This window comes from Cetorhinus maximus, chromosome 1 (assembly GCF_964194155.1).
Source record: "Cetorhinus maximus chromosome 1, sCetMax3.hap1.1, whole genome shotgun sequence".
In the NCBI taxonomy this organism is placed as follows: domain Eukaryota; kingdom Metazoa; phylum Chordata; class Chondrichthyes; order Lamniformes; family Cetorhinidae; genus Cetorhinus; species Cetorhinus maximus.
This window is the reverse complement of record NC_135879.1, coordinates 25,868,587-26,156,944: the sequence shown is the minus strand read 5'-3', so window position 1 is coordinate 26,156,944 and position 288,358 is coordinate 25,868,587. Positions and strand designations below refer to the sequence as shown.

General features: G+C 44.5%; 1 protein-coding gene across 2 annotated transcripts; it reads right to left on the bottom strand.

The window, feature by feature from the left end:
* Positions 1-53,407: 53,407 nt before the first annotated feature.
* On the bottom strand, positions 53,408-262,601 carry slc7a11 (solute carrier family 7 member 11). Of its 2 annotated transcripts, XM_078538643.1 has the most exons (12): positions 261,941-262,596; positions 241,278-241,404; positions 210,437-210,552; positions 176,502-176,627; positions 172,572-172,671; positions 172,296-172,340; positions 106,740-106,863; positions 97,466-97,569; positions 93,569-93,665; positions 90,769-90,918; positions 85,125-85,302; positions 53,408-53,596 (listed from the first exon to the last, which is right to left on the bottom strand). In XM_078538643.1, exons 1-12 carry the CDS (start codon positions 262,221-262,223, stop codon positions 53,532-53,534), a joined length of 1,515 nt encoding a protein of 504 aa, XP_078394769.1. In that variant the 5' UTR covers positions 262,224-262,596; the 3' UTR covers positions 53,408-53,531. The 2 variants fall into 2 exon arrangements, with proteins under 2 accessions (XP_078394769.1, XP_078394779.1); XM_078538653.1 differs by lacking the exon at positions 53,408-53,596 and having other exon boundaries at positions 85,117-85,302; positions 261,941-262,601.
* Between the last annotated feature and the right edge of the window lie 25,757 nt (positions 262,602-288,358).

Here is a 288,358-nt window from a genome sequence, read left to right as displayed (position 1 = left end):
GACTCATCACCTGAATAATGCTGTAACAATTAAAAAATATCCCTTGGCTAGACAAGGATAAGGGTGAATGAATGCAGGATCGATTAGAGGCCATTTGGCCCAACCAGCTTTTCCTGTCATCCACAACAACAACGCACATTTACATAGCACTGTTAATATAGAAAAATCTCTCAAGATACTTCACAGAAGCGTTATTAAAAAAAATCTAAGTTCCTCATTAAGACTCATGAAGAGCAGCATGGTATTCCTCTTGATTTTGTGCTGACCACGTATACAATTACTCCTTGTTGAATTCAGAATCTATGCATTTTTTGAACATTTTAATTGCATTGTTATATCACTGCAGCTGTGGTGAAGTGATTACTCACAGCATTATGTTTAGTGTGCATTTTCCTCAGCTTATGATCATATCCCAAGTTTCCTCCATTGTTTAATTCCAAGTGGCATCCATATCTCTGACTTCCCCGCAAAATATTAAATGTGGAAGTTTGTGCCCTCCACCGTGGCGGGTTTGGTGGTGGTGGGGCATTTAATCAGGAGGTGGATAGGATGTGGGGCCCTTCCCGCCTCCACCCTGATTAAGCCTGTGGCGGTAAGGCCCAGGACCAGCATATCCCCCCCTCTGCCATTTGAGGCCCTTAATGTCAACTGATGTCCACTTAAGTAGGTCATCCCACCACAGCTGCTATTAACCCAACAGCAGGCGGAAGGGTTGCCATTCAGGAAGCACAAAAAGCAAACCCTGATGGGCTCCCAGCGGGTGTCCCTCGTTCAAAGGCACCAAGTGCCATCGGGAAGGAAGGAGACTGCTGAAAGCCACTCCCCTGCCCTTGCTGTTGACCCCCTCCCCGCTGACCCCCACTCTGTGGCCCTCTTCCCACCATCACTCACCTGTGCCTGTGTCCATCGTTGATCTGAGGCCTTGGGTGCGTGTCGTACCTGCAGCAGCCATCGCGTCCTGTCTGGAACTGCTGAGCACAGAAGAGCTGCTGATCTGTGATTGGCTGGCAGCTCTTGACGAGTGGGACTTCCTCCCTGGGGTCCTTGAGCCCCGAGGAAGGACTGCTGGTGGCCTGTCAAGTGCTTGAGTGGCACAAGATATGGCAGACCTCCCCAAAAAGAGGCGACTTGGACGTCTCGCCTGCTCTCTAGCCAGTGGCCAAGACTCCCTTTGCCTCCACAAGATTCTGTCTTGTGTCTCTGGAATATATGGCTTTCCCACGTGTCTCATTGTAATCTGCAGCATAAATCTGGTGACCAGGCATTCCAGTTTTGCTGGGATAGTCCAGGTTTTTAATTAAATATCCCAGATTACTGACAATTCACTCAAAATGGCTCAAATGTCCCAGTTTGAATCCTTTTTCTCTTTACATGAAAAATATCACGGATTTTGCACCGCATCAGTGTCTCTTTTCTTTACTTCCTCTCCCCTCCCCTTTACCTCATACTCCATTTACTGATGGCAAACCAAAAAAAATCCTCGACTGCACCCTACGAATGGTAATGCTACCCACCTGCTGATTGTTAAGCAGCTACGCCGGGATGATCCTGCATGTGCAGAAATCCTTCTCAGCAGCATCCAGAGCCGGTACTGGGGGTGAGTATTTTTCCCCAAAATGGATTGGTTCTCAATGGGACAGCTTTTCGCTGGCCTGCTCGGTTGACTTTTCAGTGCCCTGATTGGACATTCTGTTCAGTGCTTCAGTTGGCCAACGAGGGATTCCATGCAGGAGGCCAGTGTGGGAGAGCAGGGTAGAGCCAAGGCCAGTGGGGGATAGTGTCTGATCATGTGACCAAGCTGTCTGGTAGAAAAAAATAGTTTAAACAAAGGTAAGCAAGTTAGTTAATGTGGGGAGTAAATCCCTGTGTGTGGTTTTGTTTTTCAAGTAGTTTAGTTTAGAACAAACTGGCTACAGGGAACATCTCTTTCAAGTAGGTTTCACTTTAAATTCCTTGTGCTGGCTAAAAGGGTTTAACTCCCTTGATAACTGATGGAGTCTTTTAACAGTAAGCTGGACTTCTAGGATAGCCAAGCTGAGTAGAGAGAGACAGAGAGAGCTCTTAGAGGCAGACTCAAGAGATAAAGAAGATTAGAACCAGGAGAGTCCTGACCCAAGGTGGCTATGTATAAGATGCCAGTGATACCTGTGTTGAACTGGGAATCTACAACCATGGGACAATTGGAGAAGATTTGAAGGGACAAACTTACTGGAAGTATATGAAAGGCACAAGAAATCTCAACTCCTTTATGAATCTTTGAAACAGTACTCAGGCCAAATGGTTACTCTTCCAATTTCTGATAATTATTTGACTTAAGTTTTTTGGGGTGTAAGTCAAATGGACGCAGAGAGCAATTTGGGCTGAGAAGTTTGGTTTAAAGTATAAGTAACTATGTTTGTTTTACTTTTAATATCTTAAAGTAACTGACATTTTAATATTTATTTATTATAGTCAATGGTATTCATATTCTTTGATTTTTGTGTAGTAAAATTATCTTGTTTTAAACAGTGAGCATTGTGACTTAATTACTTTAGTAAATACTTGGGTTCTTGGATTTCCAAAGAAAAATGTTCCTGGCCTCTACTGAGACCATAACAAAGTGAAGAGGTTTAGGGAGAGAATTCTAGAGCTTAGGGCCTTTGGCCCTAAACTGAAGACATGTCCAACAGTAGTGAAGCAAAATGAAAGCAGCCATAGAGCAAAGCAACTAGAGGTGGGATTAATCTGAGGGTCACCGCACCTCAGGCACAGAGAGAGGTTGAGAAGGCAAAGCCTTCATGGATGACCTCAGCCACTATGGGAAGTGAACCCATGCTTTTAGCATCACTCTACATTACAAACCAGCTGCTTGTTATGTGGCAGGTTTGAAGCTGTTAACAGAACATTGTGAGTTTGGCACATGCTCAGAAATCGTTTAGTGTGCGGTGTGAATGAGGACACGATTCAGAAGAGGTTATTGTCCGAAACAAATTTGGATTTTAAGAAGGTGCTAGAGGTATCACTGGCCATGGAAAGCGCAGTAAGGGAATTAAAAGCCATTCAGGGAGCGCAAAATGGCACCGTCCTCCACTTTGGGCGGGAAACCCCAGCCAAAAAAGGTGCAAAAATGCAAGACTCTGTCAAGAAGCAGGAAACAACCCCCGCTAACTGGAAAATGAGAAAAATCAACTTAGAAAACAAGGAATAATTTCAATAGAGGTGGAAACAAGCAGTCTTGTAACAATTGGCAGTTTAAAAAAATCAAATATTTTTATTGTCATAGAAATGGACACTTAATGAGACAGTGCAAAGGAGGAATCAGGCAGACTTTCAAACTAAAGAAAAAACCCAGTGAGATCTACAATGTAGAACAGCCTGAAGCAACAAATTCAGATATTTATTTGTTGTTTAATTTGAACATCGTAAAGACAGAACCAATACATGTAACAGTGAAAGTAAATGGCAGACCTGTTAGAATGGAAGTGGACACAAGGGCTTCCACCACAGTAATTGCGGTACATACCTTCAGGTATCTGAATAATGGTGAACATCAATTAAATTTAGAAGAAACTACTGCCCAATTAAAAGCAGTCCATTACGGAAGCCAATCAGCAAAGCTACAGATAAAAGCAAAATACTGTGGATGCTGGAAATCTGAAACAAAAACAAAAATAGCTGGAAAAACTCAGCAGCTCTGACAGCATCTGCGGAGAAGAACACAGTTAACGTTTCGAGTCCGTATGACTCTTCATCAGAATCAGCAAAGCTACAGTGTTGGTATTGAGAGGCTGAGCACCAAGCCTTCTAGGGTGAAACTGGCTAAGGGAAATCAACCTTGACTGGCCACTGAGATTCTGAACGGAAGCTGGAAACGTTCCTGTTTTTCAAAAGAAGTATGTAAGGGCTCAACAACCTGTAGAAAAGCAGGCTACCTTAAGCCAAAACATGGTAGAACAGCAGAAGGAACTCGAAGAGACCATGCTTGATGACAGAGTTCGAGTCGAGGTGAACAACCTCCAAAAGGGAAAAGAAAACCTGCTGAAAGACCTTCACACACTACAAGATTCCCTCAGGTCTAAGTTTATACCTCTGAAAAAGTATGAAAAGAAACTGAAAGAATTCAGCACTTCTCTGAATAAATTGAAGATTGAGTTGGCAGAGAAGACACAACAATGCTCAATTTTCCAGGAGTAAGCAAACAAATACAAAAAAAGAGATGGAAGAGCTGAAGAATCAGCTGCATGAAACCAGAGAGGTTTTGGATGCAAAAGTCACAGAATCTTCGAAGAAACAGACGATGAAATTTTGGGAGACTCAACCACTGAGTTCACTCAAGTCGAGCTTACACCTGAGAATAATCTGACCGATATTGAAGTCGAAAAGAAGGCCGAGATTAAAGTCAATGCTAGAAAGAAAAAGCCACATGGAAAGAGGACACAGAAACACAAGCAAGGCTTTAATCCTGGCAGCATACTAGTACACTTTTGTACATAGGCCTGGAAATCAAATTGCAAACGCCAATGCACTTAGTCATTTGCCTTTACAAGAAAATGATGAGGATGTCTCAGTTCCACAAGAACTTGTTTTACGTTTTATTGTTAAATTTCTTAGATTTCTTGCTGACATGTGCTCGACAGATCAGAGACTGGACAAGTTGAGACCCAGTCCTATCTCAAGTACGAGAACAAGTGCTGCATGGTTGGTCACAGGAGCCTGTATCTGATGAAATGAAACCGTACTTCAACAGAAGACATGAAATAAGCAGCCAGGATGACATCTTATTGTGGGGAGCACGAGTGATAGCACCTCCAAAGGGAAGAGAGCCACTGTTAATGAAACTACACAGTGCACATCCAGGGATATCCCGAATGAAGACCATAGCATGCAACTATCTATGGTGGCCTGGGATGGTTAGAGAAATAGAGAGTTTAGTGAAGAATTGTGTGCAATATCAGCAACTGCAAAAGTTGCCTTCAACAGCTCCATTACACCCGTGGGAGTGGCCAGGAAGACCCTGGGTGCGGTTACACATTGACTATGCAGGGCCTTTCATGGGGACAATGTTTTGACTCACGTTGATGCCAACTCAAAATGGATGGACATATATGAGGTGACGTCACCAACGTCTCCTGCTACAATTGAGAAGTTACGTCAAAGTTTTGCCATTAGCGGACTACCAGAAATAGTCGTTTCTGATAATGGCATGGCATTTACGAATGCTGAGTTTCAATGATTTATCAGCTTCAATGGCATCATTCATGTAAAAACCGCACTGTACAACGGACTGGCTGAAAGGACGGTTCAAATGTTCAAGGCAGGCATGAAAGAGTTAACAGGAGATTCCTAAGCAACCAAGCTATCACGCTTTCTTTTTCATTATAGGACCACCCCTCACACAACGACAGGTGTCACACCTGCGGAGTTATTGTTGAAATGCCGTCTCAGGACGAGATTGAGCTTAATAATACCGAATTTAGGGGGGAAAGTGGAAAGGAGTCAGGGAAGTCAGAAAACTAGACACGATTGGCATAGTCGTGAGAGGAAATTTACCGTGGGAGAGATGGTATACGTGAAGAACTTTGGATAAGGAGCAAAGTGGTTACTGAGTGAAATAAGTGCAGTGACTGGACCTCTATCTTACCATGTGGGGGTGGAAGACCGGGTCATATGGAGACATATGGATCATCTAAGGAAGAAAGAAACAAATCCCCAAGAAATGGTTCCACCACTGTTCGCAACCAAGTCAACGTTTCCTGTTGAGAGAACTCAACCTAGGACAGATGTGTCAGATGTGTCTGATGTTCCTGCAAGAGTTGAGGAAACAGATTTGCAGGTGCCCACCGAAGAACCTGATGCTCATGCAACTCAAGAAAAGGAGGTTCCTGACAAAGCATCTGAAGTTGTAGAGCTGAGATGATCTACGTGCCTAAGGAAACCCCTAGAAAGATGAACTTGTAAGTTACTTACCTGTGTAAATATTTTGTTGTCTTGATAAAATTGTACTTGTAAATGTAAAATGTATTTCTGAGTAAAGGGGGAGGGGTGTGGTAATTATGGTTTTATTTTATGTGTAATAAACCTTTAAGAAGAATGCTGGTAAGAAAGATCACATGATCTTGAGTAACCAATAGAAGAGTAGCGTGGGGACCTCTGTAGTTAGTAGTCAGTAGTATGGAGATAAGGTTTGAAGTGAAAGCGCACATGTAGTTGCTGCGGAATGCCTTTGTAAATAAACATAAAGCTTTCCACCTAAAAAGTGTCTGCTGATCAACTCTATCTATAGCACCAGCTCGGCCACCACTTATAACAAGTGTGCAATGAGGATCCACAGGATCCAACACTAGGCTAATATCAAGAATGTGCGGGTTGTCTTATGAGGAAAGGTTGGACAGATTAGGTTTGTATCCACTGGAGTTTAGAAGAGTAAGAGATGATTTGATTGAAACATTTAAGATCCTGAGGGACCTTTGAAAAGTGGATGTGGAAAGGATGTTTCCTGTTGCAGGAGAAGCTAGAACTAGGGGTCACTGTTTAAAAATAAGGGGTCGCTCATTTAAAGCAGAGATGAGGAGACATTTTTTCTCTCAGTCGGTGGTGAGTCTTTGGAATTCTCTGCCTCAAAAGGCAGTGGAAGCAGAATCTTTGAATATTTTTAAAGCAGAGCTAGATAGATTCTTGATTAACAAGGGGATGAAAGGTTATTGGGAGTAGGCAGGAGGTTACAATCAGATCAACCATGATCTTATTGAATGGCAGAGCAGGCTTGAAGGGCCGAGTGGCCTACTGCTCCTAATTTGAATGTGCGTATGTGTGCGTGAACAGGACTTGTGCGAGTTAGAACACAAGCAGCAGATTTTTGATGGCCTCAAGATTACAGTTGGTAAAACATGGGAGGCAGGCCAGAAATGCATTGAAGTAGTCAGGTCTAGAGGTAACAAAGGAATGGATGAGGGATTTAGCAGCAGATGATCTGAGTCGGGCAATGTTACATAGGTGAAAAAAGGCAGTCTTAGTGTTGGTACGGATATGTGATCGGAAGTTCATTTCAGGGTCAAACACGACACCAAGTTTGCAGACAGTCTGGTTCAATCTCAGACTGTTGCCAAGGAAAGGAATAGACTCAATGATTAGGGAACGGAGTTTGTGGTGAAGACTGAAGACAATGGCTTCTGTCTTCCCAATACTTGCTTCGAGGGAATTTCTGATAATCCTGTACTTAATGTCAGACCAGCAGTGCAACAAGTTAAGTACAGTGGAGGGGCTAAGACAAAAGGTGGTGAGGTAGAACTCGGTATTGTCAATGCACATGTGGAAACTGATGATGTCATTCCAATGACGTCAATGAGAGGCAGAGTGTTGATGAGAAATGGGTGGGAGGGGGGTCTATGGATAGATACTTGGGGGATACCAGAAGCAACATTGCAGAAGCAGGATGAGAAGCTGCTACAAATGATTCCCTGGCTACGACTGGACAGATAAGAAATGAACAGGTGAACACAGTCCCACCCAGCTGGATGATGGTGGAGAGGTGTTGGAGGAGGATGGTGTGGACAACTGTTTCAAAGGCTGTGGACAGGTTGAAAAAGATGGAGAGGGATAGTATACCTTTGTCACAGTCACATTGGTTGTCATTTGTGATTTTTCCAGGATGGGTGGGTACCGATTTGGAAGGCGATAGTCAATGACTTCGAGGAAGGAAAAGGAGGTTGGAGCTGGGGTGGAGTTTGCAAAGATGGAGGAGTCAAGGCTTTTTTTTGAGGAGAGGGATGATGACAGGAAATTTGATGGAGACAGGGACAGTACCTCAAGGGAGAGAACTGTTATCAATATCAGCTAACATGGGATGTTTAATGGTCATCAGTTTTTCAGAATAGGGTTGAGGAAGCAGGAAGTGCATCTCATGGCCAGATAAGCTCCAAGAAGGCAAAAGGGAGAGATAGCAGAGAAATGAGGGAAAAAATACAAACTAATGGCTAGAACAAGGAGGAAATCTTAGAGGATATTTGGTTCGATGGGCTAGGGGAAAAGAGAGAAGTGGCAGAGGCAGCTGATTGGATGGTCTTAATCTTGGTGACAAAGAAATCTATGAGTTCCTGCACTTAATCTTGGAGGTGATGGTGGAGGAATAAGGGTAGAAAAATGTAATAAGATGATTTCCAGTAGAGGAAAGAAGCTGGGGGTTATTTTTATATTCCAGGATCATGCTGGAGTAATGTACAGCTTCAGCAGATGAGAGCAAGACCAAGTAGTATGCTATGTGGTCCAGCCAGATCTGGTAGAGAGTGGTTAAATCAGTTGTCCACCATATCCATTTAAGATTACCTCCATTGGACTTAAGGGAACATAAATTAGGGCTGTACCAGGGGGATATGATCAGGATGAAAGAGAGTAGTTGCTTTAATGAGACAAGGTTTTCAAAGATGGGGTTGAGGGTGTGGCTGAACAGATTGGTAGCTGAAGGAAAGCTTGTTGGAATTTTGAAAGTTTAATTATAATTGAATTGGAAGAGAGTTGTTTTCAGTTGTGGTCATAGAATAAAGTAGGTTTGGGAGCAGAAAAGGATATGTGGGCAGAGAGCGATACAAGTAAGTGAACAGAAATAGCCTTATCTGTGATTGGCGCAATGGGCATAGTGAGGCCAAGTGAGATGGCAATGTCAAAAGAGTGGCACTGTATATAAGTAGGGGAGTTTACTTGAAGGGAATAGTTAAGGGAGGAAAGGAGGGCTGTGACTTCAGAGGAGAGAGAACATAATGAATTGAGATGGAGATTGAAATCACTGTGATGAGAAGTCCTTCAGTGTAGAGGAATAAAAGCTATGAAGACATCTTGGTGATAAAGTGTCTTGGATACCTAGGTGGGCAGCAGGGAATAAGGTTTTTTAAATGAAAGGAAAGAGGGGTGGAACAAGGTGAGGTGCTCAAAGGATTTCATAGGGGATATATGTCATCAGGGTTGATTTCAACTTGCTGAAATTAGCCTTAGTAGGGGCCGTGATATCTTCAAAGAGGTTGTTAGACTTTCCATCCCATCATTGCCAATGATTGGCTCATTGCCATTTTCAAAGTTACCTACTCTGTTGGGTCGCGGGAGCATTAACCTGTCGAAGTGATGGGCCCTGTCAGTATGTAAACTGGCATCCTATGACCTAAAAAATGTCCTGGTTCCATTTTAGGATAGAACTGACTAGTGATAGAGCTGAGGGGATGCTGGAAAGGTAAGGATTAAGTTATTTTTCATTGGATCTGATGAAAATAACGTGGGCTATTGCCACCCTGAATTTGACCCCCACCCAATCCCTGCGATTGTATCACCATCCCTCACTCTCAACCCCCACCCACCCCAGACTCATTTTGTCGCCAGCCCAGAAGCTATCGGGCCACTCAATATTGGGTCATCCTGAATTTGTCAAGCTGAATCAGTACCCTAATTTGGCACCCAAAGCCCATCAGTTCTATTTAAATGAGGCCACAACGTCAAAAAAGCTCTGATGTCTTTAGCCTTAGAACTCGCTAGCGTGAGTTAGCCCAGACAGCAGAGGAGGGGGGAAATTAAAAGTGAAACAAGAGGACAATTATCCCTGTTAACTGCTTTTCCTCCCCTAGTTTCCTAGTTAAAAACAGTTTTCATCTTCATCTTGTGCCCTTGATCCCTCACTTCAGCCATAAGTCCCATGGGGTGGATCTAGTCAACCGTCTTCTGAAAGTTAGATACCGATTACCCTATGGCATTAAGGCTTCTCTGTCATAAAATACCCCATTGGAATCTTGCTGTTTGCACATATTATTTTTCTAAGTATCATTTTATTTTAAGATTAATTTAGAAAAAGATATTACATTAAAGGCCTCTAGTCTATAATAAAACAGAAAATGTTGAATTATGTGGAATACATAATCGCCAAGAAACTTAACACAGCTCATTCTTTTCCCATATAAATTATGTCTAGGCTTTAAAGCACTCAGTTAATTTATTTTCCTATTCATTAATCTGAAAACTATGCCAGTAAACATGACTTCATGTCATGAATTTGATGCAGATACAGGAACAAGTTAAGGTTAAATGGGAAAAGCATCTAAATGCACTGTTGGGAACATTTTGTCATCAAATCTGCTCAAATTTATGATTTCTGCTCAAGTAGGACACACTCAGTCTGTCTTTTCCTTTTTTATCTATTGGCAGTCAGACTATTAATACAGTAAAGCTAGCTTTCTTGCTTAACCTTAAAAATGGGAAGCCTTCAGATACTCATGAGATCTGAATAGGCTATATTCAGTGTAGATATTTATGGACTTTACACACAAGTTATTTTATGTATTTATTCAAACTTTATTACATAAGGAAATGGTCTCTGGAGTATAATCTGGAGAATAATCACAGGAGTGGAAGCTCATATCCTGAGATCATAAAAGACTCAGCATTTCAGTCTGTGTGTGACAGATGACGACCAGGTTGACAATTTAGGCCCTCAGTGGAGGATACACTTCACAATTGTACTTGAACCCTTGGTAATGTTACTTTTTCCTGATGGAGTGACCCAGTGAAAGCCAGCTGGATGTATTTATGTCCCTGTCTGCATTTGAATCAAGTTATCTCTTCAGCAAACTACACCAGACCAATGAAACAGTGGAGATTTGTATCACTGGTGCTGTCACTTGCAGTCCTCTTGGGTGCTCAAACCTGTATGCAGTGGTAACAAAAACAAACTGTGTGTGTGTTTTTGATTTACAATACGGACATAACTGATTGCAGAGTGTGTCAATCATCCGAGTTGAAATAAGCAATGTCTTTGAATGAATCGGCTGACTGATTTTGTGCATTTGCAGCCAAAGGGTCTTTTAGTTTATTTTTGAAAATCAATGCATGCAGATTTTTCTTTTACTACTTGCTCTCACACCAATTCTGACTCTTTCGGGGGCCTACACAAATATTAGGCTTCGACTCATTTTCAAATTCAGTTGCAAATGTTCGCTTGATAATTCTTTAGCCTCACAATTCTTAAAAAGTAAACTTCGTTTTCTATCTGATCTGATACTTAAGTTCTCATCTAGTTTCTGTTGGACACAAAAATGACAATATTATTAATGATACCAAAACATCTGGGGATTTAAATCTTATTGGGATGTCGATGATACTGGAAATGTCAGTGTGGAAAATGTTTCTCATAGCTGTATGATTTATATGGTTTCTCTGTAACAAGAAGCAATAGCAGAGGCGTATCTTTCTGTCACTGCTAATTCAACAGCAGGCAAGTACAAATGATTTAACATGCAACTGTGTGGCATCAAAGTTTCGTTGAAATTCCCCTGTGTTTTCTTTATGTCATTCTTAGCTTTAAACAGATCCTGATTCTGGGACTATGTAATGTACCAAGAACTCCCGCCTGGATAATTCTATCACCTACACTATAAAGGATGTGAATTATACACAGTGAATGTGAAGTGGAGGTAAATATTCCTACCAGCAAATCATGCAAGTTTTTTAAATGTATTTTACAAAATTTTACAGTGTAGGATATTACCAAAGTTGAGAGAATAAGATACATCAAGAAGTAATGGTTTCATAATACCAGTTAGGGTTTTTTAAAAAATCATATGGAGTGGAGGGTAGTGTAATTGGCACTTAGAAAGAACAACAGAGAAGTGTTAATATTTGTGTTTATATAATCATTTCCTAAAATTTAGATGAACTGGAGATGTGGCATTAGGGGGAAAATTGGTACTGAAGTATTTCCTTCTATCTTGTCACATAGTGCATTGATATAAGAATTCAAACTGCCACAGGTGGTGCTATTTATGGGCGGTTTTGCATTTGAAAACTTGTTTGTAAATGTGTGATGAGTTAAAACATATTTTTAACATGAGTTAAGTCTTATTTTGAAATTTCAACAACCGCACTTCCATAAAACACTGGCAGTGCTGCACTCATTTGAAAACAAAGGAGCCGTACAAAAGAGAGGACCCCTCCATGTGCCAGTGAGGTAAAGTGCCTGTGTAATGTGTTTGGAGTACAGTGTGAAGTCCTAGATCCAAACTAGGTAACATTTTGTGCTGTGGGCCTCTGCCCACACAGGTCTTCATTAAGCCTGACCAAACTCATTTCACATAAGACTAGTGTGAGAACAAAGGAGAAGCCTTGGCACAGTGTAAATGACAAAAGGATATGTGGTTTTAAATACATTAATTGTATGTTGCTAGCTCTGTATGCTCCTTTGCTATAATGTTAATTTGGATAAACAAAACTTCCTACAAGTTTACACAGTCTCTGAAACAGGACAAGGCAGGGCACACTTAAGCCCTCTCCCACCAGGGGTGTTTTTGATTCTATAAAACTCCGCATTCATGTTTAGATTATTAAGAATTGATTCGGCTTCATGAGTAGAATGTCAGTTTTGTGGGTTCCAAATCCATTTAAAAGCGTTGTGCCTTTGTCATTACAGCTACCTTCACAAGCCACTTAAATGGGATTAATGCCCCTCATTTTAAGCGTGGATTTGACTATAACTGCTTTGCTGGAGCTCTGGGACCCAGATAATATTGGAACACAGCAGTCTATTGAAGGCCAATTAAAAAACGCCTAATTGCATTGACTGATTCCTTTCACACGAACTCCAAAATACCACTTGATTTGTTGTTTTTGTGCTCGTACATTGGGGTACAGATATGGCTACCATACCAAAAATATCTTCTAATCTGACCAGAAAATATGGGCAAATCTTGTAACTTGGTTAAACATGTCTGTTTTTAAATGTAACATTCTTCAGTGTGTCTGAGGTGAGCTAATTGTAAAGTAAACAAATAATACAGTTCTGCTCGTAAGTTGGCCTGGCTTCAATATTTTCACAGCTGTATCAATAGACTGAGTAGCGTGTGTCCAGCTCTAAAGTTAGGGTCGGTTCGCTCACTTCATTACCTTGTGGGATCCAGCGATCAGCGTCATGTTTCACCTAATACATTCTTTAAAAGCTTGAATATCCGTGGTTAGGATAGACATTACACTAAGTATGAGTTAGTACAACAAAGATGAATGGCAGAAAGAAGGAGAAGAGAGGAAATACTATGCATCTGGACACATGTAGCATCTGGATATTCTGTTTTTGACTTCATTGTCTAATCTGTGGTCCAGTTTCACCATCTCGCAGTCAATTAATTTGACCCCTTTTTCTCATGCTTTCACCCTGCATCAGTTCACTTCAGGACAGTCCAGTAACTGACTGTGTAGGAGTGTTCCATTAAAAGATTTATATGGGAAGAGTTTATGATTAACCAGAGAATTCAGTGATCATGCATAGAATTTACTGTTTAAAGGAGGAAACCTGAAACATCGTTGATGTACCCTGCAGCAATTCATCATGATAATATTGGAAAATGCTATTGTCTCTCTCTAAGGTACATCTAACATATACAGTACTTAATTTTCTGAGTTGTAGAATTTGAAATCTGAGTTAGTATCATGAACAGAATATTACACTGGAGTTGTGTGTTGCCATTGCACATTTAATTTTGATAGCGACTTTCTGCAATTATTGCCATGTTACATTATGGCACTTTCATTCTGCAGAATGAACAAAGCAAGGACACTCTCACTGGTAAGACACTTCTACTTATGTGGACATCATGGTAGGACATTGAATAATTATAAGTTGCAGTTTATGCTATACTAAAACAATATTAAACTGTATATATCAAATAATAATCAATGGTTGGGCTTTATTCTAACTGATTTTCAGGATGTGGGTGTTGTACCCATCTTTAGTTAATCTTGAAAAAGTGGCAACGAACCTTTCTTCTCGTGACTGGGGAGGCGATGGTGTAGTGATACTGTTGCTGGACTAGTAATCCAAAGACCCCAGGGTAATGTTCTGGGGACCTGGGTTTGAATCCTGCCATTGCAGATGGTGGAATTTGAATTTGATTTTTTAAAAACTCTTGAATTAAAAGTCTAATGATGACCATGAAACCGTTGTGGTATCTGGTTCACTAATGTCCTTTAGGGAAGGAAATCTGCTGTCCTTACCTGGTCTGGCCTACATGTAGCTCCAGACCCACAGCAATGTGGTTGACTCTTAAATGCCCTCTGAACAAGGTCAATTAGGGATGGGCAATAAATGTTGGCCTAGCCAGTGACACCCACATCTTGTGAATGAATAAAAATAAAAATGCTGCAATTCATGTGGGGAAGGTGCTTTTTAGGTTTTTGACCTAGTGCTGATGATGGGACAATATCTGCGCCAGGATGGTGTTTGACTTGGAGAAACAGAATTATTTCAAGCATATCGTGAATATTTACTCTGTACACCATGATCATTGTCTCAGATATAGAAATTTTCAAGGGATTACTTACAGCTGTGACCAGGGGTGGGGGCAGGGCCATAAACTGAGGCAAGCCGCTCAAAACTTCATTGACTTTGGTGGGAACAGAAGATCCTGTCGGTGGGACGGACTGTAAAATTCTGCCCTAGGAATCACTTAGCTGCTCTCACTTTTGAAAATGAAAACATTATCTGGCAACTGTTAAAAGTAATGTAAATCAAACAAGAAAAAAAATCTTGACTCGAAATCCCTGGAGGCCCACTCTGCCAGTGGAAGTGCAGCAGAGTCCTATATTGTGGACTCCACCATTGAACCCACACCAAATGACAGAATGGGGCCATTGACATACCTTGGCAGAGTGCCAGCGTCGGTGAAGGGATGTCCGCCCCACCCGCCCTGGCACAAGTTTGAAACCTTGCAGCAGCATCTAGCACAGGGCAGTCCAGACCTGCAGCTCTGAAAGGATCTGTCAGGGCATCTCTCTTTGGATTGGCATACCAGCTCCTCCCTGCAGTTTGGGACCATTATAAGGCTTACAATAGAGTTTTGACTTGCTCTGGGTACTGAGAGGCCCTAACAGGTCTCGCAGGAGGTGGACAGGGTGGAATTTTCTGGGTAAATCCAGGAACCTCCCCAGCCCCCATTGACGTGTGGGACCGAGTGGGCAGAATATCCCCCCCATTGTGCCCCAACTAGATCCCACTGGCATTGATTTCTAACCCATTGCCTGGCTGTTCCCTGATGCTTATGTCAGGAACATTGGCGTTTTGTTATTTGGTTCGATCCAGTGTTTGGTTGGGACCTGCATTGTAGCCTATATCAAAGCTACTGATTCAATCTGACCATACGCATAAATTTGTAACAAAACCCTTTATGTTCCTGAAACAAACATAATTGTTTAAAACTGCACACAAAACTCTTGCGCAGCTGGGTTAAGAATCAATCTGGAAACGGACCTGCCAACCAGTGGTTATAATAACCATTGCAGCATGACTTGTGTTGTAGAGCAAAGGGTTAGAATGTTAAATGAAAGTTGAGGTTTAATCAGGTGTCTTAATCAGTTCCCTGTCCAAAACATGCTGGAATATTCATCACACACAATCTCCGAGAAGGTCTTAATTCATAATGTTGTGAGTAACCTCTGAGGGCGATGTTTTGTTTTCAGTTTTGCTGCTGAAATGTTACTGTGTTCTGGCAAATAGCATATACATACTCAAGGGTAATAAAATATAAAAATGAAAAAAAAATGAAGATCGCAATGGTCTTGTTTACATTTTTTTGTAATATGAAATAAAGTCCAATGGGATCCCAGAGTATAATTCAATAAACCTTGGTAGGGGGGAGGAAGGAGGGTGACATTCACCTGAAATTGGGCAGTCACAGCAGAGAGTAATGGAAAACAAAGTCTCTGTCTCTCCTCATGATGTATAAAAATAGCACTGGGGTGAGGTGTGGGGATGTGGTGTGGCAGTATCCTGTGTCTCCTAGGATTCCACCCATTCACGCTTTTCATTTTCCCTTCAATGTGGGGCTTATCGTTCATAGGAAGCAAAAGGATGCAAGGTCAGCCAATGGGGAGAGGGACCCTGTAGCAGCCACCTCTTCTTCCCATTCATTGCTGCCATCTTTGGGATACTTCATCCCTTTTATTCCCTCACCAGGAATTTTCCACCCTCCCACTGACTGGCTCCCACAAGGGGTTGGTCGGTTCCTTGGACAACGAAGGCATTGAGTAGGTTGAGCAACCCCTCAATGTCTGACAAGACTGAAGAAATGATCTCTAGAATGGACTAAACGCTGAACTTAGTCCATAGGGCATTCTGCAGTACTGAAACACAGGTTTGTGAGTAACAAAGGCTGTAAGATATCAGCTTTACTCTGTTGGTGGTATTTGAAGGGAGCTTCATCATGTGGCAAGCTTTGTGAAGACTGTGGAGAAATGAAATGAAGCCAATATTTCTTGGATCATTGGAAATAGATACGTGAATGGAATGATAGCTTTGTTGGCTGCCTTAAAGTTGACGCATAGCATAAGGTAGCCAATTTTCATCGTGCGATGACTGTGTTCAACATCCACAGCGATGAGTCGATTCACTCAATGATACCATCTACTTCTAATTGTTTCAGCTCCTATGACACTTCGACACAAATTGAAAGCAGCAACCACCTCAAGTTTTGAGAAACTGGGGGAATTGACGTGTCAGCGTGAGGACAGTACTCCTTAAACGCCCCAAATCCAGTAAACAAGGAAAGGTATCATTGTGTGTGATCTGTGTCATCATTCATATTAATGTGTGCTCTAGTGGGGTCTGCAAGTTTGAAGCCAAATTTATTGAAAAGGTTTACCCCCATCTTATGATCAGATGAGGAGGAGTCGAATGGCTCCCCTCTTTTCCCTCTCCTCGTTTGACTGCAACAGGCTTTTTGTTTGAAAAGGATACACTTGCCAATTCAGGGATCTTGGTGGAATGTATACCATTTGACCAACATACTTTTCTTTGGTCTGAAGTATTCTTCAAGAGCACTTACCACCAAATTAAACAGAGTTGTGTCTTCTGTGAGCTGGTCGAATATTCATTGACCCTCTGCTCTGAGACAGTGTACAAGAATCACCTTCATGTGGCCACTGCTACATCCAGACTGTCCATCCCCGTGGCAAGCAAGTAGGTCTTGAACCCCTAAATCTATCAATCCCATGGCAAGGGCGGATTTCCCAATGAAGAAAGAAAATGTGCTGGAGCTGGTAAGTTTAAACTATTCGCCATCCCTGTAGCCTCAGAGACACGTGGAGATGACACACCACATTCTATGTGTGCAGGAGCTTTATTCACAATGCTTCTAAAATGTCTGCCCTCATGCTTACCGCTTCTTGCTTTCAGTTTAGTTTGTGTTTCTTGCTTGACTAACAGCACAGAAAACAGTCAACGGACACACACAGTCAAACACTTAGCAATTGAACAATTGAATGCTACAGTGTTACTGCCTGGAAAGCTGACCTTTGCATACAGAAGTTAAAATGCAGAATTATATACCAATTACAGTGCAAAATTAGTTCTACCTGAATCAGTAAGCTCCCGCTGTACTTCATTCAACTTGTCTGGAGCACCAGGGGCAACTGAGAAACAACAGTGTAAAATCTCAATCACAAGAAACAAAATTGTGCACATGTAGTTCTTTCAATCACATTTGTAGCTTTAATTTGCTGGCTACGGATTTGACTTGTGTGAAAATAACATTATTGGCTTGGTTGTGAGGTGACAATGCCTCGAGCTTAATAATTAGTGCCACCTTGAAAGGTGCTGATTTATGCCTCAAGAATTGTGTGCAGCTTATTTCATATTATGGAAAGTCTTCTCATCAGAGGCACAACCATAATTCTTTCATAATGTCAACTTGCTCCAGCCACTTACATATGACTATATTGATAGTTGCTAATTCTTTGTCACTGTAGATAGACAGCTGCTTCAAAGTCTACTTTTTAAAATATTATTCGTTCATGGGATGTGGGCGTCACAGGCTAGGCCTGCATTTATTGCCCAGCTCTAATTGCACTTGAACTGAGTGGCTTGCTAGGCCACTTCAGGGGACATTTAAGAGTCAACCACATTGCTGTGGGTCTGGAGTCACATGTAGGCCAGGCCAGGTAAGGATGGCAGATTTCCTTCCCTAAAGGGACATTGGTGAACCAGGTGGGTTTTTTCCTAACAATCAACAATGGTTTTTTTTAATGATCATCATTAGACTTTTAATTCCAGGTTTTTATTGAATTCAAATTCCACCATCGGGATTCAAACCCGGGTTCCCAGAGCATTCCCCGGGATCTCTGGATTACCAGTCCAGTGACAATACCACCATGCCACCACCTCCCCACTACTGGCCATCATATCCACACCAATCATTATTCTTTAATCCACATTTGGCCAAGTTGTTTGCACTTATTACTGATGCTGCCTCTGCATAGTTAAAGCAACCTTGACTTAATTAGTCCCCATCTGGGTGACAATGCTTCACCCAGTTGGATTTTCAACCCTGGCAGGCGACTAGCATCTGTGTTACTCTTTCCTGGTAATGTAGTTCTATGTTGTATTTACGAAGTTATGCCTTGATGGTATCTTATTGTGGCTAAATGACTGAAAAGAGATTGGGAAGAGTCTTGTAGTTGGTTTAAGACAGGCCTAGTCTCTATGAATTGCTGTGTGCAAAGCTTAATTGAGAGTGATGGAGTATATGCTGGGCAAAAGAATTTGTGTGCTTTCGTCCAATGCCAAACCAGTACGAATTCTTTGAGTCTTCCTGCACTTTTCCCAGATGCCAAATTTCGGAGACATTTGCTTCTGTTATAGTTGTCACCAATTGTATCTTGCTGTATTGCTACAAAAGAAACTATGTTGAAAATAGACTTTTAAAAAATATTTATCATATGAGATACCTTGTTTGAAATTCAAAACAGGTTTCATGGATTGTAGCGCACTAAAGTTAAATGCATAGAACAAGACGACAAGAACAAATTAATACAACAGGTACAGTTCAGAGACCCATCAATTCAATATTCAGCATATCAATAATTCCATTAAAATTTTATTTGTTGCATAATTTTTTTTAATTAACGTTTATTCACAAACAGCTGTGCTACAAAATCAGGCATGCGACAAGCCATGAAATTGTAAATTATGGTGACATGTATTGTAATTATGCATTTTAAATGTGAGAAAGCACCTGGAAGCTGGTCTGGAAAGTGCTGTCCTTTGGCAGGAGCAGGGACCCAAAGGGATGATGATGCTCTGGACTCACAGTGTGAATTCCATTGCCCCTGGTAGAGAAGGAGCCAATCCTGATCGCCTGGAATTTTAACCAGGGGTGGGCTGTCGGCAGGCAGGCGGGGTAAGATGGCAGAAAGGAGCATCACGCCTGTCTGATATCATCAATTTGAGGCCCATGTCAGGTTACATTTACATCCCGCAGGCCAATGGACAAAGCTGGCCAACTTTGGGCAGGTTAAGATTACAGAGCCTGGAAGCCTCCCACTGAAACTGAAATAATCCATGGAGTAGATCGGAACTATTTGGGATAGGTTGCGGGCTGCATTTCAAACGCATCAGAGTCCCAAAGTTTCCTTGTGGGGTCCTGCTGCTCCTCCTGGCCTCATCATAGAATGTTTTTGACCTATAGGGCCTCCTCCTTTTTTCTATTTGGTTTTACTTTGCCGTTCACCCATAATGGACGCTTCACGCAATATATTTTGAAATGCAATCGCAATCCCATTGATATTGAAGGACCCTGATTTACTATTGAGTCGGCTGCCTAAACAAAAAGGCTTAGTTAAGATGATGGTGGGTGGGAACCTGGTGGGAAAGGAGCAGTAAACCATAGCACAGCTATTTTAAATGTGCAGCAGATAAGGTGAATTAAACTTTGCAATGTCTCTGGCTGATTGGTAAAACTCTCTGTTAAATAACAACTTTTAAGAAAATAAATATTAATGCTAAAAGTAATTTAAATGTACAATGTGATGAAACAATTACAAAAGCTAAAAGAAAATGCAGGGATATAACACCAGAACACTACAGTACAAATCTTCAGGGGTTAAGCTAAGGTTTACATTGTAGCAGATTACCGCATTTGGTTCTGGCCTCAGCACCAAGTAAGTGATACATGTAATAGAGAAGGTGCAAGGAACTGGTAAAAGACGTGTCCCAAATGGAAAGGATTTAGATATGTGGAAAGATTAGAAAACATTTACTAGCTAAGACAGAAGGTGGGATATGAAATATTGAATAGTATTGGCGAAGTAAACTTGAAAGTAAACTGGAACTGTTGGAATAAAGGTTACTTTTTAAAGATAAGTAGCGTTACAGATAGGAGAGACAGATCAAACTGCGCTGATTTCCTCTTACCACTTGTCTGGAAGTAGGTGTTTGAATTAGTTTATCAAGAATAACGGGTGGCGTGTTTTCCCAACCCCTTGGGTTTTGCGATCCAATTTTGCTACCAATCCACAGCCAACTCGAGTTAGGATTAACTCAGAAGGTTAGTTTCTTTTGCACATTCAAAGCCCACGTAAAGGAGTATCCGCAACGTCTCACTCTGCACGTTCACACAGTAAAGGGAGGGATGGAGAAAAGGAGTTTTACAGTGCAAGGACCACAGAAAAATGAATATTGGTTCACGTGAGTTCCAGAGTCCAAAGTCAGAGTCCAGTGAGGAATTCCTTCACATAAGCGTTCAAGTTCGGCTGACTGAAAACCGGCATTGTAGGGTCCATGTTTCCAATGGGGCTAATGTCGCAAGATGAGGTAGGCACAATGTTAGGGGGAAATTAAAAATACTAAAAGAGAATACAGTAAGAATTTACTGAAAAATACCTAAAATCTCCAGGCATACATGGCTGCAAAACATATTATGAGTTGAAGATTACCAGATGAACATTGCACAGCCTTGAGAGTCAGACTGGAGACAAAGTATGACATAAATTAGATTAAGCGTACTCCTCTCTCAGATAGGGAAGGGACAGTTGGTTTTAGCTTAGATATGGGAAGATGAACAATGGACAAAGAGGAGGCTTTGATGAAACACAAACAGCCTTGAGTTGCAAAACCAAGGTCCTTGTGTACGTGTGTTAGTTCTGATTGGATAGTATAATTATGTATGCATGCTTTAGGATAATTGGATAACAAAATCACATGTTTATGTATTCAATAGGATAGAGATAGTATGGAACCGGTGTGTCGGTTCCCAATTGGATGTATTCAAATGTATTATGATAAGAAAAAGTACAAAAGTAATGAAATGTAATCAATCTGGGAGCTGGCCTGCCATTTTACATAATGGTAGCGGCTCCCTTGCATATGCTTGAATAAACTGATTAAATAGAAGCCTGAGTCTCGAGTGGTTGTTGCGGAATCGGAGAGTGTAACGGCTCCCCTACACACACACAGGTTGAATTGGTTCTGCAGGTGATGGTACGGAATCTCCCAACAGAGTCAGGTCAGATGAGTAGGTTGTTCTGCCTGGAGGAGACTGCTTCTTTGTCTCTTATCAGTGGGATCTTAAATAGCAGACTGGCTGTGAAAACCAAAGATGTGATATTAAACTGTCCAGAAGACCAGAGGCTTTGGCCATGTGGCCTTCCTTCTCCACAATTACTTCAAGAGGGACATTTATCCAGTGTCTGGATTTGACTTTGGTTTTAGGACTGATAGCGTCTCAGTCATTAGTTGTTGGAAGAGGTGCCATTTACGTTGAAGGTTTAGCACTTGGGAAGCCACTGCCTCAGCTGATCTACTGACTCTGCTAGCAAGGTTGGCCTATCAAATGCAAATTACATCTCTGTAGTTCTCTTTGCAATTGATCTGAACAGTCCCATGTGTGATGTGAATCTGTTAGTATCTCTGAAGATGCAATGAGGTGTGACATTCCAGAAACAGAGTGGGAAATCTTCCCAGATTTGTAGTAAGCGCAGTAGCGGGCGTGAAAAAAGCTGTTTTACCTGCCGACATCAATGATGGGTTTTCGTACCGTATCAACCCTTCCTGGCATGTCCCACCTCATTAATAATGCTTTCATGGGAAGCACGCTGGATCGCTGGGGGGCAGCCTCTGATTTGCCCACCCCGCCATCACCTCAGGCCTTCAATAATCCAGGCGCCATATTTAAAGGACACACCTGCATGGAGCTAGCAGTCTCTAGGGGATTGAAAGCTGCTAGAAAGTCATGGCTGCCAAAGGGAGGAAACATGCTGCCCCCAAATTTAGTGACGCCTCACTCGGGTGCCTACTGGATGCAGTGGAAGGCGGCTGTGATGTCCTCTACCCCCACTCTGGGTGAAGGGCAGCAAGCAAGGTGCCAAATCTTGCATGGGAGGCACTGGCAGCGGTGGTCAGTGCCAACTCCCTGCAAAAGAGGAAAGCTACCCAGTGCTGAAAGAGGATGAATGATCTCCTATGTTCTACTAGGGTAAGTCACTCTTCTCATCATGCTCAACATACACACTGACAAACCCATCACACATTCACAGAGATCTCACTCACTAACAGTTCATGGCACATCACCATTCAGTCTCTCACACCACCTTCATCTGCCAGTGAATTATGTCCTCATCCTATCCATGGCACCACTCACCACTCACGCATGCCAGGCATTCTTCTCAACTGGCCTGGGGTGGGGGCGTACTGCTTACACTCTCTCCATCTGTATACGTGCAGGGCAAGCTGGCGCACAACAAAAGGGAGAGGTTGCAGACTGGTGGAGGAAGGCCCAGCATCAAGGTCCTCACAGACTTTGAAAATAGAGTCATCCACCTGGCCGACGAGGATCTGGACCAGGTGAGGTCGGCAGAGCTCAACCACGTGAGTGTCCAACAGTGCAACATCCATCAGATAAGCATGCTGCGAGTGAGTTCCCCTGTTCCACAGTCCCCTGCCATGCACTAATTATCTCTCCTTGCTTTCTCTGGCAGATCTGGGAAGCAACTGAGGGGGTCTATGAGTCAGGCTCTTTACTCAAGCCCTGAAGAAACCTTGGAAGAAGAATCTGATGACACCCTAATTGAAGATCCATTGCAGCACTCATGCACACACCCTCCACCAGTGCAGAGACACACACCTTGGTTGGACCTAGTTCTAGAGTAGCCTTGGGGTCACAATCAGGTAAGCACATTACCTGCTCACATCTGCTCACACCACACCCTCAATGTGTCTCTTCCCCCCCACCCACCTTAAACCAATTTATATTTCTCCCTTGTTGAAACTATGCTTCAGTTCTGCTGAAGGGCCATGAGGGCTCGAAACGTTGACTGATTTCTTCTCCACCGATGCTGCCAGACTTGCTGAGTTTTTCCAGGTAATTCTGTTTTTATTTTGTTTTGGATTTCCAGCATCCGCAGTAGCTTTTAGCTTTTTGTTTTTAAGCACATTACACTGTCTGATCTGCAGCAGGCAGAGGCAGGGACTTCCCAGGTTTCTGACGCTTGAAGGGTTTCTGGAGGCCAGAAATCTTCTGAGTCCAAGTCAGATGAGGAGCCTCTGGATCCGGTCATATCTCAGTTTCTGGAGCTGCAAAGGCAAGCTCGGGAACATCAGGAAGGGATGTCCGCTGCACACCTCAAATTGCAAGGCACGATGGAGGAGTCCATCTGCCTTTAGTCTGAGCTGATAGCGCTGGCATGCCAACACACTTGTAGGATGGCGGCCGCCATGGAGTCCTTGGTCAGGACATCGGTCCTGCACTGCTGCATGGGCTGAACTCTATCGCTGACGCCATAGTTGGCCTCAAACAGCATCAACGTGAGAGGGGTGTGGGACAGCTTGATCATGCTCCAGCTTTCCCTTCTCTTCAAGGGGGCCCTTGGGCACCCATAGGGAGGAGGATCAGCAGGTGCACACCCCAGGCCATCCACCCAGGTGACTTCAGGAGTGTCCAGCCCTCCGAACCCCCTCTTCCTGTGACCCCAACAGCTCCAGCTCCACAGGCCAAGGAGGGTGTCACTGGCGCACAGCAGGACCCTGAAAGCAGGCCGGGAGCCTCCAGGTCTCGGCCCTCCAGAGGATGCCCACCAAGGTCATTACAGACAGGACATTGCAGTCAGCAGGCTGCCTCCACTTCCGCTGTGGATGTCAGGGGAGCATCAAGACATAGCGACAGGGTTAGGAAGGTTAAGAAGATGTAGCTGCACAGCCTGAGCACAAGTGTTAATCATTTGTATATAATGTTCACTATTGTAAATAAACTCCCAAGAATGTCTCCCTGCCTATGACTCCTTGTTCTGATGAGCAGTGTTCATGTCACTCAGATGTGAAACCTTGGTTCCTGCAAAAGATAAAGGCAAGTGTCTCAGTCCAGGGCCTCTTCCCTGTGCAGTGTGGATCCTTCAGAGCAAAGTGTTGGTCCGGCCCCACACTCCCTGGACACATTACTGATGCCTGCACCTCGATGGTGCTTGTCATTGCTGCCAGAATGTTGTGGGCAGGCGTCACAGAGTTCTCTCATTCTCTCTGTGTACTCTCAGCACCTTTCAGGTGGGGATGGCCCTCATCTCTTCAGCATCTGTGACCAGTGATGCTGTGATCCTGAAGGGGACAGGTGCTGAAGGCTGACACAAGATCAGGTGCATTTAAAGTTTCATGGCTGTGTCTCTATGATATGACCCTGTTCACAGAGCGCAAGCGAGCTGCCCTCAGCCAGACAGGAGTCAGACATTCACAGAGGGAATGTGAAAATCTATGGTGTGTCCTCACTGCATGTCATCATCATTCTCCTGGAATCGAGCGACTATTAGGGCCTCCACTGCATCTCCATGGCATCATCCTAAGCACTGAAATTATGTGCGCTGCCATCAGCCACACCGGGGTCAAACATTCACAGATGCAAGGTGAGGATGTCAGGAGTGTCCTCACTGCATCTCGTCATCATCCTCCACGAATCCTGTGGCTATGACGGCCTCCCGAGCGTGCCTGCCTCATCTGGTCAGTGCGATGGCCCTCATCGGCGGCAGCCTCACCTTCGGGGACCTCATCACCGTCACTCCTTTTAATGTCCTCCTCATTGGAGGAGATATGCAGCTCTTCCACCTCCTCCTCAGCCAGGTCCTGCACCTATCGCAGTACCAGGTTGTGTAGCGCGCAGCAAGCGACAATGACCCTTGGTTGATGGTATTGCAGTGCTTCACTGGACCCGTCGTGGCACCGGAGCCTCATTTTCAAAATGCTGTTTGTTCCACCAAAGACTGGGTTGCGGCATGAGCCTCATTATACCGTCGCTCTGCTGCATCCTGAGGCCGCTGCATGGGCATCATCAGCCACGTCCTCTGTGGGTAGCCCTTGTCCCCGAGGAACCAACCCTGCAGCCTCTGTGGACCCTGGGAGATGTCAGGGATCTGAGACCTGCTAAGGATGTAGGAGTTGTGGACGCTACCTGGGAATTGTGCGCAGACCTGTAGGATGTATTTGCGGTGGTCACACACCTGCTGAACATTCAGTGAGTGGAAGCCCTTGTGGTTGACATAGTTGACTGCTTGTTGACACAGAGGTTTAAGCGCCACATGAGTGCAGTCGATGGCACCCTGCACTTGTGGAAAACCAGAGATCTGCACAAATCCCGGCTCTCTTGCTTCCTGGCTTTCCTGATCTCGGTCGAAATGCACAAAGTTCTGTGCCTTAGTGAAGATGGTGTCCGTGACCTCCTGGATACTCTTGTGCCTGGAGGCTTGCGAGATCCCACACAGGTCACCTGTGGAGCCCTGGAAGGAGCCACTAGCAGAAAAATTGAGCACCACGGCCACTGGCAGTGGATACCCTCCATTTCCCTGTGGCGCCAAATCCTGCAGCAGGTGACATATGTGACTGACAAGTTCCCTAGACATGCGCAGTCTTTGGTTCTCAGTCAGCTGCAGGAATGACAAGCGCCATCTATAGACCTGGGTCTGGTGAAGTGCCTCCGAGCGACAGCTCTCTGTGGATCTTCAGCTGCGTGCGCAGCTGGCCCTGCTGCCCCTTCATCAGAAGGGAGGTGCTCCTCCCTTTGCCAAGCCAGGCGCCTCTGCCGCTCTCTTCTTCTTCTCTGCTCCCTGTAAGCCATGAAGCATTCGCTAAATCACCAGGCTCCGTAATCCTGATGCTCTCCTCCTGCAGGCTCAAAGAGAGAGATGCGTGAATTAGCATGGATGTACTAAGAACCTATCTTGGTTAAGTCTGAAGGCCTCTTCATGCATTCAGGAGAGTGCTGGCCACCACTTGGATGACCAGCTTGTAGTGTGCTTCACGGTTGTCTGAAACTCCACCCACCTTCGTCCCACTCCACTTGACCAATTGGCGACAGCTTCGCCCACTGGACTGCATGCTGTGCTCTCAGCTCAGGCGCAGGCATTCTCCTAACCCACACTGCAAGACTGCACTGTTAGCTTCAACCTTGAGAGATACTGGTCTAAACTTTAATAACGACAGTGCAAGGGGCTGTGAGCGCCTCCACCAGTGACTGCACCATGCCCACCTTTCACAAGGGGATTCTCCAACTTACCCATTTGGCCAATTGCTCTGCTGCCCTCTAAAACACACATTAATTTTCAGTCTGTGTCAAGGGGTGAAAAGTCCTGGAGTGTTTGGTGGCACTTTCATGCTTCTGTGTTGCTTGAGTGGGCAGAAAAGCTTCAGAGGCCCGACTCCAAGCCTGTCAATGGAGCTGCAGCTGAACAATCTCAGCTGCAGAAGAATGCTCACTTCTGACAAGCTTTTCCAAGTGCCTGATCGCTTCCCTCACCCCCTTTACCCCCACACCCCCAGCATGGGCTTGTATACTTCCTTCAGTCTGTGCTGCCTTGCCCCCCACACCCCACCTCGGCCTCACCCATGCTGGAGCCCTTGCCCCAGCACTGCACTGAAAGCCAGCTGTGAAAAAGCGACTTTCCTGTGCGCTCCACCCACCCCCCCAACCCCTCCCTGGCGAAGCACGGTGCGTCTTCCTTGATGTCTTACAGCGATGCTCGCGAACGCTGTGCAAAGTTGTGTGCACTCACCTCCAAGTTTCCCTCGAAGTTCAGGTTGCCAGGTGCATACCTTTTAAAGGCAGTCATGAAGCACGCCATTCTGAAGTCACGCCGACGTGGGTGATAAATTTAATGTGGGGGAATGATTTGGGCGAACAGGACTTATCATGAGATGCTAAAGTATTGAAATTAGGTTCCTGATGTGTGGCAGCGGGAAACATGGCCCGCCGATGATGGGTGGAGTGGCCGATCACAAACTGGTTTCACGATGGCGTGAAACTGACTTTTGGCCTTCTTGCCATATTGTCTGCTCACGCCCGCCATGACACCTGCCGCCAACGGGACCAGATGAATCCGCCTTGAGAAAAGAATTCTTTGTCCTTAAAACTGCTGGGGATAGCTCACAGACAGAGGATCAACTCCATGAATCAGGTGATTTGTGGCAGCCATCTTAATTTTCTTTGCTCAGCAGTAAAAGTCCAGTGTATACATAAAAGTAGCAATAAAGATAAAGTTTTAAAATATATAGCAGTGGGTTTCTTACTGTGCCAATGGAGCCCAACAGGAGGTATTAAAAACACCTTTATTTAAAGGGTGATAAATGGTTGAGATAATTTAATAGGCAAAGTAATGCGGGCAAAAATATAAGCAATGTTTACTATGGATGCTATAATGGAAGAGCTGGGGTAGCTTTTTATTTTTCTTATGTTTTATGAGCTGTAAAAATATTTTCCTCATATTGTGCTTCTGAGACCTTGTTGTGTCCTAAAGTTCATCAAACTTATTCAAAAATCCATTGTTGCTACAAATTATTTTGTTCTTCTTGTGACTTTGTAGTACCTAGCCTGCAGAACTGACAATGTAGTCTAATGTGGATTACTTTAATTTGCCACGGCATCCTGGTCACTTTTATATTTTTTATTCATTTACGGGATGTGGGCTTCACTGGCTGGGCCAGCATTTATTGCCCATCCCTAGTGGCCCATGAGAAGGTGGTGATGAGCTGCCTTCTTGAACCGCTGCAGTCCATGTGGTGTAAGTACATCCACAGTGCTGTTAGGGGCGGCGGGGAAGCAGTCTTAAGGAAGCATTAAATGTGGAGTTAATTGTGTTGTTGTAAATTATACTAATAACTCTGAGTAATAATACATTGTTGAGTTTCAAAATGGATCTGCCTGACAAAATATATTTATTGAATAATATTTTAAGACATCCATCAAAACATACTTGTAGAGAAATATACAGAAACTAAAGAACATGCAAATCTAATCTATAAACCATGATGTCATAGGATCATTGAATCATAGAATCTTATAGCACAGAAGGAGGCCTTTTGGCCCATTGTGCATGTGCTGGAATTTTGAAAGGGCCATCCAATTAGTCCCACGCCCTTGCATATACCCCACAGCCCTGTAATTTTCTTCCCTTCAAGTGTTTCTTCAATTCCCTTTTGAAAGTTGTTATTAAATCTGCTCCCGTGACCCTTTCAGGGATTGTATTCCACAACTCGCTATGCAAAAAACTTTATCCTCATCCCACTTCTAACTCTTTTGCCAATTACCTTAAATCTGTGTCCTCTGGTTACCAATCCTTCTGGCAGGAAATTCAGTTTCTAAGTTACTCTATCAAAATCTCTGCTTAACCTTCTCTGCTCTGTTCTCTAATCTCTCCACATGACTGAAATCTCTCTACCACCGACACACAGTGGCAGCAGTGTGTACCTTCTACAAGGTGCACTGCAGCAACTCACTGAGGCTCCTTTGACAGCACCTTTCAAACCCATGACCACTACCACCTAAAAGGACAAGGGCAGCAGATCCTGAGAACACCACCACCTGCAAGTTCCCCTCCAAGCTACACACCATCCTGATTTGGAACTATATCGCCGTTCCTTCACTGTCGCTGGGTTAAAATAATGGAACTCCCTCCATAACAGCACTGTGGGTCTACCTACACCACGTGGACTACAGCGGTTCAAGAAGGCAGCTCACCACCACCTTCTCAAAGGAAATTAGGGCTGGGCAAAAAATGCTGGCCGAGTGAGTGACACACGCATCCTGTGAAAGAATAAAATAAAAATCAGAAAACATGAATAAGCATTCAGCTGAATAACACATTCAGAATTTTTAACAAAGATGTTTTGTGTTCTTGTTCAAACTTCATTATCTGAGTACAATAACACTGGGAGCTAGCAACATGCAAAGTGTTCAAAGTCTTAATTTTAAGTGTTGCATTTTCTTTTTAATCTTTCAAGGTGACGGTTGTCTAGATTAAGTATTAGTACACTTCAGGCACTCAACATCAGTGTCAAGCATCTCCATGTCAGGTACAACATAGCCAGCTTGCATGGTAATTCTGTTCTATTCTTGTAATTTGCCCTGGGCCCAGCCTATTAACACAAGCTAGGTCTGCATGTTCCACAGTGGGTAGGCAGCACCCTTTGCCCCATGTGTGCCATCTATAGATGGTTTGGGAAACTGGCTTCTTCTGGTAGTGTCACATGGTTTTCTGACACGTGAGCAATGTCAGTTTGAGTTTCTAAAATCATTTGCAGCGGCTGGTTGTTTAGTCTCAGAAGATGTCTGTTTTTTATTGATTGAGTAACCGACGTATTTATGAGGTGGATTATGGTTTCAATCTTGTGTGAATCAGGTCCATGGCAATAAGTAATTCCAATTCAGTGATGCAATTTAGCTAAAGGCATCTAGACTCAGGGGTATTGATTAGTGCACTCTGTCACCACTCGCTTTGAATGGGCAAGTCTTAAATTTCTCTGTATAGGACATAGGGTCGTGATGCCTCATGTAAAGAGACAGCTTTAATGGATGGTGTCTCTCTCCATAATGCTGTGTGTCTATATCACAGAGAGATGGCATACATTTGGGACTTGTTCCCACACAAAGGGATATTGTCTGTCAATGTATGCTACACACATTATCCATTTCAAAAGGGGAAATCCAAATGAGTACCATCTCTCTGCAAAGAACATGACAGCGCTGTAAAGCAAGATACTATATACATTTACTAATGTCTAGTGAGGATAGGAAGGCAATTTTTCCATCAGTAGAAGGGTCAATAACCAGGGAGCATAGATTTAAGATAATAGGTACAAGGCTAAGAGGGGAGATGGGGAGAAATTTTTTCACCTAGAGGGTGGTGGGAGTCTGGAACTCACTGCCTGAAAGCATGGTTGAGTCAGAAACTCTCATAACATTTAAGAAACATTTAGATATTCATTTGCATTGCCATAGCCTCCAGGGCTATGGGCCAAGCCCTGGAAAATGGGATTAGTGTAGTCAGATCTCTGCTGATCACTGCGGACACGATGGGCTGAATGGCCTCCTTCTGTGCTGTAGACGTCTATGAGTTTTAGGAGAGGAAATCTGCCACCTTTGCCTTGTTTTGTCTACATGTGACTCTAGACCCACAACACTGGTTCACTCTTAACTGCCTAGCAAGCCTCTCCATTGTATCTCAAGAGCAATTTGAGTTGAACCTGACCTTGTCCACATTCCATGAATGAAAACAAAAAAGTATCCACTTTATTTCTATAGACCCTGAGTGGATACATTTTTTTCCGTACAGAACATATAATGGCCTGGGGAAGGAGACAGTTTCCATTTCAATGAATTTAGTTAGCTCAGTTGGCTAGATGGTTAGCATGTGGTTCCAAATAATGCCAACAGTGCAGGTTCAATTCTTGCTCTGGCTGAGGTGAACATGGGACCTGCCTCTTTGCCCTGTCCCTGAGACTGGAAGGCAATGGCAAACTGCCAAGAAAATAGCTCAGGATGAACCATCAGCAGACAGTGAGCCAAGGGCCTGCCTTCACCAAAGCAGGCATGCTATATCATACTTGTTCAAGACAATAACAAGCAACTTGAGAAATGGTAGAGGGAGTTGCATGAAGGACATTGACTGTCCCAGGCATGATTTGCAAGCTCTCATATGTTTAAATAAGTGAAAAATGCTGTTTTGTGGAAAACTGACATGGTTATTTTCCTCACAGTGCTGGACAGGAATGGCAGGTTACAGATCCGGGGTTACTGAGGCAATTCTCTCTTTCAATTATTTTTATTATTGCAAAATAGGAAGTTAGTTTGAAAACTTATGTTCATGAGGACTGCAGCGGTTTAAGAAGGCTGCTCACTATCAGCTTCTCAAGGGCAACTAGGGATGGACAATAAATGCTGGCCCAGCCAGCAAAGCTCACATCCCGTGAATGAATAAAAAAAATGTATTGGAATACAAAATAACTCCTCAAATGCAAATCAGTATGAAACTAGAAACAGAAAATGCTGGAAATAGTCAGCCAGTCTGCCAGCATCCGTGGAGAGAGAAGCAGAGGTATATTTAACACAAAACATTAACTCTATTTCTCTCTCCACAGATTCTGCCAGACTTGCTGAGTATTTCCAGCACTTTCTGTTTTTGTTTCAGGTTTCCAGCGTCTGCAGTATTTTGATTTTATTAATTTGAGACGAGTTAACTTGGATAGAATAATACTGAGGCTAACAGTGCTCATCTGTATTTGTGTGAAAATCAGACAGCAACTTCCAGTGACCGCATGTGCACAATTAAACACCAAAATCCAGACATTGCTATCGGAGAAGCTCTGCTTCTCATAAATCTTCCCAAAAATGACATTTCACTGTCTGACGCACCATTCAAATACATTGAATGATGTGATGTTGCTGTATTCACCCCATAGATGCAGACTAAATTTGTCAGGGAAAGTTAGGGCATGTCTATCCTGGTGTAAAAACCCTTTAGGCAGCATGTTAAGTCTGAATTGATACCAGACAACCTCCCTGGCACTGAAAATTAACTTTTAGAAGCGTGAGATTCCATTCCTTCAGATTTTAATTATTGTTGGAGCTCTTGAAAAATTAAATGTTTTTAAATGTTTTCTTTCTTTCTCTTTTAGTTCTCTCATTCTCTCAATCCCATCTTTCTTTCGCTCTCTTTATTTTGCTTTCTGTACCTAATTTGATTTTGAATTCTGCACTCTAACTTATGCTTCCTGATTCAGACCACCCCACCAGCCCCCCCCACCAAGAAAAAATATATAATTACGGGGATCTAATACAGTTCAAAGGCAACATTGCTGCCTCCAATCTGACTGACACTGACTGGAAAAAGTTACTCTTGTAGCTTGAAGGTTAAGAGCTGACATGTTGCTTCCTAGTTGTCGGTAGACCTGTGGACACTAGGATAGGGTTGCTGACCATACCGAAATCTTGAGAATGCAATTCGGTTCAGAACGGGAATAGTCTCTTTCAGAACTAGTAGACTGAATTGAATTATCTTAGGAAATATCCGCTTTTTGTCCCATGTAGTATATTCAACTTGCATTGTGCTGCCACACACTCGATTATAATTTGACTGTTGTATTTTTCATGATCCATCCAAAAAGGACAGCCCACTCCAAATCCCAGCAGAAATATGCTCTTCTGGACCTGCAATAATTGTAAATTAAACCATTTCTTACTGTTATGGGGATCATGTATAGATGAATCAGCGCCAAGTGTGGGGAATCTTAGGGGTGGAGTTTTTTAGCCTTGGTCTTGGCTCAAGCATGGATCCTCATCAGGAGTCTGCGAACAAAGTTTACTGTTTCTTACAAGAAACCAGTCCTGCACTCCAAGCTTATTACAATTGGCGACAAGGATAAATAGTGCCGACTCAGCACCTCACCTTGTGACTGTGAGTATTCCAATACCTTAAGGGAAGAAAGAAAAGAAGTATACTCACCAGCAATGCCTCTCTTTGGCAGAATTGACCCGTATGACTCATCCATTGAGGACTGGGGTCAATATATTGAGCAATTAGGTTCCTACTTTGTGGTTAACGAAATAACGCGGAAGAGAAACAGAAGGCAATTCTCCTAAGTGTCTGCGGGAGCAAAACGTACAACCTAATCTGTAGCTTGATGGCTCCGAACACACCAAATTCCAGATCCTTCACTGAGCCAGTAGATCTCGTGAAAGGACATTTTCAGCCTAAACCCTCAGTGATCGTGCAAAGATTCAAGTTTAACTCTCGAGTAAGGGCCCCCCGGTGAGTCGATCGCAACGTACATCATGAAGTTAAAACAGCCACCGCAGCACTGTGACTTTGGGGATACTCTAAACGATATGTTGCGAGATCGTTTGGTTTGTGGTGTACACAATGGCGCCATTCAGCACCGTTTACTTGCAGCAGTTAATATTGACCTGAAGTGCGCCATGGAGATAGCGCTAGCAATGGAAAGTGCTGAGAGGGACTCACAGGCTTTGCAGAGTGAGCAACATGGCACTGTTCTACAGCTAAGGCGGGAACCTGTTGCCGGGCGTGGCATGAAGACCAAGGAGGCTATTGTGAAGCATGACACGGTCCCCACCCTAGAAAAACAAGAAGAAATACTGGAAGCAGCTCACCAGTAATCCAGAAGTTAAAGTGTTACCGTTGTGGGGGATATCATGCACCTGAAGTCTGTAGATTTACAGCAGCAGAATGCCACTACAGCCACAAAAAAGGACATGTTGTTAAACAGGTCAGGACTAGATTAAGACAGCCATTCAGACATCAGGTGAACTTAAATGAAGTGCACAATATAGATGAATGAGAAGTTACTGAGGCTGGCGTTTATTCCCTGCACAATCTGAAGCCCAGGAAAACTGAACCAATCACTGTTACACTTCAAGTAAATAGAAAACCTCTGCTCATGGAGGTTGACACAGGAGCATTGACCACAGTGGTGAGAGAACACATCTTTAAATACCTCAGAGAAGGTACCTAGACATTGAGTTTAGACAAAACTGCAGCTCAGTTAAAAACATATACAGGAGAAGCAATACAGGTGAAAGGCATCACCTCTGTCCTTCATGCAGGCAACTGCCAATAATTGTAACGGGAGAAGGACCGAGCCTTCTGGGCCATGATTGGTTGAAGGAAATCAAACTAAACTGGTCAGAAATTTTTCAGGTCAGGACAGGAGGAATTCCAGAGTTGCTGAAAAAGTATGACCGAGTATTCTGAGATGAGTTGGGGAAAATCAAAGATCTACAAGATAAAATATACCTGGACCCTGAAGCAACACCCCAGTTTTTTAAGGCAAGACCTGTGCCTTAATGCTTTAAAAGAAAAGGTGGATGTGGAATTGTGTCGCTGTTGGAGAAATTAGGAATAATACAGCCAGTCCAATTTTCAGAATGAGCAGCACCCATAGGCCCTTTGATGAAACTGAACCAAACCATTCGCATCTGCAGAGATTATAAATTAATTGTAAACAAAGCTGCGAAATTAGATAAATAACCAATACCAAAGATTGAAGATCTGTATGCTAAACTCACAGGAGGAAGATCCTACACTAAACTGGACATGAGTCATGCATATCAACAGCTCGAGCTGGACAACATATCAAGTAGTTATGTCACCATAAACACACACAAGGGCCTGTACCAATATACACGCCTACCCTTCAGTGTGTTATCTGCCTGTGCGATTTCCCAAAGAATCATGGAAAGCCTACTGCAAGGACTTCCCCATGTTATAGTGTACCTGGATGATGTCCTAATCACAGGATCCACAGAAGCAAAACATGTGGCAAACCTGGAAAAGGTTCTGAAGAGATTTTTAGAGGCTGGCATTCTTTGAAAAAAAGAAAAGGGCACTTTCCAAATAAAGGAAGTTACATATCTGGCTTATCGAGTGAATGCCCAAGGGTTGCATCCATTAGAGGAGAAAGTCAGGGCAATCAAGGAAGCGCCTTCTCCTACCAACATCACGGAGCTTAAGTCTTTTTTGGGAATGGTAAACTATTACGATCGATTCTTGCCTAACCTATCTACTTATTACAGTGCAATAAGTAATTACACACTTATTATTGAAGATGAACCACAGATGGTCCTGGAAGGCACAGCAAGATGAAGGCTTCACAAGAGTCAAGGAACTTTTACACTCGTTGTGTCTGCTAGTGCACTATGACCCTATACTCACTTGTGATGCATCCTCCTATGGAGTGGGGGCAGTATTGTCACACAAGATGACGGATAGATCTAAAGACTGGTGGGGTTTGTTCCAGAACCCTTTCTGCAGCTGAGAAAGAATACTTGCCTATTGAAAAAGGGGGCTTATCTATCGTATTTGGAGTAAAAACGTTCCATCAATATTTGCACGGTTGACACTTCACCACAGTGTTAGATCACTGTTAAGATTGTTTAGTGAAGATAGGGAAATCCCACTGATAGCTTCTACTAGAACTCAAAGATGGGCTTTAATTTTGTCAGCGTATGAGTACACTTTTATGCGTCCGGGTGTGCATATAGCAAATGCAGACGTCCTCAGTCAATTCCCTTTGCCAGACAGTATTACACATTCCAGTACCTCAAGAGGTAGTATATGTGTTGAATTTCCTGGAATCCTCACCCATCAGCAAGAGACAGATAAAGAATTGGACAAATCGGGATCCAATTTTAGCAAGAGTCCGCGAACAGGTATTACAAGGATGGTCAAATGCATAAGTTCCTGAAGAGTTAAAACCATTCTATGTATGTAGATCCAAACTGAGTTGTCAAGATGGTATCTTGTTGTGGAGTGCAAGAGTCATTACCTCCGTGCAAGGAAGAGAACAATTATTGGAAGAACTCCATAGTGCACATCAAAAATGAAGAAGCTCGCATGAAGTTATACCTGCTGGCCAGGTTTAGACAGTAATATAGAAAAAATGGTGAAACACTGTCTCCAGTGTCAGCAACAGCAGAAGTTGCCCATTTCAGTTCCATTGCATCCTTGGGAGTGACCTGGTCGACCCTGGGTTAGACTACATATAGACTATGTAGGTCCATCTCTAGGTACCGTGTTTCTGGCGATTATTGACACACGTAACAAACGGATGGACGTGGTTGAAGTGAGATCACCTACATCGTCTGCATCCATTGAGAAACTGCAGCAGAGTTTCAGTGTTCATGGTTTACCTGAAGTTATTGTGTCAGATAATCGAACTGCTTTCACTAGCACTGAATTCTAAAGATCCGTGAACCTAAATGGGATTAAACACGTCAGAACAGTACCATATCATCCCTAGTCCAATGGGTTAGCAGAAAGAGCAGTACAAACCTTTAAAACAGGTATAAAGAAACTATCAAAGGGAACGTTAGAAACACAAATTTCATGATTTCTGTTGAGTTATTGCATAACTCCTCATGTGACCACTGGTCCAACACCTTCAGAATAGTTAATGAAGCACCAACTTCGTACAAGATTGAGTCTAGTACTCCCTAATTTAGAGGGGAAGGTGGAGAAAAATCAGAGTAATCAGAAAGTGAATCTTGATGTTCACAGTAGCGGTCAAGAGATTACTGTGGGAGAGACAGTTTTTATATGAAACTTTGCAACTGGACCGAGGCGGGTCCCTGGTATAATTGCCCCTAAAACAAGACCTTTATCTTATTAAGTCGAAGTGGAAAACAGGATTGTTAGGAAATACGTGGATCACCTCAGAAGTCGAGAAACCTTCCAGCAACCTGAAATCGAAGTCGGAACTTCGACCCCTGAGGTGCCAGATCGACAAAGAATAAACATACCGGATGTCCCTGAACTGAACTGCCATTGTCTAGGGATGTCCCTGATGCTGCAGTTCCTGTTCCTGTTCCTAAAAGAACCTCCAGTTGTAGAGTTGCGTTACTCTACCCAAAGCCGAAAATCTCCTCAATGACTACATTTATAATGGCATGAGCTGCATATAATTGCATATAATATGGGTTAAGATATTTTTGTGAATAAGTGGGTAAAACAAAACTAAAGGAGGGGGAATTTAATAATTGTAGGTTAAACTATTTCTTACTGTTATGGGGATCATGTGACTGTATAGACGAATCAACCCTAAGCCTGGGGAACCTTATGGGCGGAGTTTTTTAGCCTTTGCCTTGGAACAAGCACACAGCCTCATCAGGAGTCTGTAAATAAAATTTACTGTTTCTTACAGAAAACTAGTCCTGCATTGCAAGGTTATTACAGGACCTATGAATTTTATGACTCATCAACATTTTCTTGTTACCCTACCGGGCATAGTGGTTAAAAGGAGTTGGGATTGAGGGTTACGTTAGAAATAATTGGCAAGCTATCATCCAAGGGAACCCTTACAAGGGGCATCTCCAGAAATGTCACAAAATCAAGTAAATTATTAAATAACAGCAAAAAAGAAATACTGCTAAAACAGCAAGAACGTAAATGAACAATATCCTTACACAGTTAACTAATTAACTCTGAACATAAAGTGCCAGAAATCAACATTCTAACAAAAAACACTCCAAGCCACTTGTCTGATCAGCGAATTTAATCCCTTGTAAGTGAAATTGAACTTAATGTAAATTACACCAAGCTCCTCCTGTGGGGGAATAGTCACAAATCCTGAGACAGAGTGATCACATGAAAAGAACTGCTGTTAGAGGCTGTTACAAGCTCCTGCCAATTGAGTATGGTGGAATGGTGCCAAGTAGCAGGTGTTTCATGAGCATGGATAATTTTTCTGGCTTGAAATGCATCTAGAACCTTATGCTGCCCTCTCAAATGACTGCAGGTGAGGAATTTTCCTCTTTAGTGCTAAGTTCCCAGTTGTTGCCATGAGAAAATAGGAGGTGCACCTGTTTAGCTATGCCTCTACCCTCACACTGCTACTGCAAGGCACCTTGGACTGTCCCAAAAATACCACACCTGGGTCTATGGCTGGGATTTTCCAGCCCCGTCGTTGTGGGACTTGCTGCAGGGGATGCAGCCGGCCAGCCAAAAGTCCATTGGTTTTCAGCGGGGCCGGAAGATCCCCACAGCAGGCAGGGCCGGAAAATCCTGGCCAATGTCTGAAATAGGTGCAAGGTGACAGAGGGCCTCCCACATCCTGTTCCTTTTGTATCTGGCAGTTGATCGCCCAAGCAGAGTGGTGCTGAAGTAACCTGGCAATGGGACTTATACCTAGAAGGTAAAGGTGCCAAGGGTCTTAATATTCCCCCTGCTCCTTGTTCTTTGGCCCTCAGGTTCTCCTGGTTCCTGCTGGACAGCAGCAATCAGAAGGTCCAGATGTTGGCAGCTACAAGCTTTCAAAATCAGCTTTTAACTTATCTATGTCTGGCCAGGGCCAGGAAATTTGCAGTACCTTGCCTGCTACAAGAATTGTGCACCTCAGGCCTGTTGCATCTGCTGGATGCACTGTGTGAACTTCCAGAGAAAGATTAGCCCCCCACATGTGTGGTAAAGGTCCCTTCCTAACAACATTGTGGGTTTACCTTTTGCCACATTAACTGCAGTGGTTTTAAAAGGCAGCTCACCACCACCTTCTCAAGGGCAATTAGGGATGGGCAATAAATGCTGGCCTAGCCACCAACAGCTATATCCCATGAATAAAAAAAAAACAAGGAGTGACACACTTGGGCATTAAGATTACAGTCACAGATTGTCACTGAGGGAAAGCACCAAGCTGGTGAACAGCAGCACACAGTGATTACACTGAGGTCAACATTGGTAGCACCTGAGCTACGATGCAGTCAGAAACCCTCAGTCCTCCCAATGCTTTTCTGCTATAAATCTAGTGGGATTGTGACAGATGGCCTGCAAACTAAATCAGACGCCAAATATGCCGAGTCATGACCTTACATGTGAGTGTTCTGTAACCTTATTGAGGGCTTCTGCTATCCTAAGCAATGCCACTGAAGCAGAAGGCATGGGTTGGGAGTTGGAGGCTCCTCTCCCTAATGAAGCATTAGCAGAGATTTTATTGGATCTGTTCCCAGGGCCACAGGATTACGGAACACAGTAAGCAGTGAAATACTGTGCAAGTTCCCTAACAGTTGTGCACTACAACCCAACTGATTTTCCTTTACTTGTTGTACTCAAGTAATCAATCTGGCGCTGATCCAGGGAAATGTGTACATTTGCGTAGATAATAGCAGGTTGAATTGGACCTCCTGCATTAATCCTCTGCTATTCCCCTTATACTTTTCATTCCTACTATCTTCTGCTAATAGCATAACTAAAGAGGAACCATAGGAATATTCAAGGGTTAGAGAAAATAGGGGCACCAAAATCCATGCTGCATAGAACAAAAACAGTCAAAAAGCAGCTTGAAAACATTGCTAAAACCTGTATTGAGTACCTGAATTTTTAAATCATAGGATTTCACAACACAGTAGAAGGCTATTTGTACCACCTTGCCAGCACTGGCTCTTCCAGAGAGCTATCCAGTTAATCCCATTCCCCTGCTTGTTCCTTAATTTCCTACATTTTTTTTCCTGTTCAAGTATTTATCAAATTCCCTTTTGAAAGTTACTATTTTATCTTTCAGATAGTGCATTCCAGATCATAGGAACAATATATAGCTTTAAGTTTAATTTATAGTTTGCATTTTGGGTGTTAGGAAAGATGAAACCTGGTTTCAGTTTCATTTAGAGGTTTTTGTGAGCTGGGTGCTGGGAAGCCTGGGGCCCTGTTTGTATACATGCAATTTTAATGAGGTTTTACAACTCTTGAAGCGAAGTTACCAAGGTGTTAGTAGCTTGGTGAAGTTAAAAAAAAACATAGAGACAACTATGCTCCAGTATTCTGGATTCTGAAAAAATGTTTTAACAGGCTTGCTTAGTGAAGGTCATTTTATAGTGAAACAAGCATCTCCACAACGGTCTAATTTATCACTTGCAATATTCCTATGTATATACAGAATGCCTTTTTGCACAGGATGCTTTACTTTCAATTATCAATAAATTTGCAAGTACTGTGTAACACATTGTTTCACCATAATGTTCAATTGTGGTTACAGATTAATGTACCAAACAGGAACGGTACATTCGTAGGCACAGTGCGCGAGTTTTCAAACTAAGTAAAGGCACTGACTGGCACTTTACTACAAATTATGTAGTCCAATGTTCCTGTGTTGTCCAGCACTTGTATACTGACTGACTGCTTAACTTTATAGTATTAGTGTATTATCATACTACATTACTCCTATGCAATTAAAGATTCACTGGAGATTTAACTGTAAGGCACCAATGTACTATTGATTTGCAGTTACAGTAAAATAGCCTATAAATATACTATGTTAGTGTAAATCTACCTGTATCTACAATTATTTCACAGTAAAGAACTCCCTGGATACTACCTCATCCTAGTTAAGTATCTTCATAATATGACATTTTACATTAACCTAGCTTGTGGAATCACTGGTACTCCACAATTTATCAGGCAGTAAAGACCTTGCTGTTGTGCAGACAAATGCATCAATAGCTATCATCGGCATATAAAAGTTACAAGTGCCAATTATGATCTCTTACAGTGACATATTTGTAAATTTACTCAAAGCATCACTTTTAAGAGTTAAATTAACGCCCCAACCTCCCTGTATATACTATGTCCTGATTAATTAGTGCAAGCCAGAATGAAGATGAAAGCCTCATCAGAAAGTGAAGATTTGTTGAAGCCAGATCGAAAGACCTGGATTTTATAATCTCGCTGGATCAGAAGGAAAGAACTTGAATTTACATCCCCAAGACATCTCTCAGTGCTTCACAGCCACTTAGAACACTTCAAAGTGTAGCCACTGTTTGAATTTGGGGAAATGTGCACAGCAAGAACATACAAACAGCATTGAGGTAAAAGACGAGGTAATCAGTTTTTCAGTGGTGTTGGTTGATAGTTAAGCGTTGATTTTGCCGCCTGTGCTCACAAGTTAATTGCTTCAAAAGTTCCCTCATGTTAATGCAAGCAGGTTATATTAGACAAACTGCTCTCGCAGCCCAGCTGATAGCAGGACAGCATGGAGCTGGACCAAACAAACTATAATCAGAATGCAAGGAAGATTGTTCTTCTTGTCTTATCTACTTGAAAGTCAAAACTGATTAAGCAACATGATTGTCAGCCTATTGGAAAGAAATTTCTTTGCATGTTTGCATTGAAATCAGCTTTAAAAGTCCTGGAATAATGGATTCCCCTCCATCTTTGGCTCGGTTTGCCAGTTTGTTTCGACTTTGTGGCAGTGAGATGGGCCCCATAGATTTCTTAAAAGGGATTTGATTACAAGATTTTGGATGAAAATGATATGATTTTGTATGCTGGATTTTTAATTTGTAGTATTTGAGTTCTTGCAGGTCAAGTAAGTCAAGTTTTCTTGCTTATTTGCTGTTTTCATTTGCTTCTCTACAATTATATTCTGTAATTTGACCATCAGCTCCATCTTGCATGTTGTAATCGAATAGTAGGCTATTAACTGTCTTTGAAGTGGACAAGTGAGCATGGTTGTCAGTTCATATAATAGTCACTGCAAAGCAATGGGACCAAAGGGTTAATTGTTAATCCTGTTATTTGCTATTCATATTTGCATCATAAACAAGAGTAATTTTCTCTTTCTGAATATATGGGTCTGTTAAGGAAGTTGCATCTTTGTTCTGGCCCCAGTTTTGGGAGATCCTGAATTATAATACAGATATTATGACCACTTAGCATATTTCCAAAGACATGTGAGGCATAGCATCCTGGCAAATTTCTAGTAGTGGGAACAGTCATGGGGGAAAAAAAAATTAATGAAATTGTGTAGCATGGCAATCAAACTCGCCAGAAATTCAGGTGGACGTGGTGCCTAATGCTTATTAGGAATCCGTTGTATTTCCACCACATTCATGCCCGCTACAATTTTAACTGCTGAGTCTTAACTTTGCTTGGCACTGGCAGAAACATAAAAGCTTACTATTGGAGATGGGCATATTTCTGGCCAAGGCAGGTTGAGGAGCTGAGCTCTTCTGCCCAATATGGTACATTCCTGAGAAAGAGGTGTCTTCCCCAGCACAGAGTTGCATGTGCACGTGCCAGCGGAGAACCAGATCAGACAAAGCTGTGATGCTTGCCACAGTTGAACAACAACACATTATATTTATATAGCACCTTAAATATAATGAAACATCAACAGCATGTCAACATTCATTGTTAAGCTTACAGACACATAATGGGTTATGATAATGACTGCCACCAATAAAACTGAGCCCAAAACGGAGCTGACACATTCTGTGGCGAGGGGAAGCATACATTCCATCTGTTAGCATTTCACGCACTTCCTGGGTAACGTCTGTTAGACAAGAATCAGCACAGGATTTAGCTTCTCACACAGTAACATGCATGGTTGCACTCATTAGGTGGCTTCTGCACTTGTGAGCAAATATAAAGCACTCAACTTAGCAGGTAATTACAGCTGCACTTAGCAGCACTAGGACTGTGAAAGATTTATGGCTCCCAGTCTCTCTATTTAGCCAGTTTGGTGTCAGGTTAATTTCTGAGCTGTCATATTAGTCATTTTGGTGAACATGCAAATCCAGTGTTTCATGTCCACTTGGGCGAGGTAACCAATAGCATTGTTAATCTTGTGAATAGTTGCTTGATGCATTAGAGTGTCAAAAAAATAATGTTAAGCTTATTTGTCTCATTGGGGGTGGAGTTTGATTTTTTGCTAAAGGGGTGTCAGCAAGTCACCATTGACTTCAATGGAAATAAACATTGGAAGAGATGTAAACGGGCTGTCAGCTTGCTATCACCTGTTTTGCACTATTGCATTAAGTCCAAATCTACCTTAGCTTACAGCTCAATTCTACAGCCTCTCATTGTGTTTGATTGCTTTCCTGTTTCAGTTTGGTTCATTTGCCAGTGCAAGAATCCTTTGTTTTCCTATTAGGTAAATTTGTAATAAGCTCAAGGACTGCGTGCCCAGTGTAACTACTTGTTTTCAGTTGTTTTGGATAGAACTAATCAACTTAGAAAGTGGGATCTCCCAAACCCTCGTAAAAGTCCTGGAATTCTAAAGTGCAAAAAAAGTGGGGCTTAAGCTAAATCAGTGCTCTCAGCTAAAGACATAGATTCAGGGCTGAGATATCAGTTGTATTTGAGTTTGTCTGATGTGTGTTGTTCAATGTTTGCTCGATTTCTGGGTCAGCGTGTACGAAGAGAAGAGAAAACTGGCAAGAGAAATGTGCATCAGGTGCTGTCGCAACTGCCCAGACATATAAAGTAGTAGACAACAGCTACAGCACCAGGAGCTGCAGCTGCTGTCGACACAACCGCATTGTAAAGATGTCTGCAATATAAATGCAGCACTTAGTGAAAATCTGTTGTTGATTTTGCCAGCAAAATTAGTACCATTGCGAGCTTATGCCCAGGGCGATTTAGATTCTGTTGACTTCCAACGCTTTTGTCCTTGTTTTCACACCACCTGCTAATTAGACACAATTAGCAGTCTGTCTGGGAAAGTGAGCAGCTCCCTGCTGACCAAAGAATTAACAATGAACACGAAACCGGCCTTAATCTTTTCAAAGAGTTACTTTTTATTATATTGCATACATATATTTAGAGTCAAGTTCCCATGGCATTGCACACGGGGACTCAAGTAAATGTAGGGGCCAACAATCCTTTTGGCTCAATCCTTTCACAATTCTGCCAGGAGTGTGAGGGATGGGCCAGTAAAAGGTCAAAATAGGCTCGGACTGACATCTGCCATTCCGATTTGGAGTGGCTGATCTACTCTCCCCAAAAAGGCCACTGCTGTGGAAGGGGTTGGTGGGGGGGTGGGGGGGTGGGGAGGGGTGGTTGCTAGGGCGGAGGATAGGACTTTTAAAGTCGGAGATTATGGAAAGAAGCAAAGACTCAGGGAGATGAGGAGCTATACAGTTTTCAGGTGCTGGGAAAGAATGAGTTACCAAAGGAGATGCTCATTGAATCTTAATCTCAAAGAGTAGTGACAGGCAACATCATGTAAGGAGGCGTATTTGTTGTTTAGGAGAAACAGAATTCATACGAGCACTGACTAAAGCAGAAATAATAAAATAGATGAAGACTAAGAAATGTTGCGATGGGAGATGGGGTTAGAGAGAGGGAAAAGTTGGAAGTGAGAGCACTATTGCTTCTCAGGCTGCAAGCTTTTTCCTTTGTTCTGCACAAAAAATAAAGTATGTTCCCTTGTGGGAGCAATATTTTTTTCCAAGATCCAATATCTAAGACTTAAACAAACTTAGACTTTATAGAGAGTAAGGTTGGATGATGCGTGTTCTGAGATCAAGTCCTTCTATCTTGGACTCTAGGTGTGGGACTTAGTACTTAAACAGACTGTAGACTAAATCTGGTACTTGCTTAACCCTTGTTTATTAGTCCTACTTCTAAACAGGTTATGGAGAAGGCATGTAGCTCCTAGGCATGATTTCAAACTCTCTCTCGAGACTCTAACACATGACTGACTGGTGTCAGTGGTGCATCATCATCTATGTCATACATTAGCATATCCCATGTGCTAATTCTTTATACTACATTGAGGACATTGATATGAAATAGACTGTACATTTTTGACTTTCTGCATTATATGATGTAGTTGGAATCCAATCTGCAGGTTTAATTGGAGGCCTGAGAATGGAGCAATATCAGTGCTGGCCTGACTTTCCAGGAAGTGGTTCATGGGCCAGAAGAGGTTATAGTAACTAGGGAGGAAGGAATATAGCAACAAGACTAGGTAATTCGGCTGCTTGAGCCTGCTCCACTGATCAATTAGATCATGAATGATCTTTATCTTAACTCCTTTTACCTGCCTTGGTTCTATTATGCATAATACCCTGGTTATTAGAAAAATCTACCAAGCTCAGCTTTAAAATTTTCAATTGAACTAATGTCAACAACTTTTTGGTGCTGAGATTTCCAGATTTCCACTATCCTTTGTGTGAAGAATTGTTTCCTGGCATGACCCTTGAACTGCTTAGCTCTAACTTTAATATTTTGCACCCTTGTCATAGCCCACCCACCCCATCATCTATCTACTATATTAAATTATTGAATAGCTTCAAACAACTTGGTTCGATCATCCCTCAATCTTCTATACTTAAGGGAATACAAGTCTATTCTATGCAAACTGTCCTCAAAATTTAACCCATTTAAACTCAGGGTTTTCCTGGCGAATCTATGCTGCAATCTCTCCAAGGCCACTCGATCCCTCCTGAGGCACAGTGCTCAGAAGTAAACACTGCACTGCAGATGGAGTCCAACCAGAGCTTTAGAAAACTTTAACATACTCCTTTGTATTCCAGCCACTTTGAGATAAATGCCAACATTCAATGAGATTTTAAAATAATTTTTGTACCCCACTGGTTGCATTTAGCAATTTCTACATATGAAGCCATTAAAGATTAAACTCTCTGCTCCTACACAGCCCCTAGCTTCTCACTATTTAGAAAAGCCCAAGATCCCTTCTTCCAATTCCTTCTTCCAATCGTGCCCAGAGCTCACTCACCACTTGCCTTCTGCCACTGAACTCCTGCTCCCCTCCCCTGTCAGGTAGTGGTATCGGCCCAGTCTGTAAAATGATTTATGTTCATGAGGCCTGGCAATCTTAACAGCCAGGCCTCCACATATCTAGGTTCATTGCCTAGTTTGTGTGCACTCTGCCCCTCAAAATCGGGACTTATGTACCTGAAATGTTATAACATCCTCATATTTGTTTTTTAAATACGATGTTGGGATATAGCATGGCAACATTTACTTCCTTTTCACTGGTTGCCCTGAAGGGCTCTAAGTGTCAACCACCCACTGTATGTCAGACCCGGTCACAACAACAGATTCCCTTCCTGAAGGACATCGGTGAACAAGTAGGGTTTTACAGAAATTAATTAGTATTCCTAGTCTTTTCTCTTGATGTCAGCCAAAAAAATCACCAATTTTATCAATTTCATTTGCTCAACATGTCACGGTAAGATTTAAACTCATAACCTCTGGGTTACTGTGGGTGATGCTGAGGGTGTTACCTTTTGCTGGATCTATCAACTGGTTACAAGTTAGCAAGACCTGCAAAAAGCTCGAGAGGAGCATGGATCCTGCCTGTTCTGCCTCAATCTGTACAAGAACACGGCAAGAAAGCCCCTCTGTTAGAATTGCTCAAAGTGACCAGAGAAGCATGAAAAGCCAAAGGAATCAGACTGCCCCAAATTCCTCATTGCACATCTACATGGCAATCAAGGCGTATTCCTTAATGGGTTGGAATTTCTAGGACCTGTACTTTTAATTTGGGCAGATTGTCAGGGTAATGGCCCTAATGGACTGCAGCAGTTCAAGAAGGCAGCTCACCACCACCTTCTCAAGGGCAACTAGGGATGGGCAATAAATGCTGGCTCAGCCAGCGAAGCCCACATCCGGCGAATGATTAAAAAAAAATACTTGAAATTATTTTTGATGACATTTGGCTTGCTAAAATAATCCTCAATAAAGTAATTCATTTTGTGTAGTTCCACTCTGTACAAAGGGATTTTCTGTGTTTGCTACTGTTGCACACTCTTCAATTTCTCACCTTTATCTTCCATTGTGATACTTCCTGGCGCGAGGATTTGCGATCTGGTTTGGTTGCGGTTCTCCAGTGTAATGTTCTGTGCTCAGGGATTCTTCCTGGACTGGACCCTGAGGTTGAAAGTTGCTGCACAGCACAGGGGTGTCAAATCATTACCTAAGCCACTTCAGTAATGTCCAGGCCATGCGTTCCATTTTAGGACCAGCGGACATTTTGCTATTTTATTAGATTAATACAGCATTGCTTCATTAACCTCAAGCTCACATTGGGTAAAAAGTTGTCCTTAGCTTGGGCAAGCAGCAAGCTATTTATTCATGTGGTGAAGATCCTCAGCAGAGGCTTTTGTAGAATCATACAACACAGAAGGAGGTCATTAGACCCAGTGTACCTGCTCTTTGAAAGGACTATCTGATTAGTCCCAATTCCATGTTTTTTCCCTCAGTTTTGCATTTTTCCATTTTCAGGGATTTATCCAATTCTCTTTTGAAAGTTACATCACCCTTTCAGGGAGTGTGCTTCAGATCAAAACAACGTGCTGTGGGAAAAAATAGATCTTTTGCCAATTATCTTAAATTTGTGTCTTCTGCCTCCTGCAGTGAAAACAGCTTTTTTTTTTTATCATTTACTCTATTAAAACCCTTCATTATTTTGAACACATCTGTTAAATTGCCCCTTAATCTTCTCTGCTTTAAGAACAAACTTAACTTCTCTCATCTCTCTACATAACTGAAGTCCTTTATCCCTGGCAACTCATGCTAGTAAATCTCCTCTGCATCCCTGCAAGGCCTTGACAGCCTTCCTAATTCGGTCCCCAGTATTGGACAAATAATCCAGCTGAGGCCTAACCAGCTTCTGAAGAATAGTCATATTGGAGTCAAAACTTTAGCTCTGTTCCTCTCTCCACAGATGTTGCCAGAGCTGCTGAGTTTTTCCAGCGCTTTTTGTTTTTGTTTAAGATCTCCAACCTCTGCAGTATTTTGCTTTTATATTAACCTAACCAGCTTCCTGCTTTTGTACTCTATTGCCCAGACTTTCATTCCTGGGTTGGGTGCGCAAAGGTGGGAAAATTCCCAGCTCTGTGGATCAGACCTTCAAAAATGAAGACCCTCTGTTCTGACTTTTGTCCTGGGGGGGTGGGGCACTTCTCCCAGGACGAGTGTGGAGGCTGTCGAGTGTGGAGACAGGTTGGGCAGAAGGCCTGCCTCTGTGCTCCGGCACTTTGCCAACTTAATGCCAATTTATGCCAACTTATGCCCCCATTTTTTGCCCTTACCCCTCCATGCCAGCTCACTTAGTGCCCACTAGTTCTAATGAGTTTTGACGGTCCTTTGACAGCTTTGACAGTTCCAGCAAGTTAATGCACTTTTCATGCACAATCATATTTACTTTTAACAATCTCAAAGGGTGCCTTATCTCTCCCAAAGGTGTCCTGAGACCATATCCGAAGGGGTACCTTGCCTCTCCAAAGGGGCACCCTGGCTATACAAATGAATTCACCAAGTTTAGGACAGCTCTTACCTGGTCTAACCTGCACACACCAGCTTTCACATTGTTGGCTGGCCAAAATCCCACTTCAGTGGAGGCACCTGATGATTTAAATGCCCAACTGCCTCCATAAACTGCGTGAACCTGAAGGGCTCTCAAAATTCCCACATTTTTCATATCATCAACAAGGATATGACTTTTGGACTTTTATGGCAGAGGACCCAACTGCTGAGTTAAGTGTAGAACCCTGCAGACAGGAGGCTAGGGACCCATGAAGGCCTGGGACTGGACATGCTCGGGCTTGTTGAGTGCAGTGTGGATTGTTGCCTGAAAACCAGACAAGAGGAGACAATACGCATTCTTCCCTTTAAAACAATTAACCCAGAGAAAGACTTCATCTTGCACGAAACTACAGCCCATCAAAATATTGCATAAATAATTGCTACTAACTACTACGGCAGGAAGGCAGCAATCAATGCAATTATGCGAACCCATCAATACTCCACATATACAATGGCTTTCAGTTCAAGACTAGTTACGGGGACAGGAAGACAATGATAAACATCATGAGAGCCCATTAAAACCAACGAGACAACAATCACCTGAAGAAGCCCACCAAAATCAGACAAAGAACTAACCTTGATTTGGTTTCAGATACGAAATTCGAAAAAACAATATAACTGGGCCACCAGTTACGAAGAGTTTAAGCAGGAGGGTGAGCAGTTTTTGGAGTGGTTGAAGCAGAGTTTAAGCAGGGAGCTGAGCCAAGCGGAGGAAGGAGATCTGGAGGCCCGTAGGTAACATCACAGCGAGGGGCACGGGTGGCAGGCTCAGCCGAAGACAACAAGGCTGCAACCGCAGCCCTCCACGAAGATCGACCACCCACAACCGCGCCCTCCACCCAACTGAAGACCCTTCGCAGATTCCACAGACCAGGACCATGTGGGGACGGCAGGTCCCAGAGGACACAAAGAGCGTAACCCAAAACTGCAACCGGCTTACCTGGCTGGATTTTGAACTGTCAAGGAACCCTGGTTGGTGAGCAAGATCCCTGACCTCTCCTAGTTCGATTTAGTTAGGTTTTGGGGGTGGGACAAGGGTAAGGGGATTAGTAGCGTGATTCTCCCTCATTATGCCGTGTGTTCCCCATTCTTAACTAAGTGTACTTTGTAGGTCTGTATAATCTGAGTGTAATCCTAATGTTATAAATTCATTTGTGACTTCAATAAACCTAGTTTTTTTTTTCTTGCACCAAAACCAGTTGTCTGCTGCACTTTGTCACAACCCTCAAATAAGTCCAAGGTCTAGAACCCAGGGAGTGGGAGCGATTCGGACCGCTCAGAAGTCAGAGGTGAAGCTGACACACACCACAACCCCTTACAACCCGGCCTGACTCCAGTCTTGCCATTGCAAAAATTGGAAATATCGCATTTTGGGGCGGGTCTTGGAATTTATGGGTTCATCTGCCATTTCTCCACGATGCAGGGCCTCTCCATCCTGGCCAAAAGCTGGGCCTATGGGCAAAAATTTTTACCTCGGCGGGCAGGTACACGTCCAACCCACTCGAGCGTGAAATGACACGCATTGACGTCGGGCGAGCGTCCTGATGTCAACGTGCAGTTGTGTGATTTTTCGGTCGGTGGGTGTGTGCAGGAGTCGTCAATGCACCCACTGACAATTAAAAGGCTTATTAAGGCCATTAAAGGATGAATTACCTTAAATTTTTCACAGCCCATCCAAACTTACAGTTGGTGGGCAGGTGAAAATGCCAAGCGACCTTTGCTCTCTTTTGGAAACCTCATCTACAGGCGGGATGAGGTTTCCAACATCAAATAAAAATAAAAATGTTTCAAATTTCACTTACATGTTCCTACTCATGCGACAGAGTCACATGAGGGGACATGTTTTATAACATTTTTCTATTCTTTATTATTTTTTTAAAAAACTCTTCATCTCCTTGAGGCAGTTCTGTGCCTGAGGGAGATTCTCAAACACGCACTCGCATGCATTAGGAACAGATGATCCTTTCTGACACCACTGGGAACCTGAGGTGGAGAAAATTGTACAGCAAGGTGGCATGCAATAATTATTCAAGCCACTTTATTAAAGCCTTGTCCATATGCCCATTTTGCAGCTGAGGTGAAAGGATTCTGTTCCCCTGCAATGAAAGAGGTTGCAACTGGTATCATTTTTTAACAATTACAATCAAATAGAACTGGTGTGAGGGAGCTCATGTTTAGCATGAACACTGGTATAGACATTTTGGACTGAATGGACTGTTTCTATGCTGTTCCTTTTATGTAATATCCAGTTACTATTGAGCAAGCTCTGGGACCTCATAGTGGGACTGCCCCTGGGCTTGATGAACTCAACAAAATATGAGTTCAAGATATGTAGGGTCAGCCTAACGTCTGTCATAGGGAAACTGTTAGAATCCATTAATAAGGAGGTCATAGCAGGACACTTAGAAAATCATTATGTAATCAAGCAGAGACAACATGGTTTACGGAAGGATAATTGTGTTTAACTAATTTATTGTTGAGGAAGTAACAAGCAAGTTGGTTAAAGGGTAACCTATAATGTGGTGTACTTGGATTTCCAAAAGGCATTTGATATGGTGCCACACCAAAGGTTACTACACAAGATAAGGGCACATGGTGTAGGAGGTAACATGTTAGCATGGATAAAAGATTGGTTAGCTAACAGGAAGCAGAGAGTTGGGATAAATGGATCTCTTTTAGGTTGGCAAGCTGTAACAATTGGAGTGCCACAGGGATCAGTGCTGGGGCCTCAACTATTTACAAATTATATCGATGACTTGAATGTAGGGACCAAATATATAGTAGCTAATTTTGCCGATAACACCAAGGTAGTTAGGAAAATAAGTTGTCAAGTGGAGGTAGTGAGTCTGCAAAGAGATATAGAAAGGTTAAATGAGTGGGTAAAAGTTTGAGGAAGGAGTATAATGTAGGAAAATGTGAACATGTCCACTTTGGCAGGAATAATAAAAAAGCAGTATGTTATTTAAATGGAGAGACATTGCAGAACTCGGTGGTACAGAGGGATCTGGGGGTTCTGGTACATGAATCACAAATAGTTGTATCAGGTACAGGAAGTGATTAGGAAGGCAAATGGAATGTTAGCATTTATTGCAAGGGGAATGAAATATAAATGCAGCAAAAATTTTGCTACAGTTGGTGAGAGCACTTCTGGAGTACTGTGTATAGTTTTGGTCTCCTTATTTGAAAAAGGATATAATTGCTTTAGAGTTCAGAGAAGGTTCACTCAACTTATTCCTGGGATAATGGACTTATTTTATGAAGAAACAGGTTGGGCCTACACTCATTGGAGTTTAGAAGAATGAGAGGTGATCTTATTGAAACATAAGATCGCCTCTCATTCTTCTAAACTCTAATGGGTATAGGCCCAGGATGATAAGATGGATATCAGAAGGATGTTTCCTCTTGTTGAGAGGAGACTAGAACTCGGGGACGCCGTTTAAGAATAAGAGGTCTCCCTTTTAAGATGGAGATAAGGAGAATTTTTTTCTTTCCGAGGGTAGTTAGTATGTGGAATTCTCTTCCCCAGCATGCAGTGGAGGCTGGGTCATTGAATTTTTTTCAAGTTTAGATAGATTTTTGACAGACAATGGAGTCAAGGGTTAGGGGGGTGGCAGACAGGGGATGAGACCACAATCAGGTCAGCCACAATCTTATCAAATGATGGAACAGGCTCGAAGGGCCGAATGGCCTATTCCTGCTCCTAAGTCCTATGTGCATATGGGCAATGTCTCCCCCAGCACCTATGTTGTCATATTTAGAGTTTTTGTACATATCCCAATTATCATGGAACATGATTAATGTCATACTCTCCAGTTTGCTAGAAATTTTCTAAATCTGGTAAACACCATAAAAGATCTATGTTTATTTGACAGAAAGACAACAACTGTTATTTGAACTAATAGTTAGTTTTATTTCGTTTCACAATGTTCACCTCTCCCTGCTTTGGGGAGTGCTTGTTGTATTTCTGTACAAAGCAGGACTCTGGTGAGGGAATATCTACACAATGCTCGTACTACATCATTGCCTCTTCAAAACAAATTAACATTTGCACTTATATATGGACAAATGGCTCACTCACTATTCAATTTTCGATCAGAATTTCCCTCCTACTATTAAAAATAATTGGCAATTCACTTTTGTTTTCTGTTTCTATGGTAAAGGTAACATTTGGTTGGAATGTAATCATCCCATCATGAACAGAAGTATAAGACCGCCTACCCTTTCAATATGATTCAGATGGCCTGAACGTAATATTTGTACCCATATATATAAGCACATATGTAAATTCACAAATTATCATCCTCCCTGACTGTTTTCACAATTGTTATGTACTTTTGCAATGTTTTTCTCAATTGCCCGTGCATGTGCTGAAGGTAAAACATAATATATCTTCCAATACACATATACACCTCTGACAGACATTCAACATTATTTATTTTCCAGCAGAGGCCATTCTATCCATGTGATCCAAATAATTTCCAACAAGGTTAATCCCTGTATCAGTACCCAAGTGCATCATCACCACTCAAAAGGCCCATGTATATGCAAACAGTATACACTGTGGGCTGAGTAGTGGGGCCCACTGAGGGAAGAAGCAGAGGTAGACAGGGCCTGAAGATACCAGCACGAGCCCGCGTGCTGGTTTCTTGATCCAGTTTCTGTTGTTCGTAATTTCTGCTGAGGCGGGTTTGGGGTCCAGCGGGGCTGCCCGCCCCCACAAAGTGGGGTAGTCAATTAGGCTCAATAAGAGTCTTGTTGAATACACTTAAAAGAGGCCAACTGGAATAACTGCCTGGAAGTAGGCACCCAGCGGCAGGCCAGGAGGCCATGAAGAGCTCCAGGCAAACCTGGAGGCCCTCCTTGCCTGCTTGGGTGCAGGGGCAGCCATAGGCTGCCCTATAGAGGAATCCCGCTTCCCACAGAGTGTCGGCCTGGCTGTTGAATCTATTTTTTTTTTATTTACAGGTTTAAAGTCTCCCTGTTGAAGTGTCCTCTCAGTTACTTAATTCATTGCAGGCTGCTCCTCTCAAGTTGGAAGACTTCTGATTGGCCCTCCTGCTTCAAGATCCAACCCACCACTCTTAATTGGACAGGAAACCTGTCTCCATGCCAATTAAGGGGGACCCTCCATGAAAACCCAAAGAGTGGCCTGGGGTAGGTTTGGTGCCCAGAAATAGCCCTGACTCCTGTTTCCCACCCCTGCCACGAAAGTCCAGTTCTGCATTTCAAAACTATGTGTTAACCTTTCCTCACTTTGCTTCTCTTTATTATAATTCCTATTTCATCTTTCATTTAATTTGCGTTTACTATTTATCTCATAGTCCAATGGGAGACATTTCTCTCCTCACTTAATTTAGCAAAAATTACATGAATATAAAGTGGTCAACTACAACCTTTTACTCAGGTCTATTTTCCTGCTACACTTCCCGAAGCACTGATTTCACCCACTCTGTTTTGTTTCTTAGCTATCATTTCTCTTCTGTGTTTAGTTTCTTTATTTTCTCTTGACAAGCACAAAGGAAAACTACAAGCTATAAGGCTGAAAATGGAAGAGGGCTGAGGTAGAGGGCAACATGTATTCAGCCTGAGGGATGAGGGAAGGGCAAAAAAAAAACCCCAGGACAGACCAGTGAGAAGCTAGAGAATAGAACAGAAATGTGGCTGGGCAGTTAGGAAGATGTAAATGAATGGGGAGAGAGAAAGAAATCCGATGTATCCACTCTTGCGAGCCTTAATAAAAATCGAGAGGAAGGAATTATAAGCCACAGTCTTGAAATTATATTGAGAGTTAATGCCATATGAATATTTAATACATTTGTCTGAATTTCTTTCAGTCAATTTTGAGTTTGAGGCTCACAGTATTCATAACAATCAGCAGCTAGTCCCAGCAGTGGAGCTAATCAGTCATCATGTTCTTCTGGTGGCACTACTTCCAGAATGATCTGGGCTGTCCTGGCCATTGAATCTGCCACAAAAAAAAACTAAAGGTTACAAATGCCTGTACCACAGACAATTAATCCTAGGAGGTATAAAAAGAAAGGAAAACATGAGTGCTGTAAATCTGAAATAAAAGCATAACATTTTGAATAGTACCTGCAAGAGAAAGATAAATTAACATTTCAGCTTTGAACCTTCATAAGAACTATACCTCAACCATTACATTTATTTGAAATGTTGACTAAACCTCTGTATATTTCCAGTATTTTCTGTCTTACTTCTGGCAATCTGTTGAATAGGGGATACATTGACAAGGGTGGTGGTCTAATAATACTTCTTCTTCTTCCTCTCAGACAGTTCTTCGGGGCCGAGGATGACTTTCTTCCACTCCATGTATGTTTCTGGTAGAGTCTCTGGTAGTGTCACAAGGTCAAAGTATGATTTTTCAACTTCCAACTGACTGGAAATTTTGCACTTTGAACTGAGACGGAACAAACTGCTTAAAAATGCAAGACCACAGTCCACCATGAAGGTGAGAAACAAATCAGCATTAGGGGAGTGTGTCGCTATCACTGGGTCAAAATCCTGGAACTCCCTCCTCAACAGCACAATGGGTGTACCTATACCACATGGACTGCAGCCGTTCAAGAAGGCAGCTCACCATCGCCTTCTCAACAGCAATTAGGGATGGGCAATAAATGCTGGCCTAGCCAGCGACGCCCATATCTCATAAATGAATTGGAAAAAAGAGAGAGACAGTTCCAATTATCCAGTCACACATCATAACTTGTAACTGTTTAAGGAAGAGAGGTTAAAAATGCAAAGTACTGGATATTGAAACAATGGCTGCCATAGGCAGACACACCCAAAACCTCTTGGAAATACACAATGGGTGAAGTATTTTAAGGCAAGGCTTCCCAGCCACTTGAACAAGATTACAAGTGACACAGTGGTGGTAAGAAAGTCTTTGGTAGAGGAAACAGGCTGAGGGCTGCTCTCCCTCCCTCTCTCTCTTGGAATAAGAGTGCCACCCGGTTTGAGAAGCCAACTCTACCAAAAACCTACTAACGAACTAAGATCTTGTTATATTTGCAACAACTTCCACATCTGACTGCATCTCTGAAACCAGCTAACCCAAATCAGCCACAGTTTTTAAAATCTACACCTCAAGGACAATCAAAGGACACTTAACCGTATATTCTTTTACCATTTTTTTTTGCTGAAATCTGTATATGAGTTTGTGTTTATGGGCCCAAAAGATTGCATGAAGGCCGAATGTTTCATGTCACATTATTATTATTTTTCTCAGTCTTTGTTGTTAATAAATTTGCTCTTTGACTCAAGAAAACCTGTTTGATTGGCTCACAGCTTCAATAGTTAAATACATTCTGATTTGGAAAAGGCATATCCTCTTGAAAAAAAATCTTAAATATTTATTGTGACCAACTGAGGAGGTTGAATAGAGGGGAGGTGGTTTGCCCCTTTGCACCTGGTCGTAACAACAGTAATTATCAAATTTTCACCAGTCGCCATTCAATGATAAGTTAAACAGAGATCAGTTGTGCCATTTGTGTTATGCACACTGGATTTCATTAACGTGGGGATGTAACCGCACTGGGAAATGCAATATTTTTCCATTCTCATCTAGAAGTGGAACTGGCTCCCAGATCAGGAATGACGAGGATAAAAACTATAAGATTCATCCCTTCACACAGACCTACTGCACCAGAATGACTCTTCCATCTCTCACAGTCTTGCCACTTATTGCAAATTAATGCCTGTTATCAAGGATGAGCTCCCAAAGGCTTTGACAATTGAAAGTAATCTGAGCTGAAACTATGTGGAGTAATTTACAAATGTCTGAATTTTAGTCCAGTTCAGATGTTTGCGCATTCTTATTTCTGTGTTTTTCGCTTGTAATAATGATAAGGAATTGAGTGTCAGGAAAGTGTTGTTTTTCTATTTTAATAGATTCTTACTGTCTGACTCAATTTCCTGGAATATACATCAAGCCAACTAGCCATCTTGTTTCTATCAATCCATCCAATTTCTCTGCCTTTGTGTTAATCTGTGTAAATTCCTGTTAATTTACGGAGTCCAATATATTTTAAGTTTCCTGGGGGTGATGGACTCAGGGGAAAGATTTTTTCTCTTTTCTCTTTGGATCAACACCATAAATCCATTCAGAGCCTCTTTAGTAGAAATCTTTGCGTTTAGTATTCCTAGATTGAAAGTATGCTAGCGGTTTTACCTATTCTCTGACCTTGGAGGTGGGATGACATTTTTGCAACTTTTACTTGATTTTTAGTTTTCAGTTTGAATCTTACAAAAAACATCTCAATAGCTGCACTTGCAGGCACAAGGAGATTAATGGGTCTTGTTTTTACCCCCAGTCCAGCTAACAAATTCACTTACTGAAATGAAAGTTGCTGTAGTCCCAGAGCTTGTTCTCTCAATAGAGAGAGATGACTGGTGGGTGAGTTTAACCTGAGGGTCACCACACCTCAGCTGAGGTTGAGAAGGCCTTCATGGATGACCTTAGCTGGCACAAGAATTGAACCGATACTGTTGGCATCACTCTGTATGATAAACCAGCCTTCCAGCCGGCTGAGCTAACCGACCCCCAAAACACAATGCTGCAGACGCTGGAAATCTGAAAGAAAAACAAAGTGCTGAAAATACACAGCAGGTCTGGCAGCATCTGTGGAGAGAACAACAACAGAGTTAATTTTTCAGGTCAAATATGACTCTTCATCAGAACGATTCTGATGAAGCATCATATTCGACTTGAAACCTTAACTCTGTTTCTCTCTCCACAGATGCTGTCAGGCCTCCTGACTATTTCCAGTGTTTTCTGTTTTTATTTCACTTACTATTTTGTTGCCATTGCAATACATGGACAGCTTGCTAATTTTTTATCGATGAGTCATGGAATATTGCAATGAAATAAAATAACTTTAGCAATTATGTGACAAACAATTCAGCTTAGAATTCTTACCACTGATGTTGTGATTCATTTGCTGTCCACTAATAGTTTGGTATAGTAACGAATAAGAAGGTCCTGTGGTGCAGTGATAGCTTTATTATCTCTGAGCTGGAGGTTCTTGGTTCAATTCCCACTTCGGGGGCTGAATTTTCTGTTTGGCTTGCGGATGCAGGCTCTGCACCCTGATGCGCAGTGACGTCGGGCGTGCGTCCTGATGTCACCGCGCGTCATTCCGATCTTCCGTTCGGCGACTCCACGCCGGAATCAGCTACGTGCCCACTGAACTGTCAAAGGCTATTAATTAACTAATTTACCCAATTGACAGGGCTGCCCGTCCAATCTTAAGGTTGGCAAGCAGGAGAGGGGGCCAGGCCTTCATATTTTTCATGAAACCTCATCCACAGGTGGGGTGAAGTTTCATGACAGGCTTATTAAATTAATAAATATTTTTCAAACATTTGATAAACATGTCCCAGCTCATGTAACACTGTCACATGAGGGGACATGTGTAAATGATTTTTCACTTTCTTTATTTTGAATTTTGAAATTGAACTTAATCTCCCTGAGGCAGCTCTGTGCCTCAGGGAGATTTCTGCGCTCTTTCACGTGCATGCGCTAAAGAGCGCAGGCCCCGGCTCTCCCTTCTCCCCCCGCCCGCACAGGTGGTGCTGAGTGCTGTCGGGCGCTTGTCATGCTGGGCGGGCCTTAATTGGCCTGCCCATGTAAAATGGCGGCGCACAGCCGATCGCGGGTGGCAATCAGCTCTGCACTCACCAGCGCCCGCTCCTGACCGGCCCGCCCAACGGGGAGAAAATTCTCTCCCAATTTGATGCCTATGGAAGGTGTGTTCATAATGTGGCCAAAGAGTTTTTGATTATCAACCTATAAATTGCTTCTGATACGCCTATGGCAGCTGATAGGAGTGGGAGAGTTTCCTAATCAACCAGAACTGTGGTAGCTGGAGCGCAACAACATCTCTGGCTAATAAGATTCCATGCGCAAGCTCTTGCCACTAGAGGTTCTGCTAGAGAAAGGTATAACAACATGACTATAGTTTCAAAATTTGTGCTCCCTGATGGCATCATCGTGTTCACAATATATGGATTTCCTCGGTGGTCTAATAGCAATATGCCTGCCTAATGTGTCAAGACACAATTAAGAAATAAGATGCAATCTGTCTCCGTTATACGCTTCATTATACACTTCAGTGTGAAAAACAGAAAGGCAGAGTATTAGTTAAATGGTGATATTTTGGGAAATGTGGATGTACAAAGGGACCTGGGTGTCCTTGTACACCAGTCACTGAAAGTAAATAGGCAGGTGCAGCAAGCAATTAGGAAGGCAACTGGTATGTTGACCTTCATTGCAAGAGGATTTGAATTCAGGAGTAGGGATGTCTTACTGCAGTTATACAGGGCTTTGGTGAGACCACATCTGGAATATTGTGCGCAGTTTTGATCTCCCTACCTAGGAAAGGATATACTTGCAATAGAGGGAGGGCAGCAAAGGTTCTCTAGGCTGATACCGGGGATGGCAGGACTGTCGTATGAAGAGAGATTGGTTCAACTGGGCCTGTATTCACTAGAGTTTAGAAGGAGAGGGGATCTGATTGAAACCTATCCAATTCTAACAGGGCTCGACAGACTGGATGCAGGGAGGCTGTTTCCTCTGATTGGGGAGTCTAGAACCAGGGGCCACAGTCTCAGGATATGGGGCAGGCCATTTAGGGCTGAGATGAGGAAAAGTTTCTTCACTCAGAGGGTGGTCAACTTGTGGAATTCTCTACCACAGAAGGCTGTGGAGGCTGGGTCACTGAGTACATTCAAGAATGAAATTGACACATTTTTGGATATTAAGGGCATCGAGGGGTATAGAGAGAAAGCGGGAATATGGCGTTGAGATAGATGATCATCCATGATCATATTGAATGGTGTAGTGGGCTCAAAGGGCCGAATGGCCTACTCCTGCTCCTAGTTTCTATGTTTCTATATTGGAATGCATTTTAGACCATTGAACAGTAGAAAGGAAATTGAGGATTAAATGGTTAATTGTAATAATGGAACACTTTAACTAAAACTATCCTACTGTAAAAGACAAATGTTCATGGAGGGATGTTTAAATTGCATCAAGAACTGTCATCTGAGAAGTATGTTGCATGTACAAGAAGGACAGATGCAGTGTTAGATCTAGCTCTGAGTCTTCTCCCTCTTTCTTTTGTGTGGCTTTAGGAGCAGAAGTTGTCATCACAGTTTTAATGTCAAGTTCCCTAACCAGTCCAAAGCCTTGCTGGAGAGCAAATGTAGCTCCAGGATGTCATCTTCAAACTTGAGTCAGCAGCAAGATGTTACTTTTTAAAATTCATTCATGGGATGTGGGCGTCATTGGCTAGGTCGGCGTTTATTGCCCATCCCTAATTGCCTTGAGAAGGTGATGGTGATCTACCTTCTTGAACTGCTGCAGTCCATGTGGTGTAGGTACACCCACGGTGCTCTTAGGGAGGGAGTTCCAGGATTTTGACCCAGCGACAGTGAAGGAATGGCAATATATTTCCAAGTCAAGATGGTGTGTGGCTTGGAGGGGCACTTCAAGATGATGGTATTCCCATGCATCTGCTGCCTTTATCCTTCTAAATGGTAGCAGTCGTGGGTCTGAAAGGTGCTTTCTAAGGAGCCTTAGTGAGTTTCTGCAGTCCATCTTGCAGATGGTACACACAGCTGCCACTGTGCGTCGGCGGTGAAAGGAATGAATGTTTGTTGATGGGGTGCCAATCAAGCGGGCGGCTTTCTCCGAGATGGCACAGAGCTTCTCGAGTGTGGCTGGACCAGCACTCATCCAGGAAAGTATTCCATCACACAAATGAACACCGGTGTGGCACAAATGTTATTTGCCACTTGTCAGCTCAAGCCTGGATATTGTCCAGATCTGGCTGCGTTTGGACATGGGCTGCTTCAGTATCTGAGGGGTTGCGAATGGTGCTGAACATTGTGCAATCATCAATGAACTTCCCCACTTCTGACCTTATGATGGAAGGAAAATCATTGATGAAACAGTTGAAGATGGTTGGGCCTAGGACACGACGCTGAGGAACTGTGCTCCATTGTTTGATCAGAGTTTCTGCAGTCACATCCAGGTGAGATTTTGAAGTGCCACTTGTGCACCAGGTGGCCACATTGACCATGTCCAATTCCTATTCTATTGAAGGTTGTCCACGTGCCCTGGGAGAGATGGAAGCCTGGTTGCTGAGAAGTCGAGTCGGAGACAATGTGTTTATTTGGGAGGATGTTTTCTGCCCAAGCTTTCCTCCAGTGTTATGGAATTTGAGATGTTCGATTTACATCTAGTGGGAGTTTCATAGAGCCATGTGATGAGTTGGGGGTCTTGGGGGTCTTGAAGGTCTCTGTGGATGGGGAGGTCCACGATGCTGCTGATATGAGTTATTTCTCTGCGTGTTGTTGCATCCCGTCAAATGGAGGGAGAGGAAATATTTGAGAGGACTGTTAACCACTGAACTGGAGTTGATTTCAGAGTTCCAGGGGTTACCCTCATTACTCAGTCAAGTTGTGTGTCAATGGCTAGAATTTTTCATTCGTCAGGCGTGCGCTCCCAGAAGTGGATGGGAAATGGGTCCCTGGCTGCGATTTCACACTGGCTGGCCAATTAACAGCCAGCTAGTGCGAAACGTGCACTGAGACATGCTCAGCGCTGTTGGGGTAGGGGCGGGAAGAGGGTGGGCACCCGCATAACTGAGGGTGCGGCTGAGCGCTTATAGTAAGCCCCCTGAAGGCAGGCAGCTGCCCCAGGGAGCTGCAGACCTCCACAGAATGAAGGAAATGACAAAAATGCTGCAAAAGATGTCCATGCAGCACAACCAAGCCCTGAAAGCAGACCTCATAAAAAGCCAATCCCCAGATATCTCTTTTTATTTTATTTCTCCATGGAGATTGCATCCCGCCCTGGATTGAGGTTTGGGCAAAGATGTGAATGCCGCCTGGGAGAATGGCCCATCTGCCAACCGTAAATGCGGACGGGCCACGTGAAATCCCTAGTTAATAGCATCATTAATCGGCTTACTGGCCTGTTTAATTGTCGGCAGACGCGCTTCCGACTGACGCGTGCGAACCGCCGAGCAAAATATCGCGAGCACGCCATGACATCAGGACACTCGCCCGACATCACCTGGCGCTATTTCATGTCTGTTCAGGTCGGGCGCGCGTGGGATGTAAAATTCTGGCCAATGTGTTTGGTTAAAAATAAAATATTCTGAGTAACGAAGAAGGACAAACATGCAATCTGCAAGTAGGACAGCACATGGAAAATGGTGACACAACCTAATTATACTCACTTTGTAAAATAAGCAAAGGCCAATTGAAGCTTAAAATAAAGCTGCTGGGACTGGAAATTAGCTAATTTCAATGATATGGAAGGAGATGAATTGGTGAAAAGAAGGAAGATCAAACAGCTGGAAGAGCAGTTAGAAATATTGAAATGGCAGAGGAGAAAGGTACAGGCAAAATGCATTCTTACTCAGAGGACCAAAGGGAATATGTCAAAATGAGAGAAATAAAATGGGAGTAAGTTTGCCTTTGGGTGACAGCATAATGTAGGTGATATTGGATCTGTTACATGTCATATGCCTCTCCTGATTTTCGTTTCGACAATGTGGCTCATTTGTTCAAAATCAAAAGTACCCTGTTTGAAAAGGAAGCTCAAGATAAGTATAGAAGGGTTCAGAAGAAAAGTATAAACAGTGTAAAAGGAAAGAAACAAAAGGACAAAGATTAGGAAGGCTAGAATTAGGAGTATGAAACAGCATTATAATTCAACATGTAAGGAAAGAAACTAAAAGAATGGCGAGACCATTTAAAGATGGGGTGGCCATTTTGTATTAAGAATGAGGGAATAGTGAAAACAGACAGAGGGAGGTAGTATGACTGAGGAGGATGTTGAAAGATGAATATTAAAAAAGACAGGAATTTGCACTGGTCGGTGGGGGTGGGACGGGGGTCTTGTGGTCCCGGAATCCCACCCCCCTCCAGCCCCCCCACCCTCACTGGTTTATGTGCCAGTATAATCCAATCTCTGACCATCTTGAAACAGGCTGGACTGGGGGTGAAATGGCTACCCGCCCTCAAGTGTTGGGTTGATAAGAAAAGCAGTTAGGAGGTTTATTAAGGCCCCTCTCCCATGCTAGCAAATGAGCCACCTGCTTTGGCCAGTGAAACGAGGGAGGTGGGGTGAGGGGGTAGTGCTCTAGGGCTTTAAACTCCCTCTCATCCCCAATGCTGATGATAAAAAATGATGGTCTGGCTGATGTAAACTTTTATGTTTAAAAGATTTGGTGGTACTGAGAGAGTGCCTTCATCTTGAGGTGCCTTCTCTCTCCCTTACCTGCGCCATCAGGCAGTCACTCTCTCAGTGCTGGAGTACCAAGTGTTGGCCATCCAGTGTCAGGAGCCCACCTGCCAACCTTAATTGGATGGCGTTTCAGCCATTAATTGGTTATTCCATTGAAAATCATTCCTGGTGACTATTTCAGACACGGTGTGGGAACAGGATCCAGATTTGATCCCAGTTTTGGGAACTTGACTCCAAATCAAAAATCTTGCCCACAGTATTTTTTAGTTCATGGAGCTAGGAATAGGAAAGCCAATAGATCCCGGCGGTACGCATCCCAGCATATTGAAGGAACGGGAGAAGACTAAATTTAATCATAATTTTACAAACAATCTTTGGAAACAATTGTACCAAAGATCTAGAAGTTGAGAACACTTGTGTTCAAAGATAAAAGAAAATTATTTGTTATGCTTAGCCTTCTTAGCCAACTTTAGCATGAACTAATGGGAAAGTACCCCAAGTTCACGCCATTACAATGATAATGCCAAGTCTTTCAGTGAGGACTGTAACAACACACCCTGTGAAGGAGCAGTGTATTCCTGACAGCAACTTCGGGAATTCCATGGGGTGAATTTCACAGTGGGACAGCGCTTAGTCCCATGAACTTTTTAATACAGTGGGCAAATTTTTATGTTTTGGAATTAAGCTCCCAAAACTTGGATCAAATCCAGGTACTGTTCCCACACTGTGTGCAAAGTAGTCACCAGACATGATTTTCAAAGGAATGGCCAATTAATGTGCTGGGGGCCGGTGGGGAGAGCAGTGCCTGAGAAACATTTAAACCCCGCCTCATCTCCTCGTCCCCATTGCTGATGATAAAAATGGGTGGTCTGGCTGGTGTAAACTTTTATTTTTAAAACCTTTGGTCATACTGAGAGAGTTCCTTCATCTTGAGGTGTCCCCTCTCTCCCTCACCTGCATCACCTGGCCGTCACTCTCTCCAGTACTGCAGTACCAAGCATTGGCCATCCAGTGTCAGGAGCCCACCTGCCAACCTTAATTGGATGGTGAGCCCATGTTGAAAAGTCAGTTGCCAGCTCGCCGACTTTAAATCTGGCTGCTCCATAGTTATAATATGCTAGGGGCAGCTTTAACTACATTGCTGGGACCTCTGCGCGTCAGGGACAGGAAGTCCCGCCCTTGAGAGGTGCCAGAAATCTGAATGGCCAGCAGCTCTGTAGTCTCAGCAGCTCCAGAAGCAAGTAGTGGCCACTGCTGGGATTATAAGTAGTCACCAAGAAGAAAGAAGATGTCTCCCTGACTTAAAGTTAAGTTAAAGGATTTTGGTCACGGAGGGAGTGGGGATCCTAGCGAGGGGGGGAAGGGGAATGGGGCATTGGGTTTTAGAGGCCTGTGGAGGAGGTACAAAGGGGGTGAACCATCCTGGGAAGGGAGCCTGCGATGGGCAGTGGGGACCCTCCAAAAGAGGTATCCCCTTCCGTCCCACTTTAACTGTGCTTTGAAATTTGCCGGACTGCCTGCCTTCCTTCTGCCTTCCAAAGCCCCATGTTGTGGCAGCGGTGTAATGAGGTCCCTATGTGGCCCTTAATCGGCCACTTTAGGGCTTCAATAGGCCTAAGGGCGAGTTGGCTACCTGAAGCCTTACCTGCCCACTGTAACATGCGGGACAGATTGGAGTTGGGCGGGAAGGCAATGGGCTGGCCACTCGCTTTATTTTACTTGCCCCCCCCGCCATCTTCAAATATGCCGGTTGATTGGGGGGGGGGAGGGCGGGGTGCTAAAACCCATGTTTAATTGCACATGTAGATGCCACAAGTTGCTGTCAAATTTACCCTATAATAAGGATAAGTGCTGCTAGCCTCATCATTATTATGACAGCAAAATCCAGGCTACTAAACTAAGCTACAACTGGAGTAGTGAGTGAAATCTTCTGTTCCACATTACAGGAAGGAAGGTAGACCCATGGAAGGGGTACAGAAAAGGATCACTAAAATTTTACTTGGAATAAAAGGTTATACTTATGAAAAAATGTTTGAAAAATTGGATGATTTTGTACTGTAATAGGAAAGGCTCTGGATGGATGTAACAGAGATTTTCAAACTATTGAGAGGCTAACCAGTTAGAAAGTAGTTAACCATTGGAAACTGTCATGGAGAAAGAGAGTCAGGACTGTCCTGAGAAGAATGAAGAAGGAAGTTAGAAGGCACTTTGCACATAAATGATTAGTAGAACATGGAGTGCTTTACTACAGATGGCTGTTGAAGTAGGTGCTATCAGAAGTGGGCAAGCATTTGAAAAGGATGAATTTAAAAGGATACAGAGAAAGGATGATTAGTATTAAAGCAGACAGCCCCATTCGAACAGTTACACAAGTAGATGGCAGTTAAGCTGAATACATATCCACTGTACTGTAAATTTTATGATTCTGTAGATTCTTCAACAGTTCGGTATCTGTGTATGTATCCTTAATTTTGAGTCAGTTATAGTGGCTATGTGCATGCTCTACGTGAATGCGCCATGTCCATCACAATTACCTAGCAGTCTACTGCCTTTGTGTCTGTTGTAATTCCTCCCCAATCTATGCTGGTTCCTTGGGAATACAATGGAATCCAATAAGTCATGATTTTTTGGTGGTCTGCTGTGATGTTCAATTGTTTTTTCAGGATTATTGGCATGCTCAATTCAATTTGTTCAACGAGGAATCATTTTTGTGACAATTAAAGTCAATAAACCGCAGGACACACCGAAAGTAGAATTTTTAATGGGATATGATAACTTGATTAATCATTAAGCAGCGATAGATTCTTAGCGTTAGCACACTGAGTTAAACATGACCAGTGTCATTAGTGTGGGATGCATGCCAGAAGTTCCCTGTTGTTGTGCTTGTGTGTAGATGATCAACTGTGTGGAGCACATAATGGGAAATTAGGCATGCGAGTTTTACACCCATATCAGAGTCTGTCTAATTGTCTCCCCATTTAAATTAATAGCCACAAAATTGGCCAGGGTCTATTCTGGGATGGTTGTATGGTGATTAATAGGGGCCTGTTGGTCCCTAGCTACTCATAGCTGATGAAATTGCTTCCCCACTGGAAAACAGCACAAAGTGGGCACAGCAATGGGCCTACAACAAAGATAAAGGCCAGAGGCTCACTAGAAGTTTGGCTTCGCCTATATAACATCAGTCACTTGATACAGGTTTCTGATTGGGCACCTTCTCAAAATTTGGACAGCCCACAGGTGGGTTTTTTTTTCATTCATGGGATGTGGGCATCACTGACTTGGCCAGCATTTATTGCCCATCCCTAATTGCCTTCTTCAGGGGGCATTTAAGAGGTAACCACATTGTGGGTCTGGAGTCACATGTAGGCCAGACCAGGTAAGAGCAGCAGATTTCCTTCCCTAAAGGACATTAGTGAACCAGATGGGTTTTTAACAACAATCTGCAATGGTTTCATAATCATCATTAGACTTCTAATTCCAGAGTTTTTCTTTTTTATTGAATTCAAATTCCACCATCTGACATGGTGGAGATTCAAACCCAGGTCCCCAGAGAATTACCCTGGGTCCCTGAATTTACAAGTCCAGTAACAATACCACTATGCCACCACCTCTCCAAGCTGGGAGTGGAGAGGCGGTGAAGTAATGGGAGGGGAATGAGCACAATAGCAGGCAGTGGCATTGCTGTGCATCCAAGAATGGCATTCCTGCTTTCTATCCTCCACATGAAAAGATGAAAATTTCTTCTGAAGAGCAGTCATAAGGATTCAAAACATTAATTCTTCTTCTCTCTCCACAGATGCTGCCAGACCTGCTGAGTTTTTCCAGCATTTCCTGTTTTTATTTCAGATATCCAGCATCCGCAGTGTTTTGCTTTCATAAAGATTTACCTGTTGCTCTGTAGCCTCCAGCCGTTCTTTTATGGCCTGTTGTTTAGGCTACTATAAAACTAGTTAACCTAAAAGAGACACATACATGCTGTGCCCAATTTTTAATGACTTGGGCACTGGCATCTGAAATGCCAGTGCCCAAAACCCAATTGGGCGTAAAATAGCGGGCGATGATGTCGGGTGAGCGTCCCGATGTCATTGTGCACTTGCGCGACATTTCGGGTTCGGTGGGCGCAAGCGGGTGCTGGAGTTGCGCCAGCCATTAATTAAAAGTCCACTTAAGGCCATTACCAATCCAACTGACAGCGATTTTTTGTTGCCCGTGCGATTTTGCGCTCATCGCACGAGCAAAAGGGGCAGGCAACCAGCCGACATTTTCAAAAACTTCATCCACGGGCGGGATAAAAGGAGTGAGCTGCATTGCCAGTGTCAGTAGTGGGGAGTTTGGTACATAGTTTGTTGCTGGTGACTTATTGGTACTTGGCAGCTTCATCTCTGTTCAGGTTTTCATTTGTAGCATTTGCAGGCTTCATTTCAGGACTCCTTGGTGTCTCCAAGGCCCCCGGAGGATTTGGACCGTGTGGACCCTTCCAGGTATTAGATAGCCTTCTGTTACCCTGGTAATGGGGATTGTGGTCTCTGCTGGTGGCACCTCCTCTGAGGAGGAAGAGAGGGGCAGAAGGGAGAGGAGGCCAGGTGTCCCAATGCAGCTTCCAAGAGAGTGACCTGTGGGAGGAGAAGAACAGGCACAAGGGGCACTGGGCCAGCAGGTAGTCCAAGGCAGAAGGGACCACAGAAGACGCCACTATCCTGCTGCCAGGGTTTACAGGCGGTGATGCAGCTACCTCAATATGTCTGAGGTGCAATACCGAAGGAGGCTCCGCCTCTCAAGGAAGACAGTGACCTCTATTTGTCAGATGATTGGGCCTGAGATCAGCTCCGGCTGTATGGGTGGACACCCCATGCCAGTAGCTCTGAAGGTCACAGTGACCCTCAACTTCTATGCCTCCGGCTCTTTCCAGGGGTCAGTGGGGGATCTGTGTGGAGTCTCCCAGTGAGCTGTCCACAGTTGTGTCAAGCTGGTGACAGAAGCTGTGCTCAGGCTGGTACTGATCTTTATTCTTTATCATACAGATGAGGCAGGCCAGGCTGAGTGAGCCAGAGACTTTGCAGCAATTGCTGGATTCCCCCGCGTGCAGGGTGCCATCGACTGCACACATGTGGCCATCAAGACACCAGTGGGTCAGCCGGGTGCCTTTGTCAACAGGAAGGGATTCCACTGCATGAACGTGCAGATAGTGTGTGACCACAGGATGCAGATTGTGCAATTCTGTGCAAGGTACCCTGGCAGCTCCCATGATGCTTACATCCTGAGGCACTCCCAGGTGCCGAGGCTCCTCAGTGCTCCAGCCCGACTGGATGGATGGCTGCTGGGTGACAATGGCTATCCATTGAAGAGGTGGCTCATGACACCTCTCTTCCACTCAAGAACAGGGGCAGAGAAGCGTTATAATAGGAGTCATGCCTCCACAAGGGCGGTGGTAAAGAGGACCACAGGTCTTCTCAAGATGCGCTTCCGATGCCTGGACCGTTCAGGGGGTGCACTACAGTACCCCCCAGAGCAGGTATCACTGATAGTAGTTACATGCTGCACTCTCCACAATCTGGCACTGGCAAAGGGGGACCCACTGGAGGAAGAGGATCTTGACGCAGCTGCACAGGCCACAGATGATGAATCTAGTGGTGAGTCAGAAGAGGACCACGGTGAGGAAAACGCTGAGGACATGGTGGCAGACCTCGGTAACCTCCTGGGAGGCAGTGACACCTTGTCCCAATGCTCCTTCAGCTAGGCTGCCAAAGATCAGCTTCAACCACATACCAGGGCTGCCACCTCCATCCCTGATGTCTGAATGACCCTTTCATTTGAACCCAAAGAACACTCAGTACCTGTGTAATAAAGTTCAGAGCCGCTTACATCCAGCATTACATACTGGCGTACCCTGCACCAATAAAATAAATAGGTGAAGCAAACTCAGGCTCTGACGACAAAAACAAAATGACATAACCTTCTCTGGTCTTCATTGCCAGATCAGTATAGATAAAGCAAACATAAATGAACATAAAATCACCTGTGAACTGTCTCTCTTGTGCTCATGATGCCTTTAATTTAGGTTTCCAACTATTACGTTTTGGTGCCCACCCCTTTCTGGCACTGGCATTGGAGACAGCCTACTGACTCTACTGTCTTGTTGGCCATGATGACCTTGGCGGCCATCCCCTGGCCAATGGAGCCTGTGTTAACCCCACCTGGGAGGGAGTTGCCAATGCCACAGCTGGCATCTCCCCAGTCATCGCAGCCTCATCAGTTGCCATGGTCATTGGCGGAGGGGTGGAGGAGCTGCTGCTGTCATCCAGAGTGCCCTGAGAGGAGCTGGCAGAGACGGCAAACAGCTCATGCACCAATGTGAGGTCACTCTGAACCTCCCTGCTCAGCATTGATGGATGGGCACCTAACTCCTCATTCTGTCCTTGGTGCTGTCTCTCTATGAGAGTCGCCACTCTCTCAATGAAGGAGGCAGTGCACTCGGCCTGTTGGCGTGCGAGTTTGGGTTGGGGGAATGAAGGTGTCTGGAGGGTGAGGCTGGGAGGGGGAAAGGGAGTACAGGGGGAAGGGGGTGTAATGGGGGAGAAGATAGCAAATGGGGAGGTAGGTGTACAGGGGTTGAAGGTGTAAGGGAAGAAGTTCAGAGGGCGGGAAGGAGTGCAGAGAGGGGAAGGAGACCAGGGGAGGAAGGAGTGCAGAGAGGCGAGGGAGCCCAGAGGGAGGAAGGAGTGTGGAGATGGGAGGGAGTCCTGGGGAGGAAGTAGTGCGGAGAGGGGATGGAGTAAGAGTGGAGGAAGAAGTAAGGGTGGAGAAGGGAGTTGGGAAGGGGGGCAGAGTAAAGCTGGAAGAAGAAGTGAGGTTGTCTGAGGGAGTCAGAAAGGGGGAAGGAGTAAGGCTGGAGAAAAAAGTGAGGTTGGAGCAAGAGGTAAGGCTGGAGGAAGGAGTCGTTGGGGGAGGACTAAGTGTGGCAGAAGAAGTAAGGGTATCTGAGGGAGTCAGGAGGGACTAAGCGGAGGTTGGGGGTGGGGAGGTGTCCGGGGGTTTGGGAGGACTAAGGGGAGGTAAAGGGCTTCTGTGGGTGAAGGGGTTCGGGGGGGAGAAGAGGTTCCGGTGGGGGTAAGGGTCCAGAGAGGGGGAGGGGTTCTGGGGGGGGAAGGGGTCCGGAGGGTTTGAGTTGAATGTGCAGGGAAGGGGTCTATTGGGTACATGACTGTTTACTGGCAGGCGAACTGAGGGTGGGTGTGTGTGAGGGAATGGTGAGAATGACCAAGGGGAGAATGACCGAGGGCAGTGTGAGGCGGTAGGGTGGGAGGATGAAGATTCAATGGTAGTGGTAGAAGGGGTGGTGTGGGTGGTTGGTGGGGACTCAAAGGCAGACACGGACCTTGGGGGTGGGAAGGAGGATGTCGAGGAGGTTAATGTGGATGGGGGTGGGATTTTTGGGAAGGAAGGGAACGTGCAAGTTCACCTGGACATCCTCAAAGGAAAAGGGCTGTGGTTGGTAGGTCACGGAGGGGAGGTGGGAGGTGATGCCGGGGATGTTAACTGTGATGTGGGAAAGGAAATGGTGACTGGGGGAGGGGAAAAGATGGGGAAACACACGAAAAACTGAATCCAGACCTTGCTGTCCAAATCGAAAGTGAAACGAGAGTCATGGTGGGCGAGATCAGGTGCTGCGTGTGAGTGTGATCATTGGGTGGATGGAGATGTAGGTCAGTTCAGATGGACAACTGAAAGCAAACCCCAGCAGGCAGCATTGAAAATGCTCAGGGCATTGAGGGGAATATGATATGTGAAGGATCCGCGTGCGTGGGAGAGTGCTTGCACAAGGCTCCGAAAGACCCTGCCACATATACACACACACACTTCTCCCTCCAGAATCACTCAATGGCCAGATGCTCCCTCTGCAGTGACAGGGGACAAGGTTGAGGGGCTCACAGGCAAAGGGGACTCGGAGGGAGAGGACAGACTCTGAGATTCCTGAATGGATGACCCAGGGATGTTCAGCTGCTGCTCCTCCTCCCTTCAGGTGCCTGGGGTCCCCGGCCTGACTCCTTGAGGGGAAGGGGCACCTGGAGAGACGTCGAGGTGCCCTGTTTCTCTCTCGTGTTGACACTGCAGGAACTCACCCATGGTTCCTGCGATGGAGTGCAGGTCTGCACACATCTTGGCGTTCTGGTGGGCCAGGGTCTCCATGGCGTCCGCTGTCTCCCCATGGAGACCTGCATATGGGTACATGTGGGCACCACTTCATCAGAAGCAGACGGACACGCTCCTCTGACTCATCTTCCACTCCGCTGAGGGTTTCCAACATTTCTGTGTAGCATTCCCATGCCTTCAGCTGATCCTCCACAATGAGTTGGAAGGCCAAATCTAGAGGCTCATCATCTGACTCGGACCTCACAGATACTTGCTCCCTAGCAGTCCTCTGAGCGCTGGGAAGCTCGGCTGAACTTGCCTCCTGCTGCTGTGGACACGTGTCCGTGCAGTGACCACCAGATTGTGAACCCGACCCAACTCTCGATCTAGGTCCCACGAGGTGTGTGTCTCTGCGCTGGTGGAGGGTGTGGGTAAGCGCTGTGACAGGTCTTCCAGGCTGCTTATTTCTAGCTCTTCAATAACAGAGGTGTCCTCTTGGCTGGAGGTGAGGACATGGATGGAGCTGAGGGACTGGCTGGCTGAGGGTGTCAGTCACTTGGCAGAGCTCCCTCTGAATCAAAGCAGAGATAATTAATGCACGGCAGCAGAGTCAAAAGCAGGAGAGAGAGCACTCACATTTGCATTGAGAAAGGGATAATGCGGTGCAGGATCCTCACGAGGGTGTCTGCCGCTGACCTCACCATCACCTCAGGCAGGTTCCACGTCCTCACCAGTCAGTGTGGCGGCACACTCCTCAAAGTGAGTTATGGGCCTAATGTGGGCCAGTTCACCCCGGTCTGGGATCTCTCCCTGCTGATGTGAGCAGGCTTCTCTTGCATGATAACAGGTGGCGTGTGAGCAGGACAATGGCACTACGTGGAATGTTTGTGTGGTGAGTGGAGCCATGGATGGGATGAGGACGTGAGCTCCAGAGGGTATGAGCCTGATGGAGACGTGAGGGTGTATGTGAGAGTTAGTGTTGTTGTCCCTTGAGGTGTAAGATCCCTGTGGATGTGTGATGGGTTTGTGAGTTGAGAGTGATGAGTAGAGTGAATTACCTTGGTGGAACGGATGAGACCATTTATGCTGTAATGGCACTGGGTGGCTGTCCTCTTTTTCAGGGCATTGGCGCTGACCACCACTGCCACCGACTCCCATGCTGGATTAGTGAGGTTGCTGCCCATCCTGTGGCCAGAGCGTATCCTGGCGAGCCTCAACTGCATCCAAAAGGCGCTCGAGGGACGCATCATTGAACCTGGGGGCTGCAGTTGTTCTGCCATACGGGGCCATGTCTTCTTTGCAGCAGTTGTGGGCTGGAAGCACTGAGACGTGTGCGCGCGGTAATGGCGTGATGGGTGAATGAGAGCCCGCTTGCCATGGAAACGGCGTATTCTCAGGAATTGCATAATTTATGCGGTGGGTTTGGGACGATACGGCATGAAAAGCCTCCATTGCGGCCAATGGGTAAACCGTTGTTTTACCCGCCCGCTACTGCACTTAGTACAAATCTGTTATGATTCTGCCCATAATCTGTTCCGCAACTAAGCTTAGGCCCTGTTGTTCTTTGCTCATTTGGACTAACTTGACATATTTTAGATCAGGAGTGATCAGATTCTTAATCAATGTATATATTGGAGATCTGCAGATTATAAACAAAATTGTTCTCTTTTTAGCATCTATTACATGTTTGTTTGCCTCAAAATAAAAATTAATTCTTTCTGCCTAATTATTCCAGTTCAACCCCATTTGATGCTCCACATTTTTCCTTATTAACACCAACATAAGAAACAAATAGCGACACGGTATATCACAACCTAAGTAACAAAGATGTCCATAATTCATTTAAAAAAAATTTTGTGCTGACCTTTTCCCCACTGTTACATCTAAATAAAGACTCTGTGGTTATAACTAACTGATTTTATTGTCAGAACTTCTTAATAATCCCAACAAAGAATACCGAAGGAATGCTACAATGTGTTTACACTCATCTGGGGGTCATGTAGTGTTCTGTAACAACATGTAAACACCGTCTATCATTTGTCACCAAGGTGCTGTGGCTTTCAGAGGCTTTCAGAAATACATCACTACACAATGAAGGCCCAACTTTGGCAACAGCCTGGCAAGGGAAGTGAGGCTGGTCTGCTCCCTCAGAGATAATAAAATCTAGTGGAAGAGGTGCTTTCAGCAGAACCCATGAAGCTAAAGCTCTGTGCTGAGAAATCTAAACATTGCCTTCAGTCTTATTTTATGTTTTCTTTTCCTTCCTGGCGCTCTCCATCTGCTCAGTGTTGATGTCACTGTCTCCAGCCCTGAATTCACCCTCGGCACATGGAGAAGGAATGTTTTGTATGCAACAGTTACAAACTGCAGTTACACAGCCCACTACCCCCTCTTCAGCTGACATGCTGCTCAAGTCCCCACTGAAAGAAAGGCAGCCAATCCGCTCATTAGAAATTTCCTCCGCTATTGAATACATGTTCTAGCAGTCAGTAAGGTAACATTTAATAGGAAAGTACTGTTCCAGTATGAGTGATGCTGTGTTAACTGCAGTGAACTTACACGAGAGAAACAATTGTACAGCAGAGGAACAATGAGTCCCTGAAGTGATTTGTATCAATGGATTAAATGTCAGATTGGAAAATGTGTCTTTATAGTAACTGCAGACCATAGGAGCACAAGCTGAGCGAAAAGAATGAAATTTCTTCAACAAACATAATCAGTCATAAAATATTCGACACTCCAGTAATAGTCCCCTTTTAACCATGTGGTACGACGTAATGCTCCATGACGAAATGGGATATGTTAAGAACGGCGCAGCTTGGGCTCCTCTCTTCAGCAGCAGTCCCGGCAGCTGGCACTAACACCTTCCTGGTGCTGCTGGGACTGATGGAGGTGCCGGCCGAATGGATTGGCCGGCAGCACTAGGGGGCGGGACCTCTGTCCCAATGAGGCGTGGAAGTCTCACTCATTAGTCCTCATTAGTGCTTTATGGCTGCGGAGCGGGTTGGCATGGAACGTGCCACACTGATATGGTTTCTGATGGAGGGGGGGGAGACGTGTCATCCCCGCCCTCCCCCCATAGCATTCCACGCAGGAAGTGGTGTAGGCCATTTGGCCCTTTGAGCCTGTTCCATTATACAACAAGATTATGACTGATCATGTACCTCCTGCACTAACCATATGTCCCTTAATCCCCTCAGTTTCCAAAAATCCATCAAGCTCTGTCCTGAATCTACTCAGCAACTCTCAGGGGTAGAGAATTCCAAAGATTTACAACCCTCTGGCGAAGAAGTTTCTTCTTCTCTCAATCCTAAATGATCAACCCTTTACTCTGAAAGTGTGACCCGGTGTTCTAAATTCCCAGCCAGGGGAAACATTTTCTCAGCATCTGTCCTGACAAGCCCTTCAAGAATTTTCCATGTTTCAATTAGATCACCTCTCTTTCTTCTAAACCCTAGGGAATATGGGCCTAGTCTTCTCAATGTCGGCTTGTAGGTTAATCCACTTATCCCAGGAACTAGTCTAGCGAACCTTTGCACCACCTTCAGGGCAAGAATGTTCTTTCTTGTGTAAGGAGACTAAAACTACACACAGTACTCTTGGAAAAAAACAAAAATACCTGGAAAAACTCAGCAGGTCTGGCAGCATCTGTGGAGAGGAGCATAGTTAACGTTTCGAGTCCGAATTGCCCTTCAACAGAACTAAGTAAAAATAGAAGAGGTGAAATATAAGCTGGTTTAAGGGGGGGTGGGACAAGTAGAGCTGGATAAAGGGCCAGTGATAGGTGGAGATAACCAAAAGATGTCACAGACAAAAGGACAAAGAGGTGTTGAAGGTGGTGATATTATCTAAGGAATGTGCTAATTAAGGGTAGAAAGCAGAACAAGCAAGGTACAGATAGCCCTAGTGGGGGTGGGGTGAGGTGAAGGAATCGAAAAAGGCTAAAAGGTAGAGATAAAACAATAGATGGAAATAGATTTAAAAATAATGGAAATAGGTGGGAAAAGAAAAATCTATATAAATTATTGGTAAAAAAAGGGGGGTTATCAGATAGGGGGTGGGGATGGAGGAGAGAGTTCATGATCTAAAATTGTTGAACTCAATATTCAGACCGGAAGGCTGTAAAGTGCCTAGTCGGAAGATGAGGTGCTGTTCCTCTAGTTTGCGTTGAGCTTCACTGGAACAATGCAGCAGGCCAAAGACAGACATGTGGGCATGAGAGCAGGGTGAAGTGTTGAAATGGCAAGCGACAGGGAGGTCTGGGTAATGCTTGCGGACAGACCGAAGGTGTTCTGCAAAGCAGTCACCCAGTCTGCATTTGGTCTCTCCAATGTAGAGGAAACCGCATTGGGAGCAAAGAATGCAGTGGACTAAATTGAGGGAAGTGCAAGTGAAATGCTGCTTCACTTGAAAGGAGTGTTTGGGCCCTTGGACGGTGAGGAGAGGGGAAGTAAAGGGGCAGGTGTTGCACCTTCTGCGGTTGCATGGGAAGGTGCTGTGGGAGGGGGTTGAGGTGTAGGGGGTGATGGAGGAGTGGACCAGGATGTCCTGGAGGGAATGATCTCTGCGGAATGCCGCCGGGGGGGTGAAGGGAAAATGTGTTTGGTGGTGGCATCATGCTGGAGTTGGCGGAAATGGCAGAGGATGATCCTTTGAATGCGGAGGCTGGTGGGGTGATAAGTGAGGACAAGGGGGACCCTATCATGTTTCTGGAAGGGAGAGGAAGGTGTGAGGGCGAATGCGTGGGAGATGGGCCGGACACAGTTGAGGGCCCTGTCAACCACCGTGGGAGGAAAACCTCGGTTAAGGAAGAAGGAAGACATGTCAGAGGAACTGGTTTTGAAAGTGGCATCATCAGAACAGATGCAACTGAGGCGAAGGAACTGAGAGAATGGGATGGAGTCCTTACAGGAAGCGGGGTGTGAGGAGCTGTAGTCGAGGTAGCTGTGGGAGTCGGTAAGCTTGCAATGGATATTGGTGGACAGTCTATCACCAGAAATTGAGACAGAGAGGTCAAGAAAGGGAAGGGATGTGTCAGAGATGGACCATGTGAAAATGATGGAGGGGTGGAAATTGGAAGCAAAATTAATAAATTTTTCCAGGTCCAGACAAGAGCATGAAGCAGCACCGAAGTAATCATCGATGTACCGGAGAAAGAGTTGTGGGAGGGGGCCGGAGTAGGACTGGAACAAGGAATGTTCCATGTACCCCATAAAGAAACAGGCATAGCTGGGGCCCATGCAAGTACCCATAGCCACACCTTTTATTTGGAGGAAGTGAGAGGAGTTTAAGGAGAAATTATTCAGTGTGAGAACAAGTTCAGCCAGACGGAGGAGAGTAGTGGGGATTGTTCAGGCCCCTGTTCGAGGAAGAAGCAGAGAGCCATCAGACCATCCCGGTGGGGGATGGAGGTGTAGAGGGATTGGGTGTCCATGGTGAAGAGGAGGCGGTTGGGTCCAGGGAACTGGAAATTGTTGATAAGATGTAGGGTGTCAGAAGAATCATGGATGTAGGTGGGAAGGGACTGGACAAGGGGAGAGAGAATGGAGTCAAGATAGCAAGAAATGAGTTCCGTGGGGCAGGAACAGGCTGACGCGATCGGTCTGCCGGGACAGTCCTGTTAGTGGATTTTGGGTTGGAGGTTGAAGCGGGCTGTCCGAGGTTGGGAGACTATCAGGTTGGAAGCTGTGGAAGGAAGATCTCCAGAGGAGATGAGGTCAGTAACAGTGCTGGAAACAATGGCTTGATGTTCAGTGGTGGGGTCATGGTCCAGGGGGAGGTAGGAGGAAGTGTCTGCGAGTTGACGCTCAGCCTCTGTGAGGTTGAGGTCAGTACTCTTGGTGTGGCTTTATCAACACCCTGTAAATTAGTAGCAAGGTTTCTTTACTCTTACACTGCAATCCCTTTGTAACAAAAGCTAACCTATCATTTGCCTTCCTAATTGCTTGCTGCACCTACATGTTAACATTCCACGATTCCTGTATAAGTCCCTCTGAATACTCCTTCAATTTCCCAATTCTCATTCACCTTCATACTATGGTTTCACTCCTATTAGTAATTTATTTTTCCACCTTTGAACTACCTTCTGAATTGTTGTTTCCTCCCTTGCTCTTGTTCCCCTATCCCTTCTCCTCACACTCACTTTGTCCCTTCCAAGAGGCTAGATTTGCCCCACTCTCAACAAGTTAACTCCTACACATCCTTCCTATCTGTGTCCCTGAAAGAGGCCTAGGCTTCCTTTTCAAAATTCACGTTTTTACACAAAAGAAATTAAATTAAAAATAGAAAAAATCCTGTAGGGGGACAAAAATAGCAACAAAAATTTGCCTACTCATTGCTAGTGGCTTGTACTTCAATTTTCATGTAGTCCTCAAATTAAATTTACAATCTTTAATTATAAACTGATGGCGGCCTAATTACTGTATGATTTTCCTGTGAACTTGTTAAGACTCAAAAGCCATTTTTGTGTCACTTAGTGCCGTAAACTTTGCTCCCTCAATCCACCCATCAGAAACAGGATAGGGCAGAGGCAGCCATTTGCAGTATTACGCAAAGGGACCATGGCCTACCACAGAGACTGACAGATTTTTGGATGCTAAAGGAATCAAGGAAGATGGAGATAGCATGGCTGAGGTGGAAGGTCAGCTATGATCTTGTTGAATAGCAGAGAAAGCTCAAAGGGCTGAAAGGCTTACTCCTGCGCCTTTTTCTTGCTTCTTACGCTCTCATGAATTGGCGTGTGCCATTCAACCCCTCAATCCTGCTCCAATCAGATTCAGCCAGATCATGGTCGATCTGCACCATTGGATATTCATCTCTCTATTGCTTCATCCAAACCGTTAATAAATATGGTAAAATGTTGATCCCCCAAAAATGATCTCTGTTACATGTCAGCAATCAGAGTTCTGACCCTTTATTCCCACTCTCTGTCCCTACTCTCCCAACCAATTTCCAAGAAAAATCAAAAGGCTGCAGATAATTCTGTGCATCTTCATTCTTACTAAAAATGTCTGCTTATCAAATACCCTGACCTAGATTATGAGTGATCTCTTCAAAAAATTCAATCAGAGTAGTGGAACGTGAGTTATCCTTAACATAGGCAAGCTGGCTCTCTGATCAGTCCAGTTATGTTCAAGTCAAAAACAAAAATACCTGGAAAAACTCAGCAGGTCTGAAAGCAACTGCGGAGAGGAGCACATTTAGCGTTTCGAGTCCGAATGACCCTTCAACAGAACTAAGTAAAAATAGAAGAGAGGTGAAATATAAGCTGGTTTAAGGGGGGGTGGGACAAGTAGAGCTGGATAAAGGGCAAGTGATAGGTGGAGATAACCAAAAGATGTCACAGACAAAAGGGTAAAGAGGTGTTGAAGGTGGTGATATTATCTAAGGAATGTGCTAATTAAGGGTAGAAAGCAGGACAAGCAAGGTACAGATAGCCCTAGTGGAACACCCGAAGGTATTCTGCAAAGCGGTCACCCAGTCTTAGTACAAACTTGTCTTGGTACAAACGCAGACCTGGTGACCGCTTTGCAGAACACCTTCAGTCTGTCCGCAAGCATGACCCAGACCTCCCTGTCGCTTGCCATTTCAACACTCCACCCTGCTCTCATGCCCACATGTCCGTCCTTGGCCTGCTGCAATGTTCCAGCGAAGCTCAACGCAAACTGGAGGAACAGCACCTCATCTTCTCAACTAGGCACTTTACAGCCTTCCGGACTGAATATTGAGTTCAACAATTTTAGATCATGAACTCTCTCCTCCATCCCCACCCCCTTTCCGATTCCCCCCCCCCAACCCACTTTTTTTCCCAATAATTTATATAGATTTTTCTTTTCCCACCTATTTCCATTATTTTTAAATGTATTTCCATCCATTGTTTTATCTCTACCTTTTAGCCTTTTTCGATTCCTTCACCCCACCCCCCCTAGGGCTATCTGTACCTTTCTCGTCTTGCTTTCTACCCTTAATTAGCACATTCCTTAGATAATATCACCACCTTCAACACCTCTTTGTCCTTTTGTCTGTGACATCTTTTGGTTATCTCCACCTATCACTAGCCCTTTATCCAGCTCTACTTGTCCCACCTCCCCCCCCCCCTTAAACCAGTTTATATTTCACCTCTCTTCTATTTTTACTTAGTTCTGTTGAAGGGCCATTCGGACTCGAAACGTTAACTGTGTTCCTCTTCGCAGATGCTGCCAGACCTGCTGAGATTTTCCAGGTATTTTTGTTTTTGTTTTGGATTTCCAGCATCCGCAGTTTTTTGCTTTTATCACAGTTATGTTCAAGTGCTCAGTCACTCTATCCCTAATGAGAGAGCTTAGTCATTTCCCATAACTGACATTAAATCAGTAAAACAATGGAAGGCCTGTATTTACCTGCTCTCAGTCTCCCACTCTTCATAGGTAATGGAGTGACAGTAACAATTTTGCTGTCTAACGGCCCAGTTTCTCACTCAAGAGAGATTTGAAAGATTATAATTAAGGTACAATTTCCTCACCTACTTCTTCTAATATCCTAGGGTAGAAGCCATCAGGTCCTGGGGATTTATCTATCCCAAGTCTCATGTTTACCCCATTACCACTTTGTTTCTTATATTGAATGCATTAATTTATGTTTTAGTTTTCCTACTATTGCTGCTGTTTTATCTTGATCCTCGACTGTGAAAATTGGTACAAAATACTTGTTCAATAAATATGCCATTATATTCTTATCTATTACTGTATCAACCCCATTTGTCCTTTTTGGGCCCACACCCACCTTTGGAGATCCCCTACTCTTAATATATTTATAAAATCTTTTAATATTAGTCTTTATATTACTTGCAAGTTTTTTTTCAGCATTCACTTTTGTGTCTATTAATATTTTCCTTGTGTCCCGCTGTCAGCCTCTATAATTCTCCCAGCCCACTGGATTACCATTTGTCTTGGCATTTATGTAAGATATATCCTTTAGCTTTATAATCCGTCATAAGACTTATGTAGACCATGGTTGCTTGACTGTACAAGTGGAACCTTTATTCCTTCGGGGTATGTATTGGTTTTGTACTAAATATTTCTTAGAATGCCTTCCATTGTTTTTCTGTGGGGTTTATTTGTCAACGGCTCAGCCCAGTTTAACCTGTTCAGTTTATTCTCCTTTGAAGTCAGCCTTGCTTAGGTTTGAATTAGTAAGCACTCACCAGTGTCCATTTTTGACAGACCTCAGGAGCCACGTGGATGATGCAAAACTATTTAAACTTCTAACAATCTAAGAGACCTCTATCTCATACATGCTTGACATAGAAAAAAATCTCTCATTCTTGATACCCATTCAAAGATTTTAAATACTTACAAATGGTATTGGTATTGATATTTCCTTCATTGTTTTGGGGACTTTTAATCCATAAAGATTCACTTTAGTATAACTCCTTGCTGCTTGGTGTTCCATCTGCACTACAATCTGCAGCTCTGTTAACCCACTTCCTTCCCTTTTCGACAAACCTTTTTAAAGTACTGCTTCTGACGTTGCCCAGAAGATTTGCTGCCCTCTCAAAAAGCAAGCTGCCTATAAGCTGTGCAATTAACACTTCCAGCTCATACAATAACTAAATGAGGCCCATTCATGAAATTTAATTGGACCACCCATTGATATCATCAAGCACATGGAGTGGATGCCAGAAACAAAAATAGATCATTATCTTACCTTTCTCTTTCTCCCTCCCCCTTTGTAAGTTCAGTGGTACTCAACGGAACTGCGCTTAAAGATTATTGCTTGAAACCCCACTCTGCATCTAAGATGGAGGTAGGGCTGCACTGTCAGAAATGCTGTCTTTTTGATGAGACATTAATCTGAGACCGCAGGCTGGATTTTTCAGAGTGGAGGAGGGAAGCTCAAGTCAGGAAATCTACCTACTCGGCAGACACATCTCCATGCAAATGACCCCTGCATGTATGATTTTGGCCGCAGGGGTATGGGGGCATGATTGAATCGGGTCTGCTGCCCCTGGAGGCAGTTCAAAGGTGGCCTTGGAGGCAGTGGTGTGCCAAGGTGGGTTGGTTAGTAGGTCTGCAGTGTTTCTATGAGACTTCAGCCCAGTTTTGTAAAAAGCTGTTAGGCCTCTATCCCTCAACCCACACCATCACCTCCCAACACACAACCATGCCCCCATACTGCCTCCATGCACCTTCAAACACCCATGCCACCTTCATGCCACCTCATAAATACCCTCAACCACCTCCACAGCCACTCACCAGTATCCATTTTGGACAGACCTCAGGAGCCATGTGGAGATGCAAAGCTATTTAAACTTCTAACAATCTAAGAGACCTCTATATCATACACACTTGATATAGAAAAAAAATCGCTCATTCTTGATACCCATTCAAAGATTTTAAATCCTTACAAGTGGTCAATCTGTTATTAAAAACAAACTTTTATTCAGTAGCCACATCAAGGACAGTTAATCCTTTAATAGCCTCTTAAAGCTGTCAATCAAAATGTGAAATCAGTCCCCCTGTTGAGGTAAATGGTTTTTAGAGCTTTTGAAACTCAGCCAAGCATTCATAATGGGCTCAGCTGTAATAAAAGTCTGTGGGAACTGTCAACAATGAAATCTATTGAAACTGTAGGAACAGGTGGTCATGTTTTTCCTAAGCTACACCAGATGGCCTGTACATTAATGCACTCCAGTAGCACTTTTTTTTTATTCTGACAGCTGCCACTTGGTTTTTTCATGTTTAAAGGGCTGGGGATTTAAATAACTTAAAATCATGTCACTTAAGCAGACCTTGTCCACCCTCCAAGAGTGTATATGTCTCCTCAATAAATTCGTGACTCCCACACTGTGGGTTAAGGCTTTTGGAACAGCCAAAATTGGGGTATTTTTGAACTCAGCACAATTTTCAAATGGCCCTGCTGAGTTCAGGTTTCCTGCCTTTGTGATTCACACCCTTCCCTCTTCCCCTTGCCAGCAAAAATGGGAGCTGCAGGAAAAGGAAAAGGAAAAGGGAACCTGGGTTACATGCACCATTTTCAAAGGCCTGCAAAAATCTGGCCCCATGCCTGTCCTTTCCTGTCAATGTAAAGGATCTGTAGCACTTTTTACAGAAGAGCAAGGGAGTTCTCAGAATGCCCTGGCTAACATTTATCTCTCAACCAACATTGTTAAAACTGGTAACTGGCTATTTCTCTCAACACTATTTGTAGGAGTTTGGTGAATGTAAATTGGCTGCTCTGTTTTCTTACATTACAGTGGTAACTACACTTCAAAAGTATCTCATTGGCTGTAAGACATTATGATGCATCCTGAAGTTTTGAAAGGTGTTCCACAATGTTTTTCCTTGTTTCTCTCTCTCTCTCTCTGGCTCCAGGCTATTTTTCTCTCTGTCAGTTTAATTTTTTTTTTAAGTTTAATGTACACAAAGCAAAATCAATCTCAGATGTGTCTTAGAATACTATAGTTTCTTACACACACACACACACACCCCTCTCTGTATTATTTATCTAAAAAAACAGATACAAATTTTACTTCAGTAAAGATTTCTGAAATGTTTCCTACAGTTTTTCAAAATTGTTTGTAGAAAAACTACTACGGAGCTAAAGAAAACTGCAGCTAACTGAGCAATACTGATTCATTTGAGAAATTAGGTGAACAGCACATGTAACCTAAATTCTGCTCAGAGAGGCACAATTCTGGCTAAAAATATCTCAGGGAGTGGCAAAGTAAAAGTGAAAGGCATTACTAGATGCAAAGTTAACAATTAGTATAATTAGCTTTGTTATTGTAAAACATTTAATTTGAATGTTATTTTGTTTAAACCCTGATATCGGACATTAGAAATTTCAGTTACAGTTGCCACAAAAAAGGGCATGTGATAAAGCAATGCAGAGTGAAATCGAGACAGGAAATCAGACAGCGGACCAAGATGACTGAAGTGAATAATGAAACAGAACCAGAGGCTGCCGATACCGATATCTATTCCCTATACAATGACAAAGCAGTAAAAAAATGAACCAATTACTGTCACCCTTCAAGTGAATGGGAAGCGTCTACTCATGGAGGTAGACACTGGAGCCTCAATCACAGTGGTGAGAGAACACACATTTAATGAAGGTGCTCAACCACTGAATCTGGAGCAAACCACAGCTCGACCACAGACATACACTGGAGAATTGATACAGGTAAAGGGCATCGCCACAGTACCTGTGTCCTACAGGAACAGATGGCCCAGCTTCCAGTGATCATAGTAACAGGTGAAGGGCCTAATCTTCTGGGCTGCGATTGGTTCCAAAAAATTAAGCTCAACTGGTCAGAAATATTTCAAGTGAGAACAGGGGGGATTCCTGAGTTGATAAGGGAATATGACAGTGTATTTCGGAATGGGTAGGAGAATCGAAGGACCTTCACTAGGATGCAAGGATCCCTCAGGTCAGAGTTGGTTCCGATGGAAAATCACGAAAAGAAACAAAAAGAATATAGTGCCACTCTGAACAAACTGAAGAAACAGTTGGCAGAAAAGACACAACAATGCTCAATGTTCCAGGGGGAAGCCAAAAGATACAAGAAGGAGACAGAAGAGAAGAATCAGCTGATTGAAACAAAAGAGGCATTAGAAGGAAATGTTGTGGAACTTTCTAAGATGTGAGTGGCTAACATAACAATGGGTAGCTCAACTATTGAATTGAACCAAGTTAAGATTTCACCAGAGAGGAATTTGGCCGACTGTGAAATCAAAATGAAGGGTGAGACAAAATCCTGCAGCAAACAAAAGAAGAAAAGTCAGAAATCAAAACCAAAAGGCCAATAGGCTATGTCTACAGAACCCTCTCTGCAGCTGAGAAGGGTTACTCATAACTTGAAAAGGAAGGTTTATCAGTAATATTTGGAGTGAAGAAATTCCGTCAGTATCTGCATGGACGACATTTCACCATAGTGTCGGACCATAAACTACTAATGGGTTTATTAAGGACACCACCATTCTGCCAATAGCCTCAGCAAGAGTTCAACATTGGGCTTTGATTTTATCGGTGTATGAGTACACCTTTATGCACTGTCCTGGTATGCATATTGCAAATGTACTCAGTCATCTTCTGTTACCAGATAGCATTGTACATGCAACAGTGCCTCAAGAAGTTGTGCTGGTGTTGAATTTCCTGGACTTGTCACTGGTCTGTGCAAAACAAATAAGGAATTGGACAAACTGGGCTCCAATTTTGTCAAAAGTCCGAGACCAGGTATTGCAAGGATGGTCGAATCACCAATGTCTGAAGAGATAAGACCATTCCATGCTTGTAAAACAGAGTAAAGTTATCAAGATGGAATCTTGTTGTGGGGATCAAGAGTTGTCGTCCCTTCACAAGGAAGAGAACCACTCTTGACAGAGACTCACAGTGCGCATTCAGGCATATTGAAGATGATGATGCTTGCACGAAGCTATGTCTGGTGGCCAGGTATAGACAGTGACATTGAAAGCATGGTCAAGCACTGTCTCTAGTGTCAGTAACAACAAAGGTTGCCCGTTTCAGCTCCACTGCATCCATGGAAGTGGCCTGCTCGATCCTGGGCTAGACTACATATAGACTATGTAGGTCCATTTTTAGTTACCATGTTTTTATTGATCATCGATGTGGATTCTAAGTGGATGGATGTGTATGAAATTAGATCATCAACATCGTGTGCAACTAAAGAAAAGCTGCACCAATGTTTTAGTATACATGGCCTACCGAAAGGCATTGTTTCGGATAATAGTACTGTACTAGTACAGGATTTCAGAGATTCATGAGTTTAAGCATGTTAAAACAGCACCATATCATCTCCCATTAAATGGGTTAGCTGAAAGAGCAGTGCAAACTTTCAAATCAGGAATGAAGAAGTTATCCAAATGAATTTTAGAAACTCGAATTTCACGTTTTCTTTTCAATTACCATACGACTCCTTATGCAACTATGGGTTCAACACCGTCTGAATTACTGATGAAATCATAACCACCTTCATACAAGGTTAAGTCTGGTGTTTCCAAACTTAGAGAGGAAGGTAGAGAAAAATCAGAGTATTCAGAAATTGAATCACGATATTCATAACAAAGCTCAACGATTTACTGTGGGAGATACAATTTCTGTGCGGAATTTTGGAAATGGTCCTAGTTGGGTTCCTGGTATAATTGCCTCTTAAACTTGACCTTTGTCATTCCAAGTGGAAGTGGAAGTCCGGATTGTTCGAAAACATGTGGATCATCTAAGGAGTGGAGAGACAGTCCAACAACCAGCTATTCCACCTGTAATTGATGTCAAACATTTAATCCCTGAGGTGACAGATTGACCTAGAATAGACATACCTGATGTCTCTGTTGAATTACCTAATCCTGAACTGCCACTTTCTAAGGATGTCTCTGATGCTGCAGTTCCTGATCAAGTCGATCCAGTGGAAGAATCTCAAGTGGTAGAGCTACACCGCTCGAACTGAATTAGAAAACCACCCAGAGACTTAATCTTTAATTACATGATCTGTGTATGTATGTACATGTTGTGGATTAAAGTATTCTTTGTAAATAGGAAACGTAAAAAATACTAAAGGGGAAGGAAATCTAGTGATTGAAGGTGTAACCTTTCCTCCTGCCTTTAGAGGGTCACGTGATTGATCTGACGATTGTTCTAAGCGTGGGTAATCTTGGGGTGGAGATTTTTAGTCGTGGACCTGGTTCAAGCATGTAGCTTCTAAAAGAGCGCTGTTATAAAGTTATCTATTTCAGGTAAGACACCTGGCTGGTACTTCAAGTTCATTACAGAGGCTGACTAGAAAATTGCAGTCAGCCTCCGACAACAGACCTTAATTGGCCTTTAACTATTGCTAAGTGGCTACCTGTTGCTTGTGGGTGGGTAGACCTGCCACCTCCCATCCCAGCTCAGGGAAAATGGCGCAGAGAAGCATGGAGCTGAAAACTGGCACGCTGGCCTACAGCGTGAATTTTCACACCCATCCACCTCCATGCTTGCCCCCATCGGAGGCTAAATATCCTGCCTCGACGTAACACTGCACAGTGGGAGGAAAAAGTTCATGCAGAGGTTTATCTTGTACATTGAAGCAGAGAGATATATTACTTACTCATCAGCCTTTGGATGCACTTTGGCTTTTTGTCCCAAACCACAAACAAATAGTAGGCAGGAATACCAGTCAGGGTGATGACAAATCCAATGCCGGTGTTGATGGGATCAGAATAGAGTGACAGTGCCACTATGAAGAGACAGGTGAAAGCGAAGAAAGCTGGGACAAACAGAGGCACCTGCAACAACAAAGAGAAATTATTGAAATGCAACTAGGCAAAGTTTCACCTTCACTGTCTGGGCAATGAGCTGGGAGCAGAATGTTCACCCGTTACAAATTTCAATGGGATAAAAATCGGGTGGGTTTTCAGAAAGGGAGATCTGCTCTGCCAGAGTGCCACACAGGTGGGTGAAGATGCATTGACTTTTAATTCATCCTGGCATACAGTCAGGAATGAGGCTGGTAAAATCAGTAGCTTTTAATTGAGATATTCTGTTGAAGAGCTAACATTTACCAGTGCAAGCTCCAATTAAGATCAAACTTGTTCACACAATTATAGAATGCTACAGCATAGAAAAGGACAATTTTTCCCATTAAATCTGCCATGGTATTTACAAGGTTATTTCTCTATATATGGCAGTAAAGGTATCACTGCAAGAATTCATACAGCTGGCTAAGACCTTTGACCACTGGGAACAAATATCAGCAATTCAGGAGTGCGTTCCCTCAATGTTTTTTTTGGTCTAATTTAATCCCATATATGCTTTGTTATTAAAATGGTAAATTTTCATAATACGTTTTCAATTCACTTTTGAGAGAGAGTGAGATGCAGGATGAATGCGTGAAAAGGGAGAGAATGTATGCAAGTATAAGAGTAAAACACTGAGAGAGTGAGTGGGACTGAGAGGGAGTGTTCGAGATGTAATAGTGAATAGACAAATAGAAAGAAAGAAATAGGAATAGAGAGTGGGGAGTTGATTGAAAGAGTGAAATAATAATCACAGCGCCAAAAAAGTTCCCAGCCCAGAGAAAGGCCAATCTGCACATCAAATTTGCACACGGTTCTCCGACTGTAGCCTAACTATAGGCTTAATTGCCTAGATTTGAGAAACAGAAACAGGGAGCATCAATAAAACAGAGAGCAAGTGAGCGAGGTGGAGCAAGAGGTTGTCTGAGACAGAAAGTGCAAGGTAGATTCTGATCTTGTGTAAAGTGGATGACAGTGAGTCGGCAGCCCATTTTACAGCTACTGGTTTTTATTTTAGGACTTCAGTGGAAATTAAAATCGGGAGTTTTACACTATTGACCATTTTACATTATCACACAGTGCCAAAATCTATCTCCAGTAAGTCAGAGAGCAAGTGCAAAAGTCAGAGAAAAGCACACAGACATTTTGGGCAGGGTTTTGCCAGCCTGCAAGAGGCGGGTTCATGGTGGGGGAGGGGGTGAGGAGGAGTGGTAAAATCGGAATGAGCCATTGTAGATCAGCTCCTCAGCAAATCGGGAAATGTTACTGATGGTGGGATCGGTTTCGGACAGGCTTCCAGCCAGAAGGAAGTGGAAAGCAAACTTAAATATTCAAATTTCCCATTGATGGCTATTTTACCAGGTTGTTGGCATTTTGCCGACAGCGGATTAGACCACTGCCAGGTGGAGAGGCCATCAGCTGAATGTCAATGGCTTCCCAGCAGCAGCCCAGGGGGTGAAGTATTTTTTATTTCAAAGAGGGGGGGGTCGCGTGCAGGGAAGGCAGTCCCAGCCATTAGTTCAGAGGGGTTCCCCTTCTATCAATATAACTTTAAGTTTTTTTTTTAACATACAATCAGCCTACCTGGTGTAGGCTCCAGGGCCCCTGCCTGCCTCAGCAATGGCTCCTGTTCCTGGTGGCGCTGACGAGGCTGCTGATCTTCCGGCCCTCTGACTGGGCCAGCAGCTCTAGAGAGCAGAGGGCCATCCTACACAGGGCAGCAACTCCAGATGTAGTTTACTCATGAGCTGCCACCAGTAAAATCGAGGGTAAACCTAGCCGGACAGCCATGCATGCTGCCGACTTGCATTTCTGGCCATTGTCGGGGCTCTGACCTTTTTGGAAAAATTCTGCCCTTTGCCTGAGCGAGAGGCAGAAGCAGATGTGTGCGGGGTGGACAAAGAGTGAGCTCTGGCAAGCACGAATGATATGGAAAGAGCGTTGAGACAGAGGCTGGGATTTTCTGGCCCCGTTGTGGGTGAGACCCGCCGCGGGTGAGGTGGTGCCCCAGCCAGAAGTCCGTTTGACTTGCGGCGGGACCGGAAGATCCCGGCGGCAGGCCGGTGCGGACAATCCCGCCCAGGGTGTGAGAGAACTGGAGGCAGAAGGGATGTAAATGAGATAGAGGGGGCCTAGAATTCCTGGGCTGGTCTTGAGCCTGACATTCCTGACCCCATTGGGAATCACGGGGTCAGGATAATTAAAATCTTACGTGCAGTTGCCTACCTCATTTCCACCACAACTGGGACTTCTGCCTCAACTGTTGGGGAAGGAGGTATTTGCTGCAGCATTTTGCCACAACGTTCATGATGTTGGAGTGCCCAGTGCAGGAGGTGGTAAACACATTGGAAAGCTTTTTCCTGCTCCCTCATTTTTGGCATTTCAAATGACTGATTTGCGCTCCATTGCATTGCTACATCCAGTCCAGGGATTGATTTAACTCAACCTCCCATGGCCTTAGCAATGTTGGGAGCCAGGGAGTCATACATTCAGAAAGTGAATACCCTGCGCTTTCTGTCTCACAATATTATCGGCATCCTTCCATCTATGTGAGATGGTAGATAGACATGCGGCAAATCCATTGGCAATGGGATGGTTTCCAATAGCCCTCAGTTGTACAACATGTAATGGGGCTGGAAAGGGGTGGAATTCTGGTATATTTAGATTCTACCCCAGATTTCGGCCAACTCCTGTTAGCAGTCTGCTTCCATATCACTCTCCTTGACCCCAGCAATTTTGAGCCTAAGGCATACAACTGAAGTGTGATGGAATGACTTATAGATCTTGATACCCTTTTTATTTTGCTTATGTGCCCCCCTGCCCCCTGCAATTAAATACACTGTTGGACTGAGAGTGTACTGCATAATGTTGAAGACTGATTAGTCCAATATTACTTCCACAGAGTGTTACTTAGGGACCTAGTAGGAATGGGGCTGACTGGGATTGTGATACCACCCTCGATGTGGTAGGGATTACAGTGGAATATAGTGTGCAGTATGTATACAGCATAAAAAAATGAGTTTAACTTAAGACAATAATAAATTTTATGGATTAGGCGAGACCAATGCACTGCATGAATTTTGCTCTCATAGTTAATGATGTCATCTGAAACGATTGCCACATTCCCGCCTTGCAATATATTCCTAGCTACCTGATATTCCAGATTCATAAACAGTCTGAGGTAGCACCAGTAAATCAAATCGGACATTGATCATTTCAACGTAACCTGAATGAAGCCTTTGTCGGGTTGCTGCTGTGCTTACAATTACCGGGCAAAGGTCAAGAACGAAAAATGTAACTGAGTGACATTTGGATTTTTAAAAAAATACATAGATTATAACTGCAATCAGGCAAATTGGTCCTGTGGTATTTTATAAGATCATATGTGGGGGGAGAAATGTGTTTTCCTAGGAACACTGCCAGACCTGGGTATGTGCAAAACCTGTGGCCCCAGATGAATGCAGTTTTTGTTCAGTGGATGACTGATTAGTCCAATAATACTTCCACAGAGTCATACTTAGGGATCTGGTAGGAATGAGGCTGACATGGTTCACGGACACTAGGTCAACCACCTTCAGGGATCAGCATTTGTGTGTTTTTTTTAAAAACTTGTTCCAAATGTAGCTGTTCTCCATTTATTTCCTAGCAGTTGGTTGACCATTTTCACCACTTGGCCTTATACTTCCTTGTTTTAAAGAAAGGAAATGCGTAACTAGCAATAATTAGTGTTGGCTTTTCCACAAAAAAAAAATTATCCTTCTGTCCATCTTTTTCATCAACCTAAATAAATGAAATCAATATTAACTAATTAATTGAATCAACTCTTCACTGTCAGCAGTCTCATTCCTGAAAAATCTCAGTGAGCTACACTTATGGCAGGAAAAGCAATCTGTGTAATTTATTAGGCTGTGAGCAAAATGCTAACGTGCATATAAAATGAATAAATAAGCATAAATGCATAATGCAATGCAATATGTGGCGTTATTATTTTTAATGCCCCATAGTTGAATATGATTTTTAAGATTCTGGCTTTACTGGTGAGAAGTTATAGGATGATAGTGACAGTAATTATCATGCTTTAAACCATGGCCTAACGCTGTTTGCCTGCTCTTTCAACTGTTGGTGCTATTAACCCTTTCAGTGCCCCGCTGAGTGCTCACGCTGTTGGACTCCTCTTCAGCATTCAATGCATAAAAACACGACAAAATTTGATCTATGGTACAAACTGGTCAATTCTTGGCTATTGATAAGTGAAAGAAAAAAATGGCCTTTCAAACTGGGCCTCACCCCCAACGAAAGGCAGGAGGATGAAGAGAAATGTCAATCTTGAACATTTATTTTTACAATTAGAAAAGGGCTAGAAAAAATAAAATTAGATTTGGTTGATAATAAAGAAATTCAAGTGAAAGGCATAAAGATAGGACAGAAAGAGAGAATAAAGGAAGAATAACAGTAAGAGCAGAGTCATCAAAAATTGTTTTATTTGTTATGGGGTAATACTGGAATAATAAAGCTACTCCTGAGTTTTGATTAATTTAGTTATTGTGAAATTAGTTTCCAATATAGGAACATGACGTAAAAATGCATAGAACAGTTTGATTGGAAAATATGATTTGTTGCTATAGCTACGGTAGTAATCTTCTCCTCTTCCTTTTGCTAGAGGTGAACAAGGGTTTAGTCATCAATGGGATTAGTTACTTTAAGACCCCAAAGTGAGCACTATATGTCAGATGCAGTTTGCTAAGTTTAAAAAGGGCTGTAATTAACCCATGTTGAACAAGGCCAACTTTTTTACGTACAAAATAGTGAGCCCATAAAAACGATGGAAATAACTGGGACACTGGCCTGAAGTGCAGTATGATATTGAACCCACAAAGACTCTGATGTAATGAGCTACATGACTGTAACTGTGGTAGGAATTAGAATGCAACACATCATATCTGCACATGTCAGTGTGGAGAGTGGAAAAAGGTGATCATCACTCCAGCTGGTGAGTGTTTGTGGGCATTGGGGTCACCCATTAGATCCCTATTGATACAGTATTCTCAGACTTGCACATGAGGAATTCCACTGGGGGCAAGGTACTGGAAGGTGACAAGGGCTGATCGAACCATACTCTAACATAAGGAAACACTTTCATATGGGGAAGGAAGAAGGGGTAAAGCTGGGGAAAAAAAATAATGAAACCATGCTAAGACAGGGTATAAAATTAAATCCTCAGTGTTATTTTGTCGCAATTGATTGAAATTGTGAAAATATTACAGCCGCAAATGAGTGTATGTTCAGCTACAGTGTTCCACTTTTGATGCTTTAATTGAATTAAACAGGAATGCTACACAGTGATACGCATCATTAATGTACTCAGCAAACAAAGGACAAGAAAGGCACAGCATGCCAATATTCATCTTTCCAAATTGAATTGGCCAGTCTATAGTACTGATCCGCAGTAAACATTACCTTAAATGGCCGTGGCATGTCCGGACGCTTGTACCGCAAGTAGATCAGACCAGTTACTGCCAGTCCAATGAAGAGCCATCGGGCAAAGCTCAGGAAGTTCAATAGGCTGTAAATATCGCTCATAAACAGCATGAGGATAGTTAAAGGGTACTGCAAAAGATGAAGGTTTAAACAAATTTAAGGCTGGAAGAGATTCAGCAGGATTTAGGATGAGATAAGACAAAATATTGTATTGGCATGTTAAATTAAGATATTTTTCCAGTCTTAATCTCATTATCTTTTCACATATTAAAGATCTGAAATGCCCAAGGGTAATACAAGCAATATAGAACAGAAGATAAGTGAAGCACATTCTCAGGTAGCAGAACTTCAAGTGTCAAGATTTATTCAGCATCATAAGTGCAAAGTACTGAAGGGTAGGGTGAATTATTGCTTGTGTTGTGAACTTCTTACCTTCCATATCCTAACATTCATCCTCTACTTGTGAGCCCAGTATTTTTAAGGATGATATTCCAACTGTCAATAAGCATCTTCTCCCTTATCTATCTTGAGTCTTCCTTTATTAAAGAGCCCGTTTAAGGAATGCTTGCTCCCAGGCGGCCAGGTTGCCCGATGTGAATTGTATTCATATTAAGCAACCAATGGCCTTTAGGAACATAAGAATATTTGGATGAGGTATTGGCCATTCGACCCCTTGAGCTTGCCCTACCATTCAATTAGATCACGGCTCAACTCCAATCAGAGGCCGGCAGCTCTTCCATTCTTCTGTACTCAGCAGCGCCACCAGGAAGATGGTGGCTGCTGCTGGTACAACACCCATCCGACGTCTCGGATCAGATGATTGATCTCAGGAGGTGGTGGGGTGGGGGGGTCACAGTGTGGAGATCATGGGGGATGAGAGGGGGGAGGGTAGTTGGCAGCAAGAGCAGGAGGATGACTCACAACTGGCGCTCCCCCCTCCCCCCAACCACGCCCCAAGCCCCAAGCCCTCCACTGCCCTCAGCCCTTACCAATGCCGGGTCCCTTGATCAGGCACTGAGTGCATTTGAACAAGGCACCACTGCTCTGGGAGCCCACATCGTATTTGCTTGTCAGGCTCCCCACATGGTGAACCCCTGATTCAACTCTGGGTTAATACCAATGGCGGCGGGATAAGGCCCTTAACTGGGCATTAATAATGGCCTCAATTGGTTGCAGGGCAGCCCCAGACCTAAGCTGGGTGGAGGCAGGAAGGTAGTGGGGTCCAACCTAATTAAATGCCCCTCCGACACCAAACTCCCATCGGGAGAGGGTACACGATTCCACTCCAGGTTTCAAAAACCTTTGTGTGTAAAACTGCTTCCTGATTTTGCTCCTGAAATCTATATGAGATTTTCAATTTAGTGCCAAATTAAATTTGTGCTGTATTCATTCTATTAGGTTGAGATACTTCAATTAATTTCCTACAGCACTCTAGCCAGCTAAGACATCCACCATACTTTCATTCTAGTTTAGTTGGCCAGCTTTCAAACCTGTCAGAGTTGAAAGGCCAGCATCTAATTCAGTACAGCACGTATTTCTTTATATTCTTAGAAAATAAATTGGATATAATTCATTCGTATTACTGGGCTGCAGTTTTCTATGATTCTAGAATCAAGTGCGAGGTGCGGGATATATTCTCCAACACAAAGTATTGGTAGCAGCAACACTAAACCACCTGTAATGGTGGCACTAACCATCAGAACAGTCACTTTGGGTCTGGTTACAGGTAAACGTCTTCCATGCCTAACCAGAAAGATCATCCCCTGTGGTTGTTGGTCACAAGCTTGTGCCATTGTCCTATTGTTGCTGAATCTGGCATCCAGTATAAATGAGCCATCTCAGTGCCAGTGAAAACAGATTGAATTATGAAAGGTACCTCTTGCTTTCTTTTCTTTCTAAAAAAAAATGCTCTTGGTACTTATATACTTTTCACATTTTCTCTATTCCAGCTTTGCCAACTACATGCAAAGTCAACGAAAAACACTAACCCCCCAGTTCGTAATAGAGAGCTTAAGGGCTGGATTTTCAAAACAGGGCTTGGAATCCGACATCCAGATTAAGTTCCGGGTCCCGACCCCAAGCCTTGACTGTGTTGCTCCTGCCACACCGTTTTGAAACGTTAATGGCCTAATTCGGCAGGAGGCGAGCTCAGTGTTCAATTAGTGGGGCTCAGTCTCCTGAGGAGGTGGGAGCTGCCTGCACAGCACGAGTGGCAAAGGTAGGTGGCAGTCATGATGTGGCTGCCTTGCCAAGAGAGCCAATAGCATAAACGCTTAAGAAAGCGTCCAAGCAACCAGATCAGAGGTAATGTGCGCAATACAACGCAAGATCCCCCAGGGCCTGATAATTTTCAATTCATAAATAAAGCTTTCTCTCCAACCCAATTTGAATCTGACAACTGTGTACTAACGTAGACCAGACTTATGGGTTCACCGAATTCACCATTGAAAATTTCAGTCACAATATCCCCCCCGGCCCAGTAACAAGCTCCAAAAGGAGCTTAATGTGTCCTTAATTGGAGGTGAGTGGGTTCCCCATTCTATCCCCCCCCTGCCCTCACTTTGAAAATTGGAGTGTGTCCCGAAGGCTTTGGGATTCAGAGATGCCCTCCCGGACCGTGATTTTTTAAATCACACTCTCACCCATTCCCAACCTCTCCAGCAAGTGAAAATCCGGCCAATATTTCTGCATGAAAAGTCATGTTGTGATGTGAAATTGACAACTAAGAGGTTGGAAGTCAGATGAATACACACTTAAATGACTGGAGATGCTTTCTTACCAACACGATAACAGCTGGAAGAGGCGTATGCTTACGAACATGGATCATGGACAGGATTTCAGGAAGATGACCCTCTCGCGAAGCAACATAAAACATTCTATTTGATTAAAGAGATACAACAGATTATGTTCTCTGTTAACTAGCAGATGCCAATGCAATATCTAAGAGTCTGCGCAGATTATTAGTGACATTCTGAGCTCTCTTTTTAAAAGCAACCATTGGTCGCCAGGCTTTAACAAGTTTAGCTTAAATATGTCACATGCAATCTCCTTCACCTCAGCCACCTCATTTATTTCTGAGTAACATACAACAAATAACTCAGTCTGCAATAAATTAACATTCGATCATTTTTTTCAGCTGCTTATAATATGGAGGAATTTTATTTAGTACTTCAGGAGAAATTCTAATGTGATTTGATTGACTCCACGAGGGAAAAAAAGCAACTGATTTCCCCCTTGGTCCTGCTGCTACTTTTATAACATTATTGGATATTGTTAAAGGAGGAGGTTGTCTCACTAAAGGATGCCAATAGAAGATAATCAAAGTGCGAGGGATGTTACAGCTAACTTATTTAGTCAGATTATTATGCATGAGAAGCTACACTGGATGCCATGAGTAAAAGGGCCACTGTCAGAAGAGTGACAGTGAAACTCTTCAGCATCTGGTTTAGAAGCTTAATGGAATGTATGGTTGCCTTTTTAAGCCGGATTTTAAAGCTGGCAGTGAGGCCAATTAACTTGCCCTTGTCACATCCCTGGCTGCGATTGGCCAAATCAGCACAGGTTGCAACTGAAACTAGAGATCATCCTATTCTGCACATCCGCTCACCATAAAAACGCACCAAATGATCAGGGCAATGTAATATACATTCTTAACTGACAGGGAAAATACCAAATACTTTATAAAAAAAATGTTTTCTTAGTTTCCTTTAATATGTGACTGTTGCTCCTTGATATGAAGATATGTCAAGATATCATATAAAGACTGGTCCCTTTATTTGAATTCATTTTTCTTGGCAAGCAATGCTTCTTTATCTTAACAAAATCTGCAATAAATTTAAGGTCTGCTCCTGCATACCTTAAAGGGAACATTGGTTGTGCATGGTCTGTTCATTGCACCACATGGTATGTCCTGGGTTGGTGCATTGACATGCATCCACAAAATTTAGGGGGAAAATCGGAGGCAACCAAATTCTTTGGAAAGCTTATGCCTACCTAGAAGGGACCATAATATTTGATTAATGTAGATTTTGAACTTACAGCAATAAAACATTTACAGTACCTCTAGAGTTTGGTCAGTAATTAAAGTAATTGGTAAATTTTGCATATTTTTTATAGATGGAAGATTCTGCACAAAGCTATCATGAAGAAACACTTACAAATGTTAATCCATTATTAAAATATTTTAAGTTAATCTTTAAAGAAATTAATGTTTGCCAAACTGGACTACTGTGAAAACTGAATGACAATGGATCCCTTGTCATTGTGATTCAAAATTGTTTCTCAGCAGAATGTGAAGTGTATCGCTGTACCACCCTCACATTGGCCGCATATCTCATTTGAATACTTTACTGTCTAATGTTCATCAGATAATTGTGAAATCAGCAGAAAAGCTATTTTGTAAAACTGCTTGAATACTCACTCAGAATCTTGATTTTACAATTACTAAATCACATTTGCATACCTTTGCATAACAGTTTGACCCTGGAACAATCTAAGCTTCAGAAATTTGAACATTGTTTGAAATCTTTTAGCTGTGCAAATAGGGACATTAGTTAGACCTTATCACATTTTTACTTTGAAACAATAATTGATATTTTGTAACAAAACAGCCAGTAAACTGTGAACCAAACTGACAATAATAAATTTGGATTGCCGTCGTTGGAAGTTGACAGCTTGACAGATAGTTTCGTACCACAACACATGTGGAAATGAAGCATGATTCATATTGGGCTATTGCCATGGAACTTCCAAACTGACAACCAAGAGTGGCAGAATCTTAGCATGGGAATAAGATAGCTTCCCATTCTCTTGTCCCAGACACAAGTGGTGGAGGGGATGGAATAATTGGAGAGGCTAAAGTTTCAGGCAGAGAATAGTAACAAATGGGCAATTAAACAAAACTTATTACCATGATGATAAATAGCGATTGTAAACCATTAAACTGTTAAGTACATAAATCCTGATATTCTGCATGACTAATCACTAGGCTGAAAATGGCCATTAACTTAGTTTTTTTTAGGGCTTCTGCTTGGTCTTTTGAATGGCTGAAATGGTCGTAACCATAGAATTCCAGGGTCATATAATTTTAAAGAAATGTTATTTTTAAGTATAATATCGTACAATAGACATAGATTCCAATTACTTTAAAGTATAGTAAGTCCTCACTTAAAGTTGTGGTTGCGTTCCTGAGAATCACGACTTTAAGTGAAGCAACTTTAAATGAGTCATAGGTTCCCATAGGAATCAGCGTTAAAGCCAGAGTTAAGTTCCTTCGGACATTACTTGCCAAGAAAAAAGAATGTACGTGTTGAAATACTGTACCATACACGTGCGGCACTGTGCAATCCTAGCTGGAATAATTTGCAAAATAAATACATCGCTAAGTATAAAAGAAATGCAATATACAATACAATTAAATTCTTTTAAAAAATTACAGTACTTACCTCAGCACATGGTACTTTTAGATTGATAAGGCTCCATCTAGTGACAGAAGTTGGTCAGTGCAGGTAGCAGCTGAAGTCCTGACATTTTATATTCTTTCACGGGGTATGGGTGTTGCTGGCTAGGCCAGCACTTATTGCCCATCCCTAACTGCCCTTGAGAAGGTGGTGCTAAGCTGCCTTTTTGACTCAATGTAGTCCATGTGGTGTGGGTACACCCATAGTGCTGTTAGGAAGGGAGTTCCAGGATTTTGACCCAGCGACAATGAAGAAACAGTGATATATTTCCAAGTCAGGATGATGTGTGGTTTGGAGGATAACTTGCATGTGGTAGTGTTCCCATGCATCTGCTGCCCTTGTCTTTCTTGTTGATAGGGGTCGTGGGTTTGGAAGGCACTGTCAAAGGATCCTTGGTGAATTGCTGCAGCGCATCTTGTAGATTGTACACACTGCTGCCACTGTGTGTCAGTGGTGGACAGAGCAAATGTTGAAGGTGGTGGATGGGGTGCTAATCACGCAGGCTACTTTGTCCTGGATGGTGTCGAGCTTCTTGAGTGTTGTGGGAGCTGCACTCTTCCGCGCAAGTGGAGAGAATTCCATCACACTCCTGACTTGTGTTTTGTATATGGTGGACAGGCTTTGGGGAGTCAGTACGTGAGTTACTTGCAACAGTATTTATATGGCTGTTCAAGTTAAGTTTCTGGTCAATGGTAACCTCCGGAATGTTGATTGTGACTACTGTCACCTCTGCCACTAAATGGAGCCCAGGATGTCAGTGCGAATTCAGAAGGAAAGCCAGAGGTCAGGAGCCAGACATTGGAAGCGGCTGAAGAACAGACCCTGAGGGCTAAGGTAAGAACAGAGCAAGAGTGAGAGTCAGGAAGGCCGGGAGTGGAAGGGAGTGGCACTCTAGGCAAAGGCGAAGCGGGAAATGTCATGTGAGCAGACAGGCCACAGAAGAGGAAGTCTGTGGCAGACGATGTTAAAGTGAAACTGGCAACTTTAAATGGATATACTGACACTACTTCATTAATGACGTTAAAATGAAACAATGTTAAGTGAGTCGATGTTAAGCAAGAACTTACTGTGTGCATGATGCAAAATTTTGTGAAGTGGCCCACTTGTTTTTGTGAGCATAAAAAATGTCTTCTTCACTCTTAATTTATGGGTTCACATTGGTTCTTTCCTGCTCTTCTGACACATTTACAAAACCTGTAAATGAACTGATTTCTTACCTGGCAACTGCAAAGATGCCTCCATTCATAGAACCAAAGCAGGAGAGAGCGACAAAAATTGGCACGGCTATTGAGAACTTGCCCATCAATCGCTCTGCAAAGGTCTAAACAATCAGATTGCAGTTAAAATCAATCCTATACTGTTAATGGCTTAACTAGTTATATTAATGCTCGTGTTTTGGATTTAAATTTTCATTTCCATGTGAACAAGAATAAGAAAAACAGCAAGTGGAAGCAAAGAGCAAAGAAACCTTAGTGCTGCTGAAATTTTGCGAAGGTATTCCTAATCTCCCATTGCAACTCTGCAGGAGGCCAGTGTAACCCACCATCAAATGGCCAAGACATGAGAGATTGACTACCTTCATCAAAATGGCCATCCATTCCCTGAAGACGAATCAGTAAACTTACGCTGTCACTTTTCTGTGGCTAACTTTAGGCCTGGGAAGCCCCTTTCAGAAGGACAAGGCACCTTTCTGACACCTCAGTGGGTGTGCATCTCTGCTGCGCCACTACTGGCACTGGCAAAGCCTTTGCACATTTAAATGACCCCATCCTGGTGGCCAGAGGCAGGACAGCAGGTGAGCTCCTGTCCCTCTGCACTTCCACCTCCTGATCTGCAGAATTGTCACTGCTTTATCTATAGAAATGAGTGAAGGCAGATCTGTGGACTAAATAAAACTCTACGGGCGGAATCTTCCATTTATGAGACTAAGTGCGGGTGGCGGGCAGTTTGGGCGGTGCCCACCCCGCTGGCCGGAATGGCGGGAACGCGCTTGGAGGGTCATTAATTATATACAGATGAGCATCGGGCCGCATCGCCTGGTGGGTCGGGAGCTGATTCGTCCGCCTGGCATCAGCTGGTGGGTTCGAATGTCCGGGCGCCAGACTTAAAGGCCAGACCAACGCATAATCTCACTCTCTCCAGCCCACCTGTCTTGCGGGCATGTGCAGAGATGTCTCGCAGCCAGAAGAGGAAGGCCAAAAGCCTCAAGAAAGAGGCAGCACTCCACTTCACCCACCAGGCCTTGATCAGAGGGATGCAGGTATACAGGCAAGCCCTGCATCCCAGGGATGGCTGCAGGAAGTGCAGCAGCCTCACCTCTTTGCCCTTGGAGGCTGTCGCAGCAAGTCAGCGCAACTGCGCACGAGATGCCACCCAGTGCATGAAGAGGATGAATGATCTTATCCGCTCCGCCAGGGTAAGTCATCCTTCAACTCCCTCCAATATCAAACTCTCATCATGGCATCATGCACTCAAACGGCTACTCTCTTCAGGAATCTCACACAACCATTAGCGGGGGACACATACCAACACTCATTCTCTCACCAAGACTTTCACATCACCACCATCCCATCTATCATGTTGTTCACCCTCCATCCTCTGGCCCTTCTGGGGAGGGCTCACCACATACATGGGGAACATGCATCTCACCCAACCTCTGCTCCACCCCTTCTCATCACGTGCCTTTCTTTTGTCTTCATACAGGCCAAGCTGGCACACAGCAGGCGCGAGAGAAAGAGTGCAGACTGGGGGAGGGACAGCTGACAGCATTGCCCTCAGTGAGTTTGAGGGGGCTGCAGCTGAGCTGGCTGGGGAGGACAGGGATAGTTCCCAGCAACCCAGACCACAGCTCCATCACTTCATCAAGTCCTGACATTCACAGTGACTCACATGCAATCTTATATAGCTCATGCTCATCAACTGAAAACCTATTTTCTATTCTCTAGGCAACAGCAGATCGAGGCCCCCAAGCCAGTCCAGCACCAGAGTGAGCCCACAGACCATATCTGAAGAGGAAGCTCTGGAAGAACCGTCATGGCACTCACACACACCCTCTACCAGTTCAGAGACACACATGTCGGTGGGGCACAGCTGTAGGCTAGGCTTGGGCTCACTTTCTGGGGAACACCTCACTGACACATCCCCACTGTAGTCGGAAGCAGGGACAGCCCCGGTCTCAGGCACTCAGAGGGTTGATGGAGACTAGCCACCTGCTCGGTCCAAGTCAGAAGATGAGCCTCTGGGAGTGGCTGGCAACTCAATGCTGGAGACGCAGCGATAGGCGGTGGAACATCAGGCAGAGGTTCAATAGTCACTCAGCAGGCTAGAGCGAATGATAGAGGAGTCCGTCCACGTTCTGTCTGATGTCGTGACTCCAACATGCAAGCGCCTCATGGTCACCGAGGGAAGGCTGGCAGCCATCATTGAGACCTTGGTCCAGCAGGGGTGCCAGATTTGCACTCCATGGCCACACACCCTGGTGGGCACCATCAGGATGTAGGTGATGTGGGGTCTATCACTGAGTGGGAGGATGGCTGAACCTCGAAATAAGAGGATTCCAATGTACAAAAGCACAACGCCTTCAGTTGACAAAACATTCACATAACCATCAAATGTATTCACAAAAGTGACATCCCTGTGGGTGGACCATCTCCTGAGGGATCAAGGCGGGGCCCTCAGGAGGGATGAGCATCAGTCAGACACCCTGGGGGCCTCCTCTCAGGACACTCCAAGGGTGTGCAACCGCTCACAGCCCCCTCTGCCTGTGACCCCATCCACTCCAGCTTCTCAGGCTGCCCAAGGCGCTTCGGTCCCTGAGCAGGAGGCCCTTTTCTAGGCCTCAGGCCACCAGAGGATGTCCAGCAAGGTCATCTCAGACATCAGGACGTAGCAGTCAGCAGGCTGTCTCTACCTCTGCTGTGGGTATCAGGGCTGCACCCAGGCGTAGTGGTAGAGTTAGGAAACTTAAGAAAAATTGATGTCACTTTTGGGTCATGGGTGTTCTAGACATGTAAAGAAATTGCTCTTTTGTGAATACATTTGATGGTTATGTGAATGTTTTGTCAACTGAAGGCGTTGTACTTTTGTACAGTGGAATCCTCTTATTTCGAGGTTCAGCCATCCTCCCACTCAGTGACAGTGTCCCACTGTGAGATTCACATTGCTATGATGTCAACCTCGGTTGAACTAGTCTCCGCACCCTTGTGTGATGTCAGGGAGATGTGTTTAAATCTTTATTTGAAGTGTGTGATATAGGCATTTCTAACCCTCCTTCCTCAAGGAACACCATTGAGCAAGGGCAGCTCATCAGCATTTATAATCGATCGGCATTTGTGTCTCCTCAGTGTTAGTGGCAGAAGAAAAGATATGCACAGGAGGAGGAGATCCCTAGGCATATCCACATCTCAGTCACAGTTTGCATCATTAGATGGTGGAGAAGGCTTCAAGTCTTCTCCTGCATTGCTCTTGTTCCTCAGTGGACTCTCAGTTCCCAGAGTGTGCTCGCTCACAGGGTCTCATAGACCAAAGCATAGATCATGGCCTGGCAATTCATGAGGCCAGAACGTGCAAGTGTGAATGCAGGACTCGTTCTCGCTGCAAGTGGTTGGACATCCCCTGAGATGAAAGGGAATGGCATTGAGGGCTAGGAGAGATGTGGCCATATTCCCTCACTTAACTTTACTCTTCCTGGAACCTGTCAGCAATTAACGTATCACAGGCACATCTCTCACGCACTCATACTGACTCTCAGGGGCCTCCTGAGGTGACTGGGCGTCCAGATCTTTGTTTTCCGATGAGCTCTCGCCCTCCCCCAGTTCATCCTCTGGCAGGGGGTCACCTCTCCTCATAGCCAGATTGTGAAGGGCGCAGCACACTATGATGATGCGGGAAACTCCGTCGGGAGTGTATTGGAGTAACCACCTGAGCGGTCCAAGTATCTGAAGTGCATCTTCAGAAGCCCTATGTTCTGCTCTCTGAGGGGGCATGTGGAGCTGTGAGCAGCGTTGTACCTCTCCTAAGAATGATTCTGAGGGCAATGCACCAGTGTCGTCAGCCAGCGTTTCAGTGGGTATCCCTTATCCCCAAGCAGCCATCCCTGCAGATGTAATGGCCCCTCAAAAATCTCAGGTACCTGGGAGTGACTCAGGATGTAGGAGTCATGGCAACTCCCAGGGTACGGTGCACAAAGGTGCAGTCTGTGCTTCCAGTGATCACACACCAGTTGTACATTGATGGAATGGTAGCCCTTGTGGTTTATAAACATTAGGGGCTGCTGCTATGGAGCCTGTATAGCCACATGGTGCAGGCTATTGCATCTTGCAATCTTGAGAAGCCTGAGATGGTGGTGGAGCCGGTTAATTTCGCAGCCTGGCTATCTTGGTCCAGAGCAAACCTGACAAAATGATGGGCCTTCCTGTAAAGGGTATCTCTGACCTCCTTTATGCATTGATGAGTTGCGGACTGAGGGATGCCTCACAGGTCCCCTGCTGATCCCTGGAAATGCCCAGAGGCAAAGAAATTGAGCACTGTGGCCACCTTCAATGCCACTGGCACGGGGATACCCTCCAACTCCATGTGGCCTCAGGTCTTCACAAAGAATGTGGCATATGTGATGTACCAGAGCTCGAGACAAGCACAGACGTGCACGGCAGTGCCTCTCGCTCATTTGTAAATAGGAGACTCTTGGATGATAAACCCTAGGTCTGGCGAGTCACCTCCATTGTCTGGGTCTCTCTTCCTGACCCTCCTGTTTGTGCTGTGGTTCTGCTTGACCATGTCCCTCCTGCTGGTGCTACACACGGAGTCGCCTCTCCCTCCCTCATCTCCTCCATTGCATTAGGACCCTGATAAAGGCAGCATTGAGCCCTGGATCCACATGCGCTTTTGCCTTCTCTCTGAACTGAAAAATTGAAGACATTAATGATTCAAGGGGCAAGAAAGCCCCTTGATCAGAAGATGAAATGTATGGAAACTGTAAGGGTCCATAGTTTTTCCTGCCCTACTTGCATGGTGGCTGATGCCGCCTTGTCCCTGAGACACTAGCACACACATTGAGGTGACCAAGATGGCATCGCAGATGTGTAACATCTTAAGCCCTGCATGGGATGCTACAGTTTAATTGAGATGAGTGACCCAATCTATCTCTGTGCTCCAATCTCTGATGTGGCATATTAATGACCAATCAGTTTTTTAATTCATTTATGGGATGTGGGCTTCGCTGGCTAGGCCTGCATTTATTGCCCATCCCTAATTGCCCTCGAGAAGGTGGTGGTGAGCTGCCTTCTTGAACCGCTGCAGTCCATGTGGTGTAGGCACACCCACAGTGCAGTTAGGGAGGGAGTTCCAGGATTTTGACCCAGCAACAGTGAAGGAACGTGATATATTTCCAAGCACGTGACAGGCCTTCATTGCTGGAATGCCATATAAGATACAGCTGTGCCTCCTTCGCTATTGCCTGCTTTCCCAAATTCTAAATTCCTATGTGTTACTCTTGAGATTCAGCAACTGTGATGTGAAGCCACTGAGTTCTGAGTAGCCCTTTAACAGTACTAATGAAGTCATTGGCTTTCAGTGGCTTTCATCGCAAGGAGGTCTTCCTACTTTCTTTCTAAGCAGACTCCTGTGGCAACAAAAAGTTAGAGGGCGACCGCAGAAATGTCCCCTCTTATTTGCCCTTCCCCCTCACTGCCATTCCATAATCTTCCCTCCCCATTGCCCACTTGGTGTTCATCAACCCGACCCTCATCTCCCAGCCCACCCCCGGTTGAAGTGCTAGTTTCTGAAAGTGGAGGCCTGCATGAATACCACAGCACAATGGTGTTCTTCAGGGCAATGTAGGCAAAGAGAAGGAGCAGACCAACCCTACAGCCCCAGCAGTGCCGTGTTCATCTCAACAAGACCGGCGCAGAGCTATGGCAGGTAGGCTGTGTATGTTGCACTCGCCTCGAAGTTACCAGTGAACTGAGGTCCGACTTGTGCACGCCACCCCTTTTCAAACGGGTTTGAGGCTGACGTGATTTCCCACGGGTGTGATGCAAGATTGAAAGGCGTGACAAGATTTCAGCGAGCAGCTGTTTCAATGTGCTTTCGTGAGATGTTAATGAATGAAAATGGCGTTCGCGCCACTAGTCGGGGGCTATCTGACCTGCCATAAACCCACCATCGGGAGAATTGCAAGCCCTTCTTACGACGGTGAATTTCTGACTTTTTTGCCTGCCATTGGATTCTCCGCTCCCACCCACTACGAAACCTGCCATGGGCGGGATGGAAAAGCTCCACTCTATAATAAACTGGTATGCAGGTAGATATATATAATCTCAAAAAGTATCAATTAACAGCTGTGCACTTAATAAGTATGCTCTTCGCTAAAACATACTTCAAAAATATAAACTAAGGAACAATATATTTTGCAAATATTGCTGGCAACCATGCACTGAGTGCATATTTTTTAAACACATAAACACTTAGTAAGTTTATACTTAATAAGTACAGTCTCAACAGTACCAGTGTACACATTCAGCATGCTCAATAGGAACATCTTTAAATACAGATTATTTTAGAAAGGTTCTCTGGGAGTTTTCCTGGCCTCCTGTTATAACGTCCACAGGAGACAGGCCAAAACCTCGAAAATAAATGGTGAAACCTCAGCATGTGCTGCTTAAGTGCGTAGATTTAGCTGGAAGCATAATGACCACGCTGACCGTGGACCAATTAACCCATCTTTATCTTTACAAATGCAAAGTGGTTGCTTTTCTTTTAGCACTTCCCCCTCCCTTCTCCTGATAATGCTGAATTGCTGCTCAGGCACTGAGACCAATCCTTAATGCTATCAAGAATGCAGTCATATGACACAGCATGAACTGGGGATCAAACCTGGAACTTTCCTGATCTGTAGAGTTCAGCTAGTCAATGGAAAAATTGGCCGTGCCATTGTGGAGATTTGTCTATTGGCTGTTTACATAGACAAATACCACACTGGTCTCTAGCGAAATGTCAACCTTTAAAAGGAGTTAATCTATTATTATAAATGTGTAAACATCAGTACATATATATTTCTATAAATAAATAGTCCGTAAAAGACTCTGTAGAATTGATTCCTTCAGTGAAGAAGGCTCGATTATCTTATGTGGTGAAATTCCAAGTGATTTATTAAGGTATTTCTCGTGAGTGCAATAAATTCTGCATTTGAGAGCTGTTTGTTGAGTATTCGCTTCATGCGATTTATGTAGAATATTTCCTTTGCCATCCTGAAGACCTCCTGAGTAGGGACAAAATATTAAATTCACAGGACCGCATTGGCCCAAAATAGAACACAGTGCAACACAGAATAATAAGCTGGGAAGCTTTTTTTCCCCCCTAAATTGGACCTTGTCAGCCATGCCGCGGAATATCAAAGTACTTCTGTGAGCTAGGCGGCCAAATGTCCCGTCACCTTTTGTGACCAGGCTTCAATCCACTCCAGGATCTGCAGCAGACGTCTCCCCTCTGTACTAGTTATAAAGATAGAACATTAGGGCAGTTTCAAACTAGTCCCAAGTGGGCTTGAGAGCACAGTCAAAGCTGTCTGCATTTCAGCAGTGCATAACAAGCAATTTTATTTAGTGAGGGCATAAGGGGTATGTGAAATGGAAAAGTTCACAATGGTGCACAAGGTGCTTCTTCGAATTGCAGTTAAATTCACGCTTAGAGTGGAGGGAGTTTTTACTCTGCATCAAATCCCTGATATACCTGACCTGGATGAGCTTAATGCTGATAGAGAGGACAAAAGATCGAAAGAGTACACACATCTTTCATTTTGATGAGCATGTCATTCGCAGCAGCCAATAAAATCTTCTTACGGAAGTTGAATATTAATGAGATGGATGAACTTTATCTTTGGGGAGTAAGTTAAATTGTACCTTCTCTCCTTCCTCTCTTTAGGTCACCCCGTGCTGCACACCCAGGAGGCAAAATAACAGCTCGGACCAGTATTCTTATTTCCCAGTTTTACTGGTGTTCCATTTTAAGTTATACAAGAGCAGTTCGGACCAGTTTTCTTATTTCCCAGTTTTTACTGTATTTTCCTTCTGGGTATGCAGCACGGGGTGACCTAAAGAGAGGAAGGGAAGGAGGTATAATTTAACTTACTCCCCAGAGATAAAGTTCATCCATTTCATTAATGTTTTAAACAAAAACAAAAATACCTGGAAAAACTCAGCAGGTCTGGCAGCATCTGCGCAGAGGAACACGGGATTTCGAGTCCGAATGACTCTTCAACAGAACTAAGTAAAAATAGAAGAGGGGTGAAATATAAGCGGACTCGAAACGTCAACTGTGTTTCTCTCCGCAGATGCTGCCATACCAGTTTTTCCAGGTATTTTTGTTTTTGTTTTGGATTTCCAGAATCTGCAGTTTTTTGCTTTTCTCATTAATATTCTACTTCTATAAGAAGATTTTTTTGGCCGTTGGGAATGACACGCTCATCAAAATGAAAGACGTATGTACTCTTTCTATCTTGTGTCTGTTGGAGTGAGCAGGGGCCCGAGTAGCAGTGGATCATTCAGTAATCTGTTGCCTGGAAAGAATTGAGTGATGATCCTTTCTCCAGCTTAGTGCTTTCCCCTAATAATGACGGAGTTGATTTTGGGAACTCAATAGCATTGACATTATACCCTCTGTGTATCACACCGGCATTTTGTCGCTGCAGTGTGCTCTGCATATAAATGAATTGATCTCCTTGGACAATATATGGAGAGCTTATGTGTGCACTTTTTACTGCAGGGCTGCCTATTGTACACTGGGAAATATTTAGGCTGGGTGGGAGACACCAGGGATATGGAAGGCAAGTGTGCTAAGGCTGTTGGAGGCTGGAATTTGTTTTAAAACCATGTGGCCTGCCCTTCAACATAAATCACAAAAATGCCTGCTCAGTGCTCCAGCTGGATTAAAATCATTGAGCATAGCGTCCAACTTGGTGCAGGCGATGATAGCCTTTGTACTTGCTAGCTGCAATGGGTCACACTGCAAGTTACAGGCCTCATGTTTCTTCATTTGTGGTACAGGGAACAGGTGCCTGTTGTGCTTCAGCTCACTGGGCACCCACTGTTGTAGAATCCACCTGTAAATGTGACATATCACTCCCTGTGGCCATGTCAACCAAACTCTATTCTCATGATCACAATGGGGGTGGGTTTTTAATTTACTTGATATCATCTTTCCAGAGTACCAACTCTATTTTCAGAGTATTTCCTCCCGCCTCATTCACACGGTACCTTGAACTGCAGGCTGTGTTAGCAACCCATAATACTGCAGAAAACATGGAAGATTGATCACTAATATTTTGCATATGGTCTTATTTAACTAAGTCAGCTTCTGTCTGTATTTGAAGAGAATTTCAGAAGATTGTTGGTAATCCAGTTTGTTTGTAACCATTTGTAAACTGAAGTATACTCTACATTTCAAAATACCATCAGGCTCTTTCACATAAATTTCATTAAAGTCTATATTACTCACCACAGCTACTGCTTCAGAGGCCAAAAGCTCCTCAGGACTCATTACGGCAAAATAGGCCACATTTGTTAATACATATCCGACTGTGACAACTGCCATTGATATGCAGATAGCAAGAGGTATATTTCTGAAACAAAATATAATGTTGAACATTTTTTAATAGCAGAATATTCTAAAGCCCTGCAATACAAAAACATGCTTTTTCTAGCAAGTATTGTTGCATTGTGTTTAATTATCAGAAAACATTATATTTTAATAATGTATAGGGTATAATTAAATATCCTGTGCATAACAGATGTTTGTGCTATTAATCTGTGTCCATTGTATTGTACTTGTAATTTTGTGAATTCTGCCATATTGTAATGAATAATATGTAATAATAAGTAATATCATATAATTATTTTATGTTCAATTATTTTATAATTAGTTACATGTTCAAATACACTATTATTATTAATCTTGTTCAGTTGTTCTATAACCATATTCGATTTATTTAGTTATAGTATGATCATTATGTGAATTTATCTGTACTGTTATAATTTTAATTGTGCTCAGTTGTATTGCAACCATTGTTATGTGTTATGTATTATGCATTTAGTGTATTCATATGTAATATAAACAATTGCCTTTAATTGCTCTGTAATCATAATGGTTGTTCAGTTGTGATGAAATTATGGTTTGCGGGACAGGTGGGGGATCATATGCGAACTGCTGTTCGAACAAATGACTTGTCGAATGTTCTGTTGGGTGCACTGAGCCTGGTTTTAAAGCTTGTATTTTTTTGGACCAGACCCAAACCGAAAGGAAAACTGAACCTTCAAGCTTTCTAGGGAGATAAAACTAAAACTGAATCTGAAGCTGGGTGAAACCAGATAAAAGACACAGGGCCCTCTGAGCTCGGATCACCCGGTGGTACAGTGCATGTAGGCTGAAGAACACGAAGGCTAGACCCAGGACCTGGCAATAGACAAACACCAGGATTGCTGCAATTGTTTCTGTCCCTTGAAGTAATTTACTACCTGGCCATACAGTGCACAGGGGTTGTCACTGAGGGTTTGGACATAGCTGGTGGATCCACATCAACAAGATTGTCATGAACAGAGCCAAGGAGGTTCTGGAAAAGTACGTCACTGTGGTAAAGAGACTGCTCGTGGAACTTGGGCTGGTTGTGAGCTGCTGTTGATGAGAATTAGTGGCTAAATCCTCAGAGAGAAGCTGGAATTCGAACTCCTGCAGATGAGAGCTTTGAAGGACTTTGTAGCTGAAACTGGTGCCATATATGCTGAGTAAAGTGCCCAGTTAACCAGTGAGATCTATCTTTGTTGTATCCGCTCTTTAATGTGCTATTTGTAATATATATTGACTGTGATTTGCCTGTTCATTCATGTTTGGTTTATGTTGATTTCGGTTTGGTTTATGTTGATTTCGGTTTGATTGTTAAAGTAAAAGTTATAAAAATGAAATCTTGTCCACTGGGTTTTTGTTGGGGTCATTTGGTAAATTTGGTTCTTTGTTTGCCCCATGGGAATCACAAGACAGTTGTATTCTGATCAGTAACATTTGTTGCATTGCATTTTAATCATTGAAGTGTTTGGTTTAATCAAATGCCTTTTTGCTAGTGCTCAAATCCACTATACAAATTTCTTTCTTTCTGTTTGCTTGTAAATTGTTGGGAGACAATGAGTAAATTGACTTTCTTGTACAGCTAGCTCACTATCTCAGAGGTGTATATGCCACTGAACTGACCTGATCAAAATGTTCCCAAACCTGTGTATCCTAGTAGATGATGACTGTCACACTACATTTTGTCTCACACATTCATTCATGTGTGCTCTGCCCAAAGGCTGATTGACCCTTCATCCTGAGCCATTTCCTTGGCAGTTTTTGTCAGTGGTGGCTTGCCATTGCCTTCCACTCTTAGGGACATGGTGAGGAAGCAGGTCTTAAGTCTTAGCTGGAATGGGAATCAAACCTATGCTGTTCTGAACCACATGCATTTAATTGATTGAAACTTAAAGTGTACTTTGACCAAGCACCCTGAGTAAATGGTGAACTTTCTGACTGCAAATTTCACTTTTTACTATAGACAGAACTTATTCAATGGCGTTACTCGTAATATTTTAACAGTGGGCAATTAAGAATACTAGGGAGCAGAATTGACACTCAACACCTAAAGATCCCCCAATGGTTCAGCTTGAAGCCTTGGCCAAAATAACAGGTGAACAGAAATTCTAATGTCTGAATTACTGTAAGTTTGCTCATCAAATTATTTTCTCCCACCCATGAGAACCAACAGCTAAATAGATCTCCGCATAAATACAGCATGAATGCACTATCAAATTAGGGGATATGATACAGGGCATCAAATCTCAGCAACCATCTCAGGATTATAAGGGGCAATTTTAACCCCGCCTACCTCACGGAAATCAGCAGATGAGCAGTTAAAATCAGCAGGGGATTTACCTGCCATTGTCCTGCCACCTTCCCTTCAGTCCTTAATTTTAAGGGAAGGGCATCTGCTGGAACAGGGCCCTTCTATAAATATGAAGATTGGCTCTGATGCCATAATCAGACCCCGAATGCTATTTTAACAAGTGACCTGAGAGGGGAAAGCATTGTGACTTTCCAGCCAGGTGAAACAAAGAGGCCGAAGGAGGCATTTTACATTTCCCCCTGGCACCAGGAGGAGTAAGAGTGCTCCGCTGGGCTACACGTGAAACTTTGGACCTCGAGTGTCTCAGGTACCCCGACTCCCAATCTTGAAACATTACTAAAGCACTCCCACCCTCCCGCACCTCACCCCAACACTCCCCCACCCGACTTAACTTCAGTCCTACCCAGTGGCCTCCTGCCATTCAACATTCAGCAGCTTACAGAAGAGTTTTGAGAATTAAAATCACAACAGGTCTTGCACTGCTGAAGTCGGGAGTTTTTGCCTCTCGCTTCAGACACCACTTGCCTGAATCCCGTCCCAAGTTAAAATCAGGCTACAGAGGTTAAATGGGACAAATCAAACCTAAACCTAGAGATTTATTTGTCCTGATTTTTGGATGTGGGTCTGATCATGATTCACAATGTGCCTTTGCCTGTCCAGATCGAGGTGGGAGACATGCAAAATTTGTGCACCCACCTCATCCAAATAATCACAGCTGGTGTTCTACCAATGCTGATCTCTGTTCCGGGGAGTTGTCCTTGAGATCTGTACAGAGCGGGAGGATCAACACTAACTGATTCAATGCTGGAGGCATTAGTGGTACAGGTGGACAGGTGGACAGACCATGGTCCCAGAGGTGGCCAGGGGACCCTAAAGGACCACTCTCAGAAAGCAGTGGGGGCAGATGGCCAGGAAGGTCAACTCCCAGAGTCTGGATGCAAGAACCTGGCAGCCATGCTACATGAGGTCTAATGACCTCATGCGGGTAGTCAATGTCAGTGAATGCACCTTCCTGTCATACCCACCACACCACCAGGTTCTCCAGCTTCACAATACCCTGTCATTCATTCAGCAGCATTCACAAGCACATGTGATTCATGCCTTATGCAGATACTCCCCACCTCATCCTCACACGCTTACCAATCAAGCCAGCCTCACCTGCACCCCTCACTACTTCCACATACCTCCAGCTGCAATTTGAGGGGAACTCAGAGGCGAGTACACAGTAAAGTTGCGGAGCGCTTAACCAGGTCACCTCCTGGACTTCATGGTTGGGGTACGTATAGCGGGGGCGGGGGCAAGGGCTGCCCTGCGGTTGAAGGTAGCGCACAAGTACGTGCGAGGTTGGGGGGGTTGGGTTTGGGAGGCGCCCACACATTAGTGAAACCTTGTATAAGGTGGCCATTCCTCTGCAGCTGAGACAGTTCAGGTGCAGCCACATTGATATTATTGGAGTCGGGCCTCTAGCTTATCTGCCCACTCAAGCAATGCAGAGGAATCAAAGTGCTACCAAAAGCTCCAGAGCTTTTCAACCTTCGGACACAGACTGCAAAGTAATGAGCATTTTCGTGGACTGCAGAACAGTTGGACAACTGCGCACGTTGTACAACCTCCTCGCTGAAGCTGGCCATGGAGCAGTCACTGGTGGAGGTGCTCACAACCCCTTTGCATTGTCATCATCCCGGTTTGGACCAGTCTCCCCCATGGTTCAAGCTAACAGTGCAGCCTTGCAATGCGGGTTAGGAGAATGCCTGCGCCTGAGCTGAGAGCACAGCGTGCAGTCCAGTGGGCGAAGCTGCCACCAATGTGGGGTCGGGTGGAGGTCGGTGGGGTTTCAGGCAGCCATGCAGAGCACTAAACTCTTGCCATCCAAGTGGTGGCCAGCACTCTCTCCGGGATGTGTTGAGGGGGCCTTCAGACTTAACCAAGACAGGTTCTTAGTACACCCATGCTAACCCGCCTGTCTCTCTCTTTCATCCTGCAGGAGGAGTACATCAGGATCATGGAGCCTGGTGAGCTAGCTGTATGCTCGTGACATACAAAGAAGAGAGTGAGTTAGGCGCCTGGCTGTTCAGAGGGAGGGGCAGCACCCTCTGGAAGACGGGATGGCTGGGGCTCCCGCACACACCGCCGAAGAGCCACAGCGAGTCGATGCTGGTTGGTGCTTAGTTCCTGCAGGTGAATGAGAACCAGTTGCTAAAGACTGCGCATGTCTAGGGAAATGTTCACTCGCATCTGCCAGCTACTGCAGGATTTGGCGCCACGAGGGGGCGTCCACTGCCAGTGGCTGTGGAAGTGGCTGTGGCACTCAGTGGCTCCTTTCAGGGCTCCACAGGTGACCTCTGTAGGATATCACAAGCCTCCACCCACAAATGCATCCATGAGGTCCATGCTGCTCCCCGGCCATCCACAGTGGTGGTGGAGGCAGCCTGCTGACTGCTACTCCCTGTCCGTGATGACCTTGGCGAGCATCCTCTGGAGGGCCAAGACCCGGAGGGGCTTGGCCTGCATTCAGGGTCCTGTGTGGCAGTGGCACCCTCCTCAGCCTGTGGAGCTGGAGCTGCTGAGGTCACAGAAAGAGGGGATTTGGATGGGCCAGACACTCCTGTTGACCCTCCTCCCTATGCATGCCCAAGGGCCCCTGGCTGACACCTTGAGGAGAAGGGGTAAGTGGAGTGATATCAAGCTGCCTCACACCCCTCGTGTGTACACACTGTTGGAGGTCAACTATGGTGTGAGCGATGGAGTTCAGCTCACGCGGCAGTGCAGGATCGATGTCCTGGACCATGGTCTCCATGGCGGCCGCCATCCTACCAGTATTGACCTTGGTGCATTAGCATGCTGGCGCTATCACCTCAGCCTGAAGGCGGATGGACTCCTCCATCGTGCCTTGCAATCTGAGGAGTGCAGCGGACATCCCTTCCTGATGTTCCCAAGCATGAACATCGTTTTACCCGCCCGCGACCGCACTTAGTGCAAATCTAGGACGATTCCCCCCGATGAAGCAGAGAGTTGCAACAATGAACAGTGCAAGCTGGGATGTTGAGATAGAGGAAGCTGCAAAGGTAGGATGGAGCAAAGCCATGCGAGGATTTTTAAATAAGAACAAGGATTTGGAAATGCATGTGGTTATAAATGGGGAGTCATCAGTAAACATATGGTTAAACTGGAGTTAAACTAAATACAATGCAAAGCGCAAACTGTGTGAAATTTCCTCACATTACAATGACGTGAATTTTTCTGTCGGCGAGTTGGGGGCGGGTCCTGCTCGCCGACGTGAAAATAACGCGAGATAACATTGGGCGAGACCCCCGACGTCATCCCACCCCATTTAAATATTGACAGCAAAATCAGATGTTCGCCCGCCGACCTGTCAAGGCCAATTGAGGCCATTGACAGGGTAATTAAAACAATTAAAATAATTAAAGGCCCCGCCCGTCCAACCTTAAGGCTGATGGACAGGCCAGGAGCCCCAACGGGCTTCTGAAAAATCATGAAACCTCATCCACTGGCGGGATGAGGTTTCATGTCTGTTTTTAATAAGTTCAGTAAAGTTTTAGTCATATTTATTAACATGTCCCATCTCGTGTGACATTGTCACATGAGGGGGACATGTTAATAATTTATTGATTTTTCTATTTTTGATATTTAAAACGCTGTCAGTGATCTCCCTGAGACAGCATTTAGTCTCAGGGAGGTGTGCGTTCTTTCACGTGCATGCACGAAAGAGCACACTTTGACAGTTGGGGAATCCCTCCCCCCCCACACAGGAAACACATAGCGCTTCCTGTCGGGCAGGCTGCTGGGTGGGCCTTAATTGGCCCGCCCACTTAAAATGGCGGCGGGGCCCGTTTCGGTGGCAGTGATCGGCTGCCCGCCTGCCGCCGAGCCAGTGGGGCCCGCCCACCCATTAAGGGCAAAATTTTGCCCAATATATCCCCATCCTCAATGATGGAGAGCCCAGAAAATCAGTGCAAAAGATCAGGCTAAAATATTTGCTGCAACCTTCAGCCAGAAGTGCCGAGTGGGTGATCCATCTTGGCCTCCTCCGGAGGTCCCCAGCATCACAGATGCCAGTCTTCAGCCAATTTGATTCACTCCATGTGATATCAGGAAACGGCTGAAGGCACTGGATACTGCAAAGGCTATGGGCCCTGATAACATTCCAGCAATAGTACTGAAGGTTTGGGCTCCAGAACGTGCCGCGTCCCTAGCCAACCTGTTCCAGCACAGCTACAACACTGGCATCTACCCAGCTATGTGGAAAATTGCCCATGTATGTCCTGTACACAAAAATAAGGACAAATCCAACCCAGCCAATTACTGCCCCATCAGTCTACCCTCAATCATCAGTAAAGTAATGGAAGGGGTCATCAACAGTGCTTTCAAGCGATACTTGCTTAGCAATAACCTGCTCACTGACACTCAGTTTGGGTTCCGCCACGGCCACTCAGCTCCCGACCTCATTACAGCCTTGGTTCAAACATGGACAAAAGAGCTGAACTTCTGAGGTGAGGTGAGAGTGACTGCCCTTGACATCAAGGCAGCATTTGACTGAGTGTGGCATCAAGGAGCCCTAGCAAAACTGAAGTCAATGGGAATCAGGGGGAAAACTCTTTGCTGGTTGGAGTCATACCTAGCACAAAGGAAGATGGTTGTGGTTGCTGGAAGTCAGTCATCTCAGCTCCAGGACATCACTGCAGGAATTCCTCAGGGTAGTGTCCTCAGCTCAGCCATCTTCAGCTGCTTCATCAATGACCTTCCTTCCAACATAAGGTCAGAAGTGGGGATGTTCGCTGATGGTTGCACAATGTTCAGCACCATTCTTGACTCCTCAGATACTGAAGCAATCCATGTCCAAACGCAGCAAGACCTGGACAAATCCAGGCTTGCGTTGACAAATGGCAAGTAATATTCGTGCCACACAAGTGCCAGGAAATTACCATCTCGAACAAGAGAGAATCCAACCATTGCCTCTTGATGTTCAGTGGCATTACCATCACTGAATCCCCCACTATCAATATCCTGGGGGTTGCCATTGACCAGAAACTGAGCTAGATTAGCCATATAAATACTATGACTACAGGAGCAGGTCAGAGGCTAGGAACCGTGCGATGACTAACTCACCTCCTGACCCTCCAAAACTTGTCCACCATCGTCCACAAGGCACAGGTCAGGAGTGTGATAGAGTACTCTCTACTTGCCTGGATGAGTGCAGCTGCCACAACATTCAAGAAGCTTGACACTGTCTAGGACAAAGCAGCCCGCTTGATTGGCATCACATTCACTCCCTCCACCACCGACGCACAGCGGCAGCAGTGCGTACCATCTACAGGATGCAATGCAGGAATTCACCAAGGCTCCTTCGACAGCACCTTCCACACCCACGGCCACTAGCATCTAGAAGGACAAGGGCAATAGATAGATGGGAACACCACCATCTGGAAGTTTCCCTCCAAGTCACTCACCATCTGACTTGGAAATATATCGCCGTTCCTTCACTGTTGCTGGGTCAAAATCCTGGAACTCCCTTCCTAACAGCACTGTGGGACCACAGGAACTGCAGTGGTTCAAGAAGGCAGCTCACCACCACCTTCTCAAGGGCAACTAGGGATGGGCAATAAATGCTGGCCCAGCCAGCTATGCCCACATCCTATGAATGATTAAAAAAAAACTTGGCTTCAATACATTTAGGAACCGTATTGGGGCCTGAGTCTGAAGTGACACTGCCACTTTCACTCCAGTTAACAGCTGAAAATGTTTCATATTGACAAGAAGGTATTGGTATAATAACAATGGAAGCCATTTCTAAACTTATGATTATTAGTATTACTAATTCAGTAATTCTGTAGCTATTTGTGTTTGCCATTTCAACAACAAGCTGATATCAAACAGGATTATAGGTTTGTCCTGTAGATGGAAGGGCAGCCTAGCAGTCCCAAAGTCCATTGAGTTGTGAGGCCCACACTTTGCCCGAAATTATAGAGGTGGGGTAACTTATATATGCAGGGCTTGTGCATTGTGCCAGTGAGCACACATCAGCAACACCCACCTTGTTACACTGCCAGCAAATGAGAACAAGAGTATTGCACCAAAGGTAGGATAAACAAACTATTGGGACACCTCTTATGTCTATGCAAGTTCCTGGGCTTTTGCAAAGCTCTCAGCTGATGAGAATTCTTGTTTTGGCCTTGTTCCAGCCTGCTGGGCTGGATTCTATAGTGGCGCAAGAAAGCCACCCAGCAATATGCCAACTTGATGTAAGGGTAGCAGCAAATTTACTCTCCTTCCCTCATATCTCTGCTATCAAAAAATGACAATCGCCAACCTATCATTAATTCTTGTATGGTCATAGTTCAATTAGACTTCCCCCAAAATCTGACCCCACAATCGATCACATAGGTAATGGCAGATTTCTGTGCTTTGCTGCCTACTGGGAAGACATATGAAAAGAAACAGATGTAGCTTTTCAATCTCCCAGATCTAAAGGGCATGCATAGGCCTGCTAGCAAAAGATGACAAGGTGTAGAATATTCCCTGTTGGGCTTTAACTAATTGACAATTAATCACATCCAGCTCCAATTCAATAGCCGTATTTCCCAAGCTCCAAATGAATTCTTCATTATCTAAATGTCAACAATTAAGTTGCAACAAACAGTCCCACTGCATGAATTATTCTGTGGCGTGCATAGATAATTATATTCAGGGTTGTCATGGCAGCTGGCCCTTTTAAATTTCGTTGTAAATGGATCAGGCATAATCACAACACACCTTGAGTACAGAATCTGGTCAAAACTATGCTCTGGGGTTTTTGTTGTAAAGTGAAAATATTTCTCTTCTTTCATTAATGCTCATCAAAATGAATATTTTGTAATGAGCTCTCTGTTTAAGTGGCTGATGGAGCCACAGTTGTCAGCGGGTAGCTATAGAACAAGGGGGAGAAATAGAGCTAAGAGAAAATATCACATTTGAAATGGTTTGTTCTCCCCATAGATACCGACTAAACTGTCGAGTGTTTCTAGCGTTTTCTCATTTTGTTTCAGGGTTGTATTATCGACAGCATTTTGCTTTTTGATCCTGGCATTTGCTGCCTGCCCAGCAAAGGTTCAACTTATGCTTGTTGTTGTTCTGTGTAGAATTGGTTCTAAGAAAGGCTCCGATAATAGCTGTAAGGTGGGAAGGAGATAGCAACAGTAGATTTAGCAGCTGCGAAACCCGGAGGTTTGGGTTTTCCAAAGCTCCTGCAGAGTTTAACCAGCAGGACCTGATTTAAATTGGTTTGGAATCAAATCAACTCATTTTATTCCGAGCTCAGTAATTTGACACGTGGACCAGGCGGATGCACAGTTCCCCAGGGCATTGTTGATGGTGTACAGCCATCACGCCTGGGAAATAGCATGGTAGACCTATTACTGGGATCTGAGATCCTTTCTACTCACCTTGAGGTTACTCTGCAACCAATGATCCAACACATAGTTTGATTCTGGCTGGACAAACAGCAGGAAGGTTACACGCTTTCTGTGCACTCAAATTCTAACACTAACCTATGCATAAATAGGGCACGTCCCAACATTTTTCTCTTACCAGTCTATGTTTAAGCTCACCGGATGCAATTAGGCACGGATGATAGGGTTCAAAATCTAGTTCAGCAAAAAATTTAAACCATAAAATAAAATTCAGCACGTTCTCTTTTTTTTGACTTGACTGCAGCAGTGGGGGAAGGTTGTGATGTGGGAAGGGTGCGGAGGTTGGAGGGGGGGAGGCTGTAAATGATATCCCATTGGGAACAATCAGTTACTGTTCAACAATCTAACCTTGAAGTCACGTGTGCAGCTTTCAACATGCTGCAACATATACTACCATTTTCCACAAGCAGACAGGTTATGGGTACCTGTGTGGGTCCTAGCTATGCCTGTCTTTTTGTGGGGTATGTGGACCATTCCTCGTTTCAGTTCTACTCAGGCCCCCTCCCACAACTCTTTCTCCAGTATATCAATGACTGCATCCTGAGCTTCCTGCTTTCGGCCGGAACAGCAAAAATTTATCAATTTTGCTTCCAATTTCCACCCCTCTCTCACTTTCACATGGTCCATCTCCAGCACTTCCGTTCCCTTCCTTGACTTCTCTGTCTCTACTTCTGAGGATGGTCTGTCTACTAATATTCAATACAAGCCTACTGAATCCCGCAGCTATCTCGACCACATTTCCTCACACCCTGCTTCCTGTCAGGGCTCTATTCCATTCTCCCAGTTTCTCCATCTCCGTCGCATCAGTTCTGATAATGCCACCTTCCACAACAGCGTTTCGAACATGTCTTCCTTTTTCCTCAACTGAGGACTTCCCCCCCACCCCCACCATCCCACTGTGGTTGACAGGACCTTCAACTGTGTCCAATCCATTTTCTGCACTCCTGCCCTCACCCCTTCCCACCCCTTCCAGAACCGTGATAGGGTTCCCCTTCTCCTCACTTTCCACCCCTCCAGCCTCCATATTCAAAGGATCATCCTCCACCATTTCTGCCACCTCTAGCATGATGCCACCATCAAATGCAACTTTCCCTCCCCTCCCCCTCCCTCTGCATCACCCTGGTCCATTCCAAATCCCCTTCCCGTGGCACCTTCCCATGCAATCCCAGGAGGTGTAACACCTGCCCCTTTACCTTCTTCGTCTTCACAATCCAAGGCCCAAAACATTCCTTCCAGGTGAAACAGCGATTTACTTAGTTCAGTTTAGTATACTGTATTTGCTGCTCACAATGTATTCTCCTCTACACTGGCGATACCAAATGCAGACTGGGTGACTGCTTTGCAGAATACCTCCATTCAGTCTGCAAGCATGACACCAACCTTCCCGTTGCTCGCCATTTCAATTCACCATCTTGCACTTATTGCGCTCATATTTCTGTCCTCGACCTGCTACAACGTTCCAGTGAAGCCCAGCGCAAGCTGCAGGAACAGCATCTCATCTTCCAGTTAGGCACTTTACATCCTTCTGGACTCAACATTGAGTTCAACACCTTTGGACCATGAATTCTGTCTTCCATTTTATTTATTTTTGCTAAATGTCATTCTAAATCTTGTTTTTGCTTTCAGATGAGCTGACCTTTCTTCTGCTATTAACACCTACTCTGAACCTATACTTTGTTTCTTTACTACATCCATTACCACTCCCCTTGCCTTTTGTTCCATGACATCTTTGGCATTTAATCTTCACACACTGTAACCCATGCCTGACCTTCCCTTTTGCTCCACCTGACCACCCATCCCCTTTTCAACTGTATAAAGCCCTTCATATTTCTACCTCTCTTCAGTTCCGAAGAAGAGTCATGTTAGACTCGAAATGTTAACTCTGTTTCTCTTTCCACAGATGCTGGCAGACCTGCTGAGTTTTGCTAGCACTTTCTGTTTTCATTGCAGATCTCCAGCATCCGCAGTGTTAAGCTTTCATCATCAGTGATTCCTTTCCTCATGCACCATCCCTCTCCTTTTCAAAAGTGCTGCCCTTACCTCCTCCTCAAAAAAACAACCCTCAATGAATCTATTTTCTCCATCTATTGTGTCATGCCCAATTCCTTTCCTCCCTGAGGAAAAGAATATTTCGTCACCCAACAGCTCTCCAGTGAAACAATACTAGCCAAAGCTAAGACCACAATCGTAGGCCAGAACATTCCTGTCGGCGTGTGGGGGCGGCCTTGACACGGTGACACGTAAAATGACGCGAGATGACGTCAGGTGTGCGTCCTGACGTCATCGCGCGTCACTTCGATATTACGTTTGGCGGGTGCGCGCAGGAGGCGGCTGCGCACCCGCCAAACTGCCAAAGGCCTATTATGGCCATTAGGAAAGTAATTTAGCTCATTAACAATGCTGCCCGTCCAACCTTAAGTTTGGCGGGCAGGCGAAGAGTCCAAGCGGCCTTCGCGTTTTTCAGGAAACCTCATCCACGGGCGAGATGAGGTTTCCTGAAGGTTTAATAAAGTAATTAAATAAATTTTGCGAAACGCACAAACACGTCCCAGCTCATGTGACACTGTCACATTTTTGAAGTGCTTCATATGATGGATCATGTCATCCACCTTCAATACCTCTTGTCCAGCTTTGTAGGATAACCTTCGTGTGGTTCCATTTCTACCTATAAAATTCAAAAGTGTGTATCCAATAAGAACACATTTTCCTAATCTCACATCATCACCTTCAGAGCCTCCAAGTGTCTTCCTTTTGCTTCACTCTCTTTTATCTACATGCAGTACCTTGGCGATAGTGTCAGCAGACGTGAAGCCGAGAGATGGGTTGGCAGCCAGCACAATGAGGCCTGTGGGTATTTTAAATATGATAATGAGGTTGCAAGCCCCATTGTCATGCGGATTTTCAACTGTAATTCTGGTTGGCTGGCTTTGCCGAACGGCAGGGAATGTGGCAGTTACAACCAGGCATGAGCTTGGTGGATCCAGGAGGTAAGTGCCTACACATCTACCTCCTGAATTCAGCATACCTGCCTGAGAGGATCCCACAATCAGGTAAGCACCCTTTTCCCCTGCCTTCTCTGCGAGGCCTGCAATCCCACCCCCAATCCCTCAGGCCTCTGATACCACCTGTCTCCCCAAGGCATTCGATCTGCCCTCACCAACTTATACTGGCACCTGGGTTCTCCAATGTATCACATTTAAAATCCTTATATCTCTATTTATAAATCTCTCCATGCTTTTGTTCTACTTCTGCAATTTTCTTGAGCTCTACATCCTTCCTAAATGATCTGACCCACCTACCTTTCTGTGCATCTCTGCTCCCTTTGCCCCCATCACTGATGTCAGAATGCCAAGCTGCCTTGCTGCTACCCCTTGGGATTCATTTAAACCACTCTAAGCTCCACCTCCTTCTTTCCATCCTTAAAACTCCTTCTCAAGACCCATCCCATGCTCTGGCCAACCTTTCAGTCTCTCCTCCTCTCCTTTGTCTTTCTGGTTTGGCTACTGGTCTTTTAATCCATTCTTAAAATGCCTTTTGGCCATTTTCTTACATTAAAAAGGTATTGCCCAAATGAAACTTGTTGCCGCTGATATTTCTAATAAGGTCAGAGCTTTGTTAGTTTCTGTGATTTATCTGAATCAATACCTTATTGAACTGTCATTAATCAAGAGCTTGTTACCATGTACCCTGGATTGACTCTATTTATCTTTCAATTTCTGTTTATATTATATAAATTAACAAAGATGATTTCCATGGTCCTTTGAATTAACTAACTGATTATGAATATTTTACTTGATTGGTTTGGACTTCGATTTGAGGTGGTAAATTTTAAGAAATTAAATGCTAAGGTAGGCTTTTCTGCTCCTGTTTCCTAGGTGCAGCACATGGGGGAAGGTCTCAGACCCAAAGGGACCCACCTGATTTTGCTGTCCATTCATTTAAACTGACAAAAAAAACCAGGCAAGTGTCTTATAGGCAAAGGGCTGCCCTAATTTATTTTCCTCTGTTTATTATGCCCAGGTGATCCAATGTGTCCCAGGCACTGGAATAAAAAAAATCTGTCCCACTACCTCTTTAAGAGCATTAAGTTATAATTAATTTCAAATCTTCACATTCTAATTTTTTTCAAATTATTATTTTTAATAAAAGGGGGAAGCACTTATGTTAATCAAGGTAAAGGGTCACTGCAGAGGAATGGATTATTTCTCAATTTAGTTGCCATCAGTATGCATTCCCTAGCCAAGTTTATCAATGGTTACCCATGGTTCAGAGCTCCTTCTTCTTGCTCAAAAAATCTCTTAACACCTGTAAAGAATCTTTTTAAAAAATTTTTCTTGGACTGTGGCTTTAAAATTGGACTGTGGCTTTAAAAACTACCATGGCTGCAGTTGAGAGACATGTTCACTGGAACAGGATGAGGAATATCTACAATGTTGCTATCCTGGAACATATGGTGTCATAAGAGAACAAGATGGTGCTGGAAAGGAGTTCTGGACTAAGGGGAACTGCCCGACAACAACATTTTAATTGGCTCCTGACCGGGTGTCCAAGACTTTGTGTGGTAACAGTGCAGGCAGAACAGCTCCTAGCCTGCAAAAATGGAAGACCCAAAAACCTCCCTCTCCTGTGTTTGTAAGATTCCAACAATTCTGCCATAATAGCTAGTAGGTTATCCCTCACATCTCTTTAACCTGCTTTCTCTCAAGAAGAAAAGTTGAAAAATCACCAGTAAAGACATTGAAAATCAAATTTTTCAATCAGTGAACCATGGACTGAAAGTGCTGGGTGACCACCTCGTGTCATCGACAACAAACTACAAGGAATTTGGAAGACAACAATCAAAATCAAACCATCTAATCCTGTAATCTGGATTAATGCTATTGAACTGTTTTATCTCACCCTTAAAATCCATGTTTGTGTGTTGTGTGTGTGTGTGTGTTTAGGAGCTTAAACAGGGGTAGATTTTGAGTTATTGAGCTAGAAGTTAGCATTTCATATTTCTTTCTTTTGCCACTAGTTGAATCCAATTTGTCAATAAATAGTTATTTACATAAGGACAGAATTTTTCAGTTGGCGTATGGGGGTGGGCCTGACATGCTGACGTGTAAAATGACGCGTGATGACATTGGACGTGCGTCCCAACATCATTGCGCTGAGTTGTGATGTTTTGTTCGGGCGCGCGCGCCGGAGTCAGCTGCGCGCCAGCCGATGTGTAAACGGCCTGTTACGGCCATTAAGGATCTAATTAAGGTTATTGCGAGCGCTGCCCGTCCAACCTTAAGGTTGGTGGGCAGGCGAAATGGCCAAGTGCCCTTTGCGTTTTTTAGGAAACATCGTCCACGAGCAGGGTGAGGTTTCCTAAAGCTTTTACAAATTGAATAAAAACTTTTTTTGGAAAAATAAAAACATGTCCCATCTCATGTGACACAGTCACATGAGGGGACATGTTAAAATAAATTTATAAGCCTTTCATTTCATAATTTCAGAAGTTCTTCAATCTGCCTCAGGGAGATTGAAACATTCTTTCGCACTGGCCCTGACTCTCCCTCCTCCCCGTGCGCGCACAGGTAGCGCTGAGCGCTACCGGCTGCGTCTTACGTGGGGTGGGCTTTAATTGGCCCACCTGTGTAAAATGGTGGTGCAGAGCCGATCGTGGGCGGTGATCAGCTCCACGACCGCCCCTGCCCCCTCCTGCCGAGCCCGCCTGTTGCCTGAAAAATTCAGGCCATTAAGGTTACAAACCTGGTGTTTGTATTCTGTTAACTAAATTAAACAGTTAGAATTGGGGCAATCTGGTGGTTTGGTCAAACTTTTCATATTTGGCACTGTTTGGGGGGCAATGGGGCTTGGTATCACAGTGCACTATCCCCAGTGGGTCATGGCACGCCTAGCTCAGCAAAGCAATCTTGGCTGCTGTGTCAACATACCTTTAAGGGATATCAGCATGACAGGACTAGAAGGGAAATGTGTCATATGAATCCAGTCTTAGACCAGGATTTTGTGCCCCCCACCACGCCAACCTCCGCCCCCCCCACCCCCCGCCCCCCCACAACTGGCGCTGGGTGTGTTTGGCGGCGAGTGGACAATATGGTGAGAAGGCCAAATATCGATTTCATGACACTGCGATCAGTTTGCGATCGTCCGCTCAGCACACTAATGGTGGGCCGCACTTCCCCCCCCATCGGACATCGAGAACCTCATTGTAATAAATCAGCATAGCATTTAAAGGCCAGCCCGTTGGACTCATTCCCCTCCCCTCAGCTCGCCCGCCGGATCATCCACCCACGTCGACAGGAAGACACGCCGACGTGTTTCACAACAGCACTTAAGCGGCGTGCACCTGCTGGGGACTTCAAGCTTTGTTTGCTTCAGTCAGCACTCGCAGTCATCAGCAGTAAGCATCACAGGCAGCACCACATCACTTTTCGGGGGGTTCACAGGCAGGTCTCTACCTACCAGATCAGCCATCTATGGGTGGCTTTTCAATGGCTGCAGGGCAAGGTCTGGCTTGGCGAAGGGGCAGGAGTGGCCTTAGGCAAGGGAAGAGGTTGCAGGACGAGGGCTGTACTGGGGAAGGGGGGTATCCCAGGGTGTACGTGAGGGCACATGTTGATCTGTGCAAGTGGCCTCAAGATGGTGAGGGCTGAGGAGGCAGTCTCCAGAGGAGATGAGGCCAGATGGATATGTGAGGGTATGTGTGTGAGAGTGAGTGGTGATCTTTCTTGAGCTGGCAGTGATTGAGATGCTAGTGAATGTGTGATGGGCTTGAGTGTGTGAGTTTAGAGTGATGAGATGGTTGCCATACCCTGGCTGTATGGATGAGATCATTCATCCTCTATCTGCATTGGATGATCAACCTCTTCTGTGCAGCATTGGCACTGATCACCGCTGCCACCGCCTGCCATGCTGGATTGGTGATGCTGCCACCTATCCTGCAGCCAGAGCGGGGGTAGAGGACATCACGGTGGGTCTCCACGGTGTCCAAATGGCATTCCAGTGATGCGTCATTAAACCTGCAGTTGCGGTCTTTTTGCCTCTCGTGGACATCTTCCCAGCAGTAGTCGTGGGCTTGGAGCACTGAGATGTGTGCATGCGGTTCGACTTTAAATATGGCGCCTGACGTGATGAAGCAGCGAGGTGATAGCGTTGTGGGCAAATGAGAGCCCACCCGCCATGGAAATGGCACGTTGCCTGGGAATGCATAAATAATGCGGCGAGTTTGGGATGATACGGTGTGAAAACTCGCCATCGTGGCTGGCAGGTAAAACATTGTTTTAGTTGCCTGCTACCACACTTAGCGCAAACCTGGGACGATTCCATTTTGCTTTGAGCAGAGCACAAGCACAGCTCTGATGTCTTGAGGCTCTATACCTATGTATAACTGTTCTCATGTGCTTAGCCTTAATAAATGAACCCTCAATGTGTTCACTAAATCCCTTATGAGCGATTGGTGCCTTGCATCTTGTATCTTAAATAAGACCTAAGTATTATATAATTATAATGTAATGCAACAGCTTACAATTTCCACGTTTTGCTCTTTGTGTGATGACACGTGGTTGGCTGTAATTGTGAGTCAATTTTGTGATGCAAACAAATGTTTATTTAAAATAAGGATTGAAAACACATCTACTTGTTTCGCTAGGCCTCCAATTTTGAAAATTAATCGTATGATTTTCTTTATCTTATCTGCCTTTCCTTTGGATTTTACCTTTGCACATACATTTTCATCTATCCTTTACATTTTTCAATTTTTGTTTTTAACTTCCTCACTTCATCTCCTCTTTTTAGACATCTATTCACGCAATTTCATTCTCGTCTCTTAATCTAATCTCAGACCAAAGTCTAATGATCAAATTTCCCTCCTTAATGTCCTCTACTGAGCTAGCTACACACTGTGTAAGATGCCACAATTACATCAGCTCATTCACTTTCTTATCCTATCGTCATTTTTTTGTTCATTAAATTTCTCTCCTTCCACAAGATGGTCCTTCACAAGCAAACTATGCCCAGGGTGCAAGAACGAATGTACAACAGGAAATCATTCATGACCGAAAGGGTGCCCAGGACTCAGGCTATTTTGCGAGGGGTTGTTTTAATCATGTGAGATGATCATTTTGATGATTTCCCTTCCTCTCTCCATTCAGTCTAGGTAGCTTATGGTAGAGTTGGCAGAAAAATGGGCGCGGAGACGGGGTAAAGAGGACGTGAATGTGCACCCAATTGCTGTTGGTAAAGAGCAGGAGCCATGTGTACAGACTTTCTTAGTCTGTAATAAAACGAACCAATAATGGTTGTATTGCATGTAGACAGCACATCATCATGTGCAAGTTAAAGTCTATCAAAATCTTTTTATGCAGACCCCTCCCTGGCCTTATTTTCCCCTCTGTTTGTAACTTCCTACAACCCTACAGGCAGACCCCCTTTGCACTTTTTCCTCCTTCTACTCTCAGAGTGATAGGGTGGAGCTTGATGCCTCTCCGCAGCGCAGGCAGCGAGGCAGAGGACCACATTTAATCAGGTGGGAAGGTGTAGGCCTTCCCGACTCCCCCCCCCCCACCCCCCGGCCAATTAAATCAGGGGCAAAGAAGGTCAAAGTTTACCTTCCTGCCCCTAGACCAATTGAGGCCCTTAAATGGCCATCTAAGGGCCACTTAATGGCCTCATCCCACTGTTGCTGGTGTTCTACCCGGCTCGGGGGAGGGGGGATGCCACATGAGTAGGCTGCTAGGTATACCCTGGTAGGCCTACCTGTGGGCTGCAGGGGGTGGGGGGGAGTCGGGAAGGCCTACACCTATTTTGATACCCTGTGCCCAATGGAGGGCCAAGCCGGTAACAAAGGCCATCCCACTGTGGGGAGGAAGATACCCCCCACTGCCCTCCACACTGACCCGCCCCTACCTTCCTGGTGAAATATGGACTGAAAAGCCTGAAATGATGATGTAACTGATTAATTTTCAGTGGCCTGTTATGCTATGGGAATAAGGCATGATATAGTAAGTCAAAATGGCCACTATGTGAGCTTGATCTTTGTGGGAATGTAAGTGTTATGTGAGTGGAAAAATAGTAATGGTCAATTCATCTGTGCAAAGAAGCACTTAAACAGAATTCAGTGTGAAATGTCTTGTGTCCTGGTTATGCTGCAGCCTTAAGGCAGGGTATAGGCAATGAAAAGATCAAAGACCTTTGGATTATAAGAGGCCAGGAGACATTCCACTGGTATGAAAACCTATGGTTATCAAAACACTGACAGGGAGAATCTCATTCCGGCATCTTGAAACTTCTTCTGATCTTATTGGTTACCATTGTGGTCAGGGGAGCAAGAAACCTTGAAACAGTGCGAAGATGCACTTGGGTGATGCTTAGCATGTGGAATGTTTGCGAGTCTTGTAACAGTCAATAAGAGCATTTTTAAAAGGTTTATAGGGACTCTCTCCATGAGGGGTGACGTCACCCTTAATCCACTACAGAGCTGACCATGCAAGGAGTAACCAATTTCAATCATCACAGGTTTTGAACACATGTGCAGGGGGTATAAGAAGGGAGTACCTTCCTTTGTTCCTCAATATGCAGTTGGACATTGGCCAACATGTCAGAAGTTACATCTTTCTCTCTGGGTGCCTGATCAGCACTCCAGGTGTGTACAGAGACTAGCAATGACCAGCTGAGCTGGATAAAAGGAAAGCTTGTGAATATCATTCAGGGAACGTGTAACCCTTTAGTCTCCTGGTCGAATTAAAGCAGAGAGCTGGAGGGGAAGTGCCAGTTTTTCTGTGGGTTAAGGACAGAATGCTTGGGTAAAAGAGACTAGTTGTTTTCTATGGGTTCATGTAAAGGAATTGAAGGGCAAGGCTGGGGACTGTGTGGAACATTCAGCTTTGTGGATATAATCCAGACAACTGGATGTGTCTCCCTTTGATCTTACAGTTTAAAGTAAGACAGGGAGCTGGATGAAAAATGCCAGTTGTCCTGTAGTTTGAAAAATAAAACACGAACTGGGGTGGGAGGATTCAGCTGCTGTGGAGTATTTATAACATTAGAACACAACTGAATTGAAAGAAATCAGTTTGTAAGTTTTGTTTTTCATTGATAGCTCCTGCATCCAGTCAGTCCCATTCCTCCACTCTATCCTTGTAACTCTGTAAGTTTATTTCCCTCAAGTACCCATCCAATATCCTTTTGAAATCATTATCTCTGCTTTCACTGCCCTCATAAGCAGTAAGTTCCAAGTCATTACCACTTACTGTGTATTAAAGTTCTTCCTCACATCTCCCCTGCATCTCTTGCCCAAAACCTTAAATCTGTCTCCCTAACCCTTGTACCTTCAGCTAATAACAACAGCTTTTCTTTGTCTACCTTATCAAAACTTGTCATAATCTTGTACACCTCTATCAAATGACTCCTCAATCTCCTTTGCTCCAAGGAGAACAATCCCAGCTTCTCCAATCTACCCTTGCAACTAAAATTCCTTATGGTCGGAACCATTGCGATAAATCTCCTCTCCACACTCTCATGGACCCTCACATCCTTCCCAAACTGTGGTAATCAAAACTGGATGGAATACTCGATGGAATTTAAAATTGGATAGTTTCTATAATGAGCAGCCAAACTGCAATACTCGTTTTGTGCCCAAGAATTGAAAATCTTGCCTATAGTTTGTGCCCTCTGCAGCAACATTACAACTCATGACTGTTACTTAATCACAACGTCATCATCAATACCAGAAAGCATCTTAAACCTCCATTGTTAAAATTATTGTGCACGCCATACTGGCTTCACACTTTGATACCAGCAGGTCAACCTTTGGTGACAGTGGGAATTCTTTCAATTGCTTTTCCTAGTTCAATATATAAGATCATGTAAAATTAATGCTATTCTGTGACTCTCAGCAAGCATTAGTCCAGTTGACAGCGGGACTATTGTGTAACCAACTGAATGAGTAATCTGCAGCCACTCATTCACTGGTGGTAACTAACATCAGAAATACATTGACTTAGATAGTTTGAAGCAAAATTCCTAACCACATGAAAAGGAAAGTAACCAGTTACTTATTAGGCTTGCACAAGTTTAACTGAGTAGCCCCTGTGACTTCCACAGTTAGGCAACTTTGGCTTTAAACTACTAAATGTAATTTGATCAAGTTGTTTTCAAAGGAACGGGTACACAATTTCTCGATTGGTGAAAGGCTTATTCTTAAAAAAAACAAGCTTGTGTGACACAATAGTTTACTTGTTTCTGATGTTATTTGTTTTTTGTCTATTAATCTTCATTGGATTTCCCTCACCACATATTTATTTCAGCATTGCTGAAAAGACACATGTTGTTGAAGCTTTTCATCTTGCACTCAACTGGACAATTTGCAAGAATAGCAAATGCAAAGTGAACAACAATTTATACTTCATGAGAAGAGAGTGCTGATTGGTTGGCAGATAGACTCTGATTGGTAGAGGCGTTGCCATGGAGAATTCACCAGTTAACTGATGACTGACAGTTAATTGCCAAGTTTTGTTTAAATTCAAATCAGGCAGGTTGACTCTGATTGGTCAAAGCATTGCCCTGGGGAATGAACAAGAAAATGGCTGTTGCCTATTTTCTTTACTTGCCAACCTGATGTTCCCTTAACATGTGGTATTCTATCAAATTGTCCTGATGAGCAGAAGATGAAAAGCTTCAACAACATGTATCTTTTTCAGTTACCAAATTAATACATATCTATTTGTTCAATATCCTTGAAGATTTATTGGGCCTGAGGTATTCGAACTCCGCTGGTGGTTTTGTGGACCCAAAGCATCCATGTACAATGTATTTACTTTTCTGGCCTAATGTGAGTTGATGGTCTTTAAGTTGCACCGCACAGCATCAATTTGTTGTTCATTGCCAGTAGGTCAGCAGCCAATGCCCATGGCCAGACCAGTATTTGTCCCTTTACACATAGAAATAGGCCTCCACCTAGAAGTAGCCCCTGCCCAAATTATCACCCGCAATATGTCTTTTAAGCCATTCATCTAAGTTCCATGGCAACTGAGCGAATTGGTCTGGTTTGAATTTTGTCTCATGCTGAGACTGAAATGGTTGAGCTCCTTGGTGATGTTGAGCCTATAAAGCAGCTCTACTTTTTAAAGGTTCAAGCAAATTCCCTTAATTGCACCTGAACACAAAGTCAGACAAACAAAATGTATCTTACTATTTATGTTGTTCTAACCTTAGTAAAGTGTGCACTGGATGTTATGCTGGCTCAGACTTGTTTAATATGCCATGTGAAATCCTTTCACTTTGTCTGTGCTTTCGGGCACACACGAGGGATGGTCTCACACATTTATAACACAATCAACAAATTCCCTCACTAGAATGGATTTCAAAGTACAAAGTAAATGAATGTTTCCCCCCCCAAGTTGTGATATTTCTAACTGTTATTATGACACAGTCAATGGTGAAACTTGAAACAACTGTCATAACCCATATTTGCAATTTGTATGTTTCAGGATGCAGGCTTTGAATTCAGTAGTAATAAGACCACTAAGTCTCAAGGTTATTTATAAAACTAAATTAAACATTTATTAATACAAGAAAGATTGTAAACATATACATATGTATACAAAATTACTACTATAATAACTACAAAAATCCCCCAATTAATCTGACTCTCCGTTACATCCCTGTTAAGGCAATAGTAAAATTCATAGACTTAACAGACTTCTGGCAAAACACACCCTGGACAGTCACATTCAAAGTGAGTTTCTTTCAGCTCTGGGTCCTTGCAGACAGACTTGGGGCTTACAGGCTGGAGGCTTCTCACACTTGGTGGATCTTAAAATGCCTCTACCTTACACACAATCTCCTTTCTCCTTTATATACATCTTTCTCTTTGAATATAAGTTTTCCATTGTATCACTAGGCTTTTACCTTTACCTCTTCTAACAATAACATCCTTTCATCCCACCAATTTTATTAGTAAGCTGAAAAAATAAATACATTGCTTGGCGTCTCCTAGGTAGGCGTAAGATTTCACCCGCAGTCATGAATGGTTTCTTTTAAAAAAAATGCAGATTTACACTTTATCTTCTATCCTCCTCACGTTTACCTAATTACCATCACAAAAATACTATACATCAGAGCACCCAGGCTAGTTGGCTTTAATCCAATTAAGACACAAACAGATACACACATAGACACAGACCCCACTAGAACCCTATTTTAAAAAATAATTTCCAATAAAATTATAGACATTAATATCTCTTCATGACACTGTCTCGTATGTGGTGAGACCAGATGACTGCAGCATACATGTAATTTGGCAATTGGGGAATATAGTTTGCCTTGTTATATGGCATATATTATAATTAGTGATTCATGATTTCCATACTTGACTACTTTACATAAACCACTTCACGTTGTCATGGCAATCCTGACATAGAAACCTTAATGGCACTGTAATTCTTCGAGAGTTCTTCTAGTCTTCCATATTAAACAGACCTCCAGAACTTCCAGGTAAACTGGGAGATCTGATTACATTGGGTCTATTGGTCAGCTTCCCCAGCATACGATAGAATGCAGCCAAAGTGGTGCTTGCTCCTGCCTGCCTCCCTTAAATGACCCCATTGATTGTGCACACTCTAGTAATATTGCAGGGTATCAGAGAATGCAAGTCCAGCAAAGCTGCAATGGAATTTTGAAGCCTTTATTTGCAGCTATATAAAATCATCTGCCTGAAATTCTACACATGAGCCTAATACATCTGGCTGGTTGATTTCTCTGTAAGTCTGAGCCTGAGATATCATATTTCACTGGTGGCCCAGTGGCTAGGCATTCACTTGCAGTCTAGTGAGTTTGAATTGCGAATGATTCTTGGTGTTCTAATGTGTCAGTGACAGTCATAAAATTGCAACCTACTTCTCCTTTAGCTGTAGCCCTTTGTATCCTGCTTTTGCATGGGCCTCTAGATATCTCTTCACAGCCTGCTTGACTGTCAGGAGTGGAATCAAGCATCAATCCTTCTCTACAGGCTTTCCCTTGAGATAAAGCAAGTTAATGCTATAAAGTGGTGGAATAATCACAGCAAGAGCTAAATCTGGAGCAATGGTCCTGTGCCTTTAATCCCTGCTATTGAGAAATGCTTAGGAGGTCACATTGGCATGCTGACTGGCAGATTGTGGGTAGAGTGGCCAGTTTCACTGGGGAGTCAGCGGGGGAGCTGACTGATTTAATATTGGGATCAAAAATAAACATCGCTGTGATATCAGCAGGAAACATGTGCAGCAGCAACCACATACATTACAGGCACGTTCATGTCCATAAGTTACTGCTAGAAATATGTCTTCAAAACCTCTACCCAGCTTTATCTGACAACAAATCCCTTTCATTATCACTGGAACTTGTCACCACCCATGACATGCAGCTCCTACACTTGGTGAGAAGGAGCATCAATTGGTGCTAATCAGACAGGTAGAGGCAAAGATTGTGCCATGAGTTTATTGAGACAGATGTCAAAGCAGCAGCATTTGATACAATAATAATCCACCACTTGATCTTGGCTGCACTCTTGCACCAGCAACTTGAAAATCCACCCCCCCCACCCCCCTCTGCTCCCCACATCTCCCCAAGCCTGCTACTGTATTGGATATTGCCCAGGTTGGCAAATTTGAAATCAAGAACTTGTGAGGACTTGATTGCCCAGCATGTTACAGGCTTCCTGAAATTGCTTATGCAAGACTGAACAGTTTGGAATAAAGAAATTTTTAAAATTGCAACTGCTGGAAATATAAAATGAAAACAGCAAGTGCTGGAACTCAATAGCAGATGCGTCAGCATCTCACAAAGGGAAAAACAAGTTATGCAAACCACTTTGCAGGTGCTGATGAACCTGCTGTATATTTGCAGCATTTTCTGTATTAATGCATTTAAGCAATTTTTTTTTATGAACGTCTTGAATTCAGCATTCCTCTCTGAAAAAGGAAGATTTAGTATTTATATGATACCTTCTATACACTTGTGAAGTCCCAAAGCACTTTACTTGTTAATTACTCTTTGGGAGCGTAGTCAATGTTGCTACACATGCAAATGTGGCTGCCAATTTTCACTTGATGGACAATATATGTTCACATTGTGACAGGATGACATTAAGCAATATTAAAATCCCTGCTAAAATTGTAATAATCCACCTTGCTTTATGTGGATTATAGAAGAAAGGAATTGAGGCTTACAATGTTGCTGAAAAGTGTGGTAGAGGCTTGCTATTTGGGCAGATATCATAATTTAACAAAAGAGGGCCAAGAAGTTGGTAAGGAGAGAGAAAAGAGAATGTATGAGTAGACTAGCAAGAGATATAAAAGCAGATTGAAAACATTCCTACAGTATGTAAATTGGAAGAGATTAGTGAGAATGATGGGCTCATTTGAGCCAGAGAAATGAGAAATTATAATGGGGAATAAGGAAATGGCAGACATTAAACAAATATTTTGAATCTCTCTTCAGTATAGAGGGCACAAAAAAAACCATTCCAGAAATAATTGGGAAGCAAGGGTGTAGTAAGAATGAGGACCTTAAAGAAGTGGGGACTTTTGGGATGTCCCCGAGCGCATCTTTTGGGTACATCACCCTGGAGCCTGGAAGTTCCGGGACAATAGTTGCAAGTCAGGATGGCATTCAGGATGGGGAACTTGCAGGTGGTGGTATTCCCATGCATCTGCTGTCCTTGTCCTTCTAAGTGGTAGAGGTTGCAAGTTTGAAAGGTGCTGTCAAAGGAGCCTTGATTTGTCGCTGTGTGTGAGTGCATCTTGTAGATGGTACATACTGTTGCCACTGTGCGTCAGTGGTGGAGAGAGTGAATGTATGGTGGATGGGGTGCGTTTTCCTGGATGGCACCGAGTTTCTTGAGCGTTGTTAGAGCTGCACTATTCCAGGCAAGTGGGGAGTATTCCATCATACTCCTGACTTGTGCCTTGTAGATGGTGAACAGGCTTTGGAAGGTCAGGAGGTGAGTTACTCTCCACAGAATTCCCAGCCTCTGACCTGTCCTTGTAGCCACAGCATTTATATGGCTAGTCCAGTTCAATTTCTGGTCAATGGTAACCCCCCAGGATGTTGATAATGGGGGATTCAGCGATGGTAATGCCATTGAATGTCAAGGGGAGATGGTTAGATTCTCTCTTGTTGGAGATGGCTGTCACTTTTCTAGTGCAAACATTACTTTTCACTGATCAGTCCAAGTCTGAATGTTGTCCAGGTTTTGTTGCATTTGGACATGGACTGCTTCAGTATCTGAGGAGTCACAAATGGTGCTGAAAATTGTGCAATCATCAGGGATTATCCCCACTTCTGACCCTATGATGGGGGGGGAAGAACATAGATGAAGCAGCTGAAGATGGTTGGGCCTAGGACATGCTTCTGTGGACCTAGAATTCTAATCTGGAATAGCAGGTGATGGAGACTAGCACTAAAGTCAGGGCTCACAACTATCGTAGAAAAGAAAAAATAACATCCTGAAAACATCCGTTAATGTTTACCTAATGCCAACATAATTTAGGTTGATGCAAGGAGCCTACTTTCTGCCAGCTGGTCAAAGTTAACATAGGGCAAAATTTTTACCTCGGCGGGTGGGCATGCACCCGACCCGCTCAAGCGTAAAATGACGCGCATCGATATTGGGCGAGCGTCCTTACATCAACGCGCAGTCACATGATATTTCGGTTGGCGGGCGTGCGTTGGAATCAACAGCGCGCCCACCAACAATTAAAGGCGTGTTAAAGCCACTGAAGCCTTAATTAACTTATGTCTTTCACTGCCCGTCCAACCTTATGGTTGGTGGGCATGGCAAAAGGCCAAGCAGCCTTTGCACTTTTTAGGCAACCTCATCCACAGGCGGGATGAGGCTTCCAAAAGCAAATAAAAATAAAATAAAGATTTTAAAACTTAATTAATAACCAGCCCCTGCTCATGTGACAGAGTCACATGAAGGGACCTGTTTTATAACATTTTACGAGCCCTTATTTATTTTTCTGAAAACATCATCTCCCTGAGGCAGCTCTGTGCCTCAGGCAGCTTTTCAAGCTTACACCTGCGCACATGCGCAAACTTGCGCGCTCACCCTCCTCCACCCCCCCCCACCCCCCTCCACCCACCCCCGCACCCCACCCCCTCCCCCCCCTACACACAGGCAGCCCTGAGCGCTGCAGCATGCGTTTCATGCTGGGTGGGCCTTAATTGGCCCACCAGTGCGATATTGCGGTCCGGCCCCGATCACAGGTGGCAGTCAGCTTCCCGACTGCCCCCACCCGACAAGGGCTAAATTATGCCCATGTAGTACAGGAATCAGGTATAAGATATAAGAGGGCAGGAATAGTAAATCTCCATGGGCATGTCTAAATATTGATCAATAGCTTTACAGGCTACTTTGCCTTGTCAAGAACAGTAGAACCAGATGACACATCTTGAAGAGGGGTTGTATTCTAAATAAGTGTGCTGAAACAAGATTTCATTGAGCGAGTGGTCAATTTATGGAGCAAGTCCCCTAGGGGGATGGTGGAACCAGTTAGTACTGATTGATTCATTCAAATGTAAGTTAGTTAGATTTCTTTCAGAAAATAACACTTTGGGTTACAGTAAATGAGGAAATTAAGACACGATATGTGATAAATGTATAATATGCTTGAAAGAAACAGGTGAATCTTCCAAAGCTCTCTACAACTGGGTTTTGCTTGTGTCGTGTTTGGGTCTGTTGTAGACTCACTGACAGAGATTTATCGTTATGAGTTGTCAGCTACTCCATTATTGTTCTCTCATGCAACTCCTAGAATGGTAGAGGGTGAACTAGATGGACCTTGGTCTTTCTTTGTTAGCAATGTTTATGTTCCAACAGTGTAGGATGTGACACAACAAAATAAGGGAACAAAGCAGAAGAATTGGCAAATTTCAAAAAAGTATAGTACAAAATAAGCCAACACTGATTTCACCCTCACCTGATAAGTTTATTAAGAGTTTCAACTTGCCACATGGGCACGAAACTGATGTGGTGGATTGGCAATGCTTTATAGAAATCAACTGATTTTCATTTCCCTTAAGAGTAAAGGAAATTAATATTAGTCAGAATCTATACTGAGCATTTAATCTAGCATCACTTTTACCCCTTGCTAAACGTAGAAATTAGGTGATGAAAACACTTTCTGTTCAAGGGTTGACTTTAATAATTAAGTGAATGAACTTGTTCATTAAAGAATACACCTGAATAAAAGACCCTAACAGCCTTAACCTCAATTGTTCACCTGAAAATTAAGGAGGTGATTTCTGCAATAAGTGCCATATTTAATAAACCCCTCCCCCAGCCCCCCTACCCCACTTAGCTTAGAGACCACCAATCTCAAGAAAAATATGCATGGTAATTCATGTTCATTGCCTGTCTATGAGCATAGGACTTTGTGACATGAAATAGCATCACTTGTGTGTGATGTCAAGATAAAAAGAGTATATTTCACTCCCCAACAGAACAAAGAGAAAAACTTGCCCAACACTTCTTCTAGATATGAAAACAAAACTCCTTAAAAATAGTCTTCACACGCAAGACTTAAAGACAAACGCATTAGCAGATAGGTCAATTCTTACTTGGTATGTCACTTCTTAATGATCCAGAAGTTAAGTACTGGCACTGACCCCTCCAGCTTTCATCATTGCCTCATCTTCCCCACGCCAAACTGCTTATTGAAGTAAAAACAGAATTACCTGGAAAAACTCAGCAAGTCTGGCAGCATCGGCGGAGAAGAAATCAGTCAACGTTTCGAGCCCTCATGGCCCTTCAGCAGAACTGAAGCATAGTTTCAACAAGGGAGAAATATAAATTGGTTTAAGGTGGGTGGGGGGGGAAGAGACACATTGAGGGTGTGGTGTGAGCAGATAATCAAAAGATGTCAGAGACAAAAGGGTCAAAGAGGTGTTGAAGGTGGTGGTCTTTGTCTGAGAAAAGTGCTAATTAAGAATGCAAGACAGGATATTCAAAGTACAGCTCTAGTGGGGGTGGGGTGGAAAGACTAAAGGTTTTAGTTTTAGATTTAAAAATAATGGAAATAGGTGGGGAAAGAAGAATCTATATAGATTATTGAAAAAAAAGGCGGGTGGGGGGGGGAAAGAAACGGGGTGGGGATGGGGGGAGGGGGAGTTTAAGATCTAAAGTTGTTGAATTCAATATTCAGCCCAGAAGGCTGTAAAGTGCCTAGTCGGAAGATGAGGTGCTGTTCCTCCAGTTTGCGTTGGGCTTCACTGGAACAATGCAGCAAGCCAAGGACAGACATGTGGGCAAGAGAACAGGGTGGAGTGTTAAAATGGCAAGCGACAGGGAGGTTTGGGTCTTTCTTGCGGACAGACCGCAGGTGTTCCGCAAAACGGTCGCCCAGTTTGCGTTTGGTCTCTCCAATGTAGAGGAGACCGCATTGGAACCTCGGACGGCCCGCTTCTACCTCCTACCCAAAATCCACAAACAGAACTGTCCTGGCAGACCGATCGTGTCAGCCTGTTCCTGCCCCACGGAACTCATTTCTCATTATCTTGACTCCCTTCTCTCTCCCCTTGTCCAGTCCCTTCCCACCTACATCCGTGATTCCTCTGACACCTTACGTCACATCAACAATTTCCAGTTCCCTGGCCCCAACCGCTTCCTCTTCACCATGGATGTCCAATCCCTCTACACCTCCATCCCCCACCAGGATGGTCTGAGGGCCCTTAGCTTCTTCCTTGAACAGAGGCCCCAACAATCCCCATCCACCACTACTCTCCTCCGTCTGGCTGAACTTGTTCTCACACTGAACAATTTCTCCTTTAACTCCTCTCACTTCCTCCAAATAAAAGGTGTGGCTATGGGTACCCGCATGGGCCCCAGCTATGCCTGTCTCTTTATGGGGTATGTGGAACATTCCTTGTTCCAGTCCTACTCCGGCCCCCTCCCACAACTCTTTCTCCGGTACATCGATGATTACTTCGGTGCTGCTTCATGCTCTCGTCGGGACCTGGAAAAATTTATTAATTTTGCTTCCAATCTCCACCCCTCCATCATCTTCACATGGTCCATCTCTGACACTTCTCTTCCCTTCCTTGACCTCTCTGTCTCAATTTCTGATGATAGACTGTCCACCAATATCCATTACAAGCCTACCGACTCCCACAGCTACCTCGACTACAGCTCCTCACACCCCGCTTCCTGTAAAGACTCCATCCCATTCTCTCAGTTCCTTCGCCTCCGTCGCATCTGTTCTGATGACGCTACCTTCAAAAACAGCTCCTCGGACATGTCCTCCTTCTTCCTTAACCGAGGTTTTCCATCCACGGTCGTTGACAGGGCCCTCAACCGTGTCCGGCCCATATCCCGCGCATCCTCCCTCACGCCTTCTCCTCCTTCCCAGAAACATGATAGGGTCCCCCTTGTCCTCACTTATCACCCCACCAGCCTCCGCATTCAAAGGATCATCCTCCGCCATTTCCGCCAACTCCAGCATGATGCCACCACCAAACACATCTTCCCTTCACCCCCCTTGACAGCATTCCGTAGGGATCGTTCCCTCCGGGACACCCTGGTCCACTCCTCCATCACCCCCTACTCCTCAACCCCCACTTATGGCACCTCCCCATGCCCACGCAGAAGATGCAACACCTGCCCCTTCACTTCCTCTCTCCTCACCGTCCAAGGGCCCAAACACTCCTTTCAAGTGAAGCAGCATTTCACTTGCATTTCCCCTAACTTAGTCTACTGCATTCGTTGCTCCCAATGCGGTCTCCTCTACATTGGAGAGACCAAACGCAAACTGGGCGACCGTTTTGCGGAACACCTGCGGTCTGTCCGCAAGAAAGACCCAAACCTCCCTGTCGCTTGCCATTTTAACACTCCACCCTGTTCTCTTGCCCACATGTCTGTCCTTGGCTTGCTGCATTGTTCCAGTGAAGCCCAACGCAAACTGGAGGAACAGCACCTCATCTTCCGACTAGGCACTTTACAGCCTTCTGGGCTGAATATTGAATTCAACAACTTTAGATCTTAAACTCCCCCTCCCCCCATCCCCACCCCGTTTCTTTCCCCCCCCCACCCGCCTTTTTTTTCAATAATCTATATAGATTCTTCTTTCCCCACCTATTTCCATTATTTTTAAATCTAAAACTAAAACCTTTAGTCTTTCCACCCCACCCCCACTAGAGCTGTACTTTGAATATCCTGTCTTGCATTCTTAATTAGCACTTTTCTCAGACAAAGACCACCACCTTCAACACCTCTTTGACCCTTTTGTCTCTGACATCTTTTGATTATCTGCTCACACCACACCCTCAATGTGTCTCTTCCCCCCCACCCACCTTAAACCAATTTATATTTCTCCCTTGTTGAAACTATGCTTCAGTTCTGCTGAAGGGCCATGAGGGCTCGAAACGTTGACTGATTTCTTCTCCGCCGATGCTGCCAGACTTGCTGAGTTTTTCCAGGTAATTCTGTTTTTATTTTGTTTTGGATTTCCAGCATCCGCAGTAGCTTTTAGCTTTTTGTTTTTATGCTTATTGAAGTGTATTGGGAACAGGATGCCTCATGCAAAGTGACAAGATGGCACACTCCAACATGCTGGGCCATAACTTCTGTGGTGTGGCAATCACAGTTGGATTACCACACCACTGCTAGTTACTTACCCTCAAATGCAGCCACACCTTTTGACCTTGGGTCAGGTGAGAAAGGTGCAGTGTAGGGAGTTCCTGAGCCCTGTGTCGAGGTAAGGAAGCTGAGTCAAAGGTAAGGAAGCCACCATCCCTTTTTTACAGCACTAGCTGCTGTAAAACAGGTAATTTTAAAGGTCCAACCACTTTGAGAAGCCAGGGAGAAGCTAAGTGTCTAAGGTAAGTGGGTAGGGTTGGGGCGGGGTGGGGGGGGCACCAGTTGGTGAGGGGGTCAGTGCAGGTGATGGTCAGTGGAGGGAGTTGGAAGGTCACTCGGGGGAGTCAGTGGGGAGATCAGGTGGTCATTGGGGAGCCGGGTGGTCAGGTTGGGGGGCTGGGGTTGGCCAGTGGGATGGATGGTCAGAAGGGGGAGGTTAGGTGGTCAGTGGGTGGAATCAGGTAGTCAGGTGGGTGGTCAGTGGGAGTGGGTCAGGTGGTGAGTGTGGGGTTGCATGGTGAGGTGGGTGGTCAGTGGGGCAGTGCTCAGTCTGGGTGGGGCAGGTCATCTGGTGGGGGTAAAGTGGTCTGGGGGTGGTCAGTGCAGGGGGGTCGGGTGGTCAGAGAGGGTGGGTCAAGTGGTCAGTGGGGGTAGGTTGGGTGATCAGTGTAGGGGTGGTCAGTGGAAGGGGGGGCAGTTAATGGGGAGGGTGGTTGGGGGGTAGTCAGGGGTTGGGGTGGTTGTCGGGTTGGGGGGTAGTCAGTGGGTGGGGAAGGTATTTGGGGTTGGGAGTGTAGTTGGCAAGGTGGGGGTGGTTGAGAGTTGGGGAAGGTAGTCAAGGTATGGGGGTGGGGTAGCCGGGGGGTGGGGAGGGTAGTTGAGACAGTGGGGGGTAGTTGGGGGTCCCGTGGGGTGTTGGGGTGGGTCAGCACTATAGTTGCCCAGAAGTTACAGAAGAACCATATGAAGTTTGTGATTTAAATTGGAGCTTTGGATGGTTCTCAATGCAGCGCAATTGCCTAATGGAAGTTTGAACTTGTGTAATCCTTACGGGGGGACTTCTGGGGGGGAGGGTCCCCCAGTACATCTTTGGGATCCCCCCATCTCCCCACCGCTGGGTATGATGCCCCAGAGCTCGGAAGTTATGGTCCATTATCTCTAAAACATTATGGGGAAGGAGAGCCCAACTGGGAAGCAAACTCAAATAGAAAATGCCGGAAAAGCTCAGCAGGTCTAACTGCATCTGTGGAGAGAAAAAAACCAGAGTTAACGTTTCGAGTCTGTACGTTTTTTTTCTCTCCACGGATGCTGTTGGACATGCTGAGCTTTTCCAGCATTTTCTATTTTTGTTTCAGATTTCCAGCATCCGCAGTATTTTGCTTTTATCTATGGGAGGCAAGCTACTTTGCTGTGACTTTTAAGAACAAAATAAAGATAATTTTACCAGAGTGATTTACTATGGTGGTGTATATATGCAGACAAGTATGGTCTGAGGCTATTGTAGCATCTTATTCTGGCACACATTCCCTAAGATTTATTATAGAAAAATTCCACCATAGAATGCAAAGTATTCAACACGAACATAAATCACTGATCAATGGTGAAAGAAGTTCAAGATGACAAGTCTTGCCCTACCCTAACAGGGAACTAAATTTCAGACTCCTGCGTATGTATGTTTGGGAATTATGAAGAAAAGAACATCTGAAAAATTCAGAAAGAAAAATTAGTTTACTGTCAACAGATGTTCTACTGGCCAACATCCAACAACCTAAGGTTAATAAGGAGGGGAAAATTAGAGTATGAGAGAAAGCTAGCTAGTAATATAAAGACGGATAGTAAGAGTTTCTATAGATACTTAAATAAGAAAAGAGTTAATCTAGTGAGCCTTGGTCCAATAGACAGTGTGTCTGGGGAAGTGATAATGAAAAGTAAGAAGATGGCGGACAAATTAAACAGGTAATTTGCTTCGGTCTTCAGTACAGAGGACGCCAGTAACATCTCGGAAATAGCTGTAAATCAGGAAATGCGGTGGGGGGGGCGGTGGGAGGGGGCGGGGGGGAGGAACTCAGGAAAATTACAATCACCAGGGAAGTGGTATTGAGCAAACTGTTGGGGCTGCAGGCTGACAAATCCCCAGGTCCAGATGGACTTCACACTAAGGTCTTGAAAGAAATGTCTAGTGAGATAGTTGATGCACTTGTTTTAAAATTTCCAAAATTTCCTAGATTCAGGGTAGGTCCCATTAGATTGGAAAATAGCAAATGTAACTCCTTTATTCAAAAAGGGAGGGAGATAGTAAACAGGAAACTACAGGCCAGTTAGCCTAACATCTGTCATAGGGACAATGTTAGAAGCTATTATTAAAAATGTTATAGCAGGGCACTTGGCAAAAATTAAGGCAATCAGGCAGAGTCAACATGGTTTTGTAAAAGGGAAATCATGTTTAACCAACTTATTGGAGTTCTTTGAAGGAGTCACATGTGCTGTGGACAAAGGGGAACCAGTGGATGTACTATACTTAGATTTCCAGAAGGCATTTAGTAAAGTGCCACATCAAAGGTTATTGCAGGAAATAAAAGCTCATGGTGTAGGGGGTAACATATTGCCATGGATAAAAGATTGGCTAGGTAACAGGAAGCAGAGAGTTGGCATAAATGGGTTTTTTTTCTGGTTGGCAGGATGTGATGAGTGGTGTGCCACAGGGATCAGTGCCGGAGCCTCAACTTTTTACAATTTATATAAATGACTTGCATGAAGGGACTGAAGGAATAGTTGCTAAATTTGCTGACGACACAAATATAGGTAGGAAAGTAAATTGTGAACAGGATGTAAGGAGACTATAAAGTGACATAGATAGGTAAAGTGAGTGCGCAAAGACTAGCAAATAGAGTATAATGTAGGAAAATGTGAAATTGCTCAGTTTGCCAGGAAGAATAAAAATGAAGTTTATCTAAATGGTGAGAGGGTGCAGAGCTCTGAGATTCAGGGGTATCTGGGTGTCCTAGTGCATGAATCACAAAAGGTTAGTATTCAGGAACAGCAAGTAATTGAGAAAGGTAATAAAATGTGAGGGGAATTGATTACAAAAGTAGGAAGGTTATGCTTCAATTGTACAGGGCATTGGTGAGACCACATCTGGAGTATTGTGCACAGTACTGGTCTCCTTAGTTAAAGAAAGATGTAAATGCATTAGAAGCAGTTCAGAGAAAGTTTACTGGACTAATACCAGGGATGGGCGGGTTGTATGAGGAAAGGCTGGACAGGTTAGGCTTGTATCCACTGGAATTTAGAAGAGTAAGAGGAGTCTTGACAGGGTAGATGTGGAAATGTTCCCTCTTGTAGATGTTCTCGTCTTGTGGGAGAACCTAGAACTAGGGGTCTCTGTTTAAAAATAAGGGGTCGCTCATTTAAGACAGAGATGAGAAGAAACTTTTTCCCTCAGAGGGTAATGAGTCTTTGGAGCTCTCTTCCTCAAAAGGCGGTGGAAGCAGAGTCTTTGAATACTTTTAAGGCAGTGCTAAATAGGTCCTTAACTAACAAGGGGATGAAAGATCACTGGGGATAGGCAGGAATGTGGGGTTGAGGTTACATTCAGATCAGCCATGATCTTATTGAATGGCGGAGCAGGCTCGAGGGGCAGGAGTGGTCTATTCCTGCTCCTAATTGGTATGTTCATGTGTTCGTATGTATGTTTATTTACATTGTCATTACTATATTATCCTTACCGCATCTCTCCCCCCTTGAAGTCCTTGAATTCAAAGTCCAGACAGGCTGGAAGCCTTATAATCCTTTCATATCTCGCTCGCACTACTGTTGGAGGAATGGGAGGCTTTATTGCTCCTGATACTTCCTGTAGGCTTGAAGATTGTTCTGGCATCTGGGTGTGGTTTCATCCTTTTCTTTCATTCTTTCGTGTTGACCTGCACTTGGTTGGTTCAGCTGTTGCGCTGGTTGGTGGTTGCTACCTTAACTTGTTTATTGCGGGGTGGGATGACCATTGTGATTGTCTCCTTGTCGTTTCTTTCACTTCTTCTATTGTTGTGTGGGTTGCGGTGATGTCCTCTGTGGCGGAGGATGAGCTCCCTGTGACTAGAATTCAGTTTAGTGGTATGTTCACCTCTGCCTTTTTCCATTGGCAATGGATGGGCTGCTACCAGGTTTCAGCATCTTTTGTGGCTTTGACATGCTGGCTGGGAGTTTAGCGTATGTTTGGTGGTTGCAGTGTTGACCTGCTGTACCGTCGCTGGAGCTGGAGGTTGAGGCTCATCAGACTGCCGGTCACTTTCTTTTGCATCCTCCACTGGAGGCGTCATGGTTACTTCCTGGATGGTTGGCTGGTCTGACTATTACGGTTTTCCACCATCTGTAATGGGAATGGACAAACCTGCTCCGCAAAGAGAAAAGACAGCTCAGAGCTGAAGTCCCAGTCAGGATCATTTTTGTTTGAGCGGTCGGGAATTTGGAGTTCCGTATGATTAGTGACAGTGGTTGTCTTGACATCTTCTGCTGTTTTGAGGAGATCCAGGGTTACACAGGCATCTCTGCTCAAGAGAGAGAAAGGATGGTAACAGATGATGTACATCAGCTTGAAGATTTGTTTGCCACCACGCCTTAGTGGTCCCAGAATCATGTCTACAGCTGAAAGTCGGATTCCTCCGGGCCCATAGAGTGGTGTCTCTGTTGTTCGAAGCCAGAGGCCTTTTCGCCACAGTTATTTGTCCGACAGGACTGTTACATGGGGTTCTGTGTCTAATTTAAAATTTGTTAAATGGCCATTGACTGAAAAGTCCACGTTCCAAAATGAGAACCCAAGACCTTTGACCTCACACAAGGAGCATGCTGTGCATCTTCCGGGCTTGCAGTCTCGATCTTGCGGATAATCTTTGGGCCTTCTGTGTGTTTCAGAGTATTTGTCTTGCACAATTTGCGTATCGTCCAATCCTGTTGCACTGAAAGCGTTGGGCTGAAATTGCAGGTCACTGATCTCGCCTGTGGGGGCGCTTTGCTCCACAACATTGGCATGGTTGCTCTGATGCTGGTATTGCTTTCCCTGGCCTGAGGTGTTCCTCTGGGCGAAATTCTACGGCAGCGGGATTTTACGGTCCCGCCGAAGCCAACGAGGGTTTCGAATGTCTTGCCGCATTTTACGGCCCTGTCCTCACCGAAACGGGGCCATAAAATTCTGCCCTCTGTCTTTGTTGTTTAACTAACTGAACCGTGGGTTGGCCTCTGCCCCATGGTTTATTGGTTCTGTGTTGCACGCAGAGTTCTGCCTGCCAACTACCTGGATTGTCTTCCAGGGTTGGATCTTCCTTTGCTTGTATGAGGTCAGAGAATGCATCTCACACCTGCCACTATTCTGTCTCTGAAGAGTTCAGATTTTAAGTCTCTGTATTTACAACCTTTTGCCATCCTGTACAGACCATTGATGAATGAATCAATGGGTTCTCCTGGCTGCTGGACTCGCTTGTTAAATTTAACTCTTTCGAGTATTTTCTTTGCTTCTTTGATTTTAAAAAATGTTGGATGATTTTAATACTTCAAATTTAGCAGACGATTCATTGATTCCCTGTCATCCAATAATGTTATCCGCAATCAGGCCTGCTGAGTAACCTGCTCTGCTTTTGACTTCTTGTCTAAACCTGAAGCGATGCTGTCTCTTCAGAATCTTTTCCTCCAAAATCCCCAATTACGAGACTGACCTGGGCCTTGGATTGGTCTGACTTGATTTGGAGGTGTGGAATTCTGATCCATGGTTAAATGTTTAAAAGTGTAGGTTCTGCTTTAAGAGCTTCCTGAATTTCAAGATGGCGTCGCCGTTCACTTGGAGACAAAAGGATTTCCTACACTTACCAGTTTTGGTGGGCGCCGCTACGATGGCGATTGCGCTCAGCTTGAAAAAAATTGCTAACAATGGCTGCCTGGATCGAGTGCCTGCAAAGTTCTCTTGCTCAGCGTTTTACTTTAAAGTCCCGAGTTTGTTGAATCCTGGCTTTTGCTTTCTCTCAGCTCTGTTTAGAAGTCGCAATTCTCCAAGATTATTTAATGACATTTTTTTTTTCCGTTTTGGAGCGCGTGTCCTGTACTTCTGACTGAATTATTTAAAGATTTCTCAGGACTTTCTGTAGCCAGGAATTTAAAAAGATTTACCTCACCCCTGCAAGATATGCTGACTCCGCACCCTGAGATCAGAAACTGGTTAACAAAGGACGTTCAATGGACTCTTCTGCTGCAGTAAGGAATTTTAAGTTTCTGCCTCCAGCCTCCAAGTCTTTCTTTGGAGCCTTTCCTGGTGATTTTTCCTTTGTGCCTCTGCGTCTAGAGCTTCTTTTCAGGTCAGGCTGTTTTGCTGAGTTTTTTTTCTCAATCTTCCAGCATTTTAATTTTTCTCTGCATTTTCTGCGAGGTCTTGGGTTTTTTCACAAGCTACCACCATGTTGTAGGGTGTTCAGTAAGTCTGAAGAAGTCTTTGTTGTCATACTTCGTTAACTGTAAGTCTTTATTGACCCCTAGAACTATTTACAAATATACAGTAAAGGGTACAAGCTAGGAAATGTCTCCGTGTTTGCTGGTACACTGGGCTCTGTCCAACATTAGACTGACCCTGCGTGCGGGTCATGTGCCTCTTACATTACTGTGTGGGCGGTGCTGTACTCAGCCCCACATTAACCCTATATGTGCCAAACCCTTATACTACACTGCTGCCCTTCATGGGTGAGTAAATTTCAAATCCGTTAACTCCGTTTCTCACTCCACAGATGCAGCCTGACCTAAGTGTTTCCAGCATATTCTGGGCAGAATTTTAAGGCCCCGTTTCGGAGGGAACAGGGCCGTAAAATGCGGCGAGCCATTATAAACCCCATTGACTTCAGCGGGAATGTAAAATCCCACTGCCGTAAAATTCCACCCTCTGTTTTTGTTTTAAACAGCGCTTGGATCTGATAGCTGAGGGCGTGGTCAGCCCCTGATAAGGGCTCCTAAAGCATCAAGTAGCAAAGATTAACATTTCAATTTGTTTGGTCGATCTCAGCACAATCCTTCAATATTGTGGACACACAGATATAATAAGCCTTTCTAAGGGAATAAAATAAGATTAATTAATTATGCCACCCAAACCTTTAAGTTTGTGGCCCAGGTAGCTATGGTTTTGACAGCAGCTATGCTACTCAATAGGACAATAAAAACAATTATCCTGACAACAAACCTTCTGGAATCTGTATTTGCCTCATGTTGATAACTTGATTGTAGTCACAGAGAGGAGCTGAATGAATCAATGGCAGAAAAACTCAGCTTCCGTTTTTTTAAATATATAAACACATCAGAAAGTATATCAACCAGGTGGCAAATAAAATCTGTCCTTTGGTAAAAAGCGCTTGGATTTTCTCTAATAAATAGAACTTATATTTTAGAAATCAGTCAACTGCAGTGCTCCCGTGGCTGTCAAAGCTGATATTTGACAACAGAATTTGTAATGATTTTAAAAATGGCACCTGCTGTGTTCATCCCTGTCTTCCTATCCCCTTCTTGTCGCATTATATGGCACCTTTACCCCCAGCTTTCTCACAGCATAAAACTTGATTTATGGTAAACTAAGCACTGGATTCTGGTGCTCCCGATGTGGGTCCTGCCCACCATTTAGAGAACAGGCAGGAAATCTGTGTCGCTTCGGTAGGAGGAGGCCCAGCTAAATTAAGTGCCTGTCAGACCCTTAAGTGGCCAGTGCCAGACCTTCCCCAGGATCTTAGACAACAGCAACAAAAATCCCGTCTCCCAAGAGCTGCCAGCCAATCAGAGGCTGGGAGCTCTCCATTGGCCATCAGCGCCACCGGGAGTGGTGGCTGCCGCTGACAATGCACCCACCAAGAACCCAGGATCTATGGAGGACCCAAGCCACAGCGGGGAGGAGGGCATCATGGGGTGGGCTCGCTGGCAGGGGTGTGTGGAGGGGAGAACCAATGCAAGGCTAGGACTCTGGCTTTCAGTGGGCATCCTCGTTTCCCAATGCCTGGTTCCCCACTTGGGCACTAAGTACTTGCAAAAGAGGGACCCCCCCCACACCGGGTGGCCACTGGCAAACCTGACAGGGTTTGTTGGGTGTCCTCAGGAGACACGGGAAACCCTCATGAGTTAGGGAGAATCCCAGCGCCACCACCAGATCCCTGTGGATTCAGGGATTATGACCTTTAAGTGGCTTGTTAATGAGCCTAATTAGCCATCGGGCAGATTCCCAACATCAGCCCATTCCCGCCACTGTCTCGATCTACAGCATTAACAACTTGCATTTATATAGCACCTTTAACATAGTAAAACATCCCAAGGCGCTTTACAGGAGTGATATCAAGGCCAGTAGCCTAAGGGGAGAATTTTCTCCCTGTCGGGTGGTAGCGGGCGCGGGCGGGCGCACAGCCGATTGCCACCCGCGATCGGCTGCGCGCCGCCATTTTACGTGGGTGGGCTAATTAAGGCCCGCCCAGCGTGACGTGTACCCGAATACGCTCAGCGCTACCTGTGCAGGCAGGGGGAGGAGGGAGAGTCGGGGCCTGCGCTCTTTCGGGCATGTGCACGTAAGAGCGCAGAAATCTCCCTGAGGCACAGAGCTGCCTCAGGGAGATTAATTTGATTGTGAAAAATTGAAAAAAAGAATAAATAAAATGATTCAGACATGTCCCCTCATGTGATGGTGTCACATGATCTGGGACATGTCTATGAATTTTAATAAAAATTTTTATCAAAGTTATAAACCCTTCATGAAACCTCATCCCGCCCATGGATGAGGTTCCATGAAAAATGCGAAGGCCGCCTGGGCTCTTCGCCTGCCCGCCAACCTTAAGGTTGGACAAGCAGCCCTGTCAATTACTTCAATTAGTTGATAAATGGCCTTAATAGGCCTTCGACACTTCGGTGGGTGCGCAGCCGACTCCGGTGTGCGCCCGCTGAACTGAAGATCAGAATGACGCGCGGTGATGTCAGGATGCACGCCCAACATCACCACGCGTCATTTTATGTATCGGCGTGTGGGGCCCACCCCCACATGCCGACCAGAAGATTCTGCCCTAAGAGTGGATGTAACCAGTGACAGGGAGTTCCCACATATGGTGGGTTGATGCCAAGTGGAAGCAGGCATACAGCGTGCCAATTAGGGTAAGTGGAACCAACATTAGGGTTTAGGGTTTCCAGCCCTGGCTGGAGATATTCCTGGAGCTTTCGTCACAGGACCTGCTGCCTCCAACCACCGTGCCCTGTCAAATGGCCTTATTTTGCCATTCAGCTATTTTTGTAACTAATAAACAAAGTGTTCAAAGAATATTAAACCTATGTTAATGGCCCTAACATTTTTCTCCGGGGTTTCCTCCTAGGTTAACCCAGGATATCAAACTTTAATTTCTGGAGATTCCCTTAGGGGGCTGGCAACACCTGGATCACTGAAGATTTCTGCAACTGAGCCACTAAGGCGATCCTTACCAAAAGGCCCATTTGGATTGACAGGGGGAAGATGCGGATGGGAAACTTAGAAGAGTGGGTTTCCTGAATTGCAGGCTCTGTTTTAATCTATTTCTCCATGTTTGCACCCAAAGGCTAGCCACATTGAGAGGTTCGGTGCCTGTTGGGCCAGTAAGCTTAGAGCACAAGCAGGCAGTGAAGGAGAAGCTACGTCTATAATAAAAGCAAAATACTGCGGATGCTGGAAATCTAGAACAAAAACAAAAATACCTGGAAAAACTCAGCAGGTCTGACAGCATCTGCAGAGAGGGACATGGTTGACATTTCGAGTCCGTATGACTCTTCATCAGAACTAAGACATATAGAAATGAGATGAAATATAAGCTGGTAGAAGGGGGTGGGACAGGAGAGCTCGATAGGGGGCCAGTGATAAGTGGAGGCCAAGAAGAAACTGCCAAAGATGTCATAGACAAAAGGACAAAGGGGTGTTGATGGTGGTGATATTATCTAAAGGATGTGCTAATGGGGACATTAAGGGAAGCAAGCTAGTGGCAGATGGCCCTAGTGCAGGTGGGGTGGGGGGAAGGGATCGAAATGGGCTAAAAGGTGGAGATGAAACAATAGATTGAAATAAATTTAAAAATAGGAGGGACAAGAAAAAATATAGCGTAAAAAAATTATAAATTATTGGTAAAAGGGGAATCAGAAAGGGGGTGGGGATTGAGGATAGAGTTCATGATCTGAAATTGTTGAACTCAATATTAAGTCCAGAAGGCTGTAAAGTGCCTAGTCGGAAGATGAGGTGCTGTTCCTCCAGTTTGCGTTGAGCTTCACTGGAACAATGCAGCAGGCCAAGGACGGACATGTGGGCATGAGAGCAGGGTGGTGTGTTGAAATGGCAAGCGACAGGGAGGTCTGGGTCATGCTTGCAGACAGACCAAAGGTGTTCTGCAAAGCAGTCACCCAATCTGCATTTGGTTTCTCCAACGTAGAGGAGACCGCATTGGGAGCAGCGAATGCAGTAGACTAAATTGAGGGAAGTGCAAGTGAAATGCTGCTTCACTTTAAAGGAGTGTTTGGGCCCTTGGACGGTGAGGAGGAGGAAGTAAAGGGGCAGGTGTTGCACCTTCTGCGGTTGCATGGGAAGATGCCGTGGGAGGGGTTTGAGGTGTAGGGGGTGATGGAGGAGTGGACCAGGATGTCCCAGAAGGAACGATCCCTACGGAATGTGGCCGGGGGGGTGAAGGGAAGATGTGTTTGGCGGTGGCATCATGCTGGAGTTGGTGGAAATGACGGAGGATGATCCTTTGAATGCGGAGGCTGGTGGGGTGATAAGTGAGGACAAGGGGGACCCTATCATGGTTCTGGGAGGGAGAGGAAGGTATGAGGGCGGATGCATGGGAGATGGGCCGGACACGGTTGAGGGCCCTGTCAACCACTGTGGGTGGAAGACCTCGGTTAAGGAAGAAGGAGGACATGTCAGAGGAACTGTTTTGGAAAGTGGCATCATCAGAACAGATGCGACGGAGGCAAAGGAACTGAGAGAATGGGATGGAGTCCTTACAGGAAGCGGGGTGTGAGGAGCTGTAGTCGAGGTAGCTGTGGGAGTCGGTAGGCTTGTAATGGATATTGGTGGACAGTCTCTCACCAGAAATTGAGACAGAGAGGTCAAGGAAGAGAAGGGAAGTGACAGAGATGGACCATGTGAAAATGATGGAGGGGTGGAAATTGGAAGCAAAATTAATAAATTTTTCCAGGTCCAGACGAGAGCATGAAGCAGCACCGAAGCAGTCATCGATGTACCAGAGAAGGTGTTGTGGGAGGGGGCCTGAGTAGGACTGGAACAAGGAATGTTCCACATACCCCATAAAGAGACAGGCATAACTGGGGCCCATGCGGGTACCCATAGCCACACCTTTTATTTGGGGGAAGTGAGAGGAGTTTAAGGAGAAATTGTTCAGTGAGAGAACAAGTTCAGCCAGACGGAGGAGAGTAGTGGTGGGTGGGGATTGTTCAGGCCTCTGTTCGAGAAGCTACATCTAGTGGTTGGAGGGTTGGGGAGGGGATGGACGGAATAGGGAGATTGCAACAGGTAGAGAATGTGGGGAGGGCCTTAAGGCATGGTCATGGGGGTGTCAAATCACTTAGGGGGTTTTGGAAGTAGTGGAGCTAAGGGGGTTAGACAGATTGATGTTGGGGGTCGGTGATTGGGAAGGGGGCAATCAGAGACTGTGGAGTGGGCTAGTCGAGCAGATCAAGATGGGAAGGTTTTAAAGGGCAGCTTACTGGGCCTGGAGGAAACACTTCTAGTCCTGTTGACCCACAAGCAATGCTGCAAAGATGCATACACAACATATTCTGCCAATTCTCATCTCCTTCTACCTGCAACATTTGCCCAGGCCAGGGACATGTTGCCAACATGTATTAAAAACAGAAATCTTGTTCAAATGGAGGCACGTAGCCTCCTTAAAAACTTTCAAAGACTGACCTGCCTTCTAAGGATTGGTTGCCAGCCTCCCATACCATCTCTATTAAAGCGGTTCAAACTGGGTTGGATTTGGGTTTGAGTTTTAAAAAAAATTAACTCCAGACCCAACTCAAACCCTCCAATTTTTGGGGCTAAATTATCACCAGTGTTTCTGGTAAGGGTGCCATACAACATGCCTGAACCGCATTGTGCTACAATTTTCAGCCTCTTTTGTGCCCAAGATGTGCCCCTTGTGGTGCCTGCCTGCTTTGTTTAAATTAACTGACCCTGTGATTTTATTAGAGTCAACGTGGAGATCGGGGGCTGGTTCATCCTGGCACATACAGCAGTTGTTGGGCTTCTGCACATTTAGTCCCTTTGTGCTTTTTTTCAAATTTCGCATGAGTAACGTGTGAGTAGATTTAAATACTGTGTAAAATCTCTAAGGAAGGTTTTTTATTTCCAGAAGCCTTCCTGCCACCCTCCGCACCCTCATTCCCCATCATGAAATCTTACCTGACATCAGGACAGGAAGGTTTTCCACCCTAGAGGAGAGAGCGGCCAATTTGAATGCTGAAGTCGTACTTATCCTAAATGCACCAGTTAACTGTGGTCCGACTAAAGACTACACAACCTTGGGCTGCAAACAAAAGCTGACCAGAACTCTTTTAAAGGTTCCTTGAGGACCAGGAAGATTCGAAGTGCTCCTCCTGGCACCAGAAGGATACGTTTGGTCTCCACTGCCGCAGGCTTCTTCCCTCCCCCAGTTATGAACTTTACCGAAGCTCCTAGTCAGGGGCAATTTCATTCAGTCCGTAGTAGCAACTTGACCCACTGAACAGTTCCACTCCTTGTTACTGGAGTTGACGTAATTCCTAGCAATTTCAGGTGGGAGTCCGCATCGGAGAAGCCAATAGGGTCTGATAATTAAAATCTCTCAGGCCTCACGGGGGCCTTTCCCAAGGGTATTGCAATCAGTGGATAGTGGTGTTTGGGCAGAGTTGTGGTATCTAATGTAGGGGAGGCCTCAACTTTCCTTATAGGGCCCAGACCAGCACCTCTGTTTCATCTGGCCCAACAAATAAAATCAAAGAAATTACAGAAAAACTTCCTTTGAGCCTCCTTCTGCTAGATTCGCTGGCAAGAAAGCCACAATGGTTTTCTCACACAGGCTTCTGATTAAAATAGCAACTGAGCCCGATGACAGCCTCGCCACCTGACTCTGAAAAGTCAGGCAGGGTCACTGCAGGCCAGTGAGATTTGGATGTTGGAGACCCTTCAACTGCGCAGTGATTTTCAAAGACTCATTGCAAGTCAAGACGCTGAGCACAGTGACAAAAATATTCACTGAGCACTGTTACTTAGATTAAAAATTATACAGTCATGTTTTGTTTCTGCTTGGATTGCCTGGCCTCATTCCAGTCTGCTGGACAACAGCTTCACTAATGTGACATTCCAACTTGCAGTGACAAGCCAAAAAAAAACAATCAAGCTTCTTTTATTAAAAACCTAGTTGCACAAAAACATTTCAAAAGAGTCATTTTCGATTTTGTACTCTTGTCACAGTTGAGGACTCACGTTGGGAAGACTGAATAAATCCAGGGCTAGTTATGTGTTGGAGTGCAATCTGAGGAGGAAATCTTTGCCAGCCTCTCTCCCTCACATCAGCGTGGCTCCTCATCCCAACTCTGCTATTCCCGACACCCGACCCGGTATGACAACTTGCCGTCTCCACAGAGCTAATCATAACTGTTAGTTGAGCTTCAGCTTCAGTTCAGGATCTTGCACCAATTTTTTCACGAGGTAAATGCCCGTAACTGGTGCACACATTTTCAAATGAGCGATTAGAGAATAGCAGAGCAAAATTACTAGGCCAAACGTGTATGGGAGCAGAAGCAATTCTGTCAACTTTAGGGGAAAGCCACTCTTGGAAAAGTACTTCCAATGTAAAATTAGAAGATTGCTGAAAACTAAAGGTGACTTGAATGTTTCCTTCCCAAGAAGAGATTGTTAGAAGCCTAAACGCTGTACTCAAGCTTCAAATGAAGTACTTGAGACAGATGACAATGGGCAGGAGGTGTGCTAATCTCCACTCACCTCAAGCAGTTGGCTGAAAATAAATCTTTGGAATGTCATCTAGGATGGTATTTTGCGCTGAAAACTCTCAGATAGCATATTGGCACAAGACTGTTTTTAGACCAGAACAAATAGATGTATCTCCTCAATGATGACTTTTTTAAAGCAATTGTTGACAGGTGATAGATAGTGGTAGGAGAATCTTATAGTCAAGCTCCTCGCCTAAAGTAGCATTTCTCCTTAATAAGATTGCAAAGGATATATAGCACAGAAAAACGCCATTCAGTCCAACCAGCCCATGCTAGTGTTTAAGCTCCACTTGAGCCTCCTCCCATCTTTCCTTATCTAAATCTACCATCAAAACCATCCATTCCCTTTTCCCTCATGTTTGTACAGTTTCCCCTTAAAAGCATTTAATACTATTCACTTCAACCATTCCCTGTGGTAGCAAGTTCCACATCTTTTGTTGCATTTGATCTTATTCCACACTAAGTTCACTCACTCCACTATTAAATTAAAGCTAACCCTTCCTATCTTAGCCTATGCTTACGGACTGAACTGGAACTTGAACCCAGCACCTTTCACATCTCATCCAGACTCTCTGCATAGCCACCAGACACCATCCTAAGAAGCCTCTTTCCCTGACTGGAAATTGAACCCAGGTCATGGCGATGAGCGCACTGAATTCTAACCATTAGACCACCAGTGACTCTGTTCAAAGGACGCTAGTGAACCAGATGGGATTTTAATGACAAACTGGTAGTTTAATGGTCACTATTACTGATTTGAGCTTTTTATTCCAGGTTTATTTAATTAACTGAATTTAAATTCTTCTGCTGCTGTACAGGGATTTGAACTCATGTCTCTGCATCATTAGTCCAGGCCTCTGGATTATAATTATTGGCCAGAACATGAGGAATATCTCCCCCTCTCTTTTTTGAAATAGTGTTGTGGAATCTTTGACATCCACCCAAGCAAGCGGATGGGGAAAGACATTAGTGAACCAGATGAGGTTTTACAACAGTCTGATAGCTTCCTGGTTACCTTTACCGAGATTAGCTTTTAATTCCAGGTTTATTATTAATTAATTAATTAATTAATAATAATTAATTGAATTTAAATTCCAGCCATGCTGGGGTTATTTTCAAACCCCAAAGCATTTTACTGGATTACTTGCCCAGTAACATTGACACTATACTACCATACCCTATCTGTTCAAAAGATTGTAGCGTTCAATTGTTCTGTGGTTGATATTGGTGTTCACTGTGCTTGATTAGTTAAGCCTGGGTGTGGAGTCAAAGAAAAGTAAACAAAGCTGTAGAAAGAGCTGGAAGTCTGAGCTGGAAGCATGGACATTTCAAAGCATTGTATAAAGCACTGTAAATAAAGCTCCTAGACGCAAAAACTAGTATCATCTCTGCATAGATCCATTATATATATATGTATATATATATATATACATACAATAATAATGAATGCAAGAAAAAGATTTTCACTTCTTGCATTTTTATTGTGCTTTTCATGACCATCTGATATCCCAAAATGCTTTACAGCCAATGAAGTGCTTTTGTAGCCACTGTTAAGTATTAATGTGGCAGCTAATTTGCATACAGCAAATTGCCACAACAGTAATGTGATAAGAACCAGATAATCTGTTTTGTTTTTGTGAAAAAATTGAGTTTGTTCTTACCTGAAATACAACTTCAAACATAAGCTAACAAAGAATCTGGGACAAATAAGAGCTCAGACCATGGCAGCAATCTTTTTAAATCTTCCTATTTTATGAATGTTAATTTGATTGGTGCTGCTCTGAACGCTGCTCTCGTCATATTCCTAAGCCTCAAATTTGACAAACTGCATACTTTTTGCCACTCTCCATAACTGTTGCTGCACTGAGGTCAAGATTCATAAAACTGTTTCCTGTTCTAACCACAAACTCAGGAACCCTGTCAGTATTTTTTTCCCTCCAGCAACCTTTAGATTTTAAAAGCTCAACATTGGTGCCACTATGACTGTTGCATTTAAGGGCCATTTGCGATTTGACAAAAATGGAAAGAAAAATTGGGCATGGTGTCCCGTCTGATCCTGTCAGACCCCTTCCCCTCACAACACTCCCCCCCCGCCACCTGCCCCCTCCAGGCCCAGACTGCAGAGGTGAAAATGAATCCCATGGTAACTGCTAGTGATGGCAACTTGCACTTTAGGAACCTCAGACATATTTTAAGAAAACTTTATTCAAAGCATATTCAGAATCTTTACTCAGTAGTTCAAAAAGCCATATATACATATATATAGTTCCCGATCAAGGTTAGACAAATCTAAAACAATAGAGCTGCCTGCTCGCAGAATTCACTTCTGTGATTTTAATCAGTTCTTGGACTGGCTAGCAGATGGAGAGTTCCTTGGACCAGAGAATATCTGACATCTACCTCATCCTAATCTTCCTGCTGGTTGATTGATGATCATATGGAGAAGTGCATGACTCAGATTTTGACCTTTGGGTGGAAGACTGGCTGCACCTGCTGCTTGGCCACTTATGGTGGCGAAGAGGCCCTATAGGAAAGCTCTTGGGCAGCAAACAGATGTTATGACAGAGCCCGCCAGATTAACGCTTGATAATCAGGCCAGAGCTTCTGCCAACACATTGGGTTGCAAGGGGTGAGAGTTTCGTGATGGTAGATGGTAGGTGTCCCGGGGCAGCAGTGTCCCAGATTATTTTTGTGGTGCTGGAATTGCCATTCTGCTCCTTTGCAGTCCACAAAAATAATTGAATACTTACTTTCAGAGGGACTTATCTGTTCCCTTATCCATGGAACAAGTCGGGACATGTACTGTGCTGGATCTGACCAGTTCCTAGTAAGATGGCATTTGGAGGCCTGGTTATACTATCAACAACAACTTGCAATTTATATAGCATTTTTAACATAGTAACATGCCCAAGACACTTCACAGGATGATTTTGGAACAAAATTTGATGCCAAGCCACATAAGGAGATATTAAGGCAGATGAAAAATGGTTTTAAGGGCTGTTTTAAAGGAGGCAGGAAAGGTAGGGAAGCAAAGGATTTTAGGAAGGGAAGTGCATAGGCCATGGGCCTTTTTAACTGAAGGCACAGCCACCAATAGTGGAACAATTAAAATCAGGGATGCTTAAGCTAGAGTTAGAGGTGTGCAGAGGGTTTTCAGGCTGGAGATTACAGAGATAGGGAGATAATATAGGAAAACAAGAATGATACTTTTTAAAATTGAGGCGTTGCTTAACTGAGAACAAATGTAGATCAGCGAGCACAGGGTGATTGGTAAATGGGAGTTGGCGTGAGTTAGGGCACAAGCAGTAGAGTGTTAGATGACCACAAGTTTATGGAGGTGTAGACTATGGCATTGAAATAGCCAAATCTAGGGATGATGAAGACATAGAGGAGGGTTTCAGTAACAAATGAGCTAAGGCAGAGATGGGTTGGGCGATGTTACGGAGGTGGAAATAGGCAGTCTTAATGATCGCCAGTTTGTGAACAGTCTAGTTCAGCCTCAGATCTTTGCAAACCAATTTCCATATCAGCCTGAATCAGGCAGGCGCTTTGAGCACCCAGCAATAGGTCCCTTTTAACATGGCAAGGCTACCAAGCTCATTTTGAGGCTGTTACTGACAGACAAGGACACCCAGATCAACCCCAGACTGTCTAATAAATTCATCTGTGACTCGATACAGGAAGAGTAACATTAGACCTGAAACATTTTTATCTGTCTATTAATATTTCTGATGAATTTAAGTGCACATCATGACAGCATTGCAAGAATGGGGAGAAAAAAAAAACCACCCTTCATGGCAAATATTCATTGGCAAAGTATACAATGAGCTGAATTTCCCCCTGCGTTGGGGTGAAGTTGATTGGTGGGCGCGCACAGGCGTGCTTCCTATCGGCGCCCCCGATCGGGGGTGCGGCGCCATTTGACATGGGCGGGCCAATTAAGGCCCACCCAGCTTGACGTCCGCATGGAAGTGCTATGTGCTCCCTGTGCGGGCGGGGGAGGGGGGGGAGGGGTGGGGGCGGGATCCCAAAATCGAGAGTGCACTTTTTCACGCATGTGCATGAAAGAGCGCATTCATCTCCCTGAGGCTAAGTGCAGCCTCAGGGAGATTGGCTGTAAATGTAAAAAAGATAAAAATAGAAAATAAAATTTCCCTAACATGTCCCCTCATGTGACAATGTCACATGAGCTGGGACATGTCCATAATTTTCACAAGAACTTTATTAAAATTTTTAAAATGCTACATGAAACCTCATCCCGCCCGTGGATGAGTTTTCATGCATTTTCCAATTCGCGCTGGGGCTCCTGGCCTGCCCGCCAACCTTAAGGTTGGACGGGCAGGTCCTTTAATAGCCTCTGTCAATGGCCTCAATTGGCCATTGACAGGTCGGCGGACACGCAACTGATTTCGCTGCGCCCCCCGCTTTCCTGAAAATTTAAATGGGGCGCACTGACGTCGGGAGTTCCCCCCAATGTCACCGCATGTCATTTTACACGTCGGCGAGCAGGCGGATGCGTAAAATCCTGCCCAATGGGTTTGTCCATTATCTGCAGAGTAAAATTCTCTTTCTACTGCCACAACAAAGACCTCTGTGGCATTTTCTGCGCTACTTATTTGTTATTTGCTCAGTTAGCTTGTCTGCTCAGATGAACAGTGGAAGGTGTAGTGGGTGGATAGAAACAGAAGAAAGTAGATGCAATTTTTTTCTCCTGGGGAAGTTTTGCGCTCATCAAGATTATGAACGTTTGAACTGGAAAATGGAATTGCTTCATTCTCAGCAGCTAGTGACATGAAAACAAACAAACACACAAAAATAACAGACAGGAAAAGACCTAGTAGTTCACCTAGCCTGTCCCATATGGTTCTGATGCCTTTAAGGCACATTTGTATGAAGTATAAAGCTCCCTACACTCTGTCTTAACATTTGTTTTAACTTCTGACTTCACAGCCCCATCGCCAGCTTCCAAAAAGCATTCCCTCTATATCAATATAATGTCTTCCATTTCGCAGATCAGCAAGGCTTTGGCATTGCTTTGAATGCAGCAATGCAGCAGCCAATTTGCACAAGGCATGATCCCACAGGCAATGATGAGACATATGAACAAGTTTTTGATCCCTTTTTTAAGGCTGGAGGAATGACATACGTTGACCAGGACAGGAAAAACTGTTCACTCTTCTTAAAATAATGTCTTTGGATCTTTAATATTCACCAGAAGCGACAGGCAGAAACCCGGTTTAGACCCTCCTTCAAAGGTGGCTGATTTGGCAGAGCAGTACTTTCTCAGATCTGTGCTCAGTGTTGGCTGCAATCACCAACCTTTTAATCTATGCTTTTCTTACCTCCAGATTCGATTATTCCAATGATCCCTTACGAGCTTCTCCCACCTCCCACAAACATGAACTCATCCAAATCTCTGCTGCCTTTATCCTAATTCATAGAAACATAGAAACTAGGAGCAGGAGTAGGCCATTCGGCCCTTCGAGCCTGCTCCGCCATTCAATATGATCATGGCTGATTCCCTATCTCAACGCCATATTCCCGCTTTCTCTCCATACCCCTTGATGCCCCTAATATCCAAAAAAATATCAATTTCTTTCTTGAATATACTCAGTGACCCAGCCTCTGCAGCCTTCTGCGGTAGAGAATTCCACAGGTTGACCACCCTCTGAGTGGAGAAATTTTTCCTCATCTCAGTCCTAAATGGCCTGCCCCATATCCTGAGACTGAGGCCCCTGGTTCTAGACTCCCCAACCAGGGGAAAGAACCTCCCTGCATCTAGTCTGTCTAACCCTGTTAGAAGTAATACCAGCTCTTCTCACCCATCACCCTGTGCTAGTTGACCTACATTGCTCCCAGTCAGGAAACTTTCAAATTCTAATCCATGTATTTAAATGCCTCCATGGCCTTACTCTTTCCTATCTCTGAAACTACTCCAGCCCAAAAACGCCACTATGAACCTTCGCTCCCACCATTGCTTCTGCATCCCCCGAATTCTCTGCGATTCTTCAATCTCTAGTATCCCTGATTTTAATTGCTCCATCATTGGTGCCCGTGCCTTCAGTTGCCTAGGCCCTAATCTCTAGAATTCCCTCCACCTCTCAACCTCTATTTCTCCTCCTTTAATTCATTCCATAAAATCTAACGCTTTGACCAAGCTTTTGATCATCTGCCTCTTTCTGCAACTCAATGTAAAATTTTGTCTGATAATGCTCCTGTGAAGCACCTTGAGACATTTTACTACACTAAAGTCACAATATAAATGCAAGTCCTTGTTGTTTATTTTTATTATTCATTCATAGGATATGGACGTCACTGGCTAGGTCAGCATTTATTGCCCATCCCTAATTGCCCTTGAGAAGGTGGTGGTGAGCTGCCTTCTTGAACAGCTGCTGCCCATGTGGTGTAGGTACATCCACAGTGCCGTTAGGAAGGGAGTTCCAGGATTTTGACCCAGTGACGGTGAAGGAACGGCGATATATTTCCAAGTCAGGATGGTGAGTGGCTTGGAGGGGAAATTCCAGGTGGTATTCCCATCTATCTGCTGGCCTTGTTCTTCTAGATGGTAGCAATTGTGTGTTTGGAATGTGCTGCCTAAGGAACCTTGGTGAGTGCATCTTGTAGATGGTACACACTGCTGCCACTGTGCGTCAGTAGTGGAGGGAGTGAATGTTTGTAGATGGAGTGCCAATCAAGGAGACTGCTTTGTCCTGGATGGTGTCAAGCTTCTGAAGTGTTGTTGGAGCTGCGCTCATCCAGGCAAGTGGAGAGTATTCCATTACACTCCTGACCTGTGCCTTGTGGACAGGCTTTGGGGAGTTAGGAGGTGAGCTACTGAACACTGGATTCCTAGCCTCTACCTGCTCTTGTATTTATATACATACGAACATACGAATTAGGAGCAGGAGTAGTCTGCTTTGCCCTCGAGCCTGCTCTGCCATTCAATAAGATCATGACTGATCTGAATGTAACTTCTACCCCACATTCCTGCCTACCCCAGATAACCTTTCATCCCCTTGTTAATCAAAAATCTATCTAGCTCTGCCTTAAAAGTATTCAAAGACCCTGCTTCCACCGCCTTTTGAAGAAGAGAGCTCCAAAGACTCACAACCATCTGAGAGAAAAAAATTCTCCTCATCTCTGTCTTACATGAACGACTCCTTATTTTTAAACAGTTCAGCTCTGGGTCAATGGTAACCCCCAGGATGTTGGTAGTGGGGGATTCAGCAATGGTAATGCCATTGAATGCCATGGGGCGATGATTAGATTCTCTCTTGTTGGAGATGGTCATTGTCTGGCACTTGCATGGCGCAAATGTTACTTGCCACTTGTCAGCCCAAGCCTGGATATTGTCCAGGTCTTGCTGCATTTGGACATGCGCTGCTTCAGTATCTGAGGAGTCGCGAATGGTGCTGAACATTGTGCAATCATCAGCGAACATCCCCACTTCTGACCTTATGATAGAAGGAGGGTCATTGATGAAGTAGCTGAAGATGGTTGGGCCTAGGATACTACCCTGAGGAAATCCTTGTTGCTGCAAGTGTTACCAACCAACCCAAGATGATGCAAGCTCAGATTAAATGCAGGGTCAAACAGTTTCGATCAGTGTATCACACACTCTTCACTCTATTTAATTGCTGTGAATATTACTTATTCCAAACGTTTGAACACTCTGTGCCCACTCGTTTAGCCCACTTATGTAACGTTGGAAGCTATTCTGTTGTTAAATCTTGTCACCGGTTTGATATAAAACTTGCCCCCTGGGGTTTTACCCTCATTTAAGTGCAGCTTTTGTAAATACAACCCTTAATCGCATAATTCACTGCCAATTCCCAGTATGAAAATATGTATCCTGGCAACCCACCAATGATAAATATGTCCTTGGACCAGAAGTGTTAGAAAGTTCTGAAAAACATTACAAATGATCGAATGGAGAAAACTGGCAGAAATGAATTGAAAGGAGTGATTTTATGACTGGGATTTATCCCCCTGTTTATAGTCCAAGAGCAGGGCTTTCTTATTAAAATATTAAAAAAACATTCAAATTGACAGCCTGCGTTTTATTTAAAGTATGACACAATGATCCTTTAGCATTGTCAGAGGCAAAACTGCAGCAGCACATGTTCACTCCTAAACAAATGATATCCTGCAAAAAAATTATTACAGAACACGCCACAGTTAATTAGGAAATCTTTTGGAAACTATGAACAGATGACTTGTTTCAGTATTGGTTTCTTCTGGCACCGTGAAATACGCCGCGGTGCAAAAACCTTGCCGTGGGCTGTGCCTGGTTTTATTTGGCTGTCCTTCCTGAGGAAGCTGCAACCTATTATGAAGTGGGAAAGTCAAGCATTTTCCAGAATTTAGCACAGGGTCAATTAAACTGACAAGCTCACAGTTACCAGCTCGTGGGCTGTGATCTGTAAGGGAGGCCTAGCTGTCAACTGGCTCAGAAGAAGGGCTGGGCCCTGACAGTGTTACATAAACCGAGAGACAGAAAACTACATTGCTGCTGCTCTGCCGATCAGCTAGAAGGAGCTCAATGCTTTGTGGCTGAATGAGTGACCCTCACCCTCAACTGCACTTTCCCCACATGAAAATATAAAATAGAAAGCTTTGCTCGCAAGTCACTGATGGACCCAAAACACTGTTTAGTTTCTTTTCGGGAGCATTATTTGGATTAGAGAACAGGAAATATATTAGTATGCCCTGTCTGCACTCATTTTCAGGTACAGATGGGGCGGAATAGACTTCAAAAGGAGGTGAATTGAGTCGGTGGGCGGAATCGTCCCAGATTTGCACCAAGTGCGGCAGCGGGCGGGTAAAATGACGTTTTACCTGCTGGCCGCGATGGCGGGTTTTCCCCAAACCCACCACGTTATTTATGCATTCCTGTGAAACATGCCGTTTCCATGGCAGGCGGGCTCTCTTTGCCTGCCCGCCATTATCTCGCCGCTTCATCACGCTGGGCGCCATATTTAAAGTCCAGCTGCACGCATACATCTCAGTACTTCCTGATCATGACTGCTGCAGGGAAGATGTCCACAAAAGGTAAGAAGACTGCAGTCCCCAGGTTTAGCGACGTGTCACTGGAATGCCTTTTGGAGGCCTGCCACAATGTCCTCTACCCTCGCTCTAGCTGCAGAATGGGCAGCGGCGTTACCAACCAGGCTAGGGAGGCAGTGGCAGCGGTGGTCAGCGCTAATGCCCTGCAAAAGAGGACAGCCACCCAGTGCTATTACATGATGAATGGTCTCATCCGTTCCACCAGGGTAACTCACTCTCCTCATCATTCTCAACTCACACACTCACAAACCCATCACCCATCCACAGGGATCTCACACCTCAAGGGACAACACCACTCCTCTTTTTCTGTATCATATGATTCTATATTATCCTTTGTCCATAATTAATCCACATATTTTGCATCTCCTACAACGTAACAGTGATTATACTACAAAAGTATTTAATTGGCTGTAAAGCACTTTGGGACAGCCAGAGGTTCTGAAAGGTGCTATATAAATGTATGTTTTTCTTTCTTTAACAGCATAGAAGGAGCCATTCGTATACCACCAAGATACCAGCAGGTCTCATTATACCTATCTCAAATGATGTGAGGTCTATCTTCTTGGAATCTGGTTCAAGAGAGAGACAGATGCAGAGCTGTGTCACCTAACGCAAGGTTACCTGCAATGACGTTACAACATAGGGCGGCCATAAACAGAGAGAGAAATAGATGTGACCTGAAACTTTGTTGCACCTCCTTGTAAGCCTCCTGCAATGCTGACCAATGGGGATGGTGTCCATCCAGTGGGAAAACCCTCCCACCAAACACCCCATCAAGCATCACATTGACCTCTACAGCCATCAAATCCAGTTAGCTGCCGGGCGGTGAGTTACGTGTTTGGAGGCCTATGCCTGCACCTAGTGTTCCCTTTTCCTGTATTTCTCCCTGCCACCTTTTCATTCCCTGCTCCTTCAGGGATTGAGTTTAGATGCCCATCACTTTAACGGTCAATTACACACAATGTTCTTCTCTCAGCACTTGTGTGTCTCCTAGTTCTGCCTGATTTTACGCCAAGAGTTGTGAATAATTATTAAAATAATTTAAAAACAGTACTATTAGCTCTCTTTCTTTCAGGCAGTTTTACACACGTTCTAAACATTATAGGTCTGAGATAAACCCAAAGGCAAAAGTTGGCTTCAAAGTATTGCAGCTAGCCAAGAATACAAGAGATTTTCCAGCTAATTAATTACATTGAGGCAAATCTGTCACCCCTCATGAAAATGCCAAATGTCCAGGTGTTTTCCAAATTTTAAGTAAATCGACATACCCCTTCTACACTCATCTTTTAATTGTTTTGTTATATCATTGTAAGAACCTCCTTTTTGAGAAATTATTGCTGGAATTTTTTTGTCTCACTTATGTTTTTTTCGTGATTTGAACTACCCAATGAGCGATGAATCCTCCAACAGGATTAGAGCCCGAATGATCCTTGTTAACATGTAAAATAATCAGAATGAAGAAGGAATAATTGCACTACCTTCCAGAACCTAGATTTGCATGTGTAATTATCTATCTAGCTAGCTAGCTATCTAGCTATGTAATATTCTTGAACAATGATAGTCACTGATTACACAAAGTCAACTAACTTCAGGTGTCACACTTCAATTCACGTGTTGCATGATCATTCTGGTTTAAATCAAGTAATTTGATCATCAAAACTAGCTTCCATTGCTGTGAGCCATGGCACCTAAATCCCAGACATCTTCAGCAAAGCTTAAAATGGATACACTTAAATATTGTAAGCGTCTGTCTACAGGTAAAAAAAAACAGCCTAAGAGAGTGTGTTCTGTGGCAGTAATCTTGGGGTTGAGATGATAAACTGCTGGAGCTTCTGTTGTAGTTTGTCATGTCAGTACTTGCTCCTGACTGTAGTTAACCCCCATACTATAGCAACTCCTTTTGGTTTGAAATTTTTAAAGTAACTATTTTGACAATTCTGAATATGAGTAGTGGAACCTTAATGAACAAAGTAATAGATATAGAAAATTAAAGATTGTTGTTCTGAAATACATAAAATATGGAAAATTAATCATCAGTGATTAAGATTTTTTAGGCAATGCAAAATGCTAATTTTTGAAAAGTACTATCAAATTATCTGAACCCTCGTCACCTTTTCTCACTCCAACTGCCCCACAATGCTTTTGCTTCTATAGTTATCTGTCTCTATGAGGCATGAGCCATAATATATTCCTATTCTCAAAATTGTGACTGTTACCAAGAGGGGAAAGGATGAATACCAGCCTGTATTTACCTTAAGTGCTTGTTACCTAGAAGCAAATGACTATTGAAGTCAAGAATGCTGAAATGCTGGTGGCTAAATTAACAGGCTTTTTCAGTTCTATGGATGTATCTCCCTGACTTTAGATAGGAGATATAACACAAGGTGCCAAATCATCAGATTGAGGTGGATTGACTGTTTATTTTCCCCTATTTTCTGATGTTATTATTGGGTAAATAAATTAAATGTTTATTTTCCTAGCAATATTATCATGATGGACAGAGATCAAGAATATCATTGCTGAGGAACTGACCAGTTTCCCAATTTTCCTTTGTTCAGTGTCAGCATTAAGCAGTCACAAGTGCAGGAGCAGCATGAGTAAAATTCAGAGTAATGCCCTCCTGACCATGCACCAGTAATGTACCAAATCACTGTTGTAGGATGGCCGAATTGTATTGTTAATGATAGAGTTGATCTGCAGACACTTCCTGGGTGGAAACATTAAGTTTATTTACAATATACTCAGCAGCAACTACACGTGTGCTTTCAAATTCAACTCTATCTCTACACTGACTCCTGAGGTAGCACACACTGCTCTCCTATTGTTTACTACAGATCATGTGATCTTGCCTAACATATATTATTCTTAGAGCTGAATCTTCTGGTCAGCATGCGGGGGCAGGCCCAACACGCTGATGCGTAAAATGACGCGCGATGACGTCGGGCGTGCGTCCTGATGTCATCACGTCATCTCGATATTTCGTTCAGCGGGCGCACGCCGGAGGCGGCTGCACGCCCACCAAAATGTCAACGGCCTATTAAGAATGTGATTAAACTAGTTAAGAACGCTGCCCGTCCAACCTTAAGGTTGGCGGGCAGCCGAAAAGCCCAAGCAGCCTTTCCTGAAGCTTTTGTAAAATCAGTAAAATAATTTCCCCACCTTTACAAACATGTCCTAACTCATATGACACTGTCACATGAAGGGACATATTTAAATAAATTCTAACATCATTTATTAAAGTTTTTTATTGTCCGGAGCTGCCTCAGGGAGATTGCTGCGCTCTTTCGTGCACATGCGCAAAAGGGCGCAGGCCCCAACTCTCCCTCTTCTCCCCACCTGCACCTGAGCGCTACCGACAGTGCGTTACACTGGGCGAGCCTTAATTGGCCCGCCCGCGTAAAATTGCGCCGCACAGCCGATCACGGGCACCGATCGGCTCCTTGCCACCCCCGCCCACTCCCACCCAGCCTGCTTGCCATAAGTAAATTCCTGGCCTTAAAGGTTCATTACAGACTAAATAAAACCATAATTACTACTTTCCTCCCCCTTTAACTCGGCTGTACATATTATAATTACATATTTTTCAAGATAACATAATATTTACATTGGGTAAGGAATTTAAAGTTCAGTCTATCAGATGGTTTCCTGGTACATGCGGAACGTCGCAACTCCACAACTTTAGATTCTTTGTCAGGAACCTCCTTTTCCGGAGTTGCCTGAACATCAGGTGCTTCGATGGGCACTTACAGTTCTGTATCCTCAACTCTTACAGGAATATCAGACATGTCAGTCCTGGGTTGAGTATCCATAACAGGAAATGCAGACCTGGCCATGATCACTGGTGGAACCTTATCTTGAAGATTTGTCTCTCTCTTTAAATGGTCCACATGCTTACGGATGATCCGGCCTTCCACCACCACGTGGTAAGATAGAAGTCCAGTCACCACACTTATTTCACCCGGTGACTACTTTGGTCCTTCCCCCAAGTTTTTAACGTATACTGGCTCTCCTATGGTAAATTTCCTCTTGCGACTATGCCAGTCATGTCTAGTTCTCTGGCTGCCCTGACTCCTTTCCACCTTCCCCTCTAAATTCAGCATTATGAAGCTCAATCTCATCCTGAGACAGCATTTCAACAATAACTTTGCAGGTGTGACACCTGTTGTTGTGTGAGGGGTAGTCCTGGAATGAAAAAGAAAGCGTGATAGCTTGGTTGCCAAGGAATTGACAGATAGCTTTTTCATGCCTGCCTTGAATGTTTAAGCCACTCTTCTGGCCAGTCTATTTGAGGAAGGGTGGTACCGGTGCATTTTTCATGAGTGATACAGTTGAGGTTGATAAACCGTTGAAACTCAGCACTCGTAAATGTTGTGTCGTTATCAGAAACGACTACTTCTGGTGGTCCGCGAATGACAAACTCTGAGTGGTTTCTCAATTGTAGCGACCAATGTTGGTGACTTCACCTCATGTACATCCAACCATTTTGAATTGGCGACAATGAGCTGAAACATTGTTCCCAGGAAAGGTCCAATGTAGTCAATGTGTAACCACACCCAGGGTCTACCTGGCCACTCCCATGGGTGTAATGGAGCTGTCACTGGCAACTTTTGCAGTTGCTGACATTGCACATAGTGCTTTACTAAACTCTCTATTTCACCATCCATCCCAGGCCATCATAGATAGCTGCATGCTATAGTCTTCATTCGGGAAATTCCTGGGTGGGCACCGTGTAGTTCAATTAAAAGTGGCTCCCTTCCCTTGGGAGGAACTGTCACTCATAGTCCCCACAATAAGGTGCCATCCTGGCTGATTATTTCATGTCTTCTGTTGAAGTACGGTTTCATTTCGTCAGATATGGGCTCCTGTGACCATGTAGCACTTGTTCTCATACCTGAGATAGGACTGGGTCCCGACTTTTCCAGACTTTGATCAGTTGAGCACAAACCAGCGAGGAATCTAAGAAATTTAATAGTAAAACAAGTTCCTGTGGAATTGGGACGTGCTCATCATTTTCTTGTAAAGGCAAACGACTAAGGGCTTCGGCGTTTGCGATTTGATTGCTAGGCCTATGTAAGGAAGTGTATTCGAATGCTGTCAGAATTAAAGCCCATCGTATTCTTGCTGAGGCAATGGGTGGCATAGCCTTGTCCTCATAGATAATTCTAGCAATGGTTTGTGGTCTGAAACAATTGTAAAGTGGCAGCCGTGTACGCACTGGTGAAATTCCTTCACACCAAAGATGATGAGGCCTTCTTTTTCTATCAGTGAGTATCCCTTTTCTGTTGTGGTGAGTGCTCTTGATTTGTAACCTATTGGTTCCATGCCTTCATCCATCCGATGAGACAGCACTGCTCCACTCCGTAGGGAAATGCTCACATGTCAGCACCAATTCTTTCATCTGGCCATAATGCACTAATAGATTGGGCGAGTGCAACAATTGTTTCACCTTTAAGAAAGTTTCTTTTTGGGGCGCCTCCCAAGACCAACATTGGTTCTTTTTGAGTAGAGAATGCAGGAGAGCCAGCACTGTAGACAAACTGGGTAAGAACCACCCATAATAGTTGATCATTCCTAGGAATGATTTGAGTTATGAGTCATTCTTTGACAAAGGTGGCTCTCTTATGGCTCTCACTTTTTCCTTAACTGGGTGGAGGCCCTGTCAATCTACCCTGTGACTCAAATAGACTACCTCCCTTGTTTGGAACGTGCACTATTCTTTTTTTAAATGCACTCCAGCTTGCAAGAAACTTTTTGCCAAATGCTCTTTTTCTGTGAATCCTGTCACCAATACATCATGTAAATAGACTACAACCTGGGGCACTCCCTCCAGTAAGTTTTCCATTGTTCTCTGAAACATGCGGAGGAGACACCGAAAGGCAATTGTGTATATTGGAACAACCCTTTGTGGGCATTAATTGTGACAAATTCCCGGGAGGCTTTATCCAACTCTAATTGTTGATAAGCATGACTCATGTCAAGCTTTGTGTATGTTGTCCCTCCTGCCAGCTTGGCATACAGTTCTTTGATTTTTGGAATGGGGTGCCTGTCTAGCTTAGCTACTTTAGTAACTTTCAGTTTGTAGTCTCCACAAATTTGGATGCTTTGGTCGAGTTTAAGGACTGGGACTATGGCTGCTGCCCATTCTGAGAATTGAACAGGTTGTATAATGCCCGACTTCTCTGGTCTGTTCAGTTCAATGTCGACTTTTTCTCACAGGACATATGGCACCGGTCTTACCTTCAGGAAGCGAGGGGTTGCTTCCAGATCCACATGAATCTTGGCCTGCAGGCCCTGGATTTTCTCCAGTTCATCCTTAAAGAGGGTGACGTACTTTCTAAGTAGCTCTGGTGGCCCACCTGCTCTCAACTGGAAAATTTCAGCCATTCTAATTTAATCTCCTTTAACCACTTTCACCCAGGAGGCTTGGTAAATAATGCTTCTGTCCTTTCAATTTTCAGATTAAATGACGAGTAAGTGCCTGAATTTGTTGTTTCAGGCTCTTCTACATTGTAGATTTCATTGGGCTTCTTCTTTTGTTTACAAGCCTACTTGAATCTTTCCCTGCATTGCCTCATTATATGTCCATTTCTGTGACAATAGTAGCATTCGATTGTTTTAAACTGCCAATCACTAAAAGATTGATTGTTTCCACCTCTATTAAAATTATTCTTCGATTTCGCTGCTAAGTTATTTTTCTTTATTCTTCAGCTAGTGGGGGCTGTTTCCTGCTTCTCGGCAGAGTCTTGCTTTCTCGTGCCACTTCCGCTTGAGGTTTCTTGCCTGATGTGGAGGAAGGTGCCATTTTGCACACCCTGTGTTGCTTTTGAATCTCTCACTGCACTTTCCATGGCCAGCGCTATCTCTAGCGCCTTCTTGAAATCTAGATTCACTTTGGACAATAATCTTTTCTGAATGGTGCCCTCTTTCACACCACATACTAAACAAACTCTGAGCATGTTGTTCAGAGTCGTACCAAACTCACAATGTTCCGTTAGCTGCTTCAGATTTGTCATGTAGCATGCAATTGTCTCACCTGGCGCTCTATTTCATGAATTAAACCTGAACCTCTACATCATGACTGAGGGCTTTGGTTGAAAATTACACTTCACGAGGTCCGCTTCATTGAAATGCTTTGAATCTGGGGCACTGGGTGCCTTCAAACTTCGAAACAGACTGCGGGTATTGCTCCCACAAGCACGTAAGAGGATTGCTCACCTCTTCTCTTCCCCCGTAATCTCGTCTACTTGAAAAAGGAACGTCAGGTGTTCTATGTATTGAGACCAATCGTCTGTGGCAGGTTCAAAAAGGATCAATTATCCAAAATGGTGGCATTTTGAGAGGGGATAATTTCTTTAATTCTAACAGAGCTTGTTACTTACAATCACTGGGTAGGTACAGTGCTGATTTCTTTCTAACTTGATTTCTTCTGTTCAGTCCTGTTTATCCTCATTGCCAGTTTGTTATTGAGTGGCTGAGCTGTGCTATTAATGATAGAGTTGATCTGCAGACACTTCTTGGGTAGAAACATTAAGTTTATTTGCAATATACTCAGCAGCGTGTACACGTGCTTTCAACTCCAACTCTATCTTTACACTGACTCTTGACGTAGCCCACGCTACTCTCCTATTGGTTACTACAGGTCATGTGATCTTGCTTAACAAGTATTATTCTTAAAGGTTCATCACACACTAAATAAAACCATAATTACTATAATCATCAATATAAAAATACATTCCCTCATGTAAAAGACCACATTTCCTTTATTACAGTACCTACCCTCTCTAAATAAGATTTAATGGCTCCTACTGTTGAACCATGGGCTTGATTCGTTAGGAGCTAGATTTAGATTGCTCAAGGACATTTCAGTTAAGGGGTTTAGGGTGTATTTACACAGTCAATTCAGCATCGGAATTTTACATGGACACTGAACTTGCATTCCCAATCCAGAGACATTGCCTACACTACAAATCCAGTCAGTTATCAACTTTGTAAACCTACCTAAATGTTACAGAATTCCCTGGAATGGCGTCATCTCTGATTTACACCATAAATTACTCAGTTTCTTGCCCCTGATGTTCCCAATGTGAACTTAAACATTTCCTGGTAAAGTCATTTAAGTGCAGCACGGTGAGTATAATGGCGAATCCGGGAGCTCAGAAGCAGTGCAGCCATTGTCTTAACCCCATTTACATCAATTAAAGCTGAGTCATTTACAGAAAGCTTTTGGAATCATGGGCACACTCAGCTACTGCATTCAATTTTCAGGAATGTTCTAAGTTAGTAATTTAGGTTACCTAAGCAGTATCAAAGAAAACAACTGCTGGAGGGAGAGGGGCTGGTGGTGGGAGGGCGGGGGGGTATGGAGTTGGGTGCAAAATTTGACCTTATTTTGTCCATTTCTTAGGTCTGTTACAGGGGCTAAAAGGTCCAAGTGTTAGGAGCTATGTCCTGTGCCCCAAAGGTGCATAAAATATGTTAAATACAATATTAGCTTGGACAATACTCAAACATTTCCAAATGCTAATTTCAAGATGAATTAGGCCCATTAACTGTGCAACTGAGGGCCTAAGACGTGTTTGAAGACCCTTCACTGAAACTGGTCAGCAACTGAGCCCACATACTTCGTTCAGTTTCTCTAACTCCTAATTAGCTGTCCTCAGAGGGACTGCTGGAGGCTGCCAAAATAATAGTTTTTTTCTTGCTTTACTGTAGAGTCAAGAATCTTACTGTGGGTTGCTGCTAACCTGTGTTTTCCCCATCATGGCCCCTACATGCCTCCTCGCCTCAAACTCCCACCAACTCCACCCCCACCCCCAGCCACTGTTCACTTCCACCGACACCCGGGGCCAATGTGGAAGATGTCACCAGTGTCACACCTGCCAGAACTGGTCAAGGAGAAAATGATGAGTGACCTCAGAAGACCTGACAGGCATCTGCAGTTCATTATTCAGATGAGGACTGACTTCAAAGGAGCCTTGAGCCTACACCTTCTCGACTGTGCTGCAAATACACTGGACATTTGAGGCCTAAGCAAATTTCAGCTCTTTAAACAACTGTCATAACCTATATTGTCAATTGGTATGTTTTGAGTTGCAGCTCTAAATTCACGGATAAGACGGCCAGTTCCCGAGAGGTTTTACATCAAACTAAATAAGACATTTATTAATTTACAACAAATTAAATACATACACATGGCTACAAATTACTACTATCACAACTTTTAACAAATTCCCAAATTAATCTCCATTAAGGCAACAACAACCAATAGACTTAAAGAGACACCATTTTTCACCTTACGAATTCAAAATGAGGTTCCTTTCAATTTGTTCCTTCACAGACAGTTGTAGGCTTAGAGGCTTAGATCTTACATGCCTCTGACCTGTACACACACACTCCTCTCAGGTTATACCTAGCTTTCCCTTTGAATTCAAATTCTCACTGTCTCACCAGGCCTTTTGAACTCCACCTCTTTTAATAATAAAGGCCCTTTCATAGTACCAATTTTATTAGTAATATTAATATTGCTTGGTGTCTGCTAGCTAGGTGCAAGATTTCACTCCCACTCTTGAATGCTCTATTCAACAAAATGCAAATTGCCCTCTACCTCTGTTTCCATCTCAAAATACTGTACATGAAAGCACCCAGACTAGCTGGCTTTAATCCAATTAACACGTACACAGGCTAAACCTCTATTATAAAAAAATTCCAATAACATTATATACATTAATATCTCTTCAAGACACAGAACAAGTCACACCATAAATGTACTAATGCCATGGACATGAAATCCCAGTGGCACAAGTGTCCAGGAAATTGTTGGCCAAATTTCATAAAGAGCAGAGATTCTCCTCTCCCTGCCCTCTAGACATGCAAATTTATAAGTTCTGGGAGGTTGGCCTGCTCATGCATATGTCCATGTATCTGCAGAGCTCTCAGTTAAACATAATTAAATTTCTAGACAACAAGTGTCTGATTGGAACTCAAATTACAAGTACTGGTCTCAGATCCTTGGAAGGGAAGGAGCTGGATTTGAACCCAGGTGCCAGAAATGACAATACTGCGGTCAATTTCAAATTTATGTCTAGCCTAAAGCCAATATGCTGCCAGAGGTGGTCCTCTGCTAAATCCTGGGATTAATTTGATAGTAGCCTGAAGCTGATATAGAAATGCTTACCGCCTGCTATTTATACTGGTGCTCTAGTTGCTGCCAATTTGTGTAGAGTCATGAGATGTGTGACCAATGTGCCCATGAGTTTCAGGTGGGAAGCCACTTCTTATATTCAAATTGAAGTCCTATGGCGTACACAAGTTGAGGTGCAAACACCTGGAGTTTGTGCGCCATGGATGCTTCATTCATTTGTACATGGCAATGAGCAGCTTAAACTGAGGCCCTTAAAGGGCCCACTGTTGACGGCTCAGGAAATGGCCCAGGAAATGTTTATATTTTTCTTGGTGAGGCCAGAAGGAACGAGCAGGAACTCTGGCCTGCTGCCAAGGCCCTTCCTGGGATTACCTCCACCCTGCCACTGACTGATGCTTGATTTAGCATGGGAGGAAGGTAATTTCCCTCCCTCTCACAACTGGTGGTAAGCTCCAGCAGGGTGCCTGCTAGGCACCTGCAACTGTTGGCATGTTAGTGAGGATCTGATCTCCATTTAGTGCAGGCTTCACATCAAAGACACCATATGTCCTACAGTCTGTTAATCCACTGCATCATCCAATCCCTTTTACTTCTTTCTCCCTCAGAAGTTAATGTAGTATTAAAAACTCTTTTTTATGCAGTGTTAAGTACTGTAGCTCCTTCAGTTTTTCACATCCCTTAACAGGGATGGAGGTAGGTTTTGTGTTTGGCATTGTATGGTGTGCCAGTTTTCTTGCTAGTGCAGGAAAAATATTTTTCTGAAACATTTGAATTTTCTTTCAGACTTCTTCCTCAAAGAGAACTGTTTAAAATAAAATTGATTTCAGAGACTTACTTTTCAGGATTTTCTACTTCTTCCGTGACAAAATTCATGTAAAACCTGATTAAATAGTAATGAATAGTTAGAGGACAATCTTATAAATCATGTTTTCAGCAGCTTTAAACAAAATCATTCAACACAATTATTTAATTTCTACTGGAAACGTAACTGGGAACATAACCTCAGGACTTTATCTTAGATGCGCTGAGAACATTTTCTACAAAGATTATTTGCTTTCTCTATCCTGTTCTTTCATGTCTTTATCTTGTGATAGACAATGAGAGCTCTTACCATCCTGCATATGCGTACATTCCGGAATAAAAAGCGAGAGGAACTCCCATAAGGCTAAATTCTTTTGTTTTAAATGCTTGATTGAAATGTTGAGTTTCTCCTGTGGTATGTGAAAGGAAAGAAAATGAGCAGAAACATCATAATATGTGATGAGAGAGACTGACACAAGCAAGTAATCTGATTAACCAAAAACACAGCCATTCATTCTTAGTAATGCAGTGCATTCTTCAAACTGATTTAATAGAAAGACTTGCACTTATGTAGCACCTTTCACAACCTTAGGATGTCCCAAAGCGCTTTACAATCAATGAGGTACTTTTGAAGTACAGTCATTGTTGTAATGTAGAAAACTGTGGCAGCCAATCTGCCCACAGCAAGATTCCACAAACACCAACGTGATAATGACTGGATAATTTAGTTTTGTGATGTTGATTGAGAGACAAATAATGGCCAGGACTCCAGGGATAACTCCCCTGCTCTTCTTCAAAAAGGTGCTGTGAGAGCTTTTACATCTGCCTTAGATGCCAGGGCACTATTTTCAAAGTGAACCTGCACCCATTCTCACCCCCACAGGCAATTGAAAATCATGCCCCAAGACTTTGGAGTGAGGTTTAAACCCACAACCTTATGACTCAAAGGCTAGAATGCTTTCAACTGAGTCGCTGACCTTATCACTGATTGGCAAACATTAATGTGCATGGCCCAAATTCTTAAAAGACCCATGTTGTCAGTCAAAAGTTGCGGGATGAAAGGATTTGACTAATGATTAAAATTAGTATTCCATTATTTTCCTTTGGTGGAGGAAATATCTAAGAGTCGCTGATGGATGTGGCATTGTTGTTAATCCTCCTCTATATTTAAACGTGTCAAAACTAGGGGCCATAAAAATAATATTGTTACTAGCAAATCCAATTGGGAATTGACACAGAATTACATATTCATTGTGAAAACAGGGGCAGAGGGAGCTCAAATCATTAATAGTAGTGACACAGGTTAATAAGATCATTGAAAAGGCAAACAAAGCACTGTGGTATAATTCTAGAGGAATATAATTGTAGAGTAGGATGCAAAACTTTTATCAAAGCTTAGTTAGACCACATTTGGAGTACTGTACATTGTTCCAGTCTCCAAATACTGTGGTTAGACCACATTTGGAGCACTGTGCACAGTTCTGATCTCCATATACCTTGGTTAGACCACAATTGAGGCATGTTGCACAGTTCTAGTCTCCATATTATATTGGAAGAAGAAGCACTGGAAAAGATGTAAAAGGATTTACAAGGATGATGCCAGAGCTGTGAGGTTATAACTGTATGAAAAAACTAAAAAGGTTGGGTCTCTTTTCACTTGAAAAGGTAAGGCTGAGTGGTGATCTAATAGAGGTCTTTGGGGTTATGAAAGGTTCTTATAGAGCAGATGCCGAGAAAGAGCCACCAACATAGGATTAGGAAAGGGTTTGTTAGGGTTGATATAGATAAGATGTTTCTACTTGTGGGTGAGATCAGAACTAGGGGCCTTCAATATAAGACATTAATAAACCCAATAAGGAATTCATAAGAAACCTCTTTAACCCAGAAAGTGGTGACACTGTGGAACTCGCTACCACAGGGAGTGATTGAGGAGAACTAGACAAGCACATGAGGGATAAAGGAATTGAGAAGCTGTTAGAGTTAGATGGGAGGAAGCTCATGTGGAACATAAATGCTACCATGGACCTGATAAGCTGAATAGTCTGTTTCTGTGTATATATCTTACGTAATTCTATGGAATTTACTCAAAGATTGATTAAAATCGCTACCACATGGAATAGATGAGGTGAATAGCATAGATGCATTTGAGACAAAGCTAGACAAACACATGATGGAGAGAGGAATAGAAGGTTATGATGAAGCTGTTAGATGCAGAGGGATGGGAAGAGGCTTGTGTGGACCATTAACACAGCTGAGTCAAATACCCTTTTCCTGTTCTCAACATACTATGTAAATGTACCACGGAGCATAATTATAACTGGCTAGAGAAAGACAGAGGTTACAGCTTCAAAACCAAAATTGAAGCGTTGATTCATTTATCTGTCTTCTGCAACAAGTCTGAAAATGAGGAAACTGGACTGATAAGAAACGACCTCCAAACCAACGTAGAGGAAAAATCATGCAGAGGGACCAGAAAAATGAGTGTCAACTGTAGCTCAGTGGCACTCATTCTTGCCTCTGAGTCAGAAGATTGTGTCTTCAAACTGCACCACAGAGCCTTGAGCACAAAGTCCAGCTGACACTTCAGTGCTGCACTGAGGCAGTGCTGCACTGTCAGAGGTGTTATCTTTTAGGGGAGATGTTAAACTGAGATTCTGCCTGCCATCTCAGGTAGATGTAAAAGATCCCATGGTACTGTTCTGAAGAAAAGCAGTGGGATTCTACCTGGGCTCCTGGCAATATTTATCCCTCAACAGATTATCTTGTCATTATCACGTTGCCATTTGTGGGATCTTGCTGTGTGCTGTATGGCTGTTGTTTTCTACATTACATCAATGACTGCACTTCAAAAGCACCCTCACTGACTGTAAAGTGCTTTCTGGTGTCATGAGGTTGTGAAAGGTGCTATATAAATACAGGTCTTTTTTTTCTTTTTTGTGCGAGAGCTTTCAGTGGTATTTAAAACTGACAAAATGATTCTTCCTGGCATATCATAAGCGACACCATCATCAAGTTGTAATGTTGATAATTACCATTGGAGAGCTATGCCAATAATTTTCTAATAACAATGTTGCTGCTCTAAAGGCTTCAAGAGATTACTGTGGTCTCGCAGTCCACTGCGATGTCCAATGCTGCTCAGCAGCCTGCTTAATAATCAGGGCCAGGATTTTACATTCGGCGTGCGGGATGGGGGCCCAACACGGCCGAACATGAAATGACGCGCGGTGACATTGGCATGCGTCCCGACATCATCGCGCAGTCTTGCGATGTTTCGTTCGGCGGGCACACGCCAGAGTTGGCTGCGCGCCCGCCGATAATTAAAAGGCCTATTAAGGCCATTAGCAACCTCATTAACTTGAAATTTACACTGCCTATCCAACCTAACGGTAGGCGGGCAGGCGAAAAGGCCAAGAGGCCTTTACATATTTTAGGAAACCTCATCCATGAGCGGGATGAGATTTCTTAAAGCTTTTATAAATTGAATAAAAACATTTTTTGAAAAAAATAAAAACATGTCCCATCTCATGTGACACAGTCACATGAGCGGACGTTTCATTAAATTTTTAATGTTTTTAATAATTGCTTCAAAAAGTGCTTCAACCTCCCTGAGGCAGCTCCGTGCCTCAGGGAGATTGAAGCGCTCTTTTGCGCACATGCACGAATGAGCGCTGGACCTGACTCTCCCTCCTCCCCCAGCCTGCACGGGTAGCGCTTACCGCTCGTGATCCACACTGGGCGGGCCATAATTGGCGTGCCGACATGGAATCACGGTACCGAGACGATTGTGGGCAGCAGTTGGCTCCACAACCACCCCCGCCCACTCCCACTGAGCCCATCCGATGCAGGAAAAGTCCTGGCCCAGGGATTTCTGGCTTTGATTCTCAAAATTCTTAATATTAAGGGTTTGTTTAGTACTTCAATCAAAAAAAAAATCTTTGTTAAGACAGCGCAAGCAGGTTATGTCACTGGAAGTAAATCTACAGTGTAGAATGACAGTGTAGTTCAGCTGCTACAGTAATAGACTGTTTACTTAAAATAATGGCATTTTTAATCGATTAGAAGTAGAATATGAACAACTCCTAAGACTTTTCCATCACAAATGAAAAGTGAACAGTCATGTTTGACAGCACAGTAATACTAACAAAAGCAGCAGAGAAAGACCATTTCTAATTTGTCATTCCAGAACATTCTGTGGCTCTGAAATTCTTTAGAAATGTAAAAGTGTTTTATGACCACTTACCTTTGAATAAATGCATCATTCCAGGGAAGATGATTATTAATATGGCAGCAAGTTTGCAGAATGTCAGAAAGATCTGTAGCCGTGCAGTCCAGCTGACGCTCATGCTGTTAATATACATTACCGCAGCTGGAAAAAGAAACAGGACAAAATAAATACCGTTACCTCAGGTAACAACACACGGCACAAAGCCACAACAAGGGTACCACTGACTGGCAACTAGATCGAAACCTATAGTGCACAATTTCCTTCATATTACTGTCAAACTGTGGAATATAAAGGTAACAAAGGACCTGATAAATAATTCAGGATCAAAATATTGACATGAACAAAGAAATCTATCTCCCCACACCCTTGTCTTCAAATGTTCCCATTTAGAACCTCTGTGGAATCGATGTGGAATGTGCCTATTGTGCTTGCAATTTCTCACTCACCAGGTTTCCTAATTTCAGTAAAGGCATTGCCGAGCTGGGTTTGAGATTGAGGCATAGGCTATGTTTTGCCTCACAGCAAGGGAGAGAAATATCAGAGAGTGAGTTATCCAGAGCTGCACTGAGAACACTGCCTAGTAGCTATACACAGATCTGTTTCAGCACAGGAACTAGTGGTTAGTCACTGCGTGAGATAAAGTGGTGGAGAAAATGGCTTGCACGGACAACATGGGAAAGACCAATATCAGTCAGCAAATAATTAATTTAGACACAAAGCTTCCCCAATTTAGAACCTCTCAAGACATGTCCCACAGCACATTTTAATACGAGCTCTGGAGCCGGTTTCCTGTAGAAAAAGGAATCAAACATTTTAAACCCAAGCTCTAGTATTCTCCACTATCGTGTCTCAGAAACATTGAATTCCCGGGCACTATGGAGAGGAAAAGGGAAGCGCACAGAACAGTTATATTGGATCTCCCTCTCCTGCCTTACATTTGCCCAGGATCTCTGGGACTTCCTCAGATAGGCAGACCTGGGCAGGAAGCCACAAAAATGTGTAGGAATAGGGGAGCCATCAATAAGAATCGGAATGGGGCATCTCCAATCATCTTCAGCCCTCTCACACCAGATTACTCTCTCTGCAACAAAGCGGCACTCTTTTGAGGCATATCTGAAGAAGCTGTTGCTAGGCCTTGCGCCTAGAACCACTGAGATCAGAGGATGTGAGGCAACCAGGCAGCTTCCCAAGAGCAACTAACAAAGCCTTGAAGCTAACAACGAAGACTACACTTTCAGGCCATGCAAGTAATTGGCACAACAAATTCCAGTCTTCGGCAAAATGGGGATTGGGGGAGGGAAAGAATATTGGAGCCACTGTGTACAAACTTCACAGTACTTTAACTTTCATTCCTGGTGTTAACACTGCCAGTACTCCATTCCTTACTACTCTTAAGATTGAGAATGGACTTAAGTGCACAGGTGTCCACGCCCCACTATGACTAGATGTAGGAGCCTGTAACGTGTTCAAGGCATCTAGTGTGATGCATTGTGGCTGGACCATGCAATGACAATAGGGGGCCAGTGTATAAATTGTGTACAGGACTCATTAAGGCTCTGAAAAACTTTAGTTTGGATATCACTCCATAATGTGACTGGAGCAATGCTCAACCTCTATGGTGTCTGTCTGGGAGAGATACTGAATGGGAAGCACCAAGTCAAAATTTCTTCTCATCTGTCTGATGATTTTTTCTATTATCCCAGCCCTATGCCCATGTACAGAGCCCATTCTCCCCCTTTTAGCCATAAAATCTTAGCAGTGCTCAACAAGCAGCTAGCTTAATAGGCTATGATAAAAGCAAAATTCTGCAGATGCTGAAATAAAAATAGAAAGTGCTGTGGAGAGCGAAATAGAGTTAGTGGGCAGAATTTTCTGCCTGTCAGGCGGGCATGCCCGACTCAATCTCCGGCAGGCGGGGAGAGGATCCCCGCCGGAGAAGCAGGCCGCGCCGCCATTTTACGTGGGCGGGCCAATTAAGGCCCGCCCAGCGTGACATCTGGCGGGAAGCGCTATGCACTTCCTGTGCGGGTGGGGGGGATTCCCTAAAAGCAAGAATGCGCTCTTTCACGCATGCGCACAAAAGAGCTCACATCTCCCTGAGGGTAAGTGCTGCCTCAGGGAGATCGCTTCCACTTTTAAAAATATTAAAAATAGAAAAAAAAAATCCCTAACATGTCCGCCTCATGTGACAATGTCACAAGAGATGGGACATGTTCATAATTTACATAATAACTTTATTAAAATTTTTAACACCCTGCATGAAACCTCATCCTGCCGGTGGATGAGGTTTCCTGTTTTATCTATTTGCCGCCGGGGCTCCTGGCCTGCCCGTCAACCTTAAGGTTGGACGGACAGGTCCTTTAATTGTTTAAATGATTCTGTCAATGGCCTCAATTGGCCATTGACAGGTCGGCGGGCCCGCAGCTGATTTTGCCGCGCCCCCGCCTTCCTGAAGATTTAAATGGGGCGGGGTGACATTGGGGGTTCCGCCCGACATCATCCTGCATCATTTTACGTGTCGGCGAGCGGGCCCCGCCCCCTGCTCGCCGATGGCAAAATTCTGCCCAACGTTTCGAGTCCAATATGACTCTTCTTCAGAACATCTTTGGTTCCGAAGAAGAGTCATGCTGGGCTCAAAACGTTAGGTGGGATTTTCCAGAGCCGCCCGTCGTGGGACCAGAAATTCCCATCCAAAGTCAATGGACCCTTTGCTGGTCCATCAAATTTTCTGTCCCCCCTGCGTCGATTCCCATGGCGGACAGGACCAGGAAATCACCACCATTAACTCTGTTTCTCTCTCTCCACAGTTACTGCCAGACCCGCTGAGTTTTTCCAGCATCTTCTGTTTTTCTCCCTTGATAGGCTGCTGTAAAGTGAAATCCCAGTCCTGCTGCTCCATGCACAAAACCACTGCACCAGCTCCCCCTCTACTCCCATCACACCCTCGCCTCCGCTGACATTCCAACACATTGGGTGATATGTGTTTGAAGTGTCATCAAAATATTACAATGCAATAATCTTGTTATGGGGGCCAGTTCAGTTCAAAACATTGCTCCATAGGCACGTGCGACACAATAACAGTGCCATGGCTGGCTGACAAAGGATGGCATCAAAAATAAAAGGAAGAATCTGGTGAGTATTTTATCTTAACTAGGACACTGCTATGTTGCAAAGGGCCAATTCTTCTCAACTTTTGATCCAGTACAGAAATGGCACAATCATCCTCAAGAGGGCAGATATCAGTTTAAGATTGAAAGGCCTCTAAATATCTATCAATCTAATTGTGGATCCAATTGCTTTCTAGAGCACAGTAACGCCAGCCACTAAACCTGGGGGTTTCTTTAGTGTGTTTCAGAAATGAGTATGGAATGAATTGTTCAAAGGGCAAAGACACAGTTCTGCCTTTGCTTGGACCTTCCGAAGTTAACACAGGTAGAAGGGCATTAGCACAAGTTTTCAGTTTGCCTTATTTCGATAAAGTGTGTAAAAAGACATTTCTGAGGTGATCAAGTGCCATCTTCCAATGTGTTTTAGTAGTAACAAGTAAAGCTACATACATCAAAAAATGTACAGATCAGCTGTTGGGTGTGTGGATGAGTTCAGAATCACACTGGAGAAGCTGGCTACCCTACATGGATAGACAATGATTCTGCTATACTAGACATAACTAGACATAACAGTACAGCACTGGAAAAGTTTCAAGCTGATTTATGGACAGTATCCTGTCCCTCCCTCTCTGAAGTTTCAGTCTAGTCCACACTTTCAAAAGAAAATGTCCCCCCTCTCCTGACTGCAAGGCTCCTACATGACATGAATGTGGACCATTCAACCAAATTCTGAGAAGCACGGAAGTACAGAACTATTATTACTCCCCACTTAGCTGGATGAGTGCAGCCCCAGCAACACTCAAGAAGCTTGACACCATCCAGGACAAAGCAGCCCTATTGAATGGCATCCCATCCACAAATATTCACTCCCTCCACCACCGACGCATGATGGCAGCCGTGTGTGCCATCTCCAAGATGCACTCCAGGAACTCAACATGGCTCCTTAGACAGCATCTTCCAAACCCGCAACCACTACCATCTAGAAGGGCAAGGGTGGCAGACACATGGGAACACCACCACCTGGAAGTTCCCCTCCAAGCCACTCACCATCCTGACTTAGAAATATATCATCAACCCTTCACTGTTTCTGGGTCAAAATCCTGGAACTCCCTCCCTAACAGCACTGTGGGTGTACCTATACCACATGGACAGCAGAGGTTCAAGAAAGCAGCTTGACCGTCTCAAGGGCAATTAGGGATGGGCAATAAATGCTGGCCTAGCCAGTGACACCCACATCCCATGAATGTATAATTTTTAAAAAATCAGCACAAATTGGCAGTAAATTAACATTTAAAATGCCACAGGAAATTTTCTTGTGAAGATCACACTACTGTATGAGTATTTGTCTGAGGTTAGGGCTAGGGCAAATTATCAGAGTTTAGCAGAAATAGCTTAATCCTGCATCTAGTTGCTCCAAGGTTGTGATCGTTTGATACTTACAACAGTTGCTCCAGTTGGAAAACCTGTTGCCCAGCACTGCCCTTCCTCACCTTGCTAAGCAGCAAATAATTCTTTGAAAAGATAATAAAGTAGTAAATTAATGAGAAATGTAACATCTTGTCCAATGTCTACCGTGATTCAAACAATGCAGGTGCTAACAGGATAAAGAGGAGTCATATCTAAGTGGCCCAGATGTGGTGCCTTTGACTCCTGTAAAAGGGCACCATCATTCACTCCCTGTAAATTATAACTCAGTTAGACATGGGATTCCTGGTGTGGAGTTGTCCTCTAGACACCCCATGTAAATCAGTGAGGAAAAACATGACATGCTTTGCGTTAGGGTACAATTGCATGCCAGATTCTTAACTATAATTTTGTTACCTTGCTTGAGAAGCTATTCATTAAGATGGCTGCAAATGCACAGACTCAATAAATTTGTCCCACGTAATTAATGTTCACTTTCCTGTAACTACCTCCTTGCTGATGAAAAGATTTTTTTATATAAACATAACCCTTGAAATTATACAGTGTGAAAATAATATACCAAGGCTGAACACGTTTGTTTGAAACGTCTTTAGTAATTTGGGGTGTCAGGAGTGTCAGACAAGTATTTCAACTTTTGTATGATGTCATATATTTTCAAGACTCTACTTCAGTTAATCCCAAGAACCTTTGCAAAACACTTCAATTTAAATGGAGACTATGAAAACTGTTAGGCCCTGAAATTGTGCAGGGGTTTTGACTAGTTTTGTGTCATAACTCAACAGGAGACTGGTGGATTCCTCGGGGAAACAGAGTAAATCGCTGAAATGGCCATTTCGACATTTTCCCCACTATTGCACTGGTCTTCTGCCAGATAGTAGGAGACTTAACAGAGCTGACAGAATTTCAGGGGCACAATTTGACATAGTACAAGAAAATGAAAGATCTTCTGAAGTTCCTCTCCTCCTTGCTTGAGAGCACTGACTCTTACTGACATACAGTTCCACGGACTCCATGATGGAGCTTGGATAGTGTCACTAGGCAATTCAACTAACTTTCATTCTGTATCCTCTTGATATTCATAGGTGTGCACGTTATGGTGATCAAGGTTGGGAACTTTGGTCGAGATCCTCCACCTCCATTACTCAGCCTAGACATGCTGAGCTGAAATACATTGCTCTTTTTAATTGACATGAATTTACCCCCTTTTTTGAATCTCACCTATAAACAGGATATTTTCAAATATTCAGCAAAACATGAGTGGAGGCACAGGGCTGATTTTTCGCTTTGGGGGTGGGAAACAGCTGTCGCAGTACCTTCATCATACAGACGCAGTGGTTCAAGGAGACACCTCCCCACAACTTTCTCAAGGGCAAATAAGGATGGGAAATAAATACTGGCCTTGCTAGCAGCACCCACATCCCATCAATGAATTTAAAAAATTGTGCTTGATTCCAGGTACCTGTGGAAATGGCACTCCGTCCATTCATATCTAGGCAATGCATACTGAATACCACGTCATGCTCTTTAGAAATGTAGTAAATGTATATAAAGAAGGAAGCTACAATCTGGTGGAAGAATTGTTTAGCACTGTGTTATGAATGTGAGACTTTATAAGATAGTTATGTTTTAAACTGGCTTCTTAAATTTAAGGTAAAACAAAATGTCCTGGGTTGGCGGATGGTGAGATCATTTGGAAACAGGCCCATTTGATTTGGTTGTCATAGGGAAGGAGGCCTAGGATGAAACCTATAGAAAATCAAGTGCCAGTTTTCACACTTTGACACCAAAGTGGGCAGCTGGTCTGGCCTTTCTGGCCACAGGCTCTCAGACTCAGAGGCCTGGAGAGAGAGGGAGAGAAAGAGATAGAATGGCTGGAATCTTCCTATGCAAGTCTCCTGGGCCCATCAGAGGCACCCCTACCAAGGCCACCATCCCCCCAACTTTAACCTTGCCCCCAGCCACTTGAATCCAGCCCCCCATCCACTTTCCCCTCTTGTTGATGCCCCTGACCCCGGACTTAGGGCTGCTCAGTGTTGGGCACTGCCTGTAGTCCCAACAGTGGCCACTGCTCCCAGCTGGTGCTGCTGGGACTACAGAGCTGCCAGCACCCATTCGGCTGGAAGCTCCCTAAAGCGGGACTTCCTCCTGTGACGGGAATGAAAGTTTCACCTTAAAGCAATTAATGCTGCTCCCAGTGTTACATTGCCATGGGGCAGCCATTGGGATTGTGTGTCGGCTCCCCACCAGCTTTTTGCTAGGTGTGGTGGTGGGGGTGGGGGAGGGGAAACTGTGCCACTTGGTAAAATCCAGCCCAAGGAGTTACCAGAGTGAACCTTGCTGCTGGGAGTCAATTCAAGGATACTCACAAGGACACTGGAAGACTCACCCTCGTGTAGCACAGTGAAGAGAGGCTGCTGAACAGCAGAGAAAGTTTGAGGCTTAACCTTCAAGATTATCTTACCTACTGAGGGCATGGCTTAACATATAAACAGGTCATAAAGTTGTGGTAATCTGTTGTGTAATATACCTTTAAGAATAATGTTATAATGGAAGATCACATGATCTTAGTATCCAATAGCAGAGTAGCATGGGCTACCTCTGTAGTTAGTCGTCTGTTGTCAGCAGTTAGTAGCAGTAGTAGCGTAGAGATAGAGTCTTAAGTGTAAGCACATGTTTAGTTGCTGCTGTGTACCTTTGTAAGTAAGTACAGAGTTTCTACTTATGAATGTCTGCTACTGAACTCTATCATTAGTACCAAATCGGCCACTTCTTATAACAAGTGTGCGAACAGAATCCAAGAAACTGGTGACTAGGATCCAACAAAAGTATTTTCGGTTGAGTTAATTAGTTAATGGGAAAGTGCCTCTTCTATAGTTTGGTATATTGCTTTCCTATTAAGTAGTGTTTAGCCCCTGTTGATTTTAGCTTGTTTGTTAGAGTTTAAGTCTTAAATCGTGGAATCTTGCTATGTGACTCTTTCTATTGGCCGCTGGGAAATTCATATTTCTTTTTAAAAGTTATTGGTCTCTACAGGGATCGTAACAATTGATTTTGTGTGGTGGGGGATAAAGTAACCCACACAGAGGTTTACAATGAGTAGACTTGTACACAACTTAGCATTTATTTTTGCTCCCGAAGCATGCAAAATCAGGGATTTAATTTGAGGGAAAAGAAAGCATATAATGGGTCTTGTTTTCAAGCTATGATTAACAAACTATTGCTCCCAAGGTTACTAGATATACAAAAACTGTTTTTTCGTTAGGATTATTCCAATGATTGGTCTGTAACATAACATTAACAGTTAACACCCAACATCTAACATGCTGTGTTATTAACTGAATTCTCCTTGTGTTTGATTAATTTTTGCTCCCAGTAACTGGCATGTGCTGTATTATTGACAAAAATGTCTGGTAATTGATCCATGTTTCTTGACTGACACTTTGCTTCCAGTAACAGGTTAGTATCATAATGTTAGCAATGTGTTCCCTTAGTAACTGATATGCAGCTAATGGTACAGCTGCTGGCGTGTACTGTGTCTTTAATACAATTTCTGTCATCTCAACAGTCTGAGGGTCAATTGTTTACTGCTGCTGCCCTCAACTATAATGAACATTTATAAACCATACATACAATAGGCAGTATTACATTGGCTACAAGTCCAGTTGAATTGATTGAAGTTTTGGCTTATAGATGTCATGGTGCTTTAATGTTCCTATCTGTCCTCCGATGCAGTTTAATATCGGGAATCAGATGGGTACATTACCACTATTCAATCTTAACCGGAACATTTCCAGTGTTACAAATCAAAAGCAAGTTAGAATAGACACTATATCGTAAATATATCCTCCTTCCCTGCTTCAAAAATGAACCCAGTCTCATCTATTTTGTCTAATGCTTTACAGCGTTCATGGACTGTGGCAGCCCTGGTTTAGTGGAATCACCACCTCTGAGATAGAAGCTTGTGTGTTCAAATCTCAACTCTAGGGGGTATCTTTGATTTCAGGCCTTGTGTGAAACAGTCAATATCAAAATAGCCGCAGTTATACATCCCTCCTGATTTTCAATTTCATTCAAAGAATAACAAGCAAAAAGGCATGAAGTCCAACATATGTACAGTTACAATCATGACAAATTATGGATCTTGAAAAATGTATATCATTATAATACCAAAAATGTTTTATAAAGGCACGCACACTTAGCTTGTGACAATTTCCTTACCATAACTGCCTGGCATTGTGAAAAAGGTTACATGGCTATTCCACATCTGAAGGGTTTATCTTGCAGTGGAAGAAAGCAATTATCTTTCAACTTCTTAATGTTATTGATGTTTATTCCCTGCATCTCGTTTTCTGCTGTCATTTTTAATATAATGAAGTTATGATCAATGGACGTCTATAACCTTTCCAACCTGCACAACTTATCGATGCAGTGAGATTGACACACCCTCTCTCCGCAGTCATATCTATGTTCTCCTCAATCCTTTGGAAGGCATGTGGAATACCCTAGTGCACATGAGATTTTACAGTGTTTACAGCTGCCTAAAACCTAGCACCAATCTAATGAAAGCTATGTCAGAGCTGTAGCCAGTTTAACAAACCCTTAGTTGTCTCTGCCCTAAAACATCAATTGAATCGTTTGCCATAATTTTAATCGTGCACCGTCAGCCAACCCTTAGGCAATATTATATGCTTTCTGACTACAAAAATTACAAGTCAAAAACAGGGAAAATGTCACACTCTTGAAGTCCAGGTGAGTTGATTAACTTTTGAGTTAGAAATGTTCTGTTGTACTTGGCTTTATTTCTGTGAAAGTGCCCAGGAATGAATGATGAAGCGAGGACCAGTCTGTTAACATTGGGCAGAATCGTCCCAGATTTGCACTGCGCAGTAGTGGGCGGAAAAATGGACGTTTTAACCACCGGCTGCAATGGCGGCTTTTCACGCCGTATCGTCCCATTCCCGCCTCATTAATTATGCAGCCACAGCAAACAGCCGCTTCGCTGTGAGTGGCCTCCGATTTGCCCGCCACGCTGTTACCTCACCGCTTCCACATGCAGGGTGCCATATTTAAACTGCAGCCGCGTGCACATTTCTCAATGCTTGCAGCCCAGGAGGGCAAAGATGGAGACATGGCCCCAAATGCCAAGAAGAGCACAGCCCCCCGATTAAGTGACGCATCATTGGGATGCCTTTTGGACACCATGGAGGCCCCCCACGATGTCTTCTACCCCCACTCTGGCTGCAAGAGGCCCATCAGTCTCACCACCCTGGCTTGGGAGGCAGTGGCACAGGTGGTCTGTGCCAATGCAGCACACAAGAGGTCAGCCATCCAGTGCAGAAAATGGATGAATGATCGCAAACCAGAGCAAGGCAACCATCTCATCACTCAAAACTCACACACTCACAAGCCCTTCACACATTCACTGGCATCTCACTCTGCCAGCTCAAGGGGCATCACCACTCACTCTCTCACAGACACCTTCATATCTCCATCTGGCCTCATCTCCTCTGGAGACTGCCTCCTCAGCCCTCACCATTTTGAGGCCATTTGCACAGATCAACATGTGCCCCACACACAGCCTGGGATACCCCGCTTCCCCAATACAACCTGAGCCCGGCAGTCTCTTCCCTTGCCTGAGGCCACTTTTCCCCCTTCCCCAAGCAGGCCCTCACCCTGCAGCCGTTGAAAAGCCACCCCCGCCTTCCAGCTGGTCTGGTAGGTAGAGACCTTCCCCTGAGCCCCGCCAAAAGTGGTGGTGGTGCCTGCGAAATTTGGCACTGATGACTACGAGTGCTGCCCGAAGCAAGGTAGGCAAACAAATTTGAAGTGCAGGACGGCAAGTGCACATTGTTTATGTACAGTTGTGAAACACGTTGGAGTGACCCTGGTGAACAGGGCTTATAATGTGGTGCTAACGCATTGAAATTAAGTTCCCGTTGTGTGGCAGCGGGAAACGTGTGCAGCCATTGAAGGGTGGAGCGGATGATCGCAAGCTGGTTTCACGACGGTGTGAAACTGATTTTTGGCCTTCTCACCATATTGTCCCCTGGCCCGCCCAACACCAATGGGGCTGGAAAACTCCAGCCATAGTGTTTTGAAATCATGATTTTGTGATAATGTTTAAGCTAACAGGGTTATACTTTAAAAGAACAATAGGATACGATTTTCAGGCCCCACCAGGGGCAGGGATGTAGGACAGGGCTCAAAGGCTGATGTGCCCCCTTTCCCGACTGCAATTTTGGATACTGGCCATTTTTGCCAAGGAAGGTTTGAGGCCAGCAAGACTATGCACCCCTTCAGGCTGGGTAGCTGACTAGGCACGCTAAGATCCTTGTTAACAGCAATAAGAGAAGGCTGACTGGACTCCAGTTGCTGAACCAGCAGAGGGCAGTTTGACTGCCTGGAGGAGGGCACCCAGCAGCAGCTAGGTTGGGGCCCAGCACTCCAGGCAGGCCTAGAGGCCCTCCCTGCCTATCTCAGAGTGAGAAGAACTAGAGGCAACTTTGAAGATAGGGTGCTCCACATAGTGGTGGTCTGGCTGCAGGAAACATATTTTTGTTTAAAGTTGCAAAAACCGTTGGTGAGAGGGCGCTTAATGTTGATGCACCCTCTCAGTTACTTACTATCCATTGCAGGCTGCTGCTCCTGTCAAGCTGGGAGGCCTCTGATTAGCCCTCCAGCTTTGAGAGCCCACCTTCCACTCATGATTGGACAGGGACAGGGTTGGGGGTGGTGTGGGGCGCCTCTGTGAAAATCCCAAAGAGTGACAATCTCCCCCCCCGCCCCAGGAGTGGGATCAGGACCCAGAAACATTCCTGGCTCCAGCTTCCCACCCCTGGGGGGAAAATTCAGCCCTTTGCCCCTGAACTCTAAGTAAAACTAGGTGCCAAAGCAGGCAACAAGGTCAGAACAAAAATTTTTGCCACATTCAATAGTGCAGCTGGTCCAGACATGAGACAATGACTGGCAGAAGACAGCTCAATCCACTTTCCTCATACTGCCTTCTAGAGCATCACTCAGTGTTATTGCTATCAACTATGGGCATTCAAGTTGTCTTTGGTATAAGTGATGTTATTTCAGTTTCTGAATAGGAAGTCTGATCTTCATTGTTAGCAAAATTCATAAAGGACAAAGAAGCGCCTGCAGAAAGTCTAACTTGCTGATTTCATTTGCAGCTTCAGTATCATATGCATAATCATTGACCTGGTTGGGCACTGAAATCTTTGGCCTGAATTTCATGCTCCCCCCCGCCAGCGGGTTTTTCGGTGTGGGGGAGCGCAAAATTGAAGGAAGGAGATTCCCTTTGGGTTCCCGCCCACCCAGACCTCTCAATGATTTTACACAGGGCAGGCGAGGCCTCGGACGGGAAGCCCCCCCCCCTTGTCCCAATTGAGGCCCTTAAGTGGCCAATTATTGGCCACTGAAGAGCCATTTCCCGCCCAGCCTCAATTTTTGCCCAAAAAAGAACAGGCCTAGATCTCGGGAGAGGAGGGTTGACAGGGAGGTGGGGGGGGTGCAGCCATCAGGAACCCCCCTCTGCACCCATTCCTTAAGGTCCAATGGCTGCTGGGCATCCCTCCCCACCCCAGCCTCTCCCCTGACACCCTGATGCCTTGCTCCCCTTGCGCCCCCGAACCCTGGCCTTCTCTAGCCTCCCTGCCCTGGGACCCTTAAACTTATCTTGTCCTCCAGTCCTGGCCAACCAGATTGGCTGGCAGCTCTTTAAGATGGGACTTTCTCCTGAGTGAGGGGTGGAAGTCCCACCTGCAGCCAATTGATGCTCATTCGAGCGTGAAATGGCTGCAGGGCTGTGGTCTCAGCTGACTCTTCGGACAGTCGGAAGGGAGACCCCACCATCCAGAAAATTCAGGCCCTTGCTTTTTTTGCACACTAACCTGTATCCTAACTGGTCCAAATACCGTTAAGCTATCACCTACCTTGACCAGAAAAACCTCAGATTTAAAATTCTTATCCTAAAATCCCTCATAGAATCATCCCTCCCTATCTCGATGATTTCTTCCAGCCCGGCAACCCTCCAATTCCGAACTCTTGTGCATCCCTGATTTCTATCACCCCACCATTGACGGCTGAGCCTTTAGCTGCCAGGGTCTTAAGTTCTGAAATTCTCTCTGCTGCAATCACTCTGCCTCTCTACCTCTCTCCTTTTAAGATACACTCTCGCATTTATTGCTTTGACCAAGCTTTTGGTCATTAACATATATCTTGGTGTCAAATGTTATCTGATAATACTCTTCTGTGAGGCACCTTGGTTTGCTTTACTATGTTAAAGGCAATTATACAAATGCAAGAGGTTGTTGTTGGATTTTATTAACATCTCAAGATCAATTGACTCATAAAAGATACTTTGGCTGATAAGCTAAATGATGTAGTTTTGCACAAGGGATGTGTGATACTTGCTATGCATCTTTACCAGTGCCCACCAATGAACATGATGGTGGTTTGAGGCGCAGATTCTGGACATCTCTCATTCTGCCTTTCCAATATGGCAGGAGTGTGCACACGGCACATTGCTACTTAAGACATATTATCACCTGAAAAATGAGGGTAGCATCAACTAACTTATAGGACATAGTTTGTACAGGTACATGTCTCTGAAATGAGGCCCTTAAATCTTTTTATTTCATTTTAGTAAAACATTCAGCCTGAAGCACATATGGGAAATGTTTCCCTGAGCACATTCATCATTAAAACTAGTGGGGCATTACTGAATGTTACAAGATTGATGATGTGCACCATTCAGGGAACTGAAAATGTGTTATTTAACACTTCCCAAATATGTATAATGTAAACTGATTGTATTTTTTCTTTTAATGGAAGAACAGTGTTCCGTTCAGGATTTCAATCTAAAGAAAAATAAAGTAGTATTAGGCTCTGCGTTTAAGAAAGATTTGTCTTCAAGATCTCAGGACTTGCCAGTGTTCGACGGCCAATAAAATAATGTTGATGTATAGTGATTACTGTAATATAGGAAATCCAGCAGCCAATTTACACACAGCAAGGTCCTACAAACCAGAGTGTAATAATTGCTAGACAATTTGTTTTTGAGGTATTGTTTGAGGGATAAATATTGGTCAGGACATTGGGGAGAACTCCCTACTCTTCTCCAATATAGTCACGAGACTTTTTTTTCCACACGAGAAGGCAAAGGCAGGTTCAGTTTAACATCTCATCCAAAAGGCATCACCTCAGATTATGCAGCACAGCCTCTCTGCTGTATTGGAGTGACAGCATAGATCTTGTGCTCCAGTGGTTTGACCCACAATCAGAGTACAACCTACTGGCTAATCGGCCTAACTCATACCAAGTCCTATGCAGCTGTCACCCCTGTTCTCCTTAACCTACATTGGCTCCCAGTTAAACAAATGCCTCGCTTTTAAAATTCTCATCCTTGTTTTCCAATCCCTCATGGTTTCAGCCCTCCCAGCTCTGTAATTCCCTCCAGCCCTACAACCCTCTAAGAGATCTATGATATTCTAATTCTGGTCTTTTGAGCATATCTAATTTTAATTCCGCTATCGGTGGCCACATCTTCAGCCAAGTCCTAAGCTCTGGAACTCCCTCGCTAAACTTCCCCAACTCAGTACCTCTCTTTGTTCTTTAAGGCACTCCTTAAAACCTACCCCTTCGACCAAGCTTTTGATCGCCGCCCTAATGTTTCCTTATCATCCAATTTTGCTTTACAACTCTCCTATGAAGCACCTTGTTTTATAGTGTAAAAGGTGCTATGTAAGTGCAAGTTGTTGGTGTTGTTCAGCCAGGCAGACTTTTAAGGTGCCAGGAGATTATTTGAAGAAGGCCCTGGAGCTTTCCTACTGTCTTGTTGTAAGGATAGGGTTAATAAAAATGTTCGGAACTCTTCTAATGTTTTGCTATTGATTTTTCTTTTGTGTTATAGTAATAATAACCTTTAGATTTCACCTGTTAAGTAAGGATGCCTGAATTAAATTAGATGCAGTGACCACTGAACTGTTGAATTAAGACTGACCTTAAAGCAATGATTAGTTTGGTACCTAATTTCAGGTAGTGCATTCCAGATCATAAGAATGAAATCCTCTTCATCACCCTTGGTTCTTTTGTCAATTATTTAAATCTGTACTCTCTGATTACTGAACTTCTAGTCAATGGAATCAGTTCTCCCTTTCTGCTGAATTAAAACCCATCATATGTATATCTGTGTGAGAGACTTAACTGGATTACAGGTGGTTGATCCGAAGGCTTTGATGTAGGCATGGGGGAGAATTTTCTCCCCGTCGAAGGGGTTGGGTGGGACCGGGTGGGCGCGTAGCCGATCGCCGCCCTAGCGTGACGCGCACCCAGAAGTGCTGAGCGCTTCCTGTGCGGGCAGGGGGAGTAGGCTGAGTGACAGTGTCACATGAGCTGGGGCATGTCTATGAATTTTATTAAAAATCTCAATGTTTTAAAACCTTCATGAAACTTACCTCGCCCGTGGATGAGGTTTCATGATAAATGCGAAGGCCGCCCGGGTTCTTTGCCTGCCCGCCAACCTTAAGGTTGGATGGGCCACACAGTTAAGTATTTCAATTGGAATTTAAATGGCCTTGATGTGCTCGGCGGGTGCACAGCTGACTCCGGTGCGCGTCCACCAAACTGAATATCTGAATGACGTGCGGTGACGTCGGGACGCACTCCCAAGGTCACCATGCGTCATTTTACGCGTTGGCCCCGCTCACTGACCCGAAGATTCTGCCCATGGTAAACATGGGGGAAGTTTACAATGTAAGGTGTAAAAGGACATTTGCATTTTTAAATAAACCAGACTAGATTGTTTTCAAAGGAGGGGGTGAAATGTGTCACCTAGCCAGGTGAAGTTTAGAAACAGTGGGTAGAATTTTCCCGTTGGCGTGCGGGGCGGGTCCCACATGTCCGTGCGTAAAATGACGCGTGGTGATGTCAGGCGAGCGTCCCGATGTCACTGCGCGCTATCGCGATATTTCGTTGGGCGGGCACGCGATGATATCCGCTGTGCACCCGCCATTAATTAACAGGCCACTTAAGGCCTTTGACTCACTAATCGACGCTGATTTTTCGGCACCCGTGCAATCTTCGGGTTGGCGCATGGGCACAACAGGCAGGCGGGTAGGGCACATTTGTATAAACCTCATCCACGGGCGGGATAAGAGGGCTCATTGGGGCTGCAAGTGTGCTCTCTCAAGTGTTGATTTTTCAAAAATTTTGAAACTCGCCTGTGTGGTCTGCAAGACTTCAGAACGCATACTAGCTGCTTTGTCTGGAGTCAAAGGCCTTTGACTCACTAATCGACGCTGATTTTTTGGCGCCCGTGCAATCTTCGGGTTGGCGCATGGGCACAACAGGCAGGCGGGTAGGGCACATTTGTATAAACCTCATCCACGGGCGGGATAAGAGGGCTCATTGGGGCTGCAAGTGTGCTCTCTCAAGTGTTGATTTTTCAAAAATTTTGAAACTCGCCTGTGTGGTCTGCAAGACTTCAGAACGCATACTAGCTGCTTTGTCTGGACTCAACCTTCAGGTCAGCACTCTGCAATGAGGAATCTATTTTGGTCCTGCAGGTTGCTGGAAGCATTCCCTTAACTTGGGAATGGGAGCTGAACTGTCCACTGGAGACACCTCATCTGAGGAAGAAGGGAGGGCTAGAAGGGGGAGGAGATCAGGAATGCACATTCAGCCTCCAGGGGAGCCACCTTTGGGAGGACAAGTGCAAGCACAAGGGGTGGACCAAGGCAGAAGGGGCCACAGAAGATGCCACTATCCTGCTGCCAGTGTATACAGGCAGCGAAGCAGCTACCTCAATATGTCTGACGTGCAATGCTGAAGGAGGCTCCATCTCTCAAGGGAGACAGTCAACTATATCTGTCAGGTGATTGGCCCTGAGATCTCTCCTAACTGTGTGGGTGGACACCCCTTGCCAGTTGCTCTAAAGGTCACAGCTGCCCTCAACTTCTATGCCTCTGGCTCCTTCTAGGGGTCGATGGGTGATCTTTGCGGTGTCTCCCAATCAGCTGTCCACACTTGTGTCAAGCAAGTTACAGACGCACTGTTCAGCCATGCATTGACCTTCATCCACCTCTGTTGGGACCAGGCCAGCCAGACACAGCGAGCCCGAGGCTTCGCGGCAATTGCTGGCTTCCTCCATGTCCAGGGTGCTATAGACTGTACACATGTGGCCATCAAGGCACCAGCAGGGGAGCCCAGTGCCTTCGTCAACAGGAAGGGCTTCCACTCCATGAACGTGCAGATAGTGTGTGATCACAGGATGCAGATTCTACAAGTCTGTGCAAGGTACCCAGGCAGCTCCCACGATGCTTACATCCTCAGACACTCCCAGGTGCCGGGGCACTTCAGTGCTCCAGCTCGGCTGGATGGATGGCTGCTGGGTGACAAGGGCTATCCCCTCAGAAGGTGGCTCATGACGCCTCTCTGCCATCCAAGAACAGAAGCTGAGCAGCGGTACAGTAGGAGCCACGGCACCACAAGGGCTGTGGTGGAGAGAACCATCGGTCTTCTCAAGATGCGCTTCTGAAGCTTTGACCGCTCGGGGGGCGCACTCCAGTACCCCCTAGATTCAGTCTCGGTGATAGTGGTTGCATGCTGTGCTCTCCACAATCTTGCGCTGGAAAGGGGGGACGCAGTGGACGATGAAGACGTCGTGCAGTGGCTGCGGCTGCACACGATGAGTCCAGCAGTGAGTTTGAGAATGAGCACGCACAGGGAAATGATGAGGGGCTAGACGCTGACCCAGGCATACTCCAGGGAGTCAAGGACACTCGGGAGGCTTTAATCCAATGAACCTTCAGCTAGCACAGCACAGATGTACCTCCAGGACAAGCCTGGGCTGTAGGCTCCGTACTCGATATCTAAGTGCCAAATCTCCCAGGTTGGGAACAGTAACTAAGGGCCTTGTTAATAAAGCTTAATGTCCCACAAAGCACTCCTAACATTTTTGGAAACCATACACATGCAGAAGTCATGCCATGGTCACATGTCTGATATCACAGGCAAAGAAACTGAATGAAACAAAATAATAATGGTGTTCCAACTCAAAGCAAATCATAAAGACCACATTGCGGACCAACACAAAAGCACCTGTGAAAAACCTGTGGTGTGCCTTATGCTTAAGTTTCTACGTCTTGGTACTGCCCCATTCCTGGCACTGGCATTGGAGACAGCCTTCTGGCTCTGCTGTCCTGTTGGCCTCGATGACCTTGGTGGTCGTCCTCTGGCCCGTGAAGCCTGTGCTGGCCACGCCTGGGAGGGATCTGCCAGTTCCACAGCTGGCATCTCCCCAGTCGTCACAGCCTCATTGGATGCTATGTCACTGGGGGAGGGGCGGAGGAGCTGCCACCCTCATCCAGAGCACCCTGAGAGGAGCCCACAGAGACGACAGGCAGCTGCTGCACTGACGTGAGGTTGCTAAGGACCTCCCTGCTCACCGTGGATGGATCGGCACCAAGCAGGGAAACTTGGTGCCCAGCCCATCTCCCACACTGGCACTGACCAGCTGAGGTCAATGCCGATGTGAGGGCTTGCTGATCCGAGCACATCCCCAGGAAGCCCTAATGGGTCTCCTGGAGTAGGCTCTCCACAAGAGTTGCCACTCTCTCCATGGAGGACTCATGGCGCTCGGACATGTGGCTCATTGCTTTGGCGATCATCCGTGTAGACACCTCAACCACAGACACCAAGCCAAGCATAGCCTCATGTATCTCCCCCAGATGCTCCCGCACACCCGGCCGCATTTCCTGCCCCTGCTGCGTTGCGGACGACTCCAGAGGCACATCATCAGGCACCGACTGAGCATGTGCCTGGTCCCTTGCAGTCCTCTGACTGCTGGCGCCATGAGCACACCGTCTCTGCCAGTTCCTCCATGACTGTGAAGTGCCCACACCGCTGTGCCCCAGGACACTAGCCGATGTTCTAGCTCCCACCAAGGTGCTGGTATCTGTGCCTGGCAGAGATGGTGTGATGCTGGTGAGACTTCAGGTCCCTCAGGTGTGTGTGGGGACCTCCGCTGCTCCTCCTCCCGGCCCTGCTCTGTTGATGCTGAAAGGAAGAACAAGGACATTGGATCAGTTAACGTGGAGACAATGACAAAGTTCATCCCTGTCCCCGGATCATTATGCGCTCATCCTTCCATAAGCAATGGTAAAGCCTATTGCAAAATTAAATCACTGAACATTCAGCAGTGCTATGGCTGTTGGGAGAACAATGCTGACCTCACTGCTGGGTGTACACACCTGGCCGTGGCACTCCAGCCTCACCGACACCAGTGGACCTGGGCGCATGGCGCCTCTCCAAATCCAGGGCCTCCTGCTCAAACCGGCTGAGAATAGCTAACTGCGTCTGGCCGCACCAGTCCTCACACACTCTGCCACGTTATGAGCATTCTTCTCCTGAAAATGAGAGAAGAGCATTGACTTGTACATGGGCTCTTTTCGCGCATGGCCCACCCCAACCAGAATGGGACATATCAGGGCTCCAGTGCCTCCTCACCCCGCTGCTGCCGAACACTCACACAAAGTTGCCAGGCCTGTTCCCCACCACCCCCCCAAACCCCCCTTGGCCACATGCTGCCTACATCACTTTAGGCACCACACGGTATATCCTTCCATAGCGAGGAGGCGCAAGCATGTGGAGCACAGAGGGCAGCAGATGGTTCATTGCCACGCCACCTTGAAGCTCCCCTCCCAGCATGTCATCACCCTGACTTGGACATGTCCTGCAGTTCAAACACAGCGCCCTGGGTGCAGCTTATCCAGGTTGCCCCCAAAACAGTCATGTGGGTCTCAGTGTAACACATGCTGCGGGGGAAAAACACATCTCTTCACCACCCTCCCAGGCTGACCTCAGCATGGGCAATATCTGCTGGCCCACCTAGCAAAGGACACATGCTGTCAACGATTCAATACAGTCACTACACTCAGACTTGGTGGGGGGTGGGCAGCAGGGGGGAAAGCCGACCTGCTGAGTTAAGTGACCAATGCCAACGTTGTCCTCACCCTTCCAGAGCGCAACAAGTCACTCTGCACCACATCACGGGAGCTCACCACGTCCGTCACCTCTTCCCAGGCACGTTCCGTCATGTGGGGGGACCTCTTCCTCCCGTCCTGGGGAACTACCACCTCCCGCCATGCTGCCACCTCCTCGAGGAGGGCAGCAAGGCAGTCATCAGAAAAACGGGGTGCACACTGGCCCCCCCCACCCCCCCACCCTACCCTCCGGCCTGGCCTGCCCCGATAACCTACCCTCCGGACGCGTCTACCCCGATGGCCTACTCTCCGGATTTGAATAACCTCCATTGCCCCTCTGTAGAGCCCTTTGCCCAACCATTGCGAGCTGCCTTTCCAAGGCTGCCAGGCCTTCCTTTATACAGGCTGCTGGGTCGTCATTGGACCCAGCAGGCTGAGCGCACCCGCCGCTGCCCGCCCACTCCCACTATGCATGGGAGTCGTGAAGCATGCTGGGCGGGCCTTAATTGGCCCACCCGCATTAAATGGTGGCGCGGAACTGATCATGAGCAGCGATCAGGTCTGCGCCCACCTTCGTCCGCTCCCACTCCACAGACCCCCCCCCCCCATCCAGAAAATTCTGCCCAGTGTGTTTATTTTTCCCGAAGATTACTGGTAAAACTTAGAACTATGAGAGATTTTTATTATCACAAAGATAGGGGAGGAATTTTCCTTTGTCGGATGGAGTCGATGGGGGGTGGATGGGAAGCCGACTGCTGCCTGCAATCGGGGCCGGATCGTGATTTCACGATGGCGGGCCAATTAAGGCATGGCAGTGCTCAGCGCTAACTGTGTGGAGGGCTGGTGAGGAGGGAGAGAGTGCAAGTTCGTGCATGTGCGTGGGTGCGCACTGGAAAAGCTCCCTGAGGCACAGAGCTGCCTCAGGGAGATGAAGGGTTCGGAAAACTAACACTTAAGAATTTTGAAATGATAAAAAAAACATATGTCCCCCATGTGACTCTGTCACATGAGCAGGGACATGTTAAATACAAGTGTTAAAATTTTTAAAAATTTTTTAAATCACTGGTCGAAACTTCATCCCGCCCGTGGATGAGGTTTCGCAAAAAACGCAAAGGCCACTTGGCCCTTTCACCTGCCTGCCAACCGTAAGGTTGGACAGGCAATGAAAAATTTAGATCAATTACACCGTTAATGGCTTTGATAGGCCTTTTAATTGTCGGTGGAATCGCTGCCGATTCCCATGTGCGCTCACTGACCGAAATATCGCACGAGTGTGCGATGACGCTGGGACACTCGCCCGACGTCATCGCGTGTCATTTTATGCTCGAGTTTGTCAGGCCCTTTAAAATCTATGTGTCTTACTGTTGCCTTAACGAAAGTGTAACTGGGAGTTAGATTAAGTAGGAGATTTAGGAGTTATTTTTGTAGTAACTTTTAGACGTGTGTACAAGCTTAAAATAATTTTTCTTGTTAATAAATGTTGAATCTAGTTTTTTAAAAACCTATAAGGCTAGGTGGTCTTATTACTACTGAATTTAAGGCACGCATCTCAAAATTTATAAAAATTGCAAAACAAGTTGTGGCAGTTGTTTCAAGTTTCCCTTTGGGATTTGAACAACTCAGCATTTACCATCAGCTGTGCCATAACGCTTGCCTCTGTACCTATTCTAGTAAGTATCCTCTGCACCTTCTCCAAGGCTTTGACATCCTTCTTAAAGTGCAAGGGTGAAAGTGGGTGAAAATAAATTGGCCTGAATTTTTGTTTCATGACCAGGAATCATGTACACATTATAGTGCAAATTGGCAAAGTCACCGCAGCATGTGGGGCTGGAAGATTACAGCACTTTTTATGATCTGTTATGAAATGCAAATGCTTCTAGGCCACTCCAAATGGATGAAATTATTAGGCTTCAAGTGGGAAGGAACATTTGTTTTCCTTTGTTTACCTTCTATTACCATCAAGACTGTGGACCAATGCATTTGTACAAAATCTACAAAATGGCCTCAGAATTTCAGCATTCAAGCAGTTAGTGCTTGTAATCCAGGACAAAGCCCACACTAACAGTAGGACATGACCTTGCTTGGCTGCATACATATGAAGCAAGAAAAGGACTATGAAGAGGGGAAGGTAGAGGCCGGAAAAACATTTCACAGGGCAGAATTCCATAATTGGTAAATTGAAATTCGGCCAAAAGGTGGAAATTTCTCATTAAAAAACACAGCTATTCTTCAATACATCAAATTATTAATTGCCATTATGTAACAGAATGATAATCTTGCAAAAATGGACTTTTGCAGCAACACACAGTTGATTCCTTTTTCTTTCTGTTTTTCATTATAATCTGACTATGACAAATTCAGCATTAAGCACAGTTTGTAGCTCTGCAGCATAACAATTTACTTGTAGGTAACTTCAAGTAAACTCTTTTACTATTGAATTGTCATGTTGGTTTTTGTAGGACCTAACTGTGTGAGACCAGGTTAGACAGAAGTGTCACCAGACAAGTGATTTGTGAGCAACTGTCAAGGACTTATGATAATTAGTTGGATCAGGGAAAATGCCCTCTGCAAACCAATGAATAAACTGCATTGTTTGCTTGTGACTGCGACCTGTAAAGCTGTTTAGAAAGGAAATTCCACCAATTTTAGACTTCCTGTGGCAGCAGAAATGCAAATTGTTAAAATCAGCAGCTTAGCTGGAAAACCGTACTGTAAGGAGATCGAAAAGGGAAATGTAAAGCATGGTTACTTCTCTGGCAATGGGTATTTTCATCACTAAATGCTTTGTAGGGTTGAGAATGGGAGTTATGAATTTTAGGAAGAGCTAATAAAAGACATTAACAGGTATCAGTGATGCAGTGTGATGTAAGACAGCGTTTACAGGCTTTATAGGACCCTTTAAATGTTGGTCATGTGTCACGGGTTCCCACTAGTCTCAGATTCCAAAGCATGTCACCACAGGTTGCCAATCAGCTGTACAGATGCCACGTATGGAGTCAAAGGAAGAGTGCAAACAGCTGGGCAGTTCTTAGTGATGCATTACATTTAGACAAGAGCAAACATTGCCTAAATAGCACACATTGCTGCGCAAAATGGACTCATAGTGATATATTTTCCATGTCAATGGAAAATAAAAACTCAGTGAGAAATCACTGCTGGCACAGACCAATTTCATCTCCTACATGTTTGACAGTCACTCTCTTCATCCATGCCACCAGCATTCCCTTAAGCGTAGATATGTCGAGCATTTTGTATACAGCCAATAAACTGGCACCATGTATGTGCAGAACTGAAAGAAACGTCATCTAAACAAACTACTGTGAGCGCCCGGCAGAAACTGAGAAGGTGAATTGTTAAAATCAGCCAAGTTACTTACCTGCCAGAAAATCAGCAAGAACTCACTCTTCTGAATTTTACTCTGCTCAACTGAACAGGTGGCGAGGATACTCGATCTAAAGTCTGCAGGATCCTTCTTTGTATATGCAATCCGGGTCCCGATGATATCACCGGTACCTTTTCTTCTTTTGTTCCCAGGACGGAACTGTGTCGCTGGCAAGGCCAGTATTTCTTGCCCATCCTAATTGCCCTTGAGTGGCTTGTTTGTCCATTTCAAAGGGCAATTAAAAGGTCAATAAGATTACTGTAGGTCTGGATTCGGACATAAATCAGACTAGGTAAGGACATAGATTTCATCATGTCTGTGGATCATTTGTCCAGGCTTCTGGGTTACATTTCTGCTAGCATAACAACTATGCTACTGGATCCCCAAACATAACCGTACTGTTAATCAGTAAATTGAGAGGGCAAACTGCTGTATCTTTTCCACCAGTAGAAAACAGTGGGAAAAGGAGACTGAGTCAGATGCCAGCGAAGCCCAAATTTACTTAAGGGGCAAGCAGGAACAAAGGGGGAAGAATTTGTCCATGTAGAGCACTAGGCAGACTTATGTAGATTCCGGTAGTGCAGGCAGTGCCACAGATTGCTACCTGCACAGCTCGTGTGGTACCCTTCGCTGATACCAAAGAAGGATGGTGCAAGTGCTACGCCTTTAGCAGACAACGGTGCTGCTTCTCCCTGGGGAATCGATGTGGATTGTGTAGCATTGCTGCAAGTGGCGCTACACAAACCCATTTTTTCTCCAAGGTATTTTTCCACACTAAAGGGGGGGGGAATAGGAGGGCGGATCAAGCCAGTTGGACCTTTTGCACCTTTTAGTAACAGACTAAAAAATGGTACCAACAGTTTATAAATTTGTTCTTGCGTAAAAGGGAAGTTACTTAGCATGGAGTACCATAAAATGGAAAGGAAATACATTAAAAGACGATGCTTGTGAATTTCCATGGGGATTGCCTGGTCTCCTATCGGGACTTTAACATGAGGTCTGCAGAATCCCAGGAGAAATGGTTTAAATACTTGGAGTATTCTTGTCTCTGTATCATAAAGAGGATACAGAGGCACTGTAAAAGGCACAAAATAAATTTACTAGAATGATACCAGAACTGAGAAATTATACGTAACAGGGAAGATAGTACAGGCTGGGGTTCTTTTCACCAGACTGAGGGGCCCTTAAGATCATGACAGTTTCAACAGGGTAGATGTAAGGAATTTGTTTCCATTTGTGGGGGAGGCCAGAACTAGGGGCCTGTTGTAGAGTGGCCGAGTCACCTATTTGTAATAGAGTTGATCTGCAGACAACTTTCTAAGTGGAAACATTAGGTTTATTTACTATACAGCCAGCAGCAACTACGCGTGTGCTTTCAAGTCCATCTCTATCTCTACACTGACTGTGGAGGTAGCCCCGCGCTGCTAACACATTGGTTTACACAGATCATGTGATCTTACATCACAGGACTGTTCTTAAAGGTACATTTAACAAAACCATAATCACTACAGGGCCATAAATATGAGATAGTAACTCATAAATTCAACAGGGAATTCAGAATAAGCTTCTTCATTCAGAGTGCGGTTAGAATGTGGAACTCACTGCCACAAGAGTAGTTGAGTTAATTAGCATAAATGCTTTTAAGGGGAAGCTAAATCGGCACATGTGGAGGAAAGGAATAACAGGATATATTAATGAGGTTAGATGAAATAGGGTGGGAGGAGACTGGCATGGACTGGCATTGGGCGAAAGATACTGTTTTCCTGCGGTAAATATCTATGCAATAAACTATTTACATCTATTTACACCATTTCTCTGGGCATTCCATCAACCTCCTAACAAAGTTACAGCAGGAAGGCATGCAAAGATTGTTTCGGTCTTTTTTGATTCCAGGCATAATTCATCAACACTAAAGAAAAATGGGGTGAAATTGGTCTAGCACAGTCGTGGAAAATTGGCTCATCATAAATCGGCTGCTTGTTTTACACCATACCCAATTTCCTTTTCCATGGCTAGATTAATATGGCCCCCAAAGTCTTAGCATCAGGAACTCTCTGGCTCTATAATATTTCTGAATATATTTGTTTACACTATGAATATTGAGAATATTGGGCTGGATTTTTATGAAGTCAGGGAGACTTCGTGGAGGTGTGGAAATGCTGGACAGGACCCGATTTCGAGATCCCCAACTCCATTCCAGGAGCCCCAATTTTAACCAATGCGGGTTAAGGGCACGGGTTAGTGCAGTTGTGAGCCTTGCACTTCCGACCTGGCTGGCTCCATTGTGGGGACAGGCATTTCCTAGTTCTCTGTAATCTTCATGGAGTTGGGCCAGCTTTTAAAGGACTCATGGTTCACAACCCCATGAACCATAGTCTGGGTAAGGGAGCCTTTTGAAAGGTAAGTTCAAAAGGTCTTACCCATGCCCCCTCCATGCAAAGATATAGCCCACTACCCAACCCCTATAAATCCATGCTGTCCATGCCACTATGCCCTCCCATCCACCCCCCATGGCCCCTCAAACCTCCATGCCAAGCGATGGCACTTCCTTAATAAAAAACAGAAAATACTGGGAAAACTCAGCAGGTCTGACAACATCTGTGGAGAGAGAAACAGTTAAAGTATTGAGTCTATATGACTCTTCTTCAGAGCCCACTTCCATGCCTATTCATCCACTATACAGTCTGTACAAAACCAGTGGACCCTATAGTGGCCATAGGATGTGTGATAAAGCTTTAAAAAGCAGTCATTCATTCATAGCTTTCTACTTCCTTAAAAAAAACTCATGTCACTACAGTCCATAAGTGTGAATCATCCAGACACTTTAAAGTATCAATAGCTGAAATTGCAAACACTTGAAACCTCTTTATCTTATGTAAATAAATATTGGGCAATTGACAGAATAGATCAGAGAGCAAGAGCAGTCAATCAAGCAATGTTTTACCTGGTGTGCAGCTGTTTCATGTCTAATGGATGTTTGAACTCACAGTCAAGCCTCCTGAGGTGGCGTGAGTTGGCATGGATGGGGCATTGTGAGTGTGTGGAGGGCAGTGGCGAGGGGTAAGGGATAGAGGGCTGTTTTTTGTTTTTCTGTCATTATTACAGTTGGGATAAAGTTCCAGACGATTGAGGTGGGCCTTTTAAAAAGCTCACCTCGGCTTTGGCAGCGCCTGTGGGTGTCTCTGGTCTCTTTCTGGGGCTGCCGGGTCCGGCTAAAGTTAGCACCCTGCTGGGAATGAAAATCTGGTCTTTGCTAATGCTTTCTCCCGAGGCAAAGGGGCTGAGCTGGGAGATGTCCTGACTTCTGCTACCCGCCTCTAGAATGAAAATCCAGCGCATTGTTTCAGATAAATGGATAGGGTTATGAGAGACCTAGATTTTTGCATGCACCAGTTGAATTGTTACAATGACTGAAAATCCTGGCTGGATTAGCTGTCTGTGGATGCTAATTCTGGTCTCCTGGCATCTTTTCTGAAGCAATTTCCCCGGTGTAATCTGTAGACATTAAAAATATAACCAAAAATCAGAGAAAGAATAGGAGTAGATTGTTAAAGTTAACAACATCTCTTCACAAGTATTTGCTTTCAATAGCCAAGAATCTGTTTAAGAAAAGAAAGGAAATAATAAGATTAATTTCCACACTCATCAACTGTACCACTAAGCATTTCCCAATGCAAATGAAAAATATGACCAAAGACCTATCAAGAGCTTTAGCATGCATTCTGGGAAATCTGCCAAATTCTGCAACATGCATTTGCCTGAGCTTACCCCTTATTACCAGGAAAGGACGAAGTGTACAGAGGAGAGTGTATTTATTATATTCCAGTAATTGAATGAGATCATTTGCAAATTAAAATTATTTGTGAATTAATGTCATTCCATACTATACTATGTTTAAATACTGAATAAAATATGGCTGATCATGAATGATCATGAGGTTCAGAGTAGCTTTTCAGGTGGATGTCACGTGCATACATACAGCCTCATTGACCCCTGCCTCCAAATCACTATTGAGCAATATAGTCCATTACAGCTCAAAACCCTGACAGCTGGGAAACTTGCCAAGTTTTTTCAGGATCCTTGAGTCTACGACAAATGACCAGAGGTGAGGTGACTTGTTCAAGGGTGGAGAATCTATGCCATGTAACAGAGGAGTAATATCACAATGAGCGTCTTATGTTGGAATCCCATAGTACCAGATTAAAATAATGCAAGACCATGCAAACTGCATGTATACATTTTCAGGAACCACATAACTGAGAAAGTCAGTTTGGCATTTACCCTTGTTAGAAGTAAAGCTATGGCCTGGAAATTGGGTACACAGCACCTGTTTTCCAGGCATTTAATGGGCATTGCAAAGTGTGCAGTGAGCATGGTCAGTCTTCCCAGAAGACAGGCATATGCCAAGTTGGTTAAGGTACCTTGGAGTTACTCAGGGCTTCCTTCCAAAATGACCATAAGGCCCTCTATCTCTGCAAATGATGGACCTAACCCCTGTTTCAGACCCTTTTGAGAAACTGGATGGTGAGTGACTGCACCACACGCCATGCATGCGGAGTTCAATTTTCTTGGGCCTAAACAACCATGCCAGCAGTCCTAAAGGAGAACGCTGGAAGCTGCCACCAACATATCAAGTTTAAAAAAGTTATTTTACTGTATGATCCTTCTGGCTCAATGAATTTTTTATTCTTCCATGGGATCTGGGGGTCGCTGGCACAACCAGTATTTGTTGTCCATCTCTAATTGAGGTCGTGGTGGTGAGCCACCTTTCTGACCCATTGCAGTCTATACGGTGCAGGTGCACCCGCAGTGCCGGTAGCAAGGGAAGTTTAAACTGTGTGCTGCTGCCAGCCACTGCTTGTGCCCTTCCTGATCTCATTCTCCCACAAGGAACTTACCACAGATCCAGTTCTGGCATCTCTGCCGACCATCTTTCCCCTCCCCCTTAACAACTTCCTCCCCCAGCATGTGACTGATGTTCAGTGAACTAATTTCTATGTCTATAGGCGGAACTTTCCACTGGTGGGATTTTATGGTCCTGCCGAAGTCAATGGGCTTTTGAACGGCTCGCCGCACTGTCCCCCCACCGCTACAGGGCCGTAAAATTCTGCCCTCTGTCTATTACAAGGTTATCAGATATTGTTTTCCAAATTTCTCACGTTATATTTTACAGCATGTTATGTTTGCTACAGCATATTCACTGCTTACCTGCAGCGAACCAGGTTGACTGCATTACATAAAGACAAAGAGGTGAGTGTAAATGTTACAAATCTGAGGTGTAATCCTTGGGTTCATTTGGCATCATAAAGCAAAGCATTGAAGTTCATCTGGAGCCTAACATGGAATTTGCAAATGCCTGCATTATAATGTACAGCACACGTCTATATGACTCATTGGTAGCTTCTGAACCGCAAGATTATAGGTTCAGGCCATGCTCCAGAGTGTATAGTTGAGGATGGCTCTTCTGTGCAACACTGATAGAGTGCTGCGTTATCAGAGGTGCCATCTTTCAGATGAGCTATTAAACCGACCTGCCTGCTGCTCAGGTAGATGTAAAAGATCCTGCAACTCCATTCAAGTAAAAGCAGGGGAAATTGTCTTGACTATCATTTATCTTTCAACCTAGTGTAGATGATCTGTCCTTTATTTCATTGTCGTTCACTGTAATTGGCTTCTGCAGTTCTTACACTACAACAGCAACTACACTTCAAAAGTACTTCATTGGCTATAATACACTTTGAGAAGTTTTGAGGTTGTGGGAGGCACAATGTAAATGCAAGTCTTTACTTGTTCCTCCAGATTTTCCTTTCGGCGTAAATATACTAGAAAATGTATCACTCGTGCTGATTAGCAGGTAAAATCACTTTTCTCACTATTATTAATGTGGGTGATGATGAAAAAACCTCAAGAGGAGCAGTGAAAGAGTTTGGAATGACCCACACATTCTGACGTTGATTCGAAAGTGAAAAACACATTCATCAGTCAGAGGGAAGACATAATCCTGCTGGTATCCTATGAACACCATCTCCAGGGACATGATGCAGGTAGGCTTTGGTTAGCTTTTTATGTTTTGATTCAAACTGCCCTGTGTTCTTAAAGCTGTTGTGATGATCTGTTTTCTTTACACAAAGGGTTTGGATGTGAGAGCAGCCTGATACAGAGGATAGAAGCTATTATCGTATTATGTCAGAGGAGGGCTGATCTTCACTATCAATCGGTCCTAATTTGCTTTGCGTTGCTCTGAGGCCCAATTAAATTTCAAGTGCAAATAATACTTCATTCTCCTGTTGTAACCTCAGCTGAGTAATGATGCACACATCCCAGGTGCAAACTCACATAGGTTTAGGGACGACACCACTGGTGGGAGAGGAACATTGTATATAAGTGAAATTTAAAGGGATGAGCTCAATTAAAGAGATGTACTACAAGGTGGGGAGTGGGGGGACCAAAATGTTAAAGAGCACCTGGTGAGCATTAAGAGTCATCTCAACCTGTCAGTCGTGTTTTCCAAGGCTGAAAATACAGGAAATGAGAAGTGGCGAGCAAGAGGAATGGAAAAGGAAAGGTTCCCCAAGCGCTAGCGTGAGTCTGAAGGCAAGTGACAGTGTAATGCAGCATTGGGCATACTCTGTGATGACTGCTGAAGTTGAAGTGGTGGTGCTGTATGTGATGTTTCCCTCTGCACCGTTCCATGAGCCAGCACTACAGCGTGCCAGAGAGAAAGTGTAACTAAGTTGCAGGCCGCAGCTGACTGTTGCTGTCTCTGCGTGTGCCAGCCCTTCGCTGCGTGGCAGCCACAGGCGCCCTTGCAGCAGATGGCACTGCTCAGCATCTGCTCCCTTGGCTGACCCAGGCCTTGAGAAGGCAGATTCCCACAGTCGCTCCGAGGTAAGTTTTCAGGGCCTGCAGGATGGTTGCTGACATCTTGGCAGGTGAGGCCAAGCAGGCGACACTGGTTTCCGATGACCTAATGGTGACAAGGGTCTGCTGATACAGTCAACCTCGAGAAAAGAATCCCATTTATATCTCATTGAAACATATATAGGTTTCTGAGAGAGCTTGGCACTGTTGACAATGAGAGGCTGTTTCTGCTGGTTTCCCCTGGGAGTCAATCAGATCAGCCATGATTTTATTAAATGGCGGACAGACCCAATGGGCAGAATGGCCTACTCCTGCTTCCAATTCATGTGTTCGTATGCTTTGAACATCAAGAACTAGGGAGCATTGTCTCAGGATAAAAGGTCACCTGCATAGGATAGCAATGAAGAGAAATCCTTCACACGGAGACTTGTGAATCTTTGGGATTCTCTAGCCCGCATGGAAGGCTGAGACCAATAGGTTTTCGGACTGGAATTTTCCAGCCCCGTTGGAGTTGGGCGTCATGGTGGGTGGGGCGGGGGCATTTCCGCATCTGGGGCAGAAATTAGTTTCACTGGCGGGAAAACAAGCAGACCCAGAAACCACCCGGACAAGTGTGACATGCAGAAGTCGGGACTTACCCTTGGGGCCTTGCTCAGATCGCAGACATCCGAGGAGCAGGAGATGCTGGAGCCCTACAGCTACCAGACCCTGGAGGAACACATACATCACATACCGGGTGGATTCTCATGGACATGGCTCCATCATGAAGCAGCTCACGGAAGCTGGGAGGTCTCTGCTGATGCTTCCAGTCTGCTTCAGAACATCACGGTCTTAGCCACGAGCTGCTATGGATGATCGGCAAGGAGTGGGAAGGGGAAGGTCCAGTTGTGAGTGGGAGAGGAAGGTGTACCGGGGCCGGGTGGAAGAGGAAGGTCTAGGTTTGACTGGGAGAGGAAGGTGTGCCAGGGTGGGTGAGGTTGAGAAGGGGGAGATGAAGGTATCGGGGGTGGTGAGGTTAGGAGGGACAGGGACAAAGTTGTCGGGGGGTTGGGGGGGGCAGGATTGAGGTCAGAAGGGGGGTAACAAAGGTGTCAGGGAGATGAGGTTGGGAGGGAATGACAAAGGTGTCGGGGTGAGGTTGGTAGTGGGGGATAAAGGTGTTGGGAGGTGAGTTTGGGAGAGGAGGAGGGAGTATGGGGAGGAGGAGTTAATGGGGAGAATGCAGCAAGTGGGGAAGTAGGTGTAAGGATGGAGGAAGATGTAAGGGTGGGAGTTCGGAGGGGGGAAGGACTTCGAAGGGTGAATATGTTCGGGGGGGGGTGCGAAGGTGTCTGTAAGGAGGATGGAGTAAGGGTGGAGGATAGAGTAAGGGTGGAGGAGGGGGTAAGTGGGTGCGGAGGTGGATGTCCAGGTGAATGTGCAAGAGAAGGCTTGATGGAGAGAATGACTGCCTGCTTGGAAGTGAACTGAGGGTGGGTGTGCTAGGAGAGGATGAGAGGGGGCAGAGGGAGCCGGAAGGGTGGGAGGGTGAGGGTGCATTGGTAGCAGCAGAAGGGATGGCAAGGGTGGTTGGCAGGGACTCGGAGGCAGACATGGACTCTGAGCCTGGGAAGGAGGAGGTCAATATGGATGGGAGTGGGATTCTCAGGAAGGTAGGGAATGTATAAGTTCACCTGGACATCCTGGAAAGACAAGGGTTCAGGTTCGTAGGTGAAAGTGGGGAGGTGGAAGGTGATGCTGGGGAGGGGGGTCAACAGCGATGGGCAAAGGACATGGGTGACTGGGGGAGGGTAAAGGATGGGGGAGCTAACAGTATACTTCACTACTACCACGGTTGTCGAGATAGAAAGTGAGCGGAGCCTCATGTTGGATGGGCATAGCTGCTGAATGGCAGTGTGATCAATGGGTGGGCGGAGATGCAGGTCAGCTGAGATGGACAACTGAAAGATAACCCCAGCAGGCAGCATTGAAAATGCATGGGACAGTGAGATGAGTGTGATAAATGAAGGCTCTGTGTGGGTGGGAGGCTGCTTGCACAGGTGGCCCAAAGGGGCTTCAGTAAATTTGGGGGCTGCCATCTTCTTTGCTTTCGGGGCCATCTGTCGCCTGGAGCAGTCCTGGTCTGTAGACATGAAGTAGGCTGCACTCTGTTGTACTTTAAATATGGTGTCCAGAGAGAGAAAGCGCTGCAGTCAAGGCGAAAATTCGAACCCGCCCACCAGCAATCTGGAGTGTTTCCTGTGGAAGCATTATTAATGAGGCGGGATGCGCTGGAAATGGGATGATATGGTGTGAAAACACACCATTGCGACCAGCGGATAAAACATCTGTTTTCACGCCCATTACCGCACTTTGTGCGAATCTAGGATGATTCCGGCCTTGGGCTCTAAGAGAATCAAGGGTTCTGGGAATCAAGCACAAAAGTAGAGTTGAAGATCAGGCATGATCTTATTAAATTGCAGAGTAGGCCCCAGGGGCTAATTGGTCTACTCCTGCTCCTTTTCATTATGTTCTTCTCCTGCACTAGCACAAACCTGATAAATTGAGGTACAGTGCCTCTGTAGGTGCAGAGATGTGGGTGTTGGTAAAAAAGCCCAGAGCACCTTTTGAACGTCCTAAACTGCCTGGCATCCTTCTGTAGATCCTCCACTTCCTCTAAACACAACACAGATTGCCAAACTATTGATCCCAATAATGGGAGCTCAGGGCAAACAAATAGGATAGCAATCACATGAAAACACAAAGACTCATGAAAGCCTACCTGGCAAGTGGAGAAAGGCAAAATAAAAATACAAGAAAGGCCTTTAAAAGCATGAAATATATATCCATAACACCTGCAGGCCTGTTAAAGGTTCTCCCAACAATCACTGCAGCTGTGGTCTCTTTATTGCCCAGTTACATTGTTTTGTTTGGTGCTCAGGGTTTAATTTTGACCTAATCCACCCAGCAGCAACAGGGAAGATTTGGGCTGGGCACTTGTTATACAGCCCACTCATTACTCTTCATTGAGTTCAACTGGAAAGGGGTAAAATGGGAGGCTGATCCCTATTTACCTGTTCCTACTGGGCAGGTCAGATTAACATTATTCCCTTTATATCTGAAAACAGTAAAGTGCCTTTCCTGCTTTTTTTAAATTGGTTAATGAAGCCTCTAGCTGCTTCCACTTGGAGCTTCAGAAGTCCAGCCCTGTCATAACCAAAAGTGTCAATATGACCCAAGATCAACAACAATGGACTGAATTTTAGTTCCAAGGTCCCAATCCCAAGGCCAGGCTGAATTCTGGGTCGGGAACCTGGAAGTGGCCATGGTGGGGCCCTGGAAGAGATTTTCAAGGAGGCCGGCAGCCAGGAAGACCAATGGAAGCGCCCAAGGCTCTAGGGCACATGGCAACCCCACCAGGAGAGGTGGATACTGTCACGGGGACCATGAGAGCACCTCAAGAGGACTTATGAATCGATAAAAATATCCTGTTACCTCTGCTGACAGGCCGTTATTGCAGATGGGAAACCCCTCCACAGGATGACCTGTAGCTGTGGTTGTGCTTTGAGGATCCATGTTAGGCTGCTTTGTATGGTGCACCTCTGGACAGCTCCCACACCCACACCCCAGCCTGACACCAGGTGCCCAGCACCATTTTACCTATGGGTTTCAGCCACATGGGGGGCGGCAGGGCCTGTCCAGCGCCTGGAAGATCCAGGCGGTGTGCGAACAGTGCCCTCTACTGAGATTTTAATTGGCCTAATCAGATAACCGTTGAGAAGAGAACACAATTTCGGCCATTGTTGTTGAACTTGGAGCGCCTCCACATCACCCCTTGCCCAGAAGCCACTTCCCAGCAAATAGGCCAGAGGCAGGAACATAACAGCAGGCTGACATGGTGGCAGGTAGCGAGAAACCTGCCAGCACGCATGCCTTCTATACCCACCTCTGCCTTGGGATGAAAATTTAGCCCAATGTTTCACAACTGATCTTTAACTGTCCAGTTAGTATGACAGATCAGGTGTTACGGAGATGAAAATCAGACAATTTAAATTTATTGCTTCTTGGGACATTGTACAACTATTTTCCGTGCTATTTTAGTCCACAGTAGAATGCAGTAAAATTCCCCCTTTGGTATATATTAAAATTATGTAACTGAAGAATGGGTAAAAATTATAGCTTCACGAAACACAATGCAAGGAAACTTACTGATTCCAATGGTGGTGACCATCTTGATGGCAATTTCCGGGACTCCACATGGCATAAAAATTGGCTCCAGTATATATTGGCCAAAGGCCAAGGATATCACAGCAGTAGCTGCAGGGCTGTACAAAAAGAAATACAATAGCATTAGCTGCTGTGTCCTCAGATGATATGTAACCATGAAAGCGCCAAAAGATCCTTGTATTCCATAGCCTTTTCCCAGAGACACTCTGAACAGAAGGATGACAAACAAAGTGCTTTAGCAATTTCAAGGTAACACAGAGAACAGAAGTTGTGAAATCGGAACATGGGAAGGCAGGGGACAAGAAAAGACCACTTGGCCTCTTTGACACATTCTTTCTACGGACTGTACAATTCATATTTTCATGGAGTCTCTCCAACACATCCTGAGGAAAGGCTCTCCAAAGTTGTTTTTTTTCCCCCCTATATTCTCTTAGCATGTTAAATCAATCAATACTTGGAACTTGCTATAAATATTCCTAAATGATGGGACTTTTGACTGGGAGCGTACATTTAGAAAATTAGGCCTAAAAACTTGATCTCACCGTGCATGATCAAAGGCCCAAATCTGCCACCTTAGAATCCATTGTGGTAAGCATGTGCACACTCATTCCATGTTGGAATACACCATCCACAATAGTGGGGCACCAGTTGTATTAAAAAGCCTCTTTGCATGTCATAATGAAAGACAGAGGTTACATTTTAGTGTGAAGGGAGAGCAGAGACTAAAGTGACTGGTGAAAACAACTGCAGTTTCCAAAAGGAAAAAAAAAACAGTTTGAACCAGTGCTCTTGTTTCCCAGTTTTTGCTATTTTAAGGTGTACAAGGCCAGATTGGACCAGTATTCTTATTTCCCAGTTTTTACTGTCTTTTCGTTTTGGGTTGTCATGCAGACTGTGAGATCAAAGTAAGAAAGGGAGTAAAAGCTTAAGGTGTGAAGAAGCCCTACACCACATCCCCTCCCACAATGTTACTCGCCACAACAATGACTCTCCCCCTGCACGTGATGCCCGGCACATCTTGTTTCACAGAGGATCAGGTGTGACCATGGACTCAGCCTGTTTTGGTCGCATCTAATTGTCACAAGGTGGGTGTGACCATCCATTGCAAGAAAGAAGTATGTTAGTGATATTGTTCTGAGGTATTTAGAGGCTGTGCCTGTCATAGTCAAATAGTTTGTCTGTAGTGTGCAAGGTGTGAGATCTATAGGCATATACGGGTTGCAATAGCAGTGAAAGTAAGAAGTGGAAGTGTGTGAGGGAAGGAGGGTAAGGAAGTGAAATGATGTGTGATGGTTGCAGGTGAGTAATGGGAATGGGGGAGGGGAGTATTGTGAGCAATGACGATTAAGGTTTTGCAGTTGTGAGGAGAGAGTAAGAAGGCAATATTCTTACTTAACAACTCTGATGAGGTCATTGGACTATTTTCTATATTACAGCCATGCTCAGGGAACTAAGCTCCTGGAAATAGCCTCGCCAGTGAACTTTCCCCACCAGCAGTGAGATGTTGCCTCGAGGGGGAAATCTCATTCCTTCTGTCCACTGTCTGGATCAGGGCCTTTAATGTTAACTGTGCCTCACCTGGTAGCACTCTTTCCTTGGAGTCAGAAGGTTGTGAGATCAAGTCCCATTCCAGGACATGACCACAAACATTAAGGCTGATACTCCAATGCAATACTGAGGTCCTATCTTTCAGATGTGATGTTAAACTGAGGCCCATCTGCCCTCTCTGGTGGATTTGAAAGGTCCCTTGATACTATTTTGAAAAAGAGAAGGGGAGTTATCCCTGATGCGTTGGCTGAAATGTATCCCTCAATCAACATCACAAAAACAGATGACCTGGTCATTGTCACACTGCAGCTTTTGGGAGCTTGCTGCATGCAAATTGACTGCTGTGTTTCTTACATTACAATAGGTAACTATCCTTCAAAAGTACTTCATTTGTTGTAAAGTGATTTCTGACATTTTGTGGTCATGAAAGGTGCTAAATGAATGCTTTTTCTTTTCAATGATGCATCAGGGAACCTGAGAGCCCTCAGGGCCACATCCAGCCATTATTCAATTTGTGAAATTTTCCTGAAGTCTGCAGCCAAAGCGCAAACCTCTTCAAGAGGTGCTAGCTGCCTTTATGCAGAATCAATCCTATCCAACCAGCACTTCCTCATTCCCCCCACCAAACAGGCAGGGAGCCAATGGAGATCTTCCTCCCACAGCTTCCAACTTGATAGTCGCCCAACCTCGGACGGCCCGCTTCTACCTCCTACCCAAAATCCACAAACAGAACTGTCCTGGCAGACCGATCGTGTCAGCCTGTTCCTGCCCCACGGAACTCATTTCTCGTTATCTTGACTCCCTTCTCTCTCCCCTTGTCCAGTCCCTTCCCACCTACATCCGTGATTCCTCTGACACCTTACGTCACATCAACAATTTCCAGTTCCCTGGCCCCAACCGCTTCCTCTTCACCATGGATGTCCAATCCCTCTACACCTCCATCCCCCACCAGGATGGTCTGAGGGCCCTTAGCTTCTTCCTTGAACAGAGGCCCCAACAATCCCCATCCACCACTACTCTCCTCCGTCTGGCTGAACTTGTTCTCACACTGAACAATTTCTCCTTTAACTCCTCTCACTTCCTCCAAATAAAAGGTGTGGCTATGGGTACCCGCATGGGCCCCAGCTATGCCTGTCTCTTTATGGGGTATGTGGAACATTCCTTGTTCCAGTCCTACTCCGGCCCCCTCCCACAACTCTTTCTCCGGTACATCGATGATTACTTCGGTGCTGCTTCATGCTCTCGTCGCGACCTGGAAAAATTTATTAATTTTGCTTCCAATCTCCACCCCTCCATCATCTTCACATGGTCCATCTCTGACACTTCTCTTCCCTTCCTTGACCTCTCTGTCTCAATTTCTGATGATAGACTGTCCACCAATATCCATTACAAGCCTACCGACTCCCACAGCTACCTCGACTACAGCTCCTCACACCCCGCTTCCTGTAAAGACTCCATCCCATTCTCTCAGTTCCTTCGCCTCCGTCGCATCTGTTCTGATGACGCTACCTTCAAAAACAGCTCCTCGGACATGTCCTCCTTCTTCCTTAACCGAGGTTTTCCATCCATGGTCGTTGACAGGGCCCTCAACCGTGTCCGGCCCATATCCCGCGCATCCTCCCTCACGCCTTCTCCTCCTTCCCAGAAACATGATAGGGTCCCCCTTGTCCTCACTTATCACCCCACCAGCCTCCGCATTCAAAGGATCATCCTCCACCATTTCCGCCAACTCCAGCATGATGCCACCACCAAACACATCTTCCCGTCACCCCCCTTGACGGCATTCCGTAGGGATCGTTCCCTCCGGGACACCCTGGTCCACTCCTCCATCACCCCCTACTCCTCAACCCCCACTTATGGCACCTCCCCATGCCCACGCAGAAGATGCAACACATGCCCCTTCACTTCCTCTCTCCTCACCGTCCAAGGGCCCAAACACTCCTTTCAAGTGAAGCAGCATTTCACTTGCATTTCCCCTAACTTAGTCTACTGCATTCGTTGCTCCCAATGCGGTCTCCTCTACATTGGAGAGACCAAACGCAAACTGGGCGACCGTTTTGCGGAACACCTGCGGTCTGTCCGCAAGAAAGACCCAAACCTCCCTGTCGCTTGCCATTTTAACACTCCACCCTGTTCTCTTGCCCACATGTCTGTCCTTGGCTTGCTGCATTGTTCCAGTGAAGCCCAACGCAAACTGGAGGAACAGCACCTCATCTTCCGACTAGGCACTTTACAGCCTTCTGGGCTGAATATTGAATTCAACAACTTTAGATCTTAAACTCCCCCTCCCCCCATCCCCACCCCGTTTCTTTTCTCCCCCCCCCACCCGCCTTTTTTTTCAATAATTTATATAGATTCTTCTTTCCCCACCTATTTCCATTATTTTTAAATCTAAAACTAAAACCTTTAGTCTTTCCACCCCACCCCCACTAGAGCTGTACTTTGAATATCCTGTCTTGCATTCTTAATTAGCACTTTTCTCAGACAAAGACCACCACCTTCAACACCTCTTTGACCCTTTTGTCTCTGACATCTTTTGATTATCTGCTCACACCACACCCTCAATGTGTCTCTTCCCCCCCACCCACCTTAAACCAATTTATATTTCTCCCTTGTTGAAACTATGCTTCAGTTCTGCTGAAGGGCCATGAGGGCTCGAAACGTTGACTGATTTCTTCTCTGCCGATGCTGCCAGACTTGCTGAGTTTTTCCAGGTAATTCTGTTTTTATTTTGTTTTGGATTTCCAGCATCCGCAGTAGCTTTTAGCTTTTTGTTTTTAGCCAATGAGTAATGCTGGTTCCATGCCTGAGTCAAGCAAACAAACTGTAAGAACCAATGTTATGTGGTCCCTTTCACCTTGGGAACACCTTTCCCACCAGCTGCCTGTTTTCGGCTGCAATCTAATTTCTAAGCCTTGGCCCTCATATTAGTCACTTTAGGTTGAATGTGCTTCGAGGTATTAACAAAAGTGTGTTAATGCATGACTTTGCATAGTTCCTAAAGGCATGCCCTTTGATCAGTAGCTGATTTAATTGTACAATGGTGCAGTGTGGTGTGGTACAAAGCGGTTTTTATGCAGCATTATCATAAGTTTAATTAAGTTTAATGATCTTTTGTATAATTGGGATTTTAAAAGAGATTTTGCTCTAAAGTTAAAGCTCCTAGAAAGAAAAGCCCCAAAAAAGGAAAATAAATGACTGAAAAATCAGTCTGCTCGATATCTGCCACTTCTGGTGAAATTTTAAAAAAAGCACTTGGATGATTGGTCACATTGCAGCCAGGTGCTATTCTAGCAAGCAGGGACTGGCATCCTCCCAGTTCTGGGTGTCCATCTCAGTGCAACAATATTATTGGAAATTTGAGAACCAGGTAACTTTGGTTAATGTTTTATGAAGAGGGGTGTAACTTTCAAATCATTGTAGCAAAATGGAGTGCAACTTCTTCAATTCCCCAAGGGATCCCTTGTCATCAACCTAGAATTCCATAGGCACTCTGCCAGTGCCACGTGTATCACTGATACACTGTACACCAAACAGCTGTGGGCCCTGACAACTACCGTAGCGACGCTGACATCTAAAGAAGCGATCATGTTGTCTAAATGCCAGACTGATGTTTATAGTGCTTCTAAGACCCATTAAACAAACTACTTAGCTACATGGTAAGAATGCTGCTGGTCACCAGAAGAGCCTGTCAGGACAAAGCGTGAAACAAGAGTTTGCAGCACCAGGTTTGTTCCACAGTGGCAGTGGCAAAGTAATTCTAGAAACAAGAAGATAAAGACCTGTAGTCAAATATTCCAATTACATTGGATTTATGCCCTCGAGCTGGCACTTGCATCGTTTTTATTATTCTTTCATGGGATGTGGGCGTCTCTGGCTAGTCCAACATTAATTGCCCATCTCTAACTACCCTTGAGAAGGTGGTGGTGAGCCACCTTCTTGAACTGCTGCAGCCCATATAGCGTAGGAGCACCCACAGTGCTGTTAGGGAATGAGTTCCAAGGTTTTGACCCAGCGACAGTGAAGGAACGGCGATATAGTTCTAAGTCAGGGTGGTGCATGGCTTGGAGGGGAACTTGCTGCTTGTGGTGTTCCCATGTATCTGCTGCCCCTGTCTTTCTAGGTGGTAGAGGTTGCGGGTTTGGGAGGTGCTGTCGAAGGAGCCATGGTGAGTTGCTGCAATGCATTTTGTAGATGGTTCACACTGCTGCCACTGTGCACCGGTGGTGGAGAAAGTGAATGTTGAAGGTGATGGATGAGGTGCCAGTCAAGTGGGCTGCTTTGTCCTGAATGGTGTCCAGCTTCTTGAGTGCTGTTAGAACTGTGTGTAGTTCAGACTCAGGAGAAGTCTGTTGTTATAAATACCTAGTTCAAAGTGCAATTCAGGGAAAATTTCACCTTGAGCTTCAACGCGATTGGTTTATGCACAGTGGCCAGGATTTTCCGGTCATCGGGCGGGCTCAGCGAGTGGACCCGGGAGCGGTCGGGAAGCCGCCCGCCACCCACAATCGGGCTCCAACTGCGATTACGCGCCGGGTGGCCAATTAACGGCCAGCCTGCGTGAAACACCCACTGCCGCGCTCAGCACTGCCGGGGTGGGGGGCAGGAGGAGTGCAGAAATTGGCGCATGCGTGGGAGTGCCTGCAGTAAAAGCACCCTGGGACACAGAGCTGCCTCAGGGAGCGGAGGAATTTTGAAAATAAAGAATTTAAAAATGTTAATAACATGTCCCCTCATGTGACCCTGTCGCATGGGCAGGGACATGTTAGAGATTAGTTTGAAAAACATTTATTTTCTTTCAGCCGCTGATTGAAACCTCATCCCGCCCCGTGGATGAGGTTTCGCAAAAAATCCAAAGGCCACTTGGCCGACCGAAATGTCGCTCGAGTGCGCGCAAGCGCCTGCCCGACGAGCGCAATATCCTGCCCAGTGTTTACTGAAGTCTGGATGGGTTGCTGGGAAATCCATGGGATCTGCCTTGATCGCATCTGCCACTTATTGAACAATGTGGTTTGTTCAACCACAATTTGCCTGTTAATTCACATGCACCTCATCTTAATCCTGAATGCTAGAGTATAAGTTAGATATTGTAATTTTGTTTTTATCTTTCTGACCTTGTAAAGTTTATTTTTACTTGTTCAAAACCTGTTGAATCTTGTGGCTTTATTCTCTTAGCAAGAGTACTACAAAAGTAGGGAGGTCATGTTGGAGTTGTATAGAACCTTGGTGAGGCCACAGCTGGTGTACTGTGTGCAGTTCTGGTCACCACATTACAGGAAGGATGTGATTGCACTGGAGGGGGTGCAGAGGAGGTTCACCAGGATGTTGCCTGGGCTGAAACATTTAAGTTATGAAGTGAGGCTGGATAGACTTGGGTTGTTTTTGTTGGAGCAGAGAAGACTGAGGGGCAACCTGATCGAGGTGTACGAGATTATGAGGGGCATGAGCAGGGTGGATAGGGAGCAGCTGTTCCCCTTAGTTGAAGGTTCAGTCATGAGGGGACACAAGTTCAAGGTGAGGGGCAGGAGCTTTAGGGGGGATGTGAGGAAAAACTTTTTTACCCAGAGGGTGGTGACGGTTTGGAATGCGCTGCCTGGGCGAGTGGTGGAGGCGGGTTGCCTCACACCCTGATGAACTCGTCATAACATTCAAGGCTATGGGCCAGGTGCTGATAAATGGGATTAGGTAGGTAGGTCAGGTGTTTCTCACGTGTCAGTGCAGACTCGATGGGCCGAAGGGCCTCTTCTGCACTGTGTGATTCTGTGAGTCAATAGCAAACTTTGTCTACTTTAAACCATAAGTTCTTGGTCCCTAACTAGGTCGTACCAAAAAACTTGGGGGTCTGTTCAAGGATCATAACAGTGGTGATGCTCTGGAGTGCCGACATCATTTGGGTCAGCTCTGTTCAATATCCATTGGCACTTCTGTATTGCAAATGCTGCGTAAAACAGGAGGAGCGCTTGGAAATGAGAGTGAAATAAAGCAAAGTTTAGTTACAACAGCAGGCTGGTGGAGCAGCAGGTAAATAGCAAAATTCTCGACTCGGTAAGCTGATTGTCAGGCAACTGGGCTGGATATTTGTGTGCCATTTGGGACCACTTTGTGAGAATGCCTTCCACTGGGTGAGTTGCAGAGGGGATCAAAGCAAAGAAAGGATTCTAAACCGAAAAAGAGCACACAATTTCAATAAGAGATGGACCCCCCATGTGGATGAGTTTCAGCAAAGGACAGAGCAGGAGAGAGACTGCTGGATTCCCATCAAAAGAGGCTCAAAAGGTACGCCTTATGCCACGTGAAAGGAGGTGGCAGCGACAATGAATATCGCCTCCCTCACCCTCAGGATTGCAGACCAATGGTACAAGAAGTTTAATAACCCGAAGATGGCCAGAATGCCAACCAAGCAGCCACAGTCTCTGTCTTTCCTTGGTTAAAATGCCATCGGGATCCTACCTAAATCACAGGACCATGATTACTATGTATTATTGAGGCTCCAGTTTAATCAGGTGGGCACCTCAGCCACCAACAAAGACTGCAATTTAAAACTCCTGCAGGTGAGAATGGGAATGCAAATAGAGCTGTTCAATCTTAATCTGCCTTGTTTCTGCAAGGTGAAGGGAATTAGAGTTCCCCCTGGTTAGACTTTAATCCTCTCAGCAGGCTGATTTTGTACTGCTGCTAATTTAACAGCTACCAAAAGTCTAATTCTAAATTATATAGAATTACTTAGAATTGCATAGAACTTCAGCTCAATTGATCCATGCCAGTGTTTATGTTCCAAAACGAGCCTCCCTCCACCAATTCGTCTAACTTTATTAGCATGATCTTCAGCACTAGAAGCATTTGCAGTATCATAGAATCATTAGGGGAGGATTTTTCCCTCATCGGCCGGGCTCGGCAGGACGATCGGGAAGCCGACCGCCGCCCACGATTGGGGCTGGGCCGCGATTTCACACTGGCGGGCCAATTAAGGCACAGAGCTGCCTCAGGGAGGTGAAGAGTTTAAAACATTAAAAATAAAGATTTTTGAAGTGTTACAAAACATGTCCCCTGTTGTGACTGTTGCATGAGCAGGGACATGTTATTAATGAAATGTTTCAATTTTTCTTTAATTTTTAATAGCTGTCGGAAACCTCATCCCGCCCGTGGATGAGGCTTCCTAATAAGTGTAAAGGTGGCTCCGCCTTTTCGCCTGCCCGCCAACCCTCGGGATGCTCGCCCGACATCATTGCGTGCCATTTTACACTCAGTCAGGTTGGGCACGTGCCTGCCCGACAAGCATCATATTCTGGCCATAGAGTACAGAAGGAAACCATTTGGCCCATTGAGTCTGTTGTCACGAAAGTATTATAATTCTCCTGATGTTATTGTGATTTGGTGTAAAAGTAGGTTAATAGTGGGGTTTGGATAGTTTCTCTGTTTGTGTGTGGGGGGGATTTGATTGAGTTGGAGACAGCTGGTCTGGAGGCTTTGATCCATCAAAAGAACCTAGGTTTGAAATGCTAAATATGTAAAAATGGCTGAAGTCTTAGCATGTGAGGTGAAGAGAATTTGCATTTTTAGATAAATCAGGGTAGTTTGAATTTCAAAGAGATGGTAGAATGTTTACACCTAGACAGAGAAGCTAGGCCAAGCAGTGTGTTTATTTTTCCCAAAGGTTACTGATAATATTAGCACCATGAAAAGATATATATCATGAGAAAAGTAAAGTTCCAAAGATATATGGGAACAATGGGACTTACATTAAAAGGGAGAACCATGTATAAAGGTGAATGAGGCTGTGTGTTAGGGAAGGCATTGAAAAATCTGCCAGAAGTGTGAAAAGCCTCCAGTATTTGTGCATTAAGGCTGCTGTCTACATAAACCGAAGTTGGGAAAAGCCACTTTGAATTCTACCATCCAAGGTATTGTGGTGACTTGCCTGGATCTATTTAAAACCTATTTATTTTTTTACTGTTGTCTTAATGGGGGTGTAACTGGAAGCCAGATTAATTAGGGGTTTTAGGAGTAGTAGTAATTTATAGACCTATGAATGTATTTGAAATATTTTCTTTTGTTAATAAATGTTTAATTTAGTTTTCTGAAAAAGATCTCTAAAGTCTTGCTGGACTTGTTACTATTGAATTCAGGGCGCGCATCTCGAAATAAATACAAATTGCAAAACCGTTGTGATAGCAGGATTGAGCTCCCCTCATGGATTCGATCTGCTTGGCACACATAATCTGCCAAGTCATAACACTGAAGGAGCAATTCACCTAGTGCCACTCCCCTTTCCCTTCCCTGGTTATACCCACAAATTTCCCCAGGGCTCATTCTGATTTTGGCAGAAGCCCAGTTTACGCAGTCTATCTGGGATTTTGGTTTATCTTCCATTGAAGTTAGATGGTTGATTGAGAAGAAACCACCAACAAAATTTCAGGCGTACATCTCTCAGTCCCCGAAGTGCACTATTGTGAACCACATGACCACCAATAAAGGGCAAGTTATTTCACAAGCTATTCTACCTGAGAATACTGCGGTGAAAATCTGCTGAATGCTTGCATGTCACAACTGCAAGTTTATTCTTGCTGTTTCTGAATCATCCAGCTACATATCTGTCTTATTGTCTCTGCACTGATTTTGGTAATTCTACTTTCACACAATTGTTAAGCAACTACTGGTGCTGACAGACCTCTAGCAATTGAAGCTGGTGCAGTGTTTAGTTACCTTTCTGGTGCAGCCAATGCAAATCTGATACCAATATTGGACAGTGTGAGTGAGTTGGCTTTTGTCAGTTCAAGTTCAATTTCAAACTGTAGATTTATGGCAAAGCTGTATTTACTTCTGATCCTCTGTTATTTATTTAACCAATAAACTACCAGCTGTTATGGCACAGCCGATGGTAAATGCTGAGTTGTTCAAATCCCAAAGGGAAACTTGAAATGACTGTCATAACTTGTTTTGCAATTTGTATAAATTTTGAGATGCATGTCATGAATTCAGGAGTAACAAGAACACCAAGTCTTATAGGTATTTGTAAAACTAGATTAAACATTTATTAATAAGGGAAATGACATGCATATGTCTACAAATTACTACTACACAAACTTCTAAATCCGCTACTTAATCTGACTCCAAGGGCAGAATCTTCCAGCTGGCGTGCAGGTGGCAGAGTCTGCACACAAGCACTTAAAATGTCGTGCGAGCATCCCGATGTCAGCGTGCGGCATTGCAATATTTCGGTCAGCCATTAACTCTCCAATCAACAAGGATTTTGAGGGGCCCATGTGAACTTCAGCTCGGTGCATGGGCCCAACGGGCAGGCAGGTAAGTGAATTTTTTACAAACCTCATCCAGTGGCGGGATGAGGTTTGATATCGGAATTAAAAAATTGTTATAAAGTTTTTGTGTATTGCATTAACATGTCCCATCTTGTGTGACATTTTCACATGAGGGGGACATGTTAATGATTTTTTTTATTTTTCTATTTTTAAAGTTTCACTGCCTTTCAGCGATCTCCCTGAGGCAGCACTTTGCCTCAGGCAGGTGTGCGCTCTTTCGCACGCAGTTGGCATAGCGCTTCCCGTCGGGCGACACACTGGGCAGCCTTAATTGGCCCGCCCACTCAAAATGGCGGCGGGGCCTGTTTCAGCGGCGGGGATCAGCTGCCCACCCGCCGCCGAGTCGGTCGGACCCGCCTGCCCATCAAGGGCAAAATTCTGCCCCAAGTTACACTTTCATCAAGGCACATAGATTTCAAAAGACCCAGGCAAAGAAACATGATACCCTGACAATCCAATTCAAAGTGAGTTTCCTTAACTTCAGTTCTTTGCAGACAGTGACTTTAGGTGTAGATGCTGAAGGCTTTTCACACTTGTTAAATCCTAAAATGCCTACCCTTACACATAGCCTTCACTCCTTTATACATATTTTCCCCTTCGAATACAAATTCCCATTGGTTCATTATGTCTTTGGGCTTTTCCTTTCTGATAATAAAAATCTCTCGTAGTACTAAGTTTTACCAGTAATCTTTGGGAAAAATAAACATATTGTTTCTAAACTTCACCTGGCTAGGCGGCACATTTTACTCCCTCTTTTGAAAACAATCTAGCCTGGTTTATTTAAAAATACAAATGTTCCCTTGACAAATATGTTTACCTACTTAACATTTCAAACCTAGGTCATCTTCTACCACGTCAAAGCCTTTAGACCAGCCTCCTTTAATCCAATTAAGTCTCTCACACACACACACACACACACACACACGCAGACATATATAGACACAGATACCACTATTTTACAATAAATTCCAATAACATTATGAGGATTATTATATCTTCCTGACACCATCTACTAACTATTTGCAAACATAATGACAAAATCTTATCCGGGGCTGAGAGCGGGGGTTTAGGATGGTTGGGAGGTCAAATATCACTTAGAAACCTGGAATATCTTAAGCACATCTGTACATTGCTTATAAATGTAGCCACCCCATTATCATTCCAGTTCTGGGTTTGGGGTCCAATGAGTAGCAGCAGTCATGATGAGGATCCACATGATGCTACCCAGTATTTAAAGGGACAATCCAAAGATGCAGTTTGAAGGTGTTAGAGTTCAAGAGAAGAGAGGAGGTGGATGAGGACGGAAGTGAGATGTGCAAAGGTTGCACCCCATTTCAAAGATACGTCTCTGGGTGTTCTGCTCTGGGCTGTGAGGGGTAGGAGGGCGATACAATTCCCCAGGAATGGGAGGAAGAAACGTTTATTGGAAACCAAGAAGCAGTAGTTGGATGTTTCTAAGGAGGTCATCAGCAGAAATGCAGTGCTGCACTCCTGAATACAAAGCAAGAAGCACTTTAATGACCTAACCAAGTCAGGAAAGGTGAGAAAAGTGATACATTTACCTACATGCAACAACCCCCAATCTGCCTTGTCATGATATGATATCACTCCTCATACTTCCTCACGCCCATATCCATCCATGCACCAATTCCATGTACCTCATTTTAAAGCAATGTCCAGGTATTGTCTCGCCAAGGCTCTATAGAATTGCAGTAAGAGTTCCTCACTCTTATACTCTAATCCCTTTGTAATAAAGGGTAACAAAACATTTGCTCACCTAATTGCTTGCTGTACTGCATGTTAACTTCCTGTGATTTGTGTACCAGGACACCCTTCATTCTGAAAAATCAACACTTTCCATCCTTTAAAACTAATGAAATAAGTAGTCGGTTGTTTGCATGTTGGGGTGGGGGAGTTTGGGAGAAAGTGGCTGTTGCATGTGGTTGTGAGACAGGTCCACTGGTAGAACCTAAGCAAACCTCACAATAATCAGGGGCTTCTCTGGAATTCAGGGCAATGAGGTGTACACAACTGTGGGGATGCAAGGCCCTCATCACCTTCCTCCTCACGCAGCAGGTTTCTGTTCCTTCTGATTGTCCAAACCTTGCTGCCGCACAATGTTGTGCAGTCTGCAGCAAACCATGATCATTCTGGATACCATGGCAGGTGCATACCGACGTGCATCTGCAGGTCTGTTGAGGCACATCTTGTTCGTGGTCATACTGCATTGATTGTAGCGCGCTTGGGTGTCATCCCACAGGTTTCTAAGAGGTGTCATCCTCCACCAAAGAAGAAATCAGTGACCAGTTATTGCCTTCTCCTCATTGGAAACACAGGATGAGCAATGGTGAGAGTAGGTTACTGATTAGACTGTTCCATATGTACAGGTACCAGACCCTGGGGGCTGCATTTTACGTGCCCCCGCCAGACATGTTTTTGGCGGGAGGCATGTAAAATAGGACGGACATCCACCCCACTACTTTCCACCCCGAACTCAACCCCATGATACAGCAGCCCGCTTGCCATATTTAAATATGCAATCAAGGTCAAGTAGGCTTGTTAGAGCTTTATGGCTGCGCTGGTGTGGAGCAGGTTGGTTCCACACAGACTTCGCATTCTGGGCGTTTGGGGTGGGGTGGTGTGGCGGGGTGGTGGGGCAAGCCATCTACACCTCCATTATGTTCAGCCCTGGGAGTGGGCTACAGGATGCTATCTCATACTGTTTTCAGGATCTGCTAGCTGCCACTGAGTACTCGGAGCACAGATCCAGGAATGACAATGCCTGGAATCAGGCTGCCTGAGACTACTATTCCTCACATGCCACACGTTCAATCTTCAAGGGTCCCATAGAAGGAACATTAAGCTATTCAGGCACAAGCCCCAGAGGTGCAAACAAAAGCAGCTCCCTCCCAAGAATAAACTGCCATGTTAGGAGAAGCACTTCAGTCATGAATGTTTTGTACCACAGACAATCTCATCCCATGATACTGATCCTAGGGTGGCACATAGGGTAAACAGATTTAAAGAAAGGAAATTAGTAGACACACAGAGGAAGCACAGTGTAAGTATGGAGTAGGAAAATGCCCAATTATTCCATGCTTTGTTACACATGGAGATGATTTCCACACAGGAAAGGGTGTGCTTATTTGTCCTGATATCAATGCGATAACTATGATTTGCACAGTCAAGTAACACTAAAGAAGCCGGATGTACTGATGACTGCAGCATTGAAAATGTTGTCATTTATTTGAGTGTTAATATTTACTAGTTGCAATATTTTGGATTAAGACCACTATTTTGGATTAACACTATTTGCAATTGCTAAGAGTTTCCAGCATAAGCAATTTTTTTTATACCACCTTCCCCGACGTGCACCGATCCCTGTACTAAACTCGCTCTGAGCTCAGCCGATACAAATCTAGAAGTGGATCACATGCAAACTCGAACTAATTATTCAGATCATGTTCAGCAGTGAACTGCTTCTTTCCTTGACAACCAGGACTAAAATATGCGTAATTTTTGCTCATTTGTTGAACACTTAAATAATTAATTGTAATAGCATTACTCGAATAAGGTGAGTGGAAGCAAAAGGATTGATGTGGGAATGTGCTTGCACAATGTATAACATAACATAACATTGTTATGCAAAGCAATGAACAGAACTCAAACCAGAACAAGTTAGGCCAGAATTATTGTGCAACCCTTAGAACATTTACTTTGACAATTGTGGAGTACATTGCCAAATTGCTTGTGTATTGCTTACATCACTAATTATCCAGCTGAAAGATTTTCTTAATCAGCAACACAATTGACTGAATCCCTCCTTTTAGAGGTATTTAAGCTGTAAAATCGACCAAGGAGCTGATTGTTCTCAACTTTGGAGCAGTGTTGAATTTATAAAAATAGTTGTCTCTTCAAGCTTAGAAGGGTAAGGGATCAGATTCAGGGGAGGATGCTCATGCCAATCAACAAATGCATTTCCCTTCAAGAAATTACCCACGCAAAGACTCATTTTCAAGCAATCATAGAATCTTTTTTTTTTTGTAAAAATATACTTTATTCATAAAAAATCTTCAATCACATTCAAAACCATTTCAAAAACAGCATTACAAGGGTACAATCCAGGTTAAACTTTTACAAAATGTATCACCAGGTGCATCAGTACAAACAATATTACAATCATTTACAGCCTTTCATTTTGATCTGTACAGCCCGAGGGGCTCTAAACAGTTCCCAGTCTCTCGGTGCGCTGTGGTAGAAAGGTCTTAGACAGCGACCCTTCCCCATTGCGCCTTTGCGGCAGCTGCCCCAAGCTTTAGTGCGTCCCTCAGCACGTAGTCCTGGACTTTGGATTGTGCCAGTCCGCAACAATCGGTCGGGGACAACTCTTTGTGCTGGAAGACCAACAAGTTTCGGGCAGACCAAAGCGCGTCTTTCACCGAGTTGATGATCCTCCAGCTGCAGTTGATGTTTGTCTCGGTGTGTGTCCCTGGGAACAGCCCGTAGAGCACAGAGTCCTGTGTCACAGAACTGCTCGGGATGAACCTCGACAGCAACCACTGCATCTCTCTCCAGACTTTCTTTGCAAAGGCACAATCCACAAGGAGGTGAACAACGGTCTCTTCCCCACCACAGCCACCTCGAGGGCAACGTGCAGAGGGGGTGAGACTCCTGGCGTGTAGGAAGGATCTGACGGGGAGGGCCTTTCTCACCACCAGCCAAGCTACGTCTTGGTGCTTGTTGGAAAGTTCTGGCGATGAGGCATTCTGCCAAATGACTTTGACAGTCTGCTCGGGGAACCATCCCACAGGGTCCACCCTCTCCTTTTCCCTCAGGGCCTCTAGGACGTTACGTGCTGACCACTGCCTGATGGACTTGTGGTCAAAGGTGTTTTTCTGCATAAATTTTTCCACCAGGGACAGGTGGTACGGCACGGTCCAACTACTTGGAGCGTTCCGCGGCAGCGTGGCCAGACCCATCCTTCGCAACACCGGGGACAGGTAGAACCTCAGCACGTAGTGACACTTGGTGTTTGCGTACTGAGGGTCTACGCACCGCTTGATGCAGCCACACACAAAGGTGGCCATCAGTATGAGGGCGATGTTGGGCACGTTTTTTCCCCCTTTATCTAGAGGCTTGTACATCGCGTCCCTGCAGACACGATCCATTTTCGACCTCCAGATAAAGCGGAAGATGGCTCGAGTGATCGCCATCGCGCAGGAGTGTGGAATGGGCCAGACCTGCGCCACGTACAGCAACAGCGAGAGTACCTCACACCTGATGACCAGGTTCTTACCCGCAATGGAGAGGGAGCGTCGCTCCCACATGCCCAGTTTCCTTTTCACCATAGCCACTCGCTCCTTCCAGTTTCTAACGCATGCCCCGCTCCCTCCGAACCATATCCCCAGCACCTTCAGGCCGTCAGCCCTGACAGTGAAGGGGACAAAGGATCGGTCAGCCCAGTTCCCAAAGAACATGGCCTCGCTCTTCCCACGATTTACCTTGGCTCCCGAGGCCAGTTCGAACTGGTCGCAGACGTGCATCAGTCTGCGCGCCGACAGCGGATCCGAGCAGAAAACGGCGACGTCGTCCATGTACAGGGAGGCTTTTACCTGAGTGCCTCCACTGCCTGGGATCGTCACTCCTCTTATGCCCGGATCCTTCCTGATGGACTCGGCAAAGGGTTCTATGCAACACACGAAAAGGACAGGCGAGAGAGGACAGCCCTGCCTGACTCCAGATTTGATCGGAAAGCTATCTGTTTCCCACCCATTGATTGAGACTGCGCTACTGATGTTAGTGTAGAGCAGTTGGATCCAATTTCGAATTCCCTCCCCAAAGCCCATTTTGGAGAGCACATCCCCCATGTAGGTGTGCGATATTCTGTCAAAGGCCTTCTCCTGATCCAAGCTGATGAGGCAGGTATCCACACCCCTGTCCTGTACATAGGCAATCGTATCCCTGAGCAGCGCCAGGCTGTCAGAGATCTTCCTGCCTGGCACAGAGCAGGTCTGGTCAGGGTGAATCACCAATTCCAGAGCGGATTTGACCCGGTTGGCGATGACCTTGGACAGAATCTTATAGTCCACATTCAACAGTGAAATGGGTCGCCAATTTCTAATTTCCTCCCTTTCCCCCTTGTGCTTGTAGATGAGGGTGATGATGCCTTTCCTCATGGATTCTGACATGCTGCCGGCCAGGAGCATACTCTCGTACACTTCTAGCAGGTCTGGGCCGATCAAGTCCCACAGAGCCGAATACAACTCCGCCGGCAGGCCGTCGCTTCCGGGGGTTTTACTCTTCTCGAAGGACTCGAGGGCCTTAGTCAGTTCGTCAGGAGTTAGCGGTTTGTCTAGGCTCTCCCGCGTACTGTGGTCTAAGACCTCCGTGATAGAGGACAGGAAGGACTGGGAGGCCGTGCTGTCCGTGGGCTTCACGTCATACAGTCCGGCATAAAAGGATTTGCTGATCCTCAGAATGTCGGACCGTGATGACTTTACTGAGCCGTCTTCTTCCTTCAGGCTGCTGATCACAGAGCGCTCTCTGTGTACCTTTTGGAAGAAGAAACGTGAGCACGTCTCATCCTGCTCCACGGAGCGGACTCTGGAACGGAAGATGATCTTGGAGGCCTCCGAGGCAAAGTGCGAGGCTTGCTGGCCCTTCACCTCTTGGAGTTCCTCCTTGACATCGACCCCCATCGACTGCAGCCGGAGCAGATTCTGCATCTTTTCCTGGAGTCGGGACATTTCCCTCTGTTCCTTTCTAGCTTTCTGGGTGCCTTTGCGGATGAAAAACCTCTTGATGCTTCCCTTGATCACTTCCCACCAGTGTGTCAGGGACTCAAAGAGGGGTTTCACGGTTCTCCAACCTTTGTAATCCCTCTTGAGCTCCTCAATGTTCTCTGGGGTCAGCAGTTGCACATTTAGCTTCCATGCCCCCCTGCCCACCCTCAGGTCTTCCTCCAAGTGGCAGTCCGCCAGTAGGAGGCAGTGGTCAGAGAAGAACACCGGCTTGACGTCGGTGGATCTGACTGTGAATGCACGGGACACAAACAGGAAGTCTATCCTGGAACGAATGGACCCGTCTGGCCGCGACCAGGTGTATCTACGCTGCGCTCCGTCTGCAGGGTTGCTGAAGACGTCGTGCAGCTTGGCATCCTTAACTGTTTCCATCAGGGATCTGGACGTAGCGTCCAATCTGCTTCCGGCCCTGCCGGATCGTCCAGCCGCATCGATGATGCAGTTGAAGTCCCCGCCCAGAATGACCGGCCTGGAGGTCGCCAGCAGCAGTGGGAGCTGCTGAAAAACCTCCAGCCGCTCAGCCCCTTGTGCCGGGCCATACACGTTAATTAACCGGAGTGGAGCGTTCTTGTACATTACGTCTGCTACGAGGAGTCGCCCGCCCACCACCTCCTTGACCTCGGAGACGGTGAAGTTGCCTCCCCGCAGCAGAATACCCAGGCCGGAGGAACGAGAGTCGTTTCCGCCCGACCAGATCGATGGCCCGTGGGACCACCATCGTGACCATTGCCTGTAGGAGCTGAGGTGCGGTATCGCACACTCCTGCAGAAACAACAGGTCAGCTTTGACCTTGGCTAGGTAGTCCAAGGTCGCAACACATCGCGTAGTAGATTTAATGCTACGCACATTTATGGATACAATCTTTAAACCCATTTTAAAGCATTTATTCTCCTACCAAACCCACTGTCTCTGAGAGTCCCAGACCTTTAGTCTGCTCCTTCATACCCGTAGTGAGCTCAAATTCCTTCACTTTGGATGGGCTGAGGTAGATCTCCTTGGCCGTGTTCTGCTCCAGTGGCATCTGGAGGTTCACGTAGAGAGCGGGTTTTGAGATGACCTTTGCTGGAGAAGCTTCTCCAAAACTCACCCCCTCTGGGGGGTTGCTGTTCCCGGCTTCCTGGAGCTGGGGTGCGATGATTGCCTCACTGCTCCCAGATTCCAGGGGCTGTGGTGCACTGGCCTCCTCAGGTTGCAGGCAAAGTTGGGGTGCGCTGGGCTCCTTGTTGTCTCCAATTTTCTGGAGCTCGGGTGTCTCGTCCTCCAACGCCCTGGAGCTTTGCCGCCTCTTCTGTCGGTGCCGCTCTGGCACTTCCTCATCCGAAGAGCTGCTGCCCTTGTCATCCGTGTCGGATGGGAGACGCCTCTTGCCGCTTCTCTGGGAAACGCCTTTGCTTCTTCTTCGCTCCCTCTTACTTTTCTTGTTCTTCACCGTCCGCCACTCCCCCTGCTGCTTTTCCACTGCTGCCTCCTCCTCCATTGATTCGCTGTCCTGAGGACTGGAAGGTTCAGGGGGTAGTGCTGTTGATTGGCTCTCTGTTGCCTCAATCTCTTTCTCCACCTTGTCTCTCTCTGTGTCCTCCTTTGTCCCGTTGGGCTCCCTGGGGGCCTTGGTGGTTGGAGTGACACGAAACCTTTCTTCTGCTTCCCCCTGGTCGGCTTTGGCTGCCTGTGCGTAAGTACGGCAGCGTTTGGGGCAGGTCCTGTAGAGGTGACTTGCCTCGCCACACAGGTTGCAGCACTTGGCCTGTTTGCAGTCTTTTGTCTGGTGCCCTTCCTGTTTGCAGAATCTTACAGCACAGAAGGATGACATTGGGCCCCCTCCTGCTTGTCCCAGCTCTGAAAAAGTGCTGTCCTACTTAGTCTCGCACTCCACTTCTTTCTTTTAACCCTGCAAATAAATCTTCTTCAAGTACATGTCCTTTTGAAAATTCTGATGGAATTTGATTCCACCATCCTTTCAGATCTTTACAACCCTCCATGTGGAAACATTTCTCCTCATTTTCCCCACTAGACCTTTTGCCAATTATTTTAAATCTATAACGTTTAGTTAATGACCCATTTGGCAGAGGAAACAATTGCTCCTTATTTACTCTAACAACGCCCATCATAATTTTGAATACTGTGGGGAGAATTGTTCCTATGGTGGGCGGGCTGGGCGGAGTTGGGCAGGGGTAGGCGCGGAGCCGATTGCTGCCCGCGATCGGCTGTGTGCCACCATTTTAGACGGGCAGGCCAATTAAGGCCCACCCTGCGTAATGAGCGGCTGGTAGCAGTCAGCGCTACCTGTGCAGGCAGGGGGAGGAGGGGGAGCCGGGGCCTGCGATGCACGCGAAAGGGTGAAGCAATCTCCCTGAGGCACAGAGCTGCCTCAGGGAGATTAAGTAGATCATAAAATTTTCAATAAATAAAGTAAAAAATTATTTAAACATGTCCCCTCATGTGACAGTGTCACATGAGCTGGGACACGTTTGTGAAGTTTGCAAAATTTATTTAATTATTTTATAAAACCTTCAGGAAACCTCATCCAGCCCGTGGATGAGGCTTAGTGAAAAATGTGAAGGTTGCTTGGGCTCTTTGCCCGCCTGCCAACCTTAAGGTCAGACGGGCAGCATTCTTAACAAGGTTAATTGCTTTTTTAATGGGCATAATAGGCTGCTGACAGTTCGGCGGGCACACAGCCACCTCTGGCACACACCCGCCAAACGAAATCCCTTACCCTTCTAACCTTAAAGAAACAACTTTTTTAATAAATTCAACACTTATATATGTAGCAAGATCTTTTATATTTATCAAGAAAAGCAATGGTCCTAATACTGACCCCTGAGAGACCCCAATGAATACTTCTCTTCAGTCAGGGAAAATATTCATTCACCATGATTCTCTGCTTCCTATCCCTTAGCCAGTTATAAACCCAATGTATCACTGCTCCTTTAATGCTATTTTCCTCTATTTTCCAAATAAGTCCATGCATACAACATCTATTGTAATATCTTCATTAGGCCTCTTGGTTACTTCATTAAAGAACATTTCTAAAATTGTTTTATGGGATTTGGGTGTCGCTGGCTAGGCCAGCATTTATTGTCCATCCCTAATTTCCCATTGAGAAGGTGGTGGTGAGCTGCCTTCTTGAACCGCTGCAGGCCCATGTGGTATAGGTACAACCACAGTGCTGTTAGGAAGGGAGTTCCAGGATTTTGACCCAGCGACAGTGAAGGAATGGCAATATAGTTCCTAGTCAGGATGGTGTGTGGCTTGGAGGGGAACTTTCCAGGTCATGATGTTCCCATTTATCTGCTACCCTTGTCCTTCTAGATAGTAAAGGCTGCAAATTTAGAAGGCACTGTCGAAAAAGCCTTGGTGAGTTTCTGCAATGCACACTGTAGATAGTACACTGTGTGTCAATGGTGGAGGCAGTCAATGTTTAAGGCAGTGGGTGTCAGTCAAGCAGGCTGCTTTGTTCTGGATGATGCCAAGCTTCTTGAGTGTTGTTGGAGCTGCAGTCATCCAGGCAATTGGAGAGTTTTCCATCATACTCCTGACTTGAGCCTTGTAGATGGTGGATAGTCTTTGGGGGATCGGGAGGTGAGTAATTCGCTGCAGAATTTCCAGCCTCTGACCTATGCCATCAACTCAATCAGGTTAGTCAAATATGATTTGTCTTTAACAAATTGATACTGTGTGTACCTTATTACTCCATACGTCTCCCTGACTAAATTAAAACAATTTGACCTGGAGCCTCCACTCGAGTGCTTTGGCTTTCCTGGTGCAATTCCTCTGCTGTCCACGTAAACGATGCAAAATATCACAGGATTTTATGTGCAAATTGCAATCATTGAAATTGGATTGTTTATTAGTTTCAAAAACATCATGACAGAAGCAGACCCTGCTTACAAAACTGACCACTACCCCAGAATGAATGAATCACTATTGGGAGTTTCTGCTACAATTGCATTCATTGACAGGCATTCAATGAGGCTTCAAAAGCTAAGCTGAACTTTTGAGCGCAAGGACACTAAATGTTCAGCAAGATTTTGATTTTTTTTCTTAAATTTACCAATGTACTGACTATTCCAGGAGGGGTGGGGGGTTGGGTGGTCAGGGTGGGGGGTTGGGTGGGTGGAATCCTGTGGGGGATTGGTGGGTGTCAGTACTATAGTTACCCAGGAGTTAGAAGTGGTTTTAATTCTTCTAACATTAGGTAACTATTACTGTAAGTCAATTGGAACCATTCAAAGTTTGCAATTTAATTCGTACTTTCAGATTGTTCCAATTGCAGGGCAATTTCCCAGTGGAAGTTTGAACTTCCTGGGCAATTGTTGGGAAATCCTTACCTGGGGACATCTGGGGGGGTTTCCCCAGCACATCTTTGGGGTACCCCAACATTTACGGCACCCTGGAGCCCGTAAGTTATGGGCTATTATCTTTTAATTTCATCAGCTGGTCAAATATATATTTAACTTCTTTAAAAGGACTTTTTAAAACAAACAAAGACACTGACTTAAGATGGCTGCAACAAATCAACTGACACGTCTAGTATTACAAGTTGGCCAGTTTCTGGAAGTTTCTAACGTGAATCACAATTAAGAGATGCCAAGACAACCTCCCTTGGAATTTCAAACCTGCTGATATCAAAAATCACTTCAAAGATTTACTGAAACTTGTAACTGGCTCTTACTGTTAGCATTTCTATAAAGCTACCTGCCAGGTAGAGCCAGAAATTCTACCAGGACAATGGCCATATAGAAGGCATTGATATATTCTTCCTAGCTCATCACAGGGAAGAATGGGCCATTCAGAAATGATCGCTGGAACATTAAAGAAACTAATCAACCAGGCCTTAATAAAATAGCCAAGGTCCATCCAGACATGAGCTAATCAATTACTTTTTTGGAATACTCCTTAATATGGGGAGAGAGGTCATGTGATCAAAATAACCATTTTGAAGAGTCCTTTATTACAATACCCAAGCTGCTAAGAAAAAAGTCTTGAAGAAATATTCCAATGCAGCAGTAACACCATCTCTCTCTCCCCTGCTCTTAAGTCAGAGCACCTATCTCTGTTACAGTTTGGAATCCATCACAGAGATTGAGAATTTCAATTGCAAGGAACCTCAGGTACAATATCATCGACTTATGGAAAAGATGGATTACATTTAAAAAAAGAGATTATCTCCAGAAATTGCAGTTTACATCAGCCTCAACCCCACTGGAATTTCAAGAATTGTGCCTTCTGTGCAAAAAATCTGCCTCAGCCATGAACACCAGCGAAAAACTCAAAACAGTGAACTTTCTACTTTTTTTTTTACCTTTTATCACTGAATCTTAAATTTGGCCAAAAAGTAACCTCCTACTGTACAACTTGTAATTTTGCATGCTTGTGTTTTTTTTATTCATTCACGGGATGTGGGCTTCACTGGTTGGGCCAGCATTTATTGCCCATCCCTAGTTGCCCTTGAGAAAGTGGTGCTGAGCTGCCTTCTTGAACCGCTGCAGTCCATGTGGTGTAGGTACAGTGCTATTAGGGAGGGAGTTCCGAGATTTTGACCCAGCGACAGTGAAGGAACGGCGATATATTTCCAAGTCAGGACAGTGAGTGACTTGGTGGGTAACTTCAATGTTGTGGTCTTCCCATCTATCTGCTGCCCTTGTCCTTGTAGATAGTAGTGGTTGCAGGTTTGGAAAGTGCTGTTGAAGGAGCCTTGGTGAATTGCTGCAGTGCATCTTGTAGATGCTACACACTGCTGCTACTGTACATCGGTGGTGGAGGGAGTGAATGTTTGTGGATGTGGTGCCAATCAAGCGGGCTGCTTTGTCCTGGATGGTGTCAAGCTCTTGAGTGTTGTGAGAGCTCCATTCCTCCAGGCAAGTGGATAGTATTCCATCACACTCCTGACTTGTGCCTTGTAGATGGTGAACTGGCTTTGGGGAGTCAGGAGGTGAATTACTCATCGCACGATTCCTAGCCTCTGACATGCTGTTTTAGCCACAGTATTTATATGGCTAGTCCAGTTCAGTTTCTGGTCAATGGTAACCTCTAGGATGTTGATAGTTGGGGAATCAGTGATGGTAATGCCATTCTGTCTTGTTGGAGATGGTCATTGTATGACACTTGTATGGCATGAATGTTACTTGCCACTTGTCAGCCCAAGCCTGGATATAGTCCAGGTCTTGCTGCATTTGAACATAGACTACTTCAGTATCTGAGGAGTCATGAATGGTGCTGAACATTGTGCAATCATCAGTGAACATCCGCACTTCTGACCTTATGATGGAAGGAAGATCATTGATGATGCAGCTGAAGATGGTTGGGCCAAGGACACTACCCTGAGGAACTCCTGCAGTGATGTCCTGGAGCTGAGATGACTGACCTCCAACAACCACAACCATATTCCTTTGTGCTAGGTATGACCCCAACCAGCAGAAAGTTTTACCCCATTGACTCCAGTTTTGCTAGGGCTCCTTGATGTCACACTCTGTCAAATCTGTCTTGATGTCAAGGGCAGTCACTCTCACCTCACTTCGGGAGCTCAGCTCTTTTGTCCATATTTGAACCAAGGCTGTAATGAGGTCAGGAGCTAAAAAAAAGAGCTAAAAAAAAAAGACCCTGGTGGAACCCAAACTGGGCATCAGTGAGCAGGTTATTGCTAAGCAAGTGCCGCTTGATATCACTGTTGATGACCCCTTCCATTACTTTATTGATGATTGAGAGTAGACTAATAGAGTAGTAAGTGGCTGGGTTGGATTTATCCTGCTTTTTGTGTACAGGAGATACCTGGGCAATTTTCCAATTTTCCACATAGCCAGGTAGATACCAGTGTTGTATATAACAGCTATACTGGAACAGCTTGGTTAGCAGTGCAGAAAGCTTTTTTTATTCATTCATGGGATGTGGGCATTGCTAGCTAGGCCCTTGATCAGGGATCAGTTAAGAGCCAACCACATTGCTGTGGGTCTGGAGTCAGATGTAGGCCAGATCAGGTAAGGACAGCAGATTTCCTTCCCGAAAGGGACATTAGTCAACCTGATGGGTTTTTATAACAATCGGCAATGGTTTCATGGTCATCAGGTTTTTATTGAATTCAAATTTCACCATCTGCCATAGTGGGATTGAAACCCAGGCCCCCAGAGCAATACCTTGGGTCTCTGAATGCTAGTCCAGTGACAACACCACTGTGTCACCACCTCCCAAAGTTCTGGAGCACAGGTCTTCAGTGCTATTGCTGGAATATTGTCAAGGCCCATAGCCTTTTGCAGTATCCAGCGCCTTCTGCTGTTTCTTGATATCATGTAGAGTGAACCAAATTGGCTTGTGTGTGAACCAATTCGGTTCACTCCGCATAATGTCAAGAAACTCTCTGAGCAGAATTTTGCCATCGGCAAGCAGGGGGCGGGGCTCGCTCACCAATGCGTAAAATGACGCGGGATAACATCAGACGGAACACCCGATGTCATCCCGGTCCATTTAAATTTTCAGGAAGGCGGGCCTGCGGCAAAATCAGCAGTGGGCCCACCGACCTGTCAATGGCCAATTGAGGCCATTGACAGATCAATTAAAGTACTTAGTTTACCTGCCCGTCCAACCTTAAGATTGGCGGGCAGGCCAGGAGACCCGGCGGCAAATAGAAAAAACATGAAACCTCATCCACCGGCGGGATGAGGTTTCATGTAGGGTTTTAAAATTTTTAATAAAGTTATGATGTTAATTATGAACACGTCCCATCTCATGTCACATTGTCAGATGAGGGGGACACGTTAGGGAGTTTTTTATTTTTATTTTTAATATTTTTCAAAGTGTAAGCGACCTCCCTGAGGCAGCACTTAGCCTCAGGGAGATGTGCGCTCTGTTGTGTACATGCGCAAAAGACTGCGCTCTCGTTTTTGGGGAATCCCCCCCACCCACACAGGAAGCGCTGCTGGACGTCACGCTGGGCGAGCCTTAATTGGCCCGCCCACATAAAATGGCAGTGGGGCCTACTTCTCCGGCAGGGGTCATCTCCCTGCCCGCTGGAGATTGGGTTGGGCCCACCCGCCCGACAGGCAGAAAATTCTGCCCCCTGTGTTGCAAAAGTCAGGACATGGGTTTACCTTTTTAAAATATCTTTATATTCTTACCTAGGTAGATGCTTAGCACATTAAAGACTAACCTCTTTGTGTTAACTCAAGAAACCCTGTCAGACTCAGTTGTTTGCAATCAGAACATAGGTGGTTATATAAAAAAAAACTGAATTAATACCTTTTTCCTTATAAGTTACAAAAAAATCCCTGTTACGATCAATTGAGGAGTGGAAAAGAAAGGGCCAGTTGTAACAAGACTTTTTTTACAAGTCTTTTTCAGTGACTTAAAATTGGGCTACTCACAGGTAGAGGTTTGATACTGTGGGTTAATTTACTTTTTTTGTGACAAATGCATTTTCAGCTCTATAAACGAAACTTTACCAAGTTACCACGCAATTAATTTTAAGGTTTGAGTCAATTTGTTTGGGTTTGATATAAAAGCAGAAATACTAGGAATATACAGAAGGTACTCAAAATCGGAAAAAACGACAGATTGTAATGTTTCAGATGTGTTTTTGTTTATACCGATTGGCTGTGGTTCCTGGATTCAATTGAGTGATAAAGGGACAGGAAACAAGGGCCTGAATTTTGCCGATTGCTGGCAAGTCCTGCTGGCTGTCGAAAAGTAGGAGGTGACCCCTCCAGCTTTGGCTGGTGGTGGGCAGTGGGACCAGGGGCAGCATATTGGTGGCAGCCAATTAACAGGCCACCACTGCGGTCACTGTCTAATTAAGGACAGCAGCCCGCCACCAAGAGTTGCTAACACAATCAGAGGGCCAGCAGCTCAGCAGTGCCACTGCTAGCAATGGCCGCTACTGAGCAGTAACACCAGGGGAGAGGGCACCTCAATGGCCAGGTGCCCTCAAAGCGAGTTGAAGTTGTTTGGGGGAAGCCAGGGCCAGCAGTCAGGCCCCGACGATCAGTGGGCCGTCAAGCATCAGCCATTCCATTGTCACAAGGTTGGCCATTGCTGCTGGGTGGAGACCCCCAATGTGCCATGGGGTGCTCATAACAAAGAGCCCCACCCACTATAGTCTGCTGGGAGGCCAAGAGGTGGCTCTTAATCGACCAATTAAGTAGCCCAGTAGGCATTTGAGTTACATCTTTCTTGTCCCTGGCAATATGGCGCGCTAGTGGGAAAATGTTTGACTTCTTTCCTTACGCCCTCTCCCCATCGTTTTGCCAGCCTTCCTGCCTCCCAGCCCGTCCCTGAAGTTCCCAGGAAATTCCACCCAAGGGGCCTCAACTATATTTGCTGTTGGTCTTGCTGTTGGGGTTGCTGCTCTTGCTGAATTATAATTTTTGATTAAAACGTGTTTTTGCAAAACATTGACACAGTCCCAATGCTATACTGTGCTGTTATAACCAGAATTCCTTTGCCGGCATTTGCTATTTTGCCCTTATTCAAGAGGGATCTGTACATATCCACACAATAGCATGACATAGGAATCTGTGGCTGGCACAAATGATGGATTGCAACGTGTTGCTATGATTTTAAGTCATTGACGTTATCTCAGTTAAACAGCAGCACCCATGTATTAATACTTTGTTCTGCTCTTAAGTCAATATTTCAATATGACATTGAACAAACATCTGCAATATGCCACATAGCAATCCATAGTATGAAATAGCTAAACAAATATTAGGATTGTTTAACTGAATGACTATCTGAGAGTCTTCAAAGGTATCACAAAAGGAGTCCAGGAGTACTGCTGCGATATTGGTCTAATTGTCGAATGCACAGAACAGAGATCACTGACGGTAGCTTTCAACTTTGGCAAGAGGCGGAAAACTGGCGGTAATGGATCAGTTGTCCAATTATATACACCGCCTGCCTTCCCTTCCTATAAATCAGGCATTTGAGCTGATACTGCAATCTTTCTTCCTCAAGGACCTTTGGAAGTTACCCTTCACACCCTGGTGTTATAGTCTGGAGTTGTCATGTGTTACAGAATACTAAATAGGTTATCAAAGCACATTGCAAATGAAACCAGTTAAATCCTAGCTGTGAGAGACAAGGCTCTTGTCCTTATTATGCCTTTTATGGACTCTTTACCGGGTGCAATGATAAAAGAAACTTGGCAGAGATCTATTCTGCTGGACCTCTGTTGAGACCACACTCTATGCCAGTTGTAAAGAAACGGGGGACAGAAAGTAAGGGTAGATGCTTCAGAGTAATATTATAATTAAAGAGGATGACATAGTTTAATGTTGTACACTTGTTGCTGACATTAACTGGTGGATGCCAAGTGCAATCTATGTCCAAGGTTGCAAGGTGATCTATGGTTGCTGGGAGATCTAACTGAATACCAAAATTCATGTAAAACACAAAAAGTAGATTCAATGAACAGATTTTCTAATTTTTCTTTTTAATTTCCTTTGCTTTCCCCCTGCTGTCGGCTATGGTTCTCAGGAGCCATTGTGGTAATTGTTCTGCTACTTTACATCAGTTTCATTGGTGATATCGAGACATTTCTCAATGGAAATTCCCTAATAAGTGAGATTGCTGGAGAGTGAAAAAAGGGATGCGAGGGAGAATAGCCAGCTCAGAGGTCAAAGCATTTATTTGTTTATTTATTTATTTATTATCCTTTTTCCCCAACCAGCCCCCGACCCCTCCAAAGGTCACTGGTTTCTATGTTGTGCTTTCACAGAGCACTGACTCTTGTTCTCTATTAATGCATTCTGCTCTTACCTTTGTGCCACTATCAGCACCTTCTTTAGTCTTTACACTACCGTTAACATTCCCTTTGTCTGGTGTCCATGACATCTTTGTCGATCCTCTTAAGCTCCCACCTATGCCTGACCTTCCATCTTGCTCCACCTGCTCCGCCCCCTCTTAAACTGTATAAAATCCACCACATTTCTCCTTCTCTTTAGCTCTGCAGAAGAGTCATACAGACTCCAAATGTTAACTCTGTTTCTCTCTCCACCGATGCTGCCAGACCTGCTGAGTTTTCCAGCACTTTTTGTTTTTAGCTCAGATGTCACTGACATCTTTCATGTATCGCTCCTTACACCTGAATATAATGACAGAGGTACACATTCCTCACACCAGCAGAATACTACTTCATGCAATATCGCCAATTCACCAACTCACTGAAGGAGTCCATGACAGTAACCCCTAGGGGCACAATTAATATATTTGAAGACCTAATTAACCACTAATGCTGAAACCAGAGTCGCCACAGCACTGCCACGCACCAGGAATGTGCAGCTTTTTCCCAGCAGAGGGATCACCTGCATTTCCTACCCAAAGATACTTAAAAGATCTAGGAAAACCTTGTTGTAGGCCTAGCTATTGCAAGGTCTAGCACCAATTGTAGAGACAGGGAAGTCATGGGCATCTGTAGGCCTCTCTGACCAGCAGATATGTCCTTGGTATTTAGCAATCAGGAACTTCAGGCTGTCAATGCAAATGATGGCCCTAATTGGAATCCTGAGGGGCCCTAAAGAGATTAAAACCAGTTCTCACCAATTTTTGGCCTTCCCTCAGATATCCACAGGCCCTTTCTGGTGCAGCAAAACTTCAGGAACATACCACAACACCATGATCTTCAGATAATTCTACTTTAGGGGAGGGTGGCAGCTGACATCATGCCAAATAAGAAAAGTGGCAGGCCTAGAACAACCTCATTTGAATGGGATTGTCTGGCTAGCACCTACAACAAGCAGTGGCCAAGATCTAACCCTCACCTTCCATCCAAGAAAGCCCCAGGAATCCTGGGGCAACACTGTGTAGTGGGGCCTCCAACAGCAGGTGGCGATGGTGGGGGAGCACCGAGCAGGGAAACCGATTGGTCCAGTGTGCCCCTCTCTGCAAGGAGCAGTGTCTTTGACAAGCTGAGAGGTGGAGCCAGATGCCATGAGGCAAGAGAGAAAGCAGCCAGGACAAACTCAGGACATGTGAGTGGCAGAGGCCTAGGCTAGCTTGAAGCCCCTGAAGGTGGCTGAAGAGCCAAGAAGGGGAATTTGGAGCTAGTTGACTGACTGGCAGTACCCCTTAGTCTGAGAAGCCTCATGAGAGGGGAGAAGAACTGCTGTCAGGAGCTGGGCTAATAGACAAGCCTGAACGTGCCTGGTGAGTGCTGTGCTGAGGAGCTGAGTTGGACAGGGATCTGGAGCATCGGTGGTGAATATTCTCTGTAAATAGTTATTTCTTGAAGTTATGCTTTCCCTTCACAGTTTATACAGTTTTGATGCCGGTGGAATAAAGGGACCTTGTTTTTTTTTTAACCCTTGTACAGTCCGTTTGCTTAAACACACATTACAATTGAAATGGCAGAAACCGAGTGATTTGGATCTTTGACCTTTGGTTCTCATTTTTGCAGCTGAAGAAGTAAGTCTTCCTGGGATGGCAGTGACATTGGCCTCAGCCGGAATCTTCCCAGGCCCGCGGGGGTGGAAGCTGGGACCAGGAGGAAAGTCAAAAATATTAGCATTGGGTTAGCAGGCCGTTGACTTTCCTCCAGGAACACATCGGGGCAACTAAGGCTGCCCACACTCTGCATAATTAAGTGCCAAATTGTGGACTGATTTGAGGACGCCATTGGAATCAAGCAGGCACCCTGATTGTCATCGGGACCGGAAAATGGTTCCCTACCTGCGATTTATTTTTTAAAGTGCCCACAAGATTCTGCCCTTTGAGTGTTTATCAGTTGGAACACCTCTAAAACTGGATGAAATTTACAATGAACAACATTGAATAAGGCCCTGAAATTCCACAGTGGTTCTGCCGATCCCTCGCCAGCATCCCTGTGGCAACTCAAGGCCAAAATGCCTTCTTAATATCGGCAAGATTTACTGTGCCACTTCCTTCGGTCATAATCAGAATTGCATAACATTCAGTTTTATACATTACTACACATTCAAGGAATCCTGGAGAAAATGCAAAAATATTCCACACTTCATGTTGCCACTGCCATTTTTCTTCAAGGGAAGGCCAGTATTTAAAAAAAAAAGATGGGGCTCTTGAAATCTGTATACATCACTTGGGTTTACATTTCCCAACAGATGCAGAGCTCTTTCATAATAAAAACACAGGCTGTAACAGACCGCGTTGATGCAAGGATGTGGTTTTGCCCGCTTGCTGAAATCTACTCACCGTATAACGATCAGTTCTACCCAGACTCGAACAAAAGCCGGCAGTGGACCAAAGGCTTCCAGAATGTAGGTGTAGTGAGCACCCGATTTCTTTATACTTGTCCCAAGTTCAGCATAACAGAGCGCTCCTGACAACACAAAGGAACAGAGAGGAAAAATAAGCGATTTCTCAAAGTACCCTTCTGTACATATCTGTAAACGCAGAAACTGACATGTCTGATATATGCTTATCTCAGTTCAAGGTTTTATTACAGAAGCAAAAGAATCTTAGAAAAAATTTAGTTGACAGCTGTAACCACCACCCACCCCCTACCCCCCCAACAAAACCCCCATATCAGTAATTTCCAAATGGCTTTACTGATCTTTTATGTGGGGCTGGGGTAGAGGTGAGATCGGGTTGAAATAGCAGATAGGGTGGGCTTATACTTCACTCACTACTACCAACCCAGAGACAAACAAGTGTGTCATGATCAACTTCAGAACATGCCCAGCTTAAATTAACCAGCACACACCTGAGTGTACCTGTTCAAAGCAACAGGACTGATTGCTTTAAAGGGGCAAGCCTGGTTAGACATATAGCTCCATGTTAGTAACAAAGCAATAAGCTCTGCGCTACCTGGTATAATGGCCCTATGTTTTTAAGCATTGTGGTCCATGGCATTTCACAGGGGCTCTATCAGTCTCTCACTGTAACTCCAGCAGGAGACTAGTACAACCCTCTCAGAAACAACATAAAATTCTATTTGCTGCCATTTTTTGTAAGGATTCCCAACAGATTGTCAGGTGTATTGTCAGACTTACCATAAGTACATATGTAAGCCACTCATTCAAATTTCTGTGTTTTTTTTCAACAAGAGAAAGAAAGCCCATTGATTTCTTTTGACCACTTATTGCCCTCTACTTGACATCAGGATTGACCTGTGTGCAGCAACAAAACTTTGCAACTGTAAGAGGACAGATTAGATTACAAAAAGCTACAGCTCAGCCACAGCACAATACATGACACATGTAGACATATTTATATAGTGCCTTTCATATTCTCAGGATGGTCCACAGTGCTTCACCACCAGTTAATTCCTTTCAAAATGTAGTCGTCATTACTTTGTAGATAAATAAGGTAATAGAAATGAGATGTACAAACAGATCATGTGGTTTGTTTGAGGTATGAAAGCTAGGGAAAGTTCTGAGAAGTCTCTGCTTTTCTTTTGAAAAAGTGGCATGGGATCAATTACGTCCACCTGAACAGGCCAATGAGGCTGCCATTTAATATGTCATCCAGAAGACAACACCCTTGACAATATATCATCCTGTCAATACTCCACTGAGGTGTAAGCATAGATTTTGAGCTTAAATTCTGGAGTGAGGCTTAGACTCTCAACATACAGACTCAGGAGCAAGATTACTACAACTGAATAGTTAAATAGTATAACGCTCTGATCCATATAGAACAGTTCAGCAATGGGATGTTGTAAATGGGTAAAAGCACTTATATTGTGACACTAACCATTCAAAGTTGAATGTCCTGTCTATGCTGAGTTAGCTGATTTCAGTTGAATGTTGGTGGCAATGGGTTGACAATTGTCCTCGGCGTCCTGAGTGAGGTAGTGGGAAAAATCTGCCAGAGTTCCACTACTTTTGATTGTTATCTAGTGGCTGCTGCTGAAAAAGTGTGTGCACATGGACATTGGCAGTGAACAGGATTGGGAAGGTTTATATTCCTTCTAGGGTTGCCAACCCCCAGGACTGGTCTGGAGTCTCCAGGGATTGAAGATCAATCTCCAGGACACTGCTGTGTGCAATCGTGGAGAAAAATCATTGGGAAATTAAGAATTTTTAAAAGCAATTTCTTTGAAAATTTCACTTTATCAGACAGTAAAATATTGAAAATAGGATAAAATAGCTGTTTGGCTGACAGCCAAGGATCATCCAATTCGGTAATATGTCCTTTTGCTTTCCAGTTGGAGTAGGAAGACAATACGTCACCAGGATGGATATATTGGCCGAATAATTCATGTGATGAAACTATCAGGAATACATTTAATTATAGTTGGCATGCATAATTCCTCCCTCCCTGGGCACAATCAAAAGGCCTGCTTATACGCACTGCTTTTATGTACAGACTCATGAGTCCCAATTGGCCTCTGGTAAGATTATAATGTCAAGTAGAGGAAAGGAGATGAAGTGAAGAAAAATAACTTCTTCAATCTTATCTGAACACTAAACTGCTTTACTAGCTTGAATTGTAAGTTTTTAAAGTCTACATTTAGATGAAGTTTGTTTCCTGTTATATTATTCATGAAGAGTTGGAACTAATTGTTATGCGAATGTTGCAACCAGGATGCCACAGTTGCTGCTGCACTGTCGCCAAGTGCTGAGCAACAATGTATCAACCACATGGAGAGCTGTAAGAAATACAATCGCTGAGACTCCAGCATTTTGAGTCTAAAAATGTGATTATTTCGAACTTATAGGAACCAGAAGACATAACAGTTCCCTTTTTAAATGAGACCTTTAGTGGAGATTTAAAAAAGATAATAGTTAGTCATTAGTTTGGCAAAACTGAAGAAGGAAAATAATGACTTGGAAAGCTTCACTTTAACATTTCCTTTTACCGTCTGTATTTCTGGAATTCCACCCCATTAAAGTTAATGAACTGGTGTCAAGTAAGGATTTGGAAGGTCAAAGTATGGTGTTTTTGTTCCACTAGTATACCCTTGGGCTGTGCTTCGGGCTAAAATTCAGGTTGCATCATGGTTTATGTGAAGTTTGGAATGTAGTGGGTCTTTCCCCAGTTGGCAGCTGAGATAATTTTGCCTTTGTTTTGAAGAAGGGAGAAGGTGAACAGAGAGAAAGGGGCAAGAAGAAGGATGAATGGGAAACCAGAGTTGCACTCTTGGGAAGGTGTTTTAGCCATTACTCAACAGTTAGATCACCAAAAAGCAATGAAAGGGTCAGTGCAGAAGGATTATTCACTTGACCTGACAGCATTGCTGTTCCTGGAAATGCAGAGTAGGGAGTGGATCCAAGGTAACACATTGGGAACTCAGCATACTGTGTTTTTTTACATACTGTTGGGTTCACATTTTTGTCTTGTCTGATTATTTGGAAAGTTTGTTTTCAGTGTTACATAAATCCTCATCCAGTGTAGAATAGTTTTTTTTCCAAATAGGCAGGTTCACAAATTTCAAACAAAAGCAAAACTGCAGTGGAGAAACATTTCTTCATCGATAATCTTACAAGTTTAAGAAAGTTTAATGAGATGACAGCAAAGTCATTCAGCTAAGGGCTGCACTGGAACTGGTTGGATGGATGAACAGTCTTATTTTAGCCCACAGATTTTGAGACTCGTGTTTCTAAATACTTTAATCTCTGAACTCCAGCAGCAGCTCTAAATTACTTTAATTTCATTTCTGTCTTTGAAACTCTCCCTCCATTTTCCAAACACCTCCTGTGGATGCATCACCACCCGGTGCGTGACTTCCTTCCTTGAAGAAAGCCTGAATGAAGCCTAGAAAGGACACTTATCAATCCTTATCTCTCTTAAAGGATAGCCTAAGAGTAATGGACCCAGAATCTCAACACCACAACCTGCATCCAAATGCATTGTGCATAACTTACTCCATACATGTTTCATAGATTTCATCCTTGTAAAGATGATGAGTGCTCCAGGGCTGTGACCAGAAGAACGTCCTCCTACACATCATTCCCTCCACATCCAGCTATTCTGGATAGCAATTTAGGACCGCAACAGTTAGTGCAATCCTAGAAGACCTGCCTTGGCACTTCCTTCTCCACTTCTGCAGGAGATGAGAACTGTCACAAGCAGAACCAAGAAAATTCTGGTCCTCAGATTTGCAGCCTCAGGAGAGGGTATGAGTGATGGAGCAGAAAGTGTATGTGGGGGAGGTTTTGCTTTCTGAGCATAGCAGCCTCACTTTTGGATGTTAGTTTTTCTGTGTATGGGGGCTCCCTTTTTATTTGCGTATCTCACTTTTGTGGACCTCGACTATGTGTACGTGTGCAGGGTCTCATTTTTCTGTTTAGGATGGTGGATTGTGTTATTGTCTAATCAAATATGGTCCACTCCTGGTTTTGCCACATTCATCCAGCTCTCATCTCCAAAATCTTATGCATCACTGCTATGGTTCAGTTGTAATATAAAACTCATCACCCTAAAGCTCAAAAGTCCTAACATGCAAGCACAACGATGGCAGTAACTGCAAGACTTGGGTAAGCTGTAGATATTCGGTTCTGAAACGTAGGTTGAAATAATTATAATATTGTGGGGCAGGCCGGCAGTGGAACTCCCGCTACTGTCTTGGGAGTTACACTGGGAGAGATTGGATACTTGGTGGTGTTGCAAATGAGTCTTGTAAAGGGAGAGCAGCAGATTAAAGGAACAACATGTACTTTAGGCTACATGCCAACATTTAACAGTGTTTCTTGCCACAGGCAGGGAAAGTACTTAATGCCACAGGCAAAGATTAGCACAGCACTTTTTCCTGCTAGACAGACAGAAGATTGGTGGAGTTAGAAGTTTTTTTTTTGTGGTTGTTGAATTACTCACTGAATTTTTCTGAAGTTTTCAAGGATCAGTCCTGAAAAGCCAAATAGACGGACTGATATCTGCAGTTCTCCAGACCCCACCAATGTTAAGATTGCTCCTGTTATCATGCCATTAATCTCATTGCTGCATGCAGGACCTTGCTATGTGCAAATTGGCAGTCGTGCTTCTCTACATTACAACAGTGACTGCAATTAGAATGGTCATGAAACAATATGAATGCAAGTTCTTTCTTTATCAGCACTTTATGCCTAAATTTAAAAATAGCTCGACTTTCTCTGTAATTATGACATAATCAGAATTGCTGATTAATTACTACTTTGTAACATCTGTTGTAGAAGGGCAGTTAGCTTAGATGGCTAGTTTGGTTCATAATAATGTCAACAGCGCAGGTTCAATTCCCATTCTGGCTGAGGTAGACTTGGGACCTGCCTCCTCGCCCTGACCCTGAGAGTGGAAGGCAATGGCAAACCACTGCTTAACAAAAGCTGCTAAGAAAACAGCTCAGTAAGCATCAGCAGACAATAAGCCAAAGACCTGCCTCAGGCACAGCCTATATGAATGAACATCTATTGTAATATATGTAAAGTCAGCATCTCTGAGCACATAATTTAAGGTTGATTTTCCTTCTTGAGTGGGGAGTTGGAACACGTCTTTGACCTGTTAAACACTTTTTTTTGTTCCTGGTTGTAAGCAATCTATGGCTTTGCTATAGCTTCTGATGATTAGTTGTTTTCTATAAAGGCCAATCTCAGGTGAGGAACAGATAGACCTGAAAGAAATATTCCCATGCAGTCCAACACAATGAAAGATATCTTGAAATTATAATGGAAGCACTTAAAGAGATCAACTTGTCTTGCAAAATAAGCCTTGCAGTCCTGAAGCGACACAACATCTGTTATTCATGGAATCAGCTAAAAGTCTTTCATAACTATTTTACCTAGTTTCAAAACTGTGATCCCAGGTCCAAAGATTGCAAAGTGTACAAAACATAATAATTATGTTTGTTCACAACGGCCACACCACTTAAGTTGCACCTTGCCAAAGACATGATACAGCACCTGGTGTTTCTTAGATTTATTGACTAAAAATAAAACAAAATTTAAAGCTTTTCTTCTGCACAATACATAAAAATGATCATGATGAGAATTTGAGTCTATTCAGGTTACTTGCAGAAGCTTTGTCTTTATTTTTCTGTTAGTTGAATACGAGAACAAAGTTGCAAAGTAAAAGGCATTGAGGCCCTTTGAGCCTTCTGACATGCCTGAAAATACAGCTTGATGAAATATGGTGGAGTTATGGTACAGACGATGGTGAAATCTACTGTAATTCAACACCCATAATATTACGTTAAACTGCCAGGTCCTTTGTCAAAAGTTAATAATTTTAAGGCTTCACATCATCTCCCAATATATCAAGCAGTTTTAAACTCAGGACTCTCTTAAATAGTACATTAAAAGCAAAAAGATAGCTATCATTTGCACAACATGAATAGAGTTCTTTGCTGCCTCCCAAATTGTGTTAAAAGACTAATCACAAAGCAGCCCTTTGAATTAAAAAAGTAACACATATATCTGTATTATATCAGAGGTCTTAAATATAGCTGACAATCTCACATGCTTCCTTTCAATACTTTCTTTGGCACACTTTGTAGACAGCATTCTGATTGATATAAAACCCGTGAATCTGCTGATTCACCATGAGTAACACCACGAGAAAGCCGTTAGATGTATTTTAAAAAAAAACTGGTGGACAATGGGCAGCGGTTCAAACCTGTGACTTAAAGGCAAACAAACTGTTTGAGCTTTGCTTTTCTCACACAAAACTGCTGTGGCGAACCTCTGCTGAATTCCAGCCGTGTAATCCAATGTCATTCAGCGAACATCTTCCAGATTTAACAAAATACAACGTGATGCTCTGGGATAGTTAACACTGAGAAATGCAACAAAATACCAGCCACTTTGCAAACAACCAGCAGAAGTATTTTCTCTTTATTTACCCTGCCTGTTCCTCGTAATATCAGGAAAACTTCAACCACCTTCTAAATTCTGTGCAGCACAACCCTAATTTATGGAATCTGTCCTTGTAATTTAACCCTTGGATTCCAGATATCAGGCACTCTTTGGGATTTTCAAGGAGGTACCCCCTTAATTGACATGGAGTTAGGTTCCCTGTTGAATAGATGGGCAGCAGGTGGGCTCTTGAAACTGGAAGGCTGATCAGAGGCTTCAACTCCGCTTCGACATGTAGGCACCCTCTCACCAACCTTTCTTAAAAATTTAAACATAAATTTTTTAAAAGCGGCCCAGCCAGCACTGTGGAATCGCCCTACATGGCAGCCTTTGGCTGCAGTCCCTTCCAAGCAGTTAAGCTCCCCCCTATCACATCGGGAAACTGGACGCCTACTGGAAAATCCTAGTCAGCCTCCTTTAAATGTAGTTAACAAGGCTCTTAATGAGCCTACTTGGCTGCCCACCTTGTGGGGGCAGGTAGCCCTGCTGGCCCTGTACTCACCTTGGCCAAAACGATTGGCGCCAGGAATGGAGTCAGGAAGCAGCATGCCAACTGGCTCCAGTATTTTCAGGTCCAGTCCACCTCTGTTCTCACCCTCAGAGGGACCCAGAAATTCAGCCCCAGGAGTTTGTATAGCTGCAGCATAAGTACTGCAATGTTATATTTGCGTCCTCTAGATATAAAGACCGGCATTCCATTAGCCTTTTTGGTTATTTTCTGCCACTATCCTTGACATTATAATGAGCTATGTACCTTGACCACCATGTCTCTTTGGACCTCCACTGCTTCTAGCTTTTTACCATTTAGGAATTGTCCTTTTCATTCTTTTCAGGTGCAAAGTGGATGATCTCACTTTTACTGACATCAAAATCCATTTGCCACAGTTCTGTCCATTTGCTCAATCTATTAACAGCGCTTTGTAATTTTATGCTTCCATCCACACTGCTTACAATGCCGCGTATCTTTGTGTCATTGGCAAACATTGATATTTAGCTTTTTATCTCCTCATCTAAATCGTTAATAAATAGTGAATAATTGAGACCCAAACTCAGATCTTTGCAGGATACCACTAATTACACCTTACCAATTAACATACTTGCCCATTATCCCTACTCTCTGGTGTCTGCTGCTCAGCCAATTTCCAACCGGGTCTATAATTTGCCTTTAATGCAATACGCTTCAACTTCAGCTAACAGTCTCTTATGAGGGATTTTATCAAATGCCTTCTAGAAGCCCAGATAAATAACATCCATTCTCATGTCTACTACTTTGGTCACCCTTCAAAAACTTCAGTCAGGCTTATTAAGCATGAGTTACCCTTCACAAATCCATGCTGGCTCTTTCTGATCAATAGAAAGTTTTCAATGTGTTCAATCACTCTGCATATAATTATAGACTCCAGTAATTTTCCAAAAACAGATGTTAAGCTAAGTGGTCTATAATTCCCTGATTTCTCTCTCTCGCCTTTCTTAAATAGCAGAATGTTATGCTCAATCTTCCAATCTAAAGGAATGGTTCCCGAATTGAGAGAACTTTGAAAGATTCAGGGCATCTACAATGTTCTCACTTACTTCCTTTAAAACATTGGGATAGAAACCATCTGATTCTGGGGACCTGTCACTCTTTAGTGCCATTATTTTCTTCATTACTATTGTTTTGCTTATGTTAATTTTGCTAAGTCCCTGATTCAATATTAGTTTCTTTAGTTTTCTGGCATACTATCCTCTTCCTCTACTGTAATTACTGATTCAGAGTAATTCTTCAACAGGTCCGTCATTTCCTTATTTTCATTTACAATATCGCCGTTATTAATTTTCAAGTGGCCCATATTGCTACTGACCACCCTTTTTACCTAATGTAATTGGGTGAGGTGAGAGTGACGGTCTTCAACATCAAGTCACCATTTGACCGAGCGTGGCACCAAGGAGCCCTAGCAAAACTGAAGTCAATGGGAATCAGGGATAAAACTCTCTGTGGGTTGGAGTCACACCTAACATAAAGGAAGATGGTTGTGGTTATTGGAGATGAATCATCTCAGTTCCAGAACATCATTGCAAGAGTTCCACAGAGTAGTGCCCTAGGCCCAACTATTTTCAGCTGCTTCATCAATGACCTTCCTTCCATCATAAAGACAGAAGTGGGGATGTTGGCTGATGATTGCACAATGTTCAACACCATTCGTGACTCCTCAGATACTGAAGCAGTCCATGTCCAAATGCAGAAAGACCTGAACAATATCCAGGTTGGGCTGACAAGGGGCAAGTAACATTCGTGCCACACATGTGCCAGGCAATGACCATCTCCAACAAGGGAGAATCTAACCATTACCCCATGACATTCAATGGCATTACCATCGCTGAATCCCCCACTATCAACATCCTGGAGGTTACAGTTAACCAGAAACTGAACTGGACTAGCCATATAAATACTGTGGCTACAACAGCAGGTTAGAGGCTAGGAATTCTGTGGTGCGTGACTCACCTGCTGACTCCCCAAAGCCTGCCCACCATCTACAAGGCACAATTCCAGAGTGTGATGGAATACTCTCCATTTGCCTGGATGAGTGCAGCTCCAACAACACTCAAGAAGTTTGACACCATCCAGGACAATGCAGCCCACTTGATTGGCACCCTGTCCAGAAACATTCACTCCCTCCAACACCAACGCACAGTGGCAGCAGTGTGTACCACCTACAAGATGCACTGCAGGAACTCACCAAGGCCCCTTAGACAGCACCTTCCAAACCCACAAACATTACCTTCTAGAAGAACAAGGGCAGCAGATAGATGGGAACACCAGCACTTGGAATTTCCGTCCAAGTCACTCTCCATCCTGACTTGGAAATATACTGCCGTTCCTTCAATGTCGCTGGGTCAAAATCCTGGAACTCCCTTCCTAACGGCACTGTGGGTGTATCTACACCACATGGACTGCAGCGGTTCAAGAAGGCAGCTCACTGCCTCCTTCTCAAAGGCAATTAGGGATGGGCAACAAATGCTGACCTAGCCAGCAATGCCTACATCCTACGAATGAATTAAAAAAGGAACTTTTTTTTCTGTAGATTTTGATATGCTTCGCATGTTTCCTTTCATATTCGCTTTTTGTAGCTCTTTCTGTTTTGTCACCTTTTATAGTTCTTTATACCTATCCCAGTTGTCAGAATTTGTGCACATTTTTATATTTTTGATATGCTTTTTCGTTTTAGTTTTATGTTGTCCCTCATCCCTGTGGTTGTCCATGGCTTTTTATGGCAAGTTGAGCTCTTGCCCCTTAAGAGTATAAATTGGTTTTAAAAAATGTTAAATTATTTTGGAACACCTTCCACTGATGGTTCTCTCATTTTAAACATTAATGTATTTCCCCAGTTTACTGTGCATGGTCTCTGTCTCATCACATTGAAGTCAGTCTTACCAAAATCTTGAATCTCAGTCGCTCTTTCACATTATTCCCTTTCCAACGTTATGTTGAATTTGATCGTCTTACAATCGCTATTAGATAAATGTTCACACACCATTGTCTTGTTCACCAAATCTGGGTCATTGGTCATTGCTAAACACAATATAACCTGTCTCTTGTTGCTTCTAGGTACATTGATGCAAAAAGCTAGCCAAAACACACTCAATGCCTTTTTAACATGAGCTTATCCCAGTCATAGAATCATAGAATGGTTCTAGCACAGAAGGAGGCCATTCAGCCCATTGTGTCTTTGTTGACCCTCTGAAGGAGCAATTCACCTAGTGCCACTCCCCTGCCTTCTCCCCATAGACCTGCAAATCCATCCTACTCAGATAATTACTCAATTCCCTTTTGAAAACCTCGATTGACCCTGCCTCCCCCACATTCTCAGGCAGTGCATCCCAGATCCTAACCATTTGATTGACACTGCCTCCACCACATTCTATATGAAAGTTAAATTCCCTCCTGAAAATCACTCTGCTTTTGCTACGTGCTTCTCTAATCTCTGCACTTAGACATTTACTGCTTCCCAGCTACTGCCTTGGAGCTTATACACATCTTCTATTTAGCTCTGAAGAAGAGTCATATGGACTCGAAACAATAACTCTGTTTCCCTCTCCACAGATGCTGTCAGACCTGCTGAGTTTTTCCAGCATTTTCTGTTTTTATTTCCGATTTCCGGCATCCGCAGGATTTTGCTTTGAGCTTATACACATCTCCCACTACAGTCTCAAATCCTTTACTAAATGTCTTTGCATCGACTGGTATCACTATTAAAGGCAGTGACAGTGCAGAGTGGGCTGGTTGTGCAGATAATGTTGGAGGTGCAGAGTGACCTGGTGTCTTTTCCCTGTAGCAGGTCCACAAGTTATCACTTTGTCCTCATCTCCTCCATATTTGGTTACCTTCAGTCCCAGCAAAAAGAAAATGAGTGTAGTAATAAGATTCCCAACAAGTTGGAATTTTTAAAAAAAAATAAAAATATATGTTGAATTGACAGATAACTTGATGGGGCATGCAACTTTCTCAGTAGTTGAAACTGGTGGTTTTAAACAGCAGTTAAATGTTCTGAAATTGCTATAACTTCTTGGTTTAAATTAGTTGCATGTGCACAACACAGAAAGAGCTAAACTTAACATGTCAGAGAAATGTGCAGTCTCCTGATAGAACCAGTGAGACATTTCAGCCTCTATTTTTTTGTGACAGAGATACCTTCCACACCATTGGTTCGAAATTGCATAGAATGATATTAATAACAAATACACATAAGCGTTCATGTGAAATTTGAAGATATTAAATTATTTATTAAATGGGTTAAAAAGTCTGTTAGTAATATCGTACAGCAAAATTTTAATCCCCATGTTTTATGTGAAACACAGCTGCCCCATTAACCCCAATCAATTCCGTTTCCCACTTTGCAACAAATGTGGTTAGCTAACTGAGAGGAATGACAAAAAATAGACGTCCATTTATATAGAACCTTTCACGACCTTAGGACATCTTAAAGAACTTTATAGTGAAGTAAGCATTTCTGAAGTGTGGTGAATGTTGTAATATAGGAGATGCAGCTGCCAGTTTATGTACAGCAAAGTCCCACGTGCAACAATTAAATAACCATGGTGCTGGTTAAGAAATAAGTATTGGGCAGGAAAATAAGTATTGAGAAAGATCTCCCCTTCCCTTCACAGTTAACAACATTCAAAGGGAAATTTAATAACTTGGCACTTCAGGTGCCTTACCTGTCAGGAATACATACCTGAAACTTGGGTGCATGATACTGTTATGGCACAGCGCATGGTAAATGCTGAGCTGCTCAAATCCCAGAGGGAAACTTGAAACAGCTGTCACAACTGTTTTTGCAATTTGTATTTTTATTTCGAGATGCATGCCTTGAATTCTGTAGTAATAAGTCCACTGAGTCTTAGAGGTTTTTTACAAAACTAAATTAAACATTTATTAATAAAATAAATGATTTTAAACACATACATAGGTCTACAAATTACTACTATGATAACTCCTAGCTCCCCTAATTAACCTAACTCCCAGTTATGCCTCCATTAAGGCAACCGGAAAAAACAAATAAATTTCAACAGACACAGGCAAATCACACAATACCCTGGACAGTGACATTCACAGGGAGTTTTCTTAGCTTCGGTTCCTGTAGACAGCAACTTGATACCTTGAGGCTGGAGGCTGTTTGCACTTGTTAGATCTTAGAATGCCTTCTGCTTACACATAACCTCAGCTCCTTTATACATGTTTCTCCCTTTTTAATGTAAATCCCATTGTTCCAATATGTCTTTACAACTTTACTTTTTCCATAATATAAAACTTCCATGGTACTCATATATTATCAGTAATCTTTGGGAAAAATAAACACACAGTTTGGCTTAGCCTCTTATGGCTAGGTATAACAACTTACCATCTCTTTGAAATTTAATACTCTGGTTTTTCTAAAAATGCAAATGTTCTTCACACCTCACATTCTAAAGCTTCAGCCATGTTTACATATTTAGCATTTCAAACCAAGCTTTTTTTTTGATAACTCAAAAGCTCCAGATTAGCTGTCTGCAATTCAATTAAAACCCCTGCACACATAACCTCACACAGTTAAACTAATCCAAACCCCACTATTAACCTAACTTTACAATAAATCTCAATAATATTATGAAAATTATAATATTTTCAAGACAGGTACAAATGAGTGGGTACAAAACCACATGCAGATATAGTCAAATTTCCAATATCTGCTCCATACAGAGAGCGCACATTTGAAAAATGATTCCTTTGGTATTTTAGATCTGACATAAACAATGACAACTCAGGCTAGGTATCAAAGGGTTACCAATATTGAAAAAAATTGTTATTATTACATTGTTCTTTGTGAAATCTTGCTTTGCATAAATTGTCTGTGGTATTTCGTATATTACAAAACCAACCACAATTAATTGGTTGTAAAATACTTAAGTGGCATAAATGGTAACATTTTTCCAAGTTTCCTTGGCTCTTCCTTCAAAGTTACAGTGGTAAACAGTAGAACTTCCACTGAACTTTACCCACACCCTCTCCAAAAGTCATCACAGCAAATATTGCTCCTGTTGAAACAACAAATTCACCAGAGCAATTGGGAAAACTATAAGAAATTGGTCATCCTGGTGACCAGTCTGTCAAAATTGGCTTATCTTGATCTTGCCATTGCTTTTATGACGACTAAATGTTAGGTTTCAGTGGCTCATAACATCTTAACTATTCATTTGCATTGAGCACTGCACCCAGTTAAATCATTTGTGATTAGCATTGCAGAGACTTGTATCATGGCCTGGAAAATGTGTCTTAATAACTGTTTTAGATTGTAGCCCATTATTACTTGTGCAAAGAACATGCAAAAGCAGCCAGAAAATAAATCCATAAAGCTTCTCTGCCACTGTAATTAAGTTAATAATAGACAGCTTGTGGTGAGACAAGGCAAGAAATGAATGGAGGTTACAATTTCATCCCATCATGAAAGGTATTTACGACACCACAAAATTCAATTGCATTCATGTATCTCTGTCACAAAAATTAAAGGCTGAAATGTCTCAGCAGTTCTGTGAGGAGACAGTAGCAGTACCTTCAGGAAAATAATAGTGTCATGGTGGTACCAGGTGGTTTCTCAATCGGTGGAATTTTCATCCAACCCATATGAAGCAAATTTTGGGTAGGAATTTCTACTCCTATGCCTCAGTGGGTACATGACATTGTAATGAAGATTAGTATGCCAAGTGAGTGGAGGCATACTAGCTCCAAGAGCGCAGACATAGACCACATTGTTGGGGGACAAACCTGGAAATAAGATCATGGCTACAGTTGGTGGTTGTGGTGGATGATGTGGAATTGGAATTCTGAAACTCAGTCAAAACTGACAGGCTAAGGCTGGGTACTCTACAGCAATTTGCTCAAATTTTGACCCATCAAAGACTCTCCACCATCCATAGGCCTCAGATTAGAAGTATGATGGAATTATGTATCACGCTGCTAATAGTGCCAAAACACTCAAAAAGCTCAAGGCTATCCAAGCCAATACATTTCACTGGACCATGCCACTGGAATCAATAACCAATCCCATCAGTTTACTCTCCATCATCAGTAAAGTGTTGGAAGGGGTCATCAACAGTGCCATCAAGCAGCACTTGCTTAGCAATAACCTGCTCAGTTTGGACTTTGCCAGGGCCACTCGGCTCCTGACCTCATTACAGCCTTGGTTCAAACATGGACAAAAGAGCTGAACTCCTGAGGTGAGGTGAGAGTGACTGTCCTTTACAACAGGTTGTATTTGACAGGATGTGACATCAAGGTGCCCTAGCATAACTGCAGTCAATGGAAATCAGGAGGAAAATTCTCTGCTGCTTAGAGTCATACCTAGCACAAAGGAAGATGGTTATGGCTTTGGAGGTGAATCATCTCAGTTCCAGGACTACACTGCAGTAGTTCCTTCGGGTAGTGTCCTAGGCTGCTACAGCTGCTTCATTAATGACCTTTTTTCCATCATAAGGTCAGAAGTGGGGATGATCGCTGATGATTGTGCAATGTGCAGCACCATTCACAACTCAGATACTGAAGCAGTCCATGTCCAAATGGACAATATCCAGGCTTGGCTGACAAGTGGCAAATAACATTTGTGCCATACAAGTGCCAGGCAATGACCATCTCTAACAAGAGAGAATCTAACCATCACCCCTTGACATTTAATGGTACTACCATTGCTGAATCTCCCACTGTCAACATCCTGGTGGTTACCATTGACCAGGAACTGAACTGGACTAGCCATATAAATATTGTGGCTGCAGGAGCAGGTCAGAGGCTAGGAATCCTGCAGCATGAAACTCACTTGACTCCCCAAAGCAGTCCCAAAACACAATTCAGGAGCATGATTGAATACTCTCCACTTGCCTGGATGAGTGCAGCTCCAACAGCATACAAGAAGCTTGACACCATCCAGGATAAAGCAGCCTGCTTGTTTGGCATCCCATCCACAAACTTTCACTCCTTCCACCACCGACGAACATTGGCAGCAATGTGTACCATCTACAAGATGCACTGCAGGAACTCATCAAGCCTCCTTAGCCAGCACCTTCCAAACTCACGATCAGTACTACCTGGAAGGACAAGGGCAGCAGGCAGATAGGAACACCACCACCTGGCAGTTCCCCTCCAAGCCACTCACCATCCTGACTTGGAAATATATCACCGTTCCTTCACTGTCGCTGGGTCAAAATTCTGGAACTCCCTCTCTAACAGCACTATGGATGTACCCACACCACATGGACAGCAGCAGTTCAAGAAGGCAGCTCACCACCACTTTCTCAAGGGCAATTAGGGAAGGGCAATAAATGCTGGCCTAGCCAGTGATGCCCACATCCTATGAATGAACTTAAAAAAAGTTTCTCCTTTTGAAATTTGACACTCTTGCATCTGTCCTGTTGACTGCAAAATGAAAAGTTTCAACAGCATGTCTCTTTTTTCAATAATACTCAAATTTTATCTTGATTTGTGTCCATTACAGTAAAAGATGTATTAGAACAACCCTGGTGGGAGCTGTCTTAGATAAAGTCAGGATGGTGAGTGGCTTGGAGGGGAACTTCCAGGCGGTGGTCTTCCCACGTGCCTGCTGCCCTGGTCCTTCTAGATGGTAACGGTCGTAGGTTTGGAAATTGCTGTCTAACGAGCCTTGGTGAATTCCACACAGCAAAATGGTTGACTCCTAAATGCCCTCTGAAATGGCCTAGCAAGCCACCCAGTTGTATCAAACCACTACAGAAATTATACTACATGAGAAAAGGATGCTGATTGGTTGGCAAGTCAGCTCTGGTTGGCTGAGGCACTGCCATGGAAGATGAACCAGAGAACTATTGTCCCCAGTGCTTTTAATTCAAAAAAGGTACAATACTTGGGCAATTCCTTTTGTCTGCAGAGGATAGGTCCCTGCGTATGAATATACCTAGCTTCTAGCAAGCGTAAGTGAGCTACATTGCGAGCCCAACTGATAATTATAAATTGGTTGTTAGTGTAATTATTAACATGCACAGGATCGTTCAGCAAGTGCTTTTTTTTTGGAAAAATATACTTTATTCATAAAATATCTGGAAGAACATACCAAACCATTTCAAAATCACCATCACAAAGGTACAATCAGGTTCAACTTTTACAACATGTATCACGAGGTGCATCAATACAATCAATGAATATTACAATCATTTGCAGACATTCATTTTGAGCTGTAGAGCCCAAGGGGCTCTAAACAGTTCCCAGTCCCTCAGTGCACTGTGGCAGAAAGGTCTTAGACAGCGACCCTTCCCCATTGCGCCTTTGCGGTGGCTGCCCCAAGCTTTAGTGCGTCCCTCAGCACGTAGTCCTAGACTTTGGAATGTGCCAGTCTGCAACACTCGGTCGGGGACAATACTGCACTGGAAGACCAACAAGTTTTGGGAAGACCAAAGGGCGTCTTTCACCGAGTTGATGATCCTCCAGCTGCAGTTGATGTTTGTCTCGGTGTGTGTCCCTGGGAACAGCAGGTAGAGCACAGAGTCCTGTGTCACAGAACTGCTCGGGATGAACCTCGACAGAAACCACTGCATCTCTCTCCAGACCTTCTTTGCAAAGGCACAATCCACAAGGAGGTGAACAACGGTCTCGTCCCCACCACAGCCACCTCGAGGGCAACGTGCTGAGGGCGTGAGACTCCTGGCGTGTAGGAAGGATCTGACGGGGAGGGCCTTTCTCACCACCAGCCAAGCTATGTCTTGGTGCTTGTTGGAAAGTTCTGGCGATGAGGCATTCTGACAAATGACTTTGACAGTCTGCTCGGGGAACCATCCCACAGGATCCACCCTCTCCTTTTCCCGCAGGGCCTCTAAGACGTTAAGTGCCGACCACTGCCTGATGGACTTGTGGTCAAAGCTGTTTCTTTGCATAAATTTTTCCACGAGGGACAGGTGGTACGGCACGGTCCAACTACTTGGAGCGTTCTGCGGCAGCGTGGCCAGACCCATTCTTCGCAACACCAGGGACAGGTAGAACCTCAGCACGTAGTGACACTTGGTGTTTGCGTACTGAGGGTCTACGCATCACTTGATGCAGCCACACACAAAGGTGGCCATCAGTATGAGGGCGATGTTGGACACGTTTTTTCCCCCTTTATCTAGAGGTTTGTACATCGCATCCCTGCGGACACGATTCATTTTCGACCTCCAGATAAAGCGAAAGATGGCTTGGGTGATCGCCATCGCGCAGGAATGTGGAATGGGCTAGACCTGCCCCACGTACAGCAACAGTGAGAGTGCCTCACACCTGATGACCAGGTTCTTACCCGCAATGGAGAGGGAGCGTCGCTCCCACATGCCCTGTTTCCTTTTCACCATAGACACTCACTCCTTCCAGTTTCTAACGCATGCCCCGGTCCCTCTGAACCATATCCCCAGCACCTTCAGGCCATCAGCCCTGACGGTGAAGGGGATAAAAGATCGGTCAGCCCAGTTCCCGAAGAACATGGCCTCGCTCTTCCCATGATTTACCTTGGCTCCCGAGGCCAGTTCGAACTGGTCGCAGATGTGGATCAGTCTGCGCACCGACAGTGGATCCGAGCAGAAGACGGCGACATCGTCCATGTACAGGGAAGCTTTGATCTGAGTGCCTCCACTGCCTGGGATCGTCACTCCTCTTATGCCCAGATCCTTCCCGATGGACTCAGCAAAGGGTTCTATGCAACACACGAAAAGAACAGGCGAGAGAGGGCAGCCCTGCCTGATTCCAGATTTAATCGGAAAGCTATCTGATTCCCACCCATTGATTGAGACTGCGCTACTGATGTTAGTGTAGAACAGTTGGATCCAATTGCGAATTCCCTCCCCAAACCACATTTTGGAGAGCACATCCACCATGTAGGTGTGCGATATTCTGTCAAAGGCCTTTTCCTGATCCAAGCTGATAAGGCAGGTGTCCACACCCCTATCCTGCACATAGGCAATCGTATCCCTGAGCAGCGCGAGGCTGTCAAAGATCTTCCTGCCCGGCACAGTGCAGGTCTGGTCGGGTGGATCACCAATTCCAGAGCGGATTTGACCCAATTGGCGATGACCTTGGACAGAATCTTATAGTCCACATTCAACAGTGAAATGGGTCGCCAATTTCTAATTTCCTTCCTTTCCCCCTTGTGCTTGTAGATGAGGGTGATAATGCCTTTCCTCATGGATTCTGACATACTACCGGCCAGGAGCATACTCTCGTACACTTCTAGCAGGTCTGGGCCGATCCAGTCCCATAGAGTCAAATACAACTCCACCGGCAAGCCGTCGTTTCTGGGAGTTTTACTCTTCTCGAAGGACTCAAGGGCCTTAGTCAGTTCATCAGGAGTTAACAGTTTGTCTAGGCTTTCCCATGTACTGTCGTCTAAGACCTCCATGATGGAGGACAGGAAGGACTGGGAGGCCGTGCTGTCTGTGGGCTTCACGTCATACAATCCGGCATAAAAGGATTTGCTGATCCTCAAAATGTCGGACTGTGATGACTTTACTGAGCCGTCTTCTTCCTTCAGGCTGCTGATCACAGAGCTCTCTCTGTGTACCTTTTGGAAGAAGAAACATGGGCACATCTCCTCCTGCTCCACGGAGCGGATTCTGGAACGGAAGATGATCTTGGAGGCCTCCGAGGCAAAGAGCGAGGCTTGCTGGCTCTTCACCTCTTGGAGTTCCTCCTTGACATCAACCCCCATCAACTGCTGCCAGAGCAGATTCTGCATGTTTTTCTGGAGTTGGGACATTTCCCTCTGTTTCTTTCTAGCTTTCTGGGTGCCTTTGAGGATGAAAAACCTCTTGATGTTTCCCTTGATCGCTTCCCACCAGTGTGTCAGGGACTCAAAGAGGGGTTTCACGGTTCTCCAATCTTTGTAATCCCTCTTGAGCTCCTCAATGTTCTCTGGGGTCAGCAGTTGCACATTTAGCTTCCATGCCCCCCTGCCCACCCTCTGGTCTTTCTCTAAGTGGCAGTCAGCCAGTAGGAGGCAGTGGTCAGAGAAGAACACCGGCTTGACGTCAGTGGATCTGACTGCGAGCCCTCGGGACACAAACAGGAAGTCTATCTTGGAACGGATGGACCCGTCTGGCCGCGATCAGGTGTATCTACGCTGCACTCCATCTGCAGGGTTGCTGAAGACGTCGTGCAGCTTGGCATCCTTTACTGTTTCCATCAGGGATCTGGTCGTAGCGTCCAATGTGCTGTCGGCCCTGCCGGATCGTCCAGCCGCATCGATAATGCAGTTGAAGTTGCCGCCCAGAATGACCGGCCTGGAGGACGCCAGCAGCAGTGGGAGCTGCTGAAAAACCACCAGCAGCTCGGCCTTTTGTGCCGGAGCGTACACGTTAATTAACCGGAGTGGAGCATTCTTGTACATTACGTCTGCTACGAGGAGGCACCCGCCCACCACCTCCTTAACCTCGGAGACGGTGAAGTTGCCTCCCCGCAGCAGAATACCCAGGCCGGAAGAACGAGAGTCGTTTCCGCCCGACCAGATCGATGGCCCGTGGGACCACCATCGTGACTATTGCCTGTAGGAGCTGAGGTGCGGTATCACGCACCCCTACAGAAACAACAGGTCAACTTTGATTTTGGCAAGGTAGTCCAAGGTCGCAACACATTGCGTGGTAGATTTAATGCTACGCACATTTATGGATACAATCTTTACACCCATTTTAAAGCATTTATTCTCTTACCAAACTTGTTGTCTCTGAGAGTCCCAGACCTTTGGTCTGCTCCTTCATACCCATAGTGTGCACAAATTGCCTCACTTTGGATGGGCTGAGGAAACTGTTCAACAAGTGCTGCCCAATTGCAGAATCACATCTAATGTTAGACACCTGTCTCCTAACAGAACCTCAGCGCTCTGAGGAAAGAAGAACCACTGAACATTCAGCCTGTTCCTACTTTTGCATAGACTTCTGAATTGGGTTCTTCATCCATGCAGGTGCAAAACTGCTTCGCATTGATATGAAAGTGTCAATACAACCATACCTTCCACAGAATACAACAACAGCTTCCATTCTATATAGCACCTTTAACATAGCTAACTAGCCCCAATGAGCTGCTCAGCAGTGCAAATTTGACAGCAAGCCACAAAAGGAGATATTAAGATGGGTGACCAAAGAGGTGGGCTCTACCGAACATCTTAAAGAATTGATGAGAAATTATTAATTGATATCCCCCTACGTCAGTATGATCCTATGCATATATATCATATATATTTCATTGTAACTACTTATGCACATGTAGCTATATAATTAAACAACAAAGCATCACCGTACACATTTCACTTTCATCCTAGTTTGATGGCGAACAAGTTAAAGCAAAGGGAAGCTTCTCACGCCTAAAGTTATGCTCTTTGCATTATTGCTATTTAACGTTGTTTGTTAGCCCAGGAAAAGGAACAAACACTGAAACTTCTGGGGGGGAACTGGTGTCCAGAGTCTTTCCAATCGCTTCTCAGCATCACGCTGAGAAGGAGCACTGCTGTCACCAATCGTTTCCCCTTCGACTAAAAAAAAATCAGGATGAAGACGAAAAGTTTTGTGTCAACTTTGCAAAGCCTGAGAAATAGAACTCACCGAACAGCGACAATATACCGCACGCAGTCCACATAACCAGGGCCATCCCTACGGTCCCGGTGTGTTTCAGAATCCCCTTGGGAGAGATGAAGATGCCAGCGCCGATGATCGTCCCGATTATAATCGATATGCCTCTCAGCAGCGTCACTTTCTTCTTTAAAACCACTTTGTCCTGGGGGCTTTTACTTCGCTGCCGGGGCTCCGCACCAGGTGGTACCAAGCCGTTGGTGCCCGCATTGAGGTGATCTCGGTTGGAGTTAGTAGGTATTGTGCTGGTGGACATGGTGCTAAAAGTCAAAGGTGGCGGGGAGGGGGGGGGTCACTGGATTGCACCAGTAAGTGGTCTTCCGATGCTCCTGATTCACCGAATGTCCTTTTCTTTGATCTTCACGGTTCTCTCTGCACTGGATGCTGTGTTTAGAGTAAAGGCAGGTGTGTGTGTGTGTGGTTTAAGTCGGGTTCTTGTTACTAACACTCATTTCACTATGATTACCTGTGCATGTGCGTGTGTGTGTGTGTGTATTTCTCTCTCTGTGTCTCGGTGTAAATTAGTCTCTGCGTGTCTATTTGACTGTGTGTGTGTGTACACATCTGTCTCTGTCTCCTTGCTGCTGCACAAGACCCTCCTAAAAGTAACAAGTCGGCTTCCGCCGGCTCTTTATTCAGCCTCGGGCAAACAAACACTTAGTTGATGTCACTACTCGGGATGTGTTGCATCAGCCAGCTAATATTACTCACCACTTTACCGTACCCAGACTGCTTTGGCAAACCAATTCTTTCAAACATTTTCTGTCACTTTGATTTCCTCTTCCCATTCGTGTCTATGTCTCTCTTTATTAGTCTCTATCCGTCTTTCTCCTTCTCTCACAGCCACAATTATCTGTAAAGATAAAATACAAATACAATTTCAGATACGCAGCCTTCAGCAGACACCTGTATTTCTTTACACGCACTGGCTGACCTCTTTCTTAATTCATTCCAACTTTGCAACTTTTGGGGTTGTTTTTCCTTTTTGTTTTATGTACAACTACACTTTGGTGCTCAGGTTATCTGTGAAATACAAACAATGATTCACAGGAACAAACTGTGCTTCTGTTCCTGAAAACCCAGAGACCTGATGGGACAATTCCAGTTGGTCAGCTGGGTGCATTCCCATCTCCTTAATGGAAACTCCAGCTCATCCAAAATTCTGCTGCTCAGAACATAACCCATATCAAATCTTCCTCACCCATCGCTCCAGTCCTTGCTGAAAAAGCAAGACATCTGAAGACACTGATTCTGAAACGCTAACTCTGTTGCTCCCTCCAGATGTGCTGCCAGATCTGCTGAGTATTTCCAGCATTTGCTGTTTCCATTCCTTGCTGACCTCCATTGACTGTCCATTGGCAAGTCCTCAGCTGTGCCTCCTTATGGCGATACATGGAAACTGGATCCCTCACGGCCCCAGGCCGAAGCTTCGAAGGCACTCGGAGGAGGTTCAACCACCCCCCCCCCCCCCCACCCACCCACCCCCTCCTTACAGACATGCAGTATGCAGGCCCACCAGCATGTCAACATGTCCTGGCCCTCACGAACCAAACTCCCAGCTTTTGCGCGGATAGTTCCACTGCCTCATGGACACCTCGGGAGAATTGAAGGCTAAGGCAGTAAACCCCGACAAAAAATCTGAAGTGGCGTCCAAAGGCAGATTGAGGTCTAAACATGTAATCTTTCTGGTAGCTCCTGCAACCAAACCAGTGCCAAATATAATCCTTTGAAGACAGTTGTGGAGGTCGAGGGGGGGACCCTGGCATTTCGGCAGCCAAGGATCTCCGTAAATTTTGCCCAGGCTTGTGCCCTGAAGAGGACACTCCAGTTTCCCTGCAGAGAGTTAACATAGGATGGGAGACAGCAGTTATGAATGACAAGCTCAACTTGATTGACATAGAGAAGGAATGCTATGGGCTGTCTCCAACGGTGAGAGGGGCCATTATGTCCCACTGGTCAGCCATCTAAAGTCTGGCAACCCCCAACTAATAAGGTGCTGACCCGTCACTGTCCACCTGCTTCAATATCTGCTTGGAGCTTCAAACCCCTGCTCATCGAATGGCAGAATCCATTGCACCAGGCCAACAAACACATAGACAAAAGGTGCGAACTCTATGATTGGCAAACTTGAATGTCCACGTTGGGGCTCCTTGAGGGATAGGAATCCTACATTGCTGTACTTCCAGTGATGCAAAATTACACAGCTACAAATATCCTGCATTACACAGAGATATACAGTCTCAAAAAGAGATGCATTGCATCATACATAGATACACTGGGGGTCATTTACAAGCAATGTCCGGAATGAGCACAAAGTCAAGCTCTGCTCATCCACTGGTGCCAGTGGGCAGACTGAGCCATTTTGACATTTCAACTTCATCAACTTGCTGTTGGCTATCTGCAGGTGTCAAATGGGGGTTCGTTGCAGTTTACTGGTTCTGGTAAGGTGAGAAATCAGCTGCTTTCTGTACTGAACCTGCCAGTGGGTCAGTCCTGGGAGAGTGGGAGGGAGGTGACCCTGGAGTGGGGGTTGGGAGTAGGGTGGGGTTCCTCAATGGAACATTTTCCTTGGCGGTTTATTGAGTAGCCTCCAGCAGTCCCTTTAAAGTTAGACTGCTCAAGTTGTTTTATTTTCTTTTGCACAGCCAGGAAAAACATGAGTGCTCCTCTAGGCCCTGCAATGAAGGTGCGGCCCTCCCCAACCCTGGGCTCCCTGCTCCTTTCCTACAACACATGGAATGCAGCGGTTCAAGAAGGCAGCTCACCACCACTTTCTCAAGGGCAATTGGGGATGGGCAATAAATGCTGGCCTAGCCAGCGACGCCCACATCCCATGAACAATTAAAGGAAAAAAAGTGACCTGCCTGGAGGCCTCCTCCCCACACCCGCCTCCATGCCATTGGGTGACTATGACCTCTTAGGTCTTCCAGGCCAGAATTTAGCCCTTGTCGGGTGGGCTCGGCTGGGGAGGGCAGGGGCGGTCGAGAAGCCGCCCGCCACCCGCAATCAAGGCCGGAAGACAAGTTCACGCTGGTAGGCCAATTAAGGCCTGCCAGTATGAAACGCGGGCGGGGGGAGGAGGGCGAGTGTGCGCTTGAGAATCTGCCCTGAGGCACAGAGCTGCCTCAGGGAGATGAAGAAATTTCAAAAAAAAAGTAAAGCTATGAAAAATGTAATAAAACACGTCCCCTCGTGTGACTCTGTCTCATGAGCAGGGACATTTGGATGTGGTTTGCTAAAAAGTGCAACGGCCGCTTGGCCTTTTCGCCTGTCCACCAACCATAAGGCTGGACGGGAAGTGAAAAATTTCAGCCAACTGAGACTTTATTGGAATTAAAAGGCCTTTTAATTGTTGGTGGGCGCGCTGCCGACTCCCACGCACGCCCGACGACCGAAATATCGCGTGACTGTATGTTGACGTCAGACTATTGGGAAATTATTATATATACATACACACACATACAGATGGCAGCAATGACTCGCATAATAAACAATCGACTGGAGTCAAAATGAAGTATATAGATGGCTCGCTTAAAACAACAACCCTTGATTGCAAGGTCAACTAATATCTCACTCAAGAATACATGGTTGCAGAATTTACAATAACTCAATACTGCTAATTCAGGTCCTCATGGTTGGAGACTCACCTGCTGAGGCTACAACAGCATTTAAAAAAAACTAAAAGGTGATCAACATCTTAATTCAGACTGCTTGCAATGGTCAGGGCAGGTTTACAACACGTGTTATTTTACACTCAAGCTTGCCCGCTGAGGTAAAAATGTTGCCCTCGGAGATTGGCAGCCAATTCCCACCAACCTCCCATCTAGAAGAGACAGGAAACAGGTCTATGGCATGCTAATGTAAACTAGCCTGGACTTGATTCCTACACCACTCACCACACCTCTCCACCCTCCCCCCAAAACACACAGAGTTAAAATTGCCGTCTTCACCTTCAGTATTAGAACACTATGTTCAGGGTAAGTTGGAACTAGAACTGAAAATCAAAGCAGGCCCCAGTTCCACCATGTCATTGTTTCTTCCTCTGTCTGTTATAAATTTACAGACCACTCGTGGGCCAATATATGTTACGGAGGCTATTCTGAAACTCCTGAGATGTGAGACAAAAACAAAAAACTACTGCGGATGCTGGAAATCCAAAACAAAAACAGAATTACCTGGAAAAACTCAGCAGGTCTGGCAGCATCGGCGGAGAAGAAAAGAGTTGACGTTTCGAGTCCTCATGACCCTGCTGAAGGGTCACGAGGACTCGAAACGTCAACTCTTTTCTTCTCCGCCGATGCTGCCAGACCTGCTGAGTTTTTCCAGGTAATTCTGTTTTTGTCCTGAGATGTGAGCCCTGATTCCGTTGCTAATACCATTTAAATGCCCTTGATCCATGCACTTTGGGTGGGATCAAGGGCGAATCCAAGGCTAGAGCACAGAACTGCCCTAAAAGTTAGAATTCAAGGCTGCTATCTCACAAATGTTTAGATATACTGGAATTGTTTTTAACTTTAATGCAGGGCAGTAGCCTGGTGGAGTTATTTGCTCATCCATTGCAGAATTTGCCTGATGATTGTTGCTACTACTAAATAACCCAAATGATGGCTCCTTTCCTAACATAGAATGGAGCAAACCTGTTTTTAAATTGCTATATTACAATGGTGACTACATTTCAATGTATCTAAGCACTTTGCGATGCCCTGCAGTCATGAGAGACATGATATGAAGCTCTTTCTTTATTCCTTCTTTCTAAAAATGATTATTTTTGAAGTACTAATTATGAATTTAATTTCATTACAGGGCTTGCTTTTCTCCTGAAATTGTTTTCAGCAAACCCTTTTTTGTTTGGCGATGGAAGAAGAACCTGTCATGTGCACCATAACATAGTCATCCTAAATAAGGCACTAATATATATTAAAGTGACTTATCAATAACTTCAGATCATGAACTCTCCCCTCCATCCTCACCCTTTTTTTGATCCCCTTTTTTCAATATTTATTTTTAAATTTTTATATATATTTTTTTTCCCACCTATTTCTATTATTATTTTAAAAATTTATTTCCATTCATTGTTTTATTCCCACCTTTTAGCCTATTTCGATCTTTTCTCCCACACCGTCCCCTCCCCCCACCCCACCCCCACTAGGGCCATCTGTCACTTGCTCATTCTGCTTTCTACTCTTAATGTCACCATTAGCACCTCCTTTAGCCAGTATCGCCACCATCAAAACCCCTTTGACCTTTTGTTTATGACATCTTTTGCAATCTCTCCTTTGCCTCCACCTATCACTGGCCTTCTGTCCAGCTTCACCTGTCCCACCCCCCCTTAAACAGTATATATTTCACCACATTTCTACGTCTCTTTAGTTCTGAAGAAGAACCATACGGACTCGAAACGTTAACTCTGTCTTTCTCTCCACAGATGCTGTCAGACCTGCTGAGTTTTTCCAGCAATTTTTGTTTCAGATTTTCAGCATCTGCAGTATTTTGCTTTCACCCTAAGAAAGACTTCTATTTCGGGCCATCTGCTGCACAGTCACAGAACTCAGCTAAGTGTCAGAAGGGGATTTGGAGTGGGCGATGAGAAAGCATGATCACAATACCTGTGGAGTTGGTGTATCAATTCCACTCCTTTGTCTCTTCAGAAAGCATTCCTTTAAAAAAAATGGCATTTTTTGTAACTTACTTTTCATGGGTGGCTCTAAGGATTGCAGAAGAAAAGTGAACTGGACCAGGTCCAATTTGCTCATCACTAACTCATGTTACCAAGGGGTCCTTCAACAATTAATAGGCTCCTAATTTAACATGCTCAAGGACCCAATACCTACAATTTTTTAATTAATTCATGGGATGTGGCTATCAATGGTTAGACTAACATTTATTGCACATTCCCAATTGCCTTTGAGAAGGTGGTGTTGAGCTGCCTTCTTGAACTGCTGCAGTTCCTGTGGTGTAGGTACACTCAGTGCTGTTAGGGAGGGAGTTCCAAGATTTTGACTCAGAAACAATGAAGGCAATATATTTCCAAGTCAGGATGGTGTGTGGCTTGGAGGGGAACTTCCAGATGGTGGTGTTCCCAAGCATCAACTGCCCTTGTCTTTCTGGATGGCAGTGGTTGTGGGTTTGGAAGGTGCTGCCTAAGGAGGCTTGGTGAGTTCCTACAGTGCATCTTGTAGATGGTGCACACTGCTGCCACTGTGTGTCGGTGTTGGAGGGAGCTAATGTTTCTGGAAGGGGTGCCAATAAAGCAGGCTGCTTTGCCTTGTGCGGTGTCAAGCTTCTTGACTGTTGTTGGAGCTGCACACATCCAGGCAAGTGGAGAATATTCCATCACAATCCTGACTTGTGCCTTAAGGTGGTGGATAGACTTTGGGGAACCAGAAGGTGAGTTACTTGCTGCAGGATTCCTAGCCTCTGACCTGCTTTTGTAGCCACAGTATTTATGTGGCTAGCCCAGTTCAGTTTCTGGTCAATGGTGATCCCCAGGATGTTGATAGTGGGGGGAATCAGCAATGGTAATGCCATTGAATGTTAAGGGGCGATGGTTAGATTCTCTCTTGTTGGAGATGGTCTTTACCTGGCACTTGTGTGGTGTGAATGTTACTTACCACTTCTCAGCCCAAGCCTGGACATTGGCCAGGTCTTGCTGCATTTGGACATGGACTGCTTCAATAACTGAGGAGTCACGAATGGTGCTGAATGTAGAAGTGGGACCAACACTTATGCAGACTGAATGCAGGCTACCCAGTACTAAACTGATAATGCTTTGTTCCTGTTCTACACTCAAAAAATGAATGCAACGCATGCTCATTTCCACCCATATTGTTTCTAAATGTCTAGTATATTCACCAGTATTTTCCCTGCATGTTAGGCATATACATCTATGTTGGTTCTAACATATACACACATTAGATGTGTGTCCGGCAGGTGTGCCTGACATAATAATGTTATTCAGCTTCTAAGCGCTTTAAAATGTTAGCCACAGAACTGAGATTTAGCAACATGTATAATGTGATAGAAAGAACTGTCATTTATAAGGCACATTGCAAAATCTCAGAATGCCCCATTACTGCTTTACAGCTCGTGAAATACTTGGAAGTACAGTCAGTATTGTAATGTGGCAATTTAGGAAGCAATTGTAGCACAAAGTTATTATCAAGTTGCCATCAAGGACAGTAAAGTACCCATATTGCATTACTTCCTGAATGTATTCTTCAGAAAAACTGTTACCTGTTCCCATGAGAGGACCAAATGTATAATTTATTCACTTCTTTAATTAGTTGTTAACATACATTCGTAAATGGTACTAGAATCATAGATGTTCACAGTGCAGAGGAAGCCAGTCAGATCACCATGGGATGTGATCTTTACTGGAGCAATCCAAACTTCATCCCACAAAGCGTCTAACCAATTTAGCAGTCTATGAAGTGTTTTGAATTACAGTCCACTGTTGTTTTCTGTGCAAAGAGAAAACAGATCGATGCCATCTATTGTTAGGAAGATCTCACTTATAATGTAACTTGTCTTGTCTTGTCTTGCAGTGCAAGCGCCTCCTGCAAGCTCCTGAAGACATGAACCCCTGAGACATGTAACTTGGGACCCACATAAAGGGATTAAAAAATAGATTTAAGTAATCTTCTGAAATTACAATGTTTTCCTGTCAAATATGATTAACGTAACCAGGCCCAAGTGAACTCATTCCTTATAAACAGGCACAATTTGACAAGGTTCAGAACATCCTGGCTGATTCAAAATATAGACCCAGATCTTTTGATGACGGCAGTCATCATCAGATTGCTGTTCCACTCGAACATTCTCCTAGCTTGACACTGCTCCGCATTTCTTCTGGGATCTTACGAGCCCGACTTTCCTGGAAATGCACAGCGCAGTGTCCTTTGGAGAGCTCCGTCACAGCAGAATAGTGTCAGGGGGAAGACAGCACAAACCCCTTTTTTACAGCACTAACTTTTGAATGGTCAAGTTTAAAGGTCCAGTTTGAATGTCAGTGAATGTGTGAGTGGATGAATGAATAAGTGGGTGAGGTAAATGGATAGTGTGGGTGAGGTGGATAAGTGGGTAATTTGGCAGGTGGGTGAGGTGGTGTGTGGGTGAGGTGGTAGGTGGGTAGGTTGGTAGGTGGTTGATGTGGTAGGTGGGTAGGGGGGCAGGTGAGTGAGGTGGCAGGTGAGTGAGGTGGCAGGTGAGTGGGGGGGCAGGTAAGTGGGGGGGCAGGTGGGCGAGGTGGCAGGTGGGTAGGGTGGCAGGTGGGTAGGGTGGCAGGTGGGTGAGGTGTAGTTGGTAGGGTGGCAGGTGGGTGAGGTGTAGGTTGGTAGGTTGGCAGGTGGGTGAGGTGTAGGTTGGTAGGGTGGCAGGTGGGTGAGGTGTAGGTTGGTAGGGTGGCAGGTGGGTGAGGTGTAGGTTGGTAGGTTGGCAGGTGGGTGAGGTGTAGGTTGGTAGGGTGGCAGGTGCGTGAGGTGTAGGTTGGTAGGGTGGCAGGTGGGTGAGGTGTAGGTTGGTAGGGTGGCAGATCAGTTAGGTGGGTAAGGTGGCAGGTGGATGAGGCGATAGGTGGGTTGGTTGGAAGGTGGGTTAGGTGGTAGGTGGGTGTGGGGGCAAGTGGGTTAGGCAGTAGGTTGGTAGGATGGCAGGTGGCTGAGGTGGCAGGTGAGTGAGGTGGCGGGTGGGTTAGGTGGTAGGTAGATGAGGTGGTAGGTGAATGAGATGGTAGATTGGTAGGGTGACAGGTGGGTTAGGCGGAAGGTGGTTGAGGTGGTAGGTTGGTAGGGTGGCAGGTGAGTGAGGTGGTAATCGGGTCAAGGGGGTCGGGGAGGTCAGTGTGAGTTATTAGAGGCATCAGTTTTGTAGTTACCAAGAGTTAGACTAGGGGCGGAATATTCCAGATTTGCTCTAAGTGCGGTAGCGGGCAGGAAAAAGAATGATTTACCTGCCAACTGCAGTGGTGGCTTTTCATGTCCCAATCTGCCTCATTAATCAGGTATTCCCCAAAGGAAGCTGTTTTGCTGGAAGTCATCCTCCATTTCGCCCACCATGCTGTCAACTCGCCGCTTTCTCACTCCAGGCGCCATATTTAAAATGCAGCCGCGCACACACCTCTCAGTGCTTCCAGCCCAGGACTGCTGCACAGAAGACATGACCCTGAAAGGCAAGAGGACTGCAGCCCCCCAATTCATTAACGCATCCCGAGAACACCTTTCGAACACCGTGGAGGTCCACCGGAATGTCCTCTACCCCCACTCTGGCCTCAGGAGGGACTGCAACATCACCAATCCGGTTTGGGAGGCGGTGTCAGCAGCGGTCAGCGCCAACGCCCTCCAAAAGAGGACAGCCACCCAGTGCCGCAGGAGGATGAATGATTTCTTCCAGTCCGCCAGGATCTTCTCATTACTCTCAGCGCACACACTCACAAACGTCACAGGGATCTCACTGTCAGTTCAAGGGACATCACCATTCATTCACACACAACTTTATTGTCCTCATCCCGTCCATGGGACCACTCACCACCCACATATGTCAGGCATACTTATCATCTGGCCTGGCAGGCTCCCTGCTTACACTTTCTCCATCTGACTTCATGCAGGACAAGTTGGCACACAAGAAAAGAGAGAAGTTGCAGGCTGCTGGAGGAACGCCTGAAATCCAGGTCCTCAGGGACTTCAAAAATAGAGTCATCCAGCTGTCCAGCGAGGATCTGGACTGTTCCTGTGCTGACGGCAGTGCTCAACCAATGATGATGGCAGTGCTCAACCAAGTGAGGATCCGGCAATGCAACATCCAGCAAACAATGATGCTGTGATTGATGTGTCCTGTTTCACAGGCAACTGCCATGCGCTAATTATCTCTCCTTGCTTTCGCAGACACATCTGGGAAACAGCCGAGGGAGTCCATGACCTAGGTCCTTGACTCAAGCCCCCAAAACACCTCAAAAGAGGAATCTGCTGAAAACCTCCCAGAAGACCAGCCACAGCGCTCACCAACATCCTCCACCAGCACAGAGACACACACCTTGGTGGGGCCAAGCCTTAGAGTAGCCTCAGGGTCACAATCTGGTGAGCACATGATACTGTCTGATCCACAGCAAGTGGTGGCAGGGGCTTCCCAGGTACCTGGCATTCGGAGGCTTGCTGGAGACCAGAAAGTTGCTGAGTCTGAGTCAGATGACAAGCCTCTGGACTCAGTCGTGTCTCAGTTGCTGGAGCTGCAAAGGCAAGCTCAGGAACATCAGGAAAGGATGTCTGCTGCTCCCCTCAGATTGCAAAGCACGATGACGGAATCCGTCTGCCTTCAGGCTGAGGTGATAGCGCCAGCATGCCAATGCTCTGAGGTCAACACTGGTAAGATCGCGGCTGCCATGGAGACCTTGGTCCAGGGCTTTGGTCCTGCACTGTTGCGCAGGCTGAACTCCATCGCTGATGACATAGTTCACCTCCAACAGTGTCAACGCATGAGGGGTGCCGGGCAGCTCAATCTCACTCCAGCTAACCCTTCATCTCAAGGAGTCAGCCAGGGCACCAATAGGAAGGTGGATCAGCACGTGCACAACCTGGGGCCATCTACCCAGGTGTCTCCGGGTGTGTCTGGCCCATTTGAATCGCATCTTTCTGTGACCTCAGCAAATCAAGCACCACAGGCCAAGGAGAGTGCCACTGTCACAGCAGGCCCCCGAAAGCAGGCCGAGGCAGTCCAGGTCTCGGCCCTCAAGAGAACGCCCGTCATGGTCTTCACAGACAGGGAGTCAGCAGGCTGCCTTCACCTCCACTGTGGATGTTAGGGGAGCACCAAGGTGTAGCAGCAGGGTTAGGAAGGTTAAGAAGATGTAGTTGCATAGCCTTGGCATGAGTGTTGATCACTTGTGCATAATGTTCACTATTGTAAATAAACTCCCAAGAATGTCTCCTTGCCTATGGCTCCTTGTTCTGATGAGCAATGTTCATGTCACTTAGATGTGAAACCTTGGTTCCTGCACAAGATAAAGGCAGGTGTCTCAGCCCAGGGCCTCTTCCTTATGCTTTGTGCAACCTTCCCAGCACACTGATGGTGTGCCTTCACTGTCACTATTCATTTCAGTCATGCCTGCACCTTGATGGGGCTTATCATTGCTGCCAGAATGTCCTGGGCCAGTGGCACAGAGTTCCGTCATTCTCTCTTGGCGCTCCCAGTACCTCTGTGGTGCGACTGGTTCCCCTGCTACCCTTCTCATCAGCATCTGTGTCCGGTGACAGTGTGGTCCTGAAGGGTTCAGATCACAAAGGATGCTATAGGATCAGGACTAATTAAAGTTTTCCCGCTGCATCTCCATGATGTGATCCTGTTCACAGAGCGTATGCAAGGTGCTATCAGCCAGACAGGAGTTAGACATTCACAAAAACTACATGAGGATCCATGGAGTGTCCCCACTGCATGTCGTCATCATCCTGGAATGTAGGGACTATGGGCATCCGATGTATCACCATGACAGGAGCCTTATTATTGAGGGTATCTGCGATGCCATCAGCCAGACAGGAGTCAAATATTCACAGATGCAATGTGAGGATCTATAGTGTCTCCTCACTGTATGTCATCATCACCCGCCACAAACCTAGCAGCTATGAGGGCCTCCCGAGCGCACCTGCCTCCTCTGGCCAGTGCGACGGACTCACCGTCATCATCCTCACCTTCGAGGCCTCCTGACCCTTATCGCCGTTGATGTCCTCCTCATTGGAGGAGGCATCCAGTTCCTCCATCTCCTCCCCGCTGCAGGTTGTGGAGGGTGCAGCAGGCGACAACGATGAGTGACACCCTCTGTCGACTGTATTGCAGGGCTCCACCAGACTGGTCCAGGCACCGGAACCAAGGTGCGAATTGCACCATGAGCCTTGTTGTACCTTCGCTTTCCTGCAGTTTGATGTTGCCACACAGCCACATACTCTGCAGGTGACCCATTCCCCGAGGAGCCAGCCCTGCAGCCTCTCTGGACCCTAGAAGACTCCAGGGATCTGAGACCAACTGAGAATGGAAGAGTTGTGGATGCTCCCTATGAACCATGCACAGACCTACAGGATGTGTTTATGGTGAACATTCAGTGAGTGGAAGCTCTTGCGGTTGACGTAGATGACCACTCGTTGCTATGAAGATCTGAGCACCATGTGAGTGTAGTCGATGGCACCCTGCACCTGTGGGAAGCCTCAGCAAATCTCAGCACTCTTGCTTCCTGGCTTCCCTGATCCTGGCAGTTATGTGGCTCCGCCAAGATGGCATCTGTGACCTCATGGATGCATTTGTGCGTGGAGGCTTGCAATATCTGAGAGAGTTCACCTGTGGAGACCTGAAAGGAGCCACTGGCGTAAAGATTGAGTGCTGCAGTCACTTTTACAGCCTCTGGCAGTGACTGGATGCCCTCCATGTCCCCTTGGTGCTAAATCCTGCAGCAGGTGGTCTGTGTGACCGACCAGTTCCCTGAACATGCGCAGTCTTTGGTGACACTGGTTCTCAGTCATCTGCAGGAATGACAAGTGCCGTCTATAGACCCTGGGTCTAGCTGCGTGCTGACCAGCGATGGCTCACTGTGGCTTTTCAGTGCGTGTGTGGGAGCCCCAGCCACCCCTTCTTCCTGAGGGTGCTGCTCCTCCCTCTGCCCAGCCAGGCACCTCTGTCACTCTCTTCTCCTTCGTCTCTACTCTCTGTATGCCATGAGACATACAGCTAAGTCACCAGGCTCCTTGCTCCTGATGTACTCCTCCTGCAAGATGAAAGAGACGCATGGGTTAGCTTGGGTGTACTAAGAACCTCTCTTGGCTAAGTCTGAAGGCCCCTTAATGCTTCCTGGAGAGTGCTGTCTACCACTTGGATGTCTGTCTGAAGTTCTACCAACTTCCGCCCCACTTCACCTGACCAATTGGCAGCAGCTTTGCCCACTGGACTGCATGCTGTGCTCTCAGCTCAGGCGCAGATATTCTCCTAACCAGCTCTGCAAAGCTGGGCTGTTAGCTTGAACCATGGGGGAGACTGGTCCAAACCAGGATGATGACGTTGCAAGTAAGCACCTCCACCAGTGACTGCTCCATGGCCAGATTTCACAAGGAGATTGTACAACGTGCCTAGTCATCCAAATGTTCTGCAGTTCACTAAAATGCTCATTAGTTTGCGGCCTGTGCCCGAGGGGTGAAAAGCTCTGGACCATTTGGTAGCACTTTCAGGTTTTTGTGTTGCTTGAGTGCGCAGGTAAACTAGAAGCCTGACTCCCAGCATGTCAATGTGGCTACACCTGAACTGTTTCAGCTGTGGGGGAATGGTCACTTTATACAAGGTTTCCCTAATGCATGGCTGCTTCCCTCCCCCCCACAACCCCGCACGTGCTTGTGCACTACCATCAATCGCAGTGCATCCCTTGCCCCAGCACTGCACTGTCAGTCAACTGGGAAAATGAGACTTTCCTGTGCCCTCGCCTGAGTGCATGGTGCCTCAGCCTCGAAGTCCAAAAGGCAACCCTCAACATTACTGTGCACACACCTCTGAGTTCCCCTCGAAGTGCAGCCCGCCAAGTGCATGCTTGACAAATGCTGTCATGAAACACAGCAGTGTGCAATCACACTGACGTGCCTGGATGGTCCAGCGTGGGGGGCTGATTCTGACAAGCAGGAAACAGGAAACATTGACAGGTGGGGCAGACGATTGCAAACTGGTTTCATGATGTTGTGAAACCAATTTTTGACCTTCCTGCCATATTGTCCGCTCATGCCTGCCATGACGCCCGACGCCAACGGGCATGGAAAATTCCGCCCTAGGGTTTTTCTTTCTAACTTTTCTGGGTAACTACCCAGTTAAGTCCATTGGAATTGCCCCAAGACTCCGACCATAACTCAGAGGGTTCCAGGGTGCAATGGAATTGCCCATCGAAAGTTGAAACTTCTCTGGCAATTCCCACAATGATCCAGAGACTGGAAGGTTTGGGCCAATGTACTGTAACTATTAATTGATATTTGTATTTTTTGTGTTTTTTTATGCTAAACAAGATGAGGGATATTAATGTTGAAGAACAGAAAATTTTCTACTTCAGATACTTGGCATCAATATCAAGGACTCCCAGGTGAGGTAAAAAATGGTTCAGTGTAGGATAATGCCAACTTACCTGACAGGATAATAAGAGAAAATCTGGAGGCAATTCTCTGGAGAGAACAATGCCATTGGCACTAATGACACCAGAACCAACTTTGCGTTTTGCAGAGTCCTTATGGCACCAATATCAAATATAAACAACTGACCAATGGCCATACTTTGATCAGGTTCACCACCATGGGTCTCTCCATGGTTGCTGGGCTGATAACTCACCTCAACAGGCCAAGCCAGCAATATACTTTGCAGGTGTGTCCAAAGAGCAGAGAAGGTAACACGCGACAATTGCAAAATTTGAAATCAGCATAAAAAATAGAGTTAATAACTTTGCAGTAATTCCACATGCCTCATTCTCATGCATGGACAGCTCTATAGAGTCTCAGAGTCATTGTAAGATTATATCCTAGTTGGAATGTTTCTATTATAAAAAATGGATTCTAAGGCTTCCTCAGTCTGGCCAGACAATATGTCTTAACAGGACCTTCTGAACAACATCCCGATTGTATCAGGATGATATTTTCTATTTCCCACACCAGCTGTACTCTTGCCTTTCTGAGTAAGATTGCCAATTTAAACCTCATATAATGCCAAATTTGCTGCAGCTTTGTGCTCTAGTCCCAGTTTGGCTCAGCAATACGTCTCCCATTTCCTGGGTTGGAAAATGGTGAGTTTAAGCCTCATGCCAGGGACAGGATCCTATTACCTTGACTGATACTTCAGTGTCGTGCTAAGGGAGTCCTGCATTCTGAGATAATGCCTTTAGGATGAGATATTAAGCCAAGACTTCATCCGCCTCTTCAAGTGGATATTAAAGATTATACAGCATTATTCAAAAATGAGTGGCTAAGCTCCCCCTGTGTTGTCATCAACATTTACCCCTCACCTAACAACATCACAACAAAAAATAAACTGGTCAATTTATCTCATTGCTATTTATGGGGTTTTGCTATGTCCAAAATGGTGGTTGTATTTACATAGAAAATAACTGTGCACTATTCCTTCAAAATATTTTATATACTGGAAATTACTTTGGGAAGTTCTGAGCAAGCAAAAGGTGTTTTATAAATGCAAATTAATTTGTTCTTTTTCTCTATCATATTTTTCTTTTTAGGAAATTTCCACTTGGACCTAGATTAAGACGACGCAAGTTGATTTTGTGCAAGATGTTGATAGGTGAGGTTTTCATTTAAGCAGTCTGGCTGTATTTGAACTTAAGCCCCAAAGTATCAAATGCACAGAGTCTTGTCCACCAAGTGTTTAGGTTGGGGAAACATGGACACGCACCCTGTGATTTTCCATGCATAGCCAAGCTTCCACGAGTGTGCATTTGTAAAGTATACCCTTTTATTTTCTTCCTGACATTGTAAATGGTTCACTGTCCTCAGGTACTTTTCCTCTGTGTTTAAATATGCCATCATCACTCACCCACCCCTGTTGGCATCTCTTTAATCTGTTTTCTAACCTGCCACAGATCTGAAATAGCCTGAATCAATGCCACAAATGACATTGCCTGTGACAGTGACTATGCTGCACTCTCCCTCCTTATCCTTTTTGGATTCTTGCATTTTTACAGTGAACTCAACAGAAGCTCAAGGACCAGCAATTCTTCTTTTGATTAGGCATTTTACAACCTTCTACTCAACATTGAACTCCAAAATTTCAGATCATAACCAGTACTATCATTGTCAGACTGCTTGGTCAACATCCCTCAATCCTGGATAAGTCAAGATTTTCTCCAATTGAACATTGGAAAGTTCAAAGTCATTATTTTTGTCCCCTTCCACAAACTCCATTGCTCACCATTAATTCCATACACCTCCCCCATCTTGGGTTGAACCAGACAACCTCAGTGTCCTATTTGACCCTGAGCTAAGATTCCAACCACAAATCCTCTCCATCATCAGGGATTCATTCTTTCACTTCCACAATATAACACATGTTCACCCTTGCTTCAGCCTGTCTGCTGCTGATTCGTGCTTTTATTACCTCCAGACTCCACTATTCAAATGCTCTCCTCACCAGCCTGCCATAAGCTGGAGCTCATCGAATTCTTATAGCCTAACTTGCATCAAATCTCCTTATGTGACAAATCAGATTACCCTATTCATGACTCATCATGTGAGATCAAATACAAATTGGGTGATCACTTTGTTGAATACCTTTGTTCAGTCTGCAAGTGCAACTTTGAACTTTTGGTTACTTGCCATTTTAATTCTCAACCCTCCTCCTATTCTGACCTCTATGTTCTCGGCCGCGCCTACACTGTTTCAATGAACTCAACAGAAGCTCAAAGCACAGCACCTCCCCTTTCCATTAGGTGCCTTATAACCTTCTGTACTCAACAATCATTCAAAAATTTAAGATCCCTATAACCAGTACTCTTTTTTCTTATAGACTGCAAGTGTTGGTAATGATTCTGCTGTTGCCATTTACTGCTCCTCTAGACCTACCTCTTGTTTCTTTACCTGTCCCTTTACTATATCCTCTTTCACCTTGTCCCATCATCCCCTCTGTCATTTAAATTACCCTTGCCTTCCACCATATCACTGACCTTCCCATTTGTTCCCCCTACCCAGCACTTCTTTCCTTAGCTCTGTGCTCTCTTAAACCTCTCATATCTGTAATATATTCCAGTCTGACGAAGGGTCACAGACATGAAACGTTAACTCTATTTCTTTCTCCACAGGTGCTGCCCGCCCTGTTGAGTATTTACAGAATTTTCTGCTTATGTCTCATCTTTCCAATATCTGCAATATTACATCTTCCGTATTAAATCCTGTTTACCTAGGAACCTTGTGTTCATTGGCCTATATTGACTCTAAGTCCATTCAATTTTAAAGTGCTCATCTTCGTATTCAATCCCTCCATTGCCTTTTACTTCCTTATCTCTGTAGCTTGCTTAAGCCTCACAAATCTCCAAGGAAACTACAATTCTCCAGCATTGCTCTCTTGGGCACCCCCCACTTCCTTTGTCCAAAGGTCTGGATATCCACTCCCACCCCGCCCCAAACCTCAATTTTTGTTTGATAAAGTTTTCAGTGAAACACCTTTGAATAGTTTACTAGGTTAAAAGCTATATGGCTTCTATTTGCTTTCTTAACATTAGACAGAATAGTATCCCTTGAGCCTCAATGGTTCATGCTCAGATCCCTCAGGCCAGTAGAATGAGCATGATGAATGCCTGAACAGTTGAGGAGCAAAGGTAACTGTAATACTGCATACAATATGAACTCAAATTTCAAAAGGTTTCATAAATTGGAACAGGAGGCTGCTACTTCTATAGTGGAATGCTGCTACCAAATACATTGCTGATGAACTTTGTTGTACAAGTAGAGATGGGTGAGATAGTTTGAACCCAACCCTCTCCTTTATCTGCTCTGTTTCTTTTGGGTGTTCCACTTACTTTCTGTTGCCCGGTTGGCACTCACTACTCTGTTGCTGGGAGGAAACAACATTCTCTCTGTTGCAGACTGCCACACAATACCACTCAGAGACTGATTGGCAGGAAATGTGATTGAAGCAGGGTGAGGTAAGCAATGGCAATTATTGCCCCAACCCACTTTGCAGCAGCACGTTCAATTTTCCCAAGCCAGGTATGACTCAATTCACTCACAAACAGGACAATCAAACTTGAATAACAAGCAACGCACTTTAAAGGGAAATGAGTGAATAACAATTTTTTTAAACACTCAAATATAGAACTTTTTGGAACAGTGGTCAACTGATGCAACATTTTATAATTACCAAAATATGTGTAGGTGATCGTATGTTTCTAGAACAGATGACAAAGTAATATGAAGCCTGCCTGAAGCAATACAATATCAATAGCACGCACTACATATTTTAAAAACTCATCAATAACCTAGGGCAATGAAAACCAGAAAGGCACTCAGATTTGTTATTATGTCACAGCAGGATAGGTTTCAATGGAACTGAAAATCAGGCAGTTTCTATAATAATCCAAATAAAACTAATGGATGGAAAATGGTGGAATCAGGCCTTTGGTTTCTGTTTATGTTAGGGTAAATTCAGCAATTGCACACTAAATGTGATAAGCTGCATTCAAATAAAGTGTGGTTTGAAGAACTAGAACTGGAAGTTACGACAGACAGATAAATGGTGTAAACTGCTGTTAATGCCCTTTCCACCGTGTTTCCACCAATCTTCTTTTGGGTGCAAAGGTAGAAGATGGGCCAGCTCGGGATTGTTCGGGTCAAGGGGCGGACTCTCAACATGTTTAAGTCTTTTGTAGCCTTAAAGCAACTCCTTTTTTTTCACTTAAAATGTTTGGTGTTAGTGGAACAGTGGCTGAACTGGAATCTCCCCACACTCAGTGTGCTTTCTCTTACATTACGAGACCACAGCTAGAGTTCTGTGTACAGTCCCGGTCACCGCACTACAGGAAGGATGCGATTACACTAGAGGGCGGACAGAGGAGATTTATGAACATGCTGCCAGGAATGGAGAATTTTAACTATGTGGAAAGATTGGATCGGTTGAGATTGTTTTGTTTGGAACAGAGGACGCTGAGGGGAGATATAATTGAGGTTTATAAAATTATGGGGACCTAAATAGAAAGGATAGACAGGACCTAGTTCTCATAGCAGAGGGCACATTAATTAAAAGTAATTGTCAGAGTGATTAGCGTGGAGTTGAGGTGGTGGGAGTCCAGAAATTACTGCCTAAAAGGATTGTAGAGGCAGAAACCCTCATTACATTAAAAAATACATCGCTTGAATAATTACTTAAGGTGCTGTAAACAACAGGGCTATGAACAAGGAGCTGATGGCTGGAATTAGACTGGATAGCTCTCTTAAGGCCAGCACAAACATGACAGGCTAAAAGGTCTCCACCTGTGCTACAAATGTTTCTATGTTTCTTTCAATTTAGCTTCAGCTCTAACTCCATGATGACCCTTCCATCTCTTGCTAATCATCATCTAGCCAGATTGACATGGTCAAAATTATTACCAATTCCAGAAAACAAGCATTGCCAGTATTATCTTGATTTTCCTGTAGATTATCCAGCCACAGTGATTCTGCATCCAAAAAGGACTAAGGAATATAAGCAAGACATCTGCCAAGCAATTACAGCAATTTAAATTATAGCAACTGAGTGCCCCTTTGAATATCATTGGAACAGACCATTTCCTGCTTTCTAACATCCACGATTTTGGAGGGGTGAGTCGGGTGTTTGGTAAGTAATGGTGACTGGACTAACTCACATGCAAATATCTTCTGGATCCTACCCCATAGGATCTTCATTTAAGACATTTATAAGGCTTCCATCTATTTTAAGTGGGAACATTTGCTGCCTAAATTAATCTTGAAAACTGCAATTGGCAGATTTCCGAAGGAAATTCAGCATTTTCTTTGTTTCCCAGGACATTTTTTTCTTCTACTTTTCCTGTTCATGTTGATAAACAGGCAGGACGGGAGGCAAAAATCGCCCCCTAATAACTTAAATATAATTTTCAATCTTTCGGAAGGTTATTTGGGTGAGAAGAAGTGGCTGGTGAAAACTGACTGAAAGTGAAATAAACGTGAAAGTGACAATGGAGCCTGCGAGCAAGCTATAAAACAGTAACATAGCTGGACCCCCAATTTCATCAGTTCAAAGTAGGCTGTGCTACAGCACAAGCTTGAGTGTCAGAGTTGTCCCCTTATCTGACACTCAAAGGCATCCTCTCCAAATGGCATGACTGCAACTCCTCCCTAGCTCGATATCCTGCTCTCACCCTACAAACCTCTGAGATGTTTGCTCCAATTGTGGCTTCTTGTGCATCCCAGATTTCTACCTCCCCATTATTGGCAACCGTGCCTTAAGTTGCCTTGGACCTAAGCACCCGGGATTCCCTCCCTAAACCTTTCAGCATCTCTACATCTCTCTCCTTCTTTAAGATGCTCCTTACAACTTACCTCTTTGACAAAGTCTTTGGTCACCTGTCTTAATAACTTATTTGGCTTAGTCCCAAACTTTGTCTGATAGCTCTCCTGTGAAGCACGTTGGGACATGTTATATTAAAGGTTCTATATAAATGCATGTTGTTGTTGTTATTGTTAGAAGTATGCCATGCTCAAAGCAGTGAACACTGCTATAGGACCTCAGATCAGATGTGTAAGAAGGCACATCTTAAGGAAGCTGTCCCGGTTAAACTACCCAACTGGACAATTTCCTAGCCATATGTCTTAGTATTCATACCACAGTGTTTCATATTAATCTACTTCACATTTAGAGTTGACTCAGTAGAACATTCTAATATAATCTTGCAGCTCTAACATTGCTGATTGTGCATTCTCATATTCTAACACAACACACATATAGACTGCAATTTCCAATTGAATGCTTTGTCACAGATATCTTCAAAGTCAATTACAAAAAAGCAAATGTGACCAAACATAGCTGCATAATGAATGCTTACTTACTTACTGACAGAAGATATGTGGTGGATTATAATCCTGTTCCCTTTTTGGGACAATCCTGGGTCAGGCATACCTTTCAACTGATCCCTCTCAACTTTAGGTTGAAAAGGTCGGATCCTAAAGACGTAAAACGGGTCTGAAGGACTGATCTATTTCTCCCTCAAGGAAAAAAGCTTGCAAAGAGTATGACTGCCCTCCAGATAGCCTTTTTACCAAATTTCAGGCAGATTATAATATTCAGGATATTATGAGAGTCTGGAAATCTCTCCTCAGTAATGTAGTTCCCCACGAAATGGTGTATGGGGACAGGTTCATGAGTTAACGATATAGAAGACTGCGAGAGGCAATACTAGGCTCTTTAGAGGTTTACATATAAACTGAACATGCAATTCACAGTGTGGTGAACATTAATGGCTCTAGGAAAAGACAGAAAATACAATCTTATTTCTAGTAGAAAACCCAAATATTGTCACAGTAAAATATTTATGAAGATATATAAGAATTATTAAAGTAACATTACACCTTAAATCCCCGAATGAAGGCTGCAGAGTTAGTGAAATAATTTTATCCCAGTTAAGGAGAGAGTTAGCCTCACCAGCCTCTAACTGTGGCCTCTCAGCCATTATTGTGAGATCCTGGAGTGAATTCAGTGAATCTAAAACTCCAATGTGTGCTCTCAATATTCATAGTGTTCCTTGAGGTTGCATAACTAATGTTACATATGGGGGTGGTACCTTAATTGTAATAGAGTTTGTCCCCTTTATGCCTCACGTAAGATAATATCGCTTATTAATTTCTAGGTAAGATCCAGCTCCTTCGATTTCTAAGAAAGCCAGGCTGCTAGGCTCGAAATGGTCAAATTTCCACTACTCATCTAACTGTGTTTCAAGACTGTAATACAGTTTGAGTGGGCTAGTGCAGTCAAAATTTCAGTTGATTGTGATTTAGGGCTATCAACATAAAATCATCTTATCAAATATTACACTGTGGTAGCCTTCATGAGAGTTTGGAAAAAAATGTTTTAACCTATGACCTTGAGAGTGAATCCTACAGGTTATTACCCTTATGGTTGTAAGATGAGGTCCCTTCATGCACAGTCCAGTGGCCTTGCAGTGTGGACCGTATTTATCCTTTTAGAAAAATAAACCCTTATTAATTTTTAAAACTTTCATTCATAGGAAAATAACGCTTTTAAGCTTAAAACCCCTCCTTATGGTTGGATTCCTTCACAGATAGGCTGCAGGTTGGGCACATGTCTTCACCTGTGTTTGCGTCCTTTTAACTTACAACATTTGAAGACCACTTGTTTGGTCACATGACAGTGTCATGACTCACTGGGGATAATGCACTGTAATATCAAGCCCCACTATCCCCCAAGCTGCGACAAATGTAAAACGTTTGACCGAACTGCCAGATTGCCCCAATTCTACCTAACTGTTTAATTTAGGTTAACAGAATATGAGCACCAGGTTTGTAAACGTTATAACTGTTCAATGAACAAATTGTCTTTAACTAGTGACAAAAGAAAGAAATATGAACTGCTAACTTCTAACACTATAACTTAAACTTTACCCCCTTCTTAAATCCCTATACACACACACACACACACACGACACACAAAACATGGATTTTAAGGGTGGGATAAAACAGTTCAATGGCACCAAATCTGGAGTGCAGGATTTGATGGGTTGATTTTGATCGATGTCTTCCAAATTCCTTTCAGTTCTTGTTGATGACATGAGGTGGTCTTCAAACACTTTCAGTATTTAGTTCACTGGTTGAGAACTTGCTTTTCAATGTCTCTAACAGTGGTTTTCCCCTTTTCCTTTTTACAGGGGTTTCCTCAGAGAGAGAGAGCAGGCTATACAGATATGAGGAAAATATATTTTAGATGTTTTCTCTTTGCAGGCCAGGAGCTTTCTGCTGCATTGCTATCACAGAAAACCCTGGTCAGTAACTGATTAAAATGCTGTTGTCAGGCAGCTCTCTTGATCCTTTCCAGTTTTTCATGGCGCACTCTGTTCCAGGACTGCAACATTGTATATACCTCTCATCCTGTTCCAGTGGACATGCTCTTTAAACTGCAGCCATTGTAACTCTAATCCACAATCCAACAGAAAATTTAAAAATATGTTCTTTACAGCAGTCTAACAGAAATAAAAAGACAGGTTCTTTACAACAGGTTGGCATGTCTTTTGAGGTTTGCTCTATTTAGATGTATGCCCAATTTGTGAACCAGAAATGTCAAATGTTAAAACAGTGCTACGTTGCTAATATTCATGGTAATATATTAAGTGGCACATTTCTACAAATATAGTCCCTCTGGACTGCAGGCAAAGGATTACCCACAAAAAACTGCGTGCCCAAACAAACCTCTTAAAGTTGGGAAACTGTCTCTGTGTCCTTTTGGGACAATTTTCCTGCATTTTGATTTGCTGGAAATTCTGGAACTTTTGCACTTAGAATCAGGGAATCATAGAATTGTGCAGCACAGAAGGAGACTATCCAGCTCATCATATATCTTTGAAAAAGCTCAAATTAGTCCCACTCCCCATTTCTTTCCCCATAACCATGCAGTTTTTTTTTCCTTTCGAAGTATTTATCCAATTTCTTTTAGAAGTTACTATTGAATTTGTTGCCACCCATTCCAGTGGTGCATTCTAGGTCATAGCAACTCACCACATAAAAATATTTTTTTTTTCATCTGCCCTCTGATTATTTTATCAATTACCTTAAATCTATGTTCTCTGGTTAGCAATATATTTTTAATGATGCCAACAATTCCTTCTGTATTCTTGGTCGCTGCAGGAATTCAAATAGCACTGCACAAAATGCTAAGCATGGGTCAGGTTCGAAACATAGCGGATGCTTTAAATACGGATGAAAAGTACACAAAGGATCATCATGTTGCACCTGCAACAGCATCTGAAGAGTCTCATCTGCACCACCAGCTCCCTGTGTTTGCACATCGCTAAAAATACACCTGGATGTTTTGCAGTAGACCTAAAGTCATGAATCAATATGGCACAGAAGGAGGCCATTTGGCCCATCGAGTGAACGGTGGCTCTCTGTAGAGCAATCCAGTCAGTCCCATTCACCCGCTCTTTCCACATAGATAGAACCTGTCTTTTTCATAGAGCGAGAGCATGTGAGCAACAGTGTTCTACTCACCACATCAGAAATGAAGGTAGCTCTTATTGTAGAAATGGAGATTACCACAGTGGGAGAAATATATTGATGAGTTTGTAATGTTGCATTGCTTGTTACACAAAATAATTCATTGTATACTCCTGAAGGGAGATCCCTGATTGATAAGACGTCTGTAATTTTTAAACCAGGATAGAATTTCTGGCTAATGTTTCTTGAGCCTTTTAGCTGCTTGGTTTCTTTGCCCAAACCTAAGGTCATGTTAATGTTTCAGTTCCTACTATTAACTCTTTTAACCATAATTCAATTATGAAGAATATCCATTGTCTGTGTTGCTTCTAATTTGCCACTCTGCTTACTAATCACTAAATATGTTAATTAGTTCTTTAACAAATTTTGATGTAAATTCACCAGTAGAGTAGATCAGATAGCGTAATGGTCCAATTAATGGTGTTTATTGCCAATACTGCCATTGCAGCGAATTCCAGGCCAGTGTTTCTGATATCACTGCACGTGTGCCCAGAATTCACTGCTACTATATTAGCAGCTAAACTGTTAAAGTGTGTTTGACAGTCCTCTGCTGTTCTAAAGCAGGCATTAACTTGTTTACTTAACAGTAATTTCTTGACTTTAGGGACGAGTTTCTCTCATAGGTAACATTTGTTACCATGTTTTTTCAGAAACTTAAATAATCAATAAACTAGCCAATATATGGAAAGAGACTGGACAAGCGTTCACTGCGCTTTTGTCACCTGTAGTCTACGAATTACAAATCTTTAAATTCTTCACGCATATAATTAACGATACTTTTAGTCATAAATAAGCCTGAATGATGGCTAGGAGGGTGAAAAATCAACCTGGGTTCCTGCAACTGATCGACATCCAGTTACCATTGATAGATTGGAGTCATCTGGGTATGACATCCACCTCTTTATCCAACCTCCCTGTGGATGCTCAAAGATAAACCTTCTGGTCAAAGTATAGACCAGGACTGAAGCCAGTTGCAGTGGGTTTCATGACTGCAAATCTTTGGAATTTAATACAAAATCAAAATGCAGCGAATGCTGGAAATCGGAAATAAAAGCAGAAAATGTTGGAAATACTCAGCAGGTCAGGGAGCATCCGTGGAGAGAGAAAACAGATTTAAAGTTTCAGGTCAATGATCTTTCATCAGAACTGGGAAAGGTTAGCAATGTAATAGATTTGAAGCAAGTGAAATGAAGAAGGTGGAATAAGAAAAGAAGGAAAGGTCTAGGGTGGAGAATGGGAGAGGTTAAATGACTGTAGGGCTGCTGGTGCATGATCAAAGAGAGTGGAAACGGGACAAGTGAAGAAACAAAAGATGTGTCTAGAGGAGGTGTGAATGGCAACATGATGAACAACTGCTGTGTGAAAGCGTAAACAAGGGAAAGTGAGCCTAAAACCAAAGCCTGCAAAGATAAACTAAACAAAATGGGGAAGAGGCTGTGATCTGAAATTGTTGAAATCAGTGTTGAGACAGAAGGCTGTAGATTGCCTATTTGGAAGATGAGGAGCTTCAATAGAAAACTGAAATAGGCCAAGGACAGAGAGGTCAGCGTGAGAGAAAGGTGGAGAATTAAACTGATAGGTGACTGGAAGCTTGGAATCATGCATATGGACTGAACAGAGGTGTTTCACAAATGGTCACCCAATCTGTTTTTGGGAGCAAATCATATCATGAGCAATGGATACAGTATATTAAATTGAAAGAAGTACAAGTATACCGCTGCTTCACTTGGAAGGAGTGTTTTGGGCCTTGGACAGTAAGGAAAAAGGAGGTAAAAGGGCAGGTGTTGCATCCCCTGCACTTGCAGGGGCAGGTGCTGGTGGAAGAGGAAGGAGTATTGGGGGTGATTGAGCAGTGGACCAGGATGTCACTGAGGGGATGGGCCTTTTGGAATGTTGAAAGAGAAGGGGATGGGTAGGTACATTTGGTGGTCATATCAGACTGGAGGTGGTGGAAATGACAGAGAATGATCCGTTGAATACAGAGGCTGATGAAGTGGAAGGTGAGGACAAGGAGAATCCTATGGGAGGGACAGGAAAGGATTGAGAGCAGAAGGGAGTGAAATAGAAAGGACCTAGTCGAAGACCTTGTTAGTCATGATGGGGGAGGTGGGAAGGGAGTCCTAGCTGAGGGAAAAGGAAGACATATAAGAAGCACTGATATGCAAGGTTGTATCATTTGAACATATACGATGGAGATGAAGAAACTGGGAAAATGGAATGCAGTCCTTATAGGAAACAGGGTGTGAAGAGGTGCAGTCGGCAATTCACTACCTAAAGGAAGGGAATTCTTTAGCTTAATTAATTTGTTTATTTTCTGAACTAGACAGATGATTGGCAGGCATTCACAGTTACCGTGTCAGTTAAAGTGTGTGTGTATCATTAATTACAAGACTTAACTTCTTTTGTGGTTAGTTTACTAGGAAATGAATGTGCAAATGCAGCAACTTCCTGAAACTCATGGGAAGTTAAAGGGTGAGATGCTACTTATGTGAGGATGATGGAAGAATAGTGCTAATGATTCAGTAACTTGTGGGATTTGCAGGTTCTGGCATATTTCTTCCTTGCCACAATTTGCTGGTGAATTTGCATATTAATAATGGCACGAGCCATCCACATCCTATTACTCATGGCTCTAAGTTCTGGAGGGCAATATTCGGGTGAGCTTTTAAGTGTGTGGGAG

What these genes read in the sequence shown, in the direction of transcription:
- slc7a11 (XM_078538643.1), bottom strand. Translation starts at nt 262,223, where the DNA reads ATGTCCACCAGCACAATACCTACTAACTCCAACCGAGATCACCTCAAT. An exon ending in CGGTATATTGTCGCTGTTCG is followed by an intron (nt 241,405 to 261,940) that starts GTGAGTTCTATT and finishes TTGTGTTGTCAG; the next exon opens with GAGCGCTCTGTTATGCTGAA. An exon ending in ATGTACGCATATGCAGGATG is followed by an intron (nt 172,341 to 172,571) that starts GTAAGAGCTCTC and finishes CTATTTAATCAG; the next exon opens with GTTTTACATGAATTTTGTCA.